This window comes from Musa acuminata, chromosome BXJ1-11 (assembly GCF_036884655.1).
Source record: "Musa acuminata AAA Group cultivar baxijiao chromosome BXJ1-11, Cavendish_Baxijiao_AAA, whole genome shotgun sequence".
NCBI classification, from domain to species: Eukaryota; Viridiplantae; Streptophyta; class Magnoliopsida; order Zingiberales; family Musaceae; genus Musa; species Musa acuminata.
Window position 1 is genome coordinate 27770905 of NC_088337.1, and position 267044 is coordinate 28037948.

The 267044-nt window shown below is 38.1% G+C and overlaps 24 protein-coding genes, 3 long non-coding RNA genes and 3 pseudogenes across 57 annotated transcripts; 18 read left to right on the plus strand and 12 right to left on the minus strand.

Moving 5' to 3' along the window:
* Positions 1-2806: 2806 nt before the first annotated feature.
* Positions 2807-10113, plus strand: LOC103971767 (probable potassium transporter 11). Its single transcript, XM_009385879.3, has 9 exons — positions 2807-3517; positions 4135-4360; positions 6042-6287; positions 6839-6889; positions 7320-7580; positions 7667-7719; positions 7800-7914; positions 8010-8264; positions 8813-10113. The coding sequence occupies exons 1-9, from the start codon at positions 3398-3400 to the stop codon at positions 9826-9828; spliced, it is 2343 nt and encodes a 780-aa protein (XP_009384154.2). The 5' UTR covers positions 2807-3397; the 3' UTR covers positions 9829-10113.
* Positions 10114-10611: 498 nt separating this feature from the next.
* LOC135597482 (nuclear transcription factor Y subunit C-4-like) lies at positions 10612-20445 on the minus strand. 3 transcript variants are annotated; one of them, XM_065090457.1, is made up of 2 exons: positions 20304-20445; positions 10612-11748 (listed from the first exon to the last, which is right to left on the minus strand). In XM_065090457.1, exon 2 carries the CDS (start codon positions 11698-11700, stop codon positions 10888-10890), a length of 813 nt encoding a protein of 270 aa, XP_064946529.1. In that variant the 5' UTR covers positions 11701-11748; positions 20304-20445; the 3' UTR covers positions 10612-10887. The 3 variants fall into 3 exon arrangements, with proteins under 3 accessions (XP_064946529.1, XP_064946531.1, XP_064946530.1); XM_065090459.1 differs by lacking the exon at positions 20304-20445 and adding an exon at positions 20061-20287; XM_065090458.1 differs by lacking the exon at positions 20304-20445 and adding an exon at positions 20057-20287.
* On the plus strand, positions 15253-18369 carry LOC135597481 (uncharacterized; annotated as a pseudogene).
* Positions 20446-21083: 638 nt separating the features above from the next.
* On the plus strand, positions 21084-27129 carry LOC135597483 (protein SUPPRESSOR OF FRI 4-like). 3 transcript variants are annotated; one of them, XM_065090460.1, is made up of 7 exons: positions 21084-21420; positions 22679-22776; positions 24877-25000; positions 25147-25559; positions 25712-25869; positions 25972-26025; positions 26779-27129. In XM_065090460.1, the coding sequence occupies exons 1-7, from the start codon at positions 21230-21232 to the stop codon at positions 26848-26850; spliced, it is 1110 nt and encodes a 369-aa protein (XP_064946532.1). In that variant the 5' UTR covers positions 21084-21229; the 3' UTR covers positions 26851-27129. The 3 variants fall into 3 exon arrangements, with proteins under 3 accessions (XP_064946532.1, XP_064946534.1, XP_064946533.1); XM_065090462.1 differs by lacking the exon at positions 26779-27129 and adding an exon at positions 26381-26704; XM_065090461.1 differs by lacking the exon at positions 26779-27129 and adding an exon at positions 26385-26581.
* An 882-nt stretch (positions 27130-28011) lies between these two features.
* On the plus strand, positions 28012-41615 carry LOC103971770 (GTP-binding protein ERG). Of its 3 annotated transcripts, none has more exons than XM_065090463.1 (9): positions 28013-28624; positions 29491-29580; positions 38848-38996; positions 39455-39613; positions 39693-39759; positions 40179-40286; positions 40362-40501; positions 40657-40774; positions 41223-41615. In XM_065090463.1, exons 1-8 carry the CDS (start codon positions 28103-28105, stop codon positions 40754-40756), a joined length of 1335 nt encoding a protein of 444 aa, XP_064946535.1. In that variant the 5' UTR covers positions 28013-28102; the 3' UTR covers positions 40757-40774; positions 41223-41615. The 3 variants fall into 3 exon arrangements, with proteins under 3 accessions (XP_064946536.1, XP_064946535.1, XP_009384160.2); XM_009385885.3 differs by having other exon boundaries at positions 28014-28624; positions 40657-40792; XM_065090464.1 differs by lacking the exon at positions 29491-29580 and having other exon boundaries at positions 28012-28624; positions 40657-40792.
* Positions 41616-43075: 1460 nt separating this feature from the next.
* Positions 43076-45755, minus strand: LOC135597484 (pentatricopeptide repeat-containing protein At1g79490, mitochondrial-like). The gene has a single exon (XM_065090465.1). It carries the CDS (start codon positions 45678-45680, stop codon positions 43284-43286), a length of 2397 nt encoding a protein of 798 aa, XP_064946537.1. The 5' UTR covers positions 45681-45755; the 3' UTR covers positions 43076-43283.
* Positions 45732-50347, plus strand: LOC135585864 (uncharacterized). Of its 2 annotated transcripts, none has more exons than XM_065090466.1 (8): positions 45732-46071; positions 46391-46616; positions 46731-46865; positions 47167-47389; positions 48204-48390; positions 48609-48793; positions 49509-49646; positions 49965-50347. In XM_065090466.1, exons 1-8 carry the CDS (start codon positions 45783-45785, stop codon positions 50091-50093), a joined length of 1512 nt encoding a protein of 503 aa, XP_064946538.1. In that variant the 5' UTR covers positions 45732-45782; the 3' UTR covers positions 50094-50347. The 2 variants fall into 2 exon arrangements, with proteins under 2 accessions (XP_064946538.1, XP_064946539.1); XM_065090467.1 differs by lacking the exon at positions 45732-46071 and adding an exon at positions 46090-46322.
* A 346-nt stretch (positions 50348-50693) lies between these two features.
* On the plus strand, positions 50694-54309 carry LOC103971774 (fructose-1,6-bisphosphatase, chloroplastic). Its single transcript, XM_009385888.3, has 3 exons — positions 50694-51226; positions 52801-53197; positions 53748-54309. Exons 1-3 carry the CDS (start codon positions 50702-50704, stop codon positions 54146-54148), a joined length of 1323 nt encoding a protein of 440 aa, XP_009384163.3. The 5' UTR covers positions 50694-50701; the 3' UTR covers positions 54149-54309.
* Positions 54310-58052: 3743 nt separating this feature from the next.
* Positions 58053-84274, plus strand: LOC135597485 (nuclear pore complex protein NUP107-like). The gene is made up of 24 exons (XM_065090468.1): positions 58053-58319; positions 59232-59578; positions 60309-60378; positions 62056-62169; positions 68003-68036; positions 68139-68264; positions 69666-69824; positions 71175-71267; positions 71351-71518; positions 74245-74343; positions 74544-74767; positions 74841-74898; positions 75746-75834; positions 75947-76078; positions 77876-77998; positions 79147-79245; positions 79342-79533; positions 79649-79808; positions 79918-80074; positions 82334-82536; positions 83122-83263; positions 83407-83567; positions 83685-83801; positions 83956-84274. The coding sequence occupies exons 1-24, from the start codon at positions 58246-58248 to the stop codon at positions 84028-84030; spliced, it is 3216 nt and encodes a 1071-aa protein (XP_064946540.1). The 5' UTR covers positions 58053-58245; the 3' UTR covers positions 84031-84274.
* A 539-nt stretch (positions 84275-84813) lies between these two features.
* On the plus strand, positions 84814-99410 carry LOC135597487 (protease Do-like 2, chloroplastic). Its single transcript, XM_065090469.1, has 21 exons — positions 84814-85069; positions 85193-85381; positions 85581-85634; positions 86936-87009; positions 87825-87888; positions 88884-88928; positions 89562-89669; positions 90347-90424; positions 93538-93604; positions 93751-93809; positions 94005-94104; positions 94693-94772; positions 96952-97008; positions 97096-97199; positions 97499-97586; positions 97655-97740; positions 97835-97859; positions 97946-98017; positions 98547-98597; positions 98681-98741; positions 98827-99410. Exons 1-21 carry the CDS (start codon positions 84902-84904, stop codon positions 99069-99071), a joined length of 1875 nt encoding a protein of 624 aa, XP_064946541.1. The 5' UTR covers positions 84814-84901; the 3' UTR covers positions 99072-99410.
* Positions 99411-100250: 840 nt separating this feature from the next.
* Positions 100251-105657, plus strand: LOC135597488 (lipase-like). Its single transcript, XM_065090470.1, has 10 exons — positions 100251-100568; positions 100819-100898; positions 101145-101210; positions 101327-101374; positions 101478-101545; positions 102884-102956; positions 103046-103207; positions 104122-104316; positions 105114-105202; positions 105296-105657. Exons 1-10 carry the CDS (start codon positions 100502-100504, stop codon positions 105489-105491), a joined length of 1044 nt encoding a protein of 347 aa, XP_064946542.1. The 5' UTR covers positions 100251-100501; the 3' UTR covers positions 105492-105657.
* A 3086-nt stretch (positions 105658-108743) lies between these two features.
* On the plus strand, positions 108744-109306 carry LOC103971778 (putative glutaredoxin-C14). Its single transcript, XM_009385893.3, has one exon. It carries the CDS (start codon positions 108814-108816, stop codon positions 109123-109125), a length of 312 nt encoding a protein of 103 aa, XP_009384168.1. The 5' UTR covers positions 108744-108813; the 3' UTR covers positions 109126-109306.
* A 9783-nt stretch (positions 109307-119089) lies between these two features.
* LOC103971779 (protein SRC2) lies at positions 119090-120407 on the plus strand. Its single transcript, XM_009385894.3, has one exon. It carries the CDS (start codon positions 119096-119098, stop codon positions 120200-120202), a length of 1107 nt encoding a protein of 368 aa, XP_009384169.2. The 5' UTR covers positions 119090-119095; the 3' UTR covers positions 120203-120407.
* Positions 120408-120748: 341 nt separating this feature from the next.
* On the minus strand, positions 120749-128894 carry LOC103971780 (electron transfer flavoprotein subunit alpha, mitochondrial). The gene is made up of 8 exons (XM_009385895.3): positions 128684-128894; positions 126529-126711; positions 125356-125567; positions 124447-124610; positions 124010-124168; positions 123098-123150; positions 122609-122749; positions 120749-121227 (listed from the first exon to the last, which is right to left on the minus strand). Exons 1-8 carry the CDS (start codon positions 128801-128803, stop codon positions 121150-121152), a joined length of 1110 nt encoding a protein of 369 aa, XP_009384170.2. The 5' UTR covers positions 128804-128894; the 3' UTR covers positions 120749-121149.
* A 7166-nt stretch (positions 128895-136060) lies between these two features.
* LOC135597490 (protein RALF-like 33) lies at positions 136061-136619 on the plus strand. The gene has a single exon (XM_065090473.1). It carries the CDS (start codon positions 136112-136114, stop codon positions 136466-136468), a length of 357 nt encoding a protein of 118 aa, XP_064946545.1. The 5' UTR covers positions 136061-136111; the 3' UTR covers positions 136469-136619.
* A 227-nt stretch (positions 136620-136846) lies between these two features.
* On the minus strand, positions 136847-140693 carry LOC103971783 (alkylated DNA repair protein ALKBH8 homolog). 2 transcript variants are annotated; one of them, XR_670726.3, is made up of 7 exons: positions 140533-140693; positions 140313-140433; positions 140172-140203; positions 138123-138335; positions 137636-137967; positions 137429-137524; positions 136847-137245 (listed from the first exon to the last, which is right to left on the minus strand). XR_670726.3 is itself a non-coding variant. In XM_009385897.3 (6 exons), the coding sequence occupies exons 1-6, from the start codon at positions 140674-140676 to the stop codon at positions 137518-137520; spliced, it is 849 nt and encodes a 282-aa protein (XP_009384172.2). In that variant the 5' UTR covers positions 140677-140693; the 3' UTR covers positions 136847-137517. The 2 variants fall into 2 exon arrangements, 1 of the variants encoding a protein (XP_009384172.2); XM_009385897.3 differs by having other exon boundaries at positions 136847-137524.
* A 661-nt stretch (positions 140694-141354) lies between these two features.
* Positions 141355-144308, minus strand: LOC135597489 (phosphoglycerate kinase, cytosolic). Its single transcript, XM_065090472.1, has 6 exons — positions 143952-144308; positions 143193-143270; positions 142847-143107; positions 142190-142507; positions 141827-141985; positions 141355-141737 (listed from the first exon to the last, which is right to left on the minus strand). Exons 1-6 carry the CDS (start codon positions 144144-144146, stop codon positions 141543-141545), a joined length of 1206 nt encoding a protein of 401 aa, XP_064946544.1. The 5' UTR covers positions 144147-144308; the 3' UTR covers positions 141355-141542.
* Positions 144309-151693: 7385 nt separating this feature from the next.
* Positions 151694-154018, minus strand: LOC108951718 (uncharacterized). The gene is made up of 3 exons (XR_001976251.2): positions 153711-154018; positions 152678-152843; positions 151694-152062 (listed from the first exon to the last, which is right to left on the minus strand). It is a non-coding gene; the product is annotated as an uncharacterized LOC108951718 (long non-coding RNA).
* Positions 154019-160914: 6896 nt separating this feature from the next.
* On the plus strand, positions 160915-169743 carry LOC135584094 (sporulation-specific protein 15-like). Of its 2 annotated transcripts, none has more exons than XM_065090474.1 (7): positions 160915-161027; positions 161948-162044; positions 163091-166399; positions 166555-166797; positions 168552-168710; positions 168935-169078; positions 169160-169743. In XM_065090474.1, the coding sequence occupies exons 2-7, from the start codon at positions 161976-161978 to the stop codon at positions 169418-169420; spliced, it is 4185 nt and encodes a 1394-aa protein (XP_064946546.1). In that variant the 5' UTR covers positions 160915-161027; positions 161948-161975; the 3' UTR covers positions 169421-169743. The 2 variants fall into 2 exon arrangements, with proteins under 2 accessions (XP_064946546.1, XP_064946547.1); XM_065090475.1 differs by having other exon boundaries at positions 161948-162032.
* A 781-nt stretch (positions 169744-170524) lies between these two features.
* On the minus strand, positions 170525-172464 carry LOC135597491 (uncharacterized protein PHLOEM PROTEIN 2-LIKE A4-like). 2 transcript variants are annotated; one of them, XM_065090476.1, is made up of 3 exons: positions 172280-172464; positions 171543-171688; positions 170525-171067 (listed from the first exon to the last, which is right to left on the minus strand). In XM_065090476.1, exons 1-3 carry the CDS (start codon positions 172337-172339, stop codon positions 170674-170676), a joined length of 600 nt encoding a protein of 199 aa, XP_064946548.1. In that variant the 5' UTR covers positions 172340-172464; the 3' UTR covers positions 170525-170673. The 2 variants fall into 2 exon arrangements, with proteins under 2 accessions (XP_064946548.1, XP_064946549.1); XM_065090477.1 differs by having other exon boundaries at positions 170525-171061; positions 172280-172461.
* A 9300-nt stretch (positions 172465-181764) lies between these two features.
* On the plus strand, positions 181765-200014 carry LOC135584104 (peroxisomal ATPase PEX1-like). 9 transcript variants are annotated; one of them, XM_065090478.1, is made up of 17 exons: positions 181767-182012; positions 184211-184384; positions 186433-186532; positions 188761-189234; positions 190681-191403; positions 191512-191603; positions 192382-192455; positions 192617-192839; positions 192984-193077; positions 193220-193374; positions 194044-194271; positions 194578-194778; positions 195076-195201; positions 195334-195395; positions 196370-196487; positions 198858-199142; positions 199692-200014. In XM_065090478.1, exons 1-17 carry the CDS (start codon positions 181815-181817, stop codon positions 199728-199730), a joined length of 3366 nt encoding a protein of 1121 aa, XP_064946550.1. In that variant the 5' UTR covers positions 181767-181814; the 3' UTR covers positions 199731-200014. The 9 variants fall into 9 exon arrangements, 5 of the variants coding, with proteins under 5 accessions (XP_064946553.1, XP_064946550.1, XP_064946551.1 ...); XM_065090479.1 differs by having other exon boundaries at positions 193265-193374; XM_065090480.1 differs by lacking the exon at positions 181767-182012 and having other exon boundaries at positions 184308-184384; positions 185971-186532.
* Positions 200015-201293: 1279 nt separating this feature from the next.
* On the minus strand, positions 201294-202526 carry LOC135597492 (uncharacterized). Its single transcript, XM_065090483.1, has 2 exons — positions 202282-202526; positions 201294-201911 (listed from the first exon to the last, which is right to left on the minus strand). The coding sequence occupies exons 1-2, from the start codon at positions 202480-202482 to the stop codon at positions 201369-201371; spliced, it is 744 nt and encodes a 247-aa protein (XP_064946555.1). The 5' UTR covers positions 202483-202526; the 3' UTR covers positions 201294-201368.
* LOC103971789 (tubulin beta chain-like) lies at positions 201757-212935 on the plus strand (annotated as a pseudogene).
* A 9672-nt stretch (positions 212936-222607) lies between these two features.
* LOC135597495 (protein G1-like1) lies at positions 222608-223997 on the minus strand. Of its 2 annotated transcripts, none has more exons than XM_065090493.1 (2): positions 223838-223997; positions 222608-223677 (listed from the first exon to the last, which is right to left on the minus strand). In XM_065090493.1, exon 2 carries the CDS (start codon positions 223535-223537, stop codon positions 222830-222832), a length of 708 nt encoding a protein of 235 aa, XP_064946565.1. In that variant the 5' UTR covers positions 223538-223677; positions 223838-223997; the 3' UTR covers positions 222608-222829. The 2 variants fall into 2 exon arrangements, with proteins under 2 accessions (XP_064946565.1, XP_064946564.1); XM_065090492.1 differs by having other exon boundaries at positions 222608-223763.
* Positions 223998-225437: 1440 nt separating this feature from the next.
* On the plus strand, positions 225438-239423 carry LOC103972563 (probable UDP-arabinose 4-epimerase 3). 7 transcript variants are annotated; one of them, XM_065090485.1, is made up of 17 exons: positions 225443-225626; positions 226025-226148; positions 226741-226810; positions 229955-230009; positions 230154-230241; positions 230606-230665; positions 231411-231614; positions 233508-233627; positions 233879-234003; positions 234897-235010; positions 235121-235228; positions 235330-235421; positions 237036-237177; positions 238280-238374; positions 238445-238574; positions 238663-238807; positions 238884-239423. In XM_065090485.1, the coding sequence occupies exons 9-17, from the start codon at positions 233881-233883 to the stop codon at positions 239108-239110; spliced, it is 1176 nt and encodes a 391-aa protein (XP_064946557.1). In that variant the 5' UTR covers positions 225443-225626; positions 226025-226148; positions 226741-226810; positions 229955-230009; positions 230154-230241; positions 230606-230665; positions 231411-231614; positions 233508-233627; positions 233879-233880; the 3' UTR covers positions 239111-239423. The 7 variants fall into 7 exon arrangements, with proteins under 7 accessions (XP_064946561.1, XP_064946557.1, XP_064946558.1 ...); XM_065090489.1 differs by lacking the exon at positions 233508-233627 and having other exon boundaries at positions 225438-225626; XM_065090486.1 differs by lacking the exon at positions 229955-230009.
* Positions 228362-229947, plus strand: LOC135597494 (protein PAT1 homolog; annotated as a pseudogene).
* A 2242-nt stretch (positions 239424-241665) lies between the features above and the next one.
* LOC135597496 (uncharacterized) lies at positions 241666-242717 on the minus strand. Its single transcript, XR_010481272.1, has 2 exons — positions 242589-242717; positions 241666-241958 (listed from the first exon to the last, which is right to left on the minus strand). It is a non-coding gene; the product is annotated as an uncharacterized LOC135597496 (long non-coding RNA).
* A 761-nt stretch (positions 242718-243478) lies between these two features.
* LOC103971793 (uncharacterized) lies at positions 243479-249069 on the plus strand. Its single transcript, XM_009385916.3, has 9 exons — positions 243479-243746; positions 244372-244833; positions 245333-245504; positions 245729-246023; positions 247164-247236; positions 247329-247419; positions 247618-247697; positions 247795-248062; positions 248477-249069. Exons 1-8 carry the CDS (start codon positions 243678-243680, stop codon positions 248029-248031), a joined length of 1479 nt encoding a protein of 492 aa, XP_009384191.2. The 5' UTR covers positions 243479-243677; the 3' UTR covers positions 248032-248062; positions 248477-249069.
* Positions 249070-250929: 1860 nt separating this feature from the next.
* On the minus strand, positions 250930-257401 carry LOC103971795 (uncharacterized). Of its 5 annotated transcripts, none has more exons than XR_010481277.1 (5): positions 256702-257401; positions 255105-255538; positions 253709-255026; positions 251478-251681; positions 250930-251287 (listed from the first exon to the last, which is right to left on the minus strand). It is a non-coding gene; the product is annotated as an uncharacterized LOC103971795 (long non-coding RNA). The 5 variants fall into 5 exon arrangements; XR_010481276.1 differs by having other exon boundaries at positions 255105-255250; positions 255436-257398; XR_010481275.1 differs by having other exon boundaries at positions 255105-255264; positions 255436-257398.
* Positions 257402-259233: 1832 nt separating this feature from the next.
* LOC135584128 (auxin response factor 17-like) lies at positions 259234-265771 on the minus strand. Of its 2 annotated transcripts, XM_065090494.1 has the most exons (15): positions 264722-265771; positions 264525-264635; positions 264061-264173; positions 263779-263877; positions 263621-263677; positions 263376-263531; positions 263200-263284; positions 262658-262748; positions 262376-262540; positions 262174-262296; positions 261913-261988; positions 261597-261744; positions 260272-261446; positions 259913-260103; positions 259234-259630 (listed from the first exon to the last, which is right to left on the minus strand). In XM_065090494.1, the coding sequence occupies exons 2-15, from the start codon at positions 264565-264567 to the stop codon at positions 259432-259434; spliced, it is 2721 nt and encodes a 906-aa protein (XP_064946566.1). In that variant the 5' UTR covers positions 264568-264635; positions 264722-265771; the 3' UTR covers positions 259234-259431. The 2 variants fall into 2 exon arrangements, with proteins under 2 accessions (XP_064946566.1, XP_009384197.2); XM_009385922.3 differs by lacking the exons at positions 264061-264173; positions 264525-264635; positions 264722-265771 and having other exon boundaries at positions 263621-263694.
* Positions 265772-267044: the final 1273 nt, after the last annotated feature.

Here is a 267044-nt window from a genome sequence, read left to right on the forward strand (position 1 = left end):
TCCTCACCAAGCTTGATAGTTGGAGGATTGAGAAGACGAATTCTCGAGGAGAGATAAGATTCTTTATTCTTTTTTAATTAGTTTTGATTCATGGTTTAAAATTTGTGATATTACCATTGTTATAATTTTATGATGCATAATAATATTTTAATTTTAAAATTTTATAATTAATAAATAATGATAATTGGTATGTAATATTAGAATGATTATTTGACTTAGCTTAAATAAAGTATAAGATTGATTTAATTATTAAAATTATTATTTTTAGATTAATATAATAGTTTTAATTTATTTAATTAGATATATCTATATTTTAAGAATTATGTGTAAATATTTATGATTTAATAAGTTTTAAATTTAAGACCATGAATTTAAATTATTTAATTTATATATTTGAGTTATTTTTTAATAATTTAAAATATTAAAATCTAATTTAATAAGAGGAATCTAATTGAAGTCTTACCCGAGTCAAGTTGATCTATCATACCAAGGTGACCCAACCCTTATGACAAGATATAACCCAATCTATATGGTAATATACGACATAACCCATGTGACCATGTATGACCTAGCCTATGTGCTCATGTAAGACCTAGCTAATGTGGCCAAGTACTACTCAATGCATATGACAATATAAACCCGTCCTATATGGCCAAACATGCATAGCCCATATGATTATGTATGACTTAACCCATGTAACTAGGTATGACCTAGCTCATATGGCTAGGTAGGAGCTAACTGATTTGGCAAGGTATGACCCAACTGATGTGGCTAAACATAGTCCAACCATATAGCCAAATAAAACCCAATCCATGTGGTCAAGCATAATCCAACTTATATATCTATATATGACATAACCCCCTCGTGACCCAGTTTAGTGGTAAGACTTAGTCCAACTATGTGACTGGTATTAGACACATTGTCATCTCTCTATATTGCTCATCATACCTCAACCCAACCTATTACTTGGGGTAGATATGTACAACGCATGTGACCCATCCAAGACTTAGGTGGGCCGGTTCGATTTGGATTAACACTATATGATATAGTCCTTTTTTTTTTCTTTTATTGGTTTGGACTCGTATATTGATTGAACCAAATTGATCAACTTAGGTCGATTTACGGTGATTCTAGACCAACTTAACTAGTTCAAACTTATATGACATAATTGAAATCAATTAAATCTAAATTAGACCAGGTGATTCCAGAATGGTTTTATAAGGATTCGAAGTTGGTTCCATTAGATCGTAATTGAATTAAGTTTGGTTTAAGCACTTGGGCTATTCCAACTAGGGTTCTGATTGATTTAGTATTATTGAGAGACTGATGTGTTATACTTTTATGATTTGATGAACTTAAAAATTTTATTTAAAGACATCATTCGAAAATAATTATTGATTTTTTACTTTTTAAATTTATGATATTGATGTGATTATTACCATTTTATATATATATATATATATATAGCTATACTATTGGTCCATGTTAGAAGTATAAAATATGAAAAGGGCTACAAGCTCATTATAATACGGAGTCACCAATAGACATAGTCTAGTAGATCATACATCAAGCATGATCCCTCATAATATTTTATTATACTACTTCCCGGATATATGCATGCGAATATAATGAATGATACATTATTTTGTTTAGTGAGTGATTGAGATATGTTATAAGTGAGTGATATATGTCATTGAGATATGTTATAAGTGAGTGATACATTATTTTGTTTAGTGTGTAAAAAATATTATTATTTTTCTGATATACGAGTTTCATAATTATTTGATATGTTATTATTTTTATTAAATTATTAAAATTTATATATGTTTCATAAATATTAAAATTATTTTTATGATTTTTTGAAAGTTTCTACATGGCAATTAATGTGTTTATAGCTTATATTTATTTTTAAAGTAATCTACTATTTTATAGTAAGTATGAGACCTCGGTGGAAAAGACTTTTTTTAGTCCTAAAAAAAAGATATGATCTTTTTCTGATAAAACTAAATATTTATTATTATAAATTAAAAAAAATTAAATTTAAAAACAAATTTTTTTTTATAAATTATGACTATTGAAATAATAGTTTATTTTTTTATAATCTGGAATATAACACTGTAGAGATTGAGAATAGATATGTAGTCTTAATAATTTCATGCAGAGATAGAGATCTATGATCTCTTGATAATATCATGTAATGTATCCATACTAAGTTAGTATAAGTTCTTATATATGATAGTAAAGGGTCTATGATATAATTAGGAGAGTCAATCTCATTAAAATCATATCTTAATGAATCTTTCTATAATTAAAATTTCTTTCTATTGATCGATAATCATAATCAAAATCTAATATATTTATACTATATCTTACATAATTAGATAGGATCATATAACTTAATAATAATTTTTTTAGCTTAAGTAAAAAAATATAATACCAAGTACACTTTTATCTCTTAGTATATGTATTACAAAGCCCGATTAATAACAGTCACTATGAGAGTTTTTGAGATGAAAATAAAGGATTTATGATATAATTAGAAGAGTCATTTTTATCAAAATTATCTTTTAAAAAAAATTTATTATAATTTATTTTTTTATTGATCGATAATTATAATTAAAATTTAATTAAATTTATAATATATTTTATTTATTTAGATAGAATCAGATAATCTAACAACTTATCCCTTTTTTAGCCTTATCAAACGACGAAACACCGAAACGCACCTCTCTCTCTCTCTCTCTCTCTCTCTCTCTCTCTCTATATATATATATATATATTGCCGAGCTCAGTTAATAGCAGGGGAGCTGTTCTCTGCCTCATTTCACCCTGCGAGTCCCCACGCTGCAACGCTGCCGACCTTCGTTGTTCGGTCCCCAATTCCCCGAAGTCCCTCGCAAAGGACGGCCTTGAGCCCGCCGGGCTTGTCAAGGCGCCACCTTTCCTCCCATCGATTCCTCTACAGGTGTCTCAGCCTCTCACCTTGATGTTCCCCAGCTTCTCTGGAGATGCTGATGACACTTGGTCGATGGAAACTGCCACAAGGCTGGATTTAGGAGCTTTTCCCAGTCTCTTTGCCCTTGGAAACAGCGCATAACGAGTTTTTTCTGCGTTGGTTTTCATCGGATTTGCTGCGGTGAAGTTGAACAGCCTCAAGCTCTGTAGATTTCCTCTTGAGGTCTTTTATCCGGGTGTAGGCTTACAGATGATCCTTTTTGGGGTGGTGGGCATCTGGAGTTTAAGTTGAACCGAGGAGGATGCTCGCTTTATCTCGATTCGTTTCTTTTGTTCGCTTGTGGTATCTCTTCTTAGCTGAGATCGGTGATTGAGATCCTTGGTGATCAAAGTAAAGAGAACAGGGACACTGAGGAGTTGTCCTGAAATTGGCGCTGCTCCAATGGCGTCCGGGTCTGGTGATGAGGAGATGAACAAGGGGAGCATGTGGGAACTGGATCAGAATCTTGACCAACCCATGGATGAAGAGGCTGGAAGACTGAGAAATATGTATCGAGAAAAGGTGTGATTCAATTGCTCTGAAGATTTATCATAGATAGCTTATGACAGACTTGTGTGTGGAGGAATCTTTTTGATTGCTTTGCTATTTATTATTTTGTATCATAGATAAAAAATTCAATCATCTTTCATCATTTGGCATCTTCTTTTCGCGTTGTTGAATATTTCACTTTCGCGTTCTTTTCGCGTTGTTGAATATTTCACGTTGGTGAATCTTACCAAAACTTCATTCCATTTAATTGAGGAACATGATACCTAATAATTAGTCTTAATCTTTTCTGTCATAAATCATGTCGAAAATGCATAAAGTTGGTATATGCAGGTAATGTTGAACTGTGCTGGGTAATTTGGCAGCTGCCAGTTTTTTGTTGTGAAGATTTGGGTTTCCGTTTGCTTTTTAATTATTTTTAAGAATTTTCAATTTCTGATATCAAATCTTCTGGGAAAAGCTGTTCTTGCAGCCCAGAGCATTTTTCCTTTGTTCTTTTTGTAACAGACACACAGTTATTGACCATCGCAAACTCTGCATAGCATAAAGATCTCTCTTAGATTATTCTTTTACAGCATTTCCTTGAGCAAGTGCTAGTCAAACTAATGTGCTAAATGTTTTTGTATGTGCAGAAATTCTCAGCCATTTTGGTAATGAGACTTGCATTTCAGAGTCTTGGGGTTGTATTCGGAGACTTGGGAACATCACCATTGTATGTATTCTACAATACATTCCCTCGTGGCATTGAAGATGCAGAAGATGTAATTGGAGCTCTCTCTTTGATCATATACTCGCTCACACTCATACCACTTCTTAAATATGTTTTTGTGGTTCTGAGAGCAAATGATAACGGTCAAGGTAAGCTATCACTGAATTTTTTAGTTATGAAGTTGCTAGATCTACTATTACATGCGCAACTGGATGTATTGTTTTTTGTATAACCTTGTTACAATGTATGTCTTCTAAAGAATCATGGTGTTTTTTCAAATATGTGAAAGATGATTGGAAAACCAGCATCAACAAGCCATGCAGATAAAAACATGGGCATCTAGATTTGAAGGAAATTTGCAAAATATTATGCAATAAGCGAAAATTCAGGAATGAAATTGGTCTTCCTTTTCCTAATTTTTTGAAATGGTTACATTATGTACTATATTATGTACAGTAATAATGAAATTGCAACAGAAACAGCATGAACGGAGAAATCACAATGAACAACAGTTGAACTAATTGGCACTAACATGGACCAAAATCCCATTTAGGTTGTGCACAAGTCTAGTTAGATTTCCACCAAGGACAAGAGACTTTTGCAATTGTGAATAAGTTGATGCATGAAAAAGAGAAAAAAAAGAAGGATTAAGCTTGTAAATAAGTTTATGTTGTCTCATCGACCAACATGCAGCAGATAACCTTCAAGCAGAATCAGAAGATTTGACAAATTCCTTATGTAAGAGAATCCCTGGGAACAATATTGTTGCGGCAAAGTGAGTCATGATTTGTGTGATGTGATATATGACTGCAGAAGTTCAAATTTATAATACAAATAAAATCTAGGATAAGACAATATTAAAGGTAAAGTTTGTTCTTTTTAGGTAGTTGAAGATGTGATACCTGTCAACCTATAACTCTTCATTGTCGATTGAAGTAACAACAAGATAGATACAGTAGAATGTCTAGGGCTGTGTCAATCCATATTTCACCTCAAGAACACTGGTCCACCAAAGAAAGATTATTCCTATTGTATTATCATGAGTTGGTAAAAATATTTGATACTAGTAGCAAGTCTATAATGTTGGCGCTTTGCCAAGAATATACAGTCTCAAAATTTCTGCAGCACTGCAGGAGTTTTCAGAGATGGAAAAGCTGATTTATTGCTTTGTTGGTGTGGTTGGTCATGCCAATTAAGTAATATTATGTTACAGTTTTGCAGATCATATTTCAGGAGAAAAAACCAATACTAATAGGTATTTGTTTAATGCTTGGGAAGATACTCCTGTCTGTACTACCATGAATGGTGGGAGTTGATGCTAGTATATAATACTGATGGTGCTAACCAAGAATTTAGGCTCTCATCAAGGTGAACTCTGGTGAATGTCCATAATTATGTGTTCTTATTGTGCGCATGCTTGGTCTTACTCCATCTTAGTTTCTACTCTCTGGAGTTTCATCAATGTCAAGAAATATTTCAAATCAAATAAAATGTTGAAGTTACATCAAGAAGTTTTGATCCACTCTAATCTTTTTGTTCAGAGCAACTTCACAGGAAAAAAAATTGACTTTATGGTTTGTGATTGTTATGCTGAGTGTACAAGACTGTAACTGTTTTACATGGCCAAGATTTAAATTGCTGCTGATATGCTTGACACTAATTTTGAAACTATCCTGCCAAAAATGATGATTCACCTTGATGTAAAAAAAGAAGGCTTAGAAGAAAGGAAACTTCAGCATCATTAGCGACTGCAGTAATGCTGTTTATGTATTTGGTTCTATGACTGACCCTTATGTATCCATAACAAATGTAAATTCTTGTTATATGCAGGTGGCACGTTTGCTCTTTATTCCCTACTCTGCCGTCATGCCAAAGTAAACACTATTCCTAACCAACATAGAACTGATGAACAGCTGACAACATATAGTCGTCATACGTATGCCGAGAACTCACTAGCTGCGAAAGTCAAGAGATGGTTAGAGTCACACGCCTATAAAAAGAATGCTCTTCTTATTCTTGTCCTGGTTGGCACTTGTATGGCAATTGGTGATGGGATTCTCACTCCTGTCATCTCAGGTGAACTCTTTTTTCCCATATCTTCTATCTCTTAGGGGACCCTTTTTCTATTTTCTTTCTCTAGGGGAGCTTTTTACTATATCTTTTGTATTAAAATCTGTTCTTTCTCTTTCCTATTTGTCTGCAGGATCTTAGTTCTTTTTTCTGAATAATTTGTTCTTAGTTCTACCTAATCACTGAATGTATTTTCGTCTCATATATTGATGATTGTTGATATATTGCTCCTCAAATTTAAGTCGTGTCCTTTATGAATTTTGTGGTTGTTCATTTGGTGGCTCATGATTTCCTACCAAAAGACTTGCATCTGATGTGGCATTTTCCCTCACTTTGTTTGTATGATAATTAACCATCGTTTATACAATGTTCTTCATTAATTGCTGCATTATGTCACTTTTTTTGGATAAAACAGTTAACTCAGCTTATGTTGTTTGGTGCAAGTTTGGCAAATGCTAATTAGACCTGCCATGATAGATTTATTTTTTGAATTCTAGAATTTGATCATTAGAAACAATTCCTGTGATCTTCTAACTTGCACAGTGTTTGTTTTGCAGTTCTTTCTGCATCAGGCGGCATAAAGTTTGACCACCCAAAAATGAGTAATGGTATATCTGCAACCTTGAGACCGTTTTTCTTTTCTAATTTTTTTGTCTCTACGTACTTTTATTTGCATAGATGTTTATGAGTTAACTTGTCACTCTTAGTTTTAGTAAAATCCATCAATTACTATATCTTACTCTTAGTTTTAGAAAAATCTAGTGATGATCATATGATACAGTCCTGTACAAATTAGGTCTAGATTGTTACTTCATTCCCTTTTCTGGAACCAAATGATGAGTTTTATAACAAACATATTAGCAGATACCCTAAGGCATCCCTATCAACTGAAAATAGAAAATTTGCAAACGTTCTCTAGAAAAGTTAACTGAAAATACATAAGTGCTTTTCGATTTATCTGCATATGTGTTTCTTTCTGTCAGAACACAGATTTTGTATGGATAACTGTTTGTTCTTCCTCATATCTCAATGTTTCAGATATCGCCGTGCTTTTTGCGGTGGTCATATTGGTTGGTTTGTTTAGCATGCAACACTACGGTGTTGATAAAGTTGGATGGCTTTTTGCTCCTATTGTGCTCCTCTGGTTTCTGTTGATTGGAGCTATTGGTGCTGTCAACATATGGAAACATGATAGCTCGGTTCTGAAGGCTTTCAATCCAGTCTACATATACCGATACTTTAGACGAGGGAAGCGTGAAAGTTGGATGTCACTAGGAGGAATTTTGCTTAGTATAACAGGTTGGCTATTTGTTAGACTCTGGCATGTGACTCACATTGATTATATACATGAGATGACTTCAGTATATTCTGATTTTGTTTTTCAGGAACAGAAGCATTATTTGCTGACCTGTGTCATTTCCCAGTACTGGCTGTTCAGGTAATAACCAGTAGTATCATCTAATGAACCTGATCAATCTCTTATAGTTTCTGTTGCACTAATACTATATTTTCTTGCAGATTGCATTCACCCTGATTGTGTTCCCTTGTCTTCTTTTAGCATACACTGGGCAAGCTGCATATCTTGTTCATAACAAAGAGCATGTGTCTGATGCTTTCTATCGGTCCATTCCAGGTCCTTACTCTTAATGTTCATTTCTTTGTTTTTTTATATTACTATATTGTTATTAATGTAGCGAGTGGATGGTCACATTTCTTTTATTATTCAAGATGGCATATACTGGCCCATGTTTATCATTGCAACCGCAGCAGCAATTGTTGCTAGTCAAGCCACGATATCTGCAACATTTTCAATAATCAAGCAAGCTCTTGCGCTTGGTTGTTTTCCGAGGGTCAAGGTTGTGCACACATCAAGGAAGTTTCTCGGTCAGATATACATTCCGGATATCAATTGGGTCCTTATGATTCTCTGTATAGCAGTTACTGTTGGATTCAAAAATCAAAGTCAGATCGGAAACGCATACGGTAAGCTTGCTCCAACTTTGGTAATGTGTGCTTTATGTGCATCATGCTACATGTTCTTGCTTGCCACCTATTTTGTGTCTTCTCAAAAAAGAAACCAGTCTACTTTGTAGTTATGTTGCCGAAGAATAATGATGCAATGATTGTTTCATAGTCAGACAAATTCTTGAAATAGCTGTTGGCACATAACCATACTAGTTTCTATAGCACATAACCATACTAGATGTATCGTGCTACCATCCAGTTTTGATACTATGATTAAGTGGACATTGATTGGTACACCATCCTTTTTTGTATCATCAATTATCACAAAAAATAAAGTCACAGGTATTTGTCTGTCGATTACAATGAAGTATGATTCTATTGTCAATTATCAAAAAACAATGTGGTCATAAGTACTTGTTTATCAATCGGAACAAAAGTAGTATGACCATAGATGCTTGTTTGTCAACTAAAACAAGAAAATTATTAATATGATCACAAGCACTTGTGGGATTACCGTTTGTAATCACTCTCTGAAATCTGGAAAATTTTCTTTCATATAAAAACAGGAACTGCAGTCGTGATCGTAATGGTGGTGACGACATTTCTTATGATCCCAATTATGCTGTTGGTCTGGCGGAGCCATTGGATCCTCGTCTCCATCTTTACTGCTCTATCATTGTTGGTGGAGCTTCCATACCTGTCTGCTGTGCTATTCAAGATAGATCAAGGTGGTTGGGTACCTCTTGTCATCGCTGCAGCATTTCTCATCATAATGTATATTTGGCATTACGGCACAGTCAAGCGATACGAGTTCGAGATGCATAGTAAAGTATCCATGGCCTGGATTCTTGGCCTTGGCCCCAGCCTGGGCTTAGTTCGTGTCCCTGGAATTGGCTTCGTATACACTGAGCTGGCCAGCGGTGTGCCACACATCTTCTCTCATTTCATCACTAACCTTCCTGCCATCCACTCGGTCGTCGTATTTGTTTGTGTCAAGTACCTTCCAGTCTACACCGTGCCAGTGGAAGAACGGTTCCTCGTGAGGAGGATCGGGCCAAAGAATTTCCATATGTTTCGCTGTGTTGCAAGGTATGGATACAAAGATCTTCATAAGAAAGATGATGACTTCGAGAAGATGCTCTTCGATAGCCTCTCTCTCTTTGTTCAATTGGAGACCATGATGGAAGGATATTCTGATTCGGATGAGTATAGCTTGTTGACACAGCAACAGATGATGGAGAATGGAGACGATAACACGCTCTCGTCCAATGTGGATTACAGTTGTTCATCTTATGATATCCAACCGGCTCAGTCTCAAGGAAGCAATATAGTGAGGTCATCAAGCCAGACAACTCAAACCATCAGCGACGAATTGGAGTACTTGAACAGGTGCAAGGACGCCGGGGTGGTGCACATTCTTGGGAACACGATGGTAAGGGCTCGTAGGGAGTCCATTATCGTGAAGAGGATTGCTGTGGATTACATCTATGCTTTCCTTAGGAGGATCTGCAGGGAGAATAGTGTGATCTTTAATGTTCCACATGAAAGCCTATTGAATGTGGGGCAGATATATTATATATAGTTAACTTGTCCAAATATAGGTGTTTTTTGAATGCCCAATAATTAAGATCAGATCAGTGAAAGTAGTAGGGCTTCTTGTAGCTCACAAGCTTTGCCTGATATTTCTGATCATGATTAAAGATATTGGTAGAACACTTGAAAGCTAGAGCAACTTTCAATTTTTTTTTCTTTTTTCGGTATGTCGATGTGGCGTGGCGTGTATAGTGTAATGAAATTATAATGATTCTTTTAGAGATTGAAGCATGTTTCAAATAAGAGAAGAAGAAAGGAAGAAAGATTTATGGAATTCTGCCACAAGCTTCAACTTTGTAGAAGAAGTTTGTTGAGTTCTGATGGCATCATGCTACTGTAGAAAGAAGCTTACACTTGCATTGATGAGGATCAAAATTACTATAACTAAAGCCTTCAACATGGAAAACAACAAAAAAAATTTCACCATAATCATTGTATGACAGGTTTGAGTAGCAATTCCATTTGTGGTTGAGGCATGACTCAGCTGATATCTAGAGCAAGTGTTTCCAAATATAACTTCGACTCAGAACTCCCAAATTCTGAAGGTAGACACAGCCACCATGAGTGAAAGCATCATCATCTCCAAAATCTACACCATGCTTCCAATAGTAAAATGAATGCTTCTTGTCAATTTCAAACAAGCAACTAGTCAATCACAGTAGAAAACCACAGATGGCCAGATGTTTGAACTAAAACAGTAACAATTGATCTGGTAAACCACAACATCACCCGGAAAAAACGCCTCAAACTAACCATCAGTCAAGAGAACTACTGAAATAAAAATCTCACAGCAAAGGCCACTAAAGATCATTGCATTCTTAGTTATACAACTTAAGTTAATAATGCTTCTTTTCCCGTCAGCAGTTGAAAAATGAAAAACTTCACAACGGCTTGGCATACCTTTTCTTTCTTTTCTTTTTTTTTTTTCATTTTTCTGCTGAGGACTAACACTATCAGTAATAATAACCATCTCGCACACCGACATGTTTAAGAGTTGTTTGCTATTCTGTTGGACATGATTGCTCGTAGCTATCCATCTATATCACACTCAGTCACTTTCAGGTATAGGCTGGTGTGGCTGAGGTTGCTGAGCCTGAGGGAGCTGCCACACGTATGCTACCGAGTGAGGCTGTTGAGCAGCATACGCTGCTGAGGCAGCCGTTTGATCAATAGGCTTTCCCATGATCACTCCGGCACCTGGCACCTGATTTTGTGCTGGCACATAATAATAAGGAATCGAGTCAGCAGAACCACCAACAGTGGGCAAAGCAGCTCTCAGAATCCCAAGGCCGTCATCCTTCAACTCATCCCTGGGAACTATATCGACCAAAAAGTCAAATATGTCAGTCCTGGTTACAGCAGCTGCAATGTCATTCTTCTGCAGCGTTCTCCTTTTATTCTCCTCGGTGTGGATCCATGCTCTCAGTGTCAGCTCCAAAATGAACAACTCGCATGCTTTAGCAAACACTACAGGAGCCTCAGACGAGATCATACGGACATCCTCATCAGCTTTCATGATCTTCTTTATTCGTGCCAGCGGCAGGCTATGGTTCCTGAAATCACTGGTTTGTTCTATCTCTAATGTCTGGTTAGCCCAGAATGCCTGAAGCTGTTGCTGCTGATGTTGCTGTTGTTGGTGGTGGAACTGCTGGACCTGCTGGTATGCAACCTGGTGCTGGCTGGCAAGCTGGGTTTGGTTTGTGGTGAATCCTGAAGTAGGTGGTGTTGGTAAAGTTCCAGCCGCTGCTGGAGCTCCAGTTACTATAGAAGCTGGTTGGTAAGCAGGGGCAACATATGCTATTTGGGCAGCACCAGTGACAATTCCCATCACAGGCTGCAGCGGTTGGGTTGACTGATCCATGACCAGAACACTCCTCCCAGTTTCTTTACAGTTCTGGGCCAGCCATGACTGTAAGATAAGAAAAAATAATCAGAGAAATTCTAATAAAACCATGAATTACAGTAAAGAGACCAGCTACCAATTTGATGCTTGCAGCCATGAGAAGTCAGTAATAAAGTAAAAAATTAAAGTTTATACATTTAAGTCTTGTAGACAATTCAAGAATGACTTTTGTACGACAATACAAAAAACAATGCACATAAGGTTTTGTGTGATAGTAAAACATAGCTACAATGTCAAAGCAACCTCAACCTGTAATTACGAGCTTCCCCTATTTCATCCTGCAGTTTTGCTTATGGACTGGTGGACTTTGTAACTCTCATGATATTCTAGGATAGTACTTCAGTAATACTAGGCCACAATCCTTCCAAAACATTTCTTCTCTAGTCGTGTGATGTGTTAGGTAATGTACACCAAAAAATACAATATTATATTCCAAACGATACACAGCACTCCATTTGTCAGATGAAAATTAAACTTGAAAAAGATGTCCAGTAATCCATTAGTTTAAACATGAAACTGACCGAGTAGGCAATCTTTGCCAGGCTATAACTGCAAATTTTCTCATCTTAAATTACAATACAATATATGAAAATTTTTTGAAAAGGAATCATCTAAACCTACCCAAGAATTTAAATATCAATTTGATACCAATTTTGGCAACCAAATGGACTGATGCAGTATTAGTATACTAGGCAGCATACAAACTTGTAACGCCCAATCTTAGTGAATAAAGTTCAAAATCTAACCAAATGGTATTACACTCGGACTGGTAAATACGAAATGGTACATGCCAGTTTCAATGGTGTTTAAATCCTTGCATTCAGATAGAACCGTATTCAAATACTTCAACCTAGCAAATTTGGCAGCGCAACATATTTGCCACAAACAGACCATCTTCCCAGTTGAAAGGTATGTAGAAAGAACAAACAGACCATCTATTCACGATGCATGTAGAAAGAACAAAACCAGGCATGTCCAACCATAATTTCAGAAAAGCTTTATCACACCGCTATCCGACAGTGCAACTAATTAATCTGTTGTATCACTATCATAAGTTATCATCATGCATTTTACAAAGCCAGTAATTAATTATTATGCCCATCTTTCTCTCAAAGTGTCTACATAACATATATGCTTATCTCTGGAAGTTTGTAGCTAAGTTAGTCGAGTAGTAGCCACCTCTTGGGTAGTAACAGGAAAACCTGGATACGGGGCAGATATTCATGCCAATTTTGCAGCTCAAAGACAAAGAAAACATAAATATCATGGAATGGTTCAAGCGTGGACAACAACAGTCAATAACAAGGTTGTGAAAGAGTTATGCCAAGAAAGATAACTATAAATAGAGCATTACCTATCTGAGACTATATAACTTAAATTCTGAAAATGAAAGAAAATTGAGAGTAAACTAATAAATTTGGAAATTTGATGGAAACAGAGTAGTGCAACAATGTAAACCCATGCTCTAATATGACTCTAAGAGGAGGGGAGAAGGGGACCGTGGGTTGGAGGAAGGGTAAAAGATGGAGGGAAACATCCATCACATGAAAAAAGATAGCAAGGTCATATAGCCTAAAGAAACGTTTCTTTCATCCAAATATTCATCTTAATTTTCATAATAAAGCCCTTTAAGGTTTTATTTACTGGTGAGAGCCTCATGTGCTGTATACACCCCTTTTTCTTTTTGAAGGTTTTTTTTACTGATTAACCATTTGACTATTGCTAAGATTGAATAAGATAAAAATCTCATTTCATCTTCTCTCAGTTAAATTTTATCCTTATCACTTCTTCAACTGAAAAAATAATAACATAAGACTCCTACTTAAGTCCAGTATCCTGAACAATAAAAAGATTAATCTGGACTTAAACAAAACAGTCTTGACTCCACCTAGATTGGACGCATAAGAGATTTTCAAGCACAATCTTACTCACTCTTATGATTATGTTTAGTTTAAGTATGCCAAATGTGATGTAGTGATCTTGAGAGCATACTTTTCAATTGTACAAAGATTTTTTCGGGTTCTATTCGATGCACTGTTATGATCATGTTTAATTTAAGTGTGACAAAAGTGATATAGAGTGCTCTTGAGAGCATACTTTTCAATTGTATAAAGATTTTATCAGGTTCAATTCTGATATTGCACACACACAAGGATGCATATCAGGTCTTGTTCCATATTTTGTATTTTACCAGATAACGTCTACCACCTTCCTACGGATAGTCGGAATCAAAAGTGAATGAGAAAACTCATCAAAAGATACACAAACTCACATTTCTTCCTCACTGACTGCCTTCACAAGTTTCCTAATGGTACAAGATGTATTATATTTATAGAGTCTCAACATGAACAAGATGTTAATATTGAATAGTGATGCAATTTATCTTGTGGATCCAGAAAAAGGACGACCAGAAGGCCATAGTCTATAATTAGTGATATGACAAAAAATGGCAGACCCAGCACAGCCGGACGAGACAGAAGCGGGTAACGGTTGAAGCTCGCCCATACCCTGCGATCCCCCGGTCTCCCACGCAACCCCCTGAGCGACACGCTACCCGAGGCTCTCCATACCCTGCAGCAGCTCGGCCTCCCACGCAACCCCAGCGGTAACATCAAACCTCCTCTATAAATACCCATGAGTCCTAAGCAAAATGGGGGGGGGGGAACTCACTCAGACACAAAACACTCAGAGGCTCTTCTTCTGCCTCATCCACAATCCCCTCCACATCTTTCTCTAACTTGATCGTCGGAGGGGTCGGGCCGAGCTCCCGGCCCGACCTATGTGCAGGTGCGAGACGGTGTCGCCTCTTCCCGAAGCTGCGGCGGAGCTGCCTCTCGACCCGAGCCGCCGACCCGAACCGCCGACCCGACCTGCCGAACCGACCTCCCGACCCGAACCACCGAGCTCGGCCGCCGGGAGACCTCGAGGAGCGCCCCCACGGAGATCACCGCCTTCCGGACCCGAACCAAAACATAATGGCGCTAGAAGGAGGGCCCGAAATGACGGTACGTTAGCTTTCTCCTTGTTGCTCCGCTGCGGCCGACCTGCACCAGCAGCAGCGACTTCTGGGGCCGGTCTCGGCTCCTCGGCCACGCGCGCGGCTCGGCCCGCGGCCAACCCGCCCGCGTCGGCCCCACGCGCGCGACCAGCCCGCGCGTCTCGGCCACTCGGCCCCACGCGCGCGGCCAACCCGCGCGCCTGGGCCCCTCGGTCCCACTCACGCGGCCAGCCCGCCCGCGTCGGCCCCACGCGCGCGACCAGCCCGCGCGTCTCGGCCACTCGGCCCCACGCGCGCGGCCAACCCGCGCGCCTCGGGCACCTCGGTCCCACGCGCGTGGCCAACCCGCGCGCCTCGGGCACCTCGGTCCCACGCGCGCGGCCAGCCCGACCGCGCCGAGCGCCTCGACGCCTCGGCCCCACGCGCGCGACCAGCCCGCGCGTCTCGGCCACTCGGCCCCACGCGCCTCGGGCCCCTCGGTCCCACGCGCGCGGCCAGCCCGACCGCGCCGAGCGCCTCGACGCCTCGGTCCCACGCGCGCAGCCAACCCGCGTGCCTCAGTTCCTCGGCTCCTCGGCTACAGCCGAGATCTTTGCGCGGCCTCGGCCCCTCCCGCTGTTCTCAGAGCCTACCTCGCCTTCTCTTCTAGACCTCCCTGCTCGGCTTCTCCTTCCTGCGACCAAACTCTGGTCTCCCTCTTCTCCTCCTCTTCTTATAGAGCGGTTGCACAAGCAGAGGAAAGTACGTTGCAACGATGGCCGGAGGTCAGCTCCAAGTGCTCGGGGCACTCGACCTTGCCAAGACGCGGTGGTATCACTTCACGGCCACCGTCATTGCTGGCATGGGCTTCTTCACCGACGCCTACGATCTCTTCTGCATCTCCCTCGTCACGAAGCTCCTTGGCCGCATCTATTCCTTCGACCCCAATCGCCCGGGACGCTCCCGCCCAACGTGTCCGCTGCCAGCACCCGCGTGGCCTTCTGTGGTGCCCTCTCTGGCCAGCTCTTCTTCGGGTGGCTCGGCGACAAGCTCGGCCGCAAGAAGGTGTATGGCATGACGCTCATGCTCATGGTCATCTGCTCCATCGCGATCGGCCTCTCCTTCGGTCACACCGCCAAGGGCGTCATGGCCACCCTCTGCCTCTTCCGCTTCTGCCTCGGCTTTGGTATCGGCGGCGATTACCTGCTCTCCGCCACCATCATGTCGGAGTACGCCAACAAGAAGACCCGTGGCGCCTTCATCGCAGTCGTTTTCACTATGCAGGGCTTCGGCATCCTCCCAGGCGGAATCGTCTGCATCATCATCTCCGCCGCCTTCAAGGAGCGCTTCGACTATCCGGCCGACAGGGACGACCGCGCCGGCTCCACCGTCCCGGAAGCCGACTACATCTGGTGCACGACTCTCATGCTGGGCGCCCTCCCGGCTGCCTTAACCTACTACTGGCGGATGAAGATGCCAGAGACCGCGCGATACACTGCTCTTGTTGCCAAGAACGCGAAACGGGCGGCACCCGAATGTCGAGGTATTATCCGACAGGCTCAAGCGTGCTCCCCACTTACCTCGAGATCGATCGGCCTCATGCGCAGCCAGCACACTGCCTTGCTGCCTCGCTGCCTCGGCCACTCGGCCTCGTGCGCAGCCAGCAAGCTGCCTCGCTGCCTCGGTCACTTGGCCTCATGCGCAGCCAGCACACTGCCTTGCTGCCTCGCTGCCTCGGCCACTCGGCCTCATGCGCAGCAAGTAGCACGCTGCCTCGGCCACTCGGCCTCATGCGCAGCAAGTAGCACGCTGCCTAACAACCTCGCTGCCTCGACTCCTCAGCCTCATGCGCAGCAACACGCTGCAGCCAACATGCTGCCTCGGCCCCTCGGCCCCATGCGCAGCCAACACGCTGCCTCGGCCACTCGGCCTCATGCGCAGCAAGCAGCCCGCTGCCTCGGCTCCTCGGCCCCATGCGCAGCAAACAGCCCGCTGCCTCGGCTCCTCGGCCCCATGCGCGGCCAGCCTGCATGCGCCGAGCTACTCGGCCATATTCACTGCCGAGTCTGTCTCAGGGCGGCTTACCGACCAGGGTCTCGCCCCTCGGTCGCAGCTTGCCTGCGCCGAGCCTACCTCAGCGCGGTCTGCCCGCCTGAGCAGCGCCCGCAGCCTGCCTGCGCCGAACCTACCTCAGCGCGGCCTGCCCGCCTGAGCGGTGTACCTCGGTCGCAGCCTGCCTGCACCGAGCACCTCGGCAACTCTCTACCGAAATCCCACCTCAGCGCGGCCTGCCCGCCTGAGCGGTGTCCCTCGGTCGCAGCCTGCCTGCGCCGAAGCACCTTGGCAACTCTCTGCCGAAATCCCACCTCAGCGCGGCCTGCCCGCCTGAGCGGTGTCCCTCGGTCGCAGCCTGCCTGCACCGAGCACCTCGGCCAATCACTGCCGAGATCTACCTCGGCGCGGCCTGTCCGCCTCTATCGTGTACCTCGGCCGCATGGTGCCCGAGTCCACGTCCTCGCGTCCTGCCCGCCTGCGTCGTGCTACTCGGTCGCATGGCCCTTGCGACCACGCCTGCGCGGTCTGCCCGCCTGCGTTGTGCTCCTCGGTCGGGTAATGCCCGAGACCACACCTGCGCCGCCAACCGCCTGCGTCGTGCTCCTTGGCTCCATGTTCCCGAGACAGACCAGTGTCGCCAGTACGCCCGCGTCGTGCCCCTCGGCTCCATAAACCCCGAGACACGTCAGCGCGGCCAGCCTGCCCGCGCCGAACTCCACGGCCCTATCCACCTGGTTCACGCCCCTCGCCCGCGGCTTGCCTGCGTCGAACCCCTCAGCTCCATGCTTGCCAAGCCCACCACCTCAGTCGCAGCCGGCCTGCACCGAGCACCTCGGCAACTCTCTGCCGAAATCTCACCTCAGCGCGGCCTGCCCGCCTGAGCGGTGTACCTCGGTCGCAGCCTGCCTGCACCGAGCACCTCGGCAACTCTCTGCCGAAATCCCACCTCAGTGCGGCCTGCCCGCCTGAGCGGTGTACCTCGGTCGCAGCTTGCCTGCACCGAGCACCTCGACAACTCTCTGCCGAAATCCCACCTCAGCGCGGCCTGCCCGCTTGAGCGGTGTCCCTCGGTCGCAGCCTGCCTGCACCGAGCACCTCGGCCAATCACTGCCGAGATCTACCTCGGCGCGGCCTGTCCGCCTCTATCGTGTACCTCGGCCGCATGGTGCCCGAGTCCACGTCCTCGCGTCCTGCCCGCCTGCGTCGTGCTACTCGGTCGCATGGCCCTTGCGACCACTCCTGCGCGGTCTGCCCGCCTGCGTCGTGCTCCTCGGTCGCGTAATGCCCGAGACCACACCTGCGCCGCCAGTCGCCTGCGTCGTGCTCCTTGGCTCCATGTTCCCGAGACAGACCAGTGCCGCCAGTACGCCCGCGTCGTGCCCCTCGGCTCCATAAACCCCGAGACACGTCTGCACGGCCAGCCTGCCCGCGCCGAACTCCTCGGCCATATCCACTACCTTGCCCGCCTGGGTTACATCTCTCGGCCGCAGCCTGCCTGCGCCGAGTGCCTCGGCTCCATGCTTGCCGAGGCCACCACCTCGGTCGCGTAATGCCCGAGGCCGCCACCTCGGTCGCGTAATGCCCGAGGCCGCCACCTCGGTCGCATAATGCCCGAGGCCTCCTCGGTCGCTTAATGCTTGAGGACACCCCCTTTGGCTCCGTACCATCCCGAGACCACACCTGCGCGGTCACCCCGCCTGCGTTGTGCTCCTCGGCCCTCGGCTCTACGCCATCCCGAGACCACGCCTGCGCGGCCAGCCCGCCTGCGTCGTGCTCCTCGGCTCTTCGGCTTTACGCCACCCGAGACCACGCCTGCGCGGCCAGCCCGCCCGCGTCGTGCTCCTCGGCTCTTCGGCTTTACGCCACCCGAGACCACGCCTGCGCGGCCAACCCGCCCGCGTCGTGCTCCTCGGCTCTTCGGCTTTACGCCACCCGAGACCACGCCTGCGCGGCCAGTCCGCCCGCGTCGTGCTCCTCGGCTCTTCGGCTTTACGCCACTCGAGATCACACCTACGCGGTCACCCCGCCTACGCTGTGCTCCTCAGCCCTCACCGACTCCATCGGCCCCGAGTCTAACCCTGCTCGGCTTCCTGACTGAGTTGCGCACCTCGGCCCCATGTTGCACGAGACACGTCCGCGCGGCTAGCCTGCCTACGTCATACGCCTCGGATATGCATGACCAGCCCACCTGAAGTAAAAAGCCATGCATCGGACCCCCTGCATGCAAGAACCGACGCATAGCTCCTTTCGGGGGGGGCATATGATATGACAAAAAATGGCAGACCCAGCACAGCCGAACGAGACAGAAGCGGGTAACGGTTGAAGCTCGCCCATACCCTGCGATCCCCCGGTCTCCCACGCAACCCCCTGAGCGACACGCTGCCCGAGGCTCTCCATACCCTGCAGCAGCTCGGCCTCCCACGCAACCCCAGCGGTAACATCAAACCTCCTCTATAAATACCCCCGAGTCCTAAGCAAAATGGGGGGGGGAACTCACTCAGACACAAAACACTCAGAGGCTCTTCTTCTGCCTCATCCACAATCCCCTCCACATCTTTCTCTAACTTGATCGTCGGAGGGGTCGGGCCGAGCTCCCGGCCCGACCTATGTGCAGGTGCGAGACGGTGTCGCCTCTTCCCGAAGCTGCGGCGGAGCTGCCTCCCGACCCGAGCCGCCGACCCGACCTGCCGAACCGACCTCCCGACCCGAACCACCGAGCTCGGCCGTCGGGAGACCTCGAGGAGCGCCCCCACGGAGATCACCGCCTTCCGGACCCGAACCAAAAGCCGCGACGGCCCCGAGGCCACGGCTAAAAAAGTTACTTACCGTAACAATTAGCACTTGAGTCAAAAATTATTTAAAGAAGGTCGTTAATTCCGCACAAAGATGCTAAGACAAAGACAAGAAATTTATCTACATTTTTATGCCTAAAAAATATAGACTAGACAAAAAAGAAAAAAAAGGGATCGAAGGGCAGGATGCCGCCGCCCCTTCACAGTTCCAAAGACCAATGAACTACCCTGTTGTTACAATATTAAAAGTATTCTGAAAAAGACGGCCCAGGCTCATGCCGACACGACGCCTGAAGAGGGTTAATATACACAGCCTTATCCTTGACAGATGGAGCAACTCATCGAACAAAGGCAGAAAGAATCACACTACAAATTTGGCATTGTTCTATGTTCGAAAAGTGATGCTCACAGGAAACATCTCGACTCCTACTAACGAAAAGGGCAACAAAAGCTCAACGAGAAGAACAAAAGGAAAGACTTGAACTTGTACCCACGAGATCACAGGAAACCAAGCCACCCGACAAAGGACCAATTGGCCAAAGCCAAAACAAGCACCGGGCGACGCACTCTCAGCCCGACGAGATGACCAAAAGCACAGAACACGATGCCACAGTAGCTCCGCCCACGAAATTGAGGCCGGAGGACGTCGGATCGCGTCCAAGGGCACCACCCAACAACACAACAATTCGAACAGGCGTAATGGTGCCAAGAAAAGCAGCAGAAAATTAAGAGCTTACACATGCGTCGAGTGGAGACGGACGCGAAGCCACGATCCCAACAAAAGCCGTATCTTTTTCCTCGTCGGGAACCCTAAGGAAAGCGAAGCAGCGAGAGAGAACGAGAAGGCGAATCTAAAGAAACATTCCAAACCGTACCTTCGACAACACACCACCAGTCACTTACCGTGAGGTGGTTCATGGTCCCACATACGTGTTCCAACGAGAGTATCGGGTTCTCGTTGGGGTAGGAACAAATTGGTCCCGAGGGGAATCAGATTCCATAGGACGCGTGGCGTAAAGGACCAATCCGAGCAATGCACGTGGCGGAATCCGGCTGGTGAAAAGGGGCGGGGATCTTCTACGTGCATTTTTGTCCATGTGTACTCGAAGTTTCGTCCAGTCAAAATGCCGTGGGAAACGAGCGTGAAACGAACTGCGAAACGTCGATATCTTATTAGTAATTAATTATTTCTTTTCCTTTTTTTTAATTTCTAATGAGTAAATTCGAAGGAAATGCTTCCATTCGCTCAATGTGTGATGTTGGGGAAAGATTACTTATTACGGTAAAATAACTTAAGTTCATTCAAATTTACCTTATTTGGAATATTCATCATTTGCCTTTCGAAAAAAATAAATTAAAATAAAAATAAAGTTGGATGAAATGTGTTCACTCTATCACGTAAGATCCCAATCTGGTGCGAAATTGGGCCGTCTTTGAATGGGCCTAAAAGGCTTTTAGGCCCAAAACCATAAATCCGTTCGCAAAAGACTTTATCTGCGCTCACCGAGTGACCTAATGAGCCGGGCTTCGTTGGTCGTCTGTTTTCCTCCGTCGGGTCGGCGATTGGCAGAACCCTAATCTCTGATTCCGGATCGTTCGATTGCTCCCGACACCGGATCGGAGGAGAGGAGAGGAGAGGAGGATCGGCTGAACCTGGGCGGCGATGGGGAAGAAGAAGAAGAGGCCGTCGAAGATGTGGTGCTACTACTGCGACCGGGAGTTCGACGACGAGAAGATCCTCGTCCAGCACCAGAAGGCCAAGCACTTCAAGTGCCACGTCTGCCACAAGAAGCTCTCCACCGCTGGTGGCATGGCCATCCATGTTCTCCAGGTCCACAAGGAGACCGTCACCAAGTATGTTCCCCCAACCCAAATATCAATCGTCTCCAAATCCCTAAATTTGCGTTACACTGACGGATTTGAGTTTTAGAGTTTCGTCTTTTTGGATGCTGGACCGGCCAACATTTTGCCCCTGATTTGTAGATGCATGAACTGTCTTTCTTAAAACGTGCCGTGATGAATGATTGTTATGTGGGTTGGAAGGTTGACATACATAAACTTGTAGTTTTGACGGAAGAGTCAAAATTTGAAATTTTGGATTAACATTCAGGTAGTACCGTCAGTTCGAAGTTTGCTAAATTTTGGAGCTGATTCGGATGAGAGAAATTCCATTGTTCTCTTTGACTTCTTGCACTGACAACTATGATGCTCAATTAAAATTATATTATTTCTATGGTAGTAATCTCGAGAATGTTTTGCATGTTCATTGAACCCAAAGTAAAGGACAATGGTGTAAAAGGTATTCATTCATTGAAATGTGTAGTGAACCATTTGAAATAGGGATCCACACCATTATCTTTTGTCTTGATGTTGTTGGGCGCATGCACAATTAAACTTTGTAATAGCTTGATGCTTTTATTTGTTAATTAAGTCAAAACATGTTATATGATGTTAAAGTTGCTTATTATTATGCTATATTCATAAGTTTGGATGCTTTAAGAAAAAAACTATTTTTTTAATTTTGAAACGAGAAGTTCAGTTTCAACAGAGTTGGCCTTCATTTGGGGCATACATAATTGATCCTAACCGAGAACTGATGATCCTACCCATAGGATATTAGGTCATCTAATTCAGTTCCATAACATAATGTATACTGTGGATCATGACAAGCATTGTTTCAGACATTAGTTAAATTCACATCCCTATTATTTCAGGTCATCTAATTCAGATCATGACAAGCATTGTTTCAGACATTAGTTAAATTCACATCTAATTCAGTTCCATAACATAATGTATACTGTGGATCATGACAAGCATTGCTTCAGACATTAGTTAAATTCACATCCCTATTATTTCAGGTCATCTAAGTCAGATCATGACAAGCATTGTTTCAGACATTAGTTAAATTCACATCTAATTCAGTTCCATAACATAATGTATACTGTGGATCATGACAAGCATTGTTTCAGACATTAGTTAAATTCAGTTCCATAACATAGGGTGGACTGAGTTTCTTTTTGTTGAGTCATGTTTTGTTATATCAGACATTAGTTAAATTCACATCCCTATTATTTTCCTTTTTTGATGTTCTAAATTCAATTCTCTCATTCAGGGTTCCTAATGCTAAGCCTGACAGAGAATCAACTGATATTGAGATTTACGGAATGCAAGGAATCCCTCCTGATATATTAGCAGCACACTATGGCGAAGGTAAAACTTTTTGCATGTGCTTTCTTTCTGGTAAAATTTTAATTTTTTTTATTTTTATGATGTTCATATGTTATGCATTATTTTCAAATGCATTTGCCCTAGTGCATGCCCATGAATTGGAACCTCATCTACACCTGTCTCCATCTATGTTCAATGGTTCTTGAATTTTTAAAATTTTGAGATATCAATATATTTGTAATGAAGGTATTCTTTTGATTCTCATTATCTTCACAATGAGGATTTTTGAATGCTATATATCATCTTTTTTTTTCGTTATATCTCATCTTGGACACATTGATATTCTCTTGATAGTGCTTTCTATGGTCCCCAAGTTTTGCACTTAGCTTATTCTTTCTACTTGACCTTGTATTTCAAGAGCTTCTGTACACATGCAAAGAGGACAAGAAGCTAACAGGTCCCTTAATTTAGCAATCTGTTTGTGCTGTTCTTTCTAGGATTACAAAAAAAGTGAAGCTTCCTCTAGAGAAATTATTTTTTATTGTTACTGTGCTGAAGTGAACTTCATGGTCGTTCACAGCAGTTTCCCATTTTGTAAGTTTAGTTTGTGGCAAGTATTTTTCTGTAAATTAAGCAATTTACAGAATTTATTTAATTCACGGGACAGGTATTTTTTTACTGTATCACAAATCTGATGTCGAATAAGTTGCTTTGATACAAACGATGTATGATTAGTTGAGATTAAATATAATAACTGCAAGACTCACTATGTCTAATTATCAATTTCTAGGGCTAAAGATGACAACTTTGCACGCCTAAGATGATAGAACCATTTCATTGGAAAAAGAATGAAGCATGGTATCATTTACACATATTATGATGAAAAAAAGAGTTATTCAATCATGTGTTTGTTAATATTTGATGTCCCAAAAAGTGTTGTGGTTCACTGGTCACATAATATGAGAAAATGAATTATTTATTCATTTATTGATTGATTTTCTAGTTACAATAACTTTTTTCCTTTTTTAGAACCCAAGGACAATAAAAAAAAGGGGGGATACAGAAATAAGGAAGAAAGTATTAGAAATGTGAATTTCATAAATCAAAATATATCAGCAATTTCATCTCTTCTTCATGAACATAAATTTTCAGATTTATGTTGACAAATATTTTCCTTGTTGATAAGATTTTTGTGACAGTCATCTTTCTTTTTATGTATGGAAGAAGCATCCTTGTAGAGATGAAATCTTCTATTAAATATATTACTTCATTCATTTCTTTTCCCATATAATCTTTGTTTAAATCTAATATTTGTCTTCTTGTTTCTTTCACCTGGCCTTTTTTTTCTTCTTCTCGGGCAATCTTGGTAACTGATGTAGAATAATATAAGAATATTTCATTTGACAACTTAAAATGTCTTCTAGAGGTCTGGCATCATTAAGGATCTGGAATTTGATTACTTTTCCATTTAATCTGTCTAGGATCGATGGTGAGATTATTTCCATTGGACCTTGTGATCTTTGCAGTCTAAGTAATGTCCAATTTCCTTCATGATGCCAATGATTTAGTTTTCTCTTAAGGATGATTTTCAGTTTGCACTTAAACATAAAAAATGTATTTAACTTGACGTGTTTCGTGAACTTGACATGGTTGACTGGACGTCATGCTTTTGTACAAGGTTCAAGGACCACTAGATGAGATGCAGTAAACAGGGGTTTGTATTCCTGTATGTTTTATGTTGATTAAATCTGTGTATCACAATCTACATATGAATTTGCTTATACCACAAAATGGTGCTGTCATTCCTTGTCATTGTTCAAGCTTATGTTGGCAGGACATGATTTGACAGAAAATGTGAGCCCCTCTCCAGAAATGGTCCATTACATAATAATGCAATCTTTGTGTTCTGTTCAATATAGCTTTTAAAGAGTACCATGGTATTGAGCATTACTTGGGATTACCAAGTGTATCAAGATAGTTCAACACCAACATACTATGGATATTCTGAACTACCAACATACTATGGATATTCTTAATATATGTTTTATGTGTGCGTTTGTAAATATTTTCCTTCTTCGGTGACCATGTGTTTGATGCAATGTTGATGCTAACTTTACCATTCTTTATAAAATTCTGGCGCAGATGAAGAGGCAGCAGCAAAGACAATGAAAATGGAAATGCCATCCACTGGGCTTGTTGGAGTTGTACCTGGTTCAATGGGCATAAGATTTCCTCCACCACCAACCTATGGTGCAGTTCCACCAGCGTATGATTTACTCCACTGATTAGATGTTTTATTATCTTGAAGCTTTCACTTTCTGTGCTGTCTCATATAAGTACAACTTCAACCACTGCTGTTGCTGTTCATGTACGACATGCTCTTCTTACAGGTTTTTTTATTTATTTAACCAGATACAATCCTGCACTTCCAGTGCCACCTCCAACATGGCCTGTTCCAGCTGCTCGTCCGCAACCTTGGTTTCCACCACAGTTGACCATTCCAGTTCCTCCTGCACCTGTTGTGGCACCACAACAACCATTATTTCCTATTCAGAATGTTATGACTCCTTTGAACTCCACTTCTGGTGCTGGACTTCAATCACCACTTCCACCCGGCGTATCATCATCCACACCACCTGCAGTGTCCCAACCACTATTTCCAATCAGTAGTCCAGCTGGTGTACCAGCTCAGAGTTCCCCATTTTTGGCAACATCCTCACCTGCAGTCATTTCCTCAACCTCCCCTATGATGTTGAAAGGTGTAGCTGATGCAAATCCTGTATCAAGTATTGCTGCAAGTGGTTATGTTGCTCTAAACAATTCAGGTGCAAAATTCAGTTTATTTTGAAAGCTTCTTATCTTGTATGGTCTCCTTAGATTCATGTGATGAACCTATATGTTTGAAGGTTCTTTGGAGATCTGTCGGACTGAAATTGTACTTAGGACTAAGTAAATATTTTGTGCTATTGTTCCTTAGGTGTTGTTTCATATACAAATTCACATGTGTATGCTTCTGGTCCAAACACTGAGAACCCTTCAATTGGACCTCCACCTGTGATATCCAACAAACCCCCTGCTTCCCATCCCACCGCAAATGAGGTGTACTTGGTTTGGGATGATGAGGCAATGTCAATGGTAACTATTCCTAGTCTAGCATTTATAATTTCTTGGTTGAATGCCTTATTCATACTTTACTCTCTTTTTTTTTATGTTCTTTAACATGGGATTGTTGTGCAGGAAGAAAGAAGAATGTCTCTACCAAAGTATCAGGTGCATGATGAAACTAGCCAGGTAAGTTGCTAGTGCCTTCTGTTTATTCGTTCTAATGAATTGAGATGAATGTGCAATTTGGTTGCAGATCTGGATAGGTAGGTTGACCTATTCCTTTTAGATTCTTCGTACTATACTTAATTGTACTTAATAATTGATAAATCCATCAGAATCTAGACTCCACTAAGTTTTTGGCCCTTTTGAGTTTACTACTAGGACTTCTTTTCTAATCAATTTCTAGTTTCACCCTTCTGGTTGATGGGGAAAGAGTTTTTTTTCCTTAAATTGCGACCTTTAACATGCTATATATAATCCAGTCGATTTTCTGGGGCATCAAAGTTTCCAAGTAGGTATTTACATTTATTCTTTCTGCTAGTTAGTGGTACAAATCTGACAAGCTTGTGCTGCAAAAGACTCAAGGGTCCTCAACCTAGCACCAGGCCAGTGCGGAAATGTGTATGTATTTTGTTCTGATTAAAATTTTAATTTCTTGTATGTGGTATTTATTCTCCCTATTGCTTGTTAATGAGCTTGGGGGCTTGGATGGCACAAGATATATCCCGACAGGCTTTTCTCAATTCGTAGCATTTCTTGTTATCTATTTTTGATCACAGTGTGCGACAAGAGTTGGCACAGGTCAGCTTTCATTCATAAGCAAGTTTGGTACCTCTTGCGTAGCTAGATAATTAGACATGAAGAATGGCAGTAGCATTCTGTATGAGCACTTACTCGAAGCATCTGTCTGATTAATTTTCTTCCTGCATGTTGAAGCAGATGAACTCTGTCAATGCAGCCATAGACAGACGGATATCTGAAAGCCATCTTGCAGGTCGTATGGCTTTCTAGTCTTTTTCCTAGTGCTGGAAGTTGAAGTCTCTTTGGCGATCTTGGAAGGACTTGAGATCCAAAAGCAACAAGCTTCAATGATCCTTCTGAATAAATATGCTCTTCATCAGAGGTTGGTTTGTCTGTCAAAGTATCCATAGACAATTTAGACGAGTTTGTTGTTTCATTTGATGATGAATAGGCTGTGAGTTATAAGTGTAAAGGTTTTGAACGGTTCTTCTATCAAGATTCTCAGCAGTTCTTCAGAAACTAATACCACTGCTTCATTTTGGTCATTCACCCTCATTTTAGCTACTGGCAATGATCTCGAAGTTGATTATAATCTCCTCTACACCTTAGGTCAAACAATATTCCAGGAATACAGATGAGGTTCTGTAATTTTTTGAGGAACGACTTATTTTTCATTTTTCTCCTCGTCCTTAGAAGTCTTTTATTTACTATTAGAAATACAAAAGTTTCACAAATAAATAAGTATATATATATGCATATATGTATTTACTTTGATAATGAAACTTGATTTTAGGACATTGTGACAATGTTGTATAAAATTATTGCATCTTAAAATTATTATTTTGTGTTAATTTTATCAGATGTGGTCTCATGTCCTCTTGAGGTCTCGATTAATTAGATATATTACTATCATATTAATACTTTAAATATAAAACATTTATAAATAATATTTCGAATTTTTATTTTGAGATAAGTTAGTCATGTATGTCATCGTTAAATAATCCTTTTTAAGATGTCAAAGGGTTTGTCAATAATCAATAATATATAATATTCTTATGGTGTAAATACCAATGTTTTATGCAATATTTCACGTATATGCCACAATGGTATTCGATACATATCAACATATTAAAATAAAATATTAATTTTTTACCATGCAAAGTTTATCACATCGATTGTCGTGTCTTTATGATCTCCTCTTAAAAAATAGAGAGTAAAATAGGACTAAATTAATTGTCGTGAGAGGGTAATAAACCATGTGGTATGAAAAATCTAAAAGTAAAAAAAGAAAAAAGAAAGATTAAATTAACGACATTAAACCTCTTTGATCATAGTATTTACTGCCCTTTTATCCAACACTTTTCTTTCTCTTCTTTAATCACGGCCATAATGAAAACCCTAATCAACCGTGACGTGAAACAATAAGAAACCCCCAAAACCCGCAGCAACAATAAACCCTCCCCCCTTCTCTCTCCGCTATTCCTCTCTGGTGGTGGTGGTGGTCGTGGCGCGAGTGGGAGTAATGATAGCCTTGAGAGCCATCTCTAGGGTTCTCTCCTCCTCTTCTCCTCCGCCTCCTTCTACTTCTAAGATTCTTAGCTCTCATCTGTATCGATCCTGCCTCTCTCGATCCTTCGCCGCCCGCGCCCTACGCCAAACCCCCGCCCCCGCCCCCGCCGACTCCGACGCCGACCTCCCCTCCGCTGACTTCGACAGCTCCGCCTTCTCCCTTCCCACCCAGGCTCCGACCGCCCCCAAGAGGCCGATCTGGGACGAGGCCCACCGCGCGAGGGCCGACGAGGTTCTTTTCGGGAAGGCGGCCGCTCAGAGCCGGAGCCACCCGGAGGTGGTGGAGGACGACGACGAGGACGAGGAGAGGGAGAGGTCCACCAGGCTTGCCAGGGCTCTTCTTGAGGCGGCGCTGGGTCAGCCCGATGAGGACGAGGAAGAGGACATGGTGGTCAAGGAGGAGGATCAGCGGTCGCTCTCGGTCGGGATCATTGGTGCGCCCAATGCTGGCAAGTCTTGCCTGACGAACTTTATGGTAAAGTTGTGGCTCTTTTATGCACTCGATCTTGGATTAATAGTGACCCTCAGCAACGTTCAGCTATTGCTCTTCGGGTGGCTTCTAGTTACTGACGTTATTGGTGTTGGTCGTGATGGAATCTGAGTTGTGATTACATTCTAGATACGTTCTCTTCTTGAATGATATGGATGACTACTAACGTGTTGGTTTTTGTACTAATTTCTCACGCCAAAAAAAAAAATCTCGTCTTGGTTTTTAATTTAATTATCTTATTTTGTTTGCTTCTACGAACAAATAAGAAAGAATAAAAGGGGAAAAAAGCACCATGAACTGCTAAGGATTTCTGTATGATAAAGTGTTTATTGTACTTCTTGAATGAATTTTGGACTGGTTTAGAAAAGGTGCTATTATATGCTGAAATTTTCTGGATACATTATTTATTGTGGTCCTTGAATGTAACTTTTTGCAACATTCTGAAATATTCTAGTGTTGTGACTTATTTGTATGCTACACTGATCTGTGATTTTTTTCAGCAAGCATTTCTGCTCTTTATTGCAGAAATTAATGCTGGATGCTCATCCAGCAATGACTCTCATGTTAAATACTTTAGTAGCACTTTTATACCTATTTTGATTTTATATATCTTTCAAGCATTATGTTCCTTCACTTCCAAATCATATGCTTTTTCCGTAACATCTACACGTTGATTTTCCTCATTCTTTGGTTTTTTTAATTGTTCCTCTCCCACAGCTTTTGGCTTGTTCTTGGTATGCTTACAAAATGATCCTCCTATTTGCTATGGGATCTATTTTCATTGGTTTATCATATATTCTTAGTAGCATATGAATATTGAAGACTCTAGTCTTATTATTAACCAAACTCAGGTTGGAACAAAGGTTGCTGCTGTCTCACGGAAGACTAATACAACTACTCATGAAGTTTTAGGAGTGATGACGAAAGGAAATACTCAAATAGTATGCATCATCCCTTCTCATTTTCTTTGGTATCAGAAAGCCAATAGCATTTACGTATTTGTTCTACTTTCATATTGTTAATTATTTATGATTGTACAAATTTTTTTGCTTGATGAAAATCAGTTTTTATAAAGAACTAGATGGTAATGGCTCAGTTGGTGTCTTTGCCGTTGAATAATTATGCAGTGCTCAGCTCATAGTATCAGGTTTGTGCCTTCACAATATGAAAATTTTGGGGTATGGTGGAAATCTGATCTTATGGACATCATAATATGTTGGTAAAGCAAGTACAGATTGATTATATTTTATAACTAAAGGGTTGGTGGAAGCATAGGTTTATGTATTTTTTTATTCACATGTACGATTTGAACAAAGAAGAGTCAACTAGGGATGTTGGAATTGATAGAAGGAATTTGTTTCCGTTAAGCACCAAGACTTTAAAAGATACTTCTTAAATCATCAAATAAAAAATAGCATAAGGAAAAAATAGGGAGAACAACAAATGCATTGTATTAGCCTTTACAAGCAAGAAGGTCATTACCATATTGGCAGCATTTAGTTGTAGGAGAAAAGACCTACTTTTGCATTGATTATATAATAGTTACAAATTTGTGTTTAAATTGATTACCCAGGTCTACATAAGGAAAATCAGGGTTTTTAATTTTGTACCGTGTCGCTCTGTACGGGCAATACGTATCGGTCTGCTAGCAGACCAGCATGTGAACCACTCACTACCAGATGGTATCAGGTTTCTGGCCCCATATCGGGCGATACAGGGCTATATTTGGCAGTAACGATCAAAATTTCGATCGTTACCAACTTGTATCAGGCGTTACATAGCAGTTGTCGCCAGCTAAGCGAACACGCCACTCCCCTTCAGCATTACATTCTCTCAGTGGTCATCGTAGCAGTTGCCATTAGCCTAGATGAGCGCCCTACAGTTGGATATTACGTTGTTTCGCCACTCGCCGACGTACTAGTTCTTGCTTCGCCACACGTACTGGCTGCAACTCTCCTGTAGGTTGCACCACTAATCGCCCTCGTGATAGTCGTTGTTGGAGTGTCACTTGCATCCGAACCCTTGCTCTCGGTTGACGACATAAGAGTCGGAGTAAGCGTTGCCCTCCGACTTGGTGAAGGTCCCGAAGCCTTCCATTCAGCCGGAACAGAGCTCGCTTATGAAGGTCGTGTTGGAGGGCCACGAGAACTTTCCCTTTTCGGAAGCCTTCCTCCTCCGCACTCCCCCTCGTGCATGTACCAATCAGCCCTAAGGCACTTCGCCCATCAGTGGGGGGAGTTCTCCTTTGCGCCCACGATCAAGTACAAAAACCCTAAGTTGCTTCATGTTCTTCGCTCGTTATGCAGGCACGGTACGAGATTAAAAACCTTGCAGAAAATCATTCTCGTTTTTGTGTTATGAAGGATTAGCCTGTAACATCTTTGTCCTTGTTGATTTGTGATTGCATTCAATAACTTAGGAAGTATTGTTTCTTGTAGCTTTGGATGTTCAAAATAGTGTTTAGCCACTATGACAGAATAATTAAAATGAATACAAATGACTTAATTTGGACTTCTATAATGTGACTCTTAAGACCGGGTTCATAGTCAGGTTTGGAGGCTGATATGGAACACAGGATCGGATCTTTTCTGAAAGAATCAATTTCAGCCGAACAACATAGGATGTCAACTAGGATTAGTCAAAATTTTGTTGGATTTGATGAGGACCATTGAGATTAACCAAAGTCAACAGTGTGTCACTCAATCCAGCATGCTGAGCCATCTATAATACCGGGAATTTGTTGTAACATGATCAAAACTAGCAGAAACTAGCCATTGGCTGGAACTCAGTTAAAATTTACCAGTACTTTGCTGAACTGGCTGGAATTGGATTGAACTTGATTAAGTCTAATCGAGTCAACGACCAAGTTGTTCATCCCCATGAACCATGGTTATCCTTGATAAGGTGATGATGGGATTGAGTGATCATTGTATAAACTAAGCAAGCATTGCTTGATGATGTGTTGATTAGTATATAATCTATCAACAGTCAAGGGGGGATTGGGAACTTTGGGTAATGATGAAGTGATAGGCATTTCCTCATCTCAGCAGGGTTAGTGGGTCCTGGCAAGGTACTTTGTTTGTAGTGCATAATTTGCTACAGTGACAAGATTAATTCTACATTCAACCTTGAGAAATGCAAAAGGTTAGGATATTTTAGAAATAATTGTTTGCTACTGAAAATAGCTGTTCTAGATCAATAGTAAGTTTTTTATGTTTGTATGTATCTCAAGCATTCAATTCTCATTTTTATCATTTAGAACTAGTTGATCAAGGGATTAAAAGCATAATCATTAACTTGTGCAGACAATTATTTAGTACAGCGATGACCCCATTGGCAACTTTGTCATGCTTAACATGGCAATGAATTCTCATTGCCATTTTTGGTGAAAACTATGTTGCTATTACAATTTTTGGTGAAATTATGCAAGTCAAACTTTAGTTGATATACCTGTGTAGTAAGTTTTCAGTATTCAAAATGAGACTATTTTTCTAGTCTATGGGCTTCAAGAGCCTGACAAAGTATTGAAATCATTCTATGAAGTAGGGTTAATTAAATGTAAGTGAACATCCTTGTAAAGAGTTGTGGATTTGTTTTTTTATACATGGGTTCATAATGGTAATTTGATGGACATGAGAATGAGCAATGTGGCTTTGCATAAAGTGCAATTGTATGGTGCATTCAAGGAATAATAAGCAAAGTCGAGTCGATTTAAATGGTTGGATTGCTTGAAGCCAATGAAGTCATTGGATGCTCAGGTGCTCGCTAGGCACCCAGGCAAGGTGAGGCGTGGCTTGAGTGCCCGCCTATTAGGTTGGGCAGGCGATTTCACATAAGCATGGCCCAGGCGTGCGCTAGGCAAGCCGAGCACCCGCCTGGTTTGACTCATGCCAAGTTGAGCCTCAATCGAACTAAGTCACTCTAGTTCAATTGAACCAGGAAACATAGAACTATCAACACCTCGCGCGAGCCATGCCCTAACACAGAACTGTCTCTTTCCCACTACGTTTCTACACGGCGGTGGGCTTCCTCCCATTAGCGAACAACGACAGCAATAACATCTTCCTCTAGCGGTAGCGATGGCTTTTTCCTTTGGCAGTAGCGATGGTAGCTTCTTCCCCTCCCCTCTCGGTATATCTCTCTCTTTCTCCTCCTCCCTCTTCCCTTCTGCCTCTACCCTGTTCATTGCAACCCTTCATCTCCCCGCACTGTCACGGACTTAGCTGGTTTTGCCTAAGTCGTGTGGCACCCTTGCATGTCCGTCTGCAAATGTCAACCTCCTCAAAACCTCCCATGGTCCCTTAGGATCTACAAAAGAGAAAACGGGTTAGAGAAAGCGCCTCACTCGAGATCCACAAGCAAACATTCCAGGAAACACTTCATAGACAATGCAAATTACAAACAGACTTTACAAGCTCTGAATGGTTACACAACAAAGGGTTAAAATGGTCCACTATAGACCGAATATCTCTCACAAGTATCCACATGACACAATATTTATTTACAAGCCTAAGAAGGCCACCAAACCAAATTAAAATGGAGTTTTTAAGCCTTCGACCGTCACTCTACATGTTGTGCAAAGCATGAACAAACCAAATGGCACGGACATACATAAGTATTACATCAAACATCCTGTTTAGAACTTTGTCCGTGACATTCTCCCTCACTTATTCCTTCGACGTCCTCGTTGAAGCCTTTTGCCAACACTGCACTAGCTGCAATGCGCTTCTTGGCTCCCAGCTGCTCTCCGCTGTTGTTGTTGAGTAGTCGAACTTTTGATCCGCTATGTTGTTTCAACTCGCCAATGACTTTGACTCTAGTGTGGGGTTGGCTGAGTTGTATTGATCCTTGTTGATTCCTGTGGATCCTCCAGATGAAGGAAAAGACCATCCTTACTATGCGCCAGTCTCTCAAATGTCTCATGTTGCTTGAATTGGGTGGATGCTTGTTGGAGCTTTAATGAGCATCGCCTTGCAAACTTTCGAAGTTTTGGGTCCTTCCTCCACAAAATGTCCATCGACTCTTCTTTCATTTAGTTGTCACTTCCAAGTATATTCGCATCACTTCCGCTTTGGATTGGCATTCTGTTGGGAAATGAAGCGGATAATCTACTCTCAATAGCACTGATCACCATTGGTGAGGATTTGATAACTATTGTCTTTCATTATCTTCGAAGGGTCTTTGAACTTGTGCAATGCTCCTATGTTGAATAGATAAGAGAATTGGAGTATTCGGTTTCGCCCATTCTTTTAAGAGTTGAGAAGGCAATGGTTACTTGACTTCACCCGCCTCCTCAAGGGTTGTACTCCATGCATCGAGCTGGTTATTGACTTTCGCTTGCTCTTTGCTCACACTTCTGAAGCACTCGAAGTGTTTACACTCCTTGCATTGAGTTAGCTACTGTGATTCACCTTCTCAATGCTATCGAACTTCTGGAATGCAGGAAGTTTTCACCCCAACTTGGAGTAATTCTCTAATAGATTTGGTTGCTTCTGGGATTGTACCGTCTTCTCCATCAACCCTGCTGCCTACTCCATTGAGTAACAAAGGTATAACACCGCGTACTGCTTGCTTCGTTCCTTGGTCGTGCACTCTTGCGTGACACGAAGTGCTTCACTTTCGGGTATCTTTATGAGAAGCTCGTTGACACCGGTCTTACGAAGTTCCTTGGCCTCTGCCCTTCAGCCTTGTCTCGGTACTTGGAGTTTGCCTCTGCATGCTTCACCTCCTCGGCCCCTTTCACGACAAAGCGTTCTCCCTCCATGAGAGCAAGGGATCAATGACTTTCACAGAAGTCTCGCCTCTGCGGTATCATGGTGCTGCCATGCCCATGGCCCTACTATTCGTCGCCTCGCATCTGCATCCATTTTCTTCACGATCAGTAGATATGTCTCTGTGGCACTCCTCCGAGTCCACCTCCATTCTAACTGATGCTTGATTTTGAGTAGCTAAGTCCCTCTGGACTCGTTGTCGCTTCCTCGTCCCTTTTGACCTCTTGCTTCAACACCTCTGTGTTCTCCAAGCAGCTCCCTTTGGTCGATGGAAAGACAGATTGCAACTCCTATGCATGGCCTCTACCATCACGTTGTAGGGTTTGCACCGATTCTGTTCTCCTTAGCTTCTTTGGTAACAACGTTAGCTTACTCAACCTTGTCCTCTGACTTGCCGGGCTCCCTTAATTGAATATGGGCCCTGGAGTAGTCTAACTCTCCAGCTGCTTCGATCATACCTCTGCATGATCAAGTCCCTCCCATGGGACTTATTGGTACTTGCATTCGAACTTTTCCCTTGGTGGAACACAACCCCTATATGCTGATGACCAAGGCTTTCATCCGATGCAAAATTCGATGCACGCACGGAAGACCCATCTTTACGATACCATGGCCTTCACTCCTTGAATCCATAGTCCTTCTTGTCGTCGTGTTGTTCATCGAAGTGGAGCTTCCAGTAGCTCTCGATCATACCTCCGTATGATACAGTCCCTCACGGGACTATGTCGTATGTATCGCATTGCCATGAACTGTTCCACCACGATCCGCTGCACCATGTCGCCTCTTGGTGACATTTCTATTGCATTATGATTATTGTGGGATGAACTCGAATTGTAATTCCTCCATGTGTGGCCTCTGCCAATACATCGTAGGGTCTGTTCCACCTTCGATTTTGTTCGCTCCTTTGGCAATCGACCTTCATCCACCCGCTCTTGGGTCATACCTAGATGAAGCACCGCTCTAGGATAGTCCGTCGCCTAGTAGCTCCCGAAGTCCACCGACTTCGCTAAAAATGGTGCACCATTGTCTGAATCTTGGGCCTTTGCCCCTACCAGCACAATCTCCGTTGCGCACCGCTTCCTTTATGACAACTTGAATGGCAACACTATGGCATATTCTTCAAGAGTACCCGCCTCCACGTTCTCTTGCCTCGTGCCAAGGCCTTCTGAACCCAACTTCGCCTCCGCAAGTTGAGTCGCCTTAGTTCCTCTGTCAAATGCTTCTCCGAGATAAGGTGCCTGTGCCCATAAGCTCCCTTCGTCTTTGGCACCATGTAAGATGAGTCTGCTCCATCAGAATAAAGGACCCATGGAACAACATGATCCTGCTCTTGCCTCTGTAAGAGTTCATGTCCTTGACCTTTGTCCAAGGAAAGCTTTGTGCCTCCGCTCCATGTTCCATCTTCTATGTCGGCTCCCTTCATGCGGCTTGGGTACTTCGCCAAGTTACACCCAAGTTGCTTCGCTCCTCGTTTTGCATTGAGTTGACGGTGGCCCTCATGCCCACCATTCCACGGGTCAGCCCTCCCTAGAGTCCGATCTCCATATCGACTCCAAGTGTGCCTTCATTTGTGTAGCTTTTGGTCGCTCCCCCACTTGATCTCGCAATGCATCCACTAATGCATTCTCTCAAGCGAGATCATGCGACGACTCCTTGCCGCTCGCTCGGTCCATTGAGCTTCGTGGAGTGTTGTTTTTGAGGTACTCCTCAACATGTGCGGTCTGTTGCACATGATTCTCCCTCTAGAGAACTGGGATCTATCCCTCCTGGATAATTGTCCCGTTGGAGCAACATCACTTTACGCTTCTTTCTCTCTGAAAGTTTCGAAGACCACCATCCCCTTGGACTACTCTGATTTGCTGAACGCACTTGCTAGATTGTGACTCCACGCCAATATAGCTCCCGTTGCACTACTCAAGTCCTAGCAACATGTTGAACTCGCTGCACACTTTAGCCTCCTACGGACGTATCCTTCACATGCCGAAGGGAAAGTTTCAATGCTCCATGGCGCCGAGTTTCAGTCGTCTTGGGATGGTCGCGAACATTCCATCGTCCACATACAAGCCCAAGCATGAGTACCGAATTCTTCGAGTTAGCAATTCCCCTCACCTCTGTGAGCTTTGCATAACTCTTTCGGTCGCCGAGCAACTCATTCCACCCTGTATGGTCTCATCCTTTACCAAGCGCCTCGCTTGCCTTGAGCACCATCAAGTATAGTTGTCAACGTTGAGCCGTAGCTCAAACTCAGCCATCTCAACCTTTGTGCGCTCCGCATTCTTCCCAGCTTGCTTGTCCTCGTGGTGTCTCTTGTGCGAAGGGTTGGCCATTCTTCTGAATGCCACTCTCAGATGCCCGCTCCTCTGAGCGACTCCTTTTCCTTACATCTCCATGCCCGTTTTTCCCCCAAATGGTCGTGCGTGCTAGTTGCCCTCAACGCAGCCCCACTAGGTCCCCCACGTTTGCATGCCAAGTGTTTCTATGAGTGCTTGTCCCGCTCTGATACCATCTGTCACGGACTTAGCTCGTTTTGCCTAAGTCGTGCGACACCCTTGCGTGTCCGTTCGCATCGGTCAGCCTCCCCGAAACCTCCCATGGTCCCTTAGGACCTACAAAAGAGAAAACAGGTTAGAGAAAGTGCCTTACTCGGGATCCACAAGCAAAAATTCCAGGAAACACTTCATAGACAATGCAAATTATAAACAGACTTTACAAGCTCTGAACGGTTGCACAACAAAGGGTCAAAATGACCCACTATAGACCGAATATCTCTCACAAGTGTCCACATGACACAACATTTATTTACAAGCCTAAAAAGGCCACCAAACCCAACTAAAGTAGGGTTTTTAAGCCTTCGATCGTCCCTCTACATGCTGTGCAAAGCATGAACAAACCAAATGACACGGACATACATAAGTATTACATCAAACATCCTGTTTAGAACTTTGTCCGTGACAGCACGCCTTGTCACAGGTGCTCTCTGCCACCCCCCCCTCTCGATGCCGCTTCTCTTGTTGCTGCTTCTTCCCTCTTTCCCTCCCTCTTCTGTTGTTGCTGCTTCTTCTCTCTTCCCCTCCTTATGCAACCCATGTATCTATTTATTGTTGCCTTTGCTTCCTGCGGCTTTATTGACTATGCTTTGTGTCATCCCTACCATTGCTTATAGGACTGAATAAATAGAAAAAAAGAACTAGGCCAAGTGCGCTGGTGGAAGCAAGTATTCACTAGGCTATTCATCAAATTGACCCCTTTATGAAACTAAAAGCGAGATTCAAGGAGTTTAGCCAACTTAAGCATCCTTTCCCTCTTGATGTGTTATTTTAGTTTTAGTTTATTTTTATTAATCATGATATATAATTTTTAAATTATAATATTTAGGAGTGTCTTATTTTGCTTGGGCAAGCGCTTAGTCGAGCGCCTAGCACCTTGGGCATTTTGGGATCATAGCTCTTTTTGGCGCTTAGCGCTTTTGACAACATTGCTTAAAGCTATGTTAGTTGAGCTTGGATCACTCTAGATGTGGAATGAAAATGCTCAAGTGAACCGTAAACTTAAATTGTGGTACAAGGACTTAATGATGAAGTCTTATTGATTGGTTTATTGGAATGAAATACATTTGTTTAGAATGCAGAGTGTATCTTATTGATCACATATATACGGATGTGTGAGCACTAGATATTTTTAAGGCAGTACATTGTTTTTTATATAATGAATCAAAATTGTACTGGACATGCAATGTTAGTAGGCCTCAGTAAGCTTATTAAAGATGTTAATGACTTTATGTATCTCTTGTTTAGTGATCTTGTGCATTTGGAGTATGAGTGTTGGAGGTTTAGTCATAGATCCTCAGTAATATAGAGTCCAAGATTATAGATAGTGGTTCAACTCCAATTTTCACAACTACCAAACTGGTATGGTATCAGTGTACTAGGAGCTATACTGATATGTATGGCTGGTATCTCTGAAAAAAATAATAATAAAATATTGATACCAACCGGTGCTAGTTATATGATCTATCACTGGAATGGTGACTACAGGTTGGTGCATATTGATCCAACCAGTATTTGACAAGTGACTAGCATGTCACATAGTGTTTTGAGGATATAATATCCCGTGGCAAAACTTGCTTTGAAGGCAAGCCTCATCTTGTTGTTTCTTTCACAATTGATGTTTCTTTCACAATTGATGTTTAACGAGTCTGTGTTGGTAGAATGGCTTTAATACATTAAATAAGAAAGCATGATTTTTTTTAGGTTAGAGGGTTTTGTACTAAGTGTTGCAAGTTTGGAATACTCTTTGTTTTATGTGGACCTTCGGTTTATTTGATTGTGATAATAGCATTATCAGTATCAATCCACAAAGCAAATATAAACATATTTTACTTATTTCATGTGTTATATCTATTGTTAAACCAGTTATATTAATAGCCTTCCTCCACAGTGTTTCTTTGATACACCAGGTCTCATGATAGGCCAACATGGATACCCTTACAGGACTGATGTTAAAGTTCGTGTAGAAAGTGCTTGGAGCTCTATTGGACTATATGATCTGTTGATAATGATGTTTGACGTACATAGGCATCTGACCATGTAAGTGATCATGATATCAATGAGGCTTTTTCTTGTAAATTTTGTCATCTGCAGTCCAGAACTGAATTGACATTCACAGGAATTTTTTATTATTCTAATTTGTCCTCTAAATTACTGTCAACTTGTTTAGTTCAGCATCTACCAATGAGTTCAACGTCTTGTATTACAAATATCTCTTATGAGAGAAATGAACATTTGATAAAATCTTCACCTAAGCATCACTCAACTTAGATTTTTCATAGCAGTCTTTGGCTAGGCAATACAAGAATGGATTCAGAGATTTGGAAGTATTTGCAATTGTTCAGTTTTTGATGCTTGGAACAAACATTTTATGTATGTACTAGCATGTTAGATACCTCGGTGTCTTTTTTTTGGGTAAGAAATATTACTTAGAATACATCAAATGACAAGAGATCCGGTTATGAAAAATCTTCATTGCTATTTGACCTTATACGCAGGCCTGACACAAGGGTGATCAAGTTGATTAAACAAATGGGAGAAAAGGTTCACTCTAAGCAAAAGCGGGTGTTATGCATGAACAAAGTTGATCTTGTAGAAGACAAGAAAGACTTGCTAAAAGTTGCCAAAGAATTTGCAGATCTTCCTGGATATGATAAGTAGGTGAAAATTTGTTGTAAGGTCTAATTAATACTGATCAAATTGCTTGTTTCTTCATTGATATCTCATGTCTTTTAGGTACTTTATGATATCTGGATTAAAAGGTTCAGGAATCAAAGACCTTGTTCAGTATCTGATGGATCAGGTACTTTATGCTGATTATGCATCATGTGGTGCTGTGGTAATTCAATACTATTGTTAACCAATGATGAAAACTAGTCATGTCTATCACATTCTTGATCACTACACAAATTAACCAAGAATTATCTGAAAACTATAATCGACTGTAGGAAGCTTAGTATTAGGTACCACTAATGGGGACAAAAAGAATCTAGTGGTGCTGCAGACTTGTTAACATTTGTGATAAAGATTTGAGACTCAGGTCTTGTGGCAAACAGTAAGCAAATTATAGTGGGACATGAGGAGTCTTGTTAAAATGTGATAGAATATGCTGAACTCCTATCAGACATCAAATGTTATATCTTGGTATCTTATTTTCCATTTCTTTAGTTGAATATCAATTGCACTTTATTTAGGTGATTCTTATTGCTTTGATGTATGCAGGCAGTTAAAAGACCTTGGGATGAAGACCCCACCACCATGAGTGAAGAAATAATGAAAACTATATCACTGGAGGTTGTGCGGGAAAAGATGCTAGATCATATTCATCAGGTATCATTAAGTGTAATTGTGAAGTTAGCATGTTTTATTTGCTTGTCAGAAAGATGCTAAGATACTCTCTTTCAGGAAATTCCTTATGTTATTGAACACCGGTTGATGGATTGGAAGGAACTAAGAGATGGTTCCCTTAGGGTGGAGCAACACTTCATCACACCAAAACCGAGCCAGCGCCAGATTCTTGTTGGAAAAAATGGCTCTAAAATTGGGTATTGTTTCTGTCACCACCCTTTGTTCCATTACCCTTATTTAGATGGAGATTATAGTCAGTTTGTGGGTTTTCTTTTGTCATATTGGTTTACTAAAATCTTTTTATGCAAGGAATAAGTGCTCAATTTCTTGTCTATTGTTCTTGTGTGAACAGGAGAATAGGCATTGAAGCCAACGAAGAGTTGAGATCAATATTTAAGAGAAATGTTCATCTCATCCTCCAAGTTAGGGTAGCTCGAAAAAGGAATGCATGAATATCTCATTGTTTCTATGCAAGACACCCGAAACGTGTGAGTACAAGCTCTTCTGCTATCTGCTTCATTATGTAGCATCCCACTGTTAGAACTCTTTTTCATGCTAATGCATTCATGAAAAATCTCGGAATGCTGATAGTAACTTCATCAGTCTAACACCCTTTTTAATGATACCCCTGGAGGTAAACTGTCAGTGTTTTATATGCATGTTGCTTAGTTAAAACTAAGTTAGTTGCTGCCAAGATGTCGATCATAATTAAGTGCATCTTTAAACCTTTCATCTTGTTTCTTCTCTCATGCTTTTGCCAGATATTTGTAAAATTAGTTTATTATTCCCGGATTGCACCATGAAATTGCTTGTATCACAACTTAAACTGCTACAATATCTGAGTACCTGGTTGATGTAATTGTGGTATTTTGAGGCCATGAATCCAGAAGGTTGTTAATGCACACACTACTTGAACAGGGCATCGAGTGATAAAGCAGCTCACCGTGATTCCAGTCTGCAAAGAACTCATCCTCTCTTTAGTTGAAGCGAACCTGCTCTCGAATTGAACTTCCAGTGTGAGGATTTCCAGATATGCTATCAAACTTGCATGGATTCAAGCTCATAGACTGCTTTCGGATCCCTGTCGAGATTCCCCCATCTTGATATCTACAGCTTGAGTTTTGTTTCTAAAGCCCGGCTTCAATTCCACATCCATGTAAAATGCCAAAATTAATAATCTTACCATGTAGCATGCTCTTGTTTCATTTTTTTTCCTTACGGAATGGAACAATCATGTTGTTCTGTTATTTATGTTGGATATAATGGTGTTTATCTTCTCCCACATGGTTGTAATGGAGGCATTTAAACTCATAGCATATTGTTTTGGCTCTTTTTTCTGTGACAAAGGATATGTTTCAGATAGCCACAGGATATCAGCAACGTTCTTAATATGTACTATGTTCATGCTAAACAAATTAACAGTGTTTGTTTGTGATCCATGGCGTCAAGGAGAAGTCATAATCTTTCCGAGGTCGGAGTCGGTCCCAAAGAATTCATAGTATGAGATATATCACCTTAAATATAATCAAATAAGAGTCAACATGATAACTGCATATCGTTTACATCATCCATCCTTGTGTTCGATAACTCCTTAAAAACAGTTGCTTGCCGATCAAAATTACAAAAGTTGTCTATAAATCAGGAAGATCGATCCATAACTAAGAACACATGCCACTTTGCAACGCACGATAACGTCATGGAAGCAAAGGTCTGACACACGAATAGCATCGGTTGTCTTACCAATTATTTCTACTCCAATCTATAAAAATGTCACATAAAGAGTTTGATACAAAGTTCAACTCTACCAATTATTTCTACTCCAATCTGTAAAAATGTCGCATAAAGAGTTTGATACAAAGTTCAACTCGATCACAGGGTTTTATGAGTAACGATGAGAACAAGAAAAAAATGAAATAGTCTTCATGTGAAGTTAAGAAACGAAAAGAAAGATAACAATTCATTTTCATTCTTGAACGAGACCAATGTAAGATAAAAGTGCACACTAAGCAACAGCTTGGGCAAAAGACTAATTTGGGTTGGAAATCTAACAAGGAAATATAGGTTTGGATGTCCAGGACAGCATTTGCCATGGCAGTGATGGCAGAGACGAGTTTCACCCCCATGCAGCACAGCACCTATTCCCTTGACTACAAATGCAATTGGGACTACATGTGCAGTGATCACTGATCCAGAAGAATACTCAGATGGCATATTCATGTTAAAGTATTTCCGTCAGAATAAAAAGGAAATGCGAACCAGGTAATATGCTAAGGACTGCTACATGATCATTTTAAAGACTTCCTTGAGATGATCAAGCCTGTTCTCCAGAGTGTACATGGATGGGAGTCATATGAGGTTGATGTGAAAATACACATACCATAAGACAACACAAGGATAGAAACTAGGTCTTCTGTCTCCAACTAGTAGTAGTTGATTAGGTTAAAATCCTCTAAACAGCTCAAGTGCCACAAGATCCTTTTGGACTATTTCGGACCAAGTCTTTGTGTGTCTTCCTATCCCCAGACTAACACTTTGAACACAAGTTGAGCTCTCTTACTAATCACTTAAACGTGTTCTCGGGCCATGCCCTGACCACAATGAATGAATACCTTTCTTCTTATCCTCAACTATAGCTAGCTCTGATTTAGTAGGAAACCAAATAATTCAACTCCAAAGAAAAACATGAAACAAGATTGCTGATTCAAGATTATATTTTGCTGACTATTGTAGACAAATCAAGAGAGTCAGATTTATATGAACAATTCATGATCTAATTAAAAGAGCTTATAAGAAAGTATCTGGAACTTTATTACAATAAAAAAAAAAGCAACTAGCCATAATCTATATTTCCTCTCCTATGATCACATAAAGCGGTGATTCTGTCATTGCAAAATGCAGGCAGAACATTCATCATTGAGAATGCCCCCCTTTTTTCATTCCTAATATAAATATGAATCGTGTACATCTTTCACTAGCACATTACCTTGGCACAGCTAGTGGCTTGGGAGGAGAAAGTAACCGAACCTCTGGTGCAGAGCTCGGGAACAGTACGTTAAGCTTGTGCATCAAAACATCTGCCTTTGATGGTATTTCATTCAACAAGAACTGTTGGACAATAGGCTTCTTGAACCACTCCAGGACTGAATCCCCTGGAGCCCTGAGCACGACCTTGCTCACCTCAAATGGTGACTCCACCGATTGAAGCATCTGAGCCACAACCATCTTCAGCGTGGGGCCTGTCACCAACTTTATGCGTCGAGGCACTACACCATAGTACAGCATCCTCTTCCTAAACCTATGCAGTGTATGCACCACGGACACCAGAGCTGCCCCCACAGACAAGTTTCGCACGTCCAAAGACCATGCAATATGCTGGTCAAAGACAATAGCCTTGGGGAACAACTTATTCTCATAGGCTACCTTCCAAACACATCTGGCTCGGTTCATCTGGCCCATTAGCACCAAGTAATTCAAAAGCACATTAACAAAGTATCTTGCGGCACTCTCTTCTAATTCATAATCAATTTCCTGAAAGAACTCCCTCACAAACGATAGCACAGGTTTCTTCCTCTGCTCTGGTCCAGTGAAGAGCCCACACATGAACTCATGAGCCCTGTGCTTTGCCGAACTCATGATGTCCATTATAGCCCGCTCATTCTTCTCGTCCTTGCAGCGGACCAAATGTGCAAGAATTGAAGTGTAGAGTATCAAATCCACTTTTGCAGCTGATCCCACATAGGTCTCAAGCAATGGCTGTGCAGAATCATAAAGCCCAGCCTTCATGCAAGACTCAAAAAGCTGCCTTATAATGAAGTTGTTGGTCCTGATTCCAGCAGAACCCATGAATCTCAGCCACCTCAAAGCCAGCTCTGTCGACCCACCCTTGATGTATATCATCAGCACATCACTGGCATTAACATCCACAGCAAATCCAACAGCTTTCATCTCAAGGAGAACCTTTGCAGCCAAGTCCAAAAGTTTCTTATTAGCAAGAACGCTCAACAGGGATGTAAAGGTACTCAATCCCGGCCGAAGTCCAGCATTGGTCATCGAATTGTAGAGCCTCATTGCAGGGTCCACCTGTCCAGCAGCAGAGTGCATCTCAATGAGGCAAGCATAAGTGGATGGTGTTGGGAGGAACCCTGACCTCTCCATATCAGCAAAGATGGAGGCAGCCGTCTCAAGCCGCCCCGATCTGGCATGGGACTCGACCATCATCGTATACAAACCAAAATTTGGACGAAAGCCAGCACCTTTCATCTCGTTCCAAAGCTTTAAGCCAGCATCGAGCTTCCCGGCCTTCACCAAAGACTCGATCATGGATACATACATTGTGACCGACGGCCTATATCCGACTGACTGCAGCTCCTGGTACAGCCCCACTGCTGCATCCAGCCGCCCAGCCTTCCCCATGGAATCCACCAGGGCCGCATATATCGGGAGCCCTGGCCTGCCGGAGCCTTCCTTTGCCTTCATCTCTTGGAAGAGACGGAGGGCAGCATCGAGCCGACCAGACTTGGCAAGGGCAGGAACCATCAGATCATAGGTGGAGGCATCGAGCGAGCAACCGCTACTCGCCATGGACTCGTAGATCTCGAAGGCCTTAAAGGGCAAGCCTTTGCATAGGAAGAGGGTGATGAGAGAATTGTAAGTCTGGGTGTTGAATTCCCTGAATCCGGCGTCTCGTAGTTTCTTGAAACAGGAAAAGGAGATCTCCAGCTTCGAAGCCTGGCACAGATACTGGACCACGAGATTGAGGGAAGAGGAGAAAGATGTCAAAGAGGGCTCGGCATCGTCAAAGGTGGCAGCTTTGAGGATGTCATCGAAGAGGGACTGGATGGCATCGAAGTCAGCCGCAGAGAAGAGACGATCGAGGAGGAGGGCATAGGTGGAGTCGGACGGGGCGAACCAGGGTTGGCGGCGGGCCCAGCGGAAGAGGGAGAGGGCCGGCTGAGGGTCAGCGGCCGGGAGGGCGGCGAGGGCGACAGAGAGGAGGGAAGGGTCTGGGGGGAAAGGGAGACGATCGAGGTGGGCGTCAAGGTCGGGGCCCCAGCGCCAGCGGCGAGCGAGCTCGACTAGCTTAGAGGCAGCGGCGGAACGGGGGATGGGGCGGAGAAGGCCGCCGTCAAGGACGTGGGCGTCTCGGCCGGGCTCGGCGGGGCGGAGGCCGCGGCCGGAGCAAATGACATCGCCCGACTCGTCCAGGTAGACGATCTCGTCCGTCCATTCGGCGGGCTCCGACGACGGAAGCGGGCCTTGGGATTGGGAAGAGGAAGGGGAGGAGAGGCAGCGAAGTGTAGGGTTTAGGGTTTTAGGGTGGCGGAGAAAGTGAGGTAGAGGCTGAGAGAGGTTGAGGCTGCGGAGACGGAGAAGCATTATGAGATTGATCGAGCGACGGGAACAGAGCAACAACGGCCGGAATTAACCTCGTGTAAGTAGGGTTTAGTGGAGCCCGCCACCTTTCGTTGGAGCCCACGAATGTTGTGGGACCGGCTCTCTCTCTCTCTCTCTCTTATCCGTTCGATACTCCAGTACATCAAAAGCTTAGGCAGCACCGACGAAGTGGCGAAGAGCTACTACAGCACACTGAGGTCAGCAAGTGTGTTCGGTTCCGACCCAGTAATGCTTCGCATGCAGCTCCTCCCCGCTCGCCTCATAAAACCCAGAGCCATCCCCTCTCGTCCTGCATCCTCCGCACTCCTCTCCTCTTCCTCGCCCGCCGCCGGCGCTACCACCACCTTAGAAGATGTCGCCGCCAACCGTAAAGGTCATCCCTTTCTCTCCCTGCGGCTACTATTTCCGCTTCTTGATCTCGCTTTCTTTCGAGCTCCAGCTGTTTGATGATTTGCTCGACTAAAATCACTTCCTTTCATAAATTGAATATGTCGTCCTATTTGATGTGAAGAATTCGAACACGTGTCCTGTTCGATGTTATGTTCCAGTGGGACTGAGGTGGTCTTTCTCACTGCCTCATCGTCAGCTCTGTTTGCACCTTAAGCTCCTGATGGCTATTACAAGGTGGAAGTTCTGCAGTAGAAAGGATCATGCTTATTGGTAATTGCTTACGAAGCTGTGTGATTTATCAGGTTTGGCGAAAGTTGTCTTAAAGAAAGGGAAGACACAAGTCTTTAAGAATGGAAATCCCATGGTTTACAGCGGTGCAGTTGACAGAATCATTGGTAGGCCTCCTCCTAAGACAGGCGATGCTGTTCTGGTGGCAGATGGATCAGAGAGGGCAATAGGGTGGGGTATGTACAATTCGGTGTCAATGTTCTGTGTCAGACTAATGCAATTAGAAGAAGAGGTGTCAAGGTAACTATGTTGCCCCGCACAAACAATGCTTGCTTTGTCAGCAGGGAGGCCTCTGCACTCCAGCCTCCTGTCAGCTTAATGCACCAGCATATTCTTTTCTTGATGAACTCACAGGGATCCAAGCTATGCACTGAACATGGAGAAGCTGCTTGAAGCAAGACTTGATGCTGCTGTAGATTTACGTCAGAGCATGGGACTTCCTTCGGATGACACAAATGTATATCGTCTAGTGAACAGTGAGGGGGATAGGTAGGAAATCCATATTGTAGCTTCTAAAGCTTTCTGTCAATGCAGCAGAATATAGCATGCTTTCGGCTCTGTTCTTCATCTATTGACATTTTCAACCGATAAAACTATTAGAACTATATAAGTTGCAACACGGGATATATTGACTTAATTTGTGTTTGATATATTCAGAATCTTGATTTCTATGCTTCTTTCATTTACTTTTTCAAGTTATATTTATCTATTTCTTCATAATGATGCTTTAAGTGTTTGTGGAGGGCTGTCCAACTTGGCTTTTTCATGATCACTAGATAGATGAATGCAGGTTGTCAGGTTTAATTGTGGACGTTTTTGGCGATGTTGCAGTAATAGCCTCATCTGCTGCATGGATCGAGAAATATAAACAGGAAATTGAGTTCCTTGTTGGCAGAGTCAGAAATGTAAACCATATAAAGTGGAGACCTTCAATTGATATTCTGAAAGAAGAAGGACTCGAAATATCATATCAAGGAGACCCTGGCTCTTCTTCATTCCCTGGAAGAGTAAAGGTATAACATCAAGCTCTCAATTTGCTGCTTGTTTTTGAGGATCCAGTTTTGATAAATTTTGTCATAATTTCTGAAAATAATGTATGGACAGTAATGAAATTGGAATAAATGTATTTCTTGTTTTTTAAATATCATTCTTTGACAATATATATAGCTTTGTTACAGAATGACAGTTTCATTTGTGCTGGTTTTACTTTTTTAACCGCCGTCGTCTCAAACTGTTTAATTGTCCTGTAGGAATATAGCTAACCCTTCCTTTAGGGGATGATGCTTTATCCTCAGACCAAGCAGCACTACTTCAATATTCTCAATCATTTAGTTGTAGTGAGTTACACATATTTCCAGACATAATGATTGCAGGAGATATTTTTGGTGTCCCATTTCATATGTTTAGCTCATGCATTGTCACTCCTGTTAACTAAGGAAAAATTATCTGGTCTATGATTTGTAAATTTGCCCTGTATATAAAGTCTTGACGATGTTCCATTTCTTGCTAAGTCTAAAATTTGATTTCTAAGAGATTCACAGTGTCATCATTTTTTTAAGAATTATTCTACTTGATATTATCCTGTGCAGTTATTTAAAAGTAGGCATTTATAAGAATTTGCACATATGTGATTGAGCACATCATCTGAAATCTGCTACTTGAATAACTTCATTAGTTATGATGTTTCTCATTCATGTTTCTCGTGTTAAGTATGTTTGTCTTGACTTTTCTCCCAGTACAGCCTAATACTTGTCATTGACCTTAATTTTGTTAGTTTACCTCTTCAAACACGCGTTTACATTAAAGATTTGCAGCTTGTGCTTGCAGGTCATGGAGAATGGCATATGTTACTTAATCTCATTAGAGGGACAGAAAACAGGGTTCTATGCAGATCAGCGTGAAAGTCGTCGACTGATTTCATCTATTTCAAGAGATCGGAGAGTCCTTGATGTTTGCTGTTATAGTGGTGGTTTCGCATTGAATGCATCATTTGGTGGTGCAAAGGATGTCATTGGTAAAATACTGTAAGCCCATAAACTTAATTGTGAATACATATTGTTTGAAAGATGCTAAGCGTACTTGTACCATCTTAATTCTAGATGGATTAATTTACTTATACGAGTCTTTGTATCAATTAGTATTCATTTGTTTGTATGTAATGCCACATGTTACTGCTAAAATTGCTTCTTAAATAAAAGATAAGTTTAACTATATTAATCTGCTTGTTTTCAGGAATTGATTCATCATCACCTGCCTTGGAACTTGCAAAAGAGAACATCCAACTCAACAAATTGGATCCAGGAAGGATCTCATTTTTAAGAGAAGATGCAACAGAGTTCATGAAAGGTGCTGCTGCCAGAAATGAATCATGGGATGTGGTAATTTTGGACCCTCCAAAATTAGCACCTCGAAGAAAGGTAATCTGAAATCTGTTGCTTGTTAATTTGCATGCAAGGAGGTAATTTCTGATAGTTCTAACTATGTGTACATCTGACCTGAACTTATAAGTGCCGATAAATGAGTTATCTAGCCATGGTACTTCATTGCAATTTAATCTTTCCATCTTACCAACATAGTGAAGAAGTGAAGTTATTTTGAAGTCACAAAACACACCTTGAGGTTTAACTTTTGTTTGACTTCATTAAGAAAAATCTAGTAAAATTCTTGAGAAAATGAGTGACAGACTATCACATCCCTTTGCAGTGAGATGGAGTAAATTCTCTTAGCAGATATTATATAATTGATGGAACATCACTTCATGTAGCCAGCAAGCCTCCTATACAGCCTATGCGCATGCATAGCTAGTGTGTTAAATTAGTAGCATTGGCTCATCTAGTCTGCATTTATGTGCATATTCACCTAATTCGAAGTTCTTGCAGGAAAAGCCTGCTTACTTGGCTTATATTTCGAATTAAATTACTTGAATTTTAGAACTTACTTTCTTTTCTCTTAGATATATATCTTGTATGGTTCCTAACAAAGTGTGTGAGCCCTGAAAAGTATCTACCAGTGTAACATATTTGACTGACATTTTCTTGACATTTAATATGATATGACGATCGGTTTTCTTATATTTCTTTTATCACTCCTGTCTCTCCCCTCTTTTTCTTCTAAAAGTTGAGTTCCTTGTAGGTGCTACAAAGTGCATCTGGCATGTACAGAAATCTGAACTCATTGGCCATGCAAATCACAAAGAGAGGTGGTCTACTAATGACATGTTCATGTTCTGGAGCTATGACACAGAGTGGGTTGTTCCTGCGTGTTCTTCAGGCAAGTTACATCTTCAAGTATCATGCTTTTTCACATTACAAACATGATGGGAACATTCACCATTCACATGAGAGTCGATACTAGTGAATTTTGGTGCTTCATGATCAGGTTAATTACTACTAAGCTTTTCGATGTCGAGTTCCATTTACTTTAAACCATCTGGTAAAAACAACAGTCAGAAGCTACTTCGTTCACCAAGTAAGCCATAACTATGACATAGAGTGTCTTGGATAACAAGTGAACCGATGATGTATAATTTGTTTGCACAACTAGAATTTGATTCATCCATGCAATCGATGAATCTTTTGTTTTGTTCAGGGTGCTGCATCGATGGCAGGGAGAAGAATCACAGTCTTGCGTCAAGCTGGCGTCGCATGCGACCATCCGATCGACCCCTCCTACCCGGAGGGTGCCTACCTCACCAACTTCTTGCTCCGCATCCTCTGAGAAGACGGCAGAACGTCGATACGACGGTGACCGGTGACAGTTCTTCGAGGACGAGTTCTTCCTGCATCAACTTCTCCACCATGGTAGACGGGGCACATCGTACATCTTGCATTACACAGGTGCCATCACCGTTTGCAGCACAACAAGATCATTTATGGAGTGAAAGGAAAAACTAGTCAGAGACTGTGGATTTCACTGTAACTCTTCTGATCATTATATTAATCATCATCATCCTTATTTGTTTGCTGTAGTAACGAGCAAATCCATTTTTCTTTGTTGGCAAGGATGGCAAACTTATGTATAAGGTCGCAAGTCTCAGTTTGAATAGGCTCATTGTATGCAAATAAAAAATATAGTTTTTTTTTATGTTCATAAAATTTTAAATATTGTAATTTAATTAATACTCATAATAAGTACGAATTTTATAATCTAATCTGATGAGATAATCGATTCATTAATTTTAAGTCTAATTAATTAATTAATTAATTAATTAATTAATAATAATAATAATAATAATAATAATAATATATCAAACTAATTTGCATAAATTCATTCATAGTCATGTCAACGAAGCCAACAGCAAGGAAAAGGCCCGCAGAGAAGCTTAAATGCATCCGTTCGTAGTATTTGATTTGGCCTCCCCATCCATCACCACATCGAGCTCGAACTTTATCCTTCCCCAACTTCTGTGCCGCCCATCGATGGAATCCCCCGCCCTCCTCCTCTCCCCTCCCGCCGCGAATCCGAACCACCCACCGTCTTCTTTCTCCCCCCATCGCGTGCTTTGGCCGCCTCGCCGTAACCTCCGCCCCCTCGGCTGCAGCCTCTCCACCTCCAGCGGCCGCGCCACGAGGAGGCCGCCGCTCGGCTCCCCGAGGGTCGTCTCCGAGATGGCGTCTTCTACCGGCGGCGAGAGCTACACGACCCTGTTGGAGTACGTTGGGAAAGGAGGCGCCGATGTCGGGGACGACCTGGTGGTCCTGTTATGCCACCTCCAGTACGCCTGCAAGCGGATCGCCGCCTTGGTAGCGTCGCCCTTCAATGCCGAGCTCGGCCGCGACGGCGGAGGAGGTGTCCCGTCGTCATCGTCTTCTTCCAAGAGGGACGCGCCCAAGCCGCTCGACATCGTTTCGGTACCTCCCACTCCTCCTCCATTTCTATCAATTCGGTTTGGTTTCCAAGATTCAATTTTTATTGGGAAAGTTCTCAAGAAACTTGATCTTTCAATCTCCTAAAACATGTTTTGGGAAACAAGTTTTATTTTGGATTAGATTGCCAAGAGAATAGCTTTAGACTTACGCAATGCTCGCTGTCTTCAGAAACAAAGCATCTTTGAAGATTAAAAAAATGGATGTTTCTTGAAACAAACAATGTTCAATTTTGTGAAGCAATTGGATGTTTCCTCCAAGATTGAAGCTTAGACAAGTGTAGCTGGGAAGTGCAAGATTGAAGTCTGTATACAGTTTCCTAAGGGGACTGTCATGTCTTTATCCTGTACAAGTTTTTCTGTGCCACTTCTCTTTTGATATCATAATTCACAGAACATGTAGTTAGTGAATGAAACATAAGTTATATATCACAGAATCTATTACCGCTTGGACAAAGAACATGTAGTTTCCTAAGTGAATGAAACATAAGTTTTATTCTCATAGCATATTTGAATCAGCAAAGAACTATTACCCCTTGGACAAGAAGGTAACTAAATCAACTGATGAAAACTTTGTTTTTAGCATCCATACTTCTCTGGAGTTGAGATCATTATTTAGTGACTCTGTTCTTCTCTATACCATGACAAGTTGACAAATTTCCTTCATTGTCTTGGTCTCAACATCTAATGTTGTTTATCTTGAGTCCTTGCTTGAATTCCAGAAGAGTCACTTGAAAAGTGCCAGTGGATGGGTGTATAAAAGGTTGTACTAGATAAATGTGGGGAATGTGTGTGTTCCACAAATAGTTAACAAATTTGCATTATTTTCTACATAACAACCCCTGTGAAGTGATGGGTTTGTGATCTTATTTTTATGGTAACTAGTTATTGATATACTTCATTATTTTGATATAGTTGTTAATTTTGACAAATGATGGTGTGCAATTCATTTATAGATGTAACTTTTTGGCTGTGTTAGGGTTTGTGGTTAATGGGTTGAAGCATCCCAACTTAAAATCAAGTGACAAATGAAACTGGATAATTCCTTATTCTGTTTAGTTTATGACCTAATTAACTACATGGAATATCTTGGTTAAGTCTATTTGAAGGAAGGATACTGAAAAATTGCACCTCTTAGTGGGTTATTTTAGCGGTGGCTATCTGGCTATCTGGTAGAAATAGTTTTGGCCAATTAGAATACCATTAATTGAAGTTTAAGTATTTATAATTAGAATAATTACTCAGGCTAGTAATGAAGAAGATGAATTAAGGGCTCTACAAAAGTTTTGCAAGTCTTTCGAAACTCATGCTGACAAGCTAAGAAAACCCTAGTCTTTTAAAAATGCTTTGCTTGCTAGGTAGGTTTGTTATGACAAACATAATTTGCATTTAACCTTGTTTAGAACAACACAAATAATAGAGAATTCAAAAATGCTTCCTTGGTTTCCCAGATTTGAACTATCAGCTATATCTAAATGACTGGTTCAATCTTTTCCAACATCTTACAGGATATTTCATCATGCTGTATCTACCTTAAAGCTTGCTTTCTTTCTTTTGCAGAATGACATAATATTGGCCTCGCTTAGAAAATCTGGAAAAGTCGCAGTTATGGCATCGGAGGAAGATGATGTTCCAGTTTGGATAACCGATCACAGCCCGTTCGTCGTCGTTGTCGATCCTTTAGATGGTTCTCGCAATATCGATGTGTCCATCCCAACTGGAACCATATTTGGAGTATACAATAGACTTGCTGAGTTAGACCATCTTCCCATAGAGGAGAAGGCACAGCTCAATTCTCTGCAGAGTGGAAAACGGCTTGTAGCTGCCGGTTACATCTTGTACTCATCCGCCACAATCTTTTGCATCAGCTTTGGTTCTGGCACGCATGCTTTCATGTTGGATCACTCAACCGGAGAGTTTGTTCTTACGCATCCATCAATTCAAGTTCCTCGCCGGGGTAAGATTCTTTCTGTTTAATAGCTTAGAAAACTTTAGCCAAAGTGTCAAAATGCTCAACCTTGTTTGCTTTGTTACTTACTATTATTTGTGTTACGATTTGAGAGAGGAAAACCCAAAACATTTTCATCTTTAACCTTCCACTCTTTCCATCTTTCTCTTTTTTGAGTTCAAGTTATAGATTTGACTAGGATTAATATGGTTTAATGATTTGAAGCATTTATTGTTTTCATGACTGGCTTAATGCCTAAAAGCCAGTCGTAAAGATGGAAAACAAGTTTCATTTTTCACATCCACTCGATTCCATTTTTTCTGGTTGAGACCAAACAAAAGCAATCAATATCTTCCCGGATGTGCAAATTAAGAATCCAGATCATATCTTGGGGTTGTGTTTGTTCTCTCTATTTCATATCTGTACAAAGGACGATAGCTTTGGCACTTCAGGATTTTTTTTATTCTCAACACTCTGTTAACATCAACATAAAAATTGTTAGTTTCTTTTGATAAAAAATTTGCTCCTTGACTCTAACAGTTCGGCATGTTAATGTCAGGGCAGATATACTCTGTGAATGATGCACGTTACTTCGACTGGCCTGATGGGTTAAGGAGATACATCGACACAGTTCGACAAGGGAAGGGGCAGTTCCCCAAGAAGTACTCAGCTCGCTATGTCTGCTCACTGGTTGCTGATTTCCATCGCACGCTCATATACGGTGGTGTGGTGATGAACCCAAGAGATCATCTTCGCCTGGTTTATGAAGCCAACCCTCTTAGTTTCCTCATTGAACATGCTGGTGGTAGAGGCTCCGATGGCAAAACCAGGATCCTATCGATTCAGCCAGTTGAGCTGCATCAAAGGCTTCCACTCTTCCTGGGGAGCGTGGAGGATATGCATGAGCTAGAAAGCTATGACAGCATTCAGCAGAAGATTAATCCCGGGTATGATGTCTGATGCTGATAGCTCATCAATATCGCATTGTGTTTTTGGTATATTCACTGAAGGTTTTTTGTAAATGTTGTACACATGTGAATTTGCAGTATGCAAATGAGTATCTCCTCGATGTTCTACGTTTTGCAGAACCAAACTCTATTGGCAATTCCTGCATTCTTTTATCGTTGTCTTGTCCCCAATTATCTGATAATTAATTGAATATTTTACCCAAAAAATCTCTTACCATTGATTTTTTTACCAAATGGCACGGTCGAGGCATCCCTTTTTTGCACTTGTATAAAAATGTTTTTAATTATTCACTATAACATGATCACATTTGTTATTCAAAAATAATAATTTTGATATTAATTATCATAAAATTTTTAAAAATAAAAAAATCAATACAAATTATATTAGAATCATGGCATATTAATTCTGTGAAATTTTGAGTTGATTTAGTGAAAATTGATCAAGTTACTCAGCTAAATTATATTTCATCAAAGAACTTATTCAAAAAGTTTATTAATTTTGATAATTAATATTATTAATTCTCATAGAATTAAAAAAATATTAATAATCTTAAAATCATATCCTATCAATATTTTATTTTTATTAGCAAATTATACTTAAGATTGAACTAAGCTACATTCGAATCAAAGTACCCATAAAAAAAAATCTCGATTTTGATAATTAATTAACATAAAATTTTATAAAGAATAATCAAAACAATGCAAATCATCTATTGTTTTTATAAAAAATAAAAACATTAATCATCTAATAATCATGTTCTAATTATAAAACTATCCAGTTGCATTTGAAATCAAACCAAGCTATACTCGACTTACACAGAATTTATATTCGATTTGGTTAATAAATTTTTTATCATTTAAAAAAAGCTCTCACATAAAAACTAATACTCTTTAAAGCAAAATACCCAAATATAATTCTAATTTATCACTCCCGTTATATACACGTCTTACAAATATTCCCCCACGCGATTCGGGTGTGAGCATTCAAGCACGTAAGAGAGAAGGACACCTGCCCGCCAATGGAGCTTCGGCATGCATGCAACGTGTTGTCGAACTCGTCGTCTTCCCGTCACCATCACCCCACCCTTCCTCCCACGAGAGTTCGTCCATGGATTCTGCTATAAAACGAACGAGTTTTGGGTTGCGGGAGCAGTTCTCATTTACCTAGGAAGCTTGTTGAAGATGATTCAGGTGTAGGAAATCTTATGGCAGCCATGTTCATAGGAGGATGCACCGGAATGTACAGCAACATGTTGGAAGCCATCCGAAATAGTTCAAAATCATGCATTAAAAAATTAATTTTAGAAACCTTAACACTACTTGTGCCTTCATGTGTGGTTTCAAGAATGTGCTAAATATCGAAAATCGTTTCGCACAAGAAAATCATATTAAACTCAGTTATATCTAAGGCACAAAATAGAGCATTCATAGCTCTAACATTTAAAGAAAAAATCTTCCTCTCAATATCATTCCAATCTTTCAATGGAAGAGAAACCTTTCGAAACCGGATTCTACACTGTTCCAAAAGTTCAAATCGAAAGAAAGCGGGGGATTACGGCGATGTGGTGGATAAAAATGCTAACAAAGCGAAGAAGTACGTGGAGAAGGTCGAGGCGATGGGAGACAGGACCAAGGAAGCAGCGAGCTCGATGACCGAGGCGGCAAAGGAGAAGGTGAAAGAGAAGGCCGACTCGGTGGCAGCGAGGGTGGAGGAGTCCGCAGATGCTGCACGCGAGAACGCGAAGGAAGGCGTGACCAAAGCCAAGGACGAGACCAAGTCTTATTGTAGAGAAGGCAAAGGACAAGACGGAGGAGGCAGCGGCGGCGGTGGGGGAGAAGGCGAAGCAGACGATGCAGTACGCATGTGAGGCAGCGAAGGAGACGACGCAGAAGATCAAGGAGACTGGTGGGGAAGGACGTGTGAGGAGGCACGAGAGAAAGAGAGATCATTCATCGAGTTTGGGTCTTTTCACTTCAAATTATCACAATAATAAAATCTCATCATGCTTCGTTCCTTATTGTCGGAGAAGATTATTCATTGTTTCTATTAGAGATGTATTTATGAGTCGTATTTTGCACCATATGGATTCCAGAATTTTTTATTATATTATTTTTTATTTTAAAATGATTTTTATTTAAAAAATATTTTTATCGACTATTGATAATGTTATCCCATATAGGAGTATGGGAATCAAAAGCTCATAAGTTCCTTAGATCTTTTTTATCTTTAGAGGTGTATTGTGGAGCTCACATGTTCTGAAATGATAAAATCATGTGGGTACATTCATCGTTCAAAGTAAATAATTTCTCGTGAGCTTACGAGCCGCACTAATAATCATCCGACTAGATGATCCCTTATCAATTATATTTTTTTTTATCAAGGATTTTGACATTTTATTATTGATGTCGAGTTATTAATGTAAATTAGATTATCAACTAAATAAAATCATATTATGAATCCTTAGAGATGTTTTTGGAGCTCACATACTCTGAAATGATAAAACCATGTGGGTACACCCATCGTTCAAAGTAGATAATTTCTCGTTAACCTACGAGCCGTACTAATAATCACCCGACCAAATGATCCCTTATCAACTATATATTTTTTTTATCAAGGATTTTGACGCATTAATGTTGATATTGAGTTATTAATGTAAATTAAATTATCAACTAAACAAAACCATATTATCATTTATGAAATCTTTTGAGCTATTTTTGGAGCTCACATGTTCTAAAAAGATAAAATCATGTTAGTACGTCCATCCCATCGTTCAAAGTAGATAATTTCTCACGAGCCTACGAGCCGCACTAATGGTCACCCGACCTAAATGATCCCTTATCAACTATATATATATATATATATATATATATATATATATATATATATATATTTATTTATTTATCAAGGGTTTTGACATATTATTGTTGATGTTGAGTTATTAATGTAAATTAGATTATCAACTAAATAAAATCATATTATCATTTATGAAATTCTTAGAGGTGTATTTTAGAGTTTACATGCTCTAAAAGGATAAAACCATGTGGGTACACACATCGTTCATAATTTCTCGCGAGTCTACGGGCCGCACTAATGGTCACCCGACCAAATGATCCCTTATCAATTATACATATTTTTTTATCAAGGATTTTGACACATTATTGTTGATACTGAGTTATTAATGTAAATTATATTATCAACTAAACCAAACCATATTATCATTTATGAAATCGGCGAGTTTTGAGAAAAAGCTTTTTAAAAACTTTTTTTAAAAAATACCTTTTATTTTCATAATTTTCTAAGAACTTTTTTTACCCAGATATCATTTTTTTCTCTCTCATTTTATATAGACGGTACAGTCTGAATCAGTCTAATCATATTGTTTTTACACGGTATTATAATGTTTCTAATAAAATATTATTAAAATATTGTAAAACTATACAAAAATATTGTGTTATAGTATTTTCTTAACATTATGTTACTATGACTGTCCAAAAGCACAGTGCTATATGGATCGGTCTGAACCAATATTTTTTTTGACATTGCCAAAAATATTATAACACAATGTAAAAATTCATAACATAATATTTTTATACTATACTGTGGTATTTTTATGATATTATTAAAAACACTATAACATAGTATAAAAATACTATAATTAATGAGTATATTAAAAAAATGACTAAATGTTAAATTAAAAGCATTTCAGATATTAGATAGAAAAGAGATGAGAATTTTGAAAACGAGAGATAATTCTCAGGAAAAACTAAGACAAAAAACCTTTTTTGGAATTCGCCCTTAAAATTAACTTAATGTTATATATATATATATATATATATATTTATTTATTTTTTGTGTGTGTGTGTAATGTTCGAAAAGTATTTGTACAAATCGGCTGGGCGATGGAGGACGCATTGATCCCTCTTAATGTATGTTTCAATCTCTCGTTTGGCGCTTTGCTATTGCAGAGGCGCCGGAGGGCTTTATTAGGGTTTTTGAGTTGAGCTCTGTCGTCGTGGTTTCTCTTCCGCCACCGAAACCGCTGATTCGTGGTCTGTAGTCGTCGGGGTCTAAAGCGCAAGTTCCTCGGAATGGAGATGGACGATGCTCCGAGCAATTTCGACCCCCAAGATCTCAGCAGCAGGGAGCAGTATCGTCGCTACAGGTGAACACCCCAACCTTTTCTTTGACACATATCTTATCATTTGCTTTCCTCGTTCCCTGACGGTCCCGCTAGGGTTCGGCATCGTCTTCTCCCTATTTGAACAAATTACACTCCGCATCGATCAAGAAGTACCTTGAAATTGTGATGTTTTGGCGCGGTCTCAACACTAATCCGCGATGTCCGTTCTCATGGCTTCGTATGTCGAGACGTGTGTTAGTGACAGTGATTGCAAGAGAGCAACAGAAAAATTTGAGACCTGCTTCTGGTATCTGATCTTTGGTGATATTGATTTGAGGTTGGATACGGGTCCAGCATTCGATGTTTGTTGTCATCGTGAGGTTTCTTTAAATTATACGGTGAAGGAGAGGTTTGCATAGTGTTTAGAATGTAAGGTGACACTAGATGCTTTTGCATTTGTTTTTTTATTACGTTTGTGACATTAGCCAAAAAGGGTTATTAGATGTGCATTTGATGAAAAATCAGAGTGATAGTGTTCCATATCCTTGTTTCACACGAAATTCATAAATTGGAACAATAAATTACTCTTGCCACTTAACAAAATATAAAACTTGTAATGTCATCGACACATCTTCTGGTTGTTTAGTGCTTGTATGGCATGAGGAGCAACAGAAACGTTGCTATGTTCATGTGACTCGAGCATCGTGCTGGCAAAAATTAGATGCCAGTATGTTACAAAGAAAGACACATATGTGTTGAGTGTTATCGAGCTAAACAAGCAGGTGTGGTTTTTATGATTTTTACAATTAGAACTTCTGGATCCCACTTATTGATATGGGGTACAACTTTTGTTGTTTAAGTATGGCATAATCTTATGATTTTATTGTTTCACTTACATTAGGCTATCTAGTTCGCATGACAACCAGAACATGACTACATGTTTATATTGTACAGGAAAAGGCAATCGACCTCAAACATTTCGCCACTCGTAGGACATTCAGTGTCAAAGTTTTCTGAGGCAAGATTGTTATATGAAGGAAACAATATTCAACGACGGCCTAACACCGCACTTCTCCTTGAAGAGATCAAACAGGAAGTAGACAATTTCGATACTGATGCTTCATGGAAAAGACGAGCATCAATTGATAGTCATGCAGTGTCAGAAGTGAAATTTGGTGATTCATTACGCCAAGGAGTAAGCCATGCGCTAAAAATTGGCAAACATGAAGATGAGGCATTACTAGAAGCTGGAGAGTCAACTTTTACATTATTTGCCTCTCTCCTAGACTCTGCACTTCAAGGTTAGTATGGTGATATGGGGAATCGTCTACCCCTCATGTTGGTGGCAATCCTATGTTCAGATTTTTCAATGCAGATCAAATCAGGTCCTATTTCTTTAATTTAAAGAATAGAAACAATGTAGTTATTGATACAATGATACAATGGAGTATGTTTGATACTGGCTGTTGTTGGTGTTTAGTAACAGTGACAAGCCTGTCAATTGTGTTGAATTGACTTACTTAAAATTTGGACCAATCTCCTAATAAGTAGCTTTTTTGTTTTGTATTTAGAGAATGCAATTTCATAATTCAGGAATTATGTTGGTAGTGCTGGTTGATGCTGGTTGATGCTGATCATGGTGCTACTCTTCTAGATAGTTAAGGTTTGGTGTCTAGGTGCAAACTTGGAAGACCTTGCCTATCAGGATAATAATTGCAATAATTTTCTTTGTCTGGGATTGTATCATTCGTTATATGCTGCATTAGACAAAATAAAAGATGAAAAATGGGAAGAAAAAATAGAGTAGATAGAAGAGGAGGTTTCCTTGCATCATGGAAACAGGGTGATAAGTTTTCCTGTTAGTTCACATCTCAGATACATTTTTAGATTTTTAAGTTCCTTTCGGTGGCTACTGATTATAATGGATCTCTTTTTCTTCACAGAACACTCAGATTTTGTGATGATTGTTATTACAAGTAAACCTGACTCTACCGGTGTATATATGTTTTAACATTGTCGTGCGTATCACAGGGTTGATGCCCTTTGCTGATCTCATTTTGCGTTTTGAGAAGGCATGTCGGAGTGTCTCTGAGTCAATCAGGTCTGTTTTGCACCTAAATCAGACTCTGCTTTTATATATTTGTTAGTCCGGGTGTTAATGAACACTATGGTGGGTTGCATTTTATCTCAAAAATCTAAAGATTGTTGTTCCGTCATCTTGTGATATTACCCTAAGTAGAGTTTGGTGGTGGGTAAAGATCCAATTAGTTGACACCAAACAGTAGGGACATTATGACTTTTTATTGTCTCAGTACATTCCTTGTTATGTGTTGATTAATTTGATTTCTTTGATTAATTCAGCTTGTGCTATCCCCCTTGATCTTTATTTCCTAGGAGTAATTCTCGATATAGTATTGCACATATTTTGTGTTTTCTAGAAATTTAAATAAATAATCTGGTTGCCTTTGAAAACACTATAAGCATATGTAATTTGGAAAATAAATTCGACTCTGGTTTTTGGTGATAGATATAACTTCAGTTCAGCATACAATATCTTGGAGGAGTATTGGTTTCAGCAAATTTGGTATCTAAAGTGATGTTGGCCATCTTGGATTTAGTTCAGAAATGTTGTCGAAGATAACTGTGGTATTATGCTTATTGCTAATATTCAAAGTCTCATGAAATTGGTGAAATGTCTCTAGACTTGATCGGTGCTGTTGTATTATGAATGATAGGGTGGAACCTAAGCTGATGTGGTAAACATGGAAAGCATGGAAATTATTTCACAATACACTTAGCATACCAGGCGGGTGCAAACCATTGCAACTAGGTATTGGGATGTCGAGTACCACCCAGTTTGCAGACATTATGCTGTAGACCAATTATTTTATTCATTAACTGGTTTGGATCAACTTAAACTTTTGATATCTACCATATTTCATGTGTGTTCTATTCTATCCTCTTTCTTCCCTTTATACTTTTGTCTGGTTGGCTTTTACCTTTGGATATTGGCCTGCCACTGGTGCCTCTTCCCTTGGCACCTCCTCTCACACATTAATGGTGGGCAATCGTTGAGGATTTGACAGTGAGTTGGAGGGAAGTTGAGAAAGAGGAGAAAAAGTGGGGTAATAGAGGTATATATGATATTATGATGTACCATTCTTTTCCTTATTATTATTAGTCTATTACTGTTATTCTATTCACTGTTATGTTTCTTTGCTTTCTCACTATATTTGGCTGTTGCATTATGCAGAATATAACACTAACTTTAAAGCTAATTTGTGAAAAATATTTCCGTTGATGATTTAGATATTGATGTATAGTAAATGCAATATAATTTAGATTCATTTTATATTATATTGACTCGTGGTTTCATTGTCTGGCTTCCTTTAGTAAGATGCATTTGTTACTTTGTGACATGCACTGAGGGTGACGGGTCCCTGCAGCCTCAATGTACTTTGGGTCTCTAACTCTATTGAAGCTTAATTCTTGTGTAGACAGAATTTAATCAATTTGAAAACATTTAAATCAAGAAATGAATAAATTGGAAAGTTGCATAGTCAAAACTATTAAAATATCATTCTTCGTTGTGATGAAATCAATGATGAACTGATAAGAATTTTCTTTAATATGATATTTCAATTCACTCTATGAAACATTTTGGTAAATGTACATCCTAAGAAGAGTTAGCAGATTTTTTTTTTGGTAAATTAATTCCTCATAGTTCCAAGGCATAGATGTTCTTTGTGACTTTTTGCTCAATTTGCTGTTAATGCAGGTGTGGTAGTACTGGGAGGCACCGGGTGGTAGAGGACAGAATCATGCAGCAAAAGGCTCGTCTTTTGCTTGATGAGGCAGCTTCTTGGTCACTTCTTTGGTATCTCTTTGGAAAAGGAAATTACTCTATGTCCATAAAAATCATCTGAGCTTTTAACCTGTATTTTAGCTGGGTTTCTTGTCATGTGGCATCTGGATGTTCATTATAATCTATGACATGTTTGCAGTCTTTTTCTGTTAAAGTCTAAGATATCAGGATATAGGAATTCCTTTTTCAATTTAATTTTTTGTAGAAGTGAAAATATGCATATTGTTTGGTTTTATCTTGAACAATTTTTTGCTTCTACAGTTTATGTTCTTCAAAAAGCGATCCCATTGTATTACATTCAATGGAATCTTGGAGTGACGTTGTTTCCTATTGTATTTGTTTTTCTTTTTAAAGAAAGCAACCTTCAATTAAAAGCCTGTGACAACATCAGTCCCCCAAAAAATACAAAATTCTCCTCCAATGCTGGAGGAGAACAAAAAAGCCTTGCCTGATTAGCGAGGGTATGACCAGTAGTGTTGTTTGTCCTGTTAACATGCTCAAACCACAAAATATTGACAGACTCAGCTAATTTGAAGATATCAGAACAGATATTACGGCGCTGCCAAGGAATAGGCCTATCTCTATTACATATCAACACAGCCTCTAAAGAGTTAGATTTGACAGTGAAGTTGGAAAAATTCGGTTGAGCAGCCAAGTTTAATGTGTCCCAAATGGCCCATAGTTCTGCTTGGAGAGAACTAGAAGCTTGATGTGTGATGCTTCCCTCATATATGTTGACCCCATTGTGATCTACAAACAGAAACCAGTTCCTGCATTAGACTTCGGGTTAGTGAAGGAGCCATCGCAAAAAAACAGCAAGGGAGAGAGTGCTTGGATTCTGTTCCTGAAGGGGAGAAGAAAAGAGTTGTCCTCAGGGGCCTGGGTTTGGTTTTGATGATCATTGCACTTGAGGGTTGAGCGAAATTTAAACCAGATGGTAAGAGGCTGGGAATGACGGTTACTGAACTTGGTTTCATTCCTGTTCTTCCAAATGAACCAAAGAAAGGTAACAATAACAGAAGTAGTGTTGACTGAAAACTGCCTTCCTCTTTGTTCTCCTTCCCTTAGCCAGTCCCCATTAGCCCATTCATGCATGAAAGAATAGTTGAAACCCAGTTTTGACTGTAAGAGATCCAAATAGGATTTAGCAAAGTGATAAGTGAAAAAAATGTGTTCAGCAGAATCAACCCTCCCATGATAGACACAACATTGATCCACATAGCAGCGAATCATGTTTGAAAACCACAAAGAGGTAGGCAGTCTTCCCCAAAGGAGTTTTCACAAAAAGATTTTGATTCTAGGAAGAACAATCAGCCCCTATACAGCCTTCTAGCCAAACCAATTCTTCCCATGGTCAAGATGCTTATCCCTCAAGAACTGTTAGATGCTCTATGATGTCGCTAACCCTTGCGGGTGAGGACACCAAACCCAGCTGTCATCATCATTGGACTCGGAGGTTAGGTGTATACCTGATATCTTACCAACTAGATGTGGATGAAAAATTTTGTTATCTGCATATTCCATCTTCTTTGGATTATCAAGTCATTAACACAGTACAAGTCATTGGCATAGTCACAGTTGATGAAGGTTGCCCATTTACTTAAAAGAATACAAGATATCCAAGGGTCTTCCAAAGTCTAATCGCTAAACACAAACCAACTATTATCGTGAGCCCCTCTTTAATATCATGGATGGTACAGGTTGTACCTTTCCAGATTGGGGAAGCTCGTTTCCCCCTAAATCCTCCTTCAGCAGTCTAGCCCAGAGAGAGTTGGACCTATTCAGGATCAGGAGAATGCGCCTAGCATTAACAGCATATCTAGCTATATTAATGTCCCTTACACCTAAGCCTCTAGAGTCTTTAGGTGCAGTGATATGATTCCAGCTAAGCAGCCGGAGTTTTCTATGGGTGGAGGTGTGAGAAGAAAGATTTGCTGTGCTTAGATATGTTGTTGGCAAATTTGTTGGTGGTCTAGCAACTCGCGATAGAATGGAGAGGAATGGAGTTAAGGACTGAATTTATCAGGATAACTTTACCAGCTTGTGACAGGAGGTGTTTCTGCCACCCATTAATCTTGCTAAGGGACTTGTCTATAATTTTTGTTTGGATATTGGTGGGGAGGCGATTGTGAGCTAGAAAAGTACCAAAGTAAGGAATAGGCCAGCTTCCTTCCATGAACTCTAGGGTGCTGCAAACCCTGTGCTTGATTTCCGCAGCGCAGTGCTTGGGGGAAAAAAACAGCAGATTTCCCTTTGTTGATGTTAAGCCCTGTCAGAGTGGAGTATAATCTGAAGACCTTGGAGAGATGCTTGCATGAGTTAGGGGTTGCTCTAATGGTGATAAGAACATCATCTGCAAAGACAAGATGCAAAATTTTAATGTTTTTGACAGGGAATGGTTTGATTTTGTTCTGATTTACATTCAAGTTCAAAAGGAAAGAGAGAAGTTGTTGGACAATAACAAAAATGTAGGAGGACATTGGATCTCCCTGCCAAATCCTCGGTGACTTTTCAACCATCTAGAGCTGAAGTTCTTGATGTTGCATTTGAATTTACGGCAAGTAACACCGGCCATGACCCAATCAATTAGCCTTTGGGGGAAGTTCATCATGCCAACAGTCCTTGCCAAAGGAGACCAAGATAGGGAATCAAAGGCCTTTTGCAAGTCTATCTTCATCATAATGAGGGGTTTTTTGCCGTGCGAATCGTACATCGAGTGGGTGAGCTCTTGGGCAATGGTGATATTGTCATGGATACACCTTCTCGGGATAAAAGCGAACTGTTCTTGCTTGATGCGGCTACCAAGAAGGGGTTTGATGTGATTAGCAAGAACCTTAGAAAGGGGTTTGTAAATGACATTACACAAGGCGATGGGGTGGAAGTCATTGATGCGAAGGGGACCCTCCTTCTTGGGGATGAAAACTAAAATAGTTTCCCCCCCAACTGTTCAGAAGGATAATAGTCTTGTGGAATTCCTTAGAGGCTGAGAATATGTAGGGCTTGAGTAGCTCCCAAAAGTGGATGAAAAACTTTATTGTGTTGTTATGAACTTAGTTGGAATTGTCTAAGTTGTGAGTCACCCTTGCATTATTTGTCCATAAAAGGTTAGCCTAGTTGCAACCTCGCTCAGGTTTTGAAGGGCCTGTAAAAGAGAAAATTGATTAATTCAGAAAATGAGCAATAGACAAGTCTTGACGTCTCGTAAAAAGGTCAACTTCACAAGCAATTCAAGAAACACTTGGTGTGCAAGAGAGAAAAGAGAGAAAGGAGAAAATAAGGACTTTAGAAGACAAACGAATAGTTGCAAGTCCATAAACGATAGAGTGTTAGGCGCATTGGCAAGTCCCTATAGGTTTTATGTGCAAACTTGTGAACTAAATCAATATCCAATACTGTCTCAAACCCCCATCTAGCCCTATGCAACTCGGGTAGTTCTAGGATGCTGAGATGGTTGATGTTTCGTATCGCACTGTAACTTGCAAAAAACAAGCCATGACATTCGAAAAATGGGCTGTTTTGAGGCACTTTTGCCCATTCTGGTGAGCGATTGCTTTGCAGCCATGCAAATGTTTTTACTCAGTTTTTAAGCAAAAACATACTAAAACAAGGCAAAACAGGCTACCAAATATATGTACAAGTAAACAAAAGTAACGAATAGTTTGTTGACAAAGGTGTTATGGATGCACGACGATCGTCTGTGATAGTGTAGCCATCCGGGCCTGGGCTTTTTCCCCGGCCCATCGACTTGAGGGCAGTAAGGATTTCAGGGTTAGAGAAATCAGAGGTCAGGCTGGACCACTTATTCGTACTAACCTGAGGGAGAGAGGGGCAATTAGACCAGTCCTCACTACTGCCTCCATGGTCATCCACCCAAAGGTTGGAGTACCAATCGGCAAAGTAATGACAGAAGGTGCTAGGGTCCTGCAAGCATTTCCCATTGTCAAGCTTTAAGAGTCTAACAGTTTTCAGGCATTTTCGAAGTCTGACCAAGTTATGAAAATACTTGGTATTCTTATCACCTTCCTCAACCCACTGGACCTTGGTTCTCGACCACCACTTGATATGGATTTCTCTATTCAATGCCATATGCTTGTTATATAACCCATTTGTCTATTCAGGCATAATTCCTAAGTTCACCCATTTGTCTATTCAGGCATAATTCCTAAGTTCTCCTTGGACTTGTTCTTCATCTGCTTAGAAATAGAGTGAAGATTCTTTTCAAGATTGTCAACATGAGTTCTGTCCCCAGTGGATTAGACTCTGGAGGTTGTTGTGAAGCAAGACCAGGCATCAGGACAGTTGACCTCAGTCGGCCAAGGGTTTTGGAAGACATGATTGAGGCTATTGTATTCAAGCCAGTGAGGCTCAAAGCGGAAAGGCTTTTTGGTTCTTATCCTAACCTGATCAGTGGAGATCTTAATAAGGGCAAGTGGTCAGATGCTATACAAGGCAAATGGAAAACAGATGCTCCACTAGATGCTATAGTATTCTAGTGTACATGTTAATATGAATTTTTTGTAGAGATAATAAAATTTTCTCTCGTTCTAAATATTGTTCACAAAGTTATACCAGACTTCAAAAACACACTGATTGTGGAAGTTCTTTGTTGAGAGATCCTTCAAACTGAAAACTCAGGTCTGAACAAATAAATCTAGCTATCTGTTTGAACCAGTCTTGCTCTGCTTTCATCTCAGTTATCAGACAAAATCTAAATCTGTTAATTTTATACCTTATTCATCCACAGCAAGATTTTTTCTTTGAATTCTCATATCATCAATTTAGATTTTGTTAATAATCATACCTTTCCTGCATAATCTTTCATAAAACTTAAACCACTTTAGGCAGTCCTGACTATCCTGTAATATCTTTCTTCTTTCATTCATCCTAGATTGTCTCTGTGTTCCATGGTTCTGCTCAGCTTATGCAGTGTGGACAGTTAGAAATATAGGTCCATTGCAATTTGTTCTATATCGTGTGTGATATCATGTTCAGTCTCAGTTTGCGTCTTTTAACTGCCCAACATATGAGCTCAAATATTTATGAGAGAACTTTTTGGTTGGAGGCTAAATTGATTGTTTGAGGAATTAATTGGGATATTTGGCAGTTCGCAAATGGTTGCACACTACAACGGAATGGAGGTTCATGGTAGGGATTATGGTGGTGGTGAGTTCATCTAAATAAACCAATATTGGAGTCAAACAATTGATTAGAAGTTAGGAATGAATATTGGGGTATGATAAGGAGATGACAATGGATGATGTGGGCAAGAGTACACGGGCAGAGGAGAAGACAATGGACAAAAGTGAATGGAGGGGGTTACTAAAGCAGAAAGCATTCTGATTAGGCAAAAGCAAGATTATGTTTTAAATAATGTTAACTTCTTGCACCTTTTTTGTCTCTTTATTGGCATAATTAGTTGGATATGCTCGCCTCCATCCTACTGGATTCTTACATGCTTGCTTAGGGAGTAAATGAAACCATTTAATCAGTTTGGATGTGTGTCACTGAAACTTAAGATTCACCCTTAAATTGGTTTGTGCTGTACATGGACTTCTGTGATATATTATTCCATATCACTGGATGTTGCATGTTTAAGAAGTTTATTTATTTATTACTAAGTTCACATCATCAGTGAGATAATGATCAGATTGTTTTTCATATGGACTTCATTCTTCTGCTTTTAGCATGTGTATTTGCTACAAAAGATATGCGGGCCTCTTTACTAGACTTTTTAGTTTTTACATGTGTATCTGCTACAACAGATATGTGATTCTGTTTGCTAGGAAAATTATATTCCATGGGACATGATACTTCCTGAAGTTTTAGCTTTTCTATATTTGAATTGGTTTCACCATACTGCAGGAAATGAAGAGCTTCCTGGAAACCTCCTTGTGGTAATTATGATGAAAATTCTATCTTCCTTATTCTTTTTTAGACTTAATGAAGCATTTTGACTCTTTTTGCTTAAACTGTGCAATGTTTGTTATTCTTTGCAGACACCAACAACATCACATCAGGAAGCCTGCCGTTTTGTAATGATGGATCATACGGCACAACTATGCCTTCGAATTGTCCTTTGGCTAGAAGGTCTTGCCTCAGAATCTCTTGATTTAGCAAAGAAGGTGTGCTATTTTATGTGCATTAATGTGAAGGTTTAAGGCTATTTTATGCTGAATGAGATAGATTTTTTTGATGGTAAATAGCACTGCTAGCTGTGAGGAATTGAACTTGAATATTCAATCTTTGGAGAAGTGATGGCATTTAAAAGGCTGAGTTAACATCGAGATAAAGTTACTGTATATAGTATTTATTAGTTATTAGGACAGTCCTATATAATCAAATGACATGGTAGGACTTTGATTCTATGGTTCCACCTTAATTACCCAGCTTTTACTCTCTTTTATATCAAAAATGTAAAATGTGCAGGTTTAAGATAATCATTGGTTGTTTTTCCACCACTGGTTTCGGAGATCTTTGATCCAGGGTTGTGAACTCAGTTTGTACCAACATTTGGCTGGGTGTTGGACCAGTACAGTACGTGTGGGTGCAGACCAAAAATTCTACGTGTTCATATATGTGGCTGTTGGATTTGCGTGGGAGTGAAAAAGAAACACAGAGGGGGATGATATATATGTATGTATATATATATATATGTATGTATATATATATATATGTATGTATATATATATATATACACACACACACATACATACATACATACATACACCTAGTCCTATTGTTCTTTTCACTTGGAGTCTTAGAATTAAACTTCTTCCTCTTCATCGTTACCTTTCTTGCTAATTGCAGAGGAAAGAATGACCACCATTCAGACCTTTCAAAGATTCAATGATTTGAATCTCTGAAACTTAAATTTGTGTGTGTCTTAAATAGTGGATCTCGTTCTAACTTCAAGAATAAAAAGAAAGAACCCATAATAAGGGCATATTCCTAGACAGGCACATTTGGTTGGTACCCTCAATATGCCACAATTATTTAATTGCTTGTTACAAATATTAAATCAATTGAAGCCATACATTTTGGTGGTGGTGTTTTTCCGTCACAACCTTGAGTTCATCTTTTAACTTTTTTGTTCATCTGCTCTTAATACTGTAATAAAGGACCGCGTACTGCCTAAAATCCATCTAGTGTTAAAACTGAAATAAGGGATCATATACTGCCTAAAAGTTGGTTTTTCTTTTGTCTTTGTTAATGGTTGAAGCCTAAAAGGCTAATTAAACTGTTACCAAGCACTATAATGGCATCATAAGTTTGTGATTATGTCTAACCATTCTTTACTGGCTTGCTAGAGTACTATTTTGTAGATGAGAAGGTTTCCTGTTGATTCCCTATTTTTTCAACACCTTCCATGCACTGGTTAAAGCTAAGTAAGGGCCCATGGGTTCTTGATAGCTGCTTTTGTTTTTAATACACCCTAACATAGCCACCAAACATTTGAAGCAAACATCATATATCTATCACTATGTTGGTTTAATCTTTATTATTGAGTTATTTTTTTCTTTCAGGTGAGAGGGTCTCATGTTGGCTCCTATTTTCCAAGCTCTGGTGTTTGGCATCATACACAGAGGTATTTAAAGAAAATGAGTGGTGATCCAGCGATAGTTCAGCACATGGATTTTGATGCCTCAACACGTGAAGTAGCTCAACCAATTTTGGATGACAAAGTACTTTAAACTTCATCTCATATTTAGCTTATGTGATCAGTGTTTTATATTTTACTATTTAGATGCTCTGTTATCAACATACTGTAGCTGATGCAATCTTTTTGTTGGTAATTTTCTCAATTTGCTGGACTTAAATTGTTTTGTAAATGGCTGTGCAACATATTTGATCTCCTGTATCAGTTAACTGTCCATATTGTTTGATTTGTGCTACATTATATTTCTGTCATTGTCTTGTTATTAATTTAGTTTCTTTATTCTGATGTTTAAAATGGAATTACTTGCATGCATCTACTGTTAGAAAAGACATTATTTGAGTGGGATTTTTGTCTGAGTTCATACTTCCATCCCTCATGTTTTATTACAGGTTTGTTTTTTGCTGTTACAAATACATTTTCATCTGTATTGATAGAATTGACTCAGAGCTCATCATCTCAGATGTTGAATATGCTATTTGCACTGTTACCAACATTGTTTGGACGGCTGAGGGTCGGAAGAATTTTGCTGAAGCCAAGAATGTTTTTCCATTTACAATAATTAGCTGGAAGAAAACCATCAATATAGCTATCTAGAGAACTTATATCTTATACACCACTATTTACCTGGACAGGGTCCCACCACTTTAGATATGTGAGAGACTGCATCACTCAGAAAAGTGATGCAGCTAAATGACATCCCTATACTGGTGCTACATGTTTCTGTTCTCTTGGATCTTGTAATATTCTCCTGGATTCTCTTCAGAAAAGCAATGCAGCTGAATGACATTTTCCTATAGCTGTACTATATGTTTTAGTTCTCTCTGATCCTATATTATTCTCCCACTATCTCTCTGATCCCATATTTTTGTTGTGGCTACATTTATTGCTATGTTAGCTTTACTATAGTTCAGGTACGAAAGACGGCGGAGTACATCTATAGACTTGAACTAATGATAAGGAATGTAGTCTGGGATTTAGGTGATACTAGTCGCAACTTAAGCAGAAGATCAAGGAGTTTTCACTTTTTAACTTGCATGTCTTGCTCTCTAGAGGCTGATTTAGGCTTTATATGAATATTTCTAAAAAATGAGCTTTTTTGTAGCCTAGGGATAGCAAATACAGATGCTATGTGCTTATAATGGGTCATGGAAAATTTTGGAGTGAATAAATGTAATGTCCTCCAAAATCCCACATAAATTTTGAATATTTGTGTCATGTAGACCTTAACAAGGACATCGATGATATGATTGTACATGATTTTCATTCCCTATTAGTCTTTGTAGTAAAGATTGCTTTTTAGTTGATATTGCAACTTTCATGCCTTCTTCTATCTGTCATAAATGATTACATGAATGCTTGCTGGTAATGTAAACAGAAGCAAGATGAATTATTACTGGAAGATATCTGGACTTTACTTCGAGCAGGGAGATTGGAAGAGGCATGCGAATTATGTCGTTCTGCAGGGCAGGTTGGCAATGTATACTGTATTTGTGAAACTTTACCTGACCATTTGCATAAAAAGTATTTCTTTCATTTGGTTTGACTGTTCAGCCTTGGAGAGCTGCAAGTCTTTGCCCCTTTGGAGGGTTTGATTATTTCCCTTCTGTTGAAGCCATGCACAAAAATGGTAAGATGAGAACTTTGCAAGCCTTTGAATTGGAAAGTGGCATAGGTCACCAATGGCGTCTTTGGAGGTGGGCATCATATTGTGCCTCGGAGGTATGACTTCTTATTGAGTTCCTTTTTTTTTTGCTGTATTTTTTGAGTTCATCTTCTTCCAATCCCGATTCAATCTTGCAAGATAAGGAAAAAATGTTATTCTTTTGATGTATCTTTATTCTACTATTGCCTATTTATGTCGTTTAAACCCAGTTTTAATAACCTTGATGGAGATGTCAGAGAGCTGGATTGGGAGGGCATTGTTCAATGTGTTTCAATTTTTGTTGAGATATATAATATGATATATTATGTAATATATAACATAATAATATAAATATTTAAATAATCTTCTACTTCATGTTTTGTTGAATATTTAACTTTCTAGAAAGGCATATAAAATCAAGATGTAACGAATTAAACTTTGTAAAAGAAATATTTAATGTAAGAAGTTCTTACATTAAATATAGTGAAGAATAATTCAAAAGAGGGTGAAGCATGGTGTAGGAAAGTTGTTTCTCTATGATCTAAGTGATTAGAATTAGAGTCATAGAAACAATTTCTTGCTTGTACAGATGACACTGTTACACTTCCTGAAACCTCATAATGTCAGGGAACTCCTGCATTGGCCTACCCCTATATAATGGAGATAGAAATATTAAAGTTGATTTTTATGTATTTATTACAAAAATAATTAGTAATCATATTATACAAAGACAACTTTATAACTAGCAGTTCTATACAAGTCATACAGAAGGTGTAAAACTTATTCACCTGTAACTTTGATGATAGCAATGAACACCATTGTACTCCAATGCTTCTTTAATCAATGTGCATCAACTGTTAGGTGATGCAAAGACAAATAAAGGATAATTTCTTTAAAGACTGCCCATGAAATTTCATATCAATTATGGATACCATTATATTTCCTTTTTTTCTGACATATCTATTCTCTTAAAAGGTTAAGAAACTTTGCAACAATGGTGACTGTTATAGAGAATAGTAGCAGCATGTTCTCTGTTTTACACTTACAATAGTTGGTATCTCTTTTGTCTTTTCATTTTATCTTTTGTCTTCTTCTCCTTCCACATTTCTTTTCTTTTTTTCTTTTGATAATGTCAGTTCACAAACAGTTGGCCTTCTCTGGTTGATTTTATAAATTCTAGTCGATTTGGACAATTTCTCTTTGTAAAGCTGAAAAACAATCAAATTCAAATCATAGACATACCATTGCATGTTTATGTATAACAATCAGTGCATGGCAAATCGGCACAAGATGGTCTAAGTGAATATATTTTGATATTAATTTTTAATTAAAATGGATTTTATCATTAGAAGCAAGATACATTAGGATATATTTCTAGTAAATGGAGGGTTTGAAATTGGATGAAGCAAAAAATAAGATTTTTGGTGAGTGATGGCCTTTCACCTATTGTTGACCAAAGCTGAGGTCTTCCATCTTGGTTCATATGGATAATTGCTGGTTAGATAGCAATCTGGAAGGAATATGACACATGAAGTGACAGCCCTTTTGGGTGTATTAAAGGAAAACCTTGTTTGTGCTATTTATCTACAGGTTTGGTAAAACTAAAATAGACCTGATTAAAATCCTAAAGGACAATGCTTGCCTATAAAGCTTGATAAAGAATTATTTTAGGGTTTTAGAAGGGTTCCCAGACTACGTTGATCCTTCACTGGTTGCAACTAACAAGGTGCAACCAGCAGAGTGGGTCCTAGAATTAGGAAAAGATCTTAAAGAGGAGGCAAGCTATATTAATTTTTTTTCACTTTGTTTCTGATTATATTTCTTCTCTCTCATTCCTCCAGCCATAAATTTTAGTATTCTGTCACTTCAAAGTTGATTTGATGCTTTTGCCATATATATCATGTTCAAATCTTATGCTTGTTTTGAGATAACAATCAACTGATTAAATATGAATTGCACTCCAAATGTCTCACAAAAATTTAACATATTTTAGATGATAAACTTGAACCCAATATAACTATAATATGGATTCAACTTGGACCCAACATAATAAGTTGATTTAATTTCAACCCAATCAGACTTAAAATGAACTTAATCTCAGGTCCGGATGTCACCAAAAACTAAATAAACAAAGAAGGAAAAGAAGGAAGAAATTGTATACTTTAATGGGAACATTAAACAGTGGATATTTTACAAAAGTCTATTCAAAGGAATCACTTGAAATATACATATGAAACCATTAATTATTAAAAGTATTAAATGATGAAATATTATATAGATAAAAGATATATATTACATTATTGAGCAAGATATAGAAGTTAAGTTCCGGTCTGCATTCTGATATCTGTAGACTTCGATTGGAACTTAAATTTTCGAATGGGTCTGGTCTTGGATTGATACCTACCAGATGAGACCTTGTGTCCAGATTGGATAAGGTTGTGTTTGATTTCAGGTCAGGTCCATATGTGGGTCTTAGTGCTATCACTACACAGGCATCTTGTGCCTCATCTCCTCACTATACAGGCAGCTTATGCGTCATCTCCTCATTACACAGGCAGCGTGTGCCTTGTCTCCTCAAGTTTATGCATCTGCTGTTCTGCTATTCTTGTCTAGTATCCCTTGCTTCAAGAAAAAATGACCTAATATTATTTATCTAGGATGTATTATTGACTCAGAACTGTTATTTCTGTCACCCTTGTTTTATATTGTGTTTGGTTTATGCTAACAGATTGATGCATAAAGTTGCCTAAGATTTTCAAGCTTAATTGCTGTTCACTTACATTTGATTGATCTTCATGTTCAGAAAATTGCAGAACAGGATGGTGGAAGGTATGAGATGGCTGTCTATGCTTCACAGTCTAGTAACTTGAGACGTTTGCTGCCTATCTGTACTGACTGGGAGGTAGTATTCTGTCAGTGTGCAAGGTTTTCATGATTTGTCATTCGTATTGCATATTGTCAATATTTAATTGTTAGATATATATTTGCTCACTTATTACTTTCTGGTCATTGCTACATGTATCTCATTTCATAAGGGTGTTCACTAGAACTAGTAATTAAACAGACATTGGATCCATACTTAATTTCCTGTTGGTGGTTTAGTCAGCTTGTTGGGCAATGGCAAAATCCTGGCTTGATGTCCAAGTTGACTCTATATTAGCTCAGTTTCAACAAGCTAGACTGGAAGGCAAACAATTTGGCGAAGATATAAATGGGTCTTCCATGCAAGGATTATCTTCTACAGCAAGTTCAGAAAACTGGCCATGTCATGTGCTTGATCAGCAACCACGGGATCTTCCAGCACTTCTTCAAAAACTTCATTCAAGGTTTGAAATGTGACAATGCTCGTCATTGCATCCCGGCTTCTACCTAATTTGTGTAAATTTGTTACTACTGCAGTGAAGTTGTACATGAAGCTGTCTCCAGAGCTTGTGAAGAACAGCATCGACAAATTGAGGTAAGGGATTCAGATTCATTTACATGATAAATCAAGGAAAAAAAATTTGGCGTTTGCTTGTAAAATAATTATAAAGGATATTTGAGTTTGTATTTGAGTCCCTGTACCAGAAATATGATGTAAAACAGCAAAGGATCCAGCTTTTATCTTGCTAACTATCTGCAACTATGGTTGGTCTTATGGTGCAAAAGAGGGTCCTTGTTACATTTTTCATTCTTATTTTACTGTTGTTTAGAAAAACATGTTCAATTATGCATACTTATGGTACTTTTACAAGGATCTACTGTGATCTCCATGTATAATTATGCATATCTAGTAATGCATGCTTAATTTGATACCTTGATGTCAATTATCCATCTTTTTTGTAACTCATAATTTCCTAGTATCAGATGCTCTTGCCTTCTTAGCACTAATGAAAGCAGCTGATTACATCATCTGTTGCAAGGTGGTAATTGTACCTTATCCTTCTGAATTGGTATACCAGTGTACCAATTGCATCAGTCTATTCTAGGATGTTAAACGATTTTTAGTTTCTTTTACTGGTGTTCTTTAGTGTTTTTGGTACCAGTATCTTGAACCCCAATATAAAGGTAGTAGTAAGAAAAAGTACACATGGATAAAGAGGTTCTTGGAGGAAAGGAAGACGGTGACATCTTGCTTATAAACAGTATTATGGTGATGGTTCTCTGACCCTCTGGTGTTATTGCACTAGAGAAAGCCAAATGGCTGGAGGGAGTTGGTGTTAGCACTTAGCAGAACACATTGTCGGAAAATAAATAAAACTCATTGTTGTTGTTGTGTTATTTTTTCAGTTTATGCTTTGTCTCTCTAAAACATATGTCTGTAGATGAATCTCATGCTGGGAGATATGGCACATCTTCTAGAGCTACTTTGGGCATGGATATCACCTTCAGAAGATAATCAGAATATCCTGAGGTATCGACATTTATAATTTTGATGCTTCCATATTTTCTTTTTATACTATTTTAGAGACTTCAATTGTGCTTTCTGGTAGAATTCTATTCTTAATTGGATATTGTCCACTTAGGCCTCATGGTGATCCTGAAATGTTACGCTTTGGAGCACATGTCGTTCTTGTTCTTCGGAATTTACTTGATGATGACATGAAGGATGCTTTCAAGGAGAAGCTTACGACTGTTGGTGATCTCATACTTCACATGTAAGCCATGTTTATACTTCTTTGTGTGATAGTGCAGTTTTTAAGTGCCCTGGTAGAATATGGCTATCTTTGGGGATTTCATCAGCTGAGGAGACAAATAATTAAGTCTCCCATAATGAATTCTGTAGTTAGGCATATTTTTGAGAGGCTTGGTCAGGTCAAGTCTTAAGCTGCTTTGGCAGTGGGGTGTAACTTTATATTCAAAAGTTTAATATCATTTTCATCTCTACTTACCAACCTAATTTCACCTAGGTTAAGACAACCTAAGTCTACCTAATTTAAATGGGTAGGTCAGCTACATGTCAAATTAAGATATACAACTCGTTTAATAGTTATCATTATTATTATAGGAATCATTACTATTAGCCTCTGCTTTGGTCTGTGATAGAGAACTGGGCTTGGTGGGCAGGGAGAGCCACGTGTTTGTGGAATCTGACATTGTTATGGAGATGAGTTGACGTTGTTTTATGCCTTGCCTTTTTCTCAATTTATTTCTTCTGTTCAAACATTCCATAACACTCATACATGATGGTTACAGGACTTGAACCCTTGACCTCTTAATTGCACACATTATGCCTTAACCATCAGAATATCTCCTTGGAGATGATGATATTTTCTTCACAGATATCAGAAATGGAGAGTAGTACTACCACAGCAGTAATAGTATTCTCTTTTACTATTGAGTGTGGAGTTAAAATGCATTAGAAATGTTTTTTCTTGAAATCTTGGCACCCGGGACCGGGTGATCATTGTATGATGCTGTTTCAATATTTAAAAGATCAACCCGTATGTGTGTCATAAGACAGAAAATAGAGAGAGAGTGAGATAGTTTGTTGAGGTTCACTTAATCACTGTATGACTCACTGCTTGAATTCTTTAAAAGCTAGGCCTATCTTCTTGTATAAAGTTATCTGAGATAGCTAGAGGGTGGAGTAGTACGGCATCAACAGCAACAGCTTCAAAAGCTAGGCCTTATCACTTCAAAGTAGCTTACTCAAGTCAAAACTGATCAATGTACAAGATCCTGCCTGATCACTTTAAAAGGTCTGCTTGATTGCACTTGGAGAGACATTTGAAACAGAGGGTGGAGTACTACTGCTGGAGCAACAACTATAAAGCGAGACCTGATAATTAAGCATCTTGATAATGAGGCTCCCAGGTCCAGGAGCATGATCTTTATGTTGTTACATTACCAGGTAGTATGCCTACTAGCATGGTGAATGGAATTGTCTGGTCCAGATTCGGTTGATCATTGTGTTAATATTGGTCAATTTTGACTAATATGGTTGAAGTTGAAAGTAAAATTGTTGGTTCAAGGATTGTATGACTGCAGTATGAGGATGATGACTTCAGTTTATGGTTGAGGGTTACTTAGGCAAGGCTTGAACAAGCGTGTAACTTGTATGGTTACCATGTGCGCTTTAGATTAAAATAAAATTTAGGAAGACAATTATAGGGTTGTTCATATTTTATGGATTACAATGTTTGGACCATTATATAGCATGTGCAAAACAAAGTTGAGATTACTAAGAAAAGAATGTTGAGAGAAATGCATGAAGTTACTACACAAAAAAGAATTAAAAACATTTGCATTTGTGATTATGAGCAATTAGTTGTTACAACTTTCAATAGTGTACAAAATGAGGATATATCATTTAAGATGATACGGACATCGACATTTCCTATTTTTGTTGACCTCAGTGCATAGTTTTTTTATCAATGGACTATACATAGACAATATAGTAAACACAAATGGTTTACAGTCCTAAAACTCTTGCAATCATCAATTTGTGACAGGTATGCAATGTATTTATTTTCTAAGCAACATGAGGAGTTGGTTGGAGTATATGCCTCTCAGCTTGCCCGTCACCTTTGTGTTGATCTCTTTGTCGAAATGATGGAGCTCAGACTAAACAGCAGGTAATGTTTATCTTTCATTACCTAATAGTTCAATATTTGTGATCAAGATTGTCACTATTGAAGTTAGCTAAAGATTATGCTTTGATGCGTAGAGTTTGTGGATAGATCTCATGATCCTTTCTGTAATATAACACATTCATTTGTTGGATAATAATGCCAGTGTTGCAGCATGTTACTGAACCTGAAATTTCTTGGTTGTATATATGTTTTTTATGTCCATATGTGATGCCTTCTAATTTGCTATGTTACATATATTTGATACGGGTTATCAGTGTAAAGAATGTTCTTTTTTTTTTCCAAATAATGAGGATGATGCTTTATTAGGGTCAAAGGTGAGTGCTGATTCTTGAGTCCTTAAAGTTGGAAATGAATGTGTTGTCCATAAAAGAGGGCAGTCAAGTGCTCAAGGCTCTTGTGACTGCAGAGTTTAGGGAGATTATATATGTGACCTTGCATGCCTGCAGAGTCTTTCTGCTGTTCAAAGTTTGGGCGACAAGTTGACAACATTGCTTCACTAGGGCCTCAGCTTTTGTTGTCTGTTGAAAATGTGAAAATTGTTTTAAACTCCTACAAAACATTCTAATAACATGTCTGGACAGACTTGAAGAAAGAGGATAATGCATTGGTTTATATAAAACACATTTACATTGCTGTAATCGAGGATTAAATTTTTGGCTGCCTATGAAGCCATGGCAGTGATATACTCATGGTCTGCCTTACTGGTCTGTATTGGTGACTGATCAGTTATCGGTACGGTACATACTGAGCTGTACCAAGTCATACCGAGCATATCATCACATGGTACATGGGGGCATATCAATGTACTGCCTATATCAGTCTCTTATCGGATTGGTACGTACTTTCCATACTGAGCAGTACATCGTACCAACGAACCTTGGATATAACTACCTTTTTTGTCTATATTACAGCGATATATGTATGTTGGGTTGTGCCATCTCTGTGACCCTTACATATTTCCTAAGTCCATCATTGAGGATCTGAATCTACCATGTAATATATTGAATATGTGCTTATCTAGTATGACCTCAAGAAGTTTTGCACTATTCTTAAGGTCATTTGTTATCTTTTCTTGTCCTTTGTTTTCTAAGATACAGTTGCTGACAAGTTTTCTGCTTTCCTGATGGTAGTATGCATGTTAAATACAAGCTCTTCCTTTTGGGTATGGAGTATCTACCTTTCTCTTCAGAAGATGACTCTAAGGCATGTTTTGAAGACATCCTAGAAAGGTTAGTCTACCAAAAAAACATGTGTACAAAGAAGTTGTTTTCTGTTAGAGAAACAAGCATAGCAACAAAATTTTTCATGCACAAATAACCTAGCAGGGTACTCTTGAGATCACGGGAAACGAAACCTAGCAAGCCTGTTGGAAAATTGTCTGATGTTGCGGAAGAGCATCGTTTGCAATCTCTTCAGAAAGCTATGGTTATTCAGTGGCTCTGTTTCACACCACCTTCTACTATAAGGGATGTTGAGGTTATCAGTGCAAAGCTTCTTATGAGGGCATTGATGCATAGGTAATTTATTTATGATAATTAACTGCTCGCTTATGCTTTATTTTGTGCAATATAACGGATGACATGCTTCTTGAAATAACATGTCTGATTTTGACTTTGATTCTTTCTGCTTCAGCAACACACTATTCAGGGAGTTTGCTCTGATATCTATGTGGAGAGTTCCTAAAATGCCAATTGGAGCTCATATGTTGCTCAGTTTCTTGGCGGAACCATTAAAACAGCCTAATTTTGATGAAGACGACGCCAGTGAGGATCTGCATGAGTTTGAAGACTGGGTATGCTTATTTTTCTCTTTTCTTCTTCAAATTACCTTGACAGTGTTTAGTGCAACATATCGGAATAAGATTCAGTTTTACTTCATTTGCTTTTTTTCATGATGATCAGCGTGAGTATTACGCATGCGATGCAACATATCGGAATTGGCTCAAGTTTGAGCTTGAGAATGCAGCTATTGCACCTGCTGAACTTTCTTCAGAAGAAAAGGATAGAGCTGCTGCCACAGCTTTAGAAACACTAGATTCTTCTCTGTCACTATTGCTGAGTAAGTTCAATTTTAAAGTTGAGTATGCTGGCTGGCTATTTGTATGTTTGTTTCTCTTCATGAAATGGATAGCTTCCTTTCGTCTTTATCTTAGTGTAAACCTGTTGTCGTCGTTATTTCCAGTTCTATTTTCTGTAATCTAATTGAAAGTTTTGAAGTACTTTGTACAAGTTCACAAACTGGAAACTTTCCTATGGAAAAGAAAAGAAAACTTGTGGAATATGGATCCTATTTAGTTCTGATTCTTTTCTTCAAGCCTACCTTGCATATCTCTAATGTGGCTAATAAGGACACTAAGATGATAAGATCTTCTCTGGGTAGAAATGATTCTGCCCAGGTAGGCTGGTGTTTGGTGAGCTAGTCTTTGTTTCTAATGCAAGGATCAGGGTGGGGTAAGAGTAATCAACTTAATATTGTCCACTTCAGCAAATGATGGTGGCTTTTGGAATTTTTCTTATGTTCAATCTGGCTAGACCTTTTGAGTTATGAATATTCTTAAAGGATTCTTTGTGTAACTCAAGAAAGATGGAACAAGTTTGCCACAGTTTGTGGAGGAATTCTAACATTTAAGCAGGGATTGAGCGTATAATTATTATTCCAGATGAAATTATCATATTCCAAATGTTTAAAAATGATGACCGAACTATATAGTTATCATATTCTTGCACAAATATAGGCAAATTAACCACATGAACAAGCTGGTTATTTACCCAAGCCAGCTTGACAGTATCAGGGGTCTTCTTAATCTGAATCTCAAACTGCTGCCAGAGCTTTGGTCCTTTATTATAAGTTTGAGTGACCCAACAAGATTGATTTGTATGCATGTCTTTGACTACCAACTTTGTAGCAGGGGCAACTAAAATAGGGTGACAACTCATTTAAGAGATCTTTCAGATTAAATTTTAATTGTGACCAACTGCAAGTCAATAATGAGGTTATAATAATGAGTTGATTACAGAATTTTGACTAGGATACCAGGACTTTGGGTAGTATCACGCAAGGGCCTATGCTGGTTCACTATGAGTTATTAAGGGTTACCATAATGTCACTCTGTTCTCTATTATGGCTTCTGTTAACCCTAGAGAAGCTATGAGTTATTATCTCCTTCCTTTTCTTCTCCTTCTATCATCTCTGCTTCGTGCGATGACTCAAGTGGCATGACAAATGTGATGGTAATAGCAAAGAAAATGACCACCAGTAGCTCTGCATCACTGTCAGTTCTTTTTCACTCCCATCCTATGGTTATGGCTTATGACAGTCCCAGCTCCTTTCACTCTACTTCGTGGTTGACAGATCAACTCGAATTTGGTAACATGAACCAGTTCCATCATGTCCAGCTGATTTCAACTAATTCTTACTGATAGAAAGGTGAAAAATATGCTGAAATCTGATTGACCTTGCCAATACTGGTACAGATTGGTCTTCATATTGAAATATGCTGAGAAAGGTGAACTGTGGTAGTCTCCCCTTCTCCAAACTACCTAGAGACTTCTTCACTTGCTTCCCTTCAGTGTCGACTTTTCAGACATTCGTGGAGAAGGTAGCCATGAGCCTCAGTGAAAACATCAAAGGGCATCATGATATCTGAGAACCTGAATGTTAAGCTTTTAGTCAAGTTCATAAAAGCTCAGTCTTCTAAAACCTGTTAATTTACAGCCTGGTTCTATTTAAACTGATATCTGCTTTCCTTGGATCATTTTCTTGATGGCAGAAGTTGCTACCAAAATGGTAAGAACTTCTATAACTTGATTTTAATGTTCAGATGTCAGTGGCTTAAAGAAGAGAAATTTGTAACTTGCCAAGTTTAAGAATTAGATCCAAACAGAAAATGGACATGTTTGGTCCTAAGATGATTTTGTGATATGAGGAGCTGTTACAGCAGAAATGGTAGTAGATCTGCAGTCAAATGAGAATGAAGAAGGAAGTAAGAATGCGAAGTACAGGAAGAAAACTTCACATGCTTTACAGTCTCATAATGTTCTATTGGAAAGTTACGAGTAGGGAAACATTCTATTGGAGGTCAAACTCATACTAGAAAAATAATTGGCATCTGTTCCAAGTAGTTCTTATGTGGTATTGAACTTTCTCAAACATTAATGACATTATTATATGTCTGGCATCAACAGGCCTTTTTTGCCAAATTATTTTCACTAATGTATCAATTTCTATTTATTAAGCTAATTATTTCAGGCTGTTCTCTAACCTATTCATATATGTGATGCAAATCTGACTTGAACTTTTGCTTTACTCCTGATTTAGGAGAAGGAAACCCATGGCTGAATGTTGCTCATGATAGAACATATGATCCAACAGAGGATATGTATATTGAATTGCATGCAACTGCAATGCTCTGTCTGCCTTCTGGTGAGTGCATGCTCCCAGATGCGACCTCTTGTACTACATTGACCAGTGCACTTTACTCCTCCGTCAGTGAAGATGACGTGTTAAAACGCCAATTGAGGGTATGTTTACATTTCTATTTTCTCGTTCCTTGGGGCATTTGCCTTTACAAGAATGCACTTCCTTCTGACAGCTTTTGCAATGCCACTTGAGATTTTTTATAATAATTCAACTCCCTATTGATTTTTTTGGTGGAGTCAGTTTGTTTGCTGATTACTATTTTATTTCCTCGAAGAATATTCAGGTGTTTGCCAGTTTTAGATGTAACTTGTAAGGATTTAATGCCATCTTAATGGAGAATTTAATGTTACTAGGATTCTTTTTATGATACATTTTCTGACAAGAAGCCAAAAGATACTCAACCTTGAGTTGAGCTTATTAGCAGTTCCTACCAGGTTAATACAACTTTTGTACATATTCTGCTCAATTCTTCAGTAATAAGGAAATCTATTTATGTTTAATGGCATATTTCCTAATGCTTGGATTTCTAGGTCTCGAATTTGGTTCAATTATTGATCTTTGCATGATCATTAACTTGCTGCTTCTTTTGTTGCACAAATGCTATGGGCTGCATGACCTTTTACATGAGCTATTAGGAAATAAATTTTTTTCGTGGTTGCTCAGTTTTGTGACATTCGAGTCTTCAGGTCAATGTTGCGGTTTCCTCAAGTGACAACTATCGCATTGAAGTAGCACTTCACTGCTTGGCAGTGAATGGTGATGGGCTTGGACTTCATGAAGCTAATGATGGAGGTCTTCTTGCTACTGTCATAGCTGCAGGTTTTAAAGGTATTGGATTACAAGCTTTTTAAGTAGTTCTTATTTCGTGTGAGAGTGATGTTGATCCTTTATAAAAGGTGAGCTTAATCGGATTACAAGCTTTTAAAGTAGTTCTTATTTCATGTGAGATTGATGTTAATCCTTTATAACAGGTGAGCTTAATCGGTTTCAACCTGGAGTTACAATGGAAATATCCCGGCTTGATGCTTGGTACTCATCCGAGGATGGTTCCTTCAGAAGCCCTGCTAATTACATAGTGAAGGGGCTTTGCCGAAGATGTTGCCTGCCAGAGCTCATCCTCCGATGTATGCAGGTTAGTTTAGAATATTCACCTGGTCCCTCTCTTTTTGTTTTTGCATAGCCTTTTTGTTACTAAAAGAGATTCCTTGAGTGGGTGGCTTATTTTGGTACCATCTTTCTTGTTCCATAGGTGTCAGTTTCTCTTGCTGAAACACGTGATTTAAAAGATCACCATAATGAATTAATTGAATTAGTTGCCTCCGACGAGTATGGGATTCTGCATTTGTTTAGTCAACACCAATTACAGGTATTCTTTCAACATTTTTCACTGATGTGCAAATACCATTGCTGTGGCTGCACCCTTTAAATTGTTTAAAATCTTCTCCAACTGTGTTTGTCATCTTCATTATGGATAACAAAAATAAAAAAAATTAACTAGATTGAAATGAATGTTTTTTCAGGAATTTTTATTGTTTGAAAGGGAATTTTCACTATACGGAATGGAGGTTGAAGAAGAGTCTGTCGTTGACACCTGATAGGTAGCCCCATGGTCCTCGTACGTAATGCTCGATTTCCTAAGGCACATTAGTATCTTGTTGCTTTTGTATGTCATCTATTACATTTAATTGGTTTCTTGTCTGTACATGGGAATCATGGGAATTTCCCGAATGATAAATTAGATACTTTGATTATGCCACATGTGAGCTGGTAAATTTGAGCCTGGAGAATATCTACTAATATTCTTTGCTGGAAATGGATAATCATTACTCGTGCATGTCACTGGAAGCTTTTTTTGGACAATGTGCTGTATGTTGTGAGAGCACTTCTTGTTTGCCATGATTTGGATCATAGATTCAGGCTTTTTCGTCCCTTTGGAAAAAAATTAAGTAACGTAATAAAAGCTTTGGATAAAAAGTGCAGTGGATTCATATATGAAATAAACAAGGCATATATATATATATTTATATATATGATTTAAAGTTGATTTTGGGGTATTCTTGTTTTTGGATTATTTCTGTTGATTTGGGGTTTTTCTTGAGAAGGATTTTACTGGATCTAAGAGCTGCTTTCCCAAGTTTCTTCGGCTTTAGATTTGTTTCCCGAGTAGAACGATGTGAGGAGGCAAAAAGAAAACAAAGATGGGTTTGAAGTGGGTTTTCGAGCGATCAGGAAGTTGCGTTAATTTCTTGGACAAGTACTTTGTCATTTAAATCCCAGAGAATTTATATACTAAATACGCACAAAAAAGGATCACAATTTTCTCACGTGATTTCCACGTGCTCAGAATCCAGTACTAAATATCCACAGAGCAGCAAAGGATAAGGGAAGGACGCGACTCATTTAGCCTCCCTCCCTCCTCGCTTCGATTACTGGTCGCCTTTCTCCCTCTCCGTTCTCCTATTAGAAATGGCGGCCGTGAACGCGGTCTTCGCCTCCCCTTCTTGTTCCTCCCCTCTCTCCTTCCCCCGCTCGTCCTCTTCCTACCGCAGATCAATCTTCGCCTCCCACAGACCGCATCGTTCCGGCCGTCAGTCGCTCAGCAAAGACCATTCCAATCGGCGGAAAAACGACGTGGTAGACTTCACATTTGAAAATTATTAGACCTTTATGCCCATTCTGCTTTTTGTTCGTCTCGTGGATTAGTGTGCTAGTAAAATTATCCGATCTTTGCTTGGATGTCTCTTGGTGGGTTTCCAGGTGGAAGGGGTTTCCCAGAAGAGGTTTCCGGGAAGAGGGAAGGACGATAGGACGTACCTTCCATCGGACGGTAGTCGGGGAGATGCTGGGCTGTCGCAGTCGCAGTCGCAGTCGCAGTCGACGGCGTTCAAGTCTATTGGAACACAGAAGAAGGACAAGGGCATGGTTTATGATCTCAAGGAGCAGCAGGCATGGCAAATTTGATTCTCTTTGTTCCTTTTGCAACGCAAGTTGAATTACCTACATCGTACATTGCCGCTACGGGTTTGCGGATTTTACTGCTTTCTCGAATCATAACATCACATTGTTTAAGACTGCCAATAACGTTTTACTTAGCATACTGATTATGGTCAGTGATGGAGAATACTATTTCTCGATTGTTCTTCAGGCCGATGAAACAGGAAAATTTCAAGATTCAGCTTTTCTTAATGCTGTTGTGAAGGTAATTCTTACTTTTGATTTTTCTTGTAGTGATCAAAGTGGTGACCTGAACATGACGCATGGTTTTTTTTTAATTTGACACTTTTCACAAGAGTAGGTTGTACAAAAATATCTGTGAGATGTTTAGAGAAATGTATCTGCTTCTTGAAGTTCATAAAACTTCCTCTCAAGTCTTTGGACTCTTTTGTTACCACACTTTGTCCGAAGGTCAAATTGGTATCTGGACAACTTACACTACATGACTGTTGATAGGTAGGACAGTGCCAACCATCATAACTGCTTAGTATCCTTCCCAAGCAGCTTCCCTTCCAAAATTAATTGTGATACATTATCTTTAGGTGTATCAATCCATCACTTCATTGTGGACAGTGATGTATAAAGTATAGACTTCCACACTCATCCCAACAGAGAAACTTTGGTGGAGATTGCAATAGGCATTCTTGAGTTTTTAAGTCAACCTTTAAAACTTTGATTTCTCAGACCACTTTCAGCTGCAGTTAAAAATATACTTCTTATGATTTATAGTTTGCTTTACATTACAACAAATGTGTTGAAGAGCCATATTAAGTGTTCCCATTCAGAAGAGCAAAATTCATTACATTGGTTTAGGTAAGAAGTGATGGATCGAAGATTTATATTATATCTTCCCATTCTTGTCATTTAGATGTCATTATTAATTGCTGAACAGAAGATCCATGGTTATGAAGAGTTAAGAAATGTGAATGCTGCCGAAGAACTATAAATGCCTCTGTCTGATTCAACAGTTGACTTCTCTCACATATATTTTACCTTCTGAAGCATCTTAAAAATCTATCAGACTGGTAGATGTGGGATCCAGACCTTTTGAATAACTCTGTACCTTTAGTTTGAGATGACTTTTCTGTACGGTGATCATCACAATGGGTACATTGGCCCTTTTTGTGAATTACCCTTCTCTACTTGTATCAAATCTACACTGTTGCCTATCAACTGGGTCAGGTCACTGCAGTTTCTGGGGTCCTCTTTGGATTATAGGTTACAATCTTGTCTTGGACCAGAGATATTTGCTTCAGGACACTTACATACGGAGTCACTGCTAAGTATAGTGTCTGATGATGCACTAAATGGTTATTTTAATTAAAATACATAATATTTGAACCACTAGGGGTCTTGACGAGTGCATGGCTCTTTTTCTCCTTCTCGAGATAAGAAAATGATGTTTCAAAATTGGCTAGCTTTTATCCAGTAGTGTCATTCTGTTATATTTTCATATTCATGTCCGTCATGAAGTTTCATTTATACTTACTACTTTATTTGATTCAGGTTTACTGCACACATACCTCACCTGATTATTCACTTCCTTGGCAGAAACAAAGGCAATTTACAAGTACTGGAAGGCATGTTTCCACTTTCACCATTGTAACTTGTAGCTTATTTCTCAAACCATCTGACTAACAAAACAAACTGACTGATTATTCACCTGATTGTTAAAAGTGTTTTTCATTGCACACTTGTTTCTTCCCCCTCCCACAATTTGTAGGTAAACAATGCTAGGTTGACAACACCAATTACAGTCTTTCCTCATTACATTTCAGTATTCATTAATCTTTATAACAATATCAGCAGATTGTAGAAGAATAGTTACAGTATATTTCGTGAAGAATTGGATGCTTATGTCCTTTAGTTGCAGGCTTCGTGCTTATTTGATTTCTGAAGGAAATTTAATCTACGTTCACCTATAAGTGTTTAATGGTGATATACTCATGTGAATTCTAGAGAGCCTTATTTTTATTTGACCAAGGAAAGATTATTTGCTTCCTTTTTTCCGATCGCTTTAGGTCAAAATGTAGAGGATTTATTTCTTAGTAGGATTTCAAATTGTTCAAATGGATGATAATATGAAATTTTATAGATGGAAAAGGTGAAATGAATTTGATAATTTATTTACTTTTCTACTCGTTTCCCCTCTTTCTTGAGTTTCTATTGATCAGTTTCTAATGAAGCTTGGTAAAAAAACATGTCTATTTTCCTAATCAGCAAATAAATGCTAAACCTTAACCTTTTATTAATTCTTGATTAGACTTTCTCATCTTGGTCTGCATATATTTATTTGAAGTCAAGGAACTCATAGCTTATGATTTCTTAGTTTTTGCAGTGCTTTGAAAATGATGGTGGGAAAGAATTTATAGCTAATTATATCCATGTTTTACAGTGCTTTCATGATTGGTGATGGTAAGCTTCTGACAAATGCTCATTGTGTCGAGCATGGAACTCAGGTTAATCAATGTGTTCAATTCTCGAAATTCAAGTTCAATTTGATTGATGCTCCTATAATAGATTTTTCAGAAAGTAAGTGGATATCCTTGTTTGCCAGCAAAGGCTTGTTGCTAATGGTGTTATTATTGTTGTCACTTTTATTGTTCTTGATGTTAGATATTCTATTACTTTAGTTTGTCATGTATTCTCTTGAAGCCAGTTATTGGTTTGGTATTAGCAAAAGAATTGTACTTGCATAAGGTATGAATTAATGTGGTCATTTCTTGGCTTGTACTTTGTGAGTTGCCCTGAGATCATGCATGAATGCACTGTCATATCGAAGTCCTTAGTTTTCAAACTACTATAGATTCCACTAAAATGACATTGTGGAAGCTTGTTTCAACATTATCAAATCAGTGTAATGACTCAAGCTTCTTGCAGATCATGCTCTTCTTTAGTTATTCCATGAAAGTGAAATTCCCACTTTTCATCAATATCATACACTATATTGTTTTGAAAATTTGAATATGCTTTATGGAAGCTAAACAAACCATTTGATGTCTGTAGTTCTCTTGAAATTACAGAAAAGAAAGGAAGTTGATCATTAGGTTGCCTGGAACAGTATGTCAACCATAAATCTTCTTCAAAGGGCTTTAATCTTGCTAGGTTTTAGTTTAATCATTGAAGACACGAGCTGTGAAAGGTTTCTGCATTGCTTGATGGTTCATAATTAAATGGATACTCATGTGATTCAAAACCAAACCCACCACTCTACCCCATGATTTCTTTGTTGTAGTTGGTTTTAGGTTTAATGTGACTGAGGTCATTTCCTTTAACCAACAGTGCATCTTTATCACAATACATAATTACTTTCAGACTCATGTTTTCTGCATGTTCCTTTTTAATGCATTTTCATAAGGATATCATGTTTTATAGAAGTTGACGTTCTTGTTGTATCTTTCCCAGTCTCATCTATTTTTTTGCAGTTGCAAACTAACAATTTTGATAACAACAGGTTAAAGTGAAGAGAAGGGGAGATGACACTAAGTTTGTAGCTAAGGTACCTTTTCTTGTACCTAGAACCTTCTGAGATGGCATCAGATGTGCACTACATGAGCTAGTCATGTTCTTAAAATCAGTGTGGTTCGTGGCATGATTTGCACATATAATGGCCTGTTTTGTTCTTAATCATTGGCCTGGTTGTACATTCATCCATATGCAAATCATAATAAAGAATTTAGGTTTGAGGTCCATGATTGGGCCAACCATGGTTAGTATGTTACTTGGCATGAATATTGAAGGCATGTCATATTTGTATGCTGGTGCAGGCCATGAGTTGGATGCCATATACATTGGCATGAATAGTGGCACAAAGCATGGAAGGTGACTATTATATCAGCACCTTAGTAGTATAGTTGATGTTGTGGTACAGCTGGCACTCCAATTGTGATCATGATCTCTTAATGATTGTATATTTCACAAAGCTCACCTCGTTGTTGCCTGTTACATTATGAAATAAAGCTTCCTTCTTAGTAGATGTTTTTGTAAATAAGTGTGTATTTGGTAATTGTGACATAACTGGCTACTCCGTATGCAGATTTTCCTTCTAAAATAGTTAAAGAGTTCTTAAGGTTTTCTGAACCTTTTTCTCTAGATCTTGGCTAACGGAACTCCTCAGTGACCTGATTTACAGGTCTTAGCTAGAGGTATAGAATGTGACATAGCATTACTCTCAGTTGAGAGTGAAGATTTCTGGAAAGGTGCTGAACCACTTCGTTTTGGTCGTTTGCCATGCCTTCAGGTACTTGATAATTTAAGTATTTCTGCAACACCTTATCATATACATGCTGCAAACAAGTTCTATTATGAATTTTGAGGGCATTATATGTAGCATCTTCCTAAGTTCTATATGTGATGATGTGTTTCTTCTCAAGGCATTGGTTGAAGTAGGCATGCTCCTTTTATAAATTGTTGAAAAACTCTTCTAATGATATAAGATAACAGATGTTGTCATTTCTCTAAGTCTCCAAATTTATATACATAGATGACATGAAAAATTTAAGATGATTGTTTTTGTAAACCAATGGATATTCTCATCTTAAATTAATTATTGGATGCATATAAAAGTACATAATTAACTATTCCTTCTCACCACATATGAACTTAATTTTCTAGTCATTAAAAAATAATTTCTAGTGGGGTTCAAAGATATTAGCTAGGGTTTAATCTAAAATGAACTAAGTTAATACAATTTTATATCCCAACTCGAATCGCTGAACGAATCTTTGTTCTTAAGACATGAAATCCAGTCAAAGAAGTTTTATTATATCTTTGTGTCTTGTTATACTAATTTCTGTTGTCTAATCATTATGCTTTGTTTCAAAAGTAAATATTTGATTCTAATATACTCTGCCCTATGAGCTTCTTTCGTTTGGTTGTTCTTCTTGATTCTATCAACATAACAATTTGTAATTTCAGGATTCGGTCACTGTTGTAGGATATCCGCTTGGTGGAGATACGATCTCTGTGACAAAGGGTGTGGTATCACGAATTGAGGTTCGATTTAATTCATGTCGTTATGTTGCTGATATTGTATGTCATTATTCATTTTATTAGTCAGTCCCGTAATGCATGTTTGTTTGACTCATGATTTTATCAAAGTTAAGTAGTCTAATATTAGGTGCCAAAGAAATTGTTGTTACCTTAATATTCATTTAAGTAGATTAAATTTATTTTTTGAGAAATCAGCAACAAGATAGATGAATGTTCTGCTCACTTTTATAGTGGTATCATTTGGTGGTGTCATACTATTGGATTTTCAAGACTAAGAATCTTAACTTAATTGCTGCTGCATTTTAAATCATCTTTTGATTACTTGAGTTGCAAATTTATCCTTTGATGAGGCGGCTTTGGCATGTATCCGTTTGAAAATTTGGTATCATGGTACATTTCCCTTTCAGACAGTCCCAATAATGTGTTACATAATTACATTTAGGCATATTACTAGGATTTCAAATCAAGGTTTGAATTTTGTATCGTATCGATGTTTCGAGATTTGCTCAATACGGTATGGTACGGGCATACCGAGCGGTACGCTAGCGTGTATTGCTCGATATATATATATATATATATATATATACACACACACACATATACATATATATACATATACATACATATATATATATATGTACATATAATATAATATAATATAAAAATAAAATAAGGAGGCGTACGTTGCCTCGACGATGTCGCCTCCTTTTCTTCTTCTCGTCGCGTCAGACGAGGAGAAGAACGTGGTCTTCTTCTCATCTGTGACATTCGACGAAGAACATAGCGAAGGCCGTAGGCGTCTCTAGCCTTCATCGAAAAACACGACGAAGGCTGCAGGCGTCTCTGGCCTTCAGCGAAAAACGCAATGAAGAAGCCAAGCCGTCGCCTCTCTGTTACCTCCTCGATCGGGATCATCGAGGGAGGGCAGTGCCGGATCGAAAAGCGTCGAGGTTCTCTCGATTCTCCCTCTTCTTCGAGTGCCTTCTCCCTCTTCTCTCTTGACACTTCGTCTTCCCTTGCTGCAGCTAGGCCGCAGCATGCCGCCAGGTACGGGCGGTATCATTCAAAATTAAAATCCTTGTTTCAAATAATGGTCAGATTGATACCTATGATCGGTATTTACTGATTTGACCAAGGATTTGAACTTAACCATATAGGCCCAATCGACATTTAAATTTTTATTTTTTTCCTAATGAGACTAGGTGATACTGGTTGATATGCCTCTGTTAGTTTGACCAGTTGCCAAAATTAGTTTTGTAAACCCTTGAGGATTATTAATTAATTTAGGCCATGAGATTAAAATATTCAGAAGATGCCCTATCCAAAAGAAAAGAAACAATATTTGCCAAGTTTTTTTCCTTTCGTTACCTTCGTCTGTATCTTCCTGTTAAAATGTTCTATTCGCCTATCAAATTTACTTCTTTGTTTTTTCCTTAGGATTTGTTCTTGGTTCTTGTTTTGTTATATAGTAGCCAGTAGAGTTGTAGACCAATGCTAGATGATACAAGATTAGCTGCTGAAGATTGTCTTTGTTTATTTGTGCAGGAGCATCTGTCAGCTTAGTTTCACCCTTCGAAGATTAAATAAGATAACCACTTCTATTTTAAGACCTCAAGTGATTGGGATGAACATATGATTATCCATATGAATTGATTTAATTTTTGGAATTTGGCCATTGATTCTATTTATCAAATTTGGTGTACCTAGGGGAAGAATTATAATTTGAAGCACAGTCCAGTTCATGATTAGGTTATCACTCTCTATGTTGATTAGTATTCACAATGAGACATGCTGGTCTTTTGGCTGTCTTGAGGCTCGATATGCTCTAACAGAAAATAAAAGAAGTAATCAACTAGGTCAAATATAATATGTGAAAATAATCAATGACCAATTCAACATGGTTGATGAACTCCAGTGTGTCATCTCCAGTAGATGAAGTCACTGGTCCTTTTGTCTCTCACTGGTGAAGTTTTTGGCATTTGAGTCAGCTTAAGCAAACAATGTCTCGTAGTCCCAGAGGAAATAAGGTCTTAGGGCAGCTAACTTTCAGTAGACATAAATCATATCGGACAAGGATCCAAATGAACTTTATTGAGTGTAATGCACTTGGCCTGTTTATTTTCTTCCAGATCTTCACCTGATTCAGTTGATAAATGAATAGATGAAACTTGATTGACCTAATTTAAAAATATAATTAAGTGATATATAACTGGTTCGGCTTCAAGTGGGGTTATATTGTCCATGAGACCATCCATCCTGTTTTGCTTTCAGTGTCCTGTTTGAACCACTTGATACGGGGATGTACTTCTATACTTGGAAGTTTGGCTCATTGCATAAGACTCTTGTCACCTTGGAGTCAAATTGTGCCATTACAGCAAACAAGAGTGTCGCTAATACTTTACAGAATTTAAAGTTTTTCAGGGACAAGCAAGTGCATGAATCTAGAAATAACTTTTTGAAAAATAGTTATATTGATTTTATGTTGAATAATGCTAAAAGATTTGTAAAATTTGATGCAAATGAAGGTGATATGATATCCAAAAGCTATATGCTTTTAATTTTTTTTAGACGTTTAATGTGAATTCTTCCATCATTGAGGTTGACCATGACTTCATCTGTCTGAATGCACCTTTTTCTTAAGCATACATAATGGTGATTTTTTAAAATGTTTTTGGCTCCCTGATGACCAATAATGATAGTTCCTCCAATCGGAGGATGGTGCCCAAACACATAAGCGAGCCTAATGGTTGACTTGAGATGAAAGCAAAGAACATTCGGTCATTCTTTATCTATGTTCTGAAAAATAAAACGGATTACTGTTTTATCTTTGTTTTTCTTAGGGCCAGTACTGGACATAAAGGCAGTGTGTGAAAACTTTGTTTCATATTATGTCATGATTTTCTAATGTCCTGAATCCATATTGTTATCATGGTTTGTAGTGTCTGATAATATAATCATAGTAATAGAGAGGAATTTGTGCATGTTAATGTTATTCTGGGTAAAAGAAAATTAATAACAATGTTGGCTTTAAATCTTAACAGTGTTTTATGAGCATCTTATCAAATCAGAAATTCTTGGTAAGATCCATTATTGTTTTTCTTCTATGTATATCTCAGGTTACTTCGTATGCTCATGGATCATCTGATCTGCTTGGCATTCAAATTGATGCTGCAATAAATCCTGGTTGGTAACTTAAAAGTGTAATTTCTGCACTAGGAAGACTGTATTTAAATTCTTCTGTAATTGGCTTTTATCATACCTCTTCTTTAGGCAAGGGGAATCTGTTTTCTTCCTTGCTGTTGTCTAAAAACATATATTTTCTTCTGCAGGAAACAGTGGTGGTCCTGCCTTTAATGACCATGGAGAATGTATCGGAGTGGCATTTCAGGTGCTCTTCTGCTAAATCATATATGTTATCTTTTCTACTTTGTTCTCTTCAGTTTTACTTCTTCCTTCAACCCTTCTATAATCCATTTTGACATCAAAATATAATTTTCTCCACATGGAACTAAATTTGTATGTTGCTCTTTCACCTTTCATGTCATCATATCTTCTTGCATTTCTTACTATTTACTTCATTTAGGTTTTCAGATCAGAAGAAGCTGAAAATATTGGATATGTTATTCCCACAACAGTCGTTTCTCATTTTCTGAATGATTATGAGAGAAGCGGGAAGTATACTGGTAAGATAACACACGACTGCTAGATATCATTTGTGAGACAGTGATGTATTGCCTTCATGATCAAAAGTTTTGTATAGATGTTGCAGTTTAAACTTTCTCAGATATTACTTGTGAGAACTCTTATCTGAATAATGCCTTCTCTTTTTGACATAGTTGCCCTTGCCAATGTAAACTGTTTTTTCTCTTTTCCATATCATCCTCTTTTCCCTTTCTTTTAGAGTTTGCCTCTTTAATGAATGCTCGTGGTGTCAGAAAAAAACCATTATATATATTTTCAAAATTTTTCATATGTTGGTTAAGTTTTGAATCTATATCTCTATCATTTTGCGACAATGTGGACCAATAATGCTTTTCTATGATTCAAAACATTTATGGGAAAGTATGTGTATGAAAACTTTTATCCATGTTTATTTTTAAGATTGCTATCTGGTTTAAGGACTGCAATTTACACATTGTCAGCATTGGTAATACACATTCTATATGAAGTGCATGTGTGCACACTCAACACCACAGATAATGTATATATACTTGTTGAATCATGTCAAAAGTTGATCTTGTGCAGTTGTGCTTTTATGTGGTATGACATAGGATTTCCTTCTCTTGGGGTCTTACTTCAGAAGTTGGAGAATCCAGCACTGAGGGCATGCCTAAAAGTATCATCGAATGAGGTATTCTTTGTTGGACAAGTAAAAAAATTTGCCTGCTAACTTTTCATTATTTGAGTAATATTTAGAATTTTAGAGGTACACAACATCGACTACACTTTAGTGTTTGTTATGTATTTTGTATTATTGCATGCCTATCAAGCTGCTATACTTTGTCAGGCATGATAACATGCTTATCTGACATTTTCTCTGCTGATAATAGGGATGCACTTGATGCATTGTGACCCAGATTAGTCTATCCAGGTCCAGAAACATGTATCAGCATGTACATGTCATATCCGATTTGCTTGGACATGTACTGGATGCAACAATCCATTTGATTACATGCCTGTTTAGTTCCAAAATCTTTCAGACAAGAATAGACTTGGTTCAATCACTTTGAGGTGAGAGAACTCGTGCAATGAAGTAGGGAAGAAAGAATGCGATGCAAACCCCTTTTTAGGAACTGCACCCGGGCTTTCTTTCTCATCTATGGAACACTTACACATGTCCACACTTCTTTGCGAAGATCAAACACAGAAGCATTTGGGAAAGAACTGCCTCGAAAAGACACATGTAATTATGAATTGCTGGCAACCATAGAGGATTTACAATCTTTCTATCTTCCTCATTATTGGTTTTCTTTCTTTATTCAAGACTATGCAATCTTTCTATCTTCCTTCTTACAAACTCATGTCCACACTATAGAGGATGTTCTTTCATTATTTTTATTCTCATACCTTTGCTGTGTGTTATGGTTAGTTTATTCTTCATCTCTATACGTGTACATATATATACATATATCTTTGTTATTCAAGTGAATACATTGTAATTTTGCTAGTTCGATTTTATTTTAAAGTTGTAGCTCAACTTAATGTGCTGCCAAAATTGAACATTTTTTGGATTCTTGATTAGAAAATGTGATAACTAATATGGTATTATACTTTGTCTTGTTATATGTAAAGTTAAATGTAAAGGTAATAGGATTTTCTTTTCATCATTTGATTTCCACTTGAAGTCCATGAAAAGCCTTTCATCTTCTGTCAGCTTTTGTCCATAAAAGGAAACTGGATTGTCTTTTATCATAGGTATCTGTTGGCACTGGTTTCATCACATATTTTAAATTATTTAGTATAATACATCATAGTGGTATCTTTAAAAGCATGTACTAGCAATATAGGTTCGTCGTATCGCAACATACCACCCGGTATGGGCAGTACATACTAGTTTGATAGGGGACTAATACGGACGGTATATATCGGTTTGTTGGTATACCCCACTATGTCATGTGTCAATACATTGGTATGTTACTCTATCGATGGCCGGTCGGTATACCTGTACGAAGCAATAAGGTGAACCATGCTACCATTGACAACAAACCATAATGTCCACCATATAGCGTTTGCTGTGTGGATATATTTTTTTTTCATGAAGTTCTGTTTAGAGCAATATCACTAGTCATACTAAGGGTAACCAAATCTCTTTTTGATGCATCTAAGAAAGTTTTCTTAGTAAAGTTTTCTAAAATCTCCCTCTACCTCTGATCATGCCACCAATCTTAATCAACTTACCTGTCCTTTCTATGCATTTATAGGTCTCTTTGAGACATGTTCATCAGTCTTAAACAAATTTCTCTCATTTTCTGTATATTAAAATTGTTCATGAATATAAACACTTCATATTCTATTTTTGTATTATCATGCTTTAGTATTAGGTCTGCATCAATCTCCCATTCCTGCTGAATAGTAAACCTAAGATCTCTGGAACTTCTAATAATGTTTTCATGGATATTTTATGATAAACTTCTAGAACGTAGTAATGCCCTATGATGTAGCTACTTAATTATGCATAAACTTACTCAGGACTAGCCATGAACACTGATAAATACACTTGAACATGTTTGTTTCAACTACTTTCGTTTGTATCAAGGAATGTGTTTCCATTCAGTTCTAAAAAGGAATCTTACGCAGAAGAAAGTATATAGGATCAAGTACTTGGTTCAGACTGATCTTTTTACAATCCATTCAGGTGTTCTTTGTCAAGTTTTGTATTCCCTTGTGGTGGAAGTGAAACTTTTGTTAGGGCACTAAATTATGTGACTCTTTTTCTGCTTGAATGACTCTCAGTTCTTTAATATTAATTATCCAAGTCTTCTCTGTTTATGTTTTATGTTTGTCTTTCTTATATTTCTTGTATCTTGAAGGGTGTTTTGGTCCGGAGAGTTGAACCCACTTCTCCAGCTAGTGATGTTCTCAAGGAGGTATGCTTTGTTAGAAAATGGTACCTTTCATCCCAGTTGTTATGCAATACCTGCACCGGTTATAATGCAATGGCTGTGTGTCTCCAGGGAGACGTGATTGTAAGCTTTGATGGTGTTCAAGTGGGATCAGAAGGAACTGTCCCATTCCGATCCACAGAGCGGATTGCCTTTCGCTATTTAATAAGTCAAAAGTAAAGGCTTAATTTCTTTTATAATTGTAGATATAAATGATCAAAACTATCACAGTAGGTTCTTCTATTCTGTTATCTTTCATGCTTTACCGGTTTGGCTTGTCTATACCCCTGACAATTAGAACACTGGTCAAATATGCCTATTTAATTTTGGACACTCTTCTGCAGTTTTGACATTACTTCTTCCTTAACTCTTTTTTTTTCCAAGGAATCTGTGGTCACTTATGTTACTCGATGAGTATACCTGCCAGGCATGATGTAATAATGACTCTGAAGTAAATTGATGTTTTGGTTATCAGGTTTTCTGGTGATGTTGCAGAACTTGGGATCATCCGTGATGGAACCTACATGAAAGTTCAGACTATCTTGCAACCTCGGGTGCACTTAGTAAGTAATTAGAGTTTTGCATTCAAAGCCTATAGCCAACACTTATTAACCTAACTTTTCATGCAAAGGTGCCATACCACATTGAAGGAGGACAACCTTCTTATCTGATAATCGCAGGCCTTGTATTCACTCCTCTCTCAGAGCCTCTGATAGAGTAAGTTACCTGTAGTGAAAATTCTCTGTTTTATTAATTCGCTTTGGTTTTGTTGGATGCTGATATTGATTAACATATCTGATTCATGCGACAGAGAGGAGTGTGAAGACTCAATCGGGGTAAATTTATGAAGTTGGCTGTTGCTTTTGCACCCTGTTTAGTCTTTCATGTGAACTAATTATATATATTTATCTTTTGTTGTCAGCTTAAATTACTAGCAAAGGCCCGTTATTCTTTAGCAAGATTCAAAGGCGAAGAAATTGTAATATTATCACAGGTTAGTTAATGCTCTCCTTGATGTTCTTTGCTAAAAATGTGAAGTTTGTTGACACGGGAAAAAAATAATCAGATGAAATCTGGAGGATGTATATATTATGAGGGACGTTCTCCACATAGAATATATCGAGTTACTATAACTTTTATGGACACAAACAGAATCTGAAAGAACAGTTTGTTGTTTAGGTACAAAAGTTTGATTATTCATAATAATTCATATAGCATGCATAACTTGAAGCAGACTTTAAAAACAAGTGGACCAACTTTTCTGCTGACCTTATTGTCATGTCGGACTCAACTTGCTTTATGAGCTTCTTGTCTATGGAGTCGAAGTGCTAGATATGTAGGACTTCTAACGAATGGCTATTTTCATAATCTAGCTGGTGGGATATTAAATGCGTGCATCCTAAAATTCGAGTTGGAAAAATTATTCGAAATTTTGGTCCTTAAGAATGTCGCTTTTTCCATTCAGGCTTATTCTTACTGTTCCTTCATTCATTCATTCATTCATTTTTTTCTTCCTTTTATAGGTTTTAGCTAATGAAGTGAACATAGGATACGAGGATATGGGCAACCAACAGGTAAATGTCCTTCTGCAATTGCATGTCTGATTAATTATCATATTAATTTATGGAAGCCTGAATATGCTAATTACTTTTTATAGGTGATGAAATTCAATGGAACTCCAATAAAAAACATCCGACATCTGGCTCATCTTGTTGACAGTGAGTTTTCTTTTTTCCTGTGATTACATTCGACAAGTTAATACAATGTCCTGCCGCCTCTGTTATCATTTTGTGTACTGTGTAGCTTGCAAAGACAAGTACTTGATATTTGAATTTGAAGACAATTTCCTTGCTGTTTTGGAACGAGAGGCTGCTGCTGCCGCCTCACCATTTGTTCTAAAAGACTACGGAATTCCATGCGAAAGGTCATCTGATTTGCTCGAACCATTTATCGACTTGGTGGAAGACAAACAAATACTGAATCAAGATATCGGGGACAGCCCCGTGTCAAATTTTGAGATTGGATTTGATGGCCTCCTATGGGCATGAAATGAAATGATTCTACAATTTCCAGAAAATCCCTACTGGCCGCTCAGCAATTGATATTGAAGAGCAGGAGAAATTGCCCGGTGCCGACAACATCCCATGCTAATTGTTTGAGATCCTCCTGATGATGGAATTTGTGTCACCCATTTGTCATTACCAAGAACTTCTGGAACACAAGGGCTTGAAGAATTTGTTGCAGCTTGCCCTAGGAAGGTGTCTAAGGTTGCTGCAATTGGCAATTTTCTTGTCGATTTTTCGTCCATCTCGATAAGAGAACATTTACTATTTTATTTATCTCTTGCTACTGATGATTCAATGAGAAAATTTGATGTTGTTGGTACATTTTGTGCGTTAAGGCTACTGTTTGGCGGAACATGATCAAACCTTATGACATGGAGATTACAGCATAGTCCACTTGAGTATGTGGCGGATGAATAGGATGTTGTGCTTCCTGTATGTGTTAAACCGCAGAATGCTGTGTACCAACATTTTTTCGTTTTTTGCGTCAAGATTCGTGCATAGCCGCTTAGCGGTCTGATGGTTGTCCCTTCTCGATCTAAGGAGGTAATGAAAATTTAGTAAGGGGCTTGCGATGGGTGGGTTGGATGATTGCCACGTAATCAGAGGTTCTTTCTCGGCCTCCCAAATAAATATTTTTTATTATATTAAAATATTAAAATTATATAAAATATTAAAATTATGATAAGACTCTTAAGGTTATCTTTTTTTCAGAGACTTTTAGGTAGTTTTGTTTTCTTTCCTAAAAAAATTTAGTTTATTTTATTTTATGATTATATTAATATTTTGAAATGTTGTATGTTGATATATTGTATTAAATTAAAATATGTAAAATATAAATATCTGAAATTTATTTTGTATGTATTTTAAATTATTTTATTTTTTTAAATAATAATTTCATGTTAAAATTTAGAATTTATTATTTCTTAAATTTATATTATTTGTTTTTTAATTAAATAATTCATTTGAGATGGCTTGCTGAACTAACCATCAACAAAAATAATGATAAGATAGAAGGAAAAAATATTAAAAATACACGTGTATGGTTGGATTTAGAAGCATCATCTTACGTGGCAAACACCCAAGCCACTCAACCTTATTCCAAGTCACACGCAGTTGCGTTTCCCGTTTCCAGCAGCCGCGTTTCACCCTTAATTAATATCCAGCCTCTCCGCGACTCTCTTTTCCTTCCCGAGCGATCGTTGATTTCCCCCAAGAATCCATCTCTCCTTCACCTCTCCGCTCCCCGAAAACATCGATTCTTGCACGATTCGCCATCCGTTATGCGCCCCTTTCTTCGGGGACCGTAAGTTTTACTTCTCGTCGTCTTCTGATATCCAACAACGAATTGGAGAAGCCGCGAAGGAGGCTCGGTTCGTGCGGGAACGCTTAGGGTTTCGAATCCTTCGAAGGTCATGGGACGATGGCTGTTGGTCAAGGTCTTGGTTTTGATCGGATTATTCGTCGTTTCAGGAGGAAGAGGTAATCATGCTCCATATACCGATCCTGAATTCTTATCCCCGAGATTAGGATATCTTCGAAAGCGAAAAGTTCTTGCAAGAACCATGGCGGAATTTACATCTCTGCATGGGTTCATTTGCTTTGTGGCAAGAAAGTTTTTGTTTTGTGCCTGAAAAGAAGCAGATTGTGGAACATGCGAATCTTGATGAATGATAAATGCTTTTTGTATAGGGTTCCTAAGTTCTTGACACTTTTTATCTATGGTGTACAGTAATTAAGATGAAGCATGAGGTTGAAGGCCCTGTCTACAATCAAACTATCGTCAAGATTCTCGTCGAATATGCCTCTGCTGTGAGTCTGACCTCACCCTGCACTGGTTGACAATTCATTAATCGTTATTGTGGCTGAGGATCTTGATACAAGCGCAACTTGCATTTACTTGTTTTGAGAATGGCTTCATATCAAACTTTTTCCTTCTTAATCAGATTAAGCACTTTTATTCCCTTTACAACATCAAAGTTGGTCTTCAGAAGAATCGGTTTCTTTATATTTGGTTGGAGAAAAACATTATTCTGTCCGTCTCTCTGCATGTTGTAGGTCTATATGACAGATTTAACAGAACTTTTTACATGGACTTGCTCAAGATGTAATGGTCTGACAAAGGTATGAAAGTTTTCAGGGATTCAAATCAATGTATCTGTGAATGTTAAGGGTGGTGTCCTTTTCCAATAATGACTGGAATGGATCCTCAAATCCTGGATGCCTTTGTCTTGTTTCAGGGATTCGAGATGATAGAGCTTATTGTTGATGTCCAGAACTGTTTACAGGTCCAATTCTTTTTTTCGTCTCTATTTTGACCAGTTTCCGTGATTGTCAGCTTAATGCATCTCCTTAAGTTCCAAGACTTTTGTGTTTGAACTATTTATGCAGGCATTTGTTGGAGTTTCTCCTGATCTGAATTCCATTATTATTGCTTTCAGAGGCACACAAGAACACAGGTGAAGCAAGAAAAAACCTTTTACTACATGTATATGACAGCAATAACGAAAATGTGTGAGCAGAAACTCTTGGACCTGGAACTAGCAGTATTGATGCAGCTTAAGGGCAATTGTAATATTAGTTGCCTTTAATTAAAGAATGCAGCTGTCAAACTACACATATGGTAGCCAAGCTAATAAACTGTCCCAACTTGTCTAACGACTAGGATGCCTAGATTTAGTTCCAGTGAAACTTGGTACCCAAATATGGAGGCAGGTCATAAAATCAAGAAACTAGAATTAACTACTGAGACCCTTACTATTTCCATCCACAGGTACTTTTCGTTTAGGTGAATGTTCTGATTCCTAGAATATGCATTTTGATTGATTTTTAGCAGACAATTTACTTGTCATTTTTCATGCCTTTGTTGCCATGTGCCTAATTGGTATGCATTGCATGTCTCTGGTGGACACGTGGTACAATCAAGCTCTTACCTTGGATATTGAATTTGAAATTTGAAATCATAATTGCCATAAACTGGTGTCTATTTAACATGTACATAACCACAAGCATCTTGGTTTATAAACTAATAACACAAGCTAAATAATCATAGGATTGCATCGGCTTTGTACTGCAATTAGGACTTCGAATGAGTTGCTGCATTCCGAATCAGAAGCTTGTGTCATGGTGATTAATTCAGAACAAGAATTCCTTGCCATCATCTTGTCTTGCCTGCACTTCACGCTTCCAAACCTTGTTGTATATTGAAGATATAGTTTGGTATTAACTAGAAATTTACACATAATACTGTCTCATCATAACAAATTAATTATGTTTACAATTTTTTAGTGAAATATTGGAATTAATTAGCTCGTCTGTATTACGTACCATGGCATGCATAAAATAGATGTGCTCTATTATGGTTTCCAACTTGTTTTTTGAGGTTAATGTATTTCTTATTTAAGTTAAAATTTTAACATTTTGATTTTGCAATAAATCTTTTGTTATCTTCTGCATGGTCAGTGTTATATCTGTTTTAAGGCAATGGTCATTGGGTGGTTATTAGTTTCCTTTTCAAGATCCATAATTTCATACAGTTGCCGCTTGGTTTTCTTTTTTCCCACTTTGTCTGTTTTATGGATCCCTGTATGTGAATGCCAGTTTACTAGTAATTCCAAACAAATTTTGTTAACTATTATTACTAATTCATGGCAAACATTTTTATATTTTATTTATTGTGTGATAATTTTTTGATTTGTCTCTATGTCTGATGGCAAAAATTAGATGTCCACATAGTTTTCTGAAATGCCTGCATATCTGTCTATGAATGGACCAATTGTCTTGCTATATCTTGACAGCATACGTAATTGGATTGAAGACTTGTTCTGGAAGCAGCTGGATCTTAACTACCCTGGCATGCCAGATGCAATGGTCTGTAAACTTCTTACTTCTTAGAAAGAATTTATTGACAGAATGAACATATTTGAACTTAATAATATGCTTTGTTTGCGTTGTTATAGGTGCACCATGGGTTTTATTCTGCTTACCATAACACTACTCTGCGTCATGGGATCCTAAATGCTGTTCAAAGGGCTAGGGAGGCATATGGAAACGTCCACATTTTTGTTACAGGGCATTCAATGGGAGGGGCTCTAGCTTCCTTTTGTGCACTTGATCTTACTGTAATGTTCGTCAACTTTATGTTTTTATTTTGTTTATGTTGATCAACACTTTTGTGCTGATTTTTCCTTCACTTATCATGGGAGACTGATTATCTGATTGACCTAAATACTAGAAGTACACATTATCTACCAACACCTTTATCTGCTTTTTTATATTTAGGTACATAGGAGTCTTATCTGCCAAGGATTAAAAAAAAAAGTAAGACTATGATATACTAACTAGAGCAGTAATTATCTGGGTTAAGTTAGAAGGGTTGGTTGCTACTCATTGTGGGTCAGCATGGTTTCATCCTGTTGCATAAAAAATTCTAAATATACATTCAACCGTACCACAATATTCTATTTTGTATTATGTAGATCTTTTTAAAAGTTCTATTTCATCTAATCCGAAACAGATTAGCTATGTAAAAGTACTGGGATCCTTGACATCGTCTATGTAAAATTTCAGCACCTGAGTTGTACGGAATTCATTTTGCCTTTATTGTTTTATTAATTTTTGATTTGTTGCCTTATTGCTTAGAGGGTGAACATTGGCACTACGGCAAAGTCTGTCCAGCTTATGCAGTCTATCTGTCTTTTAAATTGAGATTGTATTAACAAAATTAACACTGTAGATTATTTCGTTGATTTTTTTTTCTTGAAAGGCCTGTAAACAGTATTCATGCCATCTATGATTATTTCTTTTCCTCTACACTTGTAGTTAAATTTGGACCTATTTTATGATTCTATTTCATGGGTGTGACATGGAATTTTTGGCTATTGTTAGATTATGTGTAATTCAATTATGACACTGCCATCATTACTTCTTGGAATGATGTATAAGGAACATAATTTTGTTATAGATGCCATGCAATTGTGATTTTTTCATCATTCTTAGAATGTATAAGGAACATAATTTTGTTATCTCCTTGTAGATTAAACATGGAATAGAAGACATTCAGCTCGTGACATTTGGACAGCCTCGTATAGGCAATGCTGCTTTTTCCAATTATTTCATCAGACATGTACCACATACAGTTCGTGTGACTCATGCAAATGACATTGTGCCACACTTACCGCCATATTATTCCCGTTTTCAACGAAAGACATACCATCACTTTGCAAGAGAGGTAACAACTGTCCTTAAATTTGTGCTTGTAGAGCTTGTAAACTGTAGCTAAAACATGATTTTATACTTCAACCTGAAGAAAACACAGAGAGCTCTTTGAATGTCAGCTGCTAGTTTGAATGTTGCCTCCAATTGTGGTCCATGACCTTATGCCAATTTATTTCATAGTCGTTACATAGATCAATGAGTCATCAATCCCCACAATGAATTGTTTGCTTCTGTAGCAACAGAAACTAGTCAATTACATTCCCCGATTCTATTTTACCTTTCAAGGAGTGGTGTACATGTTTTGCATTACAGCTACCTATTACATGGATCATAGGTATGGTTGTGCAACTTATCAGGGTCAGGTTGGGTCAAAGATCAATTCATCCAACATGTGAAGAGCCTTTCTTTGCAGCTTGGTTACTTTGGGCTAAACAAATTCAGGCTTTTGGCTTGATGCCTTGATCAGAAATACTAAATTGATTCTTGGGTTTATGTACTATTTCCTTGAAAGTCTTTTCCATGGAAATAGTAATTAAAAAGGCTTGTGTTTAACTGGGGTCTAAACCCTGCTATAGAACTGTGGTCTATCGCCAAATATTATTAGACCAGTGGATAGACTAATTAAAGCCTCGTTAAATTGATTATAGAATTCTCTATTTGGATCTGTTCCAAGTGGATCCCTCTCCGTTCCAATTCTGATTCGCTTACAACCTTAATCAGGATAATCACTTGTTAAAAAATTCTAGTTAAATGTGATTCTTTGTTACATTGTTAAAAAGGCAGCATGTTACATTCCAAAAAGAATTTCAGGTTTGGCTCCAAGACATTGAAGTAGAAAGCCTTGTATACTCAGTTGAGAAGATCTGTGATGGATCTGGAGAAGACCCTTCTTGTAGCAGGTATATTTGAATTCTTGTACCAATTTTGATTTAATTTAAAAAGACTGCCGTTGCCTCTCTGTTCCAATGCTTACAACAATTCTTCCTTGACAGATCTGTTTCTGGGAACAGCATAGCGGACCATCTCAAATATTATGACATCGATTTACAGGCTGATTCTTTGGGATCTTGCAAAATCGTTATGAATACTAGCACCACACGGTACCATGTAGACGACAGTGGTAATATTATGCTATCAGAGGATCATCTTTCTCCATCATTTGTTGAACTTAATTCTCTTGTACTATAAATACAAAGTGGCAGTTGTGTCGTGATCCTCTTTATTTTGAGGATGAAATGCTTGTATATATCGGGTGTAATTTCTTCTTTTTCTTTTCCTATTGATTCAAGAATGTATATATGCACACATCCTAAAAATTAATTGTTCTTGATCGAATAAATTATGAATACTAGCACCACACGGTACCATGTAGACGACAGTGGTAATATTATGCTATCAAAGGATCATCTTTCTCCATCATTTGTTGAACTTAATTCTCTTGTACTATAAATACAAAGTGGCAGTTGTGTCGAGATTCTCTTTATTTTGAGGATGAAATGCTTGTATATATCGGGTGTAATTTCTTCTTTTTCTTTTCCTATTGATTCAAGAATGTATATATGCACACATCCTAAAAATTAATTGTTCTTGATCGAATAAATTCTCTCCATCATTTGCTTGTATATGCTTACCAGTTGTGTGTAGCGACTAGGTCATGTTTTTCCTTTATATGCCATTGTGTACGTGCTTGCTTCGAGTAATGCAGGAATGCCATTGTGTACGTGCTTGCTTCGAGTAATGCAGGTTCGATCGAGAGGTTTGTTTCTGCAGCGTTTGTGCTTTATAATGAATGCCAATTGTCGATTGTTTGTTCCATCTTTTTCTCCTTTTTATCTTCCAGCTGTAATTTCAGACATAAACTTGTGATGGTTTGCATTTTTCGAACAAACCTAACATGATTTTGATGCTTTGTGTTCTTCGCTAGTTTTCCACATGGATTCTGCAAGAAAGTTGCATATCTTTGTTTCACCAGTCACCTACCTTCACACACTATCAATGGAGTCTTGATCAAGCCAAAAGACACTCTAATATTCAGAGAAAGTCAACAAGTATGGCACATGTATTTTATAGATGAACAATGTAAGAAAGTGTTTGATGAATGTACCACCTACACAAAGTAGTACTCCATGACTCGATGACTTCAAATGGATTAGACCATCCAAGCAAGAGCACCATGTCTTGATCGGGTGGCATCCATCGGTTTGCTTCACGGTGTAGATTTGTCATTCCATGCCAACCAACTACATATCCCAATTCATTGCAAGAGATAATGAGAGTATCTTCCTCACAGTGAGTGCATGGAATTGGATACAAGCTTCTGCAACCTTTGTCTTAATTAGAGCCTGGTATTGGTCATGTTGCATAAGGATACCTTCACACACAATACAAAAAAAAGATCCAAAACTTACCATGTGGAAATGGATTCTCTTCAGGGGCCACATTTGTCTCTTCAAGTTCTCAAAGGTCACTATCAGTTTCAATTAGCATCAGAACAGAAAGAAGGGCCACCTAGAAGAAAGGGGCATGCCCAAGCCTAAATCTATGTAATAAACATATGTTTCTAATTACAATAGGAAGAAGAAAAAAAGACACACAGCAGTGTCCTCGAAGCTAATTTGTGCATTTCAGAAACAAAGAAGAGCCATTGAGAAATAAAACTTCCTTTAATCAAGTGTATGATACTGTAAGTGGCAAGAATGCACATTACCAATTTCTTCTCCTAGCATAAATATCCAAATATTAACTTCAAATGCACTGCAAATAGTTCTTTAAAGCACTTAAACCATTATGTTCCGAGAATTGAATGCTCGAATTTAAGAGCGATCGCTATAAGCATCTGGATAGACGAGCTTTTATCTGGATGCATCTTATATATCTGAATTATGAATCAACTGCTTGTTAGAGATTCCAAATAACAATTTGCATTTCAACAAGATGCTCCATATCTGATTTCTGTCTTGCTGATATTGAACCTGAAATCAGAAAACCTAGCATGAGGCAAATCTCATCTGTGTGAAGAGGAAGATGCATAAGAATACCATGAAACTCATTCTGCTTTTCTACCTGATTTGGTGACATGAAGGCAAGTGATATGAGCTGCATTTAACCCCAGGTTTACATGCATATTATTCACTGACTGCTAGTACAGAGAACTCTCTGCATTATACAACAATCAGATGAAGAAAATGAATATGTTGCAGCATCAAAAATATCGTTGCCGATGTGGTGATCTGCAGATGAAGTAAAATGAATACAAGCAACATTGGTGGCTCGGTTTCCACTTGGGACCTTTTGATCCTGCCAAAAGAGTAGAGAAAGGATAAGCCTGTGAGGCAACGTGGAACATGTCCTTCGATGTTATATATGGTGCAGCCTTGAGGTTCTGCAGTCCCCACTAGCAATTGGAATCAACTCTCCCTTCACAGAGGATGATGTCTCCACTGAAATGCACCTGATTCTCCATGTCTCACTGCAGCACCACACTGCTTGTTTCTTTCATATGGATGTGGTATCATGATTCTTTTTTCATGGACCAGCAATCGATGGATAATTTTGTAAAGAAGCTTGACCCAAAGAGATGCCACAGGAGAGACTCAGTGGTATGTTCATGTCTATATCCATAATTTGCAAGTCTTCTCTTGTCTATCCACCATGATATTTAGCATGAATCTACCATCCAGATCATAGATAAACAATGTAACTGAAGCAAATAAAGGCTGATCATGAGCTGGATACCTATGTGACAAATCAGACTAAAACTAATATCGATGCTCTGACTTTCTGAGGCAATTTACAGTTTCACTGCTGAAGGACAGAAAAATCTGTGTTCTGCTATCGACTTGATTGGAGTGAAGATTAAGTGGGTTCAGTTTGTTCTCCACTTTGTCCATCAACATTGTGAGGCTATTCGAGCCATACTCTCTGCAAACTGCTAAAAACTTCAAGCTCTTGCAATGGCAACTCAGTACATGTTTCAGTGTCTTGAAACTTCTCGGTTTTTCTCAGACTTTAGAAATGAGAATCTGATGGAAGAAGTCAGCATCTCATGCTGGCCTACCCATCCAAGAGCGTACTTGGACTTTTCAAAAATTCAGAGAATTTCTGGCGTCAAAAAATTGGTAGCACGACAGCCTCGCAGATATTCCATAGTGCACAGCGCATCTGTGACCACAGCCAGGAAGAAATCTGACATTATCCAAATCACAAAATAGTACCAAGTGGAATACACAACTGAAGTGAATGACAACGAGGGTCACCGTCCATGCCATGATAAGAGAGTGCTCCAGGCATGCAGACCATATCCAAAGGAACATATGCTCCCTTTTGGCTGCAATCCTTGTAGTGTTGTGAAACAATGATCTTTTTGGCTCTATATAAGCAAGCCACACAGGAGGAGAGGAAGACCAATACATACCAGGTCTTAAGCATTTAGTTTGGCTCTTCAGCAACCACATCCCTTGATCAAGGACTTGAGATCCACATATCAGTTGCATTTTCTTGGTGAGATAAAATGGACAAGGTGATGAAGATGGCATCACAACGAGCAGTGGTAGTCTTCAGCTTGAGCTCATGCTGCATGTGCCATACTGTTTTGAGCCTCTTCCATGACCTTGGTGTCAATGCCACCATCCATGAGCTCGACGAGGACCCAAGGGGGAGAGAGATGGAGAGGGCTCTTGCCAGGCTTGTGGGGCGTAATCCGCCGGTGCCAGTAGTATTCATTGGAGGCAAGCTGGTTGGATCCACAGACAGGATCATGTCACTGCACCTTGGTGGTAAACTGGTCCCTCTTCTTCGTGAGGCAGGTGCTCTTTGGGTATAGATAGTGAATTCTGCACTCTGATAAGAATCAGCTATATATGAGTAGACAAAAAGATTATCTAATACGAAATGCGATGTGTGAAAATAAACTATAGAGTATGACTTTATGTGTACAAACTCGTTACAGATCATACACCATGTACCTTTGACACTATAATGAATATTGGTTAAGAGTTCTCTTAGAGAGTGGTTCTTCTTTCTTCTGCATTGTGCTTGTGAGCCTGAGTTGTAAATAACTAAGTTGCCATATGACCACAAAACTTTTGATATCAGACCCAATAAAGGGAGATGGTGGATCCTTTAAAGCAAAAACTGATGCCCATTTGACTTCATGAATTCTGCAATCTAACAACACAGAATCAAGTACACGTTAGTATATTTCTTGAATATTACTATTTGCAACCCCTCTTTACAATTTACAATCCCCTTTTTAAAATTTTTAATATTTTTAAACTGTCCCTTTGCAAATGGAATTAAATACCCTTTTTTCCTCCTCGTCTTCTCCTTCTTCCTTTTCCTCCTCTTCTTCTTCTTCCCTCTTCTCCTCTTCTTCTTCCTCCTCCTCCTCCTCAGAGGATTGTCACAGACTTAGCTAGAATTGCCTAAGTCGTGAGGCACCCTTGTGGCAAAGTCATAGACTTAGCTGAAGTTGCCGAAGTCGCGGAGCACCCTTGCACCAACTTCTCGGACTTAGCTGGAATTGCCTAAGTCAAGAGGCATCCATACGACATATGCATCCACAAACAACTGCTCACCGGTTGTCGGCCGTGAAGGCAAGTTTCTGTCAAGTTAACATGCGAACTTATGAAGATTGTTCAATGCCTGACACTACCCCGAAGCCCCATCCCCCCTGGTGCCACTCGGGGGGTACCAGGGTGCTGAGATGGCTGACGTTTCGCGTGAGGCTATGGTCTGCAGAAAATAGGCCGTGACACGTAAAAACAAAACCATTTTGGGGCAGTTTGGCCTGACGCGATGAGTGGTTGTACTATAGCGCTGCAAACTATCGTTGCTTGCATTTTCCAAACAAAAACACAAAACCAAGGCAAAATATGTTGACATGTATCTGTACAAGCATGCAAAAGCAATGAACGGTTCGTTGAACGAAGTTGTTGCAGGTGCACGACGACCGTTCACATGCAACAACTTCGTTCGTGACATTCTCCCCCACTTAAACTGTCGACGCCCTCATCGACGTGTGCTGGAAAGCTTTGATAGCTTCTTCTTCATGTTATAGGGCATCTTTTGGCTCTTAACTAGCTTTGGTCCGGGAAAACTTTTGCCACTTCACCGAGTACTCGGTCTGCTCAGCTCCGTTGGGTAGCTTCGTCTTACGATATGCTAAAATAGTTTCAACTCGGTTTTCATAGAAGGCTCTGGTGGGCAGTAGTCGAGTTGGAACACTTAGAGAAGCATCTTGCGGATCTGAGTAGTAGGCTTTCAAGTTGTTGGCATGAAAAACATTATGAATTTTGAGCCACGCTGGCAGTTGCAACTTGTAGGAAGCATTGCCTACCCTACTGATAATTGGGAATGACCCTTCATACTTGCACACCAATCTTTTATGCACTTTGTGCCTAAAGAACTGGAGTGATGTTGGTTGGAGTTTCACCAACACCAAATCACCGACTTTGAACTCCTGCAATCGCCTTCCCAAGTCTGCCCACTTCTTCATCTTTTTGGTCGTCTTCTCCAAATAAGTCCGTGCAATATCTGTATTTCGATGTCATTCTTTTACAAAGTGATATGCTGACGGACTATTCCCTGTATAACCGATAGCCAAGGTGTGATGAGTTGATAGTTGTTGTCCTGTAATGATCTCGAAGGGGCTCTTATTGGATGCAGAACTCCGCTGCAAGTTGTAGGAGAATTGGGCTATATCCAATAGCTTCACCTAATCTCGTTGGTTAGCACTCACGTAGTGCCGAAGATATTGCTCAAGGAGTGAGTTTATTCTTTCAGTTTGGCCATCCGTCTAGGGGCGAAGACTTATGAAGAAGTACAACTTAGACCCTAGCAATTTGAAGAGCTCAGTCCAAAATCGTCCTAAGAACTGAGCATCTCGATCACTGATGCTATTGTGTAGGACTCCCCAATACTTCACCACATTCTTCATCATCAACTTGGTCGCATCCTCTGCTGAACAGTGTAGGGGTGCAGCAATGAATGTTGCATACTTCGAAAACCGATCGACCACCACGAGTATTGACCCAAGTCCCCCTACAGTCGGCAAGCTTGATATGAAGTCCAAGGAAATGCTCTCCCACGACCTTTCTGGTACGGGCAACGACTCCAAAAGTCCTTCCGGCTTCTGTTGCTCCACCTTATCTTGTTAGTAAGCAAGGTACGTTCAAACATATTCCTCCACATTAGTCCCCATATTTGGCCAATAAAAGACCCTCTCCACAAGAGCCAATATCGGTGGATGCCTGGATGTCCAACCCAAAGGGAATCGTGACACTCTCTTAAGAGTTCACGCCTCAAATTGTCCACTTGAGGAACATAAACTTTATTCCCTTTTGCGTAAACGAATCCCTCCTGAACCCAAAATTATCGTGCCTTGCCTTCTTTGATTAGTTGTATCAGGGTTACTGCCTGAGGATCATTGTGCAGTCCATCCCTGATTCTGGAAAGGAAGTTGGAGTGCAACTGACTTGTTTGGCCTCTGCCTCCAACTGTATGACATTCACCATCTCTACTTTCCAGCTCAATGAATCGGCCACGACATTTGCTCTTCCGGGCTTGTACTTCATTGCTATGTCAAACTCAGCTAGGAAATCCTGCCATCGTGCTTGTTTTGGGGACAGTTTCTTTTGAGTTTAAAAGTAACTCAAAGCGATGTTGTTCGTCCTCAGCACAATTCGCGATCCAAGAAGGTAGTGCCGCCAAACTCCTAGATACCGTCGCTCGGTCTCGTTGAGCTTGCAGCTCTCATAGGCCACCGGGTGACCCTTCTGCATTAGTACTCCCCCAATAGTGAAGTATGAAGCATTTGTATGGACTTCGAAGGGCTTCTCATAGTCCGACAATTTGAGTACCGGTTCTTCCAACATAGTAGCCTTTAGAATGCCACTTTACATTTGTCAAACCATCACCAAGGCTACTCCTTCAACAACTCCGTCAGTGGAGCTACAAGCTTCGAAAACCCAGCTATGAAGCGCCAATAGTAGTTGATGAAACCAACGAAGGATCTCAGCTCTAACACCTTCTTTGGAGTTTGCCATTCCACCACAGCTTGCACCTTTGATTTGTCCATCCAAATGGAACTGTCATCGATTTGATGCCCTAAGAATAAGATATCTGTCTGAGCAAAGTAGTACTTCTCCCTTTTCATGAACAAAGTGTTCTCCCTAAGAACCTTGAAAATTATCCGAAGGTGCTCGACGTGCTCCTCGAGCGTTTGGCTGTAGACGACGACATCATCCAAGTAGACGACCATAAACTTGTCTAAATACTCTTTGAATAGTTGGTTCATAAGAGTGCAGAATGTGGCTGGAGCGTTGGTTAATCCAAAAGGCATCACCAAGAACTCAAACGCTCCATACATGGTCACACAGGTAATCTTCACTTCGTTGCCTTCCGCAATGTGCACCTACCAGTACCCCGACCAAAGGTCGAGTTTGAAGAAATACTTTACTTTGCTCAGTTGATCGAACAAGTCCATGATAAGCGGGATGAGATACTTGTTCTTCACCATCACCTTGTTGAGGGCCCGATAATCGACGCATAGTCGGAGGCTCCCATCTGGTTTCTTTTAGTAATGAACTGGAGCTTCGAATGATGCTTTGGAACTACGGATGAGACTACTGCTTAGCAGTTCGTCTAACTGCTTTTTGAGCTCCGCCAATTCTGGAGGGGAAATGTGGTATGGTGGTCTCATTGGAGGCTTCACTCCCGGCTCCGACTTAATATATAATGATCCACGCCTCTACGTGGCGATAGAGTTTTTGGCAACTCGGGTGGCATAACATCTTTGAACTCCTTCAGAACGTTCGCCACCACAGCAGGTTCATGAATGACCTCCTCGTTGAGTGGCACTAACTTCACAACAGCCACGAAGGTTAATTCTCCTTTTCGTACCCTTTTCTTCAATTGTAATGTCGATATCTATTGGGGTTCCTTGGCTCCTCTCTGAGAGACGGGAACCACGCAGGGGTCATCCCCTCCCATCAAACATAGGGAGTTTAGGAACGACATTGGCACCAACTTCGCTGCATGCATGAACTCTATTCCGAGAATCACTTGGAAGTCGTTGAGTGGCAATGCCATCATTTTTGTGCACCCGCTCCATGTTCTGATTTTAATGGGGACTCCCTTGGCCAGCCCGAAGATCCACTTGGCCTCCGAGTTCACCGCCTTCATCCGACTTGGGTTCTTCTCCAATATCAGCCCAAGTCACTTTGCTTCTCGATCGACAATAAAGTTGTGGGTAGCGCTCATGTCCACCATTGCATGAGTTGTTTAGCCATTGAGCTTGATGTCCATGTACATCAGCTTACTGTTCCTTGTATTCTGTGACTTTGACTTCATGCCCTCCCCCACTTGACCCTGCAACGCCTTCAACAAACGCATTACTCCCATCTGGGGTCCTTGTGACTCCTCGTCATTGCTGTTGGATTCCGAACTACTCGAACTAAAAGCAACGACCTTACCCTTGTCTGATTTGGGGGGGTAGATTGAAGTTGTTAAGGCATTGAGTGCTTGTTTCTGTGGGCACTCCCTCACCATGTGTGGTCCTCCGCAGAAGAAGCATTCGCCAGGTTTTGGGGCCTTGCCTCTTGAGCTTGGCCCTTTGTGGGAACTTTTCTTTCTCTGTTCGTCCCCGAACTCCTTCCCTTGAGAACATTTTAATGGGCGATTTCCTGAATATTGTTTCTTTTTCCCCAAGTCCTCCTAGGAAACAAAGTTAGTGAGCCTTTTCGTGGCTGCAATTGCCCCGATCACATCGGCGACATTCCTTCGATACAGTTCTTATTGTGCCATAACTTCAGGCCATCAAGGAAGCTGAATAGCTTATCCTTTTCGGACATATCTTGTATGTTCAGTTTCACTGTGGAAAATTGCTTCACGTAATCCCGAATGGAAGTACTTTGGTGGAGTTGTCTCAGCTTCTTTCTTACGACGAAGTTTGTGTTCTTGGGTAGGAACTGAGTTCTCAACTCCCGCTTTAAGTCCTCCATGTGTCCACTCGACACCGACCTTGTTGGATCTCCTCCTAACGGATTCGCCATTAAAGTTTTGCATCCCCATTTATATACATAGTTGCTATTGAAACTTTAGTATCTTCAGAATCGGACCTTGTAGCTCGAAAGTACTGTTCCATGTCAAATAAGAAATTCTCGAGCTCCTTTGCATCCCTAGCACCTCCATAACAATGGGGCTCAGGTGTCCTCAAGTTTTGTGGTGGCACAGCGCGGGTGTTGCTCTCTCCCGCATTTAGTGCCCTTATGAGTGTTGTCACTTTGGAAGTGAGTTCCACCACGACTTCGTGCAGATATTGCATGGAGTATTTGGTGTCTTCCGTCAATCGATCGACTAGGGACTCGACCTTATCGATTCGAGATTCCACTTCTTCTTGTGAGCTCTCTACCTCAAGAAGCCTTCTTTGGCCTTGGTAGAGTTCCTCCAAGCTCACTTCAAGAACATCCAAGCAGGTTTCCGCCATTGTGAGTCTCTCCTTGTGGCTCTTCTTCCCTGTTGGCGCTCCAGATTGTACCTCCTCCGCTTGCAAAGAGTAGCCAACTTCTCGCTCGTTATATTCACTGACACGCTCCTCCTGAGCGGCTCCAACAGCATGAGAGCGCGTTTGCACTTGTAGCCCACCTGCGGCTGTTTGGGGCAATGGTCCGGTTTGCCCCGTCTTGCTCGATTCGCCACGATGCTTTGCCATGGTGAGATTACGAAGTTTCTTTGTTGCTTGCTCGAATTGCTTGCCTGCTTTAATACCACAATGTTATGGACTTAGCTGGAATTACTTAAGTCGTGAGGCACCCTTGCGGTAAAGTCACGGATTTAGCTGAAGTTACTTAAGTCGCGGAGTACCCTAGCACCAACTTCTCGGACTTAGCTGGGATTGCCTAAGTCATGAGGCACCCTTGCGACATATGTATCCACAAAGGGTCAGTCTAGTTGCAACCTCGTACAGGTCCCGAAGGATCTATAAAACAAAAAGTTGATTAGTTTGAAAATGAGCGATGGACAAGTCTCGACATCTCGCGAAGAGGGAAGCTTTACAAGAAATTCAACAAGCACCTTGAGTGCAAGAGAGAAAAGAGAAGAAGGAGAAAACAAGGACTTTAGAAGATTGAACGAATAGTTGCAAGTCCGTAAACAACTACTCATTGGGTGTCGGGCGCGAAGGCAAGTTCCCGTCAAGTTAACGTGCGAACTTGTGAAGATTGTTTAATGCCCAACACTATCTCGAAGCCCCATCCTGCCAGGTGCCACCAGGGAGGTTCCAGGGTGTTGAGATGGCTGACATTTTGCGTGAGGTTGCGGTCTGCAAAAAATAGGTCATGGCATGTGAAAACATAGCCATTTTGGGGCAGTTTGGCCTGATGGGATGAGCAGTCACACTGCAGTGCTGCGAACTATCGTTGCTTGCATTTTTCAAGCAATAACACATAAAACCAAGGCAAAACATGCTGTCATATATCTGTACAAGCATGTAAAAGCAATGAATGGTTCATTGAACGAAGTTGTTGCGAGTGCACGATGACCATTTGTGACAGAACAATGTCAAGGGGGGTTGGGCACTAGGGAAGTAAAAAAAAAGAAAAAAAGGGGTGAAATCGGTAATATTGGGACTGTAAATAGCAAAATAATATTTCAGGGGATTGGCAATGGTAAAAAGGGACTATGAACAATAATCTTCTATTTTTTACTCTAGATACCTTTTATTACTTTCAAGTGACTGGAGAGAAAAAAGTTATCTAACAGAATATATTAAAGGAAAATCATAGGCCTGTTTTGAAAAAATAAATTTATGAGACAAAGGCAGGTCACAAGTTTATTGGTCTTGAACAAACTCATTCTCCATGTCCTCTCCACTGAGTTGGGAGAGAGAAAGATTTACCTGAATTTCACTTGCATACCACAGTTGAGATTATGCAATGCCAGCTCTAGCAAGAACTGTATCAACAGATAACAACAAATGAAGCTTGGTGGAATGCAATGTCGGATTGTGGCATCAGACTAGATAACAAGTGATGGTGACAAATGGATAGGTCTTATTCCCTCATCCTGCATGAGCTTGCATCTTTTGAAGGTACCCATCAGCCAGGGATAAGAGGAAGGAAAGTTAGGAAGGGGGATTCGGGACATACAGACTCAGGGAAAACATCCATACCTGAAAACAACTTTTTCTGGAATCAGCTTCTGGGGGCTTCTTTCTAAAAGGATGATGATTCTGCTCATATTTCTGATTTGACTCCTGTCCTGACTTGAAGAGAATATTGCATGTCCATCACTAGTTTCTTTCAAGTCATCCTCTGCATCTGCAGCTATCCTACTTTAGATTTTGGTTTTGTATGGACAACAATATAGCAAGTCAATCCCTTCTGCATCATCATCCCATTTGTTCAAGGAGATAGTAGCAGATGCAAGCATTTTTTCCATTTAAATTTCCACAGAAAGGGGTGTGCCTGGGGTGACTGCGAAACCCTGCAGCAACAACTGCTTACATGGTTCATACCATCCCTACCATTTCCACTCTCCTAAGAGTTCAAGAAAACATAAATGTAATTGCCTTGTGCTCACTAATAGTCTTTGTTAACTCTTTAAAAGCTGCCAGATTTGAGGAAGAACTTCATTGACTGTAGCAACTTGTTTTGTCCAATATTGTCCTATATCATCCTGGTATTAGCAGTGATCAAGATCAGCAACCACCTCTCAGAATCAGGTGCTATTGACCAAGACTGTGTCCTGAAAGATCAATGAGTTTGAGGTTAGCTTGAGCCAATTTTGACGCAAATCGCCTTAGTTGGATTAGGATCAGCCACATATTCAAGCTTACTGCTAAAATATAGCGAAATTAGCAGGTCAGACGATCATTCATGTTCCTTGTTCAATTTGTGGTGAATTAACAGATAAATGCATTAGAGCATAAAGTTCCCGCATAGAAAACCTCAAATATGTTCCTTTACCTGCAAATGAAATCCCATAAGAAGAATAGCATTACTACACTTTACATTTCAAAAAAATTCAAGAAAAAGGACAAGTATAAACAGTTTGATAAAATACATGCTCAAGGCAGCAGGACATACATACATCATCAGCAACCAGAACTCTCAAATTAAAAGGTTACAATTCCATTATTCTAGATAAACTTGAATGATTCATCCCACCTAGCAAGAAAAATTTCTGAGCCAGGTCATGTTTGTTTCTGACCAAATAGCAATTAGACTAATAGCTAAAAGTCACTGAAGAAACTCAAAAGAAATTGCATGACGGCGGCTGTCCATTCTCATCACCTCAAAGGATGTAATTTCAATCAAAATTGTTATTTTATCAAAACCACAGTATTATGCATATAGGATAGAGATGGTACAACCTAAAAGATATAATTGAATGAGATCGCAATACCATTTCCCGACATTGAACGAATGGTCCAGGGCACCAAAATAGAACATTTCGAGAAACCAGTTGTTCGTGCAAGCATTCGGCTCTAGTTTCTCGAGAATTCAAACCCTACTTCTTCCCTAATCTCCGCGAGGTCGATGGACAACTTCTCCGCGACCCGATCCTCGTCCGTCCTTTGGACATCGATCAATGTAACCTTGCTGCACAAGTCTTTCCACCAGCTCTATCTACTCGGGACAGAGGTGAGCAAGCTCCACCTCCTTGGCGGCGAGCGTCAATCTGGCGGAAGGCGGAGGAGAGGCGTGCAAGTGGGAGGTGAAGCAGAGAAGGTGGGGTTTTGACGAGGGGGAGCAGCGGAGAGGGCGTAAGGTCCGATGTGTTAAGGTGATCTTACCCCCTGCCACGAGGAGGTTGAACTGCCCCCAAAAATAATAATTTGAAGGAAAATCGTCCAACACTACGGAGACTTAGTCTCATTCGCGGTGACCATACGCTGACGGTTAACTGCGGTGCATGGACCGTCGCGTCATCTTACCTCGAGCCGCTTGTTCGATCAAATGCTTTAAGAAAAATTAAACGATCATAAAATCATTCCTTTGCGGTGATCAGACTCGAGGGACTATTGCGATATAGGAACCGCTTCGTAAGCTTACCTTCGGTCATTTCGGGGATAAAATACCTTCGAATAAAATAAATCGTACTAAAATCATCCCGCTGCGGGTTGCTTACTTTTACTCGCAGTGACCGGATCAAAGACGTATGGACCAAACCCAGGGCCTTTGATGGGCCGTGTTAGCTTCGTTCTCTCCAACTTAAAGCCTTTCTAAGAGCTCTTTTCTCCACCGTAGCAAGCTTCTTCCACCATTCGAGCCAACTCTTGCACAAATGATTCATATCAAACTCAAATCATGATCTATTCCAGTCTCAAACCGCAACTGAACCCTGTCACTATTAATGAATGGATGCAACATGACCGACTCGAAGCCCAGTCAATCAATTACCAGACTTTATTATGACATCCTACCTTTTCCTTCTTTCTATCTAATTACTAATAATAATAATAATAATAATAACATATTATCGCCTGTAATTTGTCGCGTACAATGCGCGTGCTAGTGAATCATCTCCATTAATGGTTCCTAAAAATAGTCGTCTCCCAATTGTGTACGTACCGTTCGCACCCACTCGACACCCCGCAAAACGACGTGAGCCCACATGCGGGGTACGGGTGGTCCCCAAGAGGTTGCACCCGGAGGCAAGTATGGGGATCGGTGCTTTGGGGCAATAAAGATATACCATTATCCAAAAAGGCTGTAATCTCTGCACCTAAATAAAGCGATCTGCGTTTCGGAAATAACGCTACGCCTACCGCCACATTCTTCCCGATATAAATGACACCCACCGCCTTCCTTCAACCTATTCTGTCTTCCTGGAGGTCGAAATCTTGGAATCTGGGAAGAAGAGGAGGAGGAGTTTGGAGCTACGATCGATCGGTCATGGCGGCGTATAGGACGATGGAGGTGACGATGATATCCGCCAATGATCTCAATGACGTCAACATCTTCTCCAAGATGGACGTGTACGCCGTCGTCTCCATCGCTGGCGAGCCTCGATCCTCGCAGCGCACCCCGACAGACAAGAATTGCGGCAAGAACCCCTCCTGGAACGTCACCCTCCGTTTCTCCGTCCCCGCCGATCCTGACGCCGCCGCCCGCCTAGTCCTCCACGTCCTCCTCCGATCCGAGCGCGCCCTCGGCGACCGCGACGTCGGTGAGGTCCACGTCCCCCTCAAGGAGCTCCAGCCCCCTTCCTCGTCGTCTGCCCCGCAGTTCGTGAGCTATCAGGTCCGTAAACCCTCCTCCGGCAAGCCTAAGGGCGTCCTCAATCTCTCCTTCAGGTTCCTCGATTCCCCCGCCGCCGACCACGCGGCCGCGGCGCCGACCGTCGCGTACCCGCCTGCAGGCTTTCCCGCCCCGGGAGCTGAATCCAAGCCCGCCGATTCCGTCACGGCGTACCCTCCGCCGGGAAATGACTCAAAAGTCGGGGAGCCCGTCACGGCCTACCCCTACCTGGGGACCAGCAACTCCACGCTTCCTCCGCCAGCTAAAGACTCGAAGACCGGGGAGCCTGCAACCGCCTACCCACCACCGGGCCCATCTGGTCCCTACCCGCCACCGGGGGGCTACCCTCCCTACCCCCCGCCCCAGCAGTATGGATACGCGCCTCCTCCGGCCGGATACGGGTACCCACCGCCGCAGTACGGCTACGCGCCTCCTCCGGGGGGTTACGGATACCCACCCCCGCCGGCCGGGTACGGGTACAGCGCGGTACCCCCGGCGAAGCCGCCGAAGAAGAACAAGTTCGGGGCAGGGCTGGGCGCGGGGCTCCTGGGCGGCGCCCTCGGCGGCCTCCTCATCGGGGATATGGTGTCGGACGCGGCGGCGTACGACTCGGGATACGATGCGGGCTTCGACGACGGCGGCGGTTTCGACTTCTAAGCCTTCTTCTCTGAGCGTCGATAGATATGGCATCGCGTTCTACGTCTGATGCTCGTCTTCGGGTTGCTTTTGGTGATAGTTTGAATGTTCTCGTTAATAAAGGGGCGCGGCGGACCAACTTAGTGTCGTGGTGGATCGGTCCATCTTTCTCTTGTATAATACTTGATTGCTACTATTTCTGGCCTCGATCGATTTGATTGATTCATTGGGCTTGTTTTTGGATTGGTCATGAGCTCTTACTCGAACAAAGGGCATAATTTGGGACATGATTTGATCAATTTTGATATTCGAGACATGGCTCATGGAAAGGCATCAATTTGTTCGAGTTCTTCCAACACTAAAATATTAGGAGAGATTTGGCTTTCGTTTTGTCCAACCAAATTATATGATCATACATTTGGAAGGGAAGCTTATGTTTACATGCCCAAACTGCTCATGTGGACATTTCGAAGCATCGATGCATACAAATATGTAAACATTAGCTCTCTCCTTAAGATGCCATGATTAAGTTTTGTTTCCCCTTCAAATAATCCTAAGAATATGAGATGCATTGAAGCAGGTCTTATTTGGTTTTGAGATGTATACCTCCTTCACCCAAGTCGTCCTCAGAAGGATCATACCTCCTTCACCTAATTCTTAGTAAAGAGTTGTTGGCTTTCGTTTGTCCAACCAAATTATATGATCATACATTTATTTGGAAGGGAAGCTTATGTTTATACATGCCCAAACTGCTCATGTGGACATTGGGAAGCATATAGATATGTAAACATGAGCCCTCTCGTTAAGATGCCATGATTGATTGCTGTTTCCCCTTCAAATAATCCTAAGAATATGAGATGCATTGAAGCAGGTCTTATTTGTCAGAGAGGTTTTTGATATGTATACCTCCTTCACCCAAGTCGTCTTCAGTAAGGATCGAGGTCAACTCATGAATGAGGAAATATCCATCACTTCTTATCCGGAAGCTTTTCTATCAACTCCGGGATTACCTCAAACAGATCTGCGACCAGTCCATAATCTGCGACCTGCAAAGAATCACAAGCAATGAAATAAGAAACTCATGTGGAACTGCAGACGATAGTCATTTGCCAAACAAGAAAAGTGATAAGTTTGTTTCCCTCTACAAATGATATTTGCCAAATAAAGATTTGTTCATTTTCATCATTATCAACTTCAGATAATTACTGGATAAAAGTTAACCAGCCTAACAATTTTTCTCGTTTTTGCCACTCAACATAACCATGGTTGCTTGGTAATTAAGCTACTTCAGCTCCAGCTTAAGAAAAAGGAAGAACTTGTCCATCAAACGTGAACTAATTTTAAAATTTTTGCTGCATGTTATAGACCAAATCTTGAAATACCAATGTTCTTGGTAACCAATTAATTGACTGCTAAGATACAGGAGGGGTTTACGAAACTTGGTATGATTAAAATAAAAAATAAAAAAAGAATGATATAAAGCGATAAGTACCAGTCAGTCTGACTGGTATTTATTATCTTGTGAAAAACAAAGGACGACAAGTGCGACGAATTTCTAGAACGTTACTAGATTAAACTCAGCAAAAGTTTGTGAGCATTCTAATGCACATCAAGTAAAGAGAGTAAAAGAACAAGCCTAAACTTTGGAAACAGCAAAACTCCCTAATTCTTTACATTCTATGCACCAATCACATCCTTAATATGTCATCCATAAACATGAACCAATCTGTACGCTATACAGTGATAGAAGATCTAAAGGGACAGAACTCGAAGAGATGATCTGGCTTAGCTCATCTAGGCAAAAGCATATAATTAATATAACTTCCTTAAAGCAACTTAGTGGTACTATTCAGTTCACAAATGCCTAGGAGTTTGTACACCCTCAAGAAAAGATTGTGCTGGATAACTAAGGCAGAACTTAGGACATTTGATCCAACAGATTAATTAGTCCACAAGACATTGCTAAAGAATTGGATCAGAAAAGCAAAAAAATATTTAATATGCAAGGTATAAAAATCTAAGACAGGAAAAGATTTTGGGGCATAAAGCATAGAAATAGAGGAAGCATTTTATATCAACACAAATTTAGACCACTATCATGACAAACTAGTAAGAGCTAAGCATACACTCCAGCAATTAAGTTAGAACTAAAGCTGTTTGTGAGTGACAAGTTACATAAAACAAACCTTTGGACCAAATCAGGTCTTATCACAATGGTTAGAACTCCATGAATTATGTTGAACTAATTCAAAAAAACAGGCAAGCTTTTTGAGGCTTTATCAGAGAAACTATTCGGTTAATAACACCTCAAAAGGCTTGCTCATTTGCAACACTATATCACCAATAAATTATAAGAATATTCAGTATAACATATAGGTAACAACCATGCCTCTTAATCTAAATGAAAGGCTTAATAAAGACCATCACCTGAAAAATGGGTGCATCTGCATCTTTATTTATAGCTACAATGACCTTTGAATCTCTCATTCCAGCCAAGTGTTGGATGGCACCAGAAACCCCAAAAGCCATATACAGCTCTGGAGCAACAATTTTTCCAGTCTGACCAACCTGAGAGAAAATTGATGTATGAGTAGGCCAGTTCTTACCATTATCCAAACTCATCCATACAAAAATGATTAAGACTAAAAAACAAACATAGAAACACTCAATGATGAAGCAGTGACTTCTGGTAGAGTACCAATAAACTATTAGCGGTCTTGTGTACTTAACAAAAGAGGAACCATCTTTACAGACTGTTGGCCACTATGTGTTAGCAAAGAAAAAATGGAACAACTAGAAGAACATCTATATTATAAACACAAGGCACAAGCAGTGAGCATTAGATGAAGGAAATAGGACAAAAATGTAACAGCTTCGCACAAGTTTAATATGACCAAGTTGTTATTCAAGTGTTACCTGGAGGTCATTTGGCACAAATCCTGCATCGACAGCAGCCCGAGTGGCACCGACTATATAAAATAAGATAATGATAATGATGAGTATTACAAATTTAAATAAAAAAGTAAAATACCTAAAAGCACATATGCCTTCTTAAATTGCTGAAGCACTGCAGAAGGGACTTTAACACAGCATGTTTATTATTAATGTAGGCTGCAAATATTCATTTAGGCAACTCAGCACTTTTATGGAATATATGTTTGATTATGGAAACAGATGTGAAGTACAATATTAGGTTGGAAACAGATGCAAAGTACAACATATGTCCGATTTAACAATTTGCAATTAGATGCAAGTAAACAAATATGTAAGAAAATAACCCACTGAAGAGCTATTCTAATTTGTACTTTCATAGAAGAAACCATAAATGCAACAGGAAAGAGAATAGGTTTACTGGGGGTTATCTAATCCAATGTAATACACAGCGAGGCAGCTTAATTTGAACAAAAGGACTTGAACTCCTGTTCAAACAAAGTTAATAAATTTGTATTAGTTCTATGAATGGGTATGGATATTCTTGGGTTTCCATATTAATAATGGGACAACCACATCAAAATTCTCTTTCTAATCACTAGTAAAATCAAAATTTACACATAAGAGACGACATTCATCAATGATAAACTACAAAGAGTAAAAACTATTCAGTAGTGCAATTATTAATTGTGTTCTGATGATAATTAAAGCCATCATGCAGGCAAGAAGAAGGGTATGCCATATACCCCATGATAAGCAAAACAATTTCAAACATGCTTTAAAAATTTTAATTATATTCAACATGTATACATCATGAGAAGCCTGTTGATGATGCTAGAACTGAAAAAGTATACTCTTTTCAGTCATTTTATATGCAAGATGAGGCTCAGTGTCTACCTGCTGCACCAAGCTTCTCGGCAAGCTTCTCCAATAATTTAAAGTTCTCAGCGCTTTTTAACCCACGCCCTCCAGTGACAACAATACGTGCATTTCCTAGATCTGGTCGCTCTGATTCCTGAGATACAAGCTTCAGCCACCTAGATTTGGGTATGGAACCTGCCAATGGAAAAAAAAAGGAAAAGAAAATGTTCAGTCCAACACTTAGCAAGTTCCATCAGTTAAATATATGAGATCAAGATGGTGGCCCAGTGACAAGACTCCCACCAATACATGTGGTCTTATCCCTATAAGAGAGATTGTTTTTGTAACTTGGGTCACCCAGGTTGCAATGGCGCAGTCTTACTAATGATGCCAATACTCACCAATAATAAAAAGCTCCACATGCTGTATTCAGATAATATATGTAAGAAATAAAAGGGAAGGGCTATACTAACCTTCATCAAAGGTTGAAAGATCAACTTGGGAGATTGGCGCTTCAACAGACTTTGTCTCAGTTGAGCAAGAAGGTAGGGTGAATGATGTGGACCTAATGGTCATCATACAAGGGCCCTTACCAGCATAACGAACGGTGCAAAGAGCATTACCTGCATATATTGGCCTACAAAAAACATTTAGATATCCTTAAAATCCGATGCTAATAAAAGGGTCCAGAGTCAAAAAAAGCAAGATAAGCTCCAAGAAACATTAAGGTAAACCTACAATGCGTATGCCTATGCTTGTAAATTGGTAAACAAATTGCAGAAGAAATGATAGAATTAACTGACAGGTTGTTTTTCCTAGGCATACTGATCAGTATGAAATGGTATTATCAATCCGATCATAAAAAAAGTATACATACCATTGTTTTTGCCTAGTTTTGGTTCATACCAAACCTACCATCCCATGTTACCTTATAAATGTACCGCCCGCCCGTAATAACAATGTCAATTTTTTACTATTTCTTGACAATTATGAGAAGTTGTCTTTTTTTTTTTTTTTTTCATTCTCTTCTTTCTCATGCTCTCTCTCTCTCTCCCTCTCTTTCATGCATGCTCTCTCTCCACTCCTCCCCACCACATCATCATCACCTCGTCCATCTTGACAATCACAATACCACCAGTATGCCTCCTGTTCGGCCTTCTCTTCCTCTGTCACCACCTCCTGCTCTTCTAACTCTTTCTTACAAGTCCAGATGGTACTGAGTACTGACCCATCCAGAGTGCCAGAACCATACCAGTACCATACAGGTCCAATGCGAAGCAGTCTTGGAGTCAGACCAAAAATTTTCAACATGGCTCAGTTCAACCTTTAACTACCACATAACCTAACTCAATCTACTTTAATATAGAAAAATGTCAAAATACCTTATAAACAAGTGTGACTCAGCTATTTCAACTACATCTGTAACAGGTGAAACATCAAGAAGAGCTGCCGCACGTGGTAGCACATTTTTGCCAAATGAATTTGAAGTGGTAATTATATGTGAATAATTACCCTGATGCTGAACCAAATTAACAAGTTCAGCCCAAGTTTCAGCCAAAGGATGCACTAATATGTCTGCATCAGCAACAAGAACCTGTAGAAGAATTGCCAAATAGATCCACCATTATTAGTACAAAAAAATGTTCATATAATCAAGACTGAGACATGAAAATTGTAGCATCCTTCACTGAAAGAATAAAGCCACTTGAAGATTATTACAGTCATAGAATCTCTTTTGAAAAACCTAACATCATGGAAACATTTTATTTCTTAAACTTCATGAATAATAATTAAAAATACGTGTTTCTTAATGTAATTTTCAATTATTTAAATAGTAATATTTTAGAAATAAGCTATAGAAACTTTAAAACTATGGATCAGAATAATAATGTCGGTGCCAATATATAACTCAAAACCTAAAATAAGTAAAAAAAACAGAAAGCATGATCAGTTATTACCAATAACATGAAATCAAAGATAAAAGTATTAATTAATAATTAGTATTCATTGCTACTCAATAATACCAAGAAAGCTTCTACCACGGGCAACCTCACTGTTAGTAATACTTAAAAGATATATTCTCTGTCTCGCAGAAGATTATTGTTTCTTTCCTATTGTGTTAATTAACAATTATTTGGGATAACCTCCATCTAGTGCCTAACTATCAGTTCATCTCCATTTTTTTCATGAAGGAATTTTTATTTAATGGAAGAACAAAATCATAATCCAGTAGTGGCAACAACCGAAACAACTAATTCCATCTTGTATTAACATTACAAATTAATATCTGATTGGCATTAATACAATTCAATGACACTTGGAGGGTACATAGAGCAATGCAATATTGGCAATATGAAACCTTGACCTTGAGTATATTGGAGGGTCCATTAAAGTTATCCTTTTGCGGACATTTAATTTTAGCATTTAAAATTTTCTTAACACCGAGGCCCAAAGAATATATATATATATATATATATATATATATAATTAATTAACAGGCAAAGCATAAAAACCATGTTGAATCAGAAAACTTCTATATTACTAAAACATGGTACCTGTGACACTGAAGGATGACATGATGCACCATGGGATGCAGCTTTGCCGAGGGACAGACCAGATCCACCCAAGAGAACTGTGACTGATTTTTCTTTGTTAACAACTGCAGCAGCAGCTATCGCACTCAAAGATGATTGTTTTACCAATCCACCTTCATGTTCAGCTAAAACCAATGTGCTTACCTTAGAAAAATCAGAGTATCATCAAAACAACAAGAACATCTCATGCATTAAGCAAGCAATCAAGTTACTCATGAGCCATGATCACACAGAATATGATGGAACCAAAAAAGAAAATGGAAATATGACTGACTGGCTATAGTGTAACAATGGTAAGCCAAGTAATGACTAATCTGTAAATACAAAAATGAAGAACAAGGGCTGTGATTTATCGACATAATTCATGCAACCAGAATACTGCTTAGGGAAATGCAAATGGCTTTGGCATGTAAAAGCAGCAATACTTGCTTTGACAAGTCACAAAGGATGAAAAAAAGGAAACTTCACATCTCTATTAAATGGGGCAGAGATTGGATTTGCAGTTACAGGGCAGCACTATTCTTAATAAATGCTAGTCAAACAAACAACAGTAGGATGCTCTATAAAATAAATAAAAATAACTCGGCATCTCGTAGCCAACACTTAGGCATCATGTGGTCGACACCTCGGTTGCATGACTGACACCTCATTGCCATGTAGCTCGCACAACTTCACCCTTCGGACATTACAACCACACTCACGACTGCACCATGTCCTCCAAATTCGACGTAGCATGATTACACCCAACAATGGAAGAGATGCGTAATTGCTCCGGGTATTAAACCACGTCCTTGAGCACAACGATCCAAACCCTCACTAGAAAAATGTTCCTTAGGTATATTCTCTAGGAGACTCATTCTCTAATGCATTTGACTCTTAAAGACTCAGCATTCAACCAATACCACCGACTCGGAGCTAAATTAACCTTCAAAAGAGCTTTGTCAAGCATGCTCTTACACAATTTTTCAGGGTTTGATGCATCTTGAATCAAGCGGACTTGGAATTTCACAACACCATGCCAAGACAGACACGAAAAAGGAGCATCCTAATTAGACAACTTAACAACACTAAGATAAAGAGAACTAATTTTCATAGCAAGCACTATGGTAAAATTGAACTTTCCCAAACATAGGGGAGTTTCATGCACCAGGTAGCCATTTATGAAGACATTGAATAATTTACAGCAATATCTCACACTAAAAATATATTGAAACGGAGTCATAACCGAAAAAAGAAACTGTGGAGGTCATGATCTATATACAGCAGAGATATTGATGTAAAATTAAGTGAAACCCATCAAGAGGAAAAAAAGATTTCAGGCACAAAATCTACAACAGAAAGCAGTAGTTCAAAATATTCAGGGTCAGGCACATTAATCCTTTTCCACCACTGAGTTATATTGAGACAAATATCGCTAGTAAAACTTAAGGATCATTAGATCCCCTTTATTGTTTCTAATAAATTTTCCTTGGGCCTTATTCTACCACCTCCATACTAACAATCTGAATTAACTCACCTCATGGTGCAATTGTACCTCTTAATCAGTGTAATCTTCTCATACAACATCAAAAAATAAAAAATCAGACTGTTCTACCAGGAAAGACATATATGTAGACAGGAGTACTTTTAGTCTCTTAAATTATATTTTAGGGTTTCAAAATATGATTCAATCTAATAACAACTCACTAATGGTACTGTCCAGCAAAGCAATCATGTTTAAACTGAAAATGTAATTTTTCCTAGAAATACAAAGTAAAGTCATGTTCCAGAGCGTATTCCTTACTAACTCAAGAAAATCCTCATCTCACCACTCCATACATTGCGAAAGACCTTCTTGAATTCCTATTATTTAACAACATGATGCAATTTAAATCAAAACCTCGATGCACGACCACACTACTATAGAGTATTTAACCAATTGATTCCATTTGTATTATAGGATCATAAGAGAGAAGCAGCAGAATCGTTGCACTTGAAAACCCTAAATCAATCGAAGCAAGTGTCTCTGATCCGTACCAACACTTGTGGAGACGGAAACAGAAAGGCAAGAAACTGGATAAAGAATCAGGACTAAACGAATCCCAGATGACATCGGAACCCGGAAGAGGAGGCTTACGAAACGAGAAAGCGAGCCGCGGATGGGAGGAGATGCAGATGAAGGTGGAGACGGCGAGAGGGCGGAGAATGGGCGGCGATTCCTGAGGAGACACCTCTTGAGCATCGCAACGGCCGCCATCGTCGTCGTCTCGTCGATCGCCGATGCACAGGCGAGGCCTTCTCCCCGGATTAATACAAAGCAAATTTGTACTTGATACTCATGCCACGTTTTGCTGACGCGGACATCTTAATTATAAACGCATATAAAGAATAGTACCCCTCTGAATATATAGATGCAAGGACTTTCTGACTAATTACATACCGCATATAATTTGAACTTATAAAAATAAAATATTTAATCTTATTTACTCTAATATCCCCGATTTTATCAAGAAAAGATATAATAGATGATAATACATATATAAATGATATAAAAAATAATAAATAAAAAAATTTATTTTAATTATTATAACAAACGATAGTGTTGTGGATGATTATTGTGATGGTAGTCAACGAGAACGATACACTACTTAGCTTTATCGATGTCAATCTGACGAGGAGGAGAAAGCGAAGACAGAGCGGTGAAGCATTTATGTTAGCATCGGAAGAGAAAGAGGAGGGAGGTGAGACATTTGCATCAATATCGCACTCTTCCTCCTTTGACATTACTTGGCATCTACGTCAGGAGGAAACATGTGAGGAGGTATGTGAGGTAGAGCGATGTGATGTCGAAGGAGGAAGAGAATACGAGTGAGGCATTTATGTCGGTGTCACACATGCAAGTGAGGCATTCTCGTCGACCACCACATCATTCGATGCAGCGCCGCATTGCCTCCTCCGAGTCAACATCGTATGGCTTAACCTCCTCTTCGTTCTCGTCAACCACTGCATCATTCGATGTAGTGTCATACTACCTCCACTACGTCAGTGTCCCCTCGCTTTGCCTCCTCTTCGTTATTGTCGACCATCGTATCATCGAAAAAGAAAGAGGAGGCAGAGTGGTATGATGCTGAAACAGATGCCTCACTTGCCGCCTCTTCCTCCTCTAGTATTACATTGCTTTGCCTCTTCTTCATTCTTGCCAACAACCATATCATTTAGTGCAACACTACACAGCTTCCTTTGCATTGACACCATACTGCTTTGTCTCCTCTTCGTTCTCATCAATCATTGCATCGTCGCAAGAGGAAAAGGAGGCAGAGCAATGTGATGCTGATGTAGATGTCTCACCTACCTCCTCTTCCTCCTCTAGTATAGTATCACTCTGCCTCTTCATTCTCATCGACCACCGTATCATTGAAAGAGGAAGAGGAGGTAGAGTGTTGCGATGTCGACATAGATTCCTGACCTGTCTTCTCTTCCTCGTCCGACGCAGCACTGCTCTACCTCTTTGTTTTCGTCAATTACCACATCGTTCAATGTGGTGTTGTACCACTCTACCTCATCTTTGTTCTTGCCAACCACTATATCACTAGAAGAGAAAGAGGAGGCAAAGTGGTACGATGCCGACGTAGATCCCTCACATCCCTCCTCTTCCTCCTCTGACATTGCACCGCTCTGCCTCCTTATTTTCATCGACCACCACATTGTTTGATGCAGCATTGCAATGCCTCCTCTACAATGGTGCCATACAGCTCTGCGTCCTCTTCATTCTCACCAATCACTGCATCATCGAAAGAGGAAGAGGAAGCAGAGCGATGCAACATCAACACATATGTTTTACCTACCTCCTCCAGCGTCGACATAGATGCCTTACTTCTTTGGCTCCTCTATGTAAGTGTTGCACCATTCTACCTCCTCTTCAATCTCGCTGGCTACTACATCGTTTGGTGTGGACATTGCTTTCTTTGTATCGATGTCGCACCACTCTACCTTCTCTTCATTCTCACCGACCACTACATCATCGGAAGAGGAAGAGGAAGTAGAGCAGTGAAACGCCAACGCAAATGCCTCACCTCCCTCTTCTTCCTCCTTCGGCACCACACTACTCTACATCCTGTTTATTCTTGTCGGCCACCATATCGTTTGGTGCAATGCTACACTACCTCCTTTATGTTCTCACCAACCACCACATCGTCGGAAGAGGAGGTAGAGTGATGTGGCATCAACACAAATGCCTTACCTACCTCCTCTTCCTCCTCCAACGCCGACGCAAATGCCTTACCGCTCTGCCTCCTCTACATCAGTGTCACACTGCTTTGCCTTCTCTTCGTTCTTGCTGACCATTGCATCATTCAGTGTAGCGCTACACTACATCTCTACATCGGCACCACACTACTCGGCCTCCTCTTTATTCTTGTCGACCATTATTGAAAAATCTAGAGGCAACATCACATGCCCAATGGAAGAATAAAAAATAAAAATCTCAAATTTTTCAGAAAGGTTCAGTAACACCCAAATCCACGCTACACCAGAAAAAGCAAGGCAAACAAAGGTAAAACCAATACGACCAACATTGCCCTCTCTCAGAGAAACCTTACTTATTACCAAGTAGACATACGTGTTGAGAATCACATTCACATTCCCATCACACGCAGGATGAGACATAGCACAACGGATAGACCCACTAGATGATGAAGGCACTAACAGCATGGACACACAATTCACGAACACCACGACACGGGAGGGCAACACTTCAGAATGAGGTTGGCTTTTGGTCAAGATGTTGCACTAGGTGGAGAGTCGACTCCTTCTGTATGTTGTAGTCCGCAAGCGTACGGCCGTCCTCCAGCCGTTTCTCGGCGAAGATTAGCCTTTGCTGGTCCGGCGGGATCCCCTCCTTGTAATGGTGTCCGAGCTCTCCACCTCCAGAGTAATGGTCTTCCCCGTGAGGGTCTTCACGAAGATCTGCATGCCACCGCGGAGACGGAGGACGAGGTGGAGAGTCGACTCTTTCTGGATGTTGTAGTCCGCAAGCGTACGGCCGTCCTCGAGCTGCTTGCCTGCGAAGATGAGCCTTTGTTGGTTCGGCGGGATCCCCTCCTTGTCTTGGATCTTAGCTTTCACGTTGAATTATTCGGTCATCTTACGTCAAGTGCTCTGCTAATACTTGATGCCAACTCCTTGTCTTCTCTGATACAGATGCAGATCTTTGTTAAGACGCTCATTGGAAAAACCATCACCCTCGAGGTCGAAGCTCCGACACCATCGACAACGTGAAAGTAAGATCAGTATCAGAGAAGACAAGGAATTGGCATCAAGTATTAGCAGAGCACTTGACGTAAGATGACCGAACAATTCAACGTGAAAGCTAAGATCCAAGACAAGGAGGGGATCCCGCCGGACCAGCAAAGGCTCATCTTCGCAGGCAAGCAGCTCGAGGACGGCCGTACGCTTGCGGACTACAACATCCATAAAGAGTCGACTCTCCACCTCGTCCTCCGTCTCCGCGGTGGCATGCAGATCTTCGTGAAGACCCTCACGGGGAAGACCATTACTCTGGAGGTGGAGAGCTCGGACACCATTACAAGGAGGGGATCCCGCCGGACCAGCAAAGGCTAATCTTCGCCGGGAAACAACTGGAGGACGGCCGTACGCTTGCAGACTACAACATACAGAAGAAGTCGACTCTCCACCTAGTGCTCCGCCTCCGTGGCGGGCAGTGAACTCTGCCTGATGCCGTCGTTTGTTGCCCTCCCGTGTCGTGGTGTTCGTGAATTGTGTGTCCATGCTGTTAGTGCCTTCATCATCTAGTGGGTCTATCCGTTGTGCTATGTCTCATCCTGCGTGTGATGGGAATGTGAATGGGATTCTCAACACGTATGTCTACTTGGTAATAGGGGAAGCCAACATCATATCTTTTGGTCAAGATGTTGCACTAGGTGGAGGGGAGCCCACTGGTTGTAGGAGACTGCATCAGTCAGGCACAGACCAGCCCTTGGAGCCTCCGACTCTGAACTGGGTTGCACCGGCCATGGCTGAGAGGAGAGCGAGGCAGATGAGCAGCAAGCCCTGTGAGTTCCCCATGACGGCCACGGCGGTGGTGTTGCATGCAGTGAGTGGGTGAACGGGAGTACTTGTAGTGGTGGATGTGTTGGCGGAGCAAAGCTGCAACAACGCTCCTCAAATCGTTACTTAAATCTCCATATATGTTATCTTAGGAGAAGAAAGAGAAAGGAGAATAGGAGGTGACAACTATGAAGCCTCAGTATATGGATCTTTAGTTCCCTTCTATTTATAGAGGCTCCTAGTTAACTTAATCCTAATGGATCCTATCATATTGGGTACTAGATCTTCATCTAATTACCCAGCCTCTTAAATTAGTGGGTCTCTATCCAATAATCTCTTATTAGCTCTTATTAGATCTCATTCATAGGATATGAGCTTATTGGATATTCAATAAGATATGAGCTTTGACAAATATCTCATATCTAAACATCTACTCGTCACAATCTCTATCATATGTGTGACCCTTTAAGCCCAATATCGAGCTAGTCGTGAGTTATACCTATCAGAACTCTTTTTGGCTCAGTGAATTATTATCTCTATAATAATTCACTCGACTTATTGATTGCGGACGTATTAGACCACTACGTCATAATCCCTAGATGATACTAGGGAATCCAATGTCTAATATCTCAAAGATCGACTTATTTATCCTTAGTTATCATGTATCTATAGTCACTCATTCATCTAATATCTCAAAGATCGTATACCGGGCATGATACTATCAGACTCATATGGTTTCTACTCGAATCTCGTTATAATCGAATTCTCTTGGAGAACTTTTTCTCGCTATATATATATATATATATATATATATGTATATATATGTATATGTATATATATGTATGTATATATATGTATATATATATATATATATATATATATATGTATATTTATATATATATATATATACATACATACATAAATATATATATATACATACATACATATATACATATATACATACATACATACATACATACATATATACATACATACATACATATATATATATATATATATATATATATATATATATATAATATTTATGTAACAAGCAATATAAAGTGAGAAATTATCATAATAATAAGCAAAAATAGTGTATGTCATATCACACGTGTCATCACTCATGTGATTGGCTTGCAAGACACTTATGACTAGCACTTTTGAGCCCTAAAGAACCTGAAAAGTTTTTTATGAACCCCTAAGAGGCTTTCGAAAAAGTTAAGTACCACTTAGCTCAACTGCTATAGCTCTCCTCTGCATTGGGAGAAACCCTTAGTCGTTATCTTGTTGTCAGCCCTATGCCAGTTTGAGATGACGCAGAAATTCAAAAGCCTATTTAGTAAGTTATCGACATCCTGAGCGGACTCGAGGCATGATACTCACGTATAGAGTGACTAGCATTTGCCTTAGTACTCATGGTGAGAAAACTTCACCCATACTTTCAAACGCATGTTATACAAGTCATCACCGACCAACTACTCAGGTTCTGTCTCGGTTTGACATCTTAGGGTGATTGCTAAAATGGTTTGTTGAGCTGAGTGAGTTCGACATATTGTATGTGCCGTGGACTATCATAAATGCTTAGGTATTGATATATTTTATATTGGAGCTAACTACCTCGCTTGAAGATGATAACCACGGTATGGACATTATTTGTCGAGGCTCAACCACCTCGAAGAGGGGCAGTGCCGACCTCGTCTTGAAGGGCCCAAACCAGCAAGTATACGAGCAAGCTCTTCGATTCTAGTTCAAAATTTTCAATAATGAAGCCTGAGTATGAGGTACTCCTTTCAGGACTCTAATTCGCTCGAGAACTCCAAGTCCAAGACCTAATGGTGTTTAGTGACTTAGTTGGTTACGAGCCAAGTGGAGGGGAGCTATGAATCCCGAGATGCAACCATGACAAAGTACCTCGTCAAGGTGCAAAGATTAGCTTGCAACTTCTCCATGAAGAAAATACCCAGGCGGATATGCTCAACTGATTGGTGTCTACTCACACTTCAGAATGAGGTTGGCTTTTGGTCAAGATGTTATCCGGTCGAACCATTGAGAAGTTTGATATGGTTTAACCTAATCACTAGATTCATGTTGGCTTCTCAAAAACACACTGAAGCAAAGAACTAAGAGTAGAAAGGAACACGGTAACCACCTCACCCAATAATAACCCAAGCAAACACTTAACAATCGGGTCTTTCCCAAATCCAGAGAACACAAAGTGAAAACAATTCACGATCCACCGGCCATCGACCAAGACTAGCGCTAAGAGCCCAGTGGAAACCCCTAGAATCAGAAAGAAAAGTACGAAATCAGACGTAAAGAAATGTAGACTTTGAAATGTAGCGAACCATTTTCCTCGCTGATCTCCCGCTTCTTCTTCTTCTTCTTCTTCTTCTTGCTCTTCTACGAAGTCGGAAGCACCGAAAAGACCTCTAAGGTCTCTCGACGGAGAAACGACGAGGAAGGAAAACAAGCCCTTAAGGAGGGAGGGACGAGGCCGTCCCTTAAAAGGTTTCATGCAATTACCATACTACCCTCCAGTAGGTTCAGCTCCGGTTCGGTTCCGGTCCGATTTAATTGAACCATACTTGGATGCGATTCGGCTAAAAACTACATCGCCACCCAAATATTGACGGGAGTAGTAGAACTCACTTAAAATAACATAAATTAAATGGATCAAATACTTATCTTTCTTTGTTATTTGATCATTCCAAGCTTGAAAAGTCTCCTAAATTAACAATAAAGTGTTATTATTGAGTATATATTAATGATTAGCTTTTGATGGCTAATCATTTTAGTTTAGACAAATTGGTTAAATCCGTGATAAATCTTATTTTTCATTATTCTCCTTTTCGATGCCACATGTCAAGCTAATGGACATTAGAAAAGTAAGACCCACATTACATTTGTATGATTATCCAACTGATATTACCTCTTAGCTTTGGGCAATTTGGTTGCATCACCAGCAGGCCAATTAGATTTCTCTACAAAATGCAACAAATCAACAAAAACAGTCTATGAGTCATATATTGTAGCTGGCAATCACATGGGTTCCGTGAGAACCACAATAAATCCTTTCATGAGACTTGTCAAGGACTCACCCCCATAGAGAAAGAGAGAGCGAGAGTTATATATGCGTCAAAAATTATTTTGTAAAATAAGAATATTGCAGTCTTTATTTTTCTTTTTCGAAGAATCATGAAGGAAGAGTGAGAACAAAAAGAAAATATCAAATAGAAAAATCTTCGATTTCCAAAAAATTATGGGAGAATTGAACTCGACTGTTTTTTCCAGTAGTCAATAATAATTATTTCTAAAATACACAAAAAAAATAGAAAATAAATAATTGCAAGGCAAGATAAAAATCTTTTTTAGTTGCCAGCTAAAAGAAACGAGTGGGGATAAAAAGGTGGAGTAGGGTGAGAAGAAAGAGCAATAGAGAGTTCTGTTCTTTGTTTCTTGCCGCATAGAGTAAGGAGAGGGATAGAGAGACAAACAGATGGCGGGCCTCAAGGCATTCATCTTCTTCCCCGTCGCGCTCCTCCTCTTCATCACCGGCAACGCTCTCGCAACAGCCGGAGGTGAGAGCGGGAGCCAGCTGCCACTGGGCTGGATCCCATCCCTCTCCGGCTGCCGCGGGACCGTCGCGGAGTGCGTCGCCGGCGACGAGTTCGACCTGGGGTCGGAGGTGACCCGCCGCATCCTCGCTACCTCACGCTACATCAGCTACAACGCCCTCCGCCGCGACACCGTCCCCTGCTCCCGCCGCGGCGCCTCCTACTACAACTGCCGCCCTGGCGCCCGGGCCAACCCCTACTCCCGTAGCTGCTCCGCCATCACCAGGTGCCGGGGTTAATAGATGAGCTCTGTAATCTCCTTCTCCATGTTCTTTTCTCGGTTTAATTGATTGCTGTTGTTGCTGGTGTCATCTTATTGATGTCATAGACATTGTTTTTTGTGTGATTTGTGCTAAAAGAAGAAGAACTATGTGATCTTTTTGGCTTTCATCTGGTTCTAAAAGACTTCAAGTATGCTTTCTTCTCTCTCAGGAAAGATCCTTTTGGAGAAATAGATCAACTTGTAAGTAATTGATTCTTATGTTTTAACCTGTTTTATATGTTGTTTGATTAATAATATGATCAATTTTTTATCATTAACTATTATTCTAGTCCTTAAATGAGTCTTTGATTTCTTGGCTTATGTTGTTGGTAATTATCATCACTGGAATATCCAATTCAACTAGAAATGAAATCATTATATACTACTAAAGAGAAGTGATGGTTTGAAGGTTTACATGATTTGATTTCCCAACATGGAGTAAATCATGAAAGCTCAAAGATCATTGGAGTCGGAACAATGGATACATTAGACAACATCTTTGATTGACAGGTGAACATTTTGATCTGAATTTCCAGTACCAAATAGGAGAATAGGGGTTGTGCTCTAACAATCCTCATAGGTGTAGAAATAACTGAGAAGATTAAATGGAGATGCAGCAGTGAGGAATGGAGGCAATAATATTGTTACAGTGAGGACTGTATTCAGAGAATAAATAACCTAACACCAGCAGTTACTGCTAAATTGACTTTGCCAAGTGCATTTTCTGTAAGACAACCATTGCTTCAAACCCAATCTGGCAAAAGGACAGGCATTGATTCAACTTTATGCTACTAACAGAGAGAAAGAACAAATTGCAAAGCCCTAGTGAAGAACAGTGATTAAAACTGATCATGTTCAAAATGTTCTCAATTTAATTGGACAATCCATTCATCTTTTGTATGGTTGAAAAGCAATCTATGCTTACCATAAAACATACCTGTCATTGCAAAACTGGGCTCTATTTGGATCAGTTCTTCAAGTCATAGGGGCCCTCTCTTCTTGTTTTTGGAAGAATCACTGGCTTCTTCAGTCACTGAAATGGGCAACCAAAAAAAAAAAGGAAGTAAAATTATCATCATTTACTGTATAATTAGAAGAAAGACACCAAGCTTAGCTCAGGATAATAAACAACTGGTGTTCCTACGCTTTCACGTTTTCATTGGGTGATCTGCAGAGGTTCCTCAGAGTCACAGAAGTCCTTCTCTGTTGATGTATTTCTTCTCCTTCCCACAACTGAAACCCCTGTTTCCGGTTTATTTCATGCTTCCAGAGATACCGTGCTTCCCCTGACATAAGAACCAATGATCCTGGGCTCAAGAAAACGGGGACCCTCAACAAGGAACCCTCTTCGCCTTGTCCTTCATTGTTACCTTCCTCTTGTTTGGACCGTGTGAAATGCATCACACATGCAGATTCTAATGAGATTATCGCGATTCCATCGTCAAAACGCATGAGGTCCACATGTGCACAAATTCCCTGCTTATGAAAAAGAGAGAATTTTGATCACTATGTGATAATTGAAGCTTGTATCTCCTTGGATCTCAATTTATGGCCATAATTCTATTATAACACAGCAACCAAATGAAATGGTGAACCAACAATTAGAATTGCATAGGAACCAATGCTCTCACCTCACCTGGGTTGTAGACATTGACAATTAGTTGATCAAAAAGGGGTTCCCTCCAAAGCAAATCCAGCGGCAATGGCCAACAAGCTTCTTGGTGATGATTTCCAAGACTTGATTCCTTGCCTTCTCCTGAAGATGTGTCACCAGACCACACTGCCTCACGAACTAATCCGGAAATTTCAACTGCCCATCCTGGAAGATCCCCAAATCTCATAGCCTTCAAATAAGGACAAGACGCGATCAATATTATGGATGGAAACAACAGAAATTGTACACAGAATTTTATAAAGAAATAAAGCTATCAAGTTACTCTCTAACTCTTTTGAGAGTTACTCAGATACTGCAGGCCTATCATTATTCACAAGAAACATCAAGAATCTCTATCAGAAGAATCTGTTTAGAGTAAATCATCACAAGAAAGACCAGCAAACTAACGGAGAATTATTGTACATCCTGAAGAATAATATAACGCTAATTTACAAGTTAGTGATAATAGTCTAGTTGTCATTCTTGAGAAGAAAAAGAATGTAATAGGAGTTCAAAAACCAGTGACTATTCCTAAAGGCAGGCCAAGGGAACCATTAAATTCAGTTTTCAAAAGAAAAATAGGTGACCAAATCAAAAGATCCATTATAACTCTAGTCATTCATATACAGGAAATCGGAAGGTTGCTTAAATCAACTGCTTCTAGACAAGTTCCTAAACTATTGTTCAATGTGCAAGGGCACATTCAGGTCATCAATTCACAAAATTAGTAAAAAAAAAATGTTATTGTTGTTAAAGGACTTAATTTGTGTCAGACTCTGCTTACTTGTAGACTAGGGCTTATTGTTACTACTCAAAAGAATTTTTCAGACTTAACTTGTATCTTCGGTTGGAGTCATGGCTCAAACATCAAAACAACCGTTTTACATGCGAGGATAAATCTAGCTAGCCACTGCATAAGTTGGAGCCTTGTGCGCTGGTCTACCCTTGTTCATCACAAGATTCAACTGGACATCAGGTCCAAATATCTACAATCAAGGCATTCTTTTGAAAGCACAAGACCTCATCCTTTGAGGCCCTTAATCAACCAATATGGCAATAAACAATTGTACAAACTCCAATAACATAAAAACAGATACAAGCATCATCTAGGAAATAGAAAAAGCAATATGAAGCTGAGAATCATGACAAGAACAGCCAACAAATAGAATCAGCAGCAGCAAGAAAAGAAGAATGGGCCGAAAGAGGGGATGGGGGAAGTTAGTATGAGCATCTAAATATAGCACAAGATAAGCAGTTAACAATACATGCTCCTAAAAGTGCCTCCTTTTCCTTTTTTTTTTCCTTCTAACTGTACACCAAGAATCCTCAAATTCATTATCGACAACCTGCCATGTTCAACAAACTACACAGGCAGGTTTGTGTTTAAGAAAACAGCAACAAACAACAATCTAATAGTTTTTACCACATGCATGCAATCTTCGTGACATGCAAATGCACACACCCAAACACAAGTGCAAGCATACACACACAAACAAGAGAAGAAGAACAGAAAAAAAAAAAAAAAGATCACCTCTACACAAACAAGAAAAGGATAGGAAAGATAGCAACCAAGGTTCAAGAATCATAGCTTAGAGTAGTAGCCATGGAGATCTGTCAACTAGTGCAATAGAATTCAGCTATCATCAGTGAGATGCTAATAGCAACAACAACAAATAGGTGGGAAAGCCTTTGCATTCACTCCTCTGATTTAACTATCATCCATACATTGTGCAACAACTAGCTTATAGGAGCATAATAAGTAGATTTATAAAGTGGCAAAACTAGAGATATTTCATGATGAGTCTAAAATGGAAGAACCAAAATGTTGATCAATCAACATGTGGTTTGGTATTAGGACCTTTAATGTTTGTCAAAATCCGATGGCAATGAGCGACATGAATTGAAAACTATGATTAAGTTTACACAAACTGCAATCATATTTCACCAGTTAACTTTGATTACAACTCCTGTCAGGTACTTATAAGTAGAACACAACTGTCAAATAAGGAATCAAAGGTAAACTTGCCTGATTGTGACAACCTCCATCGAACCACCCCTCTGCAAATACGAATAAAAAAAGCAAGCAAAATAGAAGTTGAAGTACAGAAGAAAACCACTAAAAAAGAAGAAAAGAAATATAAACCATCGAATTTGAAATGGCTACTACCTCGTCGGATCGCCGATAGCAAAGAGGACTGCTGAGCCGAGCAGAGGAAGCCTCGGCAGAGCCACAAACCCTTGACTCCGTCGACCATCTCCCAACTAAGGGGGACTCCATCCCCCTGCTTCTGCAGAAGCAAAGAGCCCGAAGCAATCGATCAACGACAAATCCGACGAAATAAAGATGAAAAGGGGGAGGAAAGGAATAAGGGGTGCGGCAGGCGAACCAAGCAGTGGAGGAGGGAGAATCGGGAGGAGGAGGAGGATTCGAATTCGTCGTCGTTGTCGCCGCCGCTGTCCGAGGATTCTCCAAAGGCTTCTTCCAGCGCGCGTCTCTGCATCTCCCGGGCGTCGATGTCGTCGTCTTCCATCTCTTCGTTGATGGTTAATTGGGCACGAATTATATAACTGCACGTATAAGGCGCAGCCCAAAGCCCATTGGCCGAATCAGGACCGTCGATTAAGAAGGCCTACCGAGATTGGGGCCACATCGAGCCCCCAACTCTTCTTTTCACATTTGAATGTGATATTCATATTTATTCCCTTATTTTAGATTAATTTTCATCTATTTTCGCTATTATTTGAAAGATTGGGTTGTGCTAGAAATTGATTTCAATTTAAATTTAATACTCGAAAGATGTGCCTCAAAACAAATAATGAAGAATAAGTTTTCTTCCTTTTTATTTTTCATCTCAGCTGTTATCTTACGTGGCCAATTATTTTTCAAGTTTTTTCAAAAAAAATATTACGAAACCGATTAAAAAATGTTCTTTAGAAAATAAAATTTCACAAAGAAATAGAAACACTATCAATAACATGTTTCCAGAACAACAATTGTTCCCCTGCAATGTCATTTGGAGGAGAAAAAAGTGCTACTCTAAATAACATTTCCAAAGTTCAATTTTAGCTACAATATTGTCAAGAACTTTCATCCATACAACAATTGGAGAGTAGGTGTTATCATACATTTAGCTAACACAAACAAGATTCAATATCTACCATTTTAAAGGTATAAGTTGCCAGTAAAATGGGTGGAAAATAAGAAAACAGAAAGGAAATTTGCAGAATAGACCTTTTGAAGTCAAGAGGGTTTGGGTTACAGGCAATTAATTGACACCACCAAATTAAAATTTATTCGAACACATTAGCAAAACCGAGTTAAAAGCATCTGTGCTGACATCCAGCAACTCATTAGATTGCTACTAAAAGTCAAAGATGAGGGACTTCCATTTTGGGTTCAGGCATCATCAAGAGCAAGAACACCCGGCAGAGACTTGCCCTCCAGTAGCTCCAAGCTTGCACCACCTCCGGTTGAAATGTGGCTCATCTTGTCGGCAAGTCCGACCTTCTCAACCGCTGCCACGGAATCTCCTCCTCCGATGATGGTTGTGACCCCTGTCCCACTCAAATCAGCCAACTTCTTTGCAATTGCCTGCGTTAATGAGACAGAATCATATACTCCGAAACAAATAACATGAAGTTTAAGCATCAGCCTGCACTTGTTTTTCTGCAATAATTTACCTCAGTTCCCACTGCAAATTTTTCGAACTCGAAGACACCCATGGGTCCATTCCAGATGATGGTCTTGGTGCTCTCCAAAGCTCCGCTAAATGTCTTAATGGAATCTGGACCGATGTCGAGGCCCATCCAGCCATCAGGGATTCTGGAAGCTGGTACAATCTGCAGAAAGCACTTTGCTAAATCAAAATGCCCAATAATTATATGTAAATCTCTCTGGATTATGTATATTATTTATATTCATGGTTATCCCAAGTTAATCCTAAAAACAAGAAAAATAGAAGCAGACATTATATGTTGTATATATAATTTGACAATTGAAGTTACACAAGTCACCTAGAATATCCAATAATTAAATGAACAAACCTTGCTATCTGCATCTGCAGCAAACTTGTCAGCTATGACCACATCAGTAGGCAACAAGAGAGACACCCCTTTGGACTTTGCTTTCTCGAGAAGTGATGTAGCAAGGCCAAGCTTGTCTTCCTCGACCAGTGAAGAACCAACAGAGTACCCCTGTGCTTTGTAGAATGTGAATATCATTCCTCCACCAAGGATGAGAATATCTACCTTCTCCAGCAATGACTCTATCACCCCAATCTTGCTTGAAACCTTAGAGCCACCAACAATGGCAGCAAAAGGTTTTTTGGGATTGGTTACAGCTCCAACAAGATAATCGAGCTCCTGAGACACAAAATAATAGTAATTGTAAGTCTTAGCATTAGTGTAAATTTGATACAGAACAAAGACATTCTAGAAGTAGATAGAAAGAATATTTTCTTTCGTTGAGTGAAGTAGTGTTAGTATTCACTAGAAACAACAACAGCATAAACAAGTTTAAGGTACACACAACAATTGGATGAAAAAGTTCAAGTCATATGTATCAACTAAATGAATAATTTTAAACCAAAAGGTTCCCAATACCATTTGTAAGAAAGGAAAAAAAGTGACTGATATGTTCCATAAATAATGTTCGCATTTTAATTTCACATTGCAGGTTTCTTGACACAGTGAGATGAATACCTTCTGCATGAGAAAGCCGGCAACAGATGACTTTAAAAATTTGGTAACACCCTCTGTGGAAGCATGAGCTCTATGTGCAGTGCCAAAGGCATCATTGACATAAAGGTCAGCCAATGATGCTAGCTTCTTTGCAAACTCCGGATCGTTTTTCTCTTCCTCCTTATAGAACCTTACATTCTCAAGAAGCACAACGCCTCCATTTGGTAGTGCAGCAATCGACTTCTCAACTTCCTCTCCAATAGAGTCATTTGCCATCTCAACCTAAGCAAGTAAGTTGAGGAATTAGATCTGAAGAGAGACCAGAGTTTAGATAGCACAAATGTTTAGTGGAAGAAACAGTATATACATTAACGCCAAGAAGCTCAGATAGCCTAGGGACGACAGGTTTCAAGCTGTACTTTGGGGTAACACCTTTGGGGCGACCCTGCAAATTTAGAGCACACAATCAGTTCACTGTTAATTGCCACAATCACTAAGCAAATGGATAAAAGTTGAGATATTGACTTATGTATGTTGGGTAAGTATCATGAAACCTATGACAATAAATCACAAAAAGGTCGCAATATGCTTGCCAAGAAGTTTTGGACATAGCATTCTAGTGTATACTGCATGCTGAAGAGAAATCAAAAGTAATGCCAAGCTGAAGAACCATGAACTTTGAATCATTTTAATAATGAATCAATTATTTATATTTTATACTACTGACACCACAAGATCACAGAAAAACTTAGAAAAGGTGCCAAATTCGAGAAAAAATATTAAAAGACTAATGTAAACATTTTGAGCTTCTTTTCCACGAAGGAGAAAAATAGAAGAAACAGAATATTGAACATATGTTTCTTGCAGCATGAAATATGTTATCTCTGCCTTAGTCATGATCTACGGAAACAGTCAACGAAATAAACTAAAATTCATCAACTGCCATTCTATATTTCGCCTACTCCTACAGGTACCATTCTATAATGATAAAAAAATTTCCCCAAAAAATTCAAAGAAGTATGATAAGGAAGATAAATCTATTAGAATCATAGATACACCAGAAACAAAGGAGATCAATCAATATGCTGAAGCAACAAATAAAGAAGATATGGATCTAAGGGATCACCAAATGGCTAGCAAGGATGATCCTAGCGCCGCGCTCCATCAAGTACTTGATCGTCGGGACGGTGGCGCGGATCCGAGTGTCGTCGGTGACCTTCAGATTCTCGTCCAAGGGAACGTTGAGATCCACCCTCACGAAAACCCTCTTCCCCTTGACATCGGCTTCCTTCAGGTCACCAACACTCCTCTTCGTCGCCATTCTTCCACCAAATTAACCTCCGATCCACACACCAAGAGAAATCGCACGAGAGGCAGCAGATCGAGCTGGATCCGATCTGACACAAAGCTGAGAACAGTCACCGACGTAGTGGGAGATCGAAACGAGGGCTTTGAGACCGATGAGAGGCGGAGGCTCGAGCGAAGCGAGAAGAAGGAGTGGCTTTTATAGAGGCGGAAGGGGGCGTAGGTTAACTGGCTAACGCTATTGTGCGCCAAGTGTTTGCGACCGCGCAGCATCCCGTGAACCGCCCGTGGATTTGATCTTCTTACGGTGGGCCGCACAGTGAACGGCTCAGATTGGAGCGATGGAGCATCGGACGGTCCGCACGCCTTGGTTTCCATCGACCGCAGAAAAACCACTTGAAGACTCAAGCACGTGAATTCATACACGCACCTGCACAAGTTTAGAAGGATGATTTCATAATCTACCAAAAATAAAAATTGTAAGATCTATCAATATACTTATCAAGTTTAGAAGGATGATTTCAAGATGTATAAATAAGAGTACAGTAACATCATCAACTGCAAGAAATACCTTCTTTTTACAATCTGTGGAAGATGGAAAGAACATGTGTACCATTATACATGAGTAATAGTTCTACTGGTAAATTGTCGACATCATCAGACTCTATTTATATCTGAACCCTGAAGCAAAGACATTGTAATTATCATTCTGCTGAATCAAATCTATAATATGACCAAGAGAAAAAAAAAAAGAAGGATGGAGTTGCTAAATCATTTCCAATGAGATCTTACAACAGTTCCAGCAATTTACATTGTGCGGAAATCAACTACCTGCCCAAGAATGCATTTAGAGTTATTCTCGCTGAGTCCAGCCCGTTGGCTTCGATTATGTAAGTCCAAATATGATTTATCAATAATTAAAAGAAAAAAAAAAAAAGAAGACGTGAGAGAAAGAGAGAGAGAGCGTGTGCAGCTAGGGGTGGCGGCACACGGAGAGAGAAAAGAACAAATAGAAAGAGGAGAGATAAAATATAGGATTTTGAGTTTTTTTATTTTTTCCGAATTATATGTAAAGAATCTTTATAGTAAACTTTACTATTGTGCTGATGTATAATTTACTCTTGAGATATTTTTCTATTATATCTATTTTATATCTATATGATGATGATATGTTATTCTTATCTAAGATCTATGTTTTTGATATTATTATAATCCTCTGATTATTTTAGAGAAGATTTACTATAAACTTGTTATCATTACTATTGGTGGTAGTAGTTTAAGGTGGACTATGGTCACGTAATGTTTCCCGCATTGGATTTTTCACATTAAAATTTGATCTCACTATGTGATTGATTTATTGCTCTATTATTTATACTACTTTAGTTGATATTTGTATTTTAATATCAAGTTGGTATTTTGATGAGGAACCCATTTTGATAGGAAGGAAAAGAATTATTCTACTTTAATAGATTTTTCCCAACAAGTGGTATCAGTGCAACAGGTTATTGGTGCTAGTTTTTTTTCTTGTGTGATTGAAATGGAAGAATCAAATGATATGATTAAATTAAACTCATCAAATTATTTCATTTGGAGACGTATGATGGAAGATCTGCTTTATTGTAAAGATTTATATAAGCCGATCAAGGTTAAAGATAAATCTTCTACTATGGACGATAAGAAATGAGAGGTTCAACATAGAAAAGCTATTACTTATATTAGAAGATGGATGGACATAAATTTGCATGAGCATATTTCTGATGAAACCAGAGCTGATGTTGTTTGGCAATGATTAAAAAACCTATTTGCGAAAAAGATAGTGGGAAATAGAATTTCTCTCCTCAAAAGACTTGTAAATTTGAAGTATAAAGATGATGATAACATTATTGAACATATACGCCTATTTTAGAGTCTTGCAAACAAGTTGATTACTATAAAAATAAATATAGATGATGAGATACAAAGATTATTACTTCTCAGCTTTTTACCAGAAAGTTAGGAAACATATATGATGATAATTTGTAACTCCATGCCAGAGGAGACTCTAACTATAGATATGGTTAAATATAGTTTACTAAATGAAGATGCTAGAAGGAAAGAATATGATGAATCTTATTCTAGTGCATTTATTACTGAAAAACAAGAAAGATGTGGAAGAAGTCATAGTAGAAATCCACATGATTATAGAGGAAGATCCAAGTCTAGAAGAGATATCAAATATTTCCAATGTAACAAACCAGGTCACATAAAAAAAAGTGTAAGTTTTGGAAGCGAGAACAGAATAAAAGGAAGAAAAATAATAAAGAGACCAATACAATTGCTGTTGAATGTGATATCATTATTATTTGTGATGACGGTTGTGTCAGTCTTGTAGCTCAAGATAGTAACTAGGCAATTGACCCTGATGCTTCATTTCATGTTACTTCTCATGGTGATTTCTTCAGATCTTACACTGTTGGTGATTTTGGTAATATCAGAATGGGAAATAGTGATACATTAAAGATTATGGGTATTGGAGATATTTACTTCGAGACCAGTATTATGAGCAAATTAATACTCAAAGATGTTAGACATGTTCCAGATAGAGTCTTAACTTGATATCTACAGGCAAACTTGATGATGAGGGATTTACACACTATTTTGGTGAAAGCAAATGGAAACTCACTAAAGGTTCTCTAATTGTGGCAAGAGTAAAGAAGCTTAACTCTTTCTATATTATGAAAGCTAAGTTACACAAAGGAGAGATTAATACAATTCAGAAGGGTGAAAGTATAGATCTTTAGCACAAGAGGCTTGGTCATATCAGCGAGAAGAGACTTCAAACTCTTACTAGAAAGCAGTTCTTGCCAGAGTTGTAAGATACATCTCTTAAATCTTGTGATCATTACTTAGTTGAAAAAACACAAAGAATTGCATTTCATATATATCCATCATCTAAAAAATCAGATGTTATTGATTTAGTTCATACTGATGTCTTATAATATAAACTAGAACTCTTTGAGGTGCTCTTTATTTTGTTACTTTTATTAATAACCATTCTAGAAAAGTTTGAGTTTTTTGCTTTGAAATCTAAAGACCAAGTACTCGATGTTTTCAAAGAATTTCATGTCACTATTGAAAGAGAAACTAGCAGAAAGCTAAAGTGTGTTCGAGCATAGTGACGAGTACATGAGTCCTTTTGAGAATTATTGTATGTTTCATTGTATCAGGCTTGAGAAAACAGTTCCTAAAACTCCTCAGCAAAATGGTATGGTAGAAATGATGAAAAAAACCATTGAAGAAAGGATTAGGTATATGCTTTCCCATGCTAAGTTACCTAAGTCATTTTGGGGGAAGGCTACGAGAACTACAGTTGACTTGATAAATCTTTCTTCATTAGTTCCTCTGAAAGGTGATAATCCAAAGGGAGTATGGAAAGGAAAAGATATATCTTAAAATCACTTGAGAGTCTTTGGGTGTAAAGCATTTGTTCATATTCCTGAGAGGTCTAAGCTTGATAATAAGGCAAAATCATGTATCTTCTTGGGATATGGTCGAAGAGTTTGGGTACAGATTATGAGATCCAATGAACAAGAAGATTATTAGAAGTAGAGATGTTATGTTCCTTGAAGACCAATTGTTTGATGATGGTGATAATGTTGATAAGCTAAAAACCTCTGTTTATATTCCTTGGAGTTTGAGTCCTTCACTTGTAGTTCGTGATGATCATGGGGGAGATGAACAAGAAGATTGTAGTAAGAATGCAAGTGATGATATTCCTACAGTTAATGATGCTGAACCAACTGAATAAACACTTCCACTACTAGTTGAGATTCCATTGAGAAGATCTACTAGAGAGCGACAACCATCTACTAGATATCCTCCACATAACTATGTTATTCTTACTGACAGAGGAGAGCTAGAAACTTACCAAGAAGCTATTCTACATGAGCATAAGAATGAGTGGATTAAAGCCATGCAAGAAGAGATGAGATCCTTGCTTAAGAACCACACCTATGACTTGGTAAAGTTATATAAAGAGAAGAAAGCTCTCAAGAATAAATGAGTTTATAAATTGAAGACTGAAAATAATAGCTCACAACAAAGATATAAGACATAACTAATTGTGAAAGGATTCAGTCAGAAGAAAGGTATTGACTTTGAAGAAATATTTTCTCCTATGGTGAAAATGTCCTCTATCCAAGTTATTCTTGGTTTGACTGCCTGCTTGAATTTAGAAATTAAGCAACTTGATGTGAAAATAGTATTTCTTCATGGTGACTTAGAAAAAGAAATTTACATTGAGCAACCATAAGGTTTCAAAATCAAGGAAAAAGAAAATCTTATGTATAAACTTAGGAAAAGCTTATATGGGCTCAAATAGACACATAAACAGTGGTACAAGAAGTTTAATTCATTTATAATGAGCCAATGGTATAATAGAACTACATTTGATCATTGTGTGTTTATGAAGAAATTTTCAGATGATGATTTCATTATTCTCTTGCTATATGTTGATGATATGTTGATTGTTGGTCATGATGCTGGTAAAATTGAAAAGCTTAAAAGAGAGCTAAGTAAATCTTTTGCCATAAAAGACTTGGGATCGGTGAAACAAATACTTAGCATGAAGATTCTTTGTGATAGGAAGAAAAGGAAGATTCAGCTATCTCAAGAGACCTACATTGAAAAGGTTCTTGAAAGATTCAACATGAGTAAAGCCAAAGCAGTTTGTTCTCCACTTGCAAGTCATTTGAAGCTTAGTTCGAAACAATGTCCTACAAGTGAGAAGGAAAAAGAAGAAATGTCTAGAGTGCCTTACTCATCTGCAGTAGGCAGTTTGATGTATGCTATGGTTTATACTAGGCCAGATATAGCTTATACAGTTAGAGTTGTCAGTCGACTTATCTCTAATCCTGGTAAGGAACATTGGACAACAATGAAATGAATATTAAGATATCTAAGACTATGTTTATGTTTTTGTAGTGATGAACCTGTATTAGAAGGGTACACAAATACAGACATGACAGGTGATACTGATTCTATGAAGTCTACTTCGGGGTTCTTGATGACATTTACAGGGGGAGCAATCTCTTGACAATCTAAATTACAGAATTGTATAGCTCTATCAACCACAGAAGTAGAATACATAGCAATTACTAAAGCATGCAAGGAAACTTTATGGATGAAAAAGTTTCTACGGGAATTGAGCTTGAAACAATAAAGATATACTATTTACTATGATAGTCAAAGCGTCATTCACCTCTCCAAGAATTCAATATATCATTCTAGATTTAAGTATATTGATGTGAGATATCACTAGATTCATGATGTGCTTGAATTGAAAAAATTACAGTTGGAAAATGTACATACCAATGAGAATAGATTAGATATGTTGACAAAATATTTGCCTAAGAAGAAGCTTGAAGTATTTAGGCAAAGAGCGGGCTTAGTACAACCCATCATATGAGTTGGAGGGAGAGAATTGTTGGGTCCAACCCATATGTTAGCTTGGACTAATGATTTTGGCTGTAAATCCGAATTTGATTTATCAATAATTAAAAAATAATTAAAAAAAAAGAAAAAGGAGGAGACGTGAGGGTAGAGAAAGAGAGATAGTGTGCAAGGAGCGAAGCGATGCACAAAGAGAAAAAAAAGGATTTTGAGTTTTTTGCTCGACGATCAAGGTCAAACTTTATCAGTTTTGACCTAAATTATATGTGAAGAATCCTTGCAGCAAGCTCTACAATCTTAACGATGTTGATATGCAGTTTACCTTCTCTGAGGTACTTTCCTACTATACCCATTTTGTGATACCTGAAATTCTCCTTTGATGAGTTCCATCCTATCTGATGATAATATGATATTTTTGAGCCAAGATCTATGTTCTTAATGTTATTGTAATCCTCTGGTTATTCTAGAGAAAATTTACTGTAAACCTATTATCATTACTATTGGTGATAGTAGAAGTTTAAGGTGGACTATAGTCTCGTGATTTTTTCCGCATTAGGTTTTTCACGTTAAAATTTAATTTTACTGTGTGATTGATTTATTGTTCTACTATTTATATTCCTCTGATTAATATTTGTATTTTGATATTAAGTTGATATTTTGATGAGAAACTCATTTTGATACACAAAGAAAAAAAAAATATTCCACTTTAATATGTTTTTCCCAACGGTTAAGGCTCTGGATTTTCACATCGCCCATATCTATATCAGGAAATACTCTTCACCTAAATTTTTTTTATATTTTAATTTTTTTTAATAATCATCATTATTATCATCCCCAAGTAATCAGCAAACCAGGCAGCTAAAATTTCTAGTTTGGCAATATCGAGTTCTGGCTGCACGGTTTAGGTCATTCCAGGAGTCAAAGGAAAACCAGGTAATCTTCCTTTTTTTATCCACTTTGACAGTTTGAGTCACTAGGATATTGATTCTGCAAGACAATACTCTTCACCCAAAAAAATCTTTTCATATTTTAGAGCTTTTTTAACAATCATCATCCATTATCATCCACAAGTCATCAGTAAGCTAAGCAGCTAGAATTTCCAATTTGGCAGTATTGAGTCCTGGCTGATGGAATTGCAAGGTTTAGGTCATCCAAGGAGCCAAAGGAAAAGCAGGAAATCTTCCTTCTTTTATCCACTTTGGCAACTTGAGTCATTAGGATATTGATTCTATACTTTGGAAGAGTCATTAGAATATCTGTATCAGGCAACACCCTTCACTCAAAAAAAATCTTTTCATATTTCAAAGTTTTTTTAACAATCATCATCCATTGTCATCCCCAAGTAATCAGCAAGCCAGGTAGTTAGAATTTCTAACTTGGCAGTAGAGAGTCCTAGCTGATGGAATTATAGGGTTTAGGTCATCCAAGGAACCAAAGGAAAAGCAAGTAATCTTCCTTCTTTTATCCACTTTGGCAGCTTGAGTCATTAGGATGTTGATTCTGTACTTGGAAGAGTCATTAGGATATATGTATTAGGCAACACTCTTCACCCAAAAAAATCTTTTCATATTTGAGAACTCTTTTAACAATCATCATCCATTGTCATCCCTAAGTAATCAGCAAGCTACACAACTAGAATTTCTAGTTTGGCAGTATTGAGTCCTGGCTGATGGAATTGCAGGGTTTAGGTCATCCAAGGAGCCAAAGGAAATGTAGGTAATCTTCCTTCTTTTATCCACTTAGAAAACTTGAGTCATTATGATATTAATTCTGCACTTTGAAAAAGTCATTAGGATACCAGCATCAGGTAACACTCTTCACCTAAAAAAATCTTTTCATATTTCAAAGCTTTTTAACAATCATCATCCATTGTCATCCCCAAGTAATCAGCAAGCCAGGCAACTAAAATTTCCAATTTGGCAGTATTGAGTCCTGGCTGATGGAATTGTATGGTTTAGGTCATCCAAGAAGCCAAAGGAAAAGCAGGTAATCTTCCTTCTTTTATCCAATTTGGCAGCTTGAATTATTATGATATTGATTTTGTACTTTGGAAGAATCATTAATATATTTGTATCAAGCAATACTCTTCACCCAAAAAAATCTTTTCATATTTCGATGCTTTTTTAATAATCATCATACATTGTCATCCCCAAGTAATCAGCAAGCCAGACAGTTCGAATTTTCAGTTTGGCAGTATTGAGTTCTGAGTGATGGAATTGCAAGGTTTATATCATTTCAAAACAAGTAATCTACCTTCTTTTCTCCACTTCTCCACTTTGACAGCTTGAGTTATTAAGACATTGATTCTGCAGTTTAGAAAAGCACATTTTGAAACTCTGCATGGATCCACCAGGTCAGATTTGGCAAGATCTTCAAAGTTCAAACTCATTTGCAATTGCAGTGTAGTAAATGTACCATTTATTGGCAAGAAGCTTTTCCAGAACAACTGAATCATGAAACCCATAATTTTTGGGCTATTGAAGAAGCTGGTTGAACAAGTGCCTGAAAATTCATCAGACAGTTTTGAGTTCCAGCAACAGTTCTTTTTCTAGTAATACTGTATATTTCATTGCATGTTAAGAAAATAAGTGTGACCATTGCAATTGTTCAGGCAACTAGAATGCCTAACTGTTGTTAAGAAGGCTGATATTTAGTTGTTCTAGTAACATATAGTAATTCCAGAGCTATTTTCTAGCACTACTAGAAACAACTATAAAGGCATTATCAGCTCCCAATAATATGTACAAATAAGGTCGCAAGCAGCTGATTAGTACATGGATTATAGCATATGTTTCGTATCAGTCTAGAATTTTACATTTCATACTATTCATGTAAAGAATACTAAAAGCTTCTTACTGGTGAACGGTGAAGCAGATCATGGCCAAATACATTCCTGGTCAGAGAGACTATAATTATCACACACAAATCATGTATTTATTTGCCTTATTTAAGTCACAATGGATGTTCATAAATTGAGACTTGTTATCAATCATAATTAAACATACATGAATCGTAACTTGCATCTCACATAGATCAAAACATAGCAAAATAACGTTCATATTTTCTGTGCACAGTGAATCTAGCTGTTCTTCAAACCATTTCAATTTGCAGTTTTACCTTTTCGATTGTTTTTATTGTCTTTCGAAGTCTGTGCATAGGTTTTCAGCTACTGATCATCTGTCATGGTAAATTGGCACTTGAAATAATTATCCTCCAAGTCATGGAATTGCATCTCTCTTTCTCACACATCGAGTTTCTTTCCACAGTGCTGCCTTTTTAATCCCTTGAAGGCACAGAAAACATAAAGATCATTCGAACCATAAGTTTGATATCACCATAGAATGATAGTTAACACTATACAAAAAACAGCCAGTGACATCTACATAATTGGTTCTCATATTAATCTAAAACTTAATAAAGAGAATCAAATGGATCTTGAGCTTTCCTGTATGCATTTTACAACTGACGCAAGATTTCGAACAAGCTTGAAGCCTCTTTCTTTATGTAAATTAGGAAGAATAGACTGCATCTTGCTAAAGACATTATGGTCCAATAATTGTAAAGACATCTTGCTAAAGAATAGCCTGCATCTGTTATAACCGAGCAACTGACCCACCAATATCAGTTAACAATGGTGGCAGCATTACTGTTTTTTACTTGTATTCCCATCCATAAAACAAGGAATAGATTCAGGAAATCAACTGAGATCACCAGATTTTGATTGTTGGCTGGTCATCCCAGAAAACACATTCAATTTGCAGAAAACCTGAAGTTACAGAACTTTCCAAAGATCGCTAAATATGCTAAATATGTTCATTAATTTCATTTTAAACATAAAAGCAGACCAGGATGGTAGTTGAGACACATTTTCAGAGTCAACACTGCCCTTTGCTCTATGCCAATGTAAAAGACAGTATGACATCCTGGACAATTTTGCATACCATCATTTACCTAATCCATATTTAATACTGTATTCCAGATTTCTGCTAGATAATGCAATATGTGCAGCATACTCTAAATCTCACCAATTGAATGAAGATTCGAAGTTTTCAATTAAGATCAATATCAAATCCATAGAAATCATTTTCTTAACTAGCCACATTTGGATTGCATAGATATGATTCATGCAGCAAATAGAATATCACCCTACATCAAGAAATCGATTAAGGGCAGCCAGTTTGCATGAAGATCCTCCCAATGCGGGGTAGATAACTACAAATCTATGGAATACCAACTGAAATCCGGAAGATAGACAAGAAGACAACTCCAAACCTCCCGCCTTCTTTGAAATTTTCTCCGAGAAGATATATTTTGGGGTAAAATCCAACCCTTTTCGGACCCCAAGCTTTCCTCAACTAAAACGGTCAGATATTGTGAGTTAAAGATGAGAAAAAGGAAGTCTTTGATGAACGGAAGAAGCTGGAGAGGAGAATCGAAGAGGAGGCAAGAGCAATGTTGCCGAACTTTGAAGGTGTGGGAGTTGGAGAGAGAGACAGAGCGAGGCGGGGTTTTTCTTGATGAGTTAATCTCGTCCGTCCGTTCATCCGTTCGAATTCAACGGCACTGATTCACTGAACCTGTTTATTTTTCTTTAATCTTTTATTAAGACAATTTCTATTCCTTTTTAAGACAACATATTTACCCATAAGTTATTTTTTTTTGTTTATATATATATATATATATATATATATATATGGGGTTAATTTTAAGATTATCTACATCCACACAAAAACCATCAACAACCACTAATTATGGTTAATTTTAGCTAGTTTGAATTATAAATATATGAAATAAAAAGTATAACTATCAAATAATATATATTTTAAAAATAGGGTCAATTAATAATCAACTGATAGAATTTAACTACATAAGTATAAGTTTTTAGATTTTATAGTGATGTATAGATCTCTGAAAAATATATATGTAGACAGATAAATATAAAAAATTATTCTGCCTCTTTCTTTTTATTTATTTTCTCTCTTGAAACTGCATATTAAATTATGTTTTAAATCTACTATGAGAGAAGATTACAATCCATTGTATCCAAACCACAATGGATTTCCATTTAATCTATTTCCAAACTATTGAAAAAAGATCCAATGTTGAATTTAAATAAATATATATATATATATATATATATATATATATATATATATATATATATCTGTTTTGGGCCCCAACTTAGCTTTGGGAAAGGTTACCCTCATGAATGATGACAGGAAAAGCATTCTAATATTAGCTCCATGAGATGACAAGAAGACAAAGCTTTTCAGTGGGCAAAACCACCCATACTTCATGGACTAATAACATACTCCTCTTCAGCTGATGGTCACAGTTGTGGCTGTAGCTGAGAGGGGTTTTGGTTCACTCAACCAGCAAATGGCTCATGACAGAACAAATAATTATGTTGTTCTCAGTAGCTGATATGGTTGGATTAAAACCATAATAGTGTTAATACATGAGCTTTGGATGATCCAAACACTCACTATTGTTCTCCTTTCTTTCTTTAATCTTTCCACCACCACTCTCCTCTTTATGTTTGATCTGATAGCATTGGATTGAAACAGTGATTGACACTTCATTTCATGTTCCACTTAACATGTGAGTTTTGGATGATCCAAATATCTTTCAAATCAAAATCATTCAGAAATGGACTTTAAACAGTTATACTCAATATAGTTCTCAGTAGCTGAATTAAAGGTTTTAATCTTTATGTTTGGTCTGATAGATATAATTGGATTAAGGCCATGATGGGCACTTCGATTCTTGTTCATCAATGAGGTCTGGGTGGAATTGTTGTTTTCAGTAGCTGAATGAAAGACCCTACATTTTCTTTTTATCTTTACACCCACATCCTCCTCTTAATGCTGTCTGATATCATTGGATTAAGACAGTGATGAACACTTCATTTCCTGTTCATGTATGAGCTATGGAAGATCCAAATACCCTCCAAATCAGATTCATTTTCCTCAATACTGTTCTCAGAAGCTGAATAAAAGGTACTACTTTCCTTTCCAATTTTTACAGCCTCCTCTTTATGTTTGATCTGATATCACAGGATCAGAACAATGATGAACAGCTCATTTCTTGTTCATATATGAATTTTGGATCATCCACCAAATCAAATTCTTTCACAGAAGTGATTCACTCAGTGATGATCATGGAACAAATTTACTCAATATTGTTAATGTTTCAGCTATGGATCATCCCAACATCCTCTAACTCGATTTCATTCAGCAAAATTGATGAACATGAAACAACAGATCGACCCAACAGGGTTGGCATAATTTATCGCAGCTGCCAATCAATAAATCTATGATACATAAATATATTATAGTTAATAAAGCCAATTCATCTGTCACCAGCTAATGCCGGTCAGTGAAGGATTGCAGAAAGAAATGCAGGTCAGAAACGGAACAAAGAAAAGAAAGAGGAGCTCGGACTTTTCTGTAAAGAAGGAAAGCCGTTCAATATGTCACCAGCGAACTACTGGTCAATTGAGGGGCGGCAGAGGTTGAGGTCAGGAGAAGGGAAAAAGAAAAGGAGCGCATGCCTTTTCTTGCAAGGAAGAGAACAAAAGCCAAATCGCTGGCTCATCAGCGGAGCAAAAAGAGACAGCCGCCATCAATGGCTTTTGTCAAGCAGGTGGCGAGGTCGGCTTGGTCGGTGGAGCTCGGGCCCCCCACCTACCTCTCTTCCCTGTCAAGATGTCACCCACCACCACCTCCCCCACACCCCCTTTGCTCACCGAAGCTGCCCACCTTGACTACCACCAAGTCCAATATAAATATGTGATACTATGATACATAAATGACAGATGTGTTGTTTTTGGGGAAAGACCAACCGTCCAAGTCCATTCAAAATGTTGGATTCTATGTCGGAATTCTTATATTTTGTCATGGTCTTTGATGACAACTCATCTGATTTGGTCTTCATAATATTGAATTTGGTAGGAAAAAAATAAATTACTTTAAAAACCGAATAATGAAGTTTTACGAGATGGCACCCATCTTTGATTTTTATAAGAAAAAAATTTAAAATACAAAAAATACCATTCAAATCGAGGATCGTTTTTATTGAACCCGATAACTTGATTTAAAGTCGATCGATCCAAATATTGGTTTGGTTCGATCTGAATCAAATGGATTCAAGTCAGATCCTATGAGAAGGATCGAGTTTAGTATGAATCAAAAGACAAATGAGATTACACAAGAGTTACACCAAATGAGGATAATCTGAATATAATCAACGGCCTATGCTCCTCCCCCTCTCTACTCTTTAGTGGCAAATAGTGGCAGCATCCTCCTCCCTCTTTTTAACGATAGTAAGTTTCATTGTTCCTCTCTAGTATTTATGAATGACAATAACATCTTTCTCTTTCGAACTCCACTACTCCTCTATGGCAACGAACATCGACGATAAATTTCTCTGCTCCTTTCTAGTATTTGTTAATAGTGGAGACATCCTTCCCTCTTTGGTGGTAGTGAACTCTTTTATTTCACTTTAGTATTTATGAATAGTGATAGTATTCTCCCCTCTTTAATGATAATGAACTTATCTGCTCCTCTACGAAGATGAATGTTGGTTGTGAACTCTTTCTCTTTCCGACATTAACTTCTTTATAGCGGTTTTGTTGACGACATTATCGAGTGATGACGACCTCATCTTCTCTCTGGCTATGAACGATAATGTCTACGACAATATCTTCCTCTCTCCGTGACAAACTTCTCCTTTTTATTTTAAGAAAAATTAATAATTTTTTAAAATTTGATTTCTCTTATTAATCCTAAGTATATAACTAATTTTATTATCATTGTGAGAGTGGTTTTATATATTTATATAATAATAAATAAAAGATATATTATTTTTAGAAAACATCAACCATCCAAGTCTATTCAAAATATTATATTCTATGTCGAAATTCTTATATTTATCATGATTTTTGACGATAACTTATCTTATTTCGTCTTATTAGATTTGATAAAAAGAAAAAAAATAATTTACCTAAAAAATCTCAATAATGAGGTTCAATCTTTGATATTGATTTTTATCAGTGATACCTCTTTTATTTAAAATATTAAAAATATTCTTAAAATCAAGGGCCCTTTTTGTTGAATTTAGTAACTTGATTTAAACTTGATCAATCTAAGGGTGTGTTTGGTCAGATTAGGTCATGTTTGAATTAAAAGATAAAGAAGATTAAATGGATTCGGATCGGATCCTATGAAATAGATTAGGTCATGTTTGAATTAAAAGATAAAGAAGATTATACGAGGGTTACATCGAATGAGTATAGCCCTAGTGTAATTGATAACCAATGCTCTTTTTCTCTTTTTTGCTCTTCTTTAATAGTGAATAGTGACGACATCTTTGTCTCGATGGTAGCAAACTTCTCTACTTCTCTTTGATATTTGGGAATAGCGGTGACATCCTCCCCACTCTAACAGTAGCAAACTCCATTACTCTCTAATGATGAATGACAACGATGAACTCCTATGCTCTTCTCTGGTATTTTGAGAATGGTGGTGGCATCCTCTCCTCTTTGATAGTGGCGAACAACAATGACGAACTCCTCTGCTCCTCCCTAGTATTTACAAACTATGATAGTTTCCTCCCCTCTCCAATGGCAATGAACTCTTTTGCTCCTTTCCGATAATGAATGTCAATGCGAACTCCTCTATTTCTATTTAGTATTTACAAATGGTGATAGCATCCTGCCCTCTCCGACATCAACTTTTCTATAATGACTATGTTCACGGTCTAGGTTAAATGGATTCGGATCGAATCCTATGAAGTGGATCATATCAAGTTTGAATCAAAAGATAAAGGGAGTTATATGAGGGTTACATCAAATGAGTATAACTCTAGTGTAATTGACAACCAGTGCTCCTTTCCTCTTCTATGCTCCTTTCTAATGGTGAATAGTAGCAACATCCTTTCCTCTCTGGTATTTGCAAATGACGATGATATCATCCCCTCTCTAATGATAGCAAACTCTACTACTCCTCTCCAATGATAAACTCCTATGATCCTCTCTGGTATTTGCAAATGGTAGTGGTATCCTCTCCTCTCCGATGGTGGTGAATGATAATGTCAAACAACTCTACTTCTCTCTAGTATTTACAAACGACGATAGTTTCTTCCCCTCTCCAAGATGACGAATATATTTGCTCCTCTTTAGCAACAAATGTCAATGACGAACTCCTCTACTCCTCTTTGGTATTTACAAATGGCGATAGGATTCTGCCCCCTCCGACATTAACTTTTTTATAGCAATTATGTTGGCAACATCAAGCAGCACTACAAACGACATTGATATTTATCAATGGCAATACTGAGTAGCCACCACCATTGGTATCAACTTCTCTCCGACTACGAGTAACAATGTTTTCGTCGATGGCAACATCCTCCTCTCTCAAATGATAAATTTTTTTTATTATTTTCTTTAAGGTAAAAGTTATAATTTTCTTTGAAACTAATTTTTCTTATTGATAGTAGTTGATTGTTCTCTAATTACTTATATTTATATTTTTGACATTATATAAGAATTTTATTATTTTTTATGAAATAAGAAGATATTGATGATCTAAAACTAAAAGAGGGTCTTTGTTGGTGAATATTGTTAAAATGTTGAGATCTTAAGTTTGGATCAATAAATTTAGTAGAGTTATTCAAGAGAAGCGTAATTATATTTGGAACATATTTTAGGATTATTATTGATAGTTTTTTATATTTAGGTTTGAACCGATTAATTCTTATTTTTAGTTACAATCTGGTGTGAAATTGTTAACATAGCTTTCTCTTGCCAAAAGTAACATTTCTTATAATTTTTGTATTGATAGCTTTTCTAAAATTTTATTTTAGCATTTATATAATTATCTTGAAGGGTTTATAATTCTTATCTTAATTGATGAAATTAGACAAACACTCCGTTGAAGGTTTGTTGGCAAGAAGCTAACAATGACAGTGTCATCAACATGACCCCCTTCCTCTCCTATTTATAACGTTCATTTGCTATCAACTCACACTATCTCTACTTCTTGTTGGCTATAGGGATGACAAAGGAGCTGACGACGGAAATGGTGATGTTGCCGATCACAATCGACAAGAAGGTTAGCAATGACAACCTTATTTAGCATTACCATTGTAATCACCAATGATTTTTTTCTTTCTTAACATAAATCAAATTATCATAAATAATATGATGCTTTATTTAAATTATTACCTTTCTATAGTATGGTTAAAGAAACGATTAAAATTGATTTCCTTATCGATCAATTAAATTATTAATCAATTTATTTCCTAATAAATGATGTACTTTTTAGAATAGTTCAAAATTTATTTTTTGTATGTGAACCATAGGAAATATATATTACAATTCTATCTTTATATGTAAAAGTGAAATAAAAATAAATTATAAATATAAAAAAAATTAAATTATTATTTACCTTTTACGGAGAACTCTTCTTCTTGTATACAAAGAGGGCTGTCCCTTCCTCATTCCTCACAAACCCTAGTCGTGAGAGAATCAAGGAAAAAAAATTTTAAGAAACGGATCTATCAAGAGAGGTATGATACTTTATTTTTTTTTTACTAATTTTTATTTATGATTTAAGATATTTGATATTAGAATTATTATAATTTATATGATGCATAATAAAATTTTAATTTTAAATTTTTTTATTAATAAATAATGATAATTGAACTATGATATTAGAATGATAAGTTAATTTAATAATAATTTGAATTTATTTAATTAGACATATTTATGTTTCAAGGAAGGGTATCCAACATCATAATGTGATCTTCTGTTTAAAAAAATAAGATTTTAATGGGTCCATCTGCAATCAATTCTGATATATTCAATCAATTGGAAAAGTATATTTATCCATGACATTATTAAATCTATGTCTACAATGTTTGTGGTTTGCCATCTCGTCTCAATTTGGCTTATTTTTCAGTTTTCCTTCCCTTTAATTTATTCCCTCTAGCAAAGGAAAAAAAATATAGTGGTAGACATGATATGTTTGTAGGTATATAATCAATACCTAAAAATTAAAGATAAAGAGTAATATTTTAGAAGAAGAAAATATTTTATGTCGATTAGAATTACCACAACAATATAATCAACCTTACAATCCAAGTCAAAATCAGCAGCTGTGGAGTCAAACCTTGTCGAGGGGCATTTTAGTCCCAACGTGAAATTAATCGTAGTTTTACGTAAGAGCATTTTCGTAATTTTAAGGACATTGTTCTATGCGGTAACCTCACCGGGCTTTGGAAGTGGCGGTGACGGGACTACGCGGGACCCTGGGGAGCTCCCCTTGTTGCCGTTCTCGTACAAAAAGATTCCCCCACGCTTCTCCCACCTCTCTCTCTCCCTCTGTATTCTTCGCTCGACCAAAGGAAAGCCGAGGGCGAGATCGGCGCCAAGACTCGGATCGTGAGATCACTCGATCTCATCAAGGCAAGTCTCTGGAGCTATCTCGTTCTTGATCCAGCGTCGAGTTCATCTTTTACTTTTTGGTCTTCGATCATCTTGATGCCTAGTTTCGTCTTCTGCTATGATCTTTGATAATGCAAGGTCAAAGTTTTTGGGTGATGCAGGCTCTCAACCGGATCGATCGTTTTCTGTAGAAAGTTCTGGTTTTGTTCTATAAATCGTAGTAAGATCGGATCTTTTTTTTTTTTATTGTGCCGCTTCGTTCGATCGAAGGTGACCCTTTTTTGTTAGTTTTCTAATGTTTCATCGATCACTACTGTGCTCTATAGAATTTAGCTACTTTTGGAAACTAGATATATCATTTTCTTGGTGGAAACTTTCACTGTTTTTGATCTTTTTATTCCTGAAATGCTTCAAACATTTGTATTGCTCATTTGTGTTTGATTCGTTCTCTAGAAACAACACAGGAAGCATACAAACAATTAAACAACCAAAGTGAGAAAACTTAGTTGATCGCAGTCAGATCTCTGCATCCTTCTCACTGATGAAGCCTTTGGAGTCACTGATAAAACTTAGTTGATAGCAGATGTGATTTGCATAATATATAGGACCCCTGCAGCCTAATTGGTTTAGGTGGCCCAGCTCGCACACTGGTAGTCCAGTTTGACCAGTTCCGGTGGATGGTAAACGGAATCTGATGATCCTGGTTGTTCTCTCAATGGGTCAAAATTGGTCCCAAATGAAACTGATGGTGGGTAATTAAGACACCATCTTTCTTATTGGGTAATGCTAAGGCAATATTTCCAATAATGCAGTCCTACTAATTTGCGCATGAAACGTTTTACGGTTCCATTTTCTTTGGTTAAAAGTACTACTTTAATCTGGTACGATCTCTGTTATTCATTTATGCATGCATAAGCAGCTTTTTGATTGTTTTTTGTCAGGTGTGAAGGAGTTGTAAAGGAAGATAAAATGGCTGAAGACTTGCAAGCAAGTTCGGACAAGATTGAAGTGAAGCTGTCTGAAACGGTTAATACATCAGTAATCATTTCCTTCCTTCTTATGAGCACTTCTATTTGTGTTACTATAAACAATGCAAAAGTGTATATCTTGCTGCAGTAACGTAAGCTAGACTTTTTTAATCAGGAAAGTTCTTCGAAAGTATTACAATTTTAAAACTGTCTGCTTTTGTTCAATTTCAGAATTGGGTAACTGCATGTCTGTATCATCTCTTGATTCTCTTCCTTGTAAAGGAGACACCCTGCCTCCTTTTGATTTATTGGAAAAAGGAAAACCTACCGTAGCTTTTTTTTTTTTTTTTGGAATGATTGCTAGTCTGCATACACCATACATCAATGATGGTGGGCTTTTTCCTGATATAGTGGTCATGTATGAGCTCCATTAGAGCTGTCATTGATCCTATATTAATGAAGCTTTAAATTTATGTATGTATGTATATATGCATGTACATATTATATATATCAGTAGATGTACAAGTTATGTCCTTTAATTTATTGGGTTGCATTTGCCTGGGAATGGTGTTGGCCTTGATTAAATGAGCATGAAACTTTATAAAATTGCATGTGCAATATAAATATTAGCTCCTAGGCTTTGATCTTCTGAGAATTGAAATTAAGTAACAAGAAGCTAATGCAAGATCTATCCACATCATGAGTGTTTCCCCAACTTCGTGACTTTCTTTTGCTTCTCTTTTAAGCAGTTAGTTCCGAAGGCCTTCAGTAACCTTTAAATGAAGAAAATCTTATTTATTGTATGCTGGAGCCGAAGGAATCATTCATTTTAAATTTTAAACAAAACAAGAATTACGACAAATAGTGATTTCCATGATTTTGGACATGCCATGTATCGATGTAATTCCCGAATCCCAATGTCTGCAAAACCTCAAGGTCCAAGTCACATGTCTATTTTCTACCAAAGTCATATCAGTTTTACAGACTAGGAACTCTGAACTTCACTGCCACTGAGCTCAACAAAGCTCAACCAAGTATTGTATCTAAAAAGTAACCTACTTGTTGTTTTGCTAAAAGAAAATATAGTTGTTTTTTCTGAGGATATTTTAATCGCAGGTAGGTGGAAATGAAAAAGAAAGACTGACGAATGGTGATACAGACTTACTGAGAAAAGAAGGAAATAAAGACGAGGAGGAGTCTGCATCTGATGGGGACTTCATAAAGGTAGAGAAGGAAATATTAGTAGATGCAAAAGAAAGCTCCCACCTGCTCAATCCAATAGTGGAAGTGGAGGAAACCTTACTCACTGTCAATCATGAATCTGGCAATTCAGAAGCAAATGCCAATTTTACTAAAATGAAAGAGAAGATCGAAGATTTGGAGCTTCAACTTGAAACTGTCCTTGGAAAACTAAATAGTTCAGAAGCTGAAAAAGCCTTCCTAAAATCTGAGTTTGATCTTGCAAATGACAAGTTAGAAAAAAAGAGCAAGCGTTGTGAGGAACTGGAACTTGGAGAGAAATTGATGAAAAATCAGGCTTTAGAGGATGAACAGAGGTACAATTTACAGCTTGAATCCCTTAAGGAAGCACTAAAAGCTACAGATATGAAGCATAAGGAGCTTATAGATGTCAGGGAATCTTTCACGGGGTTGTCCGCAGATCTGGAGATCTCAAGGGAAAGGATAAAAGCACTTGAAGAAGAGTTACTATCCTCAGCTGGTGAGCTGCATAAACTCGAAGAACTGAGTAAACATAATAGTACCCAAGCAGAGTTAGAATCAAGGAAAGTATTGGATCTAGAGAAGATGTTGGAACTGGCACATATGACTGCAAAGGAGATGGAAGATCAAATGAGTAATTTACAAAAGGAGTTGAAGGAACTCTACGAGAAATTTGCAGGAAAAGAACATATTGAAGAAGCACTTCAAAGTACTTCATTAGAGCTTTCAAAATTTCAGGAGAAGTTAGAAATCTCAAAATCAGACATAGCTAAACTGGAGCAGAACCTTGCTTCTAAAGATTCTTTCATACATAAACTGACTGAAGAATTAAATCTGCAAAAAGTTTCTGAAGAGCAGTTAAGGGAAGATGTAACTGCACTAGAAAATGCGCTTTCTGCTTCAAGAGAAGATCTCCAAACAAAGCTTGTTAATTTGGAGAAACTGGAACTGAATCTTCAGGAACAGGTAAAAGAAAGGGAAATGGTTGAAGCTTGCTTCAAGGACCAAGAAGTGCAGATATCAAGTTTAAGAAATGATTTGTTGAACTTGACAGTAGAAAAGGAAACTATAGAGAGCACTGTGACAGATCTTAAAACAAAGTTGTTAGAGACCGAGGAACTTAATAGCCAATTGGAGGCCAAACTAAATGTGGCTGATCAGAATTTCAAGAAAACAGACTCACTTCTATCACAAGCATTGTCGCATAAGAAGGAGCTTGAGCAAAAGATGGAATTGCTTGAACAGCTCCATCATGAATCCAGAATGGCCACAGAGGCTGCTACTAAAAGAAACCTTGAGCTAGAAGGTTTGCTCCAGGCAGCAAATGCAGATGAAGAGGTTATCAGATCACAGCTGAAGGAGACTGAAATGAGATTGGCATTCGCTGAGAAGAGCAATATGGAGCTCGAGCAACATTTGAATTCTGCAGAGACAAAATACCTTGATGCACATAATGAGAAGAACGAACTTAATGAGAAAATATCACAGCTCACTGCTTTGTTGAAAGAAGTAGAGGAAGAAAATGCATTGTCAAGAAGCCATTTTGAGGGTTATGAAGATAGAATTGGCCAATTGGAATCAAATTTGAGCAAGTCTTTTTCAAGGAACTCCGAACTTGAACTGCAGATTAATGATCTTGTCAAAAAGTGTGGGGAACATGAGGAACATGCTACTGCAAAGCATGACCGCAATCTTGAGCTGGAAGATTTGTTTCATTCATCTCACTCCAGAGCTGAAGATTCTGAAAGGAGAGTGGGAGAATTGGAACTGTCGTTGGAAGCTGCTAATCATCGGACACAGGAACTTGAGCAACTACTCAGCATCACAGAGGCAAAACATAGAGATGTTGAGGCTGAATCCAAGCAATACAGCAGTAAGGTTGCTGAGCTTGTTACAGAACTTGTAGCATATCAGACACGAACAGAAAGTCTTGAAGCTGTGCTGCAAGCTGCAAATGAGAAGGAGAGGGAGTTGACAGATAGCCTAAATATAGTTACGGAAGAAAGAAAAACAATTGAAGACCTGTCTAGTAGTCATGAGAAAAAACTCTATGAATCTGAGAATCAAATTCGGATGTTGCAAAATGAGCTGAAACATTTAAGAGAGAAAGTGGAAAGTGTTCAGGAAGAACTTGAGGCTTCAAATATTCGAGAAAAAGAGCTACTTGAGAAGTTTAGATATGCTGGAGAACAGTTGGAACATCATGGGAAGACTATAGAGGAAGTTACTGCAAGAAACCTAGAGTTGAATTCATTAAATGAATCTTTAGCCAAGGATTCAGAGTTAAAGCTCCAACAAGCAGCAGCGAGCTTTAAGCAAAAGGAGTCTGAAGCTGAAGAATTGAATGAAAAGTTAAAATATCTTGAAGAACAATTGGCATTTTATAAAGAACAGGCAGTTGAAGCTACTGAAAATGTTGCCTCACTTAAGGCAGAGTTAGAGGCAAATGCAATGAAGCTGGTTTCCCTTGGGAACAATATTGAAGAGCTTAAGCAAAATGTTATGGAAGCTAATCTAAGAGGTGAACAGACAGTTTCTGAAAATGAGTTGCTGGCTATGACAAACTCAAAGCTCAAGGACGAACTGGAAGCTCGTCAGCAAAAAGTCAATGAGCTAAATGAGTTGTTGAAATCCATACATTCCGAGAAGGAGGCTACTGTTGGGCAACTTGCCTCTCATGCAAGCACCATAGCACAATTAACTGATGAACATTCAAGGGGCATGGAACTTCAATTTGCGACTGAATCTCGTCTTAAAGAAAGTGAAGACCAGCTGCATGAAGCTATTGAGAAATACAAGCAGAAAGATTTGGAAGCCAGGGACCTGAATGAGAAGCTGCTTGCACTTGAAACTCAGTTGAGAACTTATGAAGAACAAGCTAGTGAGTCAGCGGTTGTTGCAGCAAATCAGAAGGGTGAATTGGAAGAGGCTCTTGTTAAGTTACAGCATCTGGAAGGACTTACGGAGCAGTTGAAAGGCATGATTGATGAATTCGAAACTGAGAATAAAGGTTTAGCCAGTCAAAACATGAGTCTCTCTGAGGAGCTTGCAACATATGATGGTAAACTGAATGAGTTACAAGTATCATTCAATACAGTTGTTACAGAGAAAGAGGATATATCCATACAGCTACATGCTTCTAAGAAAGAATTGGAGGATCTCCAGCAACTTCATCACTCTGATAAAGAGGAACTCCAATCACAGGTTGGTAAATACATACAGTCATATCCATGTAAAATCAGATACCTAAATTTCTATGACAACTAATTTGTAATTTAGGAGCATGATTTCTTGTATTTCACATTTGTGAGCAACGCATCTTGGGAAATGGATTTGTCATCTAAGAAGTATCATTGCAGATAACCACTGCCACAAAAGAGTACAGCATGCTCAGTGAAATGCACCAAAAGGAAAGGAAAGAACTTGAGGTGACTAAAATCCAATTCAAAGAAAAGCTAAGTGAACAGGAAGCAAGGGAAAATTCTCTCAGCTCTCTTGTGGAAAATCTTAAAGCGGAGCTGGCTGAGAAATCTCTTATGCAAGAGCAGATTCAAGAGCTTGAACAAAAGCTGTTAGCAGCTGAGAAAGCTTATAGCCAAGAGGTACGTTCCTAAACTTTTTTACCCTTCAAAAGATGCTGGTTTGCAGCAATAGAAGTTTGGTTACTTAATCATCTTGCAGTCATTACATGTATTATTTAATTTGGCAAAATCTGCTGACTTCTGGAAGTTTAATTTTGTAGCATAGTTCTAGTGATACAATATGTTTATATTATGGATCTCACTGAACTCTGGCTGCTGTTTTATATCTATTTAGTTAAGAATGCTGCGCTGTAGCAATTTGAGTCATCAACTATTCTATTCCAAAGTGCAAGTAATTTCACTGGATGAAAAGCATAAGATTTGAATGAATAGTATCGTAGTATTAAAACTTTTTGACTTTTTAAGTGCCTAACTTGCAGAGGGACACAATGTTTTGGCTCACCTAAGGTGATTTTGTCTAGATTGGTGATGGTATAGATGATCAGGTGTTGGATGAAAAGTATTATAAGAAAACATATGAGTAAGATCCACGAGAACCAAAAATAAGGGGAGAGAAGCAAAAAGTTTTACGATACATGCTAATAGGATCACACAGTGAATAAAACATTAAAACTAATGGACATTGTTTTGATCCAATATATTCTGATAGCGTATTGTTAAACAATAATAAATTGTTGTAGTAGTAATACAAAACAGTTACCTGTCTGTATGGTGAAGCTGAGGTATGTTTCTTAGTTTGAAGATTGTCTTGTAACTAGAAGAAAAACTCGAAGATAGAGATTTCTCATATGTGGAAAACTAAATGCCCAACAAATCAAATTCAAGATAGTGATCACCACAATTCACAGGCTTGAAAGAGAAAGTGAATCAAATAGGAAGGGAGGCTGGCAAGTAGAATCAAATTGGTCCTGACATTGAAATTCCTGTCTTAAGACCATATGAAATGGCAATCTAGATCAATTTTTATTAATATCAGGCTTGTTTTAGGTAGTCCTAATCTTTGAATTGGTAGAAATCTATTGGGATGATGCTTGTCTGCACAGGCAACTTAGCTGCTGACAGTAACATGCAAAACATAAGGGTGCATGTTGTCAGAGACAGATATGGAGACTAAATTCTAACCCTTCTTGTAGGTCATATTATATTTAGTCCATCTATATTAAGAAGACATGTTTTTTTTGTTCATAACTTTTAGCATTATCAAAAGCTAAATTGAAAAGATTATTCCGTTATAGGGTGCTTAATTGCCTTGTAGCCCACACATATTTGGTGCCAATTTGCCTTGTGGGCAATATATAGTCTTTTGTTGTGTATGAATATATACATGCACCTTAATTATTATGGCTTGCATGTTAACCTTTCAAGGAATACACAGAGGAAAAAGGGGTATGCCATCATTTCCAACTACTTGGCAGATGTACCTGAAACATAAGATACGTATGCAAACGTATATCTCCTTTCAGAGAACATGCATGCAGAAATGCAGAATTTGGATGCATATATGTCAATGTGAAGTTTAATTTGTGTGTATTGCAGGATATTTCTAACGTGCTTTTATAGTTGCAGGAGAATGTACAAGTGAAACATTTTGGGTACATGTAAATATGATGTTATGTGTGTGTGTTTATATTGTGAACATTAAACAAGACAAGGTTTTCTTGTTGTATTATTGGAACATAGTGATGCCAAGATATATGCTACATTAGTTTGTTTTGTGTTATCAAGTTTCTTTTGATATATATCAATCATCAGTTTCATATAGACTTTCGATTGTCATTAGTGATCTCTGCTGTCTAAGTGATTACATTTTACAGAAAGAATTGGACACCAAAAAGGAGTTGGAAAGGCAAGCTTCCCTGAAGCAGTCACTTGATGCATTAGAGTCCAAGGATCAGCATGCCACACTTCTTGAAAAGCAAGTTGAGGAGCTTAAGCAGAGGCTACTAGAAGCTGAAAACCAGTACAAGGAGAAGGTTGGCACATATATGTTGGTTCATATACCTTCAGATTTGTATACAAATTTGTTTGAGAAAAATGAATCAACCTAGATACTCATATAGAACCTATAAATGTCCATAAAGTGTCATCCACATTCTGCTAGGAACTTTATGAGGCAATCAATCTTTCAAAATCTGCAACAAACAGTGCACATATCTTGAAGATTGCATTTTGTATATGACTTCTTCGGAACTCGCAGGTTATTGAAGAAAGCAAAAAGCTTACGCTTCTTGAGGTGGAACTTAATGAATTGAGACTTAAACAGACACAAACTGCTGAAATGGAAAAGAAGATTGCAGAGCTTGAGAACACATTGCAGTTGGCTCGCACAAGTGCACAAGATGTAAGATCAACTAAATCCTTTTGGTAGGTCAAGTTTCTTTCTCTTTATGGCATTATTTTGGAAACACTTCTATCCCTGCAGGTGAAGAATGAAACCTCACAGTCAGAGGTGCAGTATGCGACTGAGGTGAAATCAAGAGACCTTGGATTGGACACCTCAACACTATCAAAGAGAAAGAGCAAGAAACGAAGTGACAAGGTGCACCGGGATACAGAGGCTTCCACTGTAAATCCAAACGCCTCTGTTGTCCAAGAGCATTCAGGAGCCACGGCCTTCAAGTTCGTCCTGGGAGTGGGCTTGGTATCAATGATCATTGGTATTATTCTTGGGAAGCGATATTAGAATGGGTTAAGGACTTCCAGTCTCTTCATCGTGGAACCACCCCATTTCTTTTCTCAAATGCTCAAGTTGGTAAGGGAATGTGATTTACAAAATCATTTCCGGGGCTTTGATTTTCTTGTTGCAAGTTTTATCTTTACCTTGTAAGACTCAAGCTTTAAGGAGTCTATATTTTCATCTTGGGTTAGGAATTTGTTTTGTTTTACTTCAACCCTTCAGCATGCAACTTGCTTGCTGTATATGAGCTTGTAGATGTTTATCTGTAACTAAGAAATAATGCCTTGTGCTATTTGTTAATATTCTGAAAAGAGACAGGTTTTTGCTTATCTGATCAGCCACTTTTTGAGGTTGCTACTATTGTTCAGTAGAGCTTACTGACAGCTCACTTCTTTACTCTCCATACATTTTGAAGCTTGCTAATACTTATTTCGTCATTGCCACAATTTGACAGAATTTATTATCTGCTTTGGAACAATTTGGATTCAAATTTTCCCTCAAAGGAAGGAAAAAAAGGGATCCACAAGGAAGCAAGTAACCATAGTGTTGCATCATGTATTATAAGAAGTAGGTCTTAATCCCCAAATTCTGGGTTCTTGAGTTCATATTTGAGTAGGAACTAATTCCATGGTTGGAGATGTGTTGGTTCTCTAGATCTTAAGTAACTTATAGTGTTACATCTTAATCACAACCCACAAATGTAGACACTTTGTGTTGAATCAAAGTTTATGTACTGGAGCAAATCTTGCTTTAGAATTGGAGATCAAGCCCACAGTATCAAACATCCCTTGTTCACCTGCAACTCATCAGAGCAATGTTTCAAACTACAACCCAAGCTGTAGATTCCAATTTTCTTCCCAGGCAGAAAAAAGAGAGGATCCACAAGGAAGAAGTTGGTGATAGATGTTTGATGCTCTGTTTTCATATAGAAAGATCAGTTGCCATGCTTCAAAGAGTGTTTCATCCAAGGAGTAGGAACTGATTCAATGGGTAGAGATGTGATGGTTCTCTAGATTTGGGATTACATCATTTTCATAACTAGAACACAATCACAAACCACAAATGCAGACCTTTTTGTTGAATCAAACTTGTGTGTTTTAGCAAATGTAGTTTTAGAACTGCAACTCATCATAGCAACAATGTTTCAAAGTACAACCCAAGCTTCATTCAGATCACAAGAACACCAGACAACCCAAATATAATTCACATCATAAGAGCACCATGTACTGAAAGGTATACTGAAATCACAGACTGGAGTGTCAGTTCTGAGTGTCCATTTTAGGCTTAATAGAGACACCTGCAAAGATCATACCACCCTTCCACCAATGGCTCTCAGTTTCAGATATGCCAAACTCAACCTCTCCTTTCATGTCTTGGGGTAACTTGAACTCCCCACCATGGATCTCAAGCCACTCACAGCTTCTTTTCCTGTATGACTCCATGATCTCAATTCTCTTCTCCCTGTGCCCATCTGGGGTGACCAGCTCAAACAAGACAGGGGCTTTGCTCCACCCAAAAGCATCAATATTGAACTTGATGTGGTACACGATCTCAAAAACCTTGAACTTAGAGAGTGCATCCTTATGATTTGCCAGGTTCAGAGTCCCTTTCACTTCAAGCCAATTCACTTGAATGAGCTCTGCAACACTGTCACTGCTACACTAGTTAGTGACTTCAAAGTTTCCTCATAGCATTTCACATCAGAAAAATTACATTGTGGAGTTGATGATGAAACACCTAAATTTACGATTTGAAATGTGTACTTATCGTAACTCTCGATGCGATAAGCGATCAATCAACTTGTTAAGTTGTCCAGATTGCCAATAATAAGACTATCAAGCTCAAATTCTTAATGGTAGTATACTCATCAAACTCGTAAACTAATTCAAGTCTTTATCCGGTGTTACAAGCATATTTGCATCTTACCTCCTCATGCTAATATGAAACTGCTACTGTAATTGTTATTTGTAGGTATTTTCAGCTGCAAGCAACCAAACACCACCTGAACCTTTTATAAGATCAAAGAGTGAATTATTTCTTATGTTGGGAATAATTGTGTGTGTGAATCTTGACTATACCATAGGTTATCTTAATGTATCAGGTGGAACAAATTGAATCTTAGCAATACCATAGGTTATCTTTGGAAAAATCCTTGGGTTGCTCATCCCTGGGAAGCTCATTCCACCTCCAGAATCTTCCATCACGGCCCCAAGTTATGCTCATGGCTTTTGCTGGGATGCGAATTATGTGCTCAGCTGCATTAACCCTTCCTTGCTGTTCCACAAAGGAAAAGAACTCATCATGAGAATTTATAGTTTCTAACTGAGCTGTTTGATCTCATGAACATTAATTATTCCTGCATGGCAACAATTATAGAGGTGTTGGAAAGACAAGTGTTCTTCATGGATGTAGCTCATCTACAAAAACTTCCAGTAGAGATATCAGCCTCAAAAGCCTGTAATATGGTTTTTACTTTTTTTTTGTTTCAAAAAAAGGGGAAAAAAATGTTAATCCGTTTATAAAACACTATGAGAATTTGCTTTTAGCATAATTCCAAGAAGCTAACTTTTTTGATGCCTCCCTCGCCTGACAACATCAAGCATTTTGAACGAGAATAAGATCAACAGTCTTAAAAGTATGCTGATATATATTGATATCAATCTCAAAGGCCTGTCATAACATTAAATCAGTTTATCGACCACTACGAGAGTTTTCTCTGTGGAGAGTCGTAAGCAGCTACTCGAGCTTCATGACGCAAGAACAACAATTAGATCAACAATCTCAAAATGTTATCGGTGCATATTGAGATGGAGTATTGCAGTATGAATGAACTCGAATCTCCACACTGTGTTCTTCCTCACTTACAGAATGATCAGCAAGCCAGTGAGACGTGTGGCACTCCACAGCATGTCCCTGAAGACTCATCTCGGCCGCGGCTGCCTTCCTCCTCTGCCTTCTTCACTTGCACTGCACTGCACTGCACTGCTTCCTTTATACGACAAGAAAGAGAATATTTTCCTTTGTCGAAGACAGTGTACACAGTTCATTCCTTCCTTCACAAGTCATTCTCGAACCAAGACGGAGGGAGGGCGAGGTGGCTTTCACCTTTGGTGCCATGGAAGCTCTCCTACTGATAGATAGTACAATATAATTAAAATAATAATGTATGCTAAATTCGATGCTATTTGCATATATTTATAGATCATTTTATTTCTTAATATTTAATATTTTGGATGTTTAAGAAAGAAATGAAAAAAAGATTCCCAATCCGACATGCACGGCACAGATATCAATAGCTGAAATCAAAGCATCAAATATTATCATCTTTGATCTGAAAAGATGTGTGAAGATATTTTATCTCTTTCTGCGGTATCAACAAAAGCAAAAGAAAAAGAAAAAAAGAATATATTTACCTATTCACAAAAGTATGCCACCCACTGATTCATAACAAGTGGTAAAGAAATTTGCAGGCAAAGGGGATAGCTCAGAATCTTCGTCGAGTCATGTCCAAGTAACACCCACCACCACCTACTGAACTTTTTCTTTGAAATGGGACCATGGTTTTTCTTTGTCTTCAGGAAATCTGCGGTCGGCTTTCCTGTAGATTAATGCCTATTAGAAATGTCTATAATATGTAAAATGAGATGTATGCATCTTTGTTCGATATGTTTATATCGAATATTATCGATAAACTAGTCCTCTTCACGTCTCTCACCTACTTGGGGTAAGACCTATTGATCGTTATTGATGGAGTTATACTTCATCATAAAATATTGACATTTAAATTTGAATGTAGAAAGGGTGTAGGAAAAACATCTTGAATATTCACTTCCATCAATATCATTGAATGTATATAAATATTGACATTTAAATTTATGATCATTACCGATTAGGTTATGAACAACATATATATATATATATATATATATATATATGGTTAAATTCTCCAACTTAGCTCATAAACCAAAGAGATGGAAAACAAACATTCAAAATTATAATACCAAAATAAAATTTTATTTTTAAAATAATTTTACTGGGATTCTAAGTTTTGATAAATAATTTATACATGCATGATTTTAGAAAACATGCTAATAGATTTAACAAATACCATAATATTAACATACTACCAATGCAAATCATAACGATTGTATATCATTTGTCTCGTACTTTCTTCTATGTATAACATTGTCTCGGTCCTTCTCAATATAATTTATAATGATTTTTATAATTTTACTTGTTTGTTATCACGTACAAAGATAATACATGCATACATAAATAAAAAAATAAGATAGTAAAAATAGTAACTATTATTTACGCAAGTAATAATATCAATTATAATAACCACTTAGACATGTATTATCATATATTTTATAAGTTACTCATAAAACCCATTCTAAGAATATATTCTTTATACAAATAGATTTAGAAAACATGCTAATAGATTTAACAAATACCATAATATTAACATACTACCAATGCAAAGCATAGCAATTGTATATCATTTGTCTCATACTTTCTTCTATGTATAACACTGTCTCAGTCCTTCTCAATATAATTTACAATGATTTTTATAATTTTACTTGTTTGTTATCACGTACAAAGATAATACATGCATATATAAATAAAAAATAAGATAGTAAAAATAGTAACTATTATTTACGTAAGTAATAATATCAATTATAATAACCACTTAGACATGTATTATCATATATTTTATAAGTTACTCATTAAACTCATTCTAAGAATATATTCTTTATACAAATAGATTTAGAAAACATGCTAATAGATTTAACAAATACCATAATATTAACATACTACTAATGCAAAGCATAGCGATTGTATATCATTTGTCTCGTACTTTCTTCTATGTATAACACTGTATCAGTCCTTCTCAATATAATTTATAATGATTTTTATAATTTTACTTGTTTGTTATCACGTACAAAGATAATACATGCATACATAAATAAAAAATAAGATAGTAAAAATAGTAACTATTATTTACGTAAGTAATAATATCAATTATAATAACCACTTAGACATGTATTATCATATATTTTATAAGTTACTCATAAAACTCATTCTAAGAATATATTCTTTATACAAATAGATTTAGAAAACATGCTAATAGATTTAACAAATACCATAATATTAACATACTACCAATGCAAAGCATAGCGATTGTATATCATTTGTCTCATACTTTCTTCTATGTATAACATTGTCTCAGTCCTTCTCAATATAATTTACAATGATTTTTATAATTTTACTTGTTTGTTATCACGTACAAAGATAATACATGCATACATAAATACAAAATAAGATAGTAAAAATAGTAACTATTATTTACGTAAGTAATAATATCAATTATAATAACCACTTAGACATATATTATCATATATTTTATAAGTTACTCATAAAACCCATTCTAAGAATATATTCTTTATACACTTTAAGCTATAAAGCCTTAGTCAATATATCAACAATCATTAAGATGATGCTTAGGTTTAGACATTTCTCGACTTTTTCTTTAACAAACAAATACTTTATTTTAATATGTTTAGAATGACTTAGGTATTTATCATTCTTAAAGAAGAAAATTATTATGGTGTTATCACAAAATATCTTCGGTTATTTGATAATTAAGTCGACCACACCAAGTCTTGAAAAAAACTCTATAGTCATAAAACTTCATTAGTAACCTTAAATCACACCGCGAACTCTGATTCCATTATCGATATTACACTAATAGATTGATTAGCAATCTTCTAGAAAATTATCTCCCTAGCTAACAAAAATATATAGCCTTAAATAGACTTCCTATGATCAAAACAACTCGCAAAATTAGTATTCTAATATTCTATCACTTCTTGTTGATCGGACTTTCAATAAATGAACATATGATCTCGCCGCTCACATATCTCATAACTTTATTTATAACTTTTTAATGCTTCATTCTTGGGTTACTCTAGTATCTTCCCAACATTCTAACTACAAAAATAATATATGGTCTAGTATAGATTCAAACACATAATAGACTTCTAATTGCGTATACATATGAAATATTTTTCATTTGACTCCTTTTTCACATCATTTTCAAGACATTGGCTTAGACTAAAATTTTCATCTTTAGTCATATGTGTAGCATTCGATGATCAATGGTGCAATATTGAATCTCTCTAAGATTTAATTAATATATAATTTTAAATATAGTCATAACAATTCTTGAGATTGATCTCTAATAATATCTATACCAATAACATAAACTGTCTAAATTATATCAACCATCTAAAAATTCTTGATATGAAAGTTCTTGATTTCATATAACAAATTAGGATATTATGTTTATACAAGGCTAAAATAATAAACTTACTCTTACTAACCTTCATATATATAAATTGATCAATAATATTTTTATTAAATCCGAAAAAAAAAATGATATCATGAAACTTTATACATCATTGTTTGAAAGCTTGTTTAAGATCATAAATAGATTTCTCAAGCCTACAATTCAAATAATCTTTTTTTCTTTTTTACGAACACTTCTATATAGATTTCTTCTTCTAAATTCTCATTTAGGAAAGTTAATTTCATATCAATTTGATATAACTTAAGATTATAATGAGATACTAAAGTCATGATAATTTTTAATATATTTTTTTTAAAAGTAAAAATATCTTATTATAATCAATATATTCTTTTTTAAATAAAATTTTTGACCATAAGTCTAGCTTTATATCATTCGATATTATCCTTGGAGTCAAGATAAGTCTTAAAAACTCATTTACAATTGATTTTTTTTATAATTATTGTATAATTCGACAAGTTCTCATACACCATTCTTGTCCAATAATTTTATCTCTTCTTTTATGGTATCATATCATATTTTTAGAACTACTACTTCCATAGCCAATGAAAACATTAAAGAATCATTCTTTTTTCTTATATCATAATTTAATTATTATAGATATACCATATAATCATAAAAATTGATAATGTCTCATTTCTCTTTTAGATCTTCTCAAAGGTGTCGATTGTGGTTTGTTCTATAAATTTATCAATAATAATATTTTTATCATGTGGAAGTTCATCAATGTCATCGTGTTATTCATTTTCCTCAATTTATTCAGTAATTTGAGGAATAATAATTTTTTAAATAAAAAAATAAAAGAGTATCAACTTATATCTCCTTAATATCAAATCTTAAAGATTTTTCAATTATATTAGTTTTGTCATATTATAAGATTATTATATTCTTAGACTCAACTATTTTGGTATTGTGGTTAGAGAAATAAAATCGACATCCCTTGGGTTTTTTTTGAATAATTAATAAAATATTCAAAAATAATTCTTAGATCTAACTTATTTTCATATGGGTTAAATATGTTGGACTATCTTAAATATTTAAATATCTTAAATTAAGTTTCCTACTAATCTATAACTCAAATGGAGTTAATAGAACTAACTTACTAGGAAATATATTCAAAATATATATGTACGTAAGAAAATTTATCATGCTCTTAACTATACCTATTAGGATACGATTGTGTCTTTCACCAATATTGTGGCACTCTAATATTGAGCATAAGAATTTAGCAAATAGGTCGGGATTTTGATCTAATTTATCATATTTACTATATAAATCATCACCCATATCTGATTTCATGATTTTGATCTTTTTATATAATTGTCTCTTGATTTCACATTTGTATACTTCAAGGATATCAATAGCTCGAGACTTTTTACATGTTAGATATATATATCTATCTCTCAAAAAGTTATCAATAAAAATGATGAAATATTTTTCTCTACTAAAATATGAAACATGGAGCAATACACAAATATCAATATGTATAATCTCAATGAATTTTTTTACTTCTTAAGATATTTTTCTTGATGTATTTAGTTTGTTTTCCTTTAATACAATATATACATATAAAAAAAGTAAAGTCTATATTTTCTAAAATTCTATCAGTCACTAATCTTTCGATCATTTCTTTGGAGATATGTCTCAAATATTTATGCCACAAGATAAAAAAAATTTCATTAATAGAACTATGTTTCATTCTAACATTTAATTATAAAGTTGTTAAAGTTTTCTTAAACTCAAGATTCAAATTAATTCTATATAAACCTTTATATAGAATTCCAAAACTAATTTTTATTAAATTATAAAATATGCTATTTTTCAATACGAAAATAAAGAGTCTATCTTGAGTCACCCAATTTAAAAATAGAAATTAAATTTATAAAAATTGAAGGAACATAGAAAGCATATTCAAGATTCATCAAATGATTTATCTTCGAGCATAAGCGATAAGTTTCCACTATTACTTTTTTGCTTTGAAGCAATTCCTTATAACAATAATTTTTTTGGTTTTTTTAGTTTCTATGTTAAAAAAAATGTCTAAGTTATTAGTAACATTAGTTAAAGCATTGAAATTTAAACACTAAGTATTAGAAGAAACTTTTCGATTCAAAACATATGAAGGTAAATGTTCTACCTTGTTTTTCAAACCAAGCTGTAATATTTAGTACAATCTTTCTTCATATATCATTTCTTGCAACAAAAGTGATACTTTATTATAAAAACTTTTTTTTCTTGAGTCCAAGTAGAATTTTCAAACCCAATAAGCTTTTCTGATATATAACACTTCATCTTCATTTCTTACTACTAGGTCATTGAGAAATAGAGAAAACATCATGAGCCTTTTCTTATTTTAATCTTAATTTCTCATGGACACATATGTTTATTTTCGAAGAAAGTTAATTAAAAATGAATAGCATGAGAAAAGACTCATCAACATTTATGCCCAAAGTGTTGAACCTAATAGTTTTATCAATTATATTGAGAATATGATCTCTAATTCCTCTAGTGTTATCATATTAAGCTAAAGTCAGCTCTTTTATCAAAGTGCTAGATAATGACTTATCAGTAGTCTTAAAACACTCTTTAATAGCTTTTAAGCATTTCACTATGCGATTGGTTAGTGGTAATTAAGTCTTGATATTATTTGCAATCATTATTCTTATGAAAGCATATTGGATCTTTCTCAGAGGTTCATTCATTTATTTGCTCTATAGTGCTATTATCAATGATATCTATAAATCTTTCAACAAACAATGTTAAGTCAAGATCCAATACTCTAAACTACATATGCTTAAGCCACTCTAAATAATTTGATTAAAAAAATAAAACATTGAATGCTTGAGTATATAACGAAGGAATGAATACTAAAATTATAAAATAATATAATATTTATATTTTGAGCTATCAAATTATGATGAACTATTGATATTATTTATGTTTCTTCTTTGAGAAACATGTTGACATATCTATTGTTCATTTAAAAATAATAATTATGAAAGAGTAATATGATTTTATGTCTTAGTGTTGTTATTTTTTTTATACAAACCTGATCTATATGGTTATGGAGAATGATATTATCCTTCTCTACCACATAATTGATTGAAGAAGATTCTCTTTTGATATTATATAAATTTCTTAATTATAGGTGTCAATGTAAATATTAATTTTTAATATTATTTATGATCGATTTCTTAATATAATTTTATAAATCTATTGATTCATATTGCTTTAGTTGCTATAAGATCAACAAAAATATAAAATGAAGCACAGGTCATTTATTATCATTCACATCTTATAAGCCTATATTCTATGTCATTTTGATGGCTATTAGTTAGATGAAACTTAGGGATATAAATCATAAATAATATTTACTTATTTTTTCTTTAATATTATTATTTAAAATTTATTCAATAAATAATATAATAATAATTGAGTGTAAATTTTAATATGCACATTTAAGTAATAATAACAGCCAAGAATAAACATTATGCTTTCATGTGAAAATAAATAATATTTCACAAACATTACGCTTTCAACACTCTTAGCAGTAATTGAATATCACACCCCTATTACACCTTTTCTGTGCCGCACACAACAATCATTGACTATAGTAGTGACAACCCAAAGCAATCGTCACTTATGGTAGGGCTAATAATCATAATAAGTCGTCGCTCTGTGTTAGGCTATTGTCGATAGTAGCAATGATTTCATTGCACTGCTATAAACTTAACTGAAATTGTTTAAGTCGTGAAGTACAATTGCGGCAAAGTTATGGACTTAGCTGGAATTGTCAAAGTTGTGAAACACCCTTGTGCCAACTCCTCGGGCTTAGTTGGGATTGCTTAAGTCATAAGGCGCCCTTGCAATATATGCGTCCGCAAAGGATCAACCTAGTTGTAATCTTATATAAGTCCCGAAAGACATGCGAAACAGAAAGTTGATTAACTTGAAAATAAACGACGGATAAGTCTCAATATCTCGTGAAGAGGGAAGGTTTAAAAACAATTCAATAAGCATCTTGAGTGCAAGAGAGAAAAGAGATGAAGGAGAAAACAAAGACTTTAGAAGGTAGAATGAACAGTTGCAAGTTCGCAAACATTTGCTCACTGGGTGCCGAGCACAAAGGTAAGTTTTCGTCAAGTTAGCATACGTACTTATGAACATTGTTCAACACCCGATACTACCCCAAAACTCCATCCCCCTAGTGCCACCCAGGGGGTTCTAGGGTGTTGAGATTGTTATTATTTTGCATGAGCCTACGGTCTACATAAAATAGGTTGTGGCATGCGAAAACGAAGTTATTTTGGGACAGTTTGGCCTGGCACGTCGAGCGATCGCATTGCAGTACTGTGAACTATCGTTACTTATATTTTTCAAGCAAAAATACATAAAACTAAAGCAAAATATGCTGCCATATATCTGTACAAACATGCAAAAATAATAAATAATTCGTTGAATGAAATTATTATGGTTTGTGACAATAGACAGTAGCACCATCACACCTTAGCAGGTCCAACGAATATGGTAGGTCATCGACCAATCAACACACTTTCGATGACAACAAGTCGTCGTCCTTGGTAACATGACAGCATCCATTCCAATCCTATGTTGGATCGCCAATTGTAGCAATACCACGGCCTAAAGCAACCGGTGCCCAGGGTAGGGCCGACAACCATAATAGGCCACCGCCCTTTACTAGGTTGCCATCGGTAGTAGCAACAACTTTGCATTATCGCGCTCCAACAGGTCTAGCAACCACAGTAGGTCGTCAACCAAGAAACTCACTTCTAACGACAGTAAGCAGTCGTCCTTGGTAGTGCAACAGCATCCTTTCCGATCCTACGTTTGTCCATCATGGACGGTAAGCAGCACCCTTCCGTCGTCGTTCCACCCATGCATGCGAGGAAACTTGCATTGCCCACAAGTAGGTGAGGGCAATGATACATCGAACATAATCTACTTATCAGCCAACACCTCTACTCGCTGGCGTAATGCTCGGTGAGCTCATCAATGCATCCGCTCGAGCTGTAGCAATTCGGCGTTACCGCCTCCACAGCCATCAGCCATCGTTCCTCTTTGCTTCACTGCTTTCCGTTGCTCCTATAAACGGAGCTTCGGGGAACAAGACATGAATGAGATCTCCAACATCGCATCTTCTTTGACATGACATAGCATCGTTGGCCGACCACTATGCTTATTATAGCAACCATAGAGAAGAGAGGAAGTAAAGTTGACTATAGTCAACACTAGTCAACCTTTGGTCAACAAAGCTAATTTTATAATTTTTGTTTTTGTTGTATTTGGATAAATTTGTTTAGGGTTTTCTCCAATAGAGATTATCATCGTGTAGCAATTCCCTATTTATTTATAGGGTTCAACTTATTATTATTATTTTTTTAGAGGTAGGAATGATATTAGTGTAGTAATCCGAACTATGTTAAATCGCTTATTTTGGTTTTCTACCTGTTTTTTCTGAATTTTTATTCAACTCGATTATATCTCATGCCTCCCTCGATCAATATCACATTAAATGCTTCTTACAAGAATTACCAGCAGTGTTAGCAAATCTAAATTTGTAGCAATGGAATAAGAGTGTTACTGCAAGATCTGAATTAAAAGCTCCTTGTGCTTGTTTCCATGATCACATAGCGTGTTACTATCACCTTAGATTTTGATTTGCTAATGATAATTAAGGAATAGCTCTATAAAATAATTTTAAATATTGTAGATATATGTACATATATAAATTAAATAATAAAATAAAATAAATAAATAAAAATAAATAAATAAATAAATAAATATATATATATATATATATAGGGAGAGAGAGAGAGAGAGAGAGAGGACAATTTTTCCAAAATTAAAAATAAAATAAAGATTCATGTAAGTGGCATTGATCAGACGGCCAAGAATTGCCCACGTTTCCATTCTCAAGTCCACCCTATTCAATTTGACAGGAAGAAATCGATCGCGAGAGTGTGAGGACGGTTGGGAGAGAGAGAGAGAGAGAGAGAGAGGGGGGGCGATCAGATGGAGCTCGAAGTGAGGACGGTTGGGGGGATGGAGAGCTGCTTCGTTTCTCTCCCCCTTTTTTTCATCCAAACCCTCGAGAAGACGAGGGGAGGGTTCCTGCCCCCGGTCCTCGCCCTGGAGCTGCGATCCCGCTCCGGAGGAGATTGCTGGAACCTGGCCTGGTCCGGCTCCTCTTCCAGATCCACCGCGATCGAGGTCATCCCCCATCATTCAGTCTTCTATTCTTCTTTCGATTGCCAAACTAATTGAATTTAGCCTCCAATCGTCGTCACGGCTCGCTTTTCTTGGAAATTCTTTTGAATACAAACCAAATATTTTTTGTTTTATAGTTTGTTGTACGAAGAGTAATTTTCTAGGGTTCCTTTCCGGGGGATTTGAAGAACAATTCCCCGTTATTTCCACCGTTTTGCGCTGGTTTTTCGTGATAGGTTTGTTGAACGTGTTTGTGTGTTTACCTTCAAAAGAGCAACTCATTTGATATTATGTTAAGAATATAAATTCAGGTCATGTTAAGCTTTTAGAGGACATGAGTGCGAAATATTTGAGATGAAAATTTATCCCGACCATGCAATAACAAATAAGTTTCACGTGTTGGGTTTGAGCATGTCAACCACATGTGAAGGAAAGTGTTAAAAATATAAAATCATAGGCCATGTCTCATCCAATAACTCACGCTTTTAGATGGAATGACATTGATTAAAAATTTAAGATGGTACCAGTTTAGAAGACTCCGTGTTCAAATTTTATCTAGGCTCTGCATTGAAAAGAGATATATCCCTGATCAATTCAACCACCAAAAGTCTGGCTTGAGCTGGTGGGCCATCCGCTTGTGGCAGGAGTTTAAGAATATAAATCAGATCATATTTTGTTTCTTGCTTAAACTTCTTTAGATAAACAAAATGACTTTTGATAAAAAAAATTAAGATAATCATACATGGGTTTCTTGAGATTCTGGTTTTTCTAAGCATCTGGGTTAAATATTTCTTTCTCTCATTTTCTTATTGGCATGTTCCTTTAGTTATTTTCTATGAATTTGATGTTTCTAAGCATTATATTCATCCAATGTTGTCACATAAGACAAGTTCAACATTGCCTTGCTATGATGTCATTCATCATCTCGGCATCTCCATGGTCGTCTCAATGCTACATCATGTTGCACCTACAGAAGATCTACTGCCAACCTTTTATGTACTTTGGGATTGTTGTCTTCGTTCACATAGGAGTCGTAGCAAGTGGAACCGATGGTGTTGTAGCTTTCAAAACATATGAATCGTGGCTATTGAACTTGGCATCTTATGAGACCATGGCACTGGAATCTCTTATATGAAGAACTTCAACGTAAGCCACTACTCGTGCCTTGAGCAATTGATGATTCTTCGACAGCATGGTGGCCATCTTCACCATGTTGCTCATACTACGCAGACTCCTATCACCATTGCTTGTATCTTTACGTATATTTCATTCATCTTAGTGTCATAAAGAGGTGCTCAGGTGAAGCCGAGGCTTAAGTGATGTTAGTTGATTTGGCTCAATCAACTAACATCACTTAACCCTACCCCAAGTTCGAGTCTTTGCTGTCCTCTCAGTCTCCTCTGTCACCTATCAGCTATTTGGCATTAAAAATCGGCTATCCTCTCAGCCACACTATCAAAGACATCGCAATATACTTCTTCTTATTTTTGTTTTAATTATTGTCTAATTTTTATTTAAATTTTTTTCTTTATCCTTAAATTAATTTAAAATGTATTTTCTCCAATTTTACATCCTAATCATTCCTTAGATATGCACACTGCCAACCTGTAATATTATATTAATGATTATGTTGGGTTGTTTGACTTTGATTGATCGCTATAATTGTCAATTATTCTTTTAGTTTGTATTTAATTACAAATCATCATGTGCTAACTAATTGTATCCAAAGTCTGCCAGAGTTTCCTAAACCCAACCTATATTGAGTGGAGAGATCAATCGAACTGTTGTGAACCTGTAAAAAAAAAAGGAGACACAAACCAATAAAATTATTATTCATCCAATTAAGAGATTGTGCATTCATTGTAATGAAAATTCAATTACTAACTTAAGAATATATGAGATTTACTAAATCTTAACAAAATATATTTATAAATTTCTTTTATATTTATGTATCTTCAAATAATATGATTTTATAAGGATCTTACTTATCAACTTATGAGCCAAGTTTGTGACCTGCATCATGATCCTAGGTAGAAAAATGAGTTTGACAACCTTGTGTTCAAGCTTCAACTTGACATGGTTTCAGTAATGCACACAATTTCCATGGTGAAGCTTAGTCATTCTTCTCTCTCTTGAAGCTTACTTGTTAGTTTCTGCTTTTTCTAATGCTTGCATATGATTTACAAGATTAAGCTTTCCAGGTTGATCAGCAACTGGCAGAATGTCTTTCTCTACCAGATCATTCTAAAGTACAGGTTAAGGCCATTGCTAATTTATCGAAAGCTGATTTTGTCAATATAGAGCCAAGCGGTGAGGACGATTGGGAGATTTTGGAGCTTAATTCAGAAGTTGCTGAAGAGGCTATCTTGAAACAGGTATATTTAATTTTGTTACATGGTGGCTACATGCGTATCTCAAAATATGCCAACTACTTTTTTGTTCATAGTAATGACATAGTGCATTTATCTTCACCTATTTCAATTTAGATCAGTGTAGTTGCTTCAATAAATTAGCTTCACATCCTTAGGATATTTCTCTGTTGAGATTGGATATTTCAGGTCTTTCGGAAATACATTTTTTGTCATTACTATAACAGTAAAATTTATATTTCACTCTCTTTCGAATGAGTCAAATCTTTTTTTTCTTCCTAATGTTGGATTCAATCTTGCGGAAGATTAGTAATTCTTCTTTAGGCTTAAGTTCCTCAACTGCTAGCTTTCTACTTTCTTCCCTCCCAGAAGCTGAGTTCCATAGGTTTCATTGTTTTGCCCTCATTTACAAATAACTTGGCTTCAGGTTAATCAAATAAAGTGCTTTGCTACTTTTTGAGGGCAACCATAGTTTCAAGCTATATGGCCTCAGGGCTTCGTCTGCAGACCAAAAAGTTCTGCTGCTCAAGCTTCCATCACTGCTTTGTTTTGCAATGAGAAGTATACTTCTTTATATGTTCTTTTGTTAATCAATGATCCATGGTTTGCCTCACCAGTCCGTACTGGTGCACCGACCAGTTGTTAGTCAAGTACGTACCGAACCATACTGATGTACTGACATATGGTATGGTGGGGCATACCACTAATTTTCCAATATGTACCACTTGTACCAGTCTCCTATCAAACCGATATGTACTGCCCATACCGAGCGGTACATTGTGGTATGTCAGACCTTGCAATGATCATGCATTTGGTGAAGGTGAAGCAATTAGCACCTCATAATGCTGAGTACTCTTTGGTGTTTGCTCATTACAACCTGTTTGGTTTACAAGCATTCTCTGAAGGCTGCAACTTCTACATAGACAACACTAAACCATAGGTCAAAAATCATTATATTATGCAAAATCTGAAGATCAGTTTGTTGCTGGATAATGGAGAAACTGAAACCAGGAGCTTTCTTAAGGAAGAAGAAAACTAAGTCATGACTTTGTTTTGTTAGTTATCAACTATGCATTAGGTGAAGCACTTTGCATCTTGTACTGTTATACATTATTTGATGCTTAGTTATCACAACGACCAGTATGAGGCTTGAGCAGTCACACAAGGTTGTAACTCCTACATAGACAACATAATTGAAAAATTGGAAAGAAAAAAAATAATTGTATTATGTAACATCTGAAGATCAGCGTGTTGCTGGATAATGGAGAAGCTGAAACTATGTGTTTTTTAGAGAAGAGAACCCAATCATGACTTCTATTGCCCAGAGGGAGAATTATTCCTTGAAAAGTGATGATCATGATCTGCTTTTAGCATGCATTAGAATGGCATTGATCAAGTGAGTTGAACTTTAAAAGCATTTTATGTCATCCAGATTACTTGGCAAATAGGTTTCATGGTAGATGATTCTAACTTTCTAAGTATCAGCTTTTTCTAAATTCAACTATAAGATTTTTCTGATAAACTTGTTCTTCTTCAAAATTGTTATTTTTGGGTCCTACCTGACTGATCACTTGCCATTTTTGCACCAGCAGACATCCCCCATGTAACATCTCATGTGTATATCCATGTGCTTTTCCAGTTTGAATATACTGTCACGGCAAGTACCATTGCCACCTCTGTTGTGAAAAGGTATATACCGGCTAGTTTGTGCAGCATGGAGTTGCACTTTAATCGTCGGTCTTTTATACTTTCTAGTTGCACCACTAAATACCAGGACTTAAATGCATCCTCCCTAGGCCTGAAAAGGCATACTATTTGTGTCACTAAGTGATAATTTATGGTTGTCAAACAGACAATTTATTAGTTTAGTATATCTTAGATATTCACTTCCACCATGGATCCATGCACAAAGATCCTGTCCTTTTCATGCTTTGATCTCTTCCATTGAGAGAAATGATGTAGATGCTGGCTTCGCATCTGGTAAGAGTGGTACTAATTTATTTGTTTCTGCACTTCCTGTTCATCTCACATACACTTTTTGTTACTAAATGCAGGTTGGTATCATTTATGAGGGGATGAAATTTCCTTTATGGTTGCATGGTCATGTTATGGTGGAATTTCTTGTGGCCTCTACATCTCCTAAGAAATCGGTAGGTAAGAAAAATACAGTCATGTGTTCTACATCCATGTCATTTGTTGCTTACGATCTAGATGCTTATTTTTTAGTGATTACTTGACCATTCATTGAAAAACGTAAATGCTATTCCCTGCAATTGTTAGACGCTAAAAAACTGTGTTGTGTAGGCATGAATTGACTGCATTATTAGTCTTATCTGGTCATACTAAGCCTCATGGAATTCTTATAAAACGACCATCAGATGTTAATATTATGTTGGTAAATAACATCAGAAAGTGCTGTTCATTAATACCCGCAGTTATTTCTGAAGATTGTATTTCCAGGGATTATTGTGTTCATCCTTCTTGTTTTTCCTGCAAGTCAAAGAACTTTTCCCATCTCCATGTAACATGTGGGTGCACCAATCTAGGCCCTTAAGTAACAATTAATGTCGGAAGAATCTTCAGCTCCTTTCGTCCTTCAGTTGGTAATGCCTTCATGTGGTACACTAGAATTCATTGTTAAGAAAAATAAGTGGTTCCTGTTTGTTCTAGTACACTCTAGCTTCTCAACATGTATTTCTTTTACTCTCTTCAAGCTATTACAAACATATTTATGGGCTTATGGTTCGTTATGTTAGGAAAGCCATCTGAACTTTGTGATTGGTTGAAGTTTACTTTCTTATGTATAAATGATCATATTAGATATTAATTCTTGCTGCTTTAATGTGCCATTAAGGAAGAGCCAACCATCAATCAATTTTATTTGCAAATATGGTATTGTTGGTGGTGTCAAGTATATTTGATGCTTAGGAAAAATTTGGCCACTGTTTAAATAGGAAAATATCCACATCATTAATGATATACACATTTTTGAAGTGTGTGTTGCTGACTGGAAGAATAATCTGGGATTTCAGTCGTTCTTTATATGTTTCTGTTTTTCTTAAAGGAAACAATCAATGCAGGAATATATAACCATTTGTCACAAAGATAAATGTAAATGAATATGAAAAAACAGATCCGATTGTTAATCAGTCATAAATACCTTAGTCTATGTGAGGCTTTCTTGGTGCAAAACCATGAAACACAGAAGAGCACTCGTATGAGCTTCTTGTTCTGCACTCGCAACATTCATGCACAAGGATGCTATTCCTCTTCGGACATAGCCTAGTCTTGGCATTTATATAATAATGATATCGCTTACTGTTCAATATTTCTCTCCCAAAGTTTTGGTGGTAATGTTACTTGCATTTCTTTATTTAACATTCTCTGTTAATTAATCTCCATCTACTCTTTGTTGATGTTCTTTCCTGACAATTTGACATGATGTAAGATATCTTGGAAGTTGTCCCTTTTTTACATCCAAGAGGACCCTCCTCTGTCGGTTTCTTGATAACAAGATGAGTGACATTCATTTCTTAAATGCTACTAATTTTCAATAGTTTCCTGAGCTATCTCTAGTAAGGTTTGACTTACCGGTCCAAGCCAGTGTGTCGGCTGCTCGACGGCATGGCACATGCCATTCCGTATCGGTGTACCAACACATGGTACACCGGTGTATACTGATGTTTCGACGAGGAAGAAAACGAGGTTGAAGAGGAAGGTTTGGTGGAGGAACAAAGGAAGAAGAAGAAGAAAGGGAGAAGTAGTGCAGCAATACCTGGGAAGCAGCTGCAGCAATGACAGCGTTGAAGGGAAGCAGTAGCATCACAGTAGTGAAGAGGCGGTACCGCTGCAACATCGCAATGGCGAAGCGGCAAAGAGGCAGCGCCGCTGCAGCATTGCAGCGGCAAAACTGCAAAGAGGCAGTGCCGCTGCAACATCGCAGCGGTGAAGTGACGAAGAGGCAGTGCCGCTGCAGCATTGCAGTGGTGAATTAGCGAAGAGGTAGCGTCGCTGCAGCGGCAAAGAGGCAGTGCTGCTGCACTTCGCCGCTGCAGCATCGCAGCATCGAAGAGGCAGTGCCATGGCTTCATACGCAAGAAGAGCCATAATATGTTTTTTTTAATGCTGAAATGGACTGGGGCCCATCACTTTTTGATTTTTTTATTATTTTAATGCAGAATGCCTGAAACATGGTGGTCCGCGTATTGGTCCATGTCCGGACTGGTACGTACAGCCCAAACCATACTGTTTCGGGTGATATAGCAATGCCTGATCTCTAGTATTAAGTTTCAGGAGATGATAGCTAGTAAATATTTGCTTATGCTTCTTTCTTGCTTTTTCTAATGATTAGATAAGTATAATTTTGTTTTGGTTCTTTTTAGTTCAACTTGTACCAGGAACTGAAGTTTCTGTTGCACCAAAGAAGCGCAAAAATGGAGTAGTTGCACACAAGAGTGCCGAAAAGCAAAATTCAACAAAAGAAGAGCTAAGGATGAAGGCACTATTACGTGTACAAGCACCAAACAGGGAATATGTACATAAATTTGAGTTCAAAGATGTTGAGCTTCGGGTGTTTCTCACTTCTGTGGCTTTTATACATCCAGAAACAGCTAAGAAGTTTTCATTTGAGAATCTTCAAGTAGCAACAGTCATACCTAAATTACAGCAAAAGGAGATCATGCAGAATGGAAATGATATTATTAATGCTAAGCGAGGAAATAATGGGTTTCTCACAGCTAGTAAGGTGAAACCAAGACATACTGTTGTTCATATTGTGTACTCTGACTCAGTAGCAAAAGGCCATGTGATACTTCCTCAATCTCTTCGTTATTTCATAGGATCAGGTGTACATTCATGTAAGTTCACAAAACTATATTGTTTTGGTGTTGATGTTTTAAGAGTTTGGTTCTTATTTTCCTTTTGTTTTGTTGTTTGAGACAATGTTAGTAGAAGATGACACTAGTGGTAGTTTAATTTTTATCTTGAGTTGCCATTTTTTTTTGGAAATGGAGCCTGGGATCTTCTTTATGATGTTCCCATGTTAGATCGATAAGGTGATTTCTGAAGCTTAGAATCCTTTGATAGTTTAATTGTAACTATTTTAACATTGACTCTACTTGGTTAGTTCTAAAATTTATATGTTATTCTACACGAGTTGTGATATTACTTTGCTGGTTGTTGGTTGGGTTCGAGAAAGATGTTAGTTATGTTTTTTGTGTAGCAGTTTATGTTGCTCCTCCAGTTCTGATTATCTGATCTATGGTAGTTCCTTAGATACAAATAATAAAAAGGAACACCCGTTGACTCTGTAAGGATGTCCATATACCATAATTCACGCAAAAAGGATTTTGGACATAATGCAGTTTGAGAGATTGATGTATGGTTTTATAACAGGTTGAGCTGGGCAAGGCTTCTAGTTAGTATTGTTTCTTCTAGATAATCAAGGAAAATCAGTTGCTTTTAGATCCCTTTCAATATTAACATCAATTCGGGATGTAAGCCTGCGGCTGATGAGGAAAGAAGAGGTCATTCATTATATGAATGGAGAGTGGTAGAGGCCACTCGGGTCATGACTATTTCTCCTAATATTAAGGATGTGATAAATGATTTTAAGGTTGTGGCTATGAAATTCTTTTTTTCTGATCATGTTTGTCCTTATTTTTCAATTGATTTGTGAGATTTGATCTTCTAATTTTGTTGATTTTTTTTTGGCAAATATTTTTTTAATCTAGATTTAGTGTTTGATATCAACAAATTGTTTACAACAATAAGACATTTTTTGGCCATGCGGTTCATTGCCTACTATATGTAAATTATTGGATCAGTAGGCTGTAGGACTGGTTTTAGATATATCATGATTGAGCCCAAATAAGAGCAAGTTGCCAATGAATGGGCCATGAGATACTTCATGACATAAAGTAGAATTATGATCTAGATCATTAGATGGGTCTACTACCGGAAATTCAGGTTTTAACTTTTAAGTATTTTTGGGCCACGTGGAATCAAGCCTCCAAAATTATTGAGTTAGTTAGTCAATCTATCAGGTTGGGATGTGACAATGCATGTTTCTATAACTTTCATAAATTGTGTTTATTTTCTCATTCTTTTCTATTAAAAATATGTTTTCAACATTGTGTTTGAACTTTGAAGAGTTTAAGACAAAAGATTAATCATATGAATTTAAATGGAGACACTGGGGACAAGCAAAGAGTTTAAGACAAAAGATGAGTTTCTGTCTCCAAATTTGTTTATCTTACTAATAAATGTTACTGCACACTGAGAAGGCTACCATTCATTTTCAGGGGTTTATATAAAAAATTATTTGAGAAGTTCAAAGAAGGATATCCTTTCAATGAAAATTTCTCCTTGTCGGTTTAAATCATTTGGAAACGGTATTCTTGAGACCCACACATTTCTTAGGCAGGAAGGCAGGCCTTCCAATGCAGATATTTTCCGCAACGGAGATATGGAAGACTGGTCGCATCATGAAGGTCCTTTCTCTTTTTTGTCTCATGAAGCTCTTCTACGTGGAGATGATGGCAGCATTACTTTTCGAACAAAATTGGAGAAAAATCTGCTTATCAAATTATGGGTTATTGGACAGATAAATGCAGTTGCATCTCAAAGTGATCAAATGAAGGTTAACTCTGTAGTTTTAACAAATGAAACATTGCTTCATTTTGAAATAGTTGATCATAATAAAAAGAAAGAAAATATTCCTTCCCAAGGTACATTGGAGAGGGAAAATGGGGGGGCAGAATATGGAGTTGAGCTTCTGTATCTACTCGGAATTAATTCTAATGAGTCATCAAAGGGTGATTTGCATGATAGCTTTGAGTTTGATATCAGCACCATAAGCAAAAACAATGATGATTTGCATGACTTGGAGCTGGCACTTGGAAAATTGGAGTTGGGGGACCCTGTATCTCTTGACTCAATTTTGGAAAATGATTTCAAAAGGAACTTTAATATAACCTTATCTTCTTTAAGCTGGTTGGAGACATCTATTTTGGATGTTATTAATAGTAAGTATTTTCAATTGTGCTGGTGATCTTGATGAAATACTATGGAGTTTTGGTGTAATAAGAGTGTCTTCAGATAACAGTTTCTTTATGTTTCATGATTTCTTTCAGGATTGCTCATCCTTCTATCTCCAAATTCTGGCAAATTGTTTTATGCATATGATCTTCCATCTCCCGGGCATGTGCTTATTTATGGACCTCCTGTAAGAAAGTTTATCTGATGCTTCAATATTTTTGGATAAAAATTTGTTTGTCTCTCTTGTTTGCTGACAAAAATACATTAAACCCTTTCCTTTTCTTCAAGTCATTTGTGTCATGTTAAACACAACTGATTGTTTGTGACTATGCATACTTATGTGATGCTTGGCATGCTTGTGTTTTATTGAAACCCACATGGAAACTGTGGTTAGATAAGGTCATCCATTGTTGGACTTTCTCGTGCAGGAGAACTATTCAATAGATCACTAAAGCGCAGTTTGATGTACTTGACTGTGATTGCTAGGGTTAACTCTATTAGTGTATTTAAAGGTTATTTTTGTTCCGTTATCGGATGCCTTCTAGTTTTAGGTCTTACAGAAATTTTGAAACGATATATGTTGAAGTAAGACAAGATTTTTCTCTAGTGGGTCCTCCTAATAGTTATTGAAGAACTTGATAATGATATTTGGGACTGTAGTCTGGAGCTATGATGAAAAATCTCATTGGTTATGGAAGATGAACCTTAAAACACTTAGCAAACAAGAGCAATCTCAGTGCAGGCTCACTAAGTGCAAATTCATGATGCACTGAAATGTTTGTCATAATGTAAAATCACAAACTATTTTTGATATTCTTTTAAAATGATAGTTACAGCTAAATTTGGAGAGGAGGTTCATATGCCATACACTATAGAAAGTAACGTATTTTGTGCAACAGATTTATGGAGTATTTATGCTTGAATAATATTTTTAGTTCTTTTATCTAGTATTTGAATGAACTCAGGGGTCAGGAAAATCTACATTAATGAAGGCTGTTGCTAGGCATTTTGAAGAGCATGAAGAAATTTTAGCTCACATGTAAGTAAATGAACTTGTTTCAGCTGTGCTGATTCTTTAATGATGCTTTATTTGCTTGGTGGAACTGAAACTGTGCTTCAAGTATCATTTAAACAATTGAAGAAATGCATGGGAAAAATTCTCTGTTTACTTATAGCCCTGATGAATACCGTGACATGCAGAGTTTATATAAGCTGTTCAAAACTTGCTCTTGAAAAGAGCCAAACAGTCCGGCAAGCAATTTCAGGCTACATATCTGAAGCTCTTGGTTCTTCACCTTCCATAGTCATTTTTGATGATCTAGACAATGTAATTTCATTTTCTTCTGATGATGAAGGATATCAACCATCCAGTTCGGCTACTGCTCTAGTGAATTTATTCATCAATATTCTGGACGAGTATGGGGTATGCTTTGGTCACTGATTATTTGTTTTCTCTGGACAGTTTGATGTGCCAATTTAATTCAATTAGCTGCAACCTAAAAACTTAAATGTTACTATGCTACCTTTTGTGTTGCACCAACTTATTGTGCTGGTCTATGCCAAATAGGAGAAGAGTCGGAACTCTTGCGGATATGGACCTGTTGCTTTTGTAGCATCTGTGCAGTCTCTTCAGAATTTACCCCAATCTTTGTGCTCTTCAGGTTCTTTTACTTCAGTCATGTACTGAAACTTATGAAATTTAAGGTTTTGTGTTCATCTGTTTGCACAAAAAGGAAAGGTCTATGCTGAAGCTGGTTCATCTGTTGCATCAAAACACTGAATATTTTAAATATTTTCTCTCAGGGAGGTTTGACTTCCATGTTCAGCTTTCTTCTCCTGCTGTTTCAGAACGTGGTGCAATACTGAAGCACGAAATTGAAAAACGCGCTTTACTATGTTCTGAGGATGTGGTCTCTGAAATTGCTGCCAAATGCGATGGATACGATGCTTATGACTTGGTATTACTTTCTTTTTCTTTAGTTATTTCTTTCCCTCTATGTTTTGTGGTGTTTGTGACATATCCGTTGAGTATGATGTTAGTCTTGATGGATATATGACAGCTTGTTCTCAATTTAACAGCTGGTAGATGTTGACTTTGTATCAAAGAACATATTTCTTTGAATCCACGTTTGTGCATTTGTGCTTAATATTTTGGTTGTTATAGCCAACTATACATAGTTAATATGCTGCTGTGTTGGTTGAGGCAGTAGCTCTTACCATGTTTGTGTTGGAGAGTGGGGCTATGCTGCCAGTCATCTGATTTTTTCTATATCCTTGTGTAAGCCCTTTCTTTACTAGTTCCTCCTTTTACTTGTGTATTCCTCGAGTTTCATAGATAATATTGAGTTGCACTTCTCCATCAAATATGTCTCAGTGCCTTTTGTCCTTTGTCCTTTGTGACATAGATCTCATTTTAGTGAAACCTTTTTTTAATGCGGACAGGGCTTATCATTTGTATACCATTTCCATTAGTTTGTTTCACTATCTCTGTTCATCATTAATCGAGGCTAATTGCCACCTAGGTTGTCAAGATCCATAATAGTGTTTAACTGTTTATCACTGTAACTTCAAGACTAAATGCTGTATTTAGAGTGCTGAGTGTTGCTAATGCATTAATATATGTGCAGGAAATCTTGGTTGATAGGGCTGTTCATGCTGCTGTCAGTCGGTTTTTGCCCTCCAGTATTACCAATAGAGATACTCAACCTATTTTACTGAAAGAAGACTTTTCAGTTGCAATGCATGAGTTTATTCCAGTTGCTATGCGTGGTCTCACAAAAGCTGCTTCTGAAGGTGGGCGCAGTGGCTGGGATGATGTTGGTGGACTTGCTGATATCCGGAATGCTATTCAAGAGGTCTGTATGGTCTCCATTTTATTTTCTTTGTTTTTTTTTTTTGTGATATTAGACTATAGGCTTAAGTTGGTGCTTGGGAGTTGGGAGTGTAATTTTCATGGTTCATTTTTGGTGCTTAATACCTTTTGGTGCATAAACATTATTTTCTTAAGTTTGGTTCTTTCAGTGATTTTGTCTCTTGCATGACGCATCTATTGTAGTTGTACTGTCCATATATTTTCTCATGCCTCACAGGTGATTTTAGATAATAGCAGAACAGAAGTCTGTTTTTGCATACTGTTTAATTCATTTTCCCTGTAATTGCAGATGATTGAATTACCTTCAAAGTTTCCTGGTATTTTTGCTCAATCACCATTAAGGTTGAGATCAAATGTTCTCTTGTACGGGCCTCCTGGTTGCGGAAAGACTCATATTGTTGGAGCTGCTGCAGCAGCTTGCTCCTTAAGGTTCATATCTGTTAAAGGGCCTGAATTACTGAATAAGTATATTGGCGCTTCTGAGCAAGCTGTAAGGCACTAGTAGTCACTTTAAGTTCCTATGTGACAAAATCTTGTATGCAATAACTATGTTGATAACCAGCAATTATGAATACCAATCATTTGCAATATGATGCATCTATCTACATATATATTCGGCATTACATCACCAGATTCTTTGTTTACTTGCTTCATGAGTCTTCAATTCTTTCCATCTAAATGTGTTTCACTTTATTTTTCTCATATTCAATGTTTTCTAGTCTTTGTTGATCTCCGAGACAACTGTAATATGATAAACAAGATTTTAAATGTTTCCTATACTGTTCAGGTCCGAGACCTATTCTCAAAGGCAGCAGCTGCTGCTCCTTGCCTTTTATTTTTTGACGAATTTGACTCTATTGCTCCAAAGAGGGGGCACGATAATACTGGAGTGACAGATCGTGTTGTCAATCAGGTTAATTGTTAGCTCATCAGCTGGCTGTCAAAACCAATTCTTGGTTCTGTTTCAATACTTCCAAGTAATCTGCAGTTATTGTCTACTGATTGTGGGCATTATTAACTATTGTGTTTGTTTCATTATATGCAGCTGCTAACGGAATTAGATGGTGTGGAAACCTTAACAGGGGTGTTTGTGTTTGCTGCTACTAGGTGAGTACTCAATGAGGTAATATGTTTGTTTTAAATTACCAAATTTCCCATTATAATTGACAATTAATAAGCTATACTTTTCTAGTCATATTTCTTCTATGACGCAATGCTTAATTTCTCAATCACCAAATTCCTAGACATAATTGGCAATTCAGAATTTATTTCTGTGGTCACCAAAGTAAATCTTCAGAAAGAACATAATAAAGTAAGACTAGTGGGAAAGCACAACATTGCTTTTGCATATGAATTATCGTTTATCCAAGTATATTAATGAGATTGTTTTAGCTCAGTGGGGTGCCAGGCCTTAGAACTATGATGGCAAACTCACGATCACACATTTTGCTTTGAAGTTGGATAAGTATCTTTTTTCCAAGTGCTATCATCTTAGTAATTAATGCAATCTGGTGCATTGTGAAATTAAGATTCTGCTTTAATATTCTTTCTGGATATGATGTTGTCCCTGATTACATGCTTTTTTGCACCTGGTATGACCTACTTTACTGTTGTAGTTTTAGTTTTGGCATACTTCTTTGTATTAGATGCTGCAATTTTTTTATATTGGATTTGTTGGTGCACTTATATGCCACTTTCTCTATAAGCTTCTATTAGTCATTTTTAAAAGATTTGCTCCATTTCCAGAGATAAGAATTCTGTACCAAGTATTTAATTTAGTCATTTAGTGATGATAATTTTCAGTGCAATTCACTGAAAATGCAATAGCATGATGCTAGGTTCTCTCAGAAGAGCCTATCCTGAGTGATAGATGACAGGAAAATAGTGGCCAATCTTATCAAACTGTCTTCTAATCTTAAGTTCAGTGGATTATCTTATCATTTAGTCTGTGTCTTTTAGTTTCTCAAGTCCACTGGATCTGCCTTTTTCTGCTTGCGGTATTGACTTCTTTTTTGAGTTCATCATTCTGCTTGTATGTTTTGCTAGTTCTGTAATCCATTAAATATTTCATCATTCAACAGTCGGCCTGATCTACTCGATGCTGCACTACTACGACCTGGAAGGCTTGATCGTCTTCTTTACTGTGATTTTCCAACTTGGCATGAGAGGCTGGATATTCTTAAGGTTCTGTCTAGAAAGGTTAGCATTCCATCCATTGGTTATCTGTTTCTGTCTTGTAAGTGGATGCATTAATTTTTCATAGTTAGAATGCTTGGGGATCATGAACTGTAGCTATCTTTTGGCATGAAGCACTGATGACAAATCCTCTCAAATCAATTAATGTGATTGACTTTTAACAAGTTCTATTTGAAAAGGGAGGTTTCAAAAGAATGAGATTGTAACCTTTGTCACTTTTTTTTATCACATTAAAAAGGAATATGGAGTTTAACTGTGCCCTCCGACTGAACTCCTTTATGGATTACCCTGACTATAAGGAAGCTCTACAAATGCAAGCTTCTCACTTTGATATAGAAGAGGGGGAGGCTGTCTTTGATATAAAATGCATGTTCCTGAAACAGGAACGACATACAGAATTATGAGTAATTTAGCATCAAATATGGAAACATCAATATTGCTTGTGGTGGTGCAAATGCTTCATCTCCTATATGCATGTCACTGTCGGCAGAATCTTTATCATGCCCTGACATCATTGTCTTATGAGTTTTATAGCTAAGTAATTCAGTAAAAATGGGCATGCTGACCTCCAGTGGTTCTTCCTGACTCATTGAAATTTGATTTATTCAGAGTTTTATCCTACTTCAGCATGATCAGTTTGTATAAGAAGGGACTTATTTACCATGTAATAGAAATGTGTTCTGCTATGATGCTATCAACAGTTCAGGGGCTTATTTACCATGTAACAGAAATGTGTTTTTTTCTATTAAGTTTTACATCTAAAGAATAGAGTCTGACTTGTCCATCTGTTGCAGCCATTTGTTCCTCTTAAATCTCCTTTGGAGAGGTTTCCAAAAATAAATTTTGATTGAAGATCTGCCAAAGGTTCTCTTATTGAATCTGATGCATAGATGTATCGCTTATTAGACCTCTCTACAGAGAAATTCAAATTCTGCTGTCATGTGCATTTATACAGTGTACAAGAAATATCAGGAATCATATCTTTGAAGTTGAATATAATCAGGAACATCCAGGACCAAATATTGCAATCAAAGTGACTGACTAGGATAGGGTTACAATTGCCAGTAAAAAGTTTTATTTTTTTTCATTTCCTTGTAAATTAGCTTCCAGCAGGCACATGTTTCGGCAACACTACCAATTCCTTTTCAGATGATATTTAGCTGATATAAGGTCAATAAACTGTCTATTATGCTTGCCCAGAAAAAAAAACATGGCTGAGTAGGTTCTAACCAAATTAGTCCCAAGACCACCAATATTACTTCATCTTAGTAGTAACGTTAAAGTCAATTGAATCTTGTTGCCTCAGTTAAATGGGCAGTGAAGAGAGTAGTGGAACTTTGCAGGACAATATGACCTTATTGAATGAGGAGTTATAGTATCCATCCTGAAACTTTCATGTGAAGAAAGATGAACTCTTTTAGAGAGAGAAAATAATTTTGATCAGTCTCTCTGCCTTTCTTGATATTAACCATTTTTTGAGGGTTGAATTTCTCAATATGTCTCTTTAAGTCTGCATTGAACTGTTTTGTGTTGCTCAGATAATGGGTAACATACAACAGGCCTCATAGTACTTGTCCAATTTTCTTGCTGTTGTTGCTGGTTATTGCTGATAAGAAATGCTCATGGTCTCTGCTAGTGTCTCACTGTCCATGATAGGTGTGCATCATGAAAAATCTAAAGAAACATTGTATTATTGGACCTTAGAACCAATAAATAAGTTCATATTTTGCTGTGCCTATGAAGGTAACAACTAGACATTCAGCTTGAAGTGGAAGTGACACGGTGACATATAGAAGTTGCATTTACTAAAAACCTTTTCCCTTTCAACGTTTTTTTTTTTCAGGCCCACATATGCCATTATACATTTAATTCTTGTGGCCAAGGGTGAAGTGTAGTCAATTTTAAAGGATCAAGCTCCATAATGGAAACTATGGCTAATAAGTTGACTACAGATGAGTTGATTTTTTGGTGTATACTAGAAATGATGATGGAATGAACAAACACTAACTAATGTTCTCAAGTTATCTGTGGTTCGAATCTCAATTACTTCATCATTATATCAATTATTAGTTTTTTTTCTCCAATCTTGGACACTATTGTTTGGCCATAAAACAATCAATCACTATGTAGTATGCCATAGCAGCGACTGGTCAAGGGTCATTGGACAAATACAATAATTGGGTAAAGGATAGACAATGCACATCTTTGGCTACCTAGTTGTGTGGACAAGCATTTATACAGATGTCTTATTTTAGCATTAATTTTTTTGAAACAACAGAATATTAATTATTTCTGCTTGTTTCTGAATTATGGATAATTCTGCTTTATTTCATTGCATGGAAATATTGACTGATTCATCTTGAATGGGTCTAGCTTCCTTTGGCTAGCAATGTCAATCTGGAAACAATAGCATCAATCACTGAAGGCTTTAGTGGTGCGGACCTCCAAGCGCTCCTGTCAGAAGCACAGCTTGCATCAGTTCATGAGCTTCTGGATAGTGGAAACAGTGACAACCATGCGAAAACCCCTGTCATCAGCAATCAGCTTCTGATGTCTGTTGCTTCAAAGGCTAGGCCTTCTGTTTCAGAGGACGAGAAGCGCCGGCTTCTCAGGATTTACAGTCAGTTCCTGACGTCAAAGAAGTCTGTTTCTGCACAGGTTCCTTCATAACTTTAATCTGGAGTAGATGCAATTCATGTACAAAGAAATTCATAAAGATTGTTTTAACCTTTAAAGGCGCTTAAGAGATACATTTAGTAATGTAAAGAAACACATTCTTTATTTGTAGCACTTCTTCTGCACTGATGTGTCTTTATAGCTTTAAATGTATTAAGTACCATTCAGATTTGTTGTGTTAATAACATAAATTCGCCATTTTATGGATTCTGTTATCTTGTTTTAAAAGTACTTGGTGAATTTTCCATTGGCTTCTAAGACAGATCTAGACTTAAAATCAATTGGTTGATCACTCGGTTCACAAATTGTATTGGCAATTTTGGCTAGTTTTGGCAAATGGAATTTAGATTATTGTTCTCTTTAACAAATAAGTAATTTAGTATCAACCGTCCAGTTTAATCAGATGTACCAGTTATCCTTTTTCTTTTTTTTTTGGTTAACAACAGTCCTGTGTTGTACACCTGCTCTAAATCACTGTCATTTACACGGAAGTGCAATTCTATATGACTAATTAGTTCTTTTTTCTTGCAGTCAAGGGATGCAAAGGGTAAAAGAGCAACTCTAGCTTGATAACACCAGATGTGAAACATGCAACTTTATCACTTACAATAGTGTGAAAAGATTGTCCAGATGTAGCATCATTTTCTTGGGAACTTGATCCATTCAGGATGCTGCTCCCAACATGATTATAATGTTCTTTTCTGTGTCTTAATATCAGCAGTAGATGACAGGCTACATGTAAGGAAGTAGGCATCCTTGAAGGAGGCATCACCGTCTTAATGGGTGTAGTATTTGCAGAAAGTACCTAACACAATGCAGAATTCTTGTCATCAAGTGCATGTGCTTCGAATGATCGACATGTCCTTAATATTTCTTCATAAATAAAGATAAATAAAATTATGTACCAATAATAGAATATAAATCATAACTTACAGGGGATTTAGATTCAAGGTTTTTCTTTTGCCTTGTGGTGGGGATTTGGAAGTTGACCAGCTGAGAATAGAATGTCTTTCATGAAGAATGCAAGGTGAAAGTATATGGACTTTCCTTCCTGAATTCATTTATAAGAGCAACTTTTCTTATTCTTTTTCTTTTTCATCATCTTTTTCTAATCACGTTTTACTTTTTTTGTCTTCTTTTTATTTTTTAACCATGTTTTACTTTTATTCAAGGTTTTTCTTTTTCGTCTTCATTTTTTTATCATGTTTTACTACCAAGAACGTGGGTGATTATAGATAAAATTATTTACTTGTAAACTTGTTAATCTAAGATTTGTCTTGATAAGTGAGCCTGTACCAATTGTGTTTTATTTTCTTGACTCACCATATCACTTACTCCTTGTATGCATTAATGGAATCACTACAGCAAATAAGAATTCTTTGGTGTCTGCGACATGAATTATCTTGTCATTGAGTTTGATATACATGAATTCTTCAGCACCACTTGAGGTGTTGAGAAAGCTGATTCAGGGAGCTCTACTTTGTTGGACATGTTGTGGGAAGCTCACAAATTGGAGAAATAGAAGCTCTAAAGCTGCCTTAAGTTTAGCTGAACCATTGTCAGGATAAAGGAAGCGGATGATGCATTCTGCACGAACAGGTAGGGCATATTTCTTGTGAAACAGATGCCATGATTATTGACATCCAAAATGAGGCGACAGGTGGCTATCTTGATGAAAAGTACTTTGTTCTGGTGCCGAAGGATCTGTTATTGTTCCTTGTATAAAAAAGAAAAAGGTTTGTATGATAATTGATTCTAGGGTGTAATGCGAAGCCCATTGATGTGCACTTTAAGAAAAATAATCGTGATATGTATCACGTTTAGTATTATTTCTAATCATGCTCAACATTATTTTATTTGAGAAAAATATGTAAAAATATAAAGCACTGGAAATATAAAAATAAAAATAGTCGTAACAAGATTTTAAAGGGTTTTGAAGCAATTCTAGAGTTTCAACTAAAAAGTAAAGGGTAGAAGAAACACATGCAAAGAAAATGATAATATGTATATACATATATGAAACATACCCAAAACTCTATTATTTTGAGTTTCATGATTCTTATTTTCCTTTTGAGTCTCATGGTTTGTTCCTTTTGGTTGGGATATTGAATGAGTTGGATTCTTGCAGTTGGATGGAATTGCATAATTCTCATAATTTTTTACTAGTATAAAAAAAGTGCCAAAATTTAAAATATAAATACATTTATGCTATATTATTTGCAAAGACAAATGTGACTTCTTCCGGTCCTCGTCATCATCACCATCTCGGGTCGGCGAGTTGAGGTCCAACTTGGGCCTCTTCTTGAGCTCGCCTATGACCGGCACGTGCACGGCACACCTCGGGCACCTGGGGTCCACCGACGAGACGAGCACGTAGAGGAGGCACACCGGGCACCCGGCGACCGTCATCGCCGCCGCCCGCCCCCGCTCGCCCATCAGCGACCCGGGGCCGGGGCCATCCTCTTCCGGCGCACGCCGCTTGATCACCGAGAAGGAGGAGGAGGTGGTGGTGGTCGACGAGGAGCGCGGCGAAGGGGAGCCGTCGGATCGGCGGGTCGCGCGCTCGAGGGCGGACTTCACCTTCTCCAGGGTGCAGACACTCTGGTACGCCGAGGGCGCGGGCGCCGCCGCCGCCGCGTCCGGCTGCGGGACGAGGGCGGCGGTGGATGGTGGAGGTAGGGCGAGGTTGAGATTGTGGAGACAGGAGGGAACCGGATCATGGTCGCGCTTCTCGAGGTAGGTCTTTCCATGCTGCAATTGATCGAGAATTAGGGACTTAGAGGATAAGAAAGAATGATAAATATGGAATCTAATAGGTTTATTCTGTGAATTCTTGTGGGAAGAGCTGTTCTTTTCATTCGGGAAATTCCGTATCAGCCGGTGCTTGATTTGATTACAGTCGAGGGATTTACAGAAGAAACGATGAAAGTTTCAGCAGAATTCAAATGAAAGTATCGATTTCCAGCAGGACTACTACGACGAAAACTTGGGGATTAGATCGGTAAAAAAGGACCCATTAACATAAAAATTCAATCTTTTGCCATGTTTCGCAAATTCAAATTCAAAGGAACAACCAATTGGGAAGAGACAAGAAGAAGATCCACGAGCTTCAAGAACGTACCAATAGATCAAACCGTCTCTCCCAACCCATCGGAACACGGAGCTCAAGACCCACCTCCGCAGATCCGAGCACTGCTCCGCCGCCACCGAGCAAATCCCTTGTGACAAGCTCCCTCTTCCCCTCTCCTTCCTCCTCATAACCCCTCAGCATCCTTGACCACGAGCTCACCTCCGCTGCCATTAACCTCCTCTCCCAAATCATCAAACAAAAGAAGAGAAAGAAGAGAAGAGAAGAGAAGGGAGATTATTGCTTCAAAGGAGTTCACATAACAATACAGAAAGAAGCCGCCTTTATACATTTATATACTGCTTTCAGATGACTGTAAGTATGGGAAACATTAATGGTGTCAATAAATGAAAAATTCTGAGGGTGGATGATTAGATAAGCCACACAGATACAGTTATTTAATAATTGACTTTTGATACATGGCAGAGTCTGTCAATGGTTAATGAATCCTAGGAAGGGGGAGGAAGAAAACTCCAGGAGTGTAATGTAGTCTAGTACCTTCCAACTGTGTGAATCCTGAGAATAGAAGAAACCTTTTATGTGCAAATCTTGTGCATGTAATGGTTTCACTTTTTTGATGTCCAGCTTTTGGTATGGCTTCATGTACTATATCTCTTATTGATCAGTGCTGAATCTATCTGCAACTGTGTCCAGGAAGGATTCACGTACATTATATGTCTTTTACTTGTATGTCCAATCGAATAGCATATGTCAGTTATTGATAGTAGTACATTATAGTGGTATTTAAGGTGCCAAGTAGCTAAGGAATCTGAATAGTAGTTTAACTTTTAAAATATAGATACCAATAACATGGTTTTGTTGTGGAAAATTATAAAGTTGTACCGTATAAGGTCTGCATTGGTAACTAAAATTTAACAGCAAAAGATCTCCCCAAAATATAGCAAACAATGCCTGTAAACTGGTAAAATTTGTCTAATGAAAATATCCTAATTCATATAAAAATCTCATTTGTCCAATGGCTATCAGGAACCTAGGATGGATATAAGACTCTCTAAGGTTTATGAAAGATCACAAGGGATATTCCATAGGTATTGGCAGAATGACTTAATATATCATGATTGTAATGGTGTAATGAGCATCATTATGACTTCTGTTGATACAAAGATGATACTGATCCATGTTTGGTACCATCTGGTGCATGCTGGTAGTTAGGTCATGAAGGTTGTACATATTTGGGTATGGTGGTTGGAGTTAATAGGATGCTGATACCTGTCAACACAGGCAGGATCAACATCTGATTACCAGGAACAGATAAATATTAAGATTTTGTTTAAATTAGAGAGTGATGTTAGAAGGGATCTGTACATAGCTACTGTGATGAAAATGAGGAGAACGCAGAAGACACCTTCTCTTAATGCAAATGGAATTTCTATTCCAATGAAGACAAGGCGTGAATTTACTAGACAGTCATATAAGGTGGATTGCTTTGGGAAAACAGAAACTCTTGCTGTGCCAAGGAAAAGATTGGTCATGCAACTGATCTAGACAAATTTAAGATAAGCAGGATGCATGTCAAAAATCTCCCAAGAAACTGTAGAGTTCTTACAAAGCATCAGTTTTGAAAATAATCTAGTTACATTTCAGACATGCAAATTAAGCTGCCGAACTATGTAACCTGCAAGTTTTATGATGATCTAACTACATGTATAAATTGTATGAGAACCTGGTTGGCATGGCACAAAAGAAGAATAAGAAAATTTGTGAACAATAAGCTTTTCTCAATGTATTCATCTATCTTGGAGATAATTAATCTATTACTTACAAACCTTTTCTCTAAAGCAAAGGTTACTTTCACAATAATGCCAAGGTTTTTTAGTTCATCTTATTGCTGGTATGCCAGTTGTATTCCAAATAGTGTGATGAACTGTCATTATTTTTACTTTTTGTACCAATCCTTAATTTTAAAAGCAAATATTTCTATTTTCTAGAGAATGATTTAGCTGTTTTAACTTTTGATGTTCAGGTTCTGTATTAATTAACAAGCTTGTTGTTTGTAAATCCTAAATTGTTTTGGTTAGTCTGCCAAATTTGATCACATAAAACTAATGCTGTGTAACTCTGAAGAATCACACATAGATATAACTAGGTATATCTGTGTTCCCTTAGGTTAATTTTACATTTCTGTATGTTGTTTCTCATATCATTTCTTCAATTTTTACAGTGGCACAACCTTTGGGGAAAAGGTACAAGATGATTTACTAAGAGGACTCTTATGATTCTTCTGATCATTGATCACAAAGTTTCTAATGATCATCATTTTATCTGTCAAATATTTCTGTTCCACGTCATCTTTGCATTAGCTCTATCACTGCAAAGACTCTTGTGATCATTGTCCAAGTCATTGGGTTTTGCGACCATCTTTTGCCGTATCTCTGGCAGTAATGATTTACCAGGTACTTCATCATTTTACATGGCATATCAACTTGTGGAATTTGTTGCTGAACTAAATTTCATATCACAATGAGTTAGTAAAAAATTCCCCTGATTCTTCTGAGCTGGTCCTAAGTATTGAGAACTCATCTCGCAATGATCTTTTGCTGTATCTAACAGAATTGTCTATCAGTTACAGATTCCCAATGTGCCAAACTTGTGAATTTTTTTTGCTCAATAATGCTGTGTCATGCTTTTGTAGTAATAGTATATATTATTCATGCGTGCAACATTCGCATGGCAACATGCACTCTCTAGACCCATTAGTAGGGCCATTGAAATGTGATAAAGTCATAGAGCTATCTGATCAAATTGATTCCAATTGTTATTTGTATATGTGTAGCGTGGGATTATAAAATGTAAAAGATAAAAGTCAAGTAGTTGCCATATTCGAAGGAAAGAGCTATAAGCATTTAAGATGGATCACAAATCTATGAAGAGACCCAACAGACTCATCAATTCTCTTAACTTCAGTGGGTCCGAGTCTCATCAAAGCTTCCTCAGTATTTAAACAAACATAAATGCCATCACCTCACTTCTTTCTCTAGTCACATTGTGCATTGATGAAGGGAAGACAGTTGAGACTTTATAATGGCCATTTATGAGGTACTGACCTAAGTTTCATCAGTTCACCATATGGAGGCAGCAACCACTGGATTCTGTGTGCCTTTCAGTGTAGTGCTCAGTGATCAATTGGAGATATGATGTTGCCTGTTCAAGACTTGCACTTTTTGGGTGCCCTTGCACACTGAGGTGGGGAGGTGGTTGGCTTACCTGTCTAAAATAGATTGAGTTATGCATTTCAGTTAAGGTGTAAATAATGCTGATGGATTGATTTAGTCAGGTCATAAAGGGCTATAATAAAGGTGGAGTGGCTTTTGGATTTATGTCCATTTAATCACATGGAAATGAATTTGGGTGGATGGTTGGATTTTAACTTGAATCATTATATTGGTTAGAGTCTTAAATGATGTTTATATTTTCTACGGGGTGGATGCCTAAATAATGGATCTGATTCCAATCCTTTAAAAAAAAGCTTAATTTTGTTTCTATTTCTTTCGATTTATTTTTTTTCATGAAAAATATTTCTTAGTCCGTGAGACAAATTATTTATTTTAATGCATACTAGGTCAAAGAATTGTGTAGTTACAGTAAGAATATGCAAAAGATGTCTTGGTTCCAAATATTTTTTTGGGTTGGGGGATGAGAGGGGAATTGTTGGTAAAAAAAGCCAAATTATTCTATGTGCTTTTTCTTCTTTTATTTTTATTATTTTGAAGTAAATCACAATATCAAGGGTATCCAGTCTGAAACTTAAATAGTTAATCTGAAGCTAGATTTAAAAAGCTTCAAAGGTAGGTACTGTGCTCATAATGCGTTTGACTAGTCATATGTTTTTATAACTTATTCTCTGTTATTAACTTTCTTGTTGAATTTGGCCTTATTTCTTATTGTTCTACAAGTACATCAATTATTACAGTTATTACTGTGTTGCTATTATATCCTTTATACACTGAAAGTCTTTAGTATACAGATTCAGTTATACTTAAGGCACTTTATATTTCAAACACCAACAAGGAAGCAGCATAATTCATGCAAGAGCTTCACCAATTGACCATTTGCACAAAAACTCGTCAGTCATTTTCATGGATATTTAATGGTCCACAGTTTGATTATCTTTTCCAACTGTCTTCATAAATTCGTTTTGGATGCACTGATGGACAATTTTCGACATGTAGTTTATGTTTGAGAAATCATATTCATGAATTAACAATAAAGAATATAGAACTTTTGCATTCATTTTAAATAAAACACTACTTCTGGGATTGGCTCTCCGAACAATCTGTGCTTGCTTTGTTTGGACGTTTCAATACAAAGAAAACTTCTTAGCTGTCAATTGCATATTTTCTTGTTGATTGTTATCTGACAGAAATTGATTTTTGCATCTTTTGATACAGGATAGCTGAGTTTATGAAACTTCATTTCTTTAAAACAAGGACTGAGTTTGTGAAACTTCATTTCTTAAAAACAAGGAACAATTATGAAATAGATTGCCTGGTTGAAGAACCAGACCTTAAGTTCAATGGATGGTAAGATATTGTTTTTCCAAGTTTTATTAATAATTTAGTTGTCCATGCATATTTCCTATAGTTCTTTAAATTAAGGAAAGTGCTTCTCACTCCCAATTTTTGAAATGCAATCGAATATCGAAAAACTTTATGCAAAATTATATACTATTTTCATACATTTTTTGGGGTACTATTTGTATATGGGATGAATGGAATTTCATGATGTCAAAAAAGTGGGCAGTTGACCGAGTCTTGCTCATATGAGACACTAGTTAAATTAGTGTAAAGTTATAGAAGCAAATAGATCACATAATGTTTGAAGGAAATTGTATTTTATATGATATTCTTGTTAAGCACCTTAGGCAACCATCCAACTTGTAGGTTGAGTTGCTTGGTGATAGATATGGATGTTTATGCAACATGTGTAGCACACTTATGTATGAACTGACTCCATGAAGCTAACAGAACTATATATTGGTCCTTGGGCAGATCGATAGAAATCCTGTATGTACTAGCATAGAGACACCTAGTACACAAGCATGCTAGTACAAACCAAAGTGAAAGAGGAAGAGAAGAGGGGAGGAGGAGAACATGATGATTATAGAGGATTTGCATCATTTATTTTACTACAAAAACATGATGGAGCATCTCCATCAAAGGTTGGGAGAGTGCATCTATTGAGTGTTCAGGCTCTTATGCTAGTGCTGCATAATGACACTAAATGATTGTTATGTGTGTGAATTGATTGTATGCTATGACTATAATGTGTGAATATTGCTTAATGATTTATATTTATTTCGTGATTGTCTACTGTATAGGAGATTTTCATTATGAAAGTTCACTTTTGATTTTTGAAATTCTTAATGTTCCCTACTTAGCCATGTGATTATGGCACCATATGGTGGACTTCTAAAAAGTTGATTATTGACATTTCGATATTCTTGGTAATGGAATTAAGTCATGTCAGGGCATAACATTTAGCCTGTAGGAAAAGATGGATGGTGGGATTCACTGAGTTCAAAAAGGGCACAGACCTTTCTGTCACATTGATGTTGGAATTTACAGGAAATACTTGGATCAATACATGCATGCATTTAATAGGCTTGATAATTGGGTAAATACATGCATTTAATAGGCTTGATCAATACTAGAAAGAATTTTAGTAGTACTAGAAGATACTTGGATCAATACATGTGTGCATTTAATAGGCTTGATAATTGGGTAAAAAGACCATAAATCATTTAATATTTGTTGTAATGTAGACATGACTTTGTAGCACATGGCATTGGGTGGCATGCTTGCTTCGATGTTGAAACTGAGTTGGGAATGTACACATACTCCTATTTCTATCCATTCATTAATTAGACTTTGCAACTAAATGAGCAGCAACACAGAGGAGAAATGTCAATTTATAGGAAATGAAATCATTATCATCACTACCATGAAAGAACAATGTACAAAAAACTGTTGATTTATGTGGTATTGGCTGCTGAAGTTGCCTTGTTCTGTCCAAACTGAAGAAGCATTCAGGCTAGTTTTGGATAATGCTTCTATAGTGTACAAATGATAGTTTTTAGTGTATATATTATTAATTATGCATACTTCTCCTTTTGACTTACTGCAACTTATATGATGTCCTGCTACAATATGTGCTAGCTAACTTATGCATGTACTGATATATATATATATATATATATGCTTGCTTTCAATGTCTCTTTTAAATGCTTATTGCTTATCTTGGAAGCTACTTTTTGAAATATTTATCAGTTTATCTCTATAATTAAATGAGTTTCTTGTTCTGGAAATAATTAGTGTTTGAGGAGCAGAATTGAGCAGGAATCTTTTCTGCAGGCGGTATGTCATGTGTGTTTGATATTTGATGCTGTGTCTTCAGCCTAATATTTTCTTCCCATCTTTTATCCTCTGCTTTCAACCAAAGAGGGATCAGTCATTCAAGTCTTCACATATCATTCTTTTTGCACTGAGACATCTTTCTGCAGATTGACTTGTAATTCTTTCATCATTCATGTACCATGGAACATCAAAATTCTGAGGGATCGAATGAAGAAGTTGCACCTATCTATGTTCATGTATGTACACAAGTGCATGCTACTTTTTGGGGCAATGGCAGCTAGATAAGTGCCATTCAACATGTCAGCCACGGGGAGGCCTTTGTGGAGGAGTTGGATTAGAAGCAATTGGTTGTTAAGCTAGTGCAAGGAGAGCAATCAGTAGTATGCAATTAAACATTTTGGTTTCTAATATAGCACAGGGAAAAAGGAAAAAGAGGAAAAAAATGAGAGCTCTGCTGTTAGAGGTGGGATAGAGAAGATGGATATATAGATTTTACAGGACTCTGGACCCTGGTGACAACGACCTCTTGTGGTGTTTTGTTCAAGCCAGGTTTAGATTCTGATATTTGAAGCAACAGAGATGGAAGAATGGAAAGAACAGTTCAACATGGATAGGGAATCCATATGTAACATAATCAAATCATTTGGGAGATTTCAAGCTGGAAGAAGCGATATAAAGATCAAATTGGGAGGCTTCAGCTGGAGAAAACTTTGAGTGAAATCCAAGTATGATACCAAACTTCTCATTCCAAGTAAAGATGAATCTGACTGCACTCCTCAATTGGGTGCCCAGGCAAGGTCAGGTGAGGCCTGAGTGCCTCAATTTGGGTTTAGGAAGACGTCTTCCATTGGGCACAGTCCTGAGCCAAGTGCTGGGCAGCTCAAGCGACCACCTGAACCAGATCAGGCTGGACTGTTTTTGGGCCCAGGTTAACTACCACTGTCCACAACCCTTTACAAGAACTTCCAACAACAGTGCCATGGCAAGCAACCTGAACAATACCAAATTTGTGGTTTCTTTCATTTTCTTCTCTTCTGGACTTGGGCTTTATGAGGATGATATGCCAATCTGCAATGAGCACAGCATCGACGGCACCGGTTGGTACAATGTCAGCTCTGACCTCCAGCTCGAGTGGATCAATGTGTACAACAACACGTCCAGAGGCGGTCGCTACATCCCACATGCAGTGCTCATGGATCTCAAGCCCAGCACCATTGACACCGTTAGATCTGGGCTGTTTGGCCAGATCTTCAGGCTAGATAGCTTCGTCTTTCGGCAGTCTGGCACAGGGAACAACTGGGCCAAGGGGCACTTCGCTGAGGGTGCAGAGCTCATTGATTCAATGCTTGACGTGGTGAGGAAGGAGAACCACGACTGCCTCCCAAGTTTGGTGGCTTCAGGCTTCATTTGGAGGTTCCTTCATTTTTGTGGAAAGATTTGCTTCCGTATTGGCTAATGTGTGTTACTGGTAGATGTAAGGAATAATCGGTCTTGTAGTAGCAGAAGTCTGTTACTAGCAAATGTTGCTTTCATATGGATTTATGGTTTTCTGTTGCTTACTGGTGATTTCTGGGGTTAGGTTTCTATTTCATGTTAAAGAAATGTAGGGATTGTGGTATTCTTTATCCCTTTGTGAATGTTGTTGCCCACTCTGTATTGAAGTTGATAGTATTGTTAGGGATTTATGTTTATATACTGTTGATGTGCTTCTTGGCATTGAATCATGTTTGAGATTTCAAAAAAGGATAGCTTTCTTCAAATTACTGTTGGAATTTGTTTCTTGTATTTTGCATCAAAGGAAAGTAACATGCACATCTTTTCGTCTCTCAAGTTTCGACCCTCTGCTTACTTCTAATTTGGCTACTAAGTTCTCTATATTTCTACTTTCCTTTGTGCATATCTGTATGAATGTGAATCAGTTATGTTCCGTTGCCTGGTTCCATCAGAAGATATTTAAAGCTGGAGATGATTTTGGCATGAAGATGATTGCAATGAGAACTAATTGAAAGCTAAAACATGGGTCATTCACTGTCCAACTGTTGCCAGATTCAGAAAGATCACGGCCATCTGAAAGATTTAATTGATAAATGTTTACCTCCCCATGTTGTTTATGCTCACAAACTTTTAACTTTTAGTGTCTGTAGATGCATGCGGTTGCATTGAAGTACTCTGTGTTTGAGAATCACACTCAACATTCATACACAGTAGCTCTTCCCTGTCATATTTAACAGATTCTACATGACTTAGTACCCTAAATCATATTTGTTATCCAACTCTTCAGACAGAGCATCATGGTTACTAATTCGTAGATGTTGTTCTGCAGGGTTCCAAGTCTGCCATTCTTTAGGAGGAACTGGTTCTGGCATGGGCACCCTTCTTGTCTCTAAGATCAGAGAAGAATACCCAGATCGTGTGATGCTGTCGTTCTCTGTTTTTTTATCACCAAAGGTATCTGAGACAGTTGTTGAGCTATATAATGCCACTCTCAGTACATCAGCTTGATCAGAATTTTGATGAATGTATGGTCCTGGACAATGAAGGCACTCTATGACATTTATTTCTGGACACTGAAGCTTCTGAACCCTACTTGTAAGCAATGACTGCATTTCTACGATATTATATTATCGTTTAATGAAATTGCATCCTTCACCATTATTCATTGTACCAAACTTAAAAAGATCAACCATAACATATTGCCTTCTCTTCTTTTACTTTCAGATTCAATCACCTTTCTTTTTTCCTCTGGTTAAGCATATCGTGCCTTGTCTTAAATCTTAGTACTTTTTGTTAACATTAGTAATTAACTGACTGTTGTTCAAATTCCTGTGCCTTGACGCAATTCTTTATTCCTTTTCTTTTAAGAATTCTACCAAATAGTTCTCCATTAATACTTTCTTATGCTGTCTTGTTATTTATATAGTATATGTCCTCATTCATTTCAGCATATCATGCATCTATTGTTAGTCCATTAGATAATCTGATAAGAAAAGAAGCTATCATTTGTTAACTTTTAGCTTCAAGTCATGTCTCTTTTTTCTGTTATGGAGAACATGTATGATGGTCCAGACTGAATAATATAAAATGACAGTATGTTGAAGTTCTAAGTTCTCTGTGACCCCAAAGAATCACTGTATCAATTGTTTAATTTGGGTCTGTCCATACTGCTTATTGTGCTATCTTGTTTATTTATCATTTGTTTTATGCTTCAGTTAGTGATCTAAATCATCTCATCTCTGCTATAACGAGTGTTGTCACATGCTGCCTCCGGTTATCTGGTTATCTTGGTTATGATCTCCGAAGCTTGCTGTAAACTTGATTTCTCTCCCTGCATCCAATTCATCATCATAGTTTTTTCACCCTTGACATCGAGGAGCTCTCAGCAATACAGGTCCCTCACTGTTCCTGAGTTGATCCAACAAATGTGGGATGCCAAGAACATGTGTGCTGCTGATCCCTGACATGGTTAGTACCTAACTGCGTCGACCATGTTACATGGGAAGATGAGCACAAAGGAGGTTGACGAGCAGATGATCAATGTTCAAAACAAGAATTCTTCCTACTTTGTCGAGTGGATCCCAAGCAATGTCAATCGTGTGTATGTGACATTCCACCCAAGGGGCTGAAGAAGGCATCCACGTTCATTGGGAACTCAACTTCCATCCAGGAGGCGTTCAGGAGGGTCAACCAGCGGTTCACGGCCTGTTCAGGAGGAAGGCTTTTCTTGCATTGGCATACAGGTGAGGGCATGAACGAGATGGGGTTCACTGAAGGATCTGATAGCCAAGTACCAGCAGGAACAGGATGCAACAGCTGATGTGGAAGATTATGTGAAAGAAGAATAGGGAGAGGAAGGGGAGGCAGCTTGAGTTGCTTCTATCAAGAGAATTTGTGCTCTTATCTTGATTTCAGCCGGTATGGGAGGACTTTGGTTATGCTTCTATGATGGAGGACATGCTTCTGTATTCGTGCGAAGTTTGTGTCGAACATAACTCTCGAATTTGAGTTGCTGAGTGTCATGCCATCTTCTGTGGATTCTATCCTTTAATCAGGCATTGTGGTTTTGTCATCCATGACTGCGAGTTAATAGATTTTGGAGGAACAATGTCTCACTGATATTAGAGAGCTATGACCAAATCCTGAAACTTGTTGTATCAAATCAGTTACTGAATGCTAGCAAAGTTCTTATTCTTTATCTCTTCTCTGTGATGGAAGCTCACATGGTAAAAAGATTGAAGTTACTGCGGCAATAAATTTTGCTTTGTTGTTGTTGTTGAGATCTGAATAAGAGAGCATTTATGCTGCATTTTTCACCTCAATTTGTTGTGCCAGTCATTGAACATAGAAGTGCAACTCTCAGAGGGTGTTGTCACTCATGAGGTTTTAGTAGTAGGTAGGTCAATGCCAGATTCATTTCATGGTTGGATCAATGAATTGTATCAGTAGATGCTGGAATCATTTTTCTCTCCTTGTAGTCTATATTTGTAAGAGCTATGTATCTATGAAGGAAAAAACCAGAAGAGAAAGCAATATTAGCTACCTCAAAAATAAAATTGCTGGATCTTGATCAACCTAACTTGATCCTAATTTTTGATATTTTAGTATTGCAAATAAATTCCAAGCTTAAAGTTAATCAACTCACAGCCAGTAGATTTAGCAAGATTTATCAACAGCACAAAGTCTCAATTTGTCCCATCAAGTGTGAAGAACATGATGAGTTGTGGTTACAATCCTGGAATTGATAATGCCTATGAGATTGTTAAGTTAGACATATGTGAGTGGATAAAAGACTCCATAATCACACTGCTGCCAGTAGAGATCTCCATGAACACCTCCAATATCAAATGCATTGTTCCTGTTCTAGTTGAGATTAGCCATGTTTTGAGCTATGTTTGGATCTCAATAACTGAGGCAATGACATGAACTCAGTGGTCAAGGCTTCCATTCTTTTGGGCACCATCTCAGTCATCGAAAGGCTTCCATCTTGTGCTGATTGTTGGGGATGGAAGAGCAGAAAAAAGAATTCTTTCGATTCAAAAAAATTGATATAGTATTTAAAATAAGAGGATTGACATAGAATATTTACAAGATATTTTCAAGTATATTTTCACTTCTATCTTGCTTCGTGAACTACGATCTTATTTATAGGACCTAGTGGTAACTACCCATATCATCATGTCACCCATGATTGAGGTAGTTATTGAAACTACCATATAACTTCTAGATCATGGTAACTACCTAGATAACTACTAGATCATGGTAACTACTTAGATAACTACTACTATGAATCAATTCTCAACACTCTCCTTTGATTCATAGTTACATACACCGATTTACGACATGAAATAAACATGCTTTTGAACTGAAAGCGACTTGGTGAGGATATCTGTAACTTGTTCATCTGTTCTACAATATTTCATTGCTATGCTCCACTTGCTACAAGATTCCGGATGAAATGATAGTGTATCTCTATATGCTTCGTTCTTCTATAAAATGTTGGATTTTTCGTCATTACAATTATGGTTTTGTTGTCACAAAATATTCCTGTTGCTTCTTTTTATTCTTGATGAAGATCTTCAAGAAGTCTTCTAAGCCATATTCCTTGACAAGCTGCTGATGTTGTAGCTACATATTCTGCTTCCGATGTCTAGTTGTTACTTACTTTTTTAAACTCCAAGATATAGCTCCTAATCTGAGGTTAAAAACGTTGCCTAAAGTACTCTTTCTATCATCTAAAGCTCCTACCCAATCACTATCAATGAAACCAAATAATTTACATTTAAAATTATGAGAATACCAAATACTATAATCTGTAGTTCCAGCAATATAACGCAGAATTCTTTTAACAGCTCCGAGATGATGTTTGCTTGAGATATGCATAAACCTGGATACTACACCAACAGAGAAGGTAATATCTGGTCGACTATGAGTTAGATATATCAAACCTCCAACCAAACTTCTGTAATATCTTGCATTTGTCAGACATGTACCATCTTCAAGTTTCAGTTTCTCATTTACATTCATGAGTGTTGCTACAGCTTTGCAATTAATCATATTAGATTTTTTGAGTAGATCTATTACATATTTTCTTTGTGAAATAAAAAATTTCATCTGATCCTTGCTTCACTTCTAACCTAAGACAATAATGCAGTAGACCTAGATCTAACATTTCAAACTTATTCATCATGTATTTTTTAAATTTATCACAAAAGAGTTAGATGAACCTATATATATAATATCATCAACATAGAGGTAAACCATTAGAATATTATATTCACCTTCCTTCTTTAGATAAAGAGTAGGTTCGTTATTGCTCTTCTTAAATCTATTTTGATAAAAATAATAATCAATTTTGTTATACGATGCCCTAGAGCTTGTTTAAGCCCATAAAGAGTTTTTCTTAGCTTATACACTGTTTTTTCATATCCTTTAACCAAAAAACATTCAAGTTGAGTAACAAAAACCACTTCGTGTAAATCTCCATTTAAAAACATAGATTCATATCAAATTGATAAACATGCTAACTCAAGTAAGCAACTAAAGTCAAGAAAGTTCTCACGATTTTAAATCTAGCAACCGAAGAGAAAGTATCATCAAAATCAATACCTTGTTGCTGTGAATATCCTTTTGCTACAAGCCAAGCCTTATGTTTTTAGATACTTCCATCTACATTAAACTTTGTTTTGAACACTCATTTTAATCCAATAGCTTTCTTTTCTTTTGGTAGATCCATTAGCTCCCAAGTTTTATTCTTCTCAATTGACTTGATTTCCTCTTTCATTGCTTTTCTTCATTCCTCTTTTTCAACTGCTTCCTCAAAAGTTGTTGGATCTGAAATAAACAAAGCAAATATTGAGTCATAAATTTCTGGTGATCTGAAATTTCTTAGAGGGGTTTCATCTGAGGAATCAGAATTTGAATTGTTATCGGGTGAGGTTAACGATGAACTTGTTGGAGTAAGATCTGTCATTTGATTCTGCGGAGTATTTAATTATGTTGGAATCTGAATTTGTATTCCACCTTTATTGATCTCCCAATTCCAACTTGTCCTTTCATCAAACACAACATTTCTGTTAATAATAACTTTACTGATTATATAATCGATATGCTTTTGACCGTAAAGAATAATCAATTAAAATATATTTTTCAGATTTTTCATCAAGTTTATGATAATTTTATGAATTCATCAAAGCATAAGCAACACAGCCAAAAATTATTAGATGACTTACACTTGGTTTTATACCATACCAAACCTCAAAAAGAGTTTGATTTATAACAGTCTTTATTGGTGAAATATTCAACAAATAAACTGCTGTTCGAACTACTTCTGCCCAAAATTGATTTGGAAGATGTTTTCCTTTAAGCAAACTTCTTACCATTTCAACGACAGTCCGATTTTTATGTTCAGCTACACCATTATGCTTCGGTGTATATGGTGCCGTCAATTCTCTACAAATATCATTTTCTTCACAAAAAGAATTAAATTCATCAGATAAAAATTCACCACCCCTATCTGTCTGAAGTGTCTTTATGTGTCTACCACTTTACCTTTCTACAAGTGCTTTGAACTTTCGAAAATTATCAAATGTTTTAGATTTTAGAAAATATACCCAACTCATGTGGCTATAATCATTAGTAAAAAATAGAAAATATTGACTTCCACCAAATGATTTTGTATTCATAGGTCCATATAAGTCAGCATGAATTAATTCAAGACAATTATATGCTCTCCATGCTTTTCCAATAGGAAATAATTTTTTACTTTGTTTGCCATAAATGCATCCTTCACACATCAAGTGTATTAATCTTGGGCAATTCGAAAATCATTCATTTTTTACTTAACAACCTTAAACCCTTAATGTTAAGATGTCCATATCTTAAATGACATAAATTAGACTCATTCTTTTGAGTTACGACAAACGCATATTTTTCAATATTTGACACATCAAGTAGAAACATCTTGTTTTACATCATGCAAACATTTACTGTAATCAAACCATATTTTTTATCTTTAATAGTGCATGAACCATCATCAAATATTACTGAATATCCATCATCTATCAATTGTCCAATACTCAACAAGTTATGTGATAAAGTATGAATAAAGAAAATATTATCAAAATATTTTACCTTCCCTTGATTTGTCTTCACATCAATTGTTCCTTTCCCTTCCACTTGGATTTGCTTATTATCTCCAAGTCTAACTTTCAACTTATGAGTTTCATCAATATCTCTACATATTGATTTTATGCCTGACATATTATTAGAATATCCACTATCCAGAAACTAAATATCATTTGAGATATCATGAACTTATGAATGAGTCATAAATAACTTACTATTTTCTTCATTTTCCTCCACATAGCTTGTTTGCTTTTCTCTTTTCCAACAATCTGCCTTCATATGACTAAATTTTTTTATAATAGTGATGATATTGAATTTCACTCTTGTAATTTTTTTTATCAGAATTTGATTGCCTTTGTTCATTATGCCCATCAAAAGTGCCCCCTTCCTCTTCCTCTTCCATTTTCTCTACCACGAAATCTTCCTCTACCACATCCTCTTCCTACTGATTTTTTGTTATCTTTTGAAGTAGAAGACTCCCCCTTAACCTGAAATGCTTTCTCTTCGTTTTTTTCAAGTGACTTATTCAACCTTGCTTCATGTGCTTGCAAGGAACCCATTAATTCATCAAATGAAAATATAGATAAATCTTTTGACTCCTCAATTACGGCAATAACATGATCAAATTTTGGAGTTAAACTTCTCAAAACTTTTGCAACAATTATATGATCAGAAAGATGTTCACCATAAGATTTCATTTGACTAACAATTTCAGTCACTCGAGAAAGAAAATCTTACACCGATTTATTGCTTTTTATGAACAAAATTTCAAACTCACGATAGAGGGTTTGAAGTTTTACCGTAATCACCCTTGATGAGCCTTGAAATTTATTTTGAAGTATCAACCAAGCTTGCTTTGAGGTACTGCAATTCTCGAGAAGATTATCTCATGTATAACTTGTTGAATAAAGAACAATGCATTTGAGTCTTTCTTTCTATTTTCCCTAAGCCTGATTTCATCATCTGGATCCGCATATCCATTTTCTATTAAGTCTCAAAGATCTTCAGACTTGAATATAGTCTACATCTTGATACTCCAAAATTCATAACATTTGTCCGAAAAGATGAGAATAAGGGGTTGAAACATGGAATTATCATTGAAAGCCATAATACTAACTTCAGATTGAAACTAGGCTCTGATACCACAAATGTTGAAATGGAGGAGCAAGTAAAAAGCATAATACTACGATACGAGTAAAAAGAATACTTTCGATTCAAGAAAACTAATGTAGTATTTAAAACAAGATATTCTCAAATGTATTCTCATTTTTATCTTACTTCATGAACTACGGTATATTTATAAGACCTAGTGGTAACTATCTATATCACCATGTCACCCATGATTAAGGTAGTTATTAAAACTATCCTATAATTTTTAATTATTAGATCATGATAACTACCTAGATAACTACTACGAATCAATTCAAAGTGGACAACAATATGGCCGTGCGTGCTTTCGAGCCTCTTCAAACTACCCTGAATGGCCATGTAATGCCAACAAGCAGCACAAAGTCATCAACTCAAAGCCAGTAGGTAGGTTTAGCTTCATTTCCTGCAAACTGTTGATAGGAGGATGGGCGTGACTCATGCAAGCCAGCCTTTCGTTCCCTTTAATCAATCGACATTGCCTTTTGCTGTATATTTTAGAGATGCAATGATGTGGACGAGTCAAACACCAGCAGATATCTTATTCATTTTGCCAGTGGTTCATCTCTGCGCAGCTCCCTTGTCCAAGACACGAGCTTTGACTGCCGCCATGTTCATGGACAGGAGAACATGCTCTGCTGGCTGCTCCACCCCAGCCTGCCCGTTCTTGCATCATGGACTGCGAGCATAGATCCCCGAGCCCAGCCTTCGGAAGATCCATCTTCCATACATGTAGAATATCAAGGGTGAGATAAATCACGCGATGAATGTCGGATTATTGTTTAGCCAATCTGAGATTTCATTGTTTTTTCCTCGATACTCTTGTTGATGACCAAAGGTGGATTCAACTCAGTATGCATCTTTCACTGATACTCACAAATCATTTGTAGAGATAGCATATCATGCTTCGTCAAGGATTTGAGTCCGCAAGTGAAAGGAGCCTTCTCCCCTTCTATGGTGCCCATGTCCACTAGAACTGCAAGCTTTGCCGAGTCATCAATCGTTCATGTATCATTGGTAGTTTCTTGGAGGCAAGTTGGGCCATCCGTCTCGTGGTGAAGTATCTCCATCGATGACCCTTCTGTTCTTAGGTCAGACGTGAAGCAATGGTGATGTGACACTCTTGCAGATGATACGATTAGAGGGCATATTATGCGCGTTCTTTAGGATCAACGCTAGTTTGCTGCGGCAAACTCTACGACAAGTCGTAGCTCAGTGTTTCCATCGACAGATCACTGCGGAGGACGATGAGGAGGCGCACTGCACATCGTGTTGCCGGTTTGCAGGCAACAGAGAGCTTGAAATACTTCTTGATTACTGCGATCTGGAAACAGAAACAGAAAGCAAAGCCCGAAGGCGTCGTTGGGAACCATGTCGGCCACCCGATTTCTAGGATCCGCTGTCTCCTCGACTCAGGAAAAGAGAAGATTTGTGGCTAAAAGTAGGTTATGTGCCGAAAACGAACGGTGGCTTCCAGCTGAGAAAAGAGTGTTCCCTGTGCGGCTGAGACAGGGGATCGATCCGGACGGAGTTTTGGCAAGGGAACCGGCCCACCATGCACTCGGGCGTTGCAGTGTCACTCTCCCCACCCCTTCGACGCATCACATCAACGTCAAATCAATGGCCATTAATAAAAGCACCGTTCTCGATGCTGCTTGGAGTGGTGCCGATTGAGGTACTGAGAACGGGTCATATAGTATTCTTCTTGGAGCAGAGAGAGAGAGAGAGAGAGAGGTTCATGTATCAAGGAGAAATTTGACGGACAGATGATGAACACCCAAAAGGATGGAGAATTGCATATAAAGAGAATAATAATGGATTGGTCACATGAGACAATTTGAAGCAAATTAATCTACTTGATTCTTTTTGTTTATTGTTGATAAGGAAGATCGTAATTTGTTTACATGGGGACTATGATATAGCTTCGGCACCCTACTCTTGTCTGTCCTCCTTAGATCCCACCATGCTACAAGTATGCACAATGTAGGCTGTTGTCTCATTAAGACAAGATAGCTAATATCTGGTCCCTCTGTGAAGGTCAATTTTGGCCTCTTGACATGTTCCACACAGCTAGGGTTAGATAGGGTGAACTGTCCTAAGATCTCCATTTGAAACATGGAGTTGGTAGGCATGCTTGTTGTTGTTGGTGTGAAATCTGCATCAAATCAGAGAGTGAGAGGGGGGTATATATCATGTTAGATTCATAATTGAGCAGTGAATATTAGGTGCATGTTGATGGCTGTATTCACAAGTTGTAGGTGAAGATTGCATGGAAGAATCAGGAACAGCACTCATCATAAAAGAGCATTAGTCTTCATGTTTAATGGTTGCATGTGATATATGATGCCTCCACATGTTGCATCGTCATGATCTCCATGTACACTGTTCGACTCTCCTCCCCTTGCAAAGTGGTCGCTGTCATCTTCAGGACCATCAGTAGGTGAAGTTTTCTTGCAACGATTTATCTTGTCAGCTTAATTATTGCTTCTTTGAACCGAGAGCTAAGCTTCTTCGTTCACCATTCTGCATGCCACAAGACCATCAGCAATCTATTATTAGAGAAACATGCATTTAAGATGGTAGCAATACATTATAACAAAAGCAGTAGAGAATGTAAAGTCCCATAAGAACAGTGTGCATGGGGAATGGTTTAGGTTAACAAGTCTGCTTCTTGGATGCTTGATGTGGAAGGATTAGATGGAGGACTTGCTGATAGGAAATAACTGCAACTGTCAGCTTCTCCAATGTACTGTTCTGGTACAGATTCTTTGACCTCAGACATGTTTCATGATAGTTATCATTGAAGGCTTCAAGGCCATCACAATTGCCAAGTTTACTTTGTACAGGCCGAGAACCTGCAGGACGGATGATGACGGTGGTGATGGTGTTCAGGCAAGAGCAATGCTTTGTGTCCCTAAAGATCTTCCCCAAACGCCTTGCTTATTTATTTATCTGTGATGATCTCTCACCAATTCTGTAGCTGTGAAGCCAACTGGTTCGACCTCACCTGCGACTGATGAGTTCCAGCATGTCAGCAGGACTCTGAGAGAGCTTGGGAAGTGTAGCAGTACTGTCGCATCCATCGAATAAGAAGACTCCCATGACTGTGATGAATACTTTCATGTCGGCAAACACGAATCTACCTTTGCTAATGTTGACTAAATCCTTCAGAGACAGATGCAGAAGAACAACAAAGTTATAGATATGGAGTTCAAAGCGTTCGTTCGTTCTGGTTTGCTTGATGCTGTTTCAGGTGCTTCTCAGCACACCGAAATAAGCCACCAAAGCTTCCATGTCCTGTGGATGAGAAGATGGAGATTCTGCACCACCTTACAGAACTACAGGCTAATATAATGTTGCTGTAGATTAGATAAGAAGTTTGAGTTTGATTAGGATTGAAATATGGTTTTGAGTTGAAGTTTAATTAAAGATTAATTTATAACCTACCGAATAATATGCTGTTATTTAGTTAATAATTTCTCTTTTAAATTATTGGTATTTTAGGTTTTTTTTTTCATCCTCTTTCGTTATTATCAGAATAATTATATTTTTTTGAGAGAGTAGTCTCGCGTTATTAAGGATCGAAGAAGTATATCGAATTTGGCTTATAACATCACAAGTTTAAGTTTCTAAGTTGAATTGATGTGCAGTTTGATATATCATTACAATAAATATTCTTGACAGATTAATCTGACTTAAGAGGAAAAATCTTAATACTTTTTGTGTTTTGTTTTTACACTAATGCTCATTGTTTCCATTACAGTAAAATCCCAAATATATAGATATAAGAAAATTTTATGTTCACTCTCTATAGACAAGTGTTATAAATCTTAAATAAATGTGTGGAAAATGTCTGATGAAACAAAGCACAAAATAAAATAAAATAAAATGGGCACATAGTATTTTTTTGTTTCTAATGTGTAGAACTTTGATAAATATAGATGTGATTTCTTGAGTTCCATGTGTACCTTTAATTTCCAATGGAAAAGAAAACTAGTACTAGAGAGGAATGTGATATGGCAAAAGGACTGGTGTTTCCAATGATGTTAAGATTCAATAGAAAAGATGAAGACAAATGTTCAATCCATATTTCTATTGATAGAATTACTATGAATCTCTTTCTTTCACTTCATATATTTGTTTGCACAGTGTTTTCTGTTCAAGCAACAGTTGTTGTCAAGCTGACCCCATTGTAGAGCAAACAAGGATAAGAAGATAAAGAACGCATGAGTGTCATTGGATGTAGTAATCCACAAATTGAAGATACCAAAAGATAAAGATGTGAATTAATCGAAGAGAGAGCATTCATTCTATGGGTGGAAGAATAGTGTTCAGAATTAGGTCATTGATCCCTGAGAACAATCTGTACAAGGATGAAACATCATTCTGTAGATTCCAGCAGAAGATGAATGCAGTATGCATGCATTGGGTTTATGAGTGAGAGCATGTTGTACAAGTCATTTTTACCTCCTTGTGATCCTCATCACCTACTGTTCCAAGGTCATCTCATCATGATAGCTGGTGGAAGTATGAAACTATTAGCAAACAGTCACTAGAAAGAGGGTGTCTCCTTTGGCCATGGCTGATGAAAGAGAGAAGCTAATTCTTGGAGCTAAGATGAAACTCTCTTTAGCTCAAACAAGGAGATGCTCATCACTTGTGATCAAGCAAGCAATGGCTCATGCAAATTATTCTAGCATTTAAAACCAAGGTTTCAAGCCACTGCAAACCTATTTAGGTTTAGAACAAACCCTAATTAATTACCTTGCAAATACACAGCCAACAGAAGAAGATGTACATTATACAGCGCAAGATCTAGCAAAGTGTTTGATATCATGAAGAGATCCACCACACTAACCTTCATAGTAGCACTAGATTCCACCGGGAGAACTGTGTAGCGTTCAGTTGAGCACTGAGAGTGGCATTATGCCGCCAGGATGGGCTTCTGCGGCAGCTGCTGTCAACTGTCTGCCGGAATCCATGGCAGGCATCATCAGGTGCTCATGAAGGTGGTGTGTGTATCCGCCGTCCACCAAATTCAGATCGGCCGCCCGCCGGCCGTAGGCCATGGCAGGAGCAGCAGCTGGCACCATGGGAAGGGGTGACTGCGGGCTGTGGCCCTGCGGTGGTTGAAGAGGCGGCCGCTTCCTCTTCTTCTTCTTCTCGTAGGCGATCCCCCTCGCTTTGGCCTGGCTGTCTCTTACCTCCCTGAGATAAAGGCGGACGGCGCGTGCGGCGAAGGGGTTGGTCTCCGGCTGGCCGCCGTTCTCCTCGAAGGCGGCGCGGAGGCGGCCGACGAGCGCGTCGAGGCTGCCCCAGGCTTGCTTGAGGGGGCACGGGCACGGCGCCGGGGGCTGCGGGTGACCGAAGAAGGGGCATCCGGCGGCGTGCACCTTGGTCTTGCCGAACTGGTCCAGGTAGCGGAGGAATTCCAGCACGTGGGCGCCGCTGCACCGGGAGAGCTCCAGCGGCGGGCGGTGGTTCCGCAGGTACTGCCTGAAGGTGTTCCAGTCCCGCCGCTTCTGCGACTCGTACCGGCTCGGCCTACCCCCGCCGCCGCCTTTTGGAGCGCCTGAATTGCCCGAGCTATCGGAGTTAATCGACGACATGCTTCCGTGGCTGAAACCAGCTTTCTTGATCTTCCAGAAACGATCAGTAACCTGAAGAACACGAGGACATCTCCACCAAGTTCTTCCCTTTCTTGATCTGCTGATCCAAGTCCGTTTCCTCTCTCGGTACTGCAATCTAGCTGGAGAAAGAGGAGGCCAGTGGCTGAGACCAAATAGACGACCAAAGCAGACGATGGAAGTGCAGGTACTTCTCTATTTCAGTGCACTGTTCCAAGAGACGATTAGTTCCTGAGCTGTGTGTGATGATGACGAGAAAAAAAGGACTATCCTGGGACTTACTTGAATTCCATGCCCATCACCCAAAGAGAAGAGAGAAGAAGAAGACACGATCCAGGACTCAGATCTGAGAGAACTCGGAGAACCTGAAGCTTTATGCCATGCTGGGCAGAATAGCTGGTTCCGAAGCGAGTAGGCTTCAATTAAGGAGATCAGCTGAAACATGTACCCTAGCCTTGAGATAGAGACACAACCATGTAGAGAGTCTCTCGCAGTCACAGGTAATTTCTTGAAGGTAAAGCTAAGCTCAGAGAGAGGACGAGAGTAAAGTGTGGAAGCTGATGGATGAGAGGGAGAGGAGACAAGAGGTGGGTCCTGAAACGTAGACAACCACCTCGTGGACATGGTGGCCTTGGCACGACGCACCTCACACTGCACACAACGTCAGCTCAGGGGGGAGGGTCTTCTCCCACCTGCACCTCCTCGTTCTCCTCGTCCCCAATCACCTGAACTCCTCTCTCCTCAGCCATGCATCGACGGCAGCAATGCACATTCCATGGATCACTTATACTGCTAAACACGAGTTCAAGAACACGAACATGTCCACCTTTCTCCGATGGCAAGGACCTTAATCGAGCTGCAAGCAGCAACCCTGGCAGTACAGTACAGTGTCACGATGACAAGACCAATCACTTTCCCCTGAAAAGCTCAGCTCCACCCGACACCTCCTGCCAGCCATTGTGCACTTGTACTTCCACAACCAGTTTCTGCTTCACAAACTCGACTCATACAATCATCCACACAAGTAAGCATGCGGATAACTTTTCTTTACCCTTCTCCTTCATGCAATTGTTCCACAGACATTATGATCAGAAACGGACAGAGCCAATGACAGATACTGGGAGGATCAAGCATACAAGGTTTTGGGTGTATATGGAGTGCAGTGGCTGTTCTCATGCAGCTCCATAGCATTTGAACTACTGGTGTACATCGAGGAAACCCACACCTTCAATGGAGCAACACAAACACATTCGTTGGTAATGGAAACACAAGTAAAGAGAAAAGTAGGGCAGGAGATGAGTAATGAAGTCAGCAGATCTATTGGCTGTTTTCTTTTATGTTTGATACAATGCTTTATTTTATTGGGAAGATAAATCTTAGCTTGCTCAGTTCACATAGCAGCAATTCATGATAAGACAACAGTGGATCAGTTCATGCAAATACTTCTTTTTTTAATTATTTTTTATGATTTCGTCATAGATTTTGACTGATAAAAATATGTTATATATAATGAGATTTCGAATCCTTAATTTTTAATAATTTTTTAATAAAATTATTAGATGATATCTATTTGATATTTTGGCTAAAGTTAGACATTTAATGAGCTCAGTTTCCTTATAATACATACATGAAATAATCAAAGGCAGTAAAATGAAGAACACAGTAAAATTTCTGGAATATAATAAAATATAAGCATTGAATATTATTTTTCCCATCTCACACACTCTCTTTAAATCAACCTTACAAATAATTATTTAGAATTTTCCTTCTCATCATCTCACCCTCTCTTAATTGTCCACACACTAATAATTTCTTCTTCCTATTTCTTTACCTTTGGGGGTTCATCAACAACATAGTTTCTGGGAATTCTGATATTTAGAAGTGGAGGCCATCAAGATTGCATCTTTTTCGGCTAGCAGATTTCCGGCATCACCGAATTCTACAGGCGGGATGCATTGCATAACCCGAGCGCTAGGGTTTAAGCTGATGGCGGTGGCCGATGGGAAGGGTGGGGCCTCGGTGGACAAAGGCCCTGGTAACGGGGTTGGAGGCTCGAGCGTTGGCTTTGCAGGTGAGATTCGTCTTCTCTTTCTCCGGTTTTCTTGGGGATTTTTGGTCTTGTGGGTCGGCTTGAATGGGAAAGATTGGTTCTTGATGGTGTCATACTGTTGGATTGGGTTGAGGAGAGGTGGGCTTGTGATTCTCGTGGAGTCTTTGCTTGGGTCGTTTGCGTTAGGCCTGCAGGAGATCACAAAGTGGGCGATAGCTTTTGAGCGGCGGGTCCGTCGTTGGTTCTAATGCCTAGATGATGAACTTGCCACACGTGATTTTTCTTCCCTATGCCGTTCTCCTTTTTCTTTTCTTGGCGGTGTATACGCTATACTCGGCAACGCCGTATTGATTAGAGAATTGGATTTGCTGTCTTTAGCATATGAATCAATTTGATGCATCACTATATGCATTTTTCAGAGACAGTCTCTTTGATGAATTTGAGTTGGGGGGATTACAAGATGACAGTGGTAGCGTTGATCTCCATCGTATTGTGTTCGACGAGGAGGAAGATCAAATTTTCACCCTGGTGAATAGAGTAGAAGTAAGTTTACTCAGTAGGAGAACTCAATCATCATGCTTACTAGTTTATCTTGATTTGGTTGTATTAATTGGTGGAGCCATCTTCATCCTATTGTTCATTATTAAGGCTTGCTCCATGGTATTTGGTAGCTCTGTTCCTTCTGTTTTGGCATTTATTTCAGTTGACTCTTTGATACCAATCTGATTTCCTCTGTGGATCAGTATGTCTTGAGAATGATAGTTCATGCGCTCATATTTTTTACATTTGATGTGTACATTACAAGTATACTATCGATTGTCTTTATCATGTCAAGTATAAAAAGACAAAGCTAATAAATTTATATCATGGAAAGAAAATCCATAGTATAAATTGGAAGACTAACATACAAATTAATTAGATTTGTCTTTTTTCTTAGAATTTTATTATTTTAAAAATGGTATTATCTTGTGAATTTTTTAATTATTATAAAAACTGTATTATCTAGGTGAAATTATAAAGATAAATATGAATATATTTTTCATACCCATCTGTGGCTTGTATATTTAAGTTTCAAATGTCCATGTTTTCATTTTACAACAAGTGATTTTGTTAATTATTCTTTTTTACCTATTAGTCACACAAGGATACAGTCCAACCAAGGAGCACAGGAGTAATTGGCAAGAGATGTTCTTTTCCTAGGGCAAGTGAGTTGTGCTATTTCATTTATTAACTTTCTAATTTGTATTATCAAGCTCTACTAAGTGAATAAAATGTCAATGAAGCATGCTTTTAGCCGATACTGGTGTATATTTTCTTCTCTTTTATGCATTTTAGGTAATTGTATTTATTTCTTGTAGATTTTACTGCAAAGTGGTACCTTTTTTGTTATACAAATTGAGTAGAGAGTAATACTTTATCATGGTTCTAGTTTTGATTTTTTTTTTTCCAACTTGTCTTGGATATGATTGAGGTTTTACATTCCATGTGCCAAGGTTTAAGATCTGGTTCTGGTACACACACCGGATGGTATGCCTCAATTAAGTAATAAGAAAATAGAGAAAATATTTGATATGTTGGTATGGTAACTCATAGTACACCAGTGTATTAGTATGGATCTGGATTAATATATACAGTTGGTTTATTGTGCACACCGTATTCTATGTATATCATCACCCTTGCAATGATAAATTTACAACAGTGGTGCATATTTGCTGTCTGTAGAGGGCTTTAGCTTGGAAAAGGGCTTCAGCTAGTCCATGTTCTTGAATCTCGAGAGGTTCCTGGAAATATCTGCTTAAGATGGTGGGAGCATCATCTAAATGACATGAACAAGTGATCTTTCCTATCTTATCAAATGTTTGCTTTTGATACTCTGCCTTCTGCATCAAGCTAATCCTTGACTACTCTCTGTAGGATATCCTTAGCATGGTAATTCTTTGATTAGGATTGATTTTCTATGTCCGTAGATTCTTCTAACAATCTGGTCATATAGACCTCTTTGACTGAGACATTGCCTTTTAGGGTTCATCCACTGCAGACTGGGCACAGAACCCAGAGTTTTTGAACCAGCAAGATCAGCATATAGATGCTGAAAATGTCCAAGATGGTAAAAGGTGCTGGTCACATCCTCATCCTTATTCCCTCCACCTGGTGCACCATCACTGTTTTCCCCAAATCACTGACACTATAGTGGCAGACTAAAGAGCTTGGGTACATTTTGCAGCAATGCTCTACTCACAGCAATAACCCTTTAGATGATTACTATCACCAAACTTGCTTAGCAAAGAGATCAGCTTGATTAAATCTAAAGCACCATGTCACAACTCGAAGATGATGGGCTAACTGGGCCATCAGGCCTATCAACTTCGTTTGGCCTAAATCACTGGTTAAAATACTTAAGTTGAGATTGATAGTAATATACTTATCATACCCTTATAAATTAATTTTAGTCTTGTCCATTTCCGATGTGGGACAAATCGAGATGTTATAATTTTTCTCACTCAAGGGCTTGATGTCCTTGTAAGACCCAGCATAGTCCAGATCAAATCTTAGCATGGTATATGGTGGCTTCACGTCACGACGAGTCCTTTGACTCATGGTGAGCCTCCTTATCATACCCAAATACAAAGTTAGCTCTGATACCAAAAAAAGATGTCACATCCTGAAATTTTTTTTATATTTATTTAATACATATTTTTATTTAATTTACTAACAAAAATAATATTATCCTACTTGGTATGTTGAATAATCATTTCCTAAATTTCATTAGCAAAAAAAAATGAAAAAATTATACCTAATTTAGGGATTTGATTAAAAAAATTATACATAATTCATTAGCTCCATTTCTGCCCAAATGTCACTAAGGATCTATCACAGTCCAAGGATGAACAACCTGCACATCTGCAGGTGGTTGCTCTTGGGAGACCTTCCTTCTCCTCCATTCATAGTCCACAGCCTCTTCTTGAAGTTGAATCACAATGATCATCAGTGGGTAACATCCTTGACTAGAAATCTTATTTGAAGACTCTAGAGCAAGTGCCTATGGTGGCTGCTAGAATCACCATCAAGCATGGCCATTGCCTTGTACTTGATGTAGATTACATCGATCGCCTGCTGCAATTTAGCCAGCCACAGGATGGTGGCTCCCATCTGAGTTGGAAGAGGGAAGTCTTCCTACAAGAGCTTGCCACATTGCTTTAGCTAGTTGATCTACTTGGCCCAAGTAACTCTAGCCACTCTGCGCCAGCCACAGTGATCATGTTTCTTCGTGTAGTCTCTCTTCCAAGGGGCCGGAAACTTCTTTCCTGCTACCTTCAGCTTCTCATGCCTGGCAGTGAGCTCACCTGTGTCGTCTGCATGGCTTTTTTCAGCCACCTGAGATTTCTATTTGGTGTGCTGCCATTGGATTCTAGTGCAGCTGAAAGTACAATTAATCTTGTAAAGCGTATTTCTTCATGAATACATAGCATAGATCTCAATGCTCTCAGTGCTTGCTTAGCTGCTGTTGTTTATTCTTCAGAACAGCCACCTCTTCGTCCGCTTGGAAGTTCTGCTGGTGATGGTGCTTCCGTCGTCGTAAAATCTGTTCTTGATAGGGCAACAGAGCTTCTAACTGACCATGATACTGCTATAAGTTGCAGCATACCCAGCCGCAACGTGTGGCAAGCATCAAGAAGTACTGTCTTAGTACATATGACAGTATAATGCAGTCCTTGACATTGCAGGCTCCAAATGCTGCTGTAATTGGGTCAAAAGTCACCCAAGCTATAATTAGGGATATGCTTGTGGGCTTGTTAGGTTCAGGTGATCCTCATAATAATGAACATCAGCGTAAGCTGTTACTTGATTTTGTTCGGAGAACAATGATTGCTACTGGGTACAATTGTCCTTAGGGATGCAATGAACCAGTAACTCTTCAATGAGTTTCAGGTCGGAGTATTGACTATTCACATGTATGATGAAAAGTAACTTAGCTTTTCGTGATCCTCCTTTAACATTCCACTGCCAACGTCACACATACATGCTGCTTCCTCAGCAAGACAAGCTGTTGGCAGGTGGAAAGCAGTAAAAACTTGATAGAGTTTGAACAGATAAACTTGTCATGTTCTCCTTTTTATTAGCCCAACTACCAGTCTTCTTTTCATATACTGGCTCTTGAACATTGTTGGATTCGAATGGAAGTATTCTTCCAAGGGAGCTTATTTGGGTGCTCCATATTTGTAACTCCAGATGGATAGGGATAGGAACTGTACAGATTCTGTTGCTTTAAGCGTTTCTTTTCTGCTCTCTTTTGAGGATCTGTAGCTTTCTCTGTTTTTAGTTCTTGTCTTGTTTGTTGGTTGCCGTAGGGAGTTTGCTTTAGCTACTTTGATCAGGCCTTCAGCAACAACTGCTTCTTTTGAGGTGCGGCTTTTAGGAGTTGAAATCCTTTTTGGATTTGATCCATAAATTGTTGCAAATTTTCTTTTATGCTTGATGCTTGAGGAGTCTTTTTCTTTTGTTCTCTTGTGAATTCTGAGTCATTCTCAAAATGGTCTTTATTTACAGAGAAACTTCTATTCTGAATGGCTATAACTTGAGAAGTTGCACAAACTTTTGGTCTGAAAGGGGCTTTACCTTGAAAATATGATGACAGGTATGCAATTGCTTTCATGATTGGTAGGATTACACTGTCCTTTATCGTTCCAGATGGTTGTCTTCTGCATCCAAAAGTTGTTAAAGCTAAGCTGACTAGTTCAGCATGAAAAGCACTTGGCATCTAAAACAACTCAGACCAAAGGAGGGGCCATGATACCTCTCTCTCTCTCTCTCTCTCTCTCTCTCTCTCTCTCTCTCAAGCTTTGAGTTTACCATCAAATGGAACAGGCCTAAAGTTGGCAACCACCAACTTTCCTTTTCCTACTTTTCCCAACTTTTCATTCACACAAACATTACTTACACTTTGTCTATGTTTTATATATGGCTGATGCCTCACCTGTATGTTGACTGTTGGTTTGCAGAGAGATTTTGCCCACCTACCTGCAGGTTGACATGTGAGCTAAAGTTTTCTGTTAATTACGGTACGCTTGAGAACATATTTGAAATGTGCATTCAGCATTCAATGCACATGTCAAATATGAATTGATATTTAGTAATTTTTTTTTGAAAATCATATCTAGCTTAGATACTGTATTAGAAATACTCAAATGTTGATGTTATCTCATAATAGTATTTGCAGGATGTTAATATATATATATTTTTAATTTTAAAAATATTTTATGATTTTATCTAAATTTTAAAATTACCAAAATTATTTAGTAATAAACAAACATAATTTATTTTTTATTTATTATATATTTGGGCCATATGAAATTTTTATAAGATTTTCATTTACTTATTAATTTTTAAAGGATAAATTTATCATAAAATATTCAATGGACTTTTGAAATATAATTTTATCAAACAACACTTACATCAATGCATATTTAAAAAATATATATATAATTTTTATCTATTATTTATCAAACACACAAAATATTTTATAACCACATATTCATTCAAATCCCTTTAACTAATACTAGTCTCTTAGTCTTCCATTGTGTTGTCTCATGGTTTTCATGCAGATTTCACTACCACCAGTGCCTCCTTACCTGTATGTTGACATGTCAGCTAAAATCTACTTGAGCATTTCCTTGTGTTGACTCTTGGTCTGCAGAGAGATTTTGCCAGCTTACCTGCATGTTGATATTTGAGCCAAAATCTACTTGAGCATTTCTCTCTGTTAACTAGTTTCTGCAGGGTGTTGACTCTTTGTTCGGTTCGCAGGAGGGATTCATAATGCCATGTTACCTGCACGTTGACATATGAGCCATTATTTTCTGACACATCAGTCCCTCCAATGCGTTGACTCAATCTTACAGCATGTTGACTTGGTGTTATCCAAAATCTATTTAAGCCTTCCTTTCTGACAGATTCTCGGATCACGGTTCGCAGTCTGAAACCATTGCATCGGTAGCTGCAACGCCTGAGGTACTGACATCTTAATCTATTGAGTCGGTTTATAAGATTATTTTATCGGATCTAATAAAAATAAATGTTAAAGAATTATGACTCATTAGAAACTAAAAGAAAGTGAAACGGTTGCATCTCCAATCAACTAACGCTATATGCGACATTAATTACTTGGTTTTTTATTGGTTTTATCAATTAGTTAAAGACAATTGCTTTTACCATTATTGAGTATTAATGTTAATTGTAGTCTTAATGTGATTATGTTCAAGGTTCGCTGTATCGTATCGTACCGAGTGGTACGCCCTGATGTATCGAATATTTTTTTATTTTTTTCAACAATGCTACAGTATAGTACTGTAATACTATAGCAGTACTATAGTCTAGTACTGTAGCACTGTAGCGGTACCGTCTGTGTACCGGTAATTTGTCGGACCGGTACATACCGTCCGGTACGATACGCTTCGATACGGTAGATCTTGATTATGTTAATAATAGATAAAATAGGAGTTGACTATAAAGGTATGTATGTCGAAGTTTTTGAATTTTTTTGTTGTGTATATATATATATCTTAAATATAAAATAAAAAATAATTAAAAAAAATTTGGAGGGATATTAAATGTAAATACAAATGTACATTTGTTACATAAAGATGAATGCATGTTATCCAATCAAATTGAAATTGGCAAAAGGATTCCTGCATTTGAAAGCGAGTGCAGCTGTCACGGGAAGAACATGGGAATGCGAGAAAAGAAGCGGCAGATATCCCCCCATTTCTCTGCTACGCTTCCTCTCCTCCCTCTCTCTAATTTCAACGCTTCCGAGGTCCAGCCTGACTCGTCTCACTCTCTTTCTCTCTCTCTCTCTCTCTCTCATGCCTTCGTTCTTCATGGGTCTCTCCTACATCTCCCTCTTTCTCTCTCTCTCTCATGCCTACGTTCTTCGGGGGTCACTCCTACGTCTCCCTCTCATGTGACTCGCGTCACCTGGTACCCTTCGCCAAGATTCGGATTTTTTATCCAGTTTATATTGCCTAGTTTGATTCTTCGCTGCTGGTTTTGTGTCGTTTCGGTTGGGATTTGTGGCTTTATGCTGTTCCTTTTCGTCGCGGGGTGTTGCCTTGCGGCTTATTTTGCCTTCCTTATACGGTTTATTTCTTTTGCTGGGTCTTCTGGGGAATTCATTCTGGTTATGTTGCTTGCATAGGGATGTTAAAGGTCGCAATTTGATTCCTCTTTTTGGTCTCGTATACATTTGTGGCTGGTGGTTCTTGATTGAGATTTGGGTTTTGTGTGGCATAGGGATGTTAAAAGTCGCAATTTGATTACTCTCTTTGGTCTCGTATACATTTGTTGGTGGCGAAGGAATGTTAAATGTCTCACTCACTTTTGTGGCTATTGGTTTTCGATCGACATTTGAATTTTGCCTTCTCAAGATATATCCTTCTTCCTAGTCTTGCCTATCTGTCTGTAGGATCGCATCACTCTTCTCCTTGGTGCTGTTGAAATGTCGCGCGTCTTTGTTCTGTTTTGATGGAAGCTTCATTTTTGTTCTTGTTTTCTTTGACATTTCAGTTTCCTAATTACTTTTCTTTCTCTTGTGTATAGCTAAGATGGGTTCTTTCTTGTTTTCATCAAACTTCTTTTGAGACGAACCCTCTCCGAGCTCTTTCTTTTAAGTTGACAATTTAGCATTTTTCTCATGTTATCCTCTTTCTAAATCCTAGTGTAACTGAGAGATTGGTTTCCTTTATGGTAATAGCTTTGAGTTGAACGGCAGACTAGCATGCAGAAATTGTTTCTTTTTTTTCCTTTCTTTTAATATATCGAACCTCAGGCTTACAATTATGAGAAAAAAATAAATTTTCATTCCCTCCCAAGCTGAAACTTGATTTGCCATTGACTTTGCTACAGCTCTTTCTTTCTCTCGTTGGCAACTGTAAATTTGCTTCTTAGGAGAGACAGGGTCCTTATCACCCTAAATTTTAGCAACCTTTTCAGTGTCACATTTGCCTACCAATTAATTGGAAACAGGTACTGATAGTCTTTTCCTTCTTCATTTTGTTTTATCGGTTACTCAATATAAATTATTTGTGGTTTTGCTTAGATTATTGATGTAACTATCATTGGTTTATTTTGTGCCACTGAAATTTACTGAAATCTTATAAATTTTAATCTATGAAATGCTCCCAAATATTCCTTCCTTTAGATCATTCTTTTAATTCCATCAATTTTCTTTTCCAATCTGTAGTCTCTCTAAAGATCTAATTGATTTGGTTTTGCAGTGATGGACTATTCAGATTCAAGACACAAACCTCATATTATTGGGAAAGTTTTTATTGCAGTTTTTCTGATAGTCCTGTGCATACTGATAACGAAGAAATCCCCAGATCCTAGTGGCGCCAGTTTGGTAGGTTACTACTCTTCAACAAATTTCACGAGTCTAAGTTTCTAAAATTAGTGATCTTTTTGGATTTGGGGGAAAAGCTATAACTCAATTATAGTCCATGGCAATCTGGAGGATTGGATATCTTAAGATACTATTAATGTCAATATCATATATGCATCGATAATTCATTAGTTTTGGATGAATAGTTTACTTTTATCTATCTTCACATTTTTTATATCATAGTATAGTAATTGTGTAGAAAAGTCATTTACAAAAATATTCAACATAATCAAATACTGGTAATATCTAATAAACTTGGACTTTTGCCTTACTTTGATTCTGAGTATCTCTTTAATTTCTGTACATTAAATGTGTTCTGAATAATTGATATTAGCTTACATTATATAATGATCCTTAGTTATATGTAATAAAACAATGACAACAGGCTATAAATTATATGTACTTTTAGTATAAAATTAGAAGTGTGATTTGGTAGATATGTAATTACTAGTTACCTTGTCCATGCCATGTCGTTAATGCTTCTATTAAATTAGCCATGTTTTCTTGTCCATATCATGTTGCGTTTGTGGCCTGTCCATATTAATGCTTCATAGATTGGAGTAGTACATGCAAATAGAAATATTAGCCTTGCTCTAGAAACCATACTTCCTTTTACAAGTATCAGATTTTGATTATTGACTACTATTCTAAAGAAACACAGACACAAAACATTCTTTTATATTTTCCCGAGGTAATGATATTGTTCTATCGTTCACCAGCTCATCACTAATGTCCCTATGAAAAGGTTCAGACATGGGACTCACTTTGAAATTCTTAGTTTAAATCTGATTTTAACTGTTTGATTCTTCTCTTTAAATTGCCTATAATTTCTTTAATTTATTCTTTTCCCACAGTTATCTCTTCATGTGCCTGGGGCAACTCATGTCTTAGTAACAGGCGGTGCTGGCTATATTGGCTCACATGCTGTACTTCGACTATTAAAGGACTCATATAGAGTGACCGTAGTGGTAAATCAATTTTACCTAGGAAACATAATGGAACAATGTTTAGATCTCTGCATGAAGGGGTTCAAGTATGTTCTAGTAATAGCTACTCTTTCTGTCATGGTATTTTGTAGGATAACCTTTCAAGGGGAAATATTGGAGCTATTAAAATTCTCCAGGCACTCTTTCCTGAGCCTGGGAGACTTCAATTTATTTATGCTGATTTAGGCAATGCAAGAGCTGTATCCTGACCATCTGAATTTTCAGCAAGTTACAATTTATTTCTCTATAGATCTTTGCATAAGATGGGTTTTTAAGTTCCTTCTTTGACATGATATATTAGGTTAACAAGATATTTGCAGAAAATACATTTGATGCTGTTATGCACTTCGCAGCTGTTGCCTATGTGGGAGAAAGCATGCTTGAACCTCTTAGGTATTCTATTGAATTTTTTTTGCAATAATCTCATATAGGCAGAAAAAGGTATTGTGAATTCTGTCATCTTTGTATTGTAGAGTGGGTTTTATTAACTTTATTATTGTAGTAAATTCATTGTTGTATTTCTCTATCACCTGCAGTTGGCTTTCGTGTATATATATATACACACACATACATATATTGCAAGATAAGACTCATTAAGTGCCATATCTTCTGTATCTATTAGATCAATATGCAACTTATGGATTTATAAATCTTTGCTCTTTTGATACTTTGAATGTCCTTGAGACTTTTCTTAATCTCTTGTTTTCTTGTAATTGTCTGATTTATGAGATTTCCTTAATTTTGTTCTGTTTCAATATTTGACTATGATTGGTCCATCATTAACCTTACAGCTTCAAAGATATAGAAATTATGTAATGATAATGAAAATGCACATGGATAATTTCATTTCCATGGATCGACATTTTGTGTACCTAACCTGCATGGACTGTCATTTCACATACCAAACTGTATTGATCATTGGTTGGACCGATACATATTGGTCGTTACTGGTATACCAACACATGGCACACACCGATATGTATTGGTGTTTCGAATATGAAGAAGAAAGAGAAGAGGAAGGGGTGATGGAGGGGGAAAGAGGAAGAAGAAAGAGTAGAAACGAAGAGGAAGAAGCATACCCGTCGGCAACACACGATGGGCGGCAGGCAGCGACGAGCACCTGCACAAGGTGAAATGGGAAGGCCTCATGTTTGGAGCGAAGTAGGCTCACGAATGAAAGCCCTTGAGCATTTGGACTGGAACACCCAAGACAAGGGTGGTCCGCATTTTGGTTCACACCCGGACTAGTGCATACCACCCGTTTTATACTGGTCCTAGTGAAACGTCAAACGTTCGATAATTCCATTTTATTCTTCATATCTATGTATTTACATGTCTTTATGTCTGAGATACCAGTGATCCACCCATTCCACATAGTATGTCCACTTATGATCTGTTGCATAGTTAGGAGCTATGAATCTGAGATCTTTTGCAGATGGTTAAGGATCTTTCTAGTGTTATAGTTTACAATCACAAAAGTTTTTATATAGTGCCATTTCAGATATGAAATGGTCCCATGTCACATCGAGGTTCAATCAATAAAAGTTTGAGAGCTGCTGTGTTGTTAGAATTCATGATTGCAGTGGTATAATATCATTATTTGGATGCTTGTTTTTATCTTGTCACTCTAGTTTTTAAATGGAACCAGAGTTTCATATTCAGGTTTGATTGGGGCCATTTGGCTTGTTTCTTATGGAAGTACTCCTTTTCATGCGGTGATCATGCATTAGTAATGTCTGTAAAATTCTTGATGTTTCATTGTTTTTTTTTTTTTTCAGATTGCTTTATATTCATGTGGCATTTGGAACTATTTTCGTTTTCTCCTTAGTAGTGTCACTCTAGTGATGTTTCAGTCATTTGTTGTTATCACCATCTATTCTTGACTTGTGTCACTTTTTCTTTGAGATTGTTATGACTGACCCAATATGCAAACTTGTAAAACTGGTAAAACTTTAATATCTTGGTTATATAGTTTTTTATTTAATTTTTTGCTTTCTTCTGTAACAGGTATTACCACAATATAACAGCAAACACTTTGGTAGTTCTTGAGGCTATGGCAGCTCATGGCGTTAAAACTCTTATCTACTCAAGTACATGTGCTACATATGGAGAACCAGAAAAAATGGCCATTACAGAAGAAACTCCTCAGGTTAGCAGAGCATACAGTTTTATTGTTCCATTTCATAATAGCATCACTAGATGAAGAATTCATAATTAGATAAGTAGTGACAAAGTGTACATTCTCAGATTTTTGTTTCCATTGTTCTTTACAATAAAAGAAATAATATTAAAACAAGAGAGAGAGAGAGAGAGAGAGAGAGAGAGAGAGAGAGAGAGAGAACCCCCTATTTCTCACCAACCACGGTCTCTCCAACCATGGTCTCTCTAAATTATCTTCACCATTATTCCATTGTAGTTTGATTAATCCACATGAACTGCTTGGCCTATGTTCTCATCATGTTCAGTCTTACCAATTCTGGTAACTCCTTATTCATGACCATCATCATACATTCCTTAAGCCATTATTGCTCATTGAGCCACTAATGTTCTATTGATATCTTATACCAACTGCAACTCTATGGGTAACTTGTTTATTTATTTCTATTGTTCATGCATTATCTGTGTATAATTGTCTATAGTTGATTTACTTCATTTTACAGAAAACTGTATGCACCCTATCAAACTTTGTTATTGGTAGCTTTTCCATCGCAAATGTGATATAGTGGATCATGATTGGTCATCCATTGCAGCCCAATTCTTTAATCGCTCATATCCATCATATGTAACAGTTCTTTCGACATATTCCATAAAGTTCTTTCCCTTTTCGAAATAAATTCTTGGCTTTGCCTCCCCCTTTCTAAATGCTCTTTTCTAAGCAATATTTGTTATTTACATTTAGAAGGTAGCACTTGTTACATATGATCAACAAATTTGTGGTCGATCACATAGATCTTTTATTACCATTAAGATCCATAAAATGTCATATCCATAGTTAAGAGTATTTAGTTTTTATGTATACTTCTATTGAAGTCTATTTAGATATCCCTCTACCTCCTCTCGAACCACTAATAATAATTATTTTTATTTTTTTTAACTATATATATATATATCTCCTTAGAGCATGTCTCATAAATAATTCTTTCTTATTTTATCATCTATTGAAGCTACATTTCATCTCAGCAATATATATATATATATATATATTGTTGTGCCCTGTCACCATGCTCCTTCAATAAGATTGATAACTGCAGGTTCCTATCAATCCTTACGGAAAGGCCAAGAAAATGGCAGAGGACATCATTCTGGATTTCTCAAAGAACTCAGATATGGCTGTTATGATTCTGAGGTCTGTTGCTAACGCTAACAATTTAAACCACTAAATCCGACAGTAATGAGATTGATGCCTTTTCCTTCAGATATTTTAATGTCATTGGGTCAGATCCAGAAGGAAGGTTAGGTGAAGCTCCCAGGCCTGAACTACGAGAGCATGGTCGCATATCTGGTGCATGCTTTGATGCAGCATTAGGCATCATACCTGGGCTGAAGGTATATTCTAATTCGGAAATGTCATATGTTAGATGGTAAATCTCCATTGCAAATAGAGGTAAATTCATCTTTTTTTTGTCATCCATAGGTTAAGGGAACAGACTATCCAACAAGAGATGGAACTTGCGTAAGAGACTACATTGATGTCACGGATCTTGTCGATGCTCATGTCAAAGCCCTTGATAAGGCAAAGCCTAGAAGAGTTGGCATCTACAATGTTGGTACCGGGAAAGGTAATTCTACTTCTCATGCAGGGACAGTGTCCATGCTGCATCTCAGTGTCTTCTGAACCTGTCTGTGTTATCTCAGGTATAACAGTGAAAGAGTTTGTCGAGACCTGCAAGAAAGCAACAGGCGCAGACATTAAGGTTGAGTACCTCAGCCGCAGACCAGGGGACTATGCCGAGGTTTACAGTGACCCTTCGAAGATCAACCGTGAGCTCAATTGGACGGCACATTACACTGATCTTGAAAAGAGCCTTTCGATTGCATGGAGATGGCAGAAATCACATCGGAATGGTTATGGGTCACCCTGACCAATCCTCCCAAGATGTGGACTTAAAAAGAGTGGAAGGCCTTAACACTGCTGTTGCTTAGTTCAATTCAGACACACTAGAGTTGTCACTTGAAGACATTTAACTGTAGGAGCAGGGTGCTGTTATGTTTTCTTTTCTTTTTTCGGTGTGATGGAATGCTGAAAGTTTCTAAGAGCTCAGATTTTCTTTGGATCAATGTGGTTTTATAGTATTAGTGTTATATGTAAAGGATTTTTTCATGGGATCTCATCTCTGAGGAATTGATAGGCTGAATGGAAAGTATAAATTGATTGTCTTGAGCTGTATTATGTAATCGATCTCTTCTGCCACTGAGACAGAATGCCTAACTTGGAGTCGAATCCCTCACTGTTCGAAGGCCTCATCAGCCATAAAACTCACAGGAACCTGAAGACCTGGATGCCAATTGCTTTGCTACCGAGATGCATGACAGAGCACTGCCGTCAAAGTTGCAAAGAAGGAAGAACAGCTGTGACTACCGTAGCAAAGATGACGATAGGAGGCCAAGCAACTTGTATACAACTACTACTACTACTGTCAACAACAAGAGCAAGATGTAGGAGGCCAAGCAACTTGTATACAACTACTACTATTGTCGGCAACAAGAGCAAGATGAAAGAAGCGTATGTGAAGAAGACGCGAACAGCAATCAGAGCTCTACTCAGAATGAGCAACGCGACGAAGTTAACCACAGGGCAATCATCGACAGCACACAATCTAATGATTGTTAAGTGTGTTCGTCCAATGATTGTTCTATTCGATTTGTTCATACCATATCCAGGACATAAGAGGCTTGTAATCGTAGCTCATATGCGATCACTGTGTGTGACGGCAAAACTATCTAAAAATGAAGTCTCCAACCTGCAACTTATAGTTGATTCATAGAACACAGTTGCTACATGAAACGTTAAGACATTGGAGATGGTAAACATGATTGTAGCGAGGCAATGTTGGATTCTATGAAACAAGACGATTATAGATGAATTTAATGAAAGAAATGATGTAGAACATCAAGACGATTGAGGACACCACACTGGCTAAGCTAAAGAACATGCAGATCTTGAGCACGACTAGTAATGATTCAGAAGAAGAAGAAGAAATGGTGAGAAAATAGAATGATGAAATTGCATCTGCTCCCACAAGCCCATAATAATAAATAACACATTTAGTACATTCATATTTTAATAAGTTTGAGGATAACAAATGCAAATTAATATGATACTCAATTGGTAGGTAAAATCTTTCATAAATAATGAAATAAGAGAGCCAGACTTAATGGATGAAATTGCAATTGGCAATAACAAACTTGTGGAGACATCATGAGCAACAAAGTCGTAAGTAAGAATTTTTGAACAAAATAAAAATTGTCAACAAAAAACATCACAAATTTGATAGCAATTGGGATTTGAATACCACAAGACAACATCTTCTTCTTCTTCTCAAGAAGAAAAAATATATATAAATATATATTCATTCACCAGAAGACAATATGTTCTTCTCAAGAAGACAATATAATATATTCATTCACCAGAAGGCAATGTGTTAAACCTGATGTTGAGGTCTCCCACATGTATGTCAGGCATGCTTGGAGACATTGAGCAGGATCTTAAAACATATGCTACAAAAACAACATAGCTTTTCTCCCAAGATAAATATGATGTCATTCCTTCGGATTGAGAAAGATGCATGATATCACTCTACAGAAACTAAATCAACCAATTCTTGGGCTAAGAAACCGAGTCCTACAAGAATGCACTTAAAAGAAGACTTCCACCTCTTCAAGTGCAATAAATCAAATACCCAATGTATAATGCCTAAATCATGCACATGTTTCTAGTAAAGAAATATTTTATCACAAAACCAAGCATTTAAGTCGAGATTAAAAAAAAAATTTATAAGACACTTAGTCCATCAATGCTTTATGAATTTGAGTATTGGACGGTTAAAAAACAACATATACAGAAAGTTTATATTGCTTTTATGAAAATATTGAGGTGGATATATGAAGTTACCAAGAAAAATAGGAAAAGAAATATTGTCACTCGTAAACAATTAGATTTTTTTCGATAGAAGGTAAAATGGGGAAGAATCATTTAATATGGTACGTAGATATGCTTAGGAGACTTACAGATGTAATAGTCAGAAGAGGTGAAATAATTACTATTAGTGAAATAGTAGTACGAGAAGAGGTAGGAAACCACCTCAAAACTATAAGAAGAGACCTCGAGTCTATTCCTACTTGGATATCTCATCAAACAAAATACTAGGTCTATTTTGATACCATTTGTTACGACCCAATCTGATAGGATACAAACCCATTAGCCTGATGTTGATAGATTTAGAACCACATAGTCAAGATTGTTTAGGCTCAAACGAAAGGCAGTAAACCCACTTTAGTATATAAACAAATTCAATGGTCTTCCCATATCTCCGATGTAGGATTTTACCAATATTGTTAAAGTGCATTTCCAGTGGGATATCAAATTAGCACCACTTCTAATCAACATGAACTCTATTTCTTTCACAAAGTTCGTCCATAAGAGAAAAAACAAACATGATTAAGAATTGAAGCAAGCACCATTAAAAGGTTGAGAAGGAACAGCTACAGAGACATATAATAAGGCAAAAAGAAACAAGAAAAGCTAATAACTGAGTGCAAATATTAAGCATTAGAGAGCTACTAAGCAAAACTCCATCAACACACCTCTCACAACATGAGAAGCATTGGTGAGAAGTGCATGACTGTCCTCTTCATGGACACATACTACTTGGATCTCTGCCTCATCTTTCGTCGCTTCCTCTTGAGTCTCCGCATCCGCTTCTTCTTCCACTGCAGCAATAAAATGATTCAGCTGCGAGAACTAATGGTCAAAGCACAATTTTGAATATAGAGAACAGGACAGAATAGATTAAGATCAATATTTGCACATCAGAGTATGTAAACAAACCTTTATCTTGTATCAAGGCTGTGATTTGAAGACAAAAGCACAACAAAGACTATAATGATCGATAAAAAGAAGCACACAAATGACGATGAATCAACAAACTTCTGATACATCTCAACCAATGAAAACTAACGACGGCAGAAATCGTCGCATGGAAGACACTTCCAAATTCTTCAAACAAATCAAAACCACGTTCCACGAAAAGCAAACCTTTGCTCATCCCTCTTTGATTCCTCCCAAATGAAGAAAAAAACAACGCACGGATAATTTTACCAAGTGACGATCTAGAAGATCATCCAAAAAACAAACCCCAAGTAGAACATTTATTCTCCCAAAGAAACCACTTTTCGTCTCCAATATTACAAATACTATCACCAGTTGAATTCACATTGAAAAGATCCCAAACATCTCCAAAAAGATATTCCTCCGGAAAAAGAAACAGGGAGACGATTCGGATCTCAAAACAGAAACGATAAGGGAACAAAGAATACCGTAAAACAAAACCAAAATCATACCTTTGCCCTCATCCCAACGGAACAACGGAGCCTGCGATGATTTCCCTCGCGATCTCGCCCACTTTCTTTTCCCGGTGCGGCGGCGGCGTCGTCGAGTTCGGAGGTCCGAGCGCCAGTTTAAGGTTAACAGCACGTATATATATATATATATATATATATATATATATATATATATATATATATATATATATATATATATATATATAAGAATGAACGGTTGTGATTTGATCAAACTAAATGATGCAACTAGGCCGGGTCGGGTGGCGAGATTTCCAGAACCGGCCCATATAAACATCGAGCCGAATGGGCCGAATCACAACCATGTTTAAGCCCTTCAGAGTCGTTGCACTTCTCGTAACCGAATTGATGCGAAAATGCTAGTCGGGAAAATTCAATAACCCTCATTCCTACCGGCCATGCAGTGGATGACACTACTGGGGCCAGTGGCGGGGCCCGAGAAAATATGTGACGTGGGCGACGGCTACTCAGGGAATTGTAATGACCAAAAAGGGCTCAAATCACCGTATTGATTGGTTGACAATACAGGCACTCCTCATATGACTGTTGAGGTCATTTCACTTGCGGTCGTGACGTTTGCTGCACGCATTTCCAATTAGGACGACCTTCGTGTCAGGCACTAGCAGCCCCACTGAAGTTACCAAAACACCCCTGTTTCGGTGTTATCAAAATTTTTGGCATTCACGTTGTTGTCGTTGTTGTTTTGTGTTTTCAAAACATGAACTGAGCGACCGAGGTGGTTCAAGCTCTTATCGCCAGGAAAACGTTTTCGTCTGAGAACAAGGATAGTAAAGTCAATTCATAATCCCCACGGGTATGTTGAGAGGGTCCCACACAGCGTAAGTCATCAGCTTCACTCGTAAATTCTGCACTTGTTGGACTCTCACGCCGGGAATCCGACGTGCTCTGGGCCCGCCCCACTCCCCTTCTCGGAAGCCGCCTCCGCCGTCCTCCAGATCGCTGGTTCTTCCTGCGTTGAGTTACTTGGTGCGGCATCTCCCGATCGAGGGTTCTTCCTGCGTCGAGTTACTTGGTGCCGTTTCTGAAGCTTGATTTTAGATTCATTTTCATATGGAGGATTCGGCATCTCCGCCGGATCTTGCTGCCGACGCGTCGCCGCAAGGGGGCCGAGATCAGAGGGTAATTCCTATCGTAAAACGATTTCTTTTTGTTGGGTTACTGACGAGATTTGATGATTCACTGACGGGGATTTGTGGATGCGTTCGCTTATGTTATGGCTTAAAAGAGGTGCTTTATATGTTTGACCGTGGAGAAAAGCTTATCTTTTTATGTGTGTCATTTGTGGTTTGGGTTTATGGAGTGATGAGTGTCTTCGTCCCTATCATATTCATGAGTGTGGGTTGCCGATGGTAAGAGTTATGTTTGCCTGACAAAGTGAACACGATTGGGTTAATCATTGGCGAGGCATTTGGGTCACGGTAAGAATCTGGAGATGTGCGATGCAGCTATGGACGAATAGTTTTGGAAGGATTCCAACAATGGCTACTACGATATAACTATTAACGAGACAAGTGATTGAGGAATTAAATGGTTTTCTGCTTTTCTGGTTGTTCTTGGTTGACCTTTTTTTTTGTTTCATTGCTACATTAGGGTCTTGTTAATACTGGTTTTCTTCATGATGAATTTGTTGGATAAATGGTGCTGTTTGGCCATTTATTGGGTTTTATTTTATAGTATTTTCTAAAATTTTGAGCATTAGTCATATGAAATGTAAATGATTTCAATGTCCTAAATGGCTTTGCAGTCATCTGACCATAATGCAAACATCAGAGAAGAGATTTCCTCAGCTCCTAACTCTCGGCGGCCAAACCTTACCTCCTTGCAAATACCCGAAAGAACCTTGGAAAATTCATTGCCATCTGCAAGGTCATATACTTTGTGCAGTCCTGGCTCAGTAAGAGCAGGCTTACCACCAAGGCCTAGTTCAACAAGGACAAAATCATCCATCAGAAGTTTCTTTCCACAACGGAGTCTAAAGACAAGAAGCTCAGCTCCAGAGGGTGACAGAACTGTTCTTCTAATTCCTGGAACACCGTCCTCAGAAGGAAAACAAGACAAACCATCAACGTCAAGGCAGTTTTCTTTTACCAAGGTCTTTTCCTCTTTTTCAACCAAAGGAGCACACTCTTTGCCTGTGACACCAGTGGCGATTTCAGATTCATCTTCCACACAGGAAAGGCATGTGGTTGATCTATCTAATCTGGAAGTAAGTCATCTTTGTTCACTGTTCTGCATGAACAACTTTCTAGTGTCATTCACTCATGCTGTTTCTTTTAACTAGTTAATTGTCTTGGTATTGTATTCTACACAATTTTATATCTTATTCTTCTTTTAAGAAGAAGGTTAACTAATTGCTTTCTCAAGGTAGTTGACAGTATGCATTTTGTATTTTGTCCATGGAAATGTTAGTTGAATGGTCTGTATCCCTCCGAGTGCTTGCCTAATTATTGGCAGTGTTTGCCAGGCAATCTGGTCTTGATTCTTTCAGCATTCTTCTAATAAAAGTAAAACTACCTTTTTAACTGTTATCTTTTTTGTATGAGGTCAATTTAACTTTGTCAGTGGAACTTGTTTATCTGACTCTCTTGTATTAGCAATTTGTATTCAACTGAAGGCTATGGAGTTTATATTTTCATTACTCTGTATTGTTACTTACATATAATCAAGGACTCTGAGACTTCACTGTGCATTTTGGATTCCAACAGGAAAAAAATTTGCAGACACAAATCAGACGCTCATTTTCAGTGCCTGGGAATGCCAAGAACAGAAGTTTACAGAGAACGGATTCAACAGGATTTGTCCGAGTTATTGTAGCAACCCCTCGTCCAGTTGTTGTCAACAACACCTTCGAAAGTGATGCTATAGAGACTGTTAATGGTACTCTTTTTAAGTTCTTGTCAGTTTTTGTTTTTTGTACTATCTTCAAGAAGAACCCTAACTGGATATGATAATCAAATTCACTGATCTGGGGAAGTAACTGAAATCTAATTCACATTAATCAAATATATAGCTGCATTGTTTAATATCTAATCCAAATTGTGAATATACTCATTACTATACAAATGATGGAACTACTACTTATGCTGTATTTGTCTTTGCAGTATCTGAAGATGAAGGTGAAGATATTCCAGAGGAAGAGGCAGTGTGCCGGATATGTTTTGTTGAACTCACAGAAGGAGAAACACTTAAAATGGAGTGTAGCTGCAAAGGAGAACTTGCACTTGCACACCAAGAATGTGCTGTAAAATGGTTTAGTATTAAGGGTAATAAGACATGTGATGTGTGCAAGCAAGAAGTGAAAAACTTACCTGTAACATTGTTGAGACTACAGAATCCACAGACAGTTAATAGGCACCCATCAAATGCAATTCGGAGACAAGAAGTTACTTCGTACAGGTATACTTCGTTAATCCTTTATAACTGTGTGTGTGTGTGTGTGCTCGTGCGCGCGTGTGTGTATTTATTTATTTATTTATATACACACACACACACACTTTTTTTCTGCCTTCCTTTTCTGGATTAATGAAATACATCTTAGAAGAATGCCAGCCAGTCTTCGTTGATTACCTGACTTTCAAATTTTGTTATATTGACTTTATGTTCTTTTATCTTGGCATAAAAATATCATGGATCATAACTGATTTCTTGATTCTGCTCAACCATGTACCTCCTGAACCCAACACTTGCATCTGTGCTTTGCAATTGCTTTGTAACCGAATCTCTTATCAAGTTTGAATCTTTCTTCTGTCAAAACCTCATTGTGAGTCTTTGGACTTAAACATCTTCACATTTAGGATAAGATTCAGTTGTATTAGCTAATGATTATAATTATAGACCATTTTAAATCGTAAGGTTGCTGTCATGTTGTTCTTGTCAAAGTTACATGGACTAGGTATGGTAGTGCTAATTTTGTTGAATCTCCACATAGGAAATGCTATAAACATGAGTAGTCATCTTGGTTTCTTTTTAGCTATTTGGATTTCTAGAATGGAATCAAGCCTATTTTAACTGACTTCTAGCTGTAATCTCTTAGATTAAGCTGGGCAATGGGAGTTGGAAAATTGCATATGGATTGTAGCAATGATTTATAATGCATTGAACCTTGGGATGACAGCTTTCTCATGTTGTCTATGCAAACAAGTAATATTTCTGTGGCATTTGTTGTCACATGAAATTAATCATATCTGCCCATGCTATCATAATGGGTGTCAAATAAGAACCTGGCATTTTAGTTCCAATTTGTGATGAGAGCCAAAGATGATGGCCACAAAGTTGTATCAAACTTGAAGACTCTATCTCATGAATGGTAAAGAAGATATTGCTCACACAATACCAATATTTGACAGGATGTGAGATGAAGCAGTAGCTAGCGTACCAATCTTATGTGCAATTTTTGTATGAAAATAATACCAAAACCACTTGAGACCTGCATTTCGTACATTAAAAGAATGCAATTCTATAATGCACAGAAGTCAATTTAACTTATTAGATGTTACTCTTTTAAGCTATAATTCATCTTTCTTCACCGTCTGACAGGGTATGGCAGGATCTCCCTGTGCTTGTCATGGTCAGCATGCTTGCCTATTTCTGCTTCTTGGAGCAACTTTTAGTAAGACTTAGTCCTGTAAAGCACTAGTTCAATTTAGTTTTATGAATTTGCTTTTACCATATGATTCAAACCAACACTTTTAAATCAAACAGGTTACTGAAATGGCTTCGCGTGCTCTTGCTGTATCTTTGCCTTTTTCTTGTGTTCTGGGTCTCCTCTCTTCCATGATAGCTTCAATAATGGGTAACATATCATTCTTCATGTTCATATGGGTTTTGTCATTTAGCTTTCCTTTTATGTTTCACCTGTTATTTATATTTCTTATATTAGCTTTTGTGTCTGCAGTATTTGGATTTTCTTGTATCATTAGTAATGCATTACACACTAGTTTTCATGGATTTAGCTCTATGTCAAAACATTATTGACAGTTATTATTTACAGTTACCAAGAGCTACATTTGGGCTTATGCATCTTTCCAATTTGCAATCGTAATCCTCTTTGCTCATATCTTCTATAATGTGGTAAGATTACTTTCTCAGATGAATTTGGCAGCCAAGATATTTGGTTTCACTTTTGACAACTGAAGGTGAAAATTGGTTCTTCTTGTTAATTATGCAGCTAAGAGTAAGCCCTGTTATTTCAGTCTTACTTTCCTCATTCACTGGGTTTGGGATTGCAATCAGTATGAAATCTTTGATTGTTGAGTTTCTAAGATGGAGGCATAGGCGACATGTACACTTGGCACAACAACAAAATGATAGCAGGCAGCAGCAAGAATCTAGAAACCTTTCTGAAGCTGAAAATGATAGGCAGCAAGAATCAGAGAGCCAAATCCAGAATCCTAACCCTTTGTAGCATGGATGAAATTGTTTGTCAAGTTTTTGAGGTACTTATGTGTTGACTTGATACAACAAAAGCTTTAATTTTGTTTGTCTTATATAGATATTGATGATGTGTGACATGGATAATAAGACATTGAGATCTTTAACCATATTCCAGTGCTCCCTTCCTGAAATGTTCTTTGCTGAATTTATAACTAAACAACATCTTAATTTCTACTCTTTCTTCAAGCTTCCTTAATAATTATAGCTCGTAACTACTAAATTTAGAAATACATTCACCATAATGTAAAATTTATCAACCTTGATGCAAGCTAAATTGGTCATGGCGGCTTCGGCAGATGTTGGTCTTAAATGCCCGGTTAATTCTGAAGCATGATGACATACCTTTCTACATGCTAAATTTGCTTGTCTTTGACATGGAAAAATTTTGTAATATATTTTACAATGATAATGTGCAGTGAGGGCGATGGTCCAAGAACAACTGTCTTCCACTGATACTACTCTGATAAGATGAGTAGACTAAGCAAGGAGGAGCTATGGGTCTAAGTACTGGTTTTGTTTCTTCCCCCCTTACGTCTCCAGTATGGATGAAAATATTGCTTCACCAACTTGGTTAAAGATGCATGTAATAGTAGTTATATGGAGTAGATGCTCATTTGTTTACTCATATGGAGATGAAACATGGGATTGCTGTGTGGAATATGATAGATTGCAAATAGCACATACTTCTTGTAGGGAATATTGTTCTCTATTGTATTGGGTTAATGGCTCGAACTGGTCAAGCCAATTGTCCTGGTCATGTTCCAGCTTTCCTACATCCACCTTCACCAACTATACTGAAAAGTCAGGCTGCAAACAGGAATCAGATGAGGCCAGTCAGCAGCAGAAATGATAGATATGAGGCTGGACCCGATCAGGAAAACGTCATGGATCTGAGCAGGAAGCTGCCTCCGGCCAGTCCAGCAAATGATCATCTCAAACATCAAAATCATTGAGGTTGCAATGTTGAAGATTTTTGTAGTCTATCTGATTATTTCCCCTTTTTTTCTTCTGTCAGTTTCTTCCTCTTTTTTGTGATACTTATACTATAAAACTGGACTTTATTGCCGCGAAAAGGTTGGAACTAAAACTTACTGTTTGAATAGGTGAACGATTATTCATGTGCATGATAGTTTTAGCAGGGGATGGCATGCATGAAGCATAACTGAAACTATCTTGTGGCATGCATGATGACCTTAAACATCTGCTGCAACTGTTAGTGTCAGATTTGTTAGTATTGCATCAACTTCCCATCCAGGTGGGAATTGCATTTGGAGCATTTAGCAATATCTGGTTGAAATGTATACTTTTGCACTGAAGAGACCGGCACCATTGCCAAGTTGAATTCTGGTTCATATCAACCAGAAGTGCTTGTTCTCCCATAGGTTATTGGTTGCTTGATGATCTTAAACATCTGCTGTCATGCATGCTCGAGTGACTGGTTTTGAACCAAATCACCAATTAAATGTGTTTCATTTAAGATCCTGGTTCGTTTGTGCTGCAAAATGTTTATCTGATTCTTTGATGATTCTTATGTACCAAGAGAACCTAAAAGCCAAGGATATTTGGCTTGGGTTGGCACATGTTTGATGTTTTAACTCTTTTTTCACTGCACCTGATTTATGTTAATGTTTTCTATTATTCATTTTTACTTTGATCTAGAATTGCTATGTGTAGTATCTGAATCTTCTGTTTATATTAATTTTGATGGCTTATCTGATTCTTTGATGGTTTTTGCTAACAGAGAGAACTTGAAACCAGAGATGCAGGGTTTAACATCTTTCTTTAAATGGGATAATTATATATTAGTCTTTATAGTTAGCTACTTTTAGTATTATACTTTAAAAAGTTAGAATGCTTTCCAATAGTTACAAAAGTAAAACATCTAAATTTATTTATCTATATTAGTTTTACTAATAGAAATATAAAAACGAAAGATAAAAAGATAATTTTAATTTTTCAGTTGGTGATCAAGGATAATATCGATGGTGACGAATGATGATGTCATTAGGGGGCTACAGGTGGCATAATTATTGTGGATGGGAACAACAGTGAAGGGTAAGAGTTGCTCTGTATTTGCGTTGACATTGACGCAGATGCAAAGCAACGAAAGGGCTTCTTGATATTTGCATTAGTGTCGACACAGATGCAAAGCAATGTTGCTCAATAATTATATTGTCATTGATATCACCACCAATGTCATTTGTCACCACCAACGTCGTTTGTTATCACTAATTAAAATATTAAAATTGTCTTCATATCCTTTATTTTTATGTTTTTATTAATAAAAATGATAATATTAGGATAAATAAACCTGGATATATTGTTTTCATAACTATATAAAGATCGAGATGCTAAGAATAGTTAATTATATGAGTTAATCTATAATTAGCCATCATTCGAACAGTCATTAATGTTCTTCCTACATACTTAACATTGTCTCTATTCGAAGGTATTAAAAGATTTATACTTAACATGATTTTAGGGTCTCTTCGAGTACAAGAAGGTATTAAAAGATTTATACTTAACATGGTTTTAGGGTCTCTTCGAGTATAAGATTCAGCTGTGTCTATCTATATATAAATAGTCTTCTATGACATTAACTGAGTTAATACGATTTCGTAGTGTCTCGAAACTGAAAGACCTACAGAACAAGTAGAAGGATCATAAGCTGCTCCTGGAAAGGTGAGCTTTGAAAAGTGATCATCGGTTAAACAAGATTTCCACAATCGAAGAGGATATATCCATCACACTTCACATGCAGAAGGTGTTACCTCAGATTCATATCTTGCACAAGTTCAAACACTGAATGCAAAGTAGAGAGGAGGCAAGGCTGATGCAGAGCTTCTGTTGCTCCATGTACACCAACAGGTTTGGGCAAGGACAGTTGGAACATTATTCATCATTGTTGTCAACTTGTAATCACTGGAGAAGTATCCCAATAAAACTCCCACCCAGTTATTAGAAGTTTCCCTCACCACAAAGTATATAACAAAGCCAAAAGAAACTATATGCAAAAGGTTCTCCATCCATCACTCCTATTTTGTTCTCATACAATGCACATATAAATATATATAAGGAGAGAGAGAGAGAGAGAGAGAGAGACCATGAGACATGGCAGCACCATCACAGGTAGAAGTAGGCCGACCTAGTCATCTTAACCATGAACGATGACAACTCGTCCCTCGGTGCTCTGGCAGCAGCACTTACACACAGCAAAACCACTTGCTCTGAGTCCATGGTTACAAAGAAGTTAGTGAGATTAGTTTTGATTGGGCGCACAAGTTCTTCAAGGATAATATCATTGGCTAATAACAATTGGAATGAATAAGAATATGGAAGCTTGAAACTAACAAGACTTTTAGGATCGAATAGTACAGATTAGATCATCTTAAAAGGAAAAATGGGGTAGAAACTTACACTTTTTCTTGGATATTGGTAGGTGACTTCTGGTTTCAGACCACCTACATCATTTCTTCTTGGTGAAGCTGGAGCAGCAGAGCTACTACTACTTGTCTTCTTCTCGTCTCGAGCTTTGTTGAATATGACAGTGAATCCTTCAGCCGAAGCAGGATTGTTGACATCCCACTCCCCAAACTTGGGCAGTGGCCGACCCTTCTCCTGCTGCATTCAAAAGGAAGACCACATGTAAGACCTACTGCCACCGTGGCCGAATGAAATAGGAACAGCAAAACACAAAAGAAGGCAAGCAGTAGCTATGAAGAACATACAACAACAACAAACCGTAATGTCACTATATGGATATAAAAGATAATATTCTTAGTTAAATCAAGAGCATTGAAATTCTTATTTGTAGTTGTATTAAGAATTTTTATGTCTGACTCTCCTCATACTATTAATACTATTTGTCTATTTTATATCTAATCAGAGCTATATCTAATCATCTACAATTTCTTTATCTTTTCTAGTAACTACAAACATCCACCACGACCATGAAGATCATACAATAGCTAATTAATTCTTTAACAAGTCGATTAAACAGATTCAAGCAAAGATGACCGAAGGATCCAACACTTGTTTCTGACTTATTCCGGCAACAGACACGTTCAATTAGCATGGCAGAATACCTCACAATCAATGCATTAGGTTCAGCTTTATCGAGCATTTGTATGGTATTAGTAGTGAAAACATTAGCAGGCACTCTGCATCATCATCCTCTTATAGAAACAAGTCTTATAAACCCAGGAAGTTGCTCCAAACATGGTGAAAAGATTTGGGGACAACATTTAGAAGCCAAAGAGGATCCAATGTGTATCTTCTCTTACAACACACATCACAGGGACAATAAAAATGCTTGCATAGAAGAAATGATTCCCTGAGATTTCACCTACATCTTATTTAAGTGCTCTTCGGTACCTTTGCTTCTCAAGGTAACTTCATTACTTCCTAATCTTTCCATCCTCAATTAAATTAATGCATATGTGCTAGGAAAGCATGAACAATATACAATAAGGCATGAAAGTTAAGTCAACACATAAATGGGTAGCTTGGTAAGGCTCAAAACTACAAGCTGCGGAAACTTTAATGTAGATTGAGCAGCAGAACCGTCGCACCTACAGAAAAATTACAGATGGAAAGAGAAAACAAATGTAGAAGGTTTCTAACTTTTGCAACTACACAATGTGTCAATTAACTACTTGACCGAAAAAAAAAACGGAACGCAATTATATCGGCATCAAATTGAATCAATGCAAATATTCTTCTTAGTCTGAAATTATAAAAACTATGTATCCTATGCAAACATGTCATGCAACAACAACTATGACTAGTCCTTGTTTTTAACTAGTTTATATCAGAATCCTTCTTCCCACCACTAAGCTCCCTAGAAGATGATGTCACTAAATATCATGAAATGTTATTCAGCGATCGAAAAAAAAAAAAATGATTTAACCCATCGTAATGGTGCATTCGAAAATGTTCAAATCAGCTTAGCTAATAGTTTTCTAATTTTAACCTCGATTACCATCATCCTTAACAGAGCATTTTGATGAGACTGAACATCCATCTCAGCATCATGCATGTATTGTGGTGATATGAGAAGCTAATGACCACTATGTCGCAATCAAATAGAAGGAATACATGCAAACAATGAGTCAAAAATGCAGATATTCCAAAAGGAAATTGCATGGGTGGAATCTCATAAGGGCAATTAGAAGCTCAAATCGATATCCACACGAATCAAACTAACATTACCAGCTTTAACACATTCATGAAAACATCAAATTTTTACAAGAAGGAATAAATGCATCACAACACTATTCTCTTCTGCAACATTCTGTGGTCCAAATCAAGATGATAGGCTGCTCAAATCCAAGGAATCCCGAATTTTAAGCCGTTCGAACTTTACGGACGACATCTTCGATTCAATTCCAAGAAATAATAAATCTCGCACCATATTTAATCTTCAGGTATGATAATTTGCCCTAATATTTCCTATAAGGGGGAAAATAAAGGCACACAATTTCACCAATTTCAAAACAGTGGCAGCCTACGGTTCCACCAAAACAGCATCAGATCACGATGGGAAAAGAAGAAATCACTCGATTTAACCGAACGAAACGAGACACACAAACACAAAAATTTGGCCAAAAAGTCCCATAATAATGCGCCAGAAAGAGAGATGCACTTACCGACGACATGATCGAGGAACAGAGAGGAAGAGAGAGAGTATATGGTGCTGAAAAGAAAGAAAGAGAGAGAAAGAGAGCGAGAGAGAGGGCGAGAGCAAGTCTCGGGGGAAGAAGACGCAGCAAGCAAAGGCAGTTTCTCGATCTAAATATAGCAAACCCCCTTCGGAAATTGTCTGATAACCGTTTGAATCCTTATTTCTTCATTTCCTTCAAAGAAAAGGTCGAATATTAATTTTTTACAGTGACATTTAGCTAAAAAAATCTATAAATAACTATCCAAATACAAAGTTTTACATTGATCAATATTAAAATTGATCTTCGATCCACAATCACCAAATCAAATCCACCCATTTTTTGAAAGTTTGCACATTATACCTAAAAAAAATTCATATCATCAACCCAAAAGATTATTATTTATAAAATGATGAGAAGAATATTTTTAAAAATTTTAAAAAAATACTCTCCTTCAGCTTACTTATCAGAATTCGAGTTCAGAAACTTATAATCTACTGTCAAAATTAATACCAACTAAGTTATCTGACATATTTATATTATATTGGTGAATTCATATCTAGATTTCTGATTGATTTGATTTTTAATGCAGCTAATAAAGTAAATATCCTTTCAAAAAGATAAGATTAATGGTGCATCAAATCTCTTACTATAATGAAATTATATTATTAGAAGGTTGAGGGAAATAAAAAAAAAAAACTGTTCCTTTTCCTCTCTAAGCTTTTGTACAAAGAAAGCATTTTACCACATCAAACACCAGTCCATGGTCAGATCTCACAAATGGTGGATCAAATAGAACTCATACATCCATGCATCTATCATATATCTTGTCATTACTGACTCTTGACTGATACATGCATCAGTATTGAAACCAAATTTTCATCACACTCATATAGCCTATAGGATGTTGACCCAAATATTAATGTCATTGAAGCCACAAGTCAATGACAGGACACAGACCATGAAGGATGGGTTCATATCAGCTTTCATCTCCCTTTCTGAACAAGGTTGAGAGTTCTGCTGCCTTGTATCAGAAAAAAGCATGCTCATGAAACTATAAGATCCTTGCAGAGTCTTTACATGCCTGTCAACAATTGTTTCTTGTGAATTGTAAGCTTTAATTAGCCCTTATCGAACCTTTTAGCAGTGTCGAGTTCTTTTCATGCTTGAGCACTCTTTTTGGATTTCAGACACCATCATCAAAGCTCACCTTCAGCCACTGTTCTCGCTGGTTAGCAGTTCATCGGCTGGAATAGCTCTTCCCTCTGACACTCTTCTGTGAGAAGCCATGGATGTGCCCGTTTACCTTCGGATAAACAAGAATGGAACATTTCAATGTTGTGTATAAAAGACAGTGTTGAAGGAAATAGATTTTGACACTCACCTACGTCGATGGCACGATGTTTGTTTCCGTTGTTGTTGCGGTTGTTGAGATTAGGAACATGAGTTCGTCAAATACTAAATTTGTAATTGTATAACTAGTGATGATTATAAGCCTGGCAGTGGAATTGAGGAACTGCAACAATCAAACTGCAATTTGCATCCTATAAGATTCATCTAGTATTTAGTTTTAACTTTGAAAAAACCAGTAGAAAAAGCCAGAATAATTATTGTTTAATCTCCTTGTTCTCAAATATCAATATTAATGATTCAACAAAAAGATGTCATTATGTTTTCATTTTGAATTTGAACAGAATATATGAACTCTGCACAACCTGAGATTAACAGCCTAATAAGGATGAATGATGAAGAATTATTATCTTGTGAAGAAGAAAGATTCTCTCCCCAACTTCAACAGTCACATCACTTGTGCATAACCTAAAACGGAAACATAATCATATTTCTAACGATTACTGAACTTTGTTAACAAAGAATTGACTTAAGTGAGCAGTATATTCTTTACTCGAAAACAGTGGTGTAAATTTAATTCTGAAGTAAGCATGCACTCATGGACTAATGATAATACACACAAATGTTAAAAGGTTAAAATCAAAACAAAGATAGATGACCACAGCTTTGTGGATACTATTCGCCTGAATCGGTAAGCTTAACAGTGCCTAAACTCTGTAGAATTAAATCACGTGAAGGAGATTACCTTCAGAAAAAAAAATTTGAGATGGTAAGTGAGAATTATAGTTTTAGGGAAAAAGTTTCAAGTCGTTAAATTCTCATAGAGAATTTGATTACATCTTCCTCCAGAACATAAGTTGCAATCTCAACAAATAAGAAAATCTTGTCAACTTTATCATGACCAGCAAGCATAATAAGAAACAACCAATACTTTTTTTTTTTGTCTCTATTACTCAATATAAAACTGCTGTATCGATACCTTCACTTTGGAAAAAAAATTTGTCAGGCAAGAGGATCACAAGATATTATTTCCAATCAAGAATTTGGCTCAGGAATGAACATTTCACCACAATTACATCACCATCAATGCCTTTTATGTAACTTAATGAAGAGATTGTTCGTTCTAATAAACAAGGTGATCTATAATATAAATTTGACTTCATTATTAGTTAAACCGAATCCTACATCACAAACAACTTCTCCTCGAAATTACATGCCCAACTTCATAGCCAGTACAAAGTTCATATTTGAGGAATATCAAATATTACTATCATTTTGCTCAAAGAACATCAAATGTTACCGTCATTTGGCTCGAAGAATATCAGATATTACTATCATTTGCATTGGAAAATCCACTATATCTCAAACTCAATGCTGAAGCATAGCAATTTTTAGATAGAACAAACACAATAACCTAATCACCAAACAGACACAAACATACAAAAGATATGATTCTTTTTTTTTGTCACCAGAGTTATCACTTTAAACATCAGAGCTAATGACATCAAATTCAATAAAAATCCCCTCACAGAAATAGCAGAGTTTAATCACCAATCAAAGATTCTTTGTGAAATTTTGTTCATCAAAATCAAAAGTGAGAGACTAATCAACAAGAAGCAGAGAAAACATACCTGCCTTTGCCGACGAAATCCATCAGCTTTCCAACCCAGCTGCAAGCAGTCCATCTCAAACAATCCCTTAAACAGTCGGAACTTAAACCCTAATCGCCTCTAAAATCTCATGGACTCTCTGCTCCATGGCCATCTCAATCCAAGAAACAAGACGCTCCAGGGTGATAGTCTAGATCACTTCCTCGATCAATAGCAAGCACGCTCAGCAGATCGCCATGGCGAAGAAGAAACCTAAACCAGCCCAAACTGGACAAACAGCCCTAGACATCGAGAGCCAATTGAAGAATAAAGAAAACAAACTCGAGAAACCACACGAAGTTACACATTTAGGAATGCCTCAAACGGAACAGGGAGAAAGAAGGAGGGCGACGAAGAAACCCCAATCGAGCCACCACAAACGAACCGGTAATCCAATCAAGAACCCAACTTTATCCAGACCCTAGCGGTTCCCAACCTAAATAGCCCAAGAAAAAGAAGGTCTCCAAGAATCATCTGAAAGAACTGATATCCAGTTTGCTATTAGAAGATGAAATCCAGCAGCAAGAAGGATTGATATATGTATATGATCAAGAATATAACATATTAATCACTCTCACGAGAAGGCAGGAAAGATCGCCGTGTGCTGACCAATGATCAGGGACAAGATGGTTGACTCTCGCAGTCTTCGACGGCCAATCTGCAGATAATTACGGTTTTGCCATCGTCGGGAGGAATGGATTACGCGCGTTTGACTTTTTGTCATCCCCCACGTAATGGGAGCAGTTGGGGATAATTACAGCTCTGCCACAAATATATATATATATAAAATATATTTGAACACATTATATTATTGGTATCCATTTGAACGAAGTCAATTCCTGCATTGATGTCAACTTCAAAAAAAGATCATCACAATGAAGAGTAAAAGAAACATTTGGCAGTGTTTGTGGGGAGGGTTTATTACTGGCTTCAACATTGCTGCACAGTTTTGTTCTTTGGGACTTCTCTCTATTAGAAAAAAGATGTATACATGTCTTGTCTAATGTGTGATTATTTTGCTCATATAATAGATGAGACAAATCCATCCTATCACAGGGATGAATCAGATGAGTGTTCTGTGAATTAGAGTTCTTCATGTGGATTGATGTTTTGATATCTATTATCTCTACAGTTTTCTTGTTTAAAACCCTTCTCCCTGTCAGCAAAAGATGCATCCATGTCTGATTTGTGATAAACAAATTGATCTTATGACACACACAAGACAAATCCATCTATCATGATATGAAACTTTTGAAGTTTACCTATATTTAGCTACAAGACTAATTATAATAGGTTATCTTGATCTCTACACTTTCAAAAGTTATATTAAGATTTCTATATTCATAAAAATAAAACATTAAGATCTTTATACAACATAAAAAAATTAATTTTATAAGATTAAAAATTTGAAACAACGAAGTTAGTTAATCATATGTATAGAGAACTTAATGTAATTTTTAAAAATATAAAAATCGATATGCTAAAGATAATTAAAAGTATTATATATATATATATATATATGTATATATATATATATATGGTTTATTCTTAGTTGCTGCACAGTTTTCTTGTTTAAATCTACTCTCTCCTTTCTAATAGAATGAACCATCATCATCATCATTTTTTATTATTCCAACTGTATTTTTTTCTTTTATCTTTGATTTTAATTAAGTAAAAAAAATCCAAGAACCATCACCATTAAACAATCTTGATCTCAAGCTCACCATCTTTTATGTCATTATCATCATCACATACTAACTTAAGAAACCAAAAATGACTATCTATGACTCCATGCCACCCACAAAGCCTGCAGGAGATTTCTTCAGAAGGGATTGAGAGAAGAGAACAGTTTCAAACAGGAGCAATAGCTTTGGAAAGGTGAAATGCTGCTGCTACTGATGTCTGTTGGATGAACAGTTTGACCAAGGGATTATTACTGTCACATAACATGAAGCTGGAAAAGCAGTCGATCTGAGGCCATGGCCACTGGGACCAACACAGATCGGAAAGGGATGGGAGAATGATGATGCAAGGAAGAAGGTGACAAGGGGAAGAGCTGTCCATATCTTTTTGTAAGTGGGAGTTCATGGAGGCCACATGCTCCCCGCTTTTAGGTCCAGTGGCAATGTGTCACCTCGACGAACCTAACATCCATCAGCCAAAGCAGCAGGGCAGCCTGTTTGCAATCAAGAGAGAGAGAGAGAGAGAGAGAGAGAGAGAGAGTAGGCTTTACCAGTGACCTGAAGAAGTGGCCATCTTCCCTGCTACAATGAATGCAGTTCCTGCTTGGACAAGAACCAACTTACATGGGGTCTCTCTCTCTCTCTAAACTTTTGTGGATGTAGCCTTCCAGATATGAAATGATTTATCTCAAACTTGAACCTGGTTTTGAACTCTGGATAAGAAAGAGGTCAGAAATATAGAAGAGGGGAAAATGGAAATTAATGCAAATGTAGTTATCTGGACTCAAAAAGGAGGTACTGCTTTTGTCACACACTCTGATATATCAGTAAGTAGAAGAATGAAACAGCCTACATTAATAATAACCAGTCTTCTGAAGAAAAGTGTTGGCAAATGCATCAAGGTTATCAGAACATGCAATATGATACAGTTATTAGCCATATAGACCAGATCAGGTAGTCATACTTGGTGCTTAATTCCAACTCTCAAGTGCAGCAAAATGTAGGGCTGGGAAAAGAGAAGATTGCCTCTTCAGTATTTGAATGACCCCATGGATGTGATCCTGGCGCTAAGATTTGTTGAATCCTGCTGACTAACATGATCATCACATCCATTTCTTTGAAGCCTCTTGAGGGGGGCTGAATTCATGAAATCTATTCCCTGTTTGCCCATCTGCTGCACTTCTTCGGGCGAAAGTATCTTTATGTATGACACACTGTTTACAAACTCCCTAGAATAAACAATGAAAAGAAATGCTGATTAAGCATAAATGAATTGCCAAAACAAATTTGTCAAAGAAGATGGAAAGAAATGTAGCTAATGAAAATAGTAGGAATATATTATAGAGGCAAAGCAGTGTCCCATTGCAAAGGCTAAGCAGATTAAACCATCAGTGGTTGGCCAAGAAAAATCAGATGAGAAAAGTCTACTACAACCATTGCTAACGAATCCAATTTTCAAAAAGCTACTTGAGAGAGTATCATACATTCATGACATTAAGAGAAGAACTTACTGCCAAGGATCATCGCCAACAAGAAGGACATCATTCTCCCGGTCGACAAAAACAAGCTGCCAGCCTGATCTCAAAGGGTCCTCCAATTGGCCTTCCAGGCCAAAAAGACACCCAAGCTCACTGCGTAAATCATGGTAGCTGCTAAACTTGGTGATGTCCAGTGTCCTCCCAAATGAACCTGATTTATATACCTGTGATCATTTGACAGCACAATGAGTATTAACTACAACAACATGCAAAGCTTGCATTCGTGAAGAAACCTATACTCAAGACAACACTTCCAACGTTTTGCTCTTTCTGAAATGAAATCCCAATAAGAGAACTGCAAGTTAAGCTAAAATAAATAAGTAAATATCCACCTTAACAAACAATCCACTCTGCGGATTTGCTTGATCAACATTCTCATGGGACCTCAAAAATCTTGATTCATCCAAACCATTGCAACCACTCAATGCTCGATTGATACGGAAATCATTTCCAGAGGAGCTCAGTAAATTGCATGTGGCATACGACAAATTTGTCGAACAAGTCTCACTGACACCAGTGTTGAGGCTTGGAATGCCATTCTGCGCTAGAATTGATGAGTCAACATTGACACCAAACAAGTGCTGGTTTTGCATATCCATGTTACCATCTCGACTTGCTGAGCATTCTTTTCCAGGAAATGGTGGTAACATAACAGAATGTAGGGAAATATTAGGTTGTGTTGCACCCAATTGTTCTACATGCGAGAGCATGCTTTGAGCCCCCAAAGGGAGCCCTGACTCAACTGCAGCTCGCTTGGATGACCAGGGACTGGAAGTAACTGGTTGACCATATTTTGGCAAACTAAGTTGTGATGTTTCTTCAGAAGAATTTTGCTGGAAAATACCATGTAGAGGAGAGGCATTGGATGCTGAAACAGAGTTACCATTAGAATCTGGGAAGTCCTTCAGCTGGCAAGATGGGGAAATCATGTGCACTGTGGTTGATTGGGATTGAGAACTAGAGCTAAGCTGTAAAAGATTTGAAGCAACATAAGGTACTTCTTGATAACCAGACAATATCTTCTGCTGCTGAATTTGTTGACAATGTGGTGTCAGCAGATGCAGATTCTGCTGCTGCTGCTGTGGAACTTGCTGTTGCCCTTGTTGAGCAAAGGAATGGCCCTGTTGCAAATGATGATGAAGAAATTGAGACTGATTCTGGCTTTGGACCTGATTATCTTGTGTGGCTTGAAGGAAGGTTTGCACATGCTGTAGAATTGGACTTGGTAGTGTGGGAGTGGATATATTAGCTGAGTTCTGTGGTTGCTGGAATTGAAGAATTGCAGGAGAGACCTGCTTTGTAGGATCTATGGTCCTCATTTCCTGAAGCGCTCCTGTAGTCATTGCCTGGCACATGTCAGGTTGTAGACCAAGCATTAAAGCATCAAGTCTTGGCTGCATCCAAGGTGTAACACCAACACCCTGGAAATTTAATGACTGAATTGCTGGGTACCCACTATCTCTAAGCCGCATCAGAGGTAAATTGAGATCGATATCATCATTTCCACCTACATAAATTGGAAAGCACAACAAGATGAATGATAGTATAGTCAGAACATGTTTTAAGCATATTACCATGGAAGATCATAAGGCTTTTCAAGGGCTAAATACTTGCTGGTGACTAATGTTCTGATTGCTCAAGTTTCCTTAACAAGTACCATGAAAGAAGGGCAATCCAGTGGGCCATGGGCGCTTAAGACGAACAGGAAAGGAAGATGGATACATTGGAAAGGTTGTTAGAGGTTCAATCTCCCAAAGTGAAACCCTAGGCTGCTTCTCTCCAGCTGTTGACTCATCCCAGCCAACCTGCGCCAGTAATACCAAAATAACGATGACCAATTGAAAATAGTTGTATTCCTATAAATCAATTTGGCAGAACTGATAAGAATGTCTCATAGATTTTTAAAAGTACAATTCTTTCAAGGAAGCAGTCCCTACTGAAATTAGAAAGATGGTTATTTGCATTATCTTTACCTTTAGGGCACGCCAGTGTGAGTTTGGCCATCGGGCAGGGTCAAGATCGCTAATCCCTGTAATTGTGCCCATGTATCTGAAAGTTTAGAGTACAAATGTCATAACATGATTTTATAGAGTGTCAAAAGAGGTTGTACAAAGTAAAACACATTATTTAAGCAGTGACCATAAAAACGAAAATTAGAAAACAGGAACAAACTTGACAGTATATAATACCAAAGAATCAAAATGACTAAGAATAGGGGAAAGAAAGGTGCTTACCGTCGAACACTTGACTCTTCAGTTTCAAACAGCATCCGGAAACGCATACCCACAGCAACCCGGGTGTGATAGACTGCCTTGACATACTTAGCTAGTGGAATCACAAATTCAGAAGGACTTGCCCTGAAAAAATATATTATTGGAAAATTCTATGTGGAAAACGTTAGAAAAATAGACACTTTGCAGAATGCCCCACATTTACCTTGGGTTATAGAAAATGGTGAATCGGCTATTTGTAGCAGCAGCATGAGCAGCTGCAGCAAGAAGGCCAATGTGCATGCTATCACTAGACAGTACAGATGAAGGCATAAATGTTTGAGGTCGATTGGCATGCCGAATACCCAAAAGCAACTGATTGTTTTCATTCCTAAGGAAGCAAAATTTTTGTTGGTAACAATTAAACAGAAATGCACAAAAATTTCAAATAAAACAAGTTTAATGATAATACTGAATAAAAAAATGCTCAAAAGTTTGATTATGATACCAGATAAAAAGAACAGAATCCCCTGCAACAAGTCTCTTTGCACTCACAAAAGTACTCCATCCTGTAGTCAGAAGATGCCTCTTCGGCTGACCTGCATTATGAACAGCAACTTTTAATTAGAACATTATGTTCAGAAACTAGCAATCACTGGCATAGGCAGCTTAGCAATGGCATTTGGTTGGGACATCCTCAGTAATCAAGCACAGAGTCAACACATGATAAAGAACATTATAACAAATATGTAAGATTAGATGGGAAGCTATTGTTTTAAACTATAAGCACACAAGAAGAAAGAATTCCATGACAGATCAAGCAATGAAAAATTAAAGAAATGCCCAGGTCCAGGCTCTCATGTAAATAAAAGATAAAAAATTTCATCTTCAAATTAGATAAGGCAAGAAAAATAATAGGATCTCATGTAAATAAAAGAAAAGTACCAGCAACTTCCATTTGGTTAATCAACAAGATTTTAACAACAATATCATATTACGAAACACACATTACACATAATACTAGCAAAAGATAACAGAACACGTACACACCACGAAAAACATGACGAAACTTCCATTCATTGTCATGAAGGTCTCTTGCAACTAACTCATGAGCAGGAGGCTGCTGTGAATAGTCCTTCAAAAATCCACAGGTAAGAGCAGGATATTGTCAGACATTTATAGAACTCCATGATAAACCCAGTCAACATAATAAAAAAAGTACCTACCAAAGGAGGAAAAACTTTTTCTGCTGCTCGACGGGGAACAGAGAATCCACCATGAGTACTGGTGTCACTTGCGGTCAACATCTTACAGAAATAATTTGTTGGTTGTTTGTTGGAGGTACCCAAATCATTAGGGAGATAGGGATCTTTTTGCTCTTGCTGCATATTAGATCAAATAGAAGAACAAAAATGAAAGATATTGCAATTGTGATCAAGCAAAGCAAAAGCACAATGATATAGTTCATTACTGGGCTCAGTGGTTGCAATGTCATCTGAGCATAAACTTCATCAGTCTCCACATCTGCCTGTAGAAGATGTGCATCTGTTCATTTTTTCAGTTTATCTAATGCATTTATATAGTTGACAGTAAAATAGGAAGGTACACAATCATCAAAGGTAAACTTACATGCATAGTAACATTATGCAGCTGACAGATCAGCTGGGGAGGTAAGCTTGGGTAATTGGGGATTTGAGAGTCAATTTCTTTGTTGGTTGATGCAGCTACCTGAGGACAAATTGGAAATTGTTAAAGAAATGCCTCACAGAATGTATAACTGGTTGCTAGGGCACCATAACTTAAGAAAGATAAACCACCAAAAAATACAAGAAGGTGATGTCAGCATTGTTGGAGATCCTTGTGTTGCTTGAATGTGTAAAAACTGATTTAGAGTAGACTAAAACAACTGACCTGCTCGCTGTGACCCTGTGGGAAATATACCACCCGACTTCCAACAGCTGGTAATGAAACTAGAGGTCCCGCACATGTGTGCCATAACTCGGAGTTCAAACACCGTGTTTCTTCTGGATAATAGGGCACATAAAAAACATCCAAGAATCAGAATCAACACAGGAGCAGATGATGAGAATATAGATAAAGCAATAATAGTATGAACGATAACTAGAAATAACAACAATAATAATTAACAACAACAATAATGACATCCCAGGTGCTTATTCAAAAAAGAGATGCACAATTCTTTTAGAACATCTTATCCATACATACATATATATATATACATACACATATATATATATATATATATATATACATACATATATATATGAGCTGCAAGAATAAGATAGAGCGATAGAACTAGTAATCTGATAACACAATTTTCATGCTAAACATGAAAGAAGTAGGTAAAGAGCTACCTTCTTCTGACTGATTGGGGATATTTGAAGATGCGAGCCTCATCTTTGGTAGTTGAGACGAAGCTTATTGCAGGAGGAAGCACACACTCTTACTATCAAGGCTGCTCCTTTCTGTCAGCAAACAATTGAAAACCTTAAGCACAGGCACTTCAGGCAAGAAAAGCTCGAACCTTTTTGACCCAAGGATATGGTTGTACCTTGCCTCTTTCCACTAGATTGCATGCTCCACTATTTACTTACAATCAAAGTTGCTCCTTTTTGTCAGCAAACTGAAATCTTTGAGCGCAGGCACTTCATGCAACAAAACTCGGATCTTAGTTTTACCTTGCCTGTTTCCACAAGGAAGCCTGCTCCAACGTTTTACTCCTCTGCTCGTAAACCTTGTAGACTTCAATCTATGAAAGCTACTTATCAGACATATAAAAAGACTAATTGGCTTGGCCTAATCCATATGGAATACCTATGCAAGAAACGGCCACTTTCAATTACTAAGCTTCGATCTGCATTTGCTAGGTTTACAGATAGCAAATTTTGACATCAAAAGAAAATATTGGACTTAGCACCAGAATCGCAGATCCGAGAGATTCCAGTTTCCCAAGCTTATTCAATTTGTCACGAAGACACCGACTGTAACCCTTCACCTCAACCACTACATATTCCTTCGCCTGATGCTCAAACTTAAACCCAAAAAGCTGACTTCAAAGGGGAGAAAGAAAGAAAGAACCAACACACCATCTACCTCAACCAAACCTACCGAGCTGAAACCCCATAAAAAGATAAAGTCTTTTTACCTCACTCAATCCCAAGCTTCAATGACCTCAAACAACAGCTGAAATCACGACAACTCCAACCATCCCACGCATTGTGATAAAAAAAAAAACCAAACGGCAGCAGGAAGAACCGCCGGATCTCCCCTTCGCAGCTCCCTCCAAACCAACCACCGAAAGTAGCCGCCTTTCCGGGGAGAACCACGACCTCCAAACCCTACCTCGGCGTCGACCAAGAACCTGAACAAAGAGCTCCGCAAAGGCTAGCCCGAGCTCCCGAGCCGCGGGGGTTCCACCTGGAACACCATGCACCCGAGATCTCCACGACCAAGCACCACGGGACCGAGATTGGCACCACGCAGTGGCCTTCGGGAGCTGGGAGCAGTTCGTGGCCACAGATCTTTCGCTTGGTTTGATCGAACGCTCCAAAAATATGGACTTCGATAGGGTGCTTCGTGTCGCCCTCCAAGAAAGCAGAGAGGACTGATCTCTCTATCTCTCTCTCTCTCTCTCTCTCTGGCTCTTTGAATATGATGCAGTCCAAAATCCCAGAGTTTTACACCAATGTGATATAAATATATATGATATAATATATTAAATATTTGTATCACATATAATTAATCTATTAATTTAATAAATTTAAACTATTAATATAAAATATTTAAATCAACTAATGACATATTAGTGTCTCTTCTAATTTCATATCACATAAACTAATAATATATTACGATGAAAATGACATGACAAACATGATAACTGCACTTACAAATACGTCTACTCTCGTGACTATACGGTGAAATCATGTGGTCAATATAACGAAGTCACCTCACATTCACTCCCACATTCAACACGATGGAGTCATGTGATTGACACGACGAAATTGCTTGACCAGCATAACGCAGTCACTTGGTCGACACACAAACCCAACGATTGATACAATAGAGATATGTGATCGACACAACATGATTGTATGTTCCACCCCTCAATGCAACCAAAGCATCATGCAAATGGCTTGACGTTAGCTAGGAGACGTTAAATAGCTTCGAACATCCACTGTAAACAAGGACTCGAAGGTACATCTCAGGACATTTAACACATATATTTGAATTATCTGATTTATCAACTAACTTCAGTATTTGAGAGACATTGTCGGGAGTACCTCAACATAGTTTTACAAAATTCGGATGTCTCTTAGAGGAGTTTTTCTTAAAATCGACTCGAAAAAGAAATTCGATTGGCTCCGAATAAGCTTTCAACTTGAACAACCAAAAACTATAGACCCAAAATACTTCAATCTTAAACTAATAGTATCATACTCGTTTCTTTATTTTCTAATATGAAATCAAATTGGAGTGTCAATTTCTTCTTCATATCTGTTATTTAAGAGGGAGGGAGATTTGAGATTTTGTGCCTTTGTGATGGAAAGTGTGTTTCATGATTCATGTGGTTTTTCATGTTGTTCTCTGAATGACACTAGACATAAATCTCCTTCACTCATCAGAAGGTGTTCATTCTCTCATGAACTCTCTCCGATGTCCTCTTTGCATTGATCCATGCTTCTTTCTAACCAATATCTGGATATGAGAATTAGATGACAATTTATATTGTAATTGATGAAGTCCATTTAGATCAATGTTGAGTCTCATCTAACCTAATTCACTTTTCAAGCAAACACACATTGTCATTGTTCACTGAGCTCATGGGAAATCTGCCCGAGATAGATTATTATGAGCTTTTTCTGATGTGGCCGATC

What these genes read in the sequence shown, in the direction of transcription:
- LOC103971767 (XM_009385879.3), top strand. Translation starts at nt 3,398, where the DNA reads ATGGCGTCCGGGTCTGGTGATGAGGAGATGAACAAGGGGAGCATGTGG. An exon ending in TCTCACTCCTGTCATCTCAG is followed by an intron (nt 6,288 to 6,838) that starts GTGAACTCTTTT and finishes TTTGTTTTGCAG; the next exon opens with TTCTTTCTGCATCAGGCGGC. An exon ending in CCACCCAAAAATGAGTAATG is followed by an intron (nt 6,890 to 7,319) that starts GTATATCTGCAA and finishes TCAATGTTTCAG; the next exon opens with ATATCGCCGTGCTTTTTGCG.
- LOC135597482 (XM_065090457.1), bottom strand. Translation starts at nt 11,700, where the DNA reads ATGGATCAGTCAACCCAACCGCTGCAGCCTGTGATGGGAATTGTCACT.
- LOC135597483 (XM_065090460.1), top strand. Translation starts at nt 21,230, where the DNA reads ATGGGGAAGAAGAAGAAGAGGCCGTCGAAGATGTGGTGCTACTACTGC. An exon ending in TGTTGCTCTAAACAATTCAG is followed by an intron (nt 25,560 to 25,711) that starts GTGCAAAATTCA and finishes ATTGTTCCTTAG; the next exon opens with GTGTTGTTTCATATACAAAT. An exon ending in TGCATGATGAAACTAGCCAG is followed by an intron (nt 26,026 to 26,778) that starts GTAAGTTGCTAG and finishes ATGTTGAAGCAG; the next exon opens with ATGAACTCTGTCAATGCAGC.
- LOC103971770 (XM_065090463.1), top strand. Translation starts at nt 28,103, where the DNA reads ATGATAGCCTTGAGAGCCATCTCTAGGGTTCTCTCCTCCTCTTCTCCT. An exon ending in TGCTAGATCATATTCATCAG is followed by an intron (nt 40,287 to 40,361) that starts GTATCATTAAGT and finishes ACTCTCTTTCAG; the next exon opens with GAAATTCCTTATGTTATTGA. An exon ending in AAAAATGGCTCTAAAATTGG is followed by an intron (nt 40,502 to 40,656) that starts GTATTGTTTCTG and finishes TTGTGTGAACAG; the next exon opens with GAGAATAGGCATTGAAGCCA.
- LOC135597484 (XM_065090465.1), bottom strand. Translation starts at nt 45,680, where the DNA reads ATGCTTCTCCGTCTCCGCAGCCTCAACCTCTCTCAGCCTCTACCTCAC.
- LOC135585864 (XM_065090466.1), top strand. Translation starts at nt 45,783, where the DNA reads ATGTTGTGGGACCGGCTCTCTCTCTCTCTCTCTCTTATCCGTTCGATA. An exon ending in GTGAACAGTGAGGGGGATAG is followed by an intron (nt 46,866 to 47,166) that starts GTAGGAAATCCA and finishes AGATGAATGCAG; the next exon opens with GTTGTCAGGTTTAATTGTGG. An exon ending in TGTTCCTGCGTGTTCTTCAG is followed by an intron (nt 49,647 to 49,964) that starts GCAAGTTACATC and finishes TGTTTTGTTCAG; the next exon opens with GGTGCTGCATCGATGGCAGG.
- LOC103971774 (XM_009385888.3), top strand. Translation starts at nt 50,702, where the DNA reads ATGCATCCGTTCGTAGTATTTGATTTGGCCTCCCCATCCATCACCACA. An exon ending in AGCCGCTCGACATCGTTTCG is followed by an intron (nt 51,227 to 52,800) that starts GTACCTCCCACT and finishes TTTCTTTTGCAG; the next exon opens with AATGACATAATATTGGCCTC. An exon ending in AATTCAAGTTCCTCGCCGGG is followed by an intron (nt 53,198 to 53,747) that starts GTAAGATTCTTT and finishes TGTTAATGTCAG; the next exon opens with GGCAGATATACTCTGTGAAT.
- LOC135597485 (XM_065090468.1), top strand. Translation starts at nt 58,246, where the DNA reads ATGGAGATGGACGATGCTCCGAGCAATTTCGACCCCCAAGATCTCAGC. An exon ending in AACCAATTTTGGATGACAAA is followed by an intron (nt 69,825 to 71,174) that starts GTACTTTAAACT and finishes TAATGTAAACAG; the next exon opens with AAGCAAGATGAATTATTACT. An exon ending in TTCTCTGTCACTATTGCTGA is followed by an intron (nt 80,075 to 82,333) that starts GTAAGTTCAATT and finishes CTCCTGATTTAG; the next exon opens with GAGAAGGAAACCCATGGCTG.
- LOC135597487 (XM_065090469.1), top strand. Translation starts at nt 84,902, where the DNA reads ATGGCGGCCGTGAACGCGGTCTTCGCCTCCCCTTCTTGTTCCTCCCCT. An exon ending in ATGATCTCAAGGAGCAGCAG is followed by an intron (nt 85,382 to 85,580) that starts GCATGGCAAATT and finishes ATTGTTCTTCAG; the next exon opens with GCCGATGAAACAGGAAAATT. An exon ending in GTGTGGTATCACGAATTGAG is followed by an intron (nt 90,425 to 93,537) that starts GTTCGATTTAAT and finishes TGTATATCTCAG; the next exon opens with GTTACTTCGTATGCTCATGG.
- LOC135597488 (XM_065090470.1), top strand. Translation starts at nt 100,502, where the DNA reads ATGGGACGATGGCTGTTGGTCAAGGTCTTGGTTTTGATCGGATTATTC. An exon ending in CGTCGTTTCAGGAGGAAGAG is followed by an intron (nt 100,569 to 100,818) that starts GTAATCATGCTC and finishes TATGGTGTACAG; the next exon opens with TAATTAAGATGAAGCATGAG. An exon ending in TTTGTGCACTTGATCTTACT is followed by an intron (nt 103,208 to 104,121) that starts GTAATGTTCGTC and finishes ATCTCCTTGTAG; the next exon opens with ATTAAACATGGAATAGAAGA.
- LOC103971778 (XM_009385893.3), top strand. Translation starts at nt 108,814, where the DNA reads ATGGACAAGGTGATGAAGATGGCATCACAACGAGCAGTGGTAGTCTTC.
- LOC103971779 (XM_009385894.3), top strand. Translation starts at nt 119,096, where the DNA reads ATGACACCCACCGCCTTCCTTCAACCTATTCTGTCTTCCTGGAGGTCG.
- LOC103971780 (XM_009385895.3), bottom strand. Translation starts at nt 128,803, where the DNA reads ATGGCGGCCGTTGCGATGCTCAAGAGGTGTCTCCTCAGGAATCGCCGC. An exon ending in TTGTGCCAAATGACCTCCAG is followed by an intron (nt 122,750 to 123,097) that starts GTAACACTTGAA and finishes ATTTTCTCTCAG; the next exon opens with GTTGGTCAGACTGGAAAAAT. An exon ending in CAGATGCACCCATTTTTCAG is followed by an intron (nt 121,228 to 122,608) that starts GTGATGGTCTTT and finishes GATTCTTTGCAG; the next exon opens with GTCGCAGATTATGGACTGGT.
- LOC135597490 (XM_065090473.1), top strand. Translation starts at nt 136,112, where the DNA reads ATGGCGGGCCTCAAGGCATTCATCTTCTTCCCCGTCGCGCTCCTCCTC.
- LOC103971783 (XM_009385897.3), bottom strand. Translation starts at nt 140,676, where the DNA reads ATGGAAGACGACGACATCGACGCCCGGGAGATGCAGAGACGCGCGCTG. An exon ending in TCTCCCTCCTCCACTGCTTG is followed by an intron (nt 140,434 to 140,532) that starts GTTCGCCTGCCG and finishes TTGCTTCTGCAG; the next exon opens with AAGCAGGGGGATGGAGTCCC. An exon ending in ATGGAGGTTGTCACAATCAG is followed by an intron (nt 138,336 to 140,171) that starts GCAAGTTTACCT and finishes CCTTATTTGAAG; the next exon opens with GCTATGAGATTTGGGGATCT.
- LOC135597489 (XM_065090472.1), bottom strand. Translation starts at nt 144,146, where the DNA reads ATGGCGACGAAGAGGAGTGTTGGTGACCTGAAGGAAGCCGATGTCAAG. An exon ending in TCATCCTTGCTAGCCATTTG is followed by an intron (nt 143,271 to 143,951) that starts GTGATCCCTTAG and finishes CTAAATTTGCAG; the next exon opens with GGTCGCCCCAAAGGTGTTAC. An exon ending in AATTTGCAGTGGGAACTGAG is followed by an intron (nt 141,738 to 141,826) that starts GTAAATTATTGC and finishes TCATTAACGCAG; the next exon opens with GCAATTGCAAAGAAGTTGGC.
- LOC135584094 (XM_065090474.1), top strand. Translation starts at nt 161,976, where the DNA reads ATGGCTGAAGACTTGCAAGCAAGTTCGGACAAGATTGAAGTGAAGCTG. An exon ending in AGAAAGCTTATAGCCAAGAG is followed by an intron (nt 166,798 to 168,551) that starts GTACGTTCCTAA and finishes TACATTTTACAG; the next exon opens with AAAGAATTGGACACCAAAAA. An exon ending in CTCGCACAAGTGCACAAGAT is followed by an intron (nt 169,079 to 169,159) that starts GTAAGATCAACT and finishes CTATCCCTGCAG; the next exon opens with GTGAAGAATGAAACCTCACA.
- LOC135597491 (XM_065090476.1), bottom strand. Translation starts at nt 172,339, where the DNA reads ATGAGTCTTCAGGGACATGCTGTGGAGTGCCACACGTCTCACTGGCTT. An exon ending in ACTGGCTTGCTGATCATTCT is followed by an intron (nt 171,689 to 172,279) that starts GTAAGTGAGGAA and finishes TTTGTGGAACAG; the next exon opens with CAAGGAAGGGTTAATGCAGC. An exon ending in TTTTCCAAAGATAACCTATG is followed by an intron (nt 171,068 to 171,542) that starts GTATTGCTAAGA and finishes CTAGTGTAGCAG; the next exon opens with TGACAGTGTTGCAGAGCTCA.
- LOC135584104 (XM_065090478.1), top strand. Translation starts at nt 181,815, where the DNA reads ATGGAGCTCGAAGTGAGGACGGTTGGGGGGATGGAGAGCTGCTTCGTT. An exon ending in AGGATCAGGTGTACATTCAT is followed by an intron (nt 189,235 to 190,680) that starts GTAAGTTCACAA and finishes ATTCATTTTCAG; the next exon opens with GGGTTTATATAAAAAATTAT. An exon ending in TTGGCGCTTCTGAGCAAGCT is followed by an intron (nt 194,779 to 195,075) that starts GTAAGGCACTAG and finishes TATACTGTTCAG; the next exon opens with GTCCGAGACCTATTCTCAAA.
- LOC135597492 (XM_065090483.1), bottom strand. Translation starts at nt 202,482, where the DNA reads ATGATTTGGGAGAGGAGGTTAATGGCAGCGGAGGTGAGCTCGTGGTCA. An exon ending in AGAGACGGTTTGATCTATTG is followed by an intron (nt 201,912 to 202,281) that starts GTACGTTCTTGA and finishes GATCAATTGCAG; the next exon opens with CATGGAAAGACCTACCTCGA.
- LOC135597495 (XM_065090493.1), bottom strand. Translation starts at nt 223,537, where the DNA reads ATGTCGTCGATTAACTCCGATAGCTCGGGCAATTCAGGCGCTCCAAAA.
- LOC103972563 (XM_065090489.1), top strand. Translation starts at nt 233,881, where the DNA reads ATGGACTATTCAGATTCAAGACACAAACCTCATATTATTGGGAAAGTT. An exon ending in AGCATGCTTGAACCTCTTAG is followed by an intron (nt 235,422 to 237,035) that starts GTATTCTATTGA and finishes CTTCTGTAACAG; the next exon opens with GTATTACCACAATATAACAG. An exon ending in CAATGTTGGTACCGGGAAAG is followed by an intron (nt 238,808 to 238,883) that starts GTAATTCTACTT and finishes GTGTTATCTCAG; the next exon opens with GTATAACAGTGAAAGAGTTT.
- LOC103971793 (XM_009385916.3), top strand. Translation starts at nt 243,678, where the DNA reads ATGGAGGATTCGGCATCTCCGCCGGATCTTGCTGCCGACGCGTCGCCG. An exon ending in CAAGAAGTTACTTCGTACAG is followed by an intron (nt 246,024 to 247,163) that starts GTATACTTCGTT and finishes ACCGTCTGACAG; the next exon opens with GGTATGGCAGGATCTCCCTG. An exon ending in CATGATAGCTTCAATAATGG is followed by an intron (nt 247,420 to 247,617) that starts GTAACATATCAT and finishes TATTATTTACAG; the next exon opens with TTACCAAGAGCTACATTTGG.
- LOC135584128 (XM_065090494.1), bottom strand. Translation starts at nt 264,567, where the DNA reads ATGAGGCTCGCATCTTCAAATATCCCCAATCAGTCAGAAGAAG. An exon ending in GTTTCGTCATGTTTTTCGTG is followed by an intron (nt 262,749 to 263,199) that starts GTGTGTACGTGT and finishes TTCATAATGCAG; the next exon opens with GTCAGCCGAAGAGGCATCTT. An exon ending in AGAGTGGATTGTTTGTTAAG is followed by an intron (nt 260,104 to 260,271) that starts GTGGATATTTAC and finishes AAATGATCACAG; the next exon opens with GTATATAAATCAGGTTCATT.